Genomic DNA, 210,942 nt, shown 5'->3' with positions numbered 1-210,942 from the left:
TCCCGCGTGCTGCTGCGGAGGCTGAGGTCCAGGAGGACACGAAGGGCCTTGGGGCGCCACAGCCGTCCCTCCCGGGCGTTCCGTCCCTGGGCGCCTGGGGCTGCTCTCAGGACAGAAGCCACCCCTGCAGGCGAGTCCAGGGACAGCACCGCATCCCTCCCCCCCCAACCCCCACATCGTTAGTGTTGCCGGGTGTCGGTAAAGCAGGCACTCTGCTGTCAGGGGCTCCAGACCACCCAGCAGGTGAGAAAAAGGGCAGGTGGGCGACCTGTTTTTGTTTTAAAAACTAATCAGGCATGTTTTTCTTCGAACACCTACATAGCACAACTCTGGTTAATACACTCTTCAAAGTCTAGTTCCATTTTACATCCCTTCCTAACTGTACAAACCGGAACGCCTCAGTTCCTACTTCCCTCTCCTCCCAGGGAGGCGGGCGGCCGGCAGAGGCTGCTTTCCAGAGGACGGGGCCCTCGCTGCCGGAGTCGGTGGCTGGAATCAGAGCAGCGGAGGGCCGGGTTCTGGCCCGGTCCTCGAGATGGGGAACGCAGGCTGGGAGGACCGAAGTCCCCAGCCCCTCACCCCCACGGGTGACCGGGGTGGGGAGGGCCAGGCCACGGGTGGATGGGGCGGCTCCTACCCTGGGGGTGCTGGGCAGAGGCTGAGGCCGGAGTCTGGTTGAATTTCGAGCAGGCCGCTGTCGCCTGAGGCCTCCGGGGCAGAGGGGGCCTCGGAGACCAGCAGGGCCAGCCCCTCTGTGGACGTGGTGGGGGCACTGAGACCCAGGAGGGCACAGCCCTTCTGGGCAGGGTGAAGAAGCCAGGCCAGCAGGAACAGAGACAAGACAGGGCCCTGGTGGCGGCGTGGTGCCTTCCAGGGACCGGGCGCAGCAAGTGCGGAGGCCCCAGAGGCCCCAGAGAGGCTGACGGTGCTCAGCGAAGCAGGCTGGGCCCCGAGGAGGGCCGGCTGCCTGCAGGGGACGTCCCTATGCACCCAGCCTTGGGCCTCGCTATTCCTTCCCAAGGCGGCTCTGCCTTCTCCCTGCCCTCTTAGGCTTCTCTCCCAGTCTCTCCTGGGATCCCTCCAAACACCCCCAGGCGGCCAAACGTCCTTTCCGTTAAGTCTCAGGATTCGCCAAGGCCTGCCTCCTGGGACCCGGCGCCACCTCCCCCATTCTTGCCACCACCTCTCAAGAGGTTACCGTGCCCGTCCCTCCCTTCCCCTTCTGTTCCCCAGGCTGCGTGCAGTGACCAGGGCCAGGGTCTCAGCCGGGAGCGCCCCGTCACAGCCTGCTCCGGAAACCGGGTGCGTCGGCCACAGGGTGGCGTGCACCGAGGGGCAGCGTGGCCAGGAGCCCTGGTTCTGGAGCCTGAACCCGGCCCTGCCTCTTCCTCGCTGGCAAAGTGGGGTGAGAATCCCTCCCTGTCTCGGGGCTGTCATGAGGGAAATGTGACAGCACGTGGGTAAAGTGCCTGGCACGGAGCAGGTGCTCAGTAGAAGGCGGCCGCGACGCGGGCCAAAGCGGGGGAGGCAGAGGAGACCCAGACCGCGAGGGGCCCAGCTTCAGACTCGGTAGGACCCTTCTGAGCAGGGAAAATGAAACCGATTTCCTGACGGAGAGGGGAGCCGGGTCCGGAACTCGGTTTGGCGGGGACGAGGACGTGGGCCGGAGCCGCTGGGCAGTGCAGAGAGCTCCAGGGCAGGGCGGCAGAAGGCCCCAGGGCTCAGGAACGGGCTCTGCGTGAGGCGAGCGGAGGGTCCGGGTGCTGCGGGGCTAGGCCAAGACGGCTATGGAGGGCAGCCCGGGGCCGGGGGGCGGGAAGGGGGGCCGCAGCAGGCATTCTTGGTCCAGCAGCCTCTGTCCCTTCCCCCGGGGAGAGGGGGAGGACCCGGGAGTGAGGGCAGTCACACGAAGTGGTCACGGCTTCCTTGGCCCACGGGAACCTGGTCATCCCTGCCCCCGCCCGCCCGAGGCTCGCGCACCCTGGCACCTCGCTGAGCCTGCAAACCCTGGCTGGCCTCGGGCAAGCCCCCTCCCCCCAGCCAGGCCCAACTGCCTGTGCAAACCTGCATTCCACGCCGTCCAGGCCCTTCCCAGCAGCTGACGTCATTACACAAATAGTGTCACTGCCCCTTCTCCCTCCCCTGGAAAATGTCATAAAGGGGCTGGTTCCAAGTTTCCAGAAAGGAAACTCTCTGGGAGGTTTTGCCTCCGCAGTGCCTCCTCCAACAGGCAGCTCTAACGTGAGGCGGTGACCACCCGGCTGGGGCTGCTCAGGGGTGTCCTTGGGCCCACTGCCCTCAGCATGGGCCAGAATTCCGGGCCGGCACCCATCGCGCAGCTGGGCGGTGACAGGCGCGGACTCCGCGCTCCGCTCCTCTGGCTCCGCGAACTAGAACCCCCACCCCACCCCACGACCCCCCTGGAGGACCGACTCAGCAGGTGGCAGCGGAGGCCACAGGCCGCCCGGGGACTGCTGGGAGGACACACCGCTCCGGCCGCCCCCAAGTGCCCGCAGGCCCCTTCAGACGGGGGCCCAAGTTGTCGCAGCCAGGGGTCCCGTGTGGGGATCCCCAGACAAAGGAGGGTCAGGGGGAAGGAGGGGCGTCTCGGTCTTCTGTGTCCCGGGCGGTGGGCGGCCGGGCTCGCTCGGCCCCCGGCCCCGGGTTCACAGTTCTCACGTCCCCTTCTCCGGGGGCCACCCCACCTGCGCGGCTGTGCGCCCGCCCTCCGCCCCCCCCCCGCCCCGCCCCGCCCGGGACCAGGTGGCCCCGCCCCCTTGTCGGCCCCGCCCCTCCCGGGGAGCGCGCCGCTGCTCTGGAAGGAGCCCGTGAGGTAGCTAAGTCTCGTCCTCATCTCTCCCGCCCCGGGCGCGCGGCGGGGGCGGGGCGGGGGGCGGGGCAGCGACCGGAGCCCCGCCCCTCTACGGCCCCGCCCCCTCCCCGCCCCCCTCGCCCGGGAAAGCGCGCTCGCGCTCGGCCCCGCCCGCCCGCCCTCCCGGCGCGCCGCTGCCTCCGCGCTAGGCCTTCTTGCACTTGCCCTTCTTCTCGCGCTGCTGGAACTTGCGCAGCCGCCGCGCCCACGTGTCCCGCCATTGGATCACCAGGCTGCTCTTGTCCGCCACGATGCCGCTCTGGTCGGGCGAGTCCTCCGCGTTGCCCAGGAGCAGGTACTTCTTGAGGGGCTTGATTTTGGGACACTTGCAGGCGATGTCCCGCGAGCGGATCCACAGGCTCTGGTCACCGCGGCGGATGCGGCTCGTGCCCTGCTTGTACACGGAGATGATGTTCACCGTGAACTTCCACCAGTCCCCCGCTTTATCCGCCTTCAGGATGTGGATCTGGACCGCTGCAAGGAAGCACAGTCGGGCTAGTGCGCCACGGGCCGAGAGTGCCACCTGGGCCCCCCATTCCACCCCCCTGGTTCCTGTGACCCCCCCCCCACCCTCCTCGAGCCGAGGATGGGGCAGCCCACCTGACGGCGAAGGAAGACGAGACCCACAGTTGGAAAGTGCACAGGGTACCCCACTGGGGAACGCGTGGATGGTGCGGGAGGCTGTGGAAACCCACCTGCTGACGCCTGGACCGGTGCCGCTGCTCCAACGAGCCTCACCCGGTGCCCAGCTTGAAGCTGCCACCCAGCAATGCCTTTGAGCACAAGCCCCCTCTGGGTCCAGGAAGGCCAGGAGAAGCTTACAGGAACTGACCGCCCGTCCTCCCAGCCCTCTGGGCAGAGTCCACCTGCCCAGGACAGGTGTCCTCTGTGAGAGCAGTGGGGGCCACTGCTCACAGGCTGGGCGGGAACCCCTCTCAACCTTCCGCCATGGCTTTTCCAAAGGCTCCAGTCATTTAACATGGAGCCTCAGGACCAGATGCACCACCTTGCCCTTGACCCAATCGCAGAAAAACATAATGGCACTGGGATCTCGGTGCCAGTGCCAAGTACCGTGAACCTGTCCTTCCAGGTGGCCGTAGTCCCCTTCCAGAGTCCAGGGTCCTCTGGATGCCCACCTCCCATGCCCGCCAAGCTGCCTCCCCCCTCCTGACCCTTCCCAATTACCCCCCGCTCCTGATTCTCTGCCAGTATTTCCTCCTCCGGTACAGGGGTGCCCCACCAGAGCCTGCAGCAGAATCCCATGGAGGGCCTGTCAAACACACAGCGCCTCGCCCCAGAGTGTCTGATTCCATGGAACTGTTCCAGCCCCTCCAGGGCCTGCCTCTCCCACAAAATGCCAGCTGGTGCTGACACTGCTGCTGCAGGAAATACACTTGACCCTAGGAAGTGCTAATAAAGGTCATTTCTGCACGACATTAGGTATTATAAAAGTAGGAAGAAATGCTTTGTAAAGAAAAAGTGGGCAGGGGAGAGCTGGGCTCAGACACGTTGGTGAAATTCTGGGTTAATCAAAGTCAAGAGGTTTCCTGACGGCGGGACTTTTCAGAGCCTTCAATCTACAAAGTGTGTATGTGTGTGTGTGTGTGTGTGTGTACGCATGTGTGTTGGTTTCCCAAACAAAGGTGATGGCAGACCTCTCTGGCTAGCACATCTCAGGTTAGCAGAGCCCCGTGGGGTCCATCTGGGGAACTACTGGGGGGACGTACAATCATTCCAGGGGATAAAGGGAGGGGGTCTCTGTGCACTAACCCATCAAGGAAAACCTGGTCATCTTCCCCATCCCCATGGTCAGAACAGAGGACGTCCCCCTTGCCGAGCCCACTGGCCACCCCTGCACCCTTCACCTTTGGACCAGGCTGAAAACTGCCCTGGCAGGTGAGTGGGCCTGAGCCGTTCTGGAAAAGCAGCAGCAGATGACAGCTGAGGAAACCGAGTCACCGGCAGGCTCAGCCGCTCCGGCAGCCACGAGGACATGTCCCCAGGGAATACCGATCGGTCACCCCCTGCCCACCTACGGCTCGGCCGGGCGTCCCGTGCTGGCCAGCCTCTCTCCGGGTCTGCCACCGTCACCCCCGGGGGCCCCGTGCCCCCCTTCCATCCCCGCGCTCAGCCCAGGACGACGGGCAGGTTCAGGGACGGCTGGGCTCAGGGGAGCAGCGAACACCACCCCACTCATCTTCTGGGGCGAGGGAAGTGGCAGATTTTCCCAGATTTTCATTTCAGCTGTTCCTGGACATCCTGAACTTTGCACTCCAGTGTGAGGGCTCCAAAGAATGGCTGCCATGGCAACCGTTTCCATGTTTTCGTCACCAAGGGACTCAACACTCAGTGTGAACTCCGAGGTGGGGTGGGGAGCCCTCCAGCCTGCAGAAGTGGCTGGGCCGTGTGTTTGACTGTGCAGACGGGGGTCACCGTGGCAACTGAGTGCCCCTCGGCTAAGCGACGGGGGAGCCAGCGTCCCTGAGAACCCCGGTTTCCTCTCCGTAGGACTGAGCTGAATACACAATGAGCCTCCCTCAGGATGCCACTGTTTCCCTGTGTGCGACCGCAGACCCCTGGCCCGTCCACGCTGGCCCCCGCCACCACCCCCCCGCCAGCCGGGGGACCCTGGAGAACGCGGCTGTGATCCCAGGCACTGAGCGTCTGCTGGTGTTACAGGCTGAGCTGTGTCTCCCAGATTCATATGATGCAGGGCTAACCCCCCACCCCCGTTTGTCGGAGAGGGATGGTGCTCGGAGACAAGGTCTTAACAGAGGTAATTAAGTTAAGACAGAGTTATTGGGGGCGGGGGGACGGCTAATCCAGTATGACCGGTGTCCTCGTGAGGAGAGGAGATCAGGACACAGACGCACGAGGAAAGACCCCACGAGGACACAGCGGGAAGACGGCCGCCAGCCGGCCAAGGAGAGAGGCCTCAGGAGAAGCCAGGCCTGCAGACTCCCTGGATCTCGGGCTCCCGGCCTCCAGAACCGTGAGACGATACATTTCCGTTGTTTAAGCTCAGTCCGTGGTACTCGCTTCTGCAGCCCTGGTGAGGGGTCCCAGCTGTGCTAAGGAGAGGCCGGAGAGAGCCGGCTGGACAAGGTCAGGCCTCGGGCTGGCCCTCCAGGCCCCCAGGGGCCCTTCTTTGTCCCCGGAGCTGCAACAATGCGGTCCTTCACGAAGCAGGAGACCCTGCCCCACCTCTCCTGGTCTGGAGTCTCCCTCCCCTCAAGGAATTCCCCGGAACAACGGGCAGGGCGTCCAAAGCGGCTGCCCACCCCACCCGTACTGGCCGGGCTTAGCACTGAGGACGCAGCCCAAAGCGGGACCCAGCCCCGGACAGCTCACCGTCCCCGAGAATCCGGGGGCCAAAGCAGTGGACGCGGGTCCTCCTCCGACCCCAGTAGCTCCCTGGCCTTGCGGTGGGACGGCACGGGGCGGGGGCGGGGGAGGGTGGCGGGAGGATGCATGTGATTATGCTGGAAAACATCCACAGTTCCGCTGCCCTTGGCGACGCCTCCGCACATTACACAGCCCACCAAGTATGAGCCGCACACGCAGCGCACGGGCCAAGTCCCTGCAGCACATATACAGCTGAAAATATTCAAAATACACACTGAAACGGTGACCTCAGGCAGACCTGCTCCGCACGCCCGGGAGCGCACCAGGCACAGCCCAGCGCCAGGCCCGCCGGCCCTGCTGGCCGGGAGCCCGGAAAGACTGGGGTCTCCCAGCCCCCCCCCCCCACCCGCCCCCGCCGAGGCACTGCCCCACCGGGACGCCAGGCACAGTGGCCAAGGGCAGCCCTGCCCGCCCAAGGACCTCGGTCCCTGAGGCTGTGCCCCTGATGCGCACCCGACACTCACTCCCGGCCAATTAGCCTCAGCCCTCAGGACGCCTAAGCCCCCGCCGTCTGTGCACCGATGTCCTCAACTGACCTCAATGAGGACAGGATGGGGGGGATCCGGTGAGGATCCCTCATCGTGCAGTCAGGAATGAGAGAGATGGGATTAGCCCCGGAAAGGCAGACCGTGAGATCAGTCTGGGACGCTGAGAGGCGTGCTGGGACCAGCCGGCAGGAAGAGGGACCCAGCCGCAAAGCCACAGCGGTCCTTCTCGGAGGCAGATGCTGGCTGGGAGGGGGAGCCTAGCCCCCACGCTGCTGGTGTCTCGGGCCCTTCTGTAATCGATGCGGGGCCGCATCCCTGGGTCCACACCGCCAACGCCCTCCCTTACTCCGTGAGCTACACCCACAGAATGCGGGCTGAGGCTGGGCAACAGTTGCTAGTAAGCTGCTGTGCTCGTCGCTTGGAGCCCTGCTCTCCGCGCAGACAAAAGCAGGCATCGGGGTGTGGGACCCGGAGCCCGCGAGGCGGGATGGGTGAGGGCGGCTCTGGAAAGCCCAACCGAGCTGGGGCACCCGCGGGCTGCAGAGTGGAACAGATGCCCGTGGAAAAGCAAGGAGAGAGCTCACAGGCTCCGGGGAGCCAGGAGCTGGCCCCCCACGCCCCGGGCCTACAGGCCGGGCTGCACTTTGTCTCCCGGCCTTGGAGTCCCGGAGTGCCCCACGTCTGCAGCCAGCAGCCGAGCTCCGTGAGCAAGGCCGCGAGCAAGGCGGGGCCGCGGCCACCCCATGAGCAATGCCGGGGCTCACAGGAAGGACCTAGTAGCCACCGGGGCCGGGCTGTGATGACTGACTTCTGTTCTAATTCAAGCCTGTTGCTGGGCGGGCAGGGGCACGCACCTCCCCATCCCGTGACTCCAAGGGGCGAGAGGGGGACTGAGGGCCAGGCCGGGCCCCTTGGCCGGAGTCAGCAGTAACGGCCGTGGCCAGAGTCGAGCTGGTCTGGCCAAGGGGCGGGGCGCCAGCCCTGGGGGTCCTCTCGGCTGGGTGGGGGCATCCAGGCCGCGGTGCTGGCTGTCCACGTGTCCTTCTATAGGAGCAGACCTCGGCCGTCCTTCCCAGAGCTCCCCGACCTCCGCAGGGTCCCAACGCGAGGAGACTCTCAGGCCACCAGAAGCAATCTACGAAGTAGGACGCTCCAGGTCCTGTGCTTGGGCTCCTCCAAAGGGGGCCCCGCTGCCCTAGGGCAGGCAGCCTTGTTCGTCATCCCAAGCCTCGCTCCCCGGCTCCAGTCCTGGCCCAGGAGACTCACAGCCTGTCAGCTCTGGACCCTCGGAGGACCTGTCCTCCCGGCATAGCAGGAAGTAGCTCCAAGCTGACTTATGTCCCTGCTTGCAGGTTTGGGGGACCTCCTGCTGGCATCAAAGCTCCCTCCCTGGGCCAGGTTCTAGGAAAGCTCTTTCCTCAGCACAGGGCATATAGTAGTTGCTCATTCATCTGCTGGGGGAGGGCCTCTGGGGGAAGGGCTCCGGGAGAGGGGTTCTGGGGCAGGGGCTCTGGGGGATGGGGCTCCGGGGGATGGGGCTCCGGGGGATGGGGCTCTGGGGGAGAGGGCTGTCAGCCATCTTTCTCTAGCCACCAGCCTTGAGCCCTGGGACACCTCTGCGGGGAGGCTTCCTGTCGGCTGGAGGTCTCCTGGATTTATGGACTGCTCAGGGTGGGCCCCCAAGGGCGTCCCAGCAGCTGCCCCTCCCAGGGAGGCTTGGGTGGCCAGCCCCGGGCCTCCCCCCCTCCCAGCCATACCTTCCTGTTGGGCCAGTCCAGCCAGGGAAGGCTTGTCACCCATCTGTCTCCGAGACAGCAGCCAGGACGAACGGGGGAGGACACTAACCCCATAGAAACCATTAAAACCATGCAGCCCCATAAATCTCCTGGTATAGAAAGTGTGTCATGAGCTGCAGCTGCTTTTATAAAATGCAGCTCTGACCACATGTTTCCCAGGCCCCCGTGAAGGTAAGAAGCAGCCGAGTACAGCCAAGTCCTGTTCTCGGAGATGCTGACCCGCCAGCGGGGGCCGGAGCAAGCGTGCGGGGTCGGGGGCGCGGGGCATCTGGGCGGGCCGACGCACCCTCGATGAGGTGTCACCGCCTCCCCCATGAAATGAGGTGGAGAGCTGGAGGCTGGCTGTGGCCAGGGCAGGTCACCAGCCACAGCCACCCACAGGGGTCCTCAGGCTTCCCGGGCCTGCCCCTCCTGCGGCATCCGCACATTGACGTGAAGGCTGCCTCGGTTTTCCCTGCCTGCCCTGGTGCTGAGGCTCCATTCTTGGGAGAGGAGAGGGGGTCAGGTGCCTGGGACCATCTGATTGCACAGGGGTCCCCGGAGGAGGAGGGAATGTCCGGAGACCTGGGAATCGGAGAGCCAAAATCTGGGAGCCCCGTACCCCGGGAAGTGGTCCCAGTCTTGCCTGGCCACCTGCACCCACCCCCCCACACACACACACACCCCACCCTCACAAGCGTGAAGGGGTCGGGAGACTGGCTGCCCTGCCTGGAGAGAGGCTCAGGCAAGAGAGTGGACCTGAGCCTGCCTGCTTGGTGGGGCCCCCTCTCCCAGGCAGGAGGAACCCCCGTCCCCCATCCCCTACCCCTCACCCGCGGCGTGGCCACAGCTCCAGAGTCATCCGGAAGGATGGCCTCACACGGCCGTGGGAGACGCCCAACTCACCAAACGCACCTCCCAGCGCCCCCTGAGGGCAATGGTGAGGGGGGGCCTGGCGCTGGGAAACACCCCCCCCCCCGAAAGGCCCGGCAATGAGCACCGCCCCGGCCAGTGCGTCTGTGGGACCCTGGCCTCCGAAGCAGGGGAAGGCAAGAGGGCCGACCTCCCCTAATCTGGCTTCGGTCCAGGCCCCTCATCACCCCCTGGTTCCTCCGGGACCTGCGGCCTCCAGGACTCACAGTCAACTTGGCGCACAGGGTGCTTCTGGCCACAAACTGACAGCCGCCCCACAGTGGGGGTGTGGCCTATCAGGCCCCCCAACACAGCCCAGTTCCCCATCAAGCCCTCTGCCTCCAGCAAGCCCCTCCTCAAGAGCGGGAGCTCAAAGGGCAGCCCCCGCCCCCCACCCAGCTGGAGCCCTGGAGCGGGGCATCCAGCAATCACCGGGCCTGTCGTGCACTTGCACACCGGGCACCCTTGGCACATGACGCCGGGCTCCCGCTCCTACGGCGCCCCACGCCTGAAGGACGGAACCTGCTTCCCCAAGAAAACCGGAAGACGGGGCCTCGGGCCCTGAAACAGCAAGCAGGCAGGGCCCAGCACAACACCAGGGGCCCGGGGCTGCTCCCGAGCCGGCCAAGTTCGCCTCGGGGAGTCGAGCGGGCGTCTGTGAGCTTGGAAGGGTGTTCCCGGTCCCACGCCTCGCGTCCCGCAGCCGGCCCTCGGGGCTGGCGGCTGGTGGCTGGGGCCTGGCTCCACCTCCCATCCCGGCCGGGCCCTACACAGGCAGGTGCTGGAAGATGACAGGGCAGGCCTTGGGCAGGAAGCCCCAGGACGGTGACCGGCGTGCTGGGGACCTCAGTGCCAAAGGCACTAAGCCCAGCGGAGGGGCAGTGTCAGAGCCACCCCACGGTGGGGAAATGCCCAGCTGAGACGAACACTGGTTGCGGGAAATGCTCTGTGACCCTGGAGACAGGCCCCTGGTGACCAGAAGACGGGTCTACCCCTCGAGGGTGTCCCCGGCCCCAACGCGGCCCCAGCAATCCAGGCACCTTGGACAGATCCCTCCTCCCACCCCTCCGAGCCTCCGCATCCCCATCTGCATCTGTGAAATGGGAGGAGAGAGGAGACACCTTACATTAACCAGCCTTCCCCAGCCAGCCCTCCTTCCTAAAAACCGGTGCTCAGAGGAGAAGAGACTGTGAGGAGAGAAAATGGAAGGAAGCTCCAGGGAGGGCGAGATGCGGCTGGGAGCAGCCCCAGCCGCCCGGAGGCCCCTCTGGAGCTCAGCACCCTGCGGGCGGCTGCGGGGGTGGGGCGGGTAGTGCTGGGAGCCCAGAGCTGGGGACTCCCTGGGGATAGAGAGTCACCTTGCTGGGAAGGGCCGCAGGAGACCAGGCATTGCGGCACCCTGCGGGACCAGAGCCTCCTCTCAAGCTGTCCCTGGGGCCCGTGGGCCCTCCCTGCCCAACCTGGTGGTCACCCGCATTCCTCGACCTCCGCCTGCCTCATGCGGACCCCGCTCTGCATCTGGCCTCCATATGGGGCTGGCGCTCTGGGGGTGGGGAGGAGAGGAGGTCACATCTGGCTGGGGAAATCGGAGGATGCCCACGGGGCCAGTGACCCCCAGGGAAGGGTCAGTGAGCCTCTGAAACACCAGGCCACGTGCGGCCAGCATCTGTGTGCCGCTCCCTGGAACGGCGGGTGATGCCTTGGGGGCCGGAGTGGCGTCTCCCAGCCTCAGCCGGGGGCCCTGCCAACTGCCTGGCTCCCCAGGAAGCTCTCCCTTTGGGGATCAGCCCCCCGGGTGCTCCTCTAACACGTGTACCCACACCCAAGCCCCGAGATCACAGGACGTTGCAGACACAGGAACTCCGGTTCTAGGACGGGGTCGGTAACCCGTCCGGCTCTCTGAACTTCAAGGGTTTGACCCCGATCACGGGAACAGCTACTGAACTCAAGGTCGAGAAAAGGAAGGGGAAGGGGTGTAAAGAGGCAGAGATGCCATCATTTGCTGAGGGGCCCCGTGTCGCTGGAACTGGTCAGGCAAACAGAAGCCGGAGGTGGGAGACTCGTCCCTGACCCCATCTGATTTCCAGCCTGAGCAGCTAGACCGGAGCCAGGCTCAGCCACAGTGTCCCCGGCGTCCCACCCCACACACGCCTTCGTGGCCAGCTTGGGCGCCCCCCCACCCCATCACGGATCCGCCTGTGACCTCCCTCCCCGACACCGCCATGCCCATCACCGGCACCCCCTGCCCACCCCACCGTGTCCATCACACCGGCTCCGTCATCTCCAACAGTCACCCCAACACCACTGTGACGCCTCCCGCTTGCTTCCCCGGCAGGATGCGTCTGGCTTCCCCGGGAGTGGAGAGTCAAGGATCCTGTGGGGAAACCAGTTCTAGAGCCTTCGAAGGGACTGCTGCGCCCACTCCGGGCCGCCCAAGGCTCAGCGCCCTGGCAGCACAGGGGACAAACCTCTCGGGCTCTGGAGTCCCTGGCCTCCAGCATCTTACCTCGTTGAGTCTCAGCGTATCAGGGCGGGGAATGAAATTCCGTCCGTCCCAGGTGTTCAGTGAGGACGGGAGAGGGGAGGTGTGAGGTGTCCCATCGGGGGCCTGGCGAGGCCGCTCCCCTCCTGGGCTTCCGCGCCCCCCGGGGCACCCAGGGCACACCTGGGGGTGCTGATGCCAGTCAGAGGCCCACTGAGGTCCCAGACCCTCTTCGGCCACGGGGCCCCCGAGAAAGCAGGAGTGCGGACAGGCACGCGCACGCGCACGACCCGAGAGCCTGGTCCCTCCCCACAGGTGCCAACGGTGTCCCCTTGGGAGCCGTACCTCAGAAGCCATCCTTGCGGGATCTCAGGAGGAATCCTGGACCCAAACCGTCTTGTGGGAAGCATTCTGATTTTTCCATCTGCTGGTGCCAAACGTCTTTCAACAAAGGGGGTGACTAATAAACACTTCTGGGAACGAATAATTTTTCCAAGAACTGGCAAAAGTGAGATGATCTCACCTTTCAGAATGTGAGCTGTCTGTCTCTCCCCCCCCCCCCCCCCGCCCCACTAGCCTCTCCCCTGCCTCCCCGGCCCCCACCCCTGCCCCCAGCCTGTTTCCACTTCTGTGCCCCACGCCTTTCTCCCTCTGCCCGGGAGCCTTGCTCTGCCCTGTAAGCGCCAGCTACCGGGGCTCCCTCCTCCAGGAAGCCCTCCTGGAGAACGGGCCACGCCCTGCTTGTGCCCACCTCAGGCTGGACGCTGCCCACACGTCCACCCTCCGTGCTCTCATCTGTGTGCCCGTCTCCCCTCCTCGACTGCAAGCTCCTTGAGGGCTGAGCCTGGGTCTCTTCCCCGTTAAGCTCAGTGCCCAGGACAGGACAGGGCATGCAGCAGGTGCTCGGTGGGTGTGCAAAGAGGGGATGGCGGCGGGACTTCCCGGGCTGCGGTGAGCACATGTATGCACGGGAGCCTTCTCGCACACACACCACGCTGTCAGAGGAGCGCACATACTCTCGCACACACGGTCACACAGGCACTCGCGCGAGCAAACCCACATGCTGTCACACACGCACCCTTTCACGTGCACACTCATACATGCCTGCTCACATGCACCATGCGCTCACACCGATGTGCACACGCATATGAGCACACCCACGCACGCTATCACACGTACACTCACACACACGCACACGCGGGAATACACGTGCACATGTGCATATACGGTCATACTTGCACACCTACACACCCGCATGCTGTCACACACTCATGTGTGCACTCACAGGAGCCCACTCACACACATGCCCACACTCACACACACACACACACACACACAAGCATACACGCACATGCTCAGTCACACGGGCACACCCACAATGCTATCGCACATGTACTCACGTGTGCACACTCACAGGCTGTCACACACACTTTTGCACACATGTATGCCCACTCGCACCACACATGCACACCGACGTGTGATCACATGAGCACACACGCTCACACTCACATAAACAGCCACAAAGCTCTCACACAAACACACACATGTCCACCCACAGGAAAACACACCCACATGCTGTCACACGGGTGCACTTGTACTTGCCACTTGCACACCCACATGCTGTCACACACTCGTGTGCACTCACAGAAGCACACTCACACATGCCCACACACGCCTGCACACATGCACACCTGCATACACGCACGGTCACACGAGCACACCTGCACACACACCCCCTCACGTGCACACTCACATGCCGTCCTGCGTGCACACTCACCCACGGTGTCGTACGAGCACGCTCACACCGTCACGTGCACACTCACAGTCCCGCATGCACTCGCACACACGGCGTCACACATGCACACACACGCACCGCCACAGTGCACACACATGCTGTCCCACGTGCGCACACACGGTGTCACGCGAGCACGCTCACACAAAGGCCCGTCCCACCCGGGCTGGGTGGGGCTGGGTGGTCCCGGGGACCCGGCAGGGATGCCAAGACACCGGACGATAACGGAAACTGTCTTCTGCGAACCGAACCACCGTCCCTCACCGAGCCGCGCGCTGGCGCCTTCTCAAGCATTTGCAAGGTGAGCCGGATCCCCCTAGAGGGCGGCAGAGGGCTGGGGTGGCCCAGGAGAGGTGGGCGGAGGTGACCCCTGCCCCGAGGAGATGGCACCTGGCGCAGCGGGCCGCCATCTGGTCTCATCTAGAAGGGCGTCGTGTCCCCTTGACGACACCTGCATCTGACAGACTTGGAGCCTGAGGCCCAGGCTGCCGAGACTCCTGTCCAAAGTCCCCCAGCAAGTCGGGAACCGGTGCCTCCAGATCCCGGGCGGGTGCCCCCTTCCGTGCCCGGATGTGAGGGGCGTGGCTGGCGGGCTCAGCCCCGAGGCCCGACCCCGACCCCACGCCTTCTCGCTTTTCCGGCGCCCACCCCAGCCCTACCCACGTGGGGCCCCCTCGTGTCAGGAACGTGCCCGAGACGACACAGGGCAGGACCGGCACAGCCCAAGCCAGCCACTGATCATTTCTCACGCCCTGCTCCCCCCCCCACCCCCCGTCTGCTGCCCAGGTCAGCGGGGTCCCAGATCCACGACCTCTGGCACGAAGAAGGGGGTCTGGGGCCTGCTGGTCACCTGGCGGGGGCGGCAAACCCGAGGTACTAATTAGCAGCTTCTGGAACACCCCGTGCGCTGGCTGGAAGCGAAGGAAACGCGTTTTCTAATTGGCTCCCTGCCGGGTGTCAGTCCGAGAGGACGCGGCCCCTCAGAGGCCCGCTCCCCAGTCCTCCCCGGCCCCCGCGGCTGCTCTGCCGGCCTCACCTAGCCGCCCATCCCCAGGCCGGGTCCCTCCTGCTCCTCGTGCCCCCGGGCTGGCCCAGGTCTGCCCCGGGTAGGAGAGGGATGCCCCCCATTCGCACTTTATCCGGGGCTCTACGGTCCCAGCAGAATACAAGGAAGATTCTCTACAGAAGTCCTGCAATCCAATCACGAGACCTACCCACAGCCTCGGAGCACCCGTGCGCCCCCTGCACCCACCCCTGTGGGCACCACTCACTGCTTCCTGAACAAGCCTCTCCCCGACGGCCTGACGCCCACCCTGCTGGGCTCTTGGAGACCCTCCCCCTGCAATTCCGTCTCCTGACACATCTTTGTCCTGCCTGCTGCCTGACCACGCAGGCCTGGATGCTAAGCTGGGGTGGGGACTGCTGCCCAGCTTTTAGGTGGCCCCAAGGGAATCAGGGTCAGTCTTGGGGACCAGAAGCCCTCCAGGATCTTTGGGGAACAGGAGGGGACAGTGCCAGTCCGGGCCTCGAGCCAACAGGCTCTGGGGAACGGTCAGGAGGACGTAAAGGCTGGTGGCACGACAGCGTCAGAGCTCGTCGGCTCCCCGAGGGGACGCCCCACTTCTCTCCTGCCTCTGCTGCCCCTCAAATGTCACCCAGCGGCAGAACCACGGGTGCCCGGGCAGCGAGTGTGGGGCAGGAGCTGGGGTGGCCTCCGTGAAGTCTTGCGAGGGTGGGCCCGCTGGGCTGTTCCTCACCCCTCCCGGCCTTGGGGCAGGACCCGGGTGAGGCTAAAGGTGATTCGAGAGCGGCCGCCCAGGGCAGGCCATTGTGGACCGAGCAGGACAGGCCTCCGTGGGCAAGACACCCGCCAGCTGGGTGACACGAGGGGACTGAAGCCAGCCGCCTTTGACACTGCTGCTCTCGGATGATCCATGAGGAGCCAGGGGCTGGCAGGAAGGCGAGGGTCGGGCGGAGGGGTGGGGGGCGGATGGCAGAAGGAATCCCACCTTCCACACCCCCAGAAAAGATGTCCCTGCCACCCGGGTGCCACAGCAGGTGCGGGGCTTCTGGAGTGGGGTGGGGCCCTCTGGGTTTAGAAAAAGAGGCTGTGCGGCCTGCCTGCTGGTAGGGGACAGGAGACCACTGAGGGGGACCAGGGTCCCTTGGAACATCACAGGTCAGGGAGGCAGAATCCAACATAGTAAGAAGAGAACAAAGTGGGGCCAAGTCAGATAAAACCAGGTGGAAAACAGGAGCTGCCCCGGGAATGTTTTTAAAAAGTCTAATTGTTCCTTCCTTTACTTTGCGACGAGAACAGGGGCTGTGGGCCAACACCTCACGGGACCGCCTGGCCCTTCCCTTCCTCCCTGTCCAGTTCTGGGCAGGTGCGGGGGCACAAGGCTCTTCTCTACGACCCCGGGCTCTCTGGGCCTGCGGAGACAGCCCGTGCTTGTCCCCAAGCCTGGGAACACGACGGAACCCTTGGGCCTTCCGGCCTGAGGCCTCATCCCTCAGAAGAGCGCCTGGACCCCAGCAGAGGCAGGATGCTTCTGGCGGACAGGACGCAATCCAACCCGGGGCCCCTCCTTGTGGTCGTCACCAGGGCTCAGAGACGACTCAGGGCCCAGATCCTTTACCTTTAAACCATCTCAAAGTCTGTTATTTTCCGGTGGAAGGCAGACGTTCCTGCGGGCACTGTCGAGGGGCTTTGGGGAAGGTACTGTGGGCCCCAGAAGGGTCTGGAACGGGGATCCCCACGGCCTGATCACGTCTGAGCCACGCGGCCTGAGTCACTGGGATCATGCTCTGGGCTCCAGTGTGGGGTGTGCACGCGTGTGCGTGTGGGCGTGTGGACAGACGCTCTCGCGGAGGAAAATGAGCAAGTTTTACGAGTTCTCAAAATTCCTTTGGGTTCCCTCGGGCCTCCTCGTTCATTCGTTATGCTAAAAGGTCCCGACCACCATCCTTATCAAAGAAGAAAAAAACCACAAAAAGTGTTTGGTTCAAATGGCCGACCCAGGTTAAGACCCAGGTAAGACCCAGGTAAGACCCGGCTGGACGCCCTTGGGTCGGGGAGGGACGGACCAAGGTTCCCTTCCACCTGTTCTGCTCCCTTCCTCCCCTCCCCTCCTGCCCAACTGCCTGCCGACCAGCAGAAGACACCCCTCCCGGGGAGCCCGTCAGGCACCCGGCCCTGTGCTGGCTGCTTGCAGACACAGCCAGCAGGTGCACAGCCTTCGTGCTGCACACAAGGAAACGGAGGCTCAGAGAAGCAAGTGACACGTCCCGGGTTCTACAGAAGGATTGGGGGCAGACCTGGGAAGCTGCACAGACGTGAGAAGCCAGAGCAGGGCTGGGGGCCGGGGGGACAGGGCTGCCGAGGCCCCGGATGGGGAACTCGCCTCCGAGAGGCCGACTGCAGAGGGACAGACGGGACTGGGCAACACCCAGCGGGAGCGGGGAGGCGGCGCACGGGGGTGGGCAGGGTGGACCGTCCGTGCAGGAGGAGGCGGCCCAGACCCCGTCCAAATCGGCCGGGCCCACCAGCCTGGGGGGAGGCCCGGACGGTGGAAGCCACACCGGGCCCGGGTTCAGGGCCCCTCGGGCCCGCATCCAGGCGGCAGTGACCTCCCGGCCAGGTGACGGGGGCCTCGGCTGCCCACACGGATGCCCGGCTCTCCGCACAGGGGCCTTCCCCAGCTGTGCCCGCAGATGCTCCTGGGACTTCTGTTCACCGGACCGGCTCTGAAGTGCCCCCCAGCTCGCTGTGCACATCTGCCGGGGGCCCTGGGGGCTTCCTCACCTCCCGCGGCCTCCCTGACTGCTTCCCACCCACCGTGACCGCAGTCAGGCCTTGCCCCTGCATCACGTGATGTCTGGCCAGCGCAGGCCCCCAGCCAGCACAGACGCTCAGGTAGCAGAAACCACAAACCCGGCTCCCGACCACAGGGAGAAGGGGTGCGGGGAGCATGGCCTGGAGTGAGTGACGGGCTGAGTCGCCCCTTCCCGCCGAAAGGGGCCTGACGCTCGAGTGACAGGGCACCTGCACGGGGCTCCCGGGGCCGCCAGCCCCAAAGCTCCCGGCTGCAAAACCCCTTTGGTGACCCCCGCAGCTGCGTTCAAAGTTCAGGTACATCAGAATTGTCAGCACGCCCTTTAAAATGCAGATTCCCAGGTCCACCTCAGCCCTGCAGGGTCGACCTCTGGAAGGAAGACACTTCAGAAATACGAGTTTTAGGGGCGCCTGGGTGGCTCGGTCGGCTCAGCGTCAGACTCTTGATCTCGGCTCAGGTCACGCTCTCACGGTTCATGAGTTCAAGCCCCGCATTGGGCTCTGTGCTGACAGCGCAGAGCCTGCTTTGCATTCTCTCTCTCTCCCTCTCTCTCTGACCCTGCCCCACTCTCTCTCTCTCTCTTTCAAAATAAATAAATAAAAATTTAATTAAAAAAAAAAGGAATAGGAGTTTTACACCCTTGGAGCTCCCACCGCCTTTCCTGAAGAACCCCACCTTTGAGCACCGGAGGGAGACTCAAGTTGGAAGCCCATAGAATGGATGAGGGCACCGAAAACCAGAGAGGTAAAGCGACTAGTCTGAGGCCACACAGCAGCCCCCCCCCCCCCATCTCCGGGACAGAGTGGAGACCAGAGGCCAGGCTGGGCCTCCCAGCCGCAGGGGAGCCCCACTGGCCCGGATGCCAGATTCTCCTCCCTGCCAGGGAGAGAACCCAGCCCTCGCACCCCGCGGCCCCTCCCGCCCCGCGGCCCCTTGCCTCCGAGGACCCAAGTGGAAGAGGTGACAAGCCCGTTGGGCGTGGGATGCCACCAGCCGGGCCCCCGGCCGGCCACAGGGACTCCACGACCAGCACGCAGCCTGGACCACGTGCAACCGAGCCCCACTCCCGGCTGGTCACGTGGCCCCGCTGTCCCCGCCAGACAAGGGGACTCACACTCACCATAGTCCTTCCTGCAGTACTTTTTCATGTTAATCTTCAGCTTCCCTTTCGAGGCCTTGCAGTAGGAATCGCAGTCTGCAGGGGAGGGAGAGCACAGACAAAACCTAATTAGGCTGGCAATGAATAGGCTGCAGGCCGAGTGGGAGGCCTGCCTCCCCAGATACCCAGAGGCCTGCGATACCCTCGGGCCGAGCGGGCGGCCATTCAGGGCAGGCCCGGCCTTCTGAAGAGGCGCCTGGGACAAAGGCCCCCCCCCCCCCACCGCCGACCCACCCCCCTGGGGCCTGACGAATCCCTCCTCCGCTGCCCGCAGCCCCCCTCGGCCTCCGTGAGGGATGCGGGGGGCTCTCGTATTGTGCCACCCAGGGCTTCTGAGCGCCACACAGATTCCCCCCACCCGGTTCTTAAGACACAACTGGAGCCTGATTAAAGCCGATAGAGGCCTCATTGTCACCCCGTGCCCTGGGCCTGTGTCAGGCGCTGGCTTTCATGGCGCGGGGCCTCTGGCTGGGGTCAGACCCCAACAAAAGAGGTCACGGAGGAAATTAGCAGCCCATGAAGCATTAGAAAGCCCCTTTGGTGTCCACTCTACTGGAGTGTGCAAATAGAATGTTCCATGAAGAAGAGTTCAGTTCTAATGGGCCCTACTGCTGAGAGCCAGGGCTGCTGGGCCTGCGTCCGCCGGGTATCACTTCGGGGGCTTCCCGGAGCCGGAGCGCGAGCCAGGCACGACGTGCGGGGCCCTGGGGCCTGCCGAGATCCAGCCTGCTTCTCCCGGGGGGCGGCCTCTGTCCACCCGAAGCAAACCTCCAGCCTCGGCCCAACCACGCCCTCTCCCCCACCAGCTCTTCCCGCTCCGGTGATGCGATTCCTTTGCTGGATCCGTGTGTGATGTGACACCCTCATTAGCGCGACGGCCAGCCCAGCCCAGAGGGGCCCAAGAAGTCGCCCCGGCCCGCCCTGCACCACCGCCCGATGGGTCCCGCTCAGTTCTTTGATATGTGGGTGATACTCCCTTCCGGCAGATAGGAAACCCGGGACTACCCGCCCGGTGCATCTTGGAGAGCCGGTGCCCCGGCTGGGCCTCAGACTCAGATCTGAGATGCTGCTCGATTACTGCACTAGGTTATGCCGAGCAGTGTCTCTGCAAACCAACGGATTCCCTCAAATGTGGGCCATTATGCTCAGAGCTGGGGACGCACACACCGCCGGTGGGGAAGCGGCCTGGGGGTTTGGACGGCCCAGCCTGGTCTAGGAGCAGACACGGCATCGGGCAGTGGATGTGAGCTGGGCACGTGTCCTGGTGACGGGCGAGGAGAAGGGGGGCTACAAAGGTCACACACACACAAAGAGGTGACCGCCCCAGGAACAGGTGCCATCCCTCACTCTGCAGAGGGGAACACCAAGGCCAAGGTGGGGGTGAGCAATGATTTGTGTGGGGGCACAGGACAAAGCGAGAGCAGCAAATCAGGCCTCCCAGTGCATCTGCCCCCCTGCCCTCATCATGGCTCCGATAGGCAGAAGAGAATATTCAGAGATTTCCCGAAATTTCCTGAGATTTCGCTAAAGTCAGCCTCTGGCCCCATGGGAGGTGGACGCCTCCTTCCAAGTTCTGGAATTCACTGACTGGTGCCTCGGTTGAAGGAAAAACAGCTCCATCCCACTGCCCTGAGGACCATGGGCCTGGCAGCCCCCTGCCCCCTCCTGAACCAACTTCCTGGGGCACCTGGTTGGGTACCAGTCTCAGGAAATGGGGGAGAAAAGCAGCCCCTCCTCCTGCTGCCCTGCGGTCTGAGCCCTTGGACCTGAGCCCTCGCCCACCCCCCAGGAGGCCCCGCCCACCTGCCAGGAGGCCCCCCCCCCCCACCGGCCAGAAGGCACCTGTCAGGATGCCCCGCCCACTCTCCAGGAGGCCCCGCCCACCTGCCAGGAGGCCCCGCCCAGGAGCACCAGAGGCCCTAAGTGCTGGCTGGCTGGTGACCGCAGCAGGGGCCTCTCGGGACGCAGGATCTGGGCTGTCCAGACACAGCAGCCTGCATTCTGTGGCCAAGCCCGAGAGGTCAATGTGAGGTGATGGTGGCCCGAACCCATACATCAGTGGCACTGGCACCATGACCACCACAGCGCGCTTCACCCGTGGGAACGGCTGCTCTTGGCCACATCTCCGCCAGCTCAGGGACAGATGACGCTCACAGCAAAGCCACCACTGCGTCTGAACCCGGGTTGTGCGTAAGTCCTTGCGGTCCTGAGCGAGCTGGCTCGAGTCCCTCCCTGCCCTCTCCACTGAGGGAAGCGAATTGGAATACGAGCAGGGCTGGGTGACGTTATTCCTGGGGCAGCCTTGAATCCACTCTCGTCGCTTCCTTATTATTTTTACGAAGGTCGAACGTCGTTGGCCCGCGTCAGGGCTTGCATTCCAGTCTGCAGGAAATGCCCCACACCCTGCCTCCCCGGCACCAGGGCCAGACACACCCCCTCCGTCTCAGCCCGGGGCACACAGCCCAGGCAGTCAGCGCTAGTCCCACCTGAAAGCCAGGAAGGTTCCAGAGCATCCGCCACAAGTCAGCCCGGCACCGTGGGGCTGGAGGGACGGTGGCCGGACCCCGCGACAACCTCCCGTGACACCTTCGGCCCTGGCGCCCTCCTTTCCCTCCTGGTAACATCCACAGCTCCTCCTTCCGGGGCCCAGAATCCACCTGGCACAGAAACCGTCTTAGATCGTGTGGCGTGCATCCCTGCCTAGTGAGACCCTGCTTGACAAAGCCTCGGTGGGTCCCCGTGACTATCGAGACCCAGCACCTCAATGGCAGCCCCTCAACATTACCAACGAGGCACGAGGTGTGAGCCCTCGGCCCTGACAATGAGCCGCCTTTTAGAGATGAGGCGGTCTGGCTGGAAAGCTCCCGCTAGTCACACCCCGGTGGTTCCCCACCCGGGGCCCCAGGGGATGGAATTACCCAGAAGCTTTAAGAAACACTGATGTCTGAGTCCCACTCCCAAGACGTTCTGATTTCGCTGGTTTAGGGGGCATGTCCCGATTGTGTTTTAAGTTTTTATTTATTGATTTGTTGATTGATTGATTTATTTAGAGAGACCGAGCGAGCAGGGGAGGGGCAGAGAGAGAAGCAGAGAGAGAAGAATCCCAAGCAGGCTCCTAGCTGTCAATGCAGAGCCGGATGCGGGGCTTGAACTCATGAACTGTGAGATCGTGACCGGAGCTGAAATCGAGAGTCGGGTGCTTAGCCAACGAAGCCACCTAGGTGCCCCTGCATGTCCTGAGTTTTAATTTTTTTAATGTTTATTTTTGAGAGAGACAGAGAGACAGAGCATGAGTGGGAGAAGGATAGAGAGAGAGAGAGACGGAGACACAGAATCCAAAGTAGGCTCCAGGCTCCGGGCTGTCAGCACAGCCCCCGACGTGGGGCTTGAACCCATGAACCATGAGATCATGACCTGAGCTGAAGTCGGACACGTAACTGACTGAACCACCCAGGTGCCCCTGTCCTGATTTTTTAAGTTCCCCGGGTGAGTCTGATGCGCGGCCAGGGTCCTAGGAGTCACTCCTGGAACTAACTATAGGTGTGGAAGGTAGGGCCAGGGTGCCCAGGGCACCCAGACTGGCAGAGGAAAGGCCCAGAGACGTGGTTGTTGACTCAAAGTGGAGGGCGCTCACGTAGAGCGCCTGCCCTTACCAGGCACTGGTAAGCATTTGCAGTTGTATCTGCTTTCACTCTGGTGTGTGAGTTGTGGGGTGAGAGCAGGGGTCCTATGTCTTTCCTTCTGGTCCACCAGAAACACCTCTTTTTTTTTTTAATTTTTAAAAAATTTATTATTTTTGAGAGAGAGAGAATGCACGTGTGAGCAGGGAAGGGGGAGACAGAGAATCTGAAGCGGGCCCCCTGCTGTCGTCAGCATAGAGCCTGACATGGGGCTCGAACTCACGAACCGCGAGATCACGACCTGAGCTGAAGCCAGACGCTTAACCGACCGGGCCACCCCAGTGCCCCCATCAGAAACACTTCTTAGGTCAGTGTGCCCGTTGTCAAAAAACGTTCCCTATCCCCTTCAGAGTTGCCGGTTCCGATCTGGTTGTGGGCTAGGAATGCAAAGACCAAGACCGTTAGAAGCGTGCAGAAAACACGGGTAACCCGGCTTCGAATGAGCGAAACGGAAACACCCTCCTTTGGGTGAAGTGAATAACGCCCGGAACACGGACACCGTGGCAGCTCTCTGGCTGCTTGTGCACTCTTTGTTTGGGTTGTATTCCAGAGAACTGAGGTCACTGGACAAGTGGTCCCTGGATAGGGAAAATGTTCCTGCACTTCCTTCTTTGATCAGATGCACACACAGCTAAGGAGCCTGCTGCGGGGCGGACAAGCCACGGCTTTTACACGACGCAGTCCCGACTCCTTCAAAATGGCACATCTACTGGGCAGCTCCCGTGGAGCCTCTCTCCTTGTTTTGTTCCAAAATAGCTGTAAAGACGATGGGGGGGGGGGGGGGGAGAGAGAAATCCACGCTAACGCCAAAAACTAAACTGATAGATGACCCAATGTTGGAATCTGGGAGCAATCTTTATTAATTAAAGGCAGATGGTGGTAAAACAAGCAAAACCTGTCCCAGGTTTTACCTCGAGACGCAGCCTTTTGTCTGATGAACAGAAAAGATCTTGAAAAAAAGAGAGGACACAGAGGCAAAACCACCAGAAAACAAAGGGGCAGGAAGTGGGTGGGGGCATCGGCGGTGGTTCCCTCCTCCAGGGAGAGGATTCTTTTTTTTTTTTTTTTTTTAATGTTTTATACATTTTTGAGAGAGAGCGCGCGCGCGCGGCTGAGGGGCAGGGAGAGAGAGGGAGAGAGAATCCCAACCAGACTCCACACTGTCAGTGCAGAGCCCCATGTGGAGCTCGAACTCATGATCCGTGAGATCACGACTGGACCCAAAGTCAAGAGTGGGATGCCCAACCGACTGAGCCGCCCAGGCACCTCTGAACTTGCATTTTTTTTTTAATTTTTTTTTCAACGTTTATTTATTTTTGGGACAGAGAGAGACAGAGCATGAACGGGGGAGGGGCAGAGAGAGAGGGAGACACAGAATCGGAAACAGGCTCCAGGCTCTGAGCCATCAGCCCAGAGCCCGACGCGGGGCTCGAACTCACGGACCGCGAGATCGTGACCTGGCTGAAGCCGGACGCTCAACCGACTGCGCCACCCAGGCACCCCTGAACTTGCATTGTTATCAAGATCACTAGTGCAGAGAATGAGGAGACCAGGCAGTGCAGACAGAAGGATACCATCTCTGCAGAGCAAAAGTGAATTGAGGGAAAATGCTGGTAGGACCCGGGGAGCAGGGAGGGAGCTGCACGCATTCCCCCTGCCATCCAGCTTGGAGCTGAGATGAGAATCCGTCTGTCACGCCAGTAGAGGGATCTGCAAATTTTTTCTTTTTGCAAAGTGCCAAACAGCAAATATCTTCGGCTTTGCAGGCCATACGGTCTCTCTCACACGTATTCAAACTCTGTCACCACGGCTTGAAAACAGACACAGATGACATGTAACTGAATGGGCATGGCAGGCTAAAAAAGATCTAAAAAGGCACCACCTCTATGCAATTGGACAAGAAAGCCGTAAGGGAAGACCACTTGAGCTGAAGAGACTGTACCATACAATAGTACACAGAGTGTGACGCAGGAGAGAAAGAACTGGGAAAACCAAAACCGAAACCAAAACCTAAAAACTCAGGAGCACCGTTAAAACCCACTTTGGCGGTTGGTGAGATTGAGTCCCATGTCGGACTCTGTGCTGATGGCACAGAGCCTGCTTCGGATTCTCCCTCTCCTTCTCTCTGCTGTACTCCCCTGCTTGTGCTCTCTCTCTCAATAACAAACAAACAAACAAACAGACATAAAAAACCCTCCTTTGGAAGCAGGAAAAAGAAATCATACTGGAGAAACCTGATTCAGACACAGAGAGAATAAACTGGAGAGACACTCGTGAATTCTAGAGGAAAAGGATAAAGACACAGAAACCACAAAAGAGAAAGTGGTAAGGATATAAGAGAGACAGTGGAGGTGGAGACAATGCAGCAGAAGTCAAGTGGAACAGAAACAAGAATCAAAGATTGGGCTCTTGAGCTAAAGGCAGACCTACATACACACAGGGAGAAGGTTCATGGATGTTTTGGGAAAACACCAAGGAAAAGACACCAACACTCAGACATGTCTCTGCACGACATACAAAATACCAGGATGAGAGAAAATTCTATACGGATGAAAAATCAACAACAAGAAGCTGGCCAGATGACCATGGAACAATGCTCATAGGAGGAGGGAAAAGTCTGTTGGTCTAGGATTTTTATACCCAGCTAGACTGTCTCATATGTGTGCACACCGCAAAGAACAGAAGGCGTTCTTCAGTGTGAAAGATCCCAGACAATATTCCAATCATGTATCCTTTTTTGAGGGAGATACTCGAGAATGTTTTCCAAAACAACCATGAAATGAATCAAAAGTAAGAGTTTAAGAGGGGGAAGTCTTGGTGAGCCTTGATGAGATTGTACAATATGAATGCGCCGGTGATGGGCTCTGAAACCAGCCCTTGTGGACATTTCATATTTGGTTCTAAAACTGAAGGCAAATATCAAAATAATTTAAAAACATTTTTTAAATGGTTATTATTTATTTTTGAGAGAGAGAGACCGAGTGCAAGCAGGGGAGAGGCTGGGACAGAGGGAGACACAGAATCCAAAGCAGGCTCTAGGCTCTGAGCTGTTAGCACAGAACTGGATGTGGGGCTTGAACTCACAAACTACAAGATCATGACCTGAGCCGAAGTCAGATGCTTAACCAACTGAGCCACCCAGGCACCCCTCAAAATAATTTTTAAATTTTTGAAAGGGAACATCAGTGAATGAGTATATATAAGGACATACACGTATGAATAACGATAAAACGTAGCCTGAAATTTTAGATCATATTAACAAAGACTAAGCAGTAGAATGCGGTGGGGATACAATTCTTAGTCTTAAGTAGGTAAAAATTAAGAGATGCTGTTTCATGTTTGACTCTAACAAATAAAAGCCATTAGATCAAATAGTGCTTTCAAAAAACTCAAAGGCAACCACAAAACACCAGAGAATACGGGAAATATGTTATAGGTAATATGGGGGCGCCTGTCTGGTGAGGTCAGTAGAGCATGTGACTTTTTTTTTAAGTTTATTTATTTATTTTGAGAAAGAGAGAGACCAAGCAGGGGAGGGGCAGAGAGAGAGGGAGAGAGAATCCCAAGCAGGCGCCGCACTGTCAATGCAGAGCCCGATGAGGAGCTCAATTTTACAAACGATGAGACCATGACCTAAGCTGAAATCAAGAGTTGGACGTTTAACCAACCGAACCACCCAGGTGTACCAAGCACGAGGCTCTTGATCTCATGGTTGTGAGTTCGAGCACCACATTGGGTGCAGAGATTACTTAAAAAAAAATTTTTTTTTAATAATTATAGGGGGGGGGGCAGAAAGAGAGAATCCCAAGCAGGCTCTGCACTATCAGCACAGAGAGAGATGAGGGGCTCGAACTCCCAAACCATGAGATTCTGACCTGAGCTGAGATCAAAAGTCAGTCACTCAACTGACTGAGCCACCCAGGCACCCCTGAAGCAGTTTGTTTTCAAAGCTTACAACACTGAAAGAAAAGCTGTAAGCTTCTTGACGGAAGTTATGTTCACCACTAAGTAACAAAGAAGTTCGCCCAGTAATAAAAATGGAGAGAATGTTCTGTGTGGAATAATATCTTATTGAGATATATTAACAAAAAGGTATTAGCAACACACAAAGGAACGGACAGACACACAAGCAGTAAAAGGATGCTAAATTAATTCCAAAAGAGCTGGAAATGTACAGGCCACATTTCCCAACCGCATCGTAATAAACAGGATTTATTCCTAAACAGAAAACAATGAAAACAAATGCACTCGATTCTAGAAGTTAGAAAGTGAGCAAAACAACGTCCGAAGGGAGCTGGGGGAAAAGATTAACAACAGAAGTAGAAAGCAGGGGGACAGAATAGCAGAAAAACTCACAAGATGCAAACACTCCCAAGAAATGACTCTCAGGAAAGCCCCCGAACCAATAAGCTCCAGCAAAAACAGAAACAACAAAAAACAAAACAAACAAACAAAAACCCAAAACAACAACAACAACAATAAACCAAGCAAACGAAGACCAGACAAAACACTGTCAGGTCTAATTATGAATTAAGAGAGAAACCTCAGATACGCTTCAGGAAGTAATGAGGGAAGCAGTACAACCCACGGTCTAAAGAACATTTTACAAAGTATAAAGCTACCGTAGACAGCTTTAGGCTGAAATCTTGGACACTGAATGAAAGGCGTTTCTTTGTAGGAAAACGTCAACGACCGAGTCGGACTAAAGAAGAGAGAACTCATCTTCAGAAAACCCTGGATCCGATGCTACTTGATCTGGGGCAGAAACACAGAAAAAGGTGGAAATCGGTGAGCAGGACCGTGTGGAAGTCCCTAAAATCGATCGTTTTTCAACTTAAAAAAAAAAGGGGGGGGGGAAGCAGTGTCCTACTCATTCGACGCTGAAATAAAAACTAGCAGGAGCGCGTGCACCCACAGACCCTGCAGACCAGCTGACCGATCTCACTCAGCAGCCGACCCCGCGTTCTGTGCCCGGCACAAATGACTCTCAGGAAAGAGGGTCCCGTCCTCGCCGGACCAGCGGCCGGGCCCCCCGGGCGTCTCCGCACAGGAGCAGAGAGTGAGGGGTGGGCCCCCGCTCTCTCGGGGGACCCCCCCGGGGCTCGAACTGAGGGTACGGATCAGTACAGTGAGATCCGCAGGGGCCCCTACGCCAGGGTCACCTGCCAGTCCCATATCCTCCTCCCCGGAAAGACGGGGACGGCCAGGGACGGACGTGGGGACCAGAGAGAGCCGCCGAGGCCCGGAGGCTGCCGTCTGCAGCTCGCAGCAGGCCCATCCTGGCCGGCTGGCGTCCTGGCTCCTCCTGGGAGCAGCCGACCTCCCTTTTATTCCCCCCACCTGCTCCCCGGACCAGCCCGCAGCCAAGAGCCAAGAGGGGGCCCTACAGGCCCAATCCCAGCGGCTGAGCCGCTCCCGTCCTCTCCCACCACCTCGGGTAGCTCACCCCTCTGGTCTGCCTCCGGTGCCCCAGGTGCCAAAAATCCTGCTGGGCAGGCCTGCTCGCCAGATCGAGGCTCATCTCCGAGCATATGGCAGGCGGGGCCCAGCGTCCCCCGGTTGGAACCAGGGGCACTGCATCTGGCACCTCCCTCGGAGCAGGGCGGGGAGCTGGCCAAGGTCTCGCTCTGAGCAGCACCCCTGCCTCTCTGCTTTTGGGCTGTCAGGCTCGGAAGGTGGGGGTGACGAGCAAGGGACACCAGCCACCGCGGTCCATCCCCAGGCCGAGACCTGCAGGGCTGGGTGAGCTGCTGGGCGCAGGGGAGGGGGCTCCTGGTCCCCACCCCCCACCCCCCCTCCACCGCCACCTGGCCAGGGTGGAAAAGTTCAGGGGGCAGGGCTAGGAGGGACACCTGGCTGGCTCCATCCACTTCGACTGGGCCACTCTGTCCACCAGCAGCTGACAAAAGGCAGGTGAGGCCAGCCTGTCCGGAGAAAGTGTGTTTGGGCTCCACCCGACCTAGAGCCACAAAGCCACTCAGACCTCCTCAGGCCAGAGTCCCATTGGCACACGGTGGGCGCCCGGGGGCTTCATAAATTAGACCGTTGTAGGGAAGGCGTGGGAGGGTGCAGGAAGCACTCCTCGTGAAGCCAACTCCCCCCCTCTCCATCCAAGGCTGCAGGTGATTTAAAGACTCTCCCCCAAGTAAGACCACCTTCCTAGTATCTCCACCCACAAGCCCTTTACCCAGGGTACAGCCACCTCTCAGGGACAGCCAGGGTCACAGGCCGGACATCTCTCTAAGCCTGTGCTGGTCTCGCCCATCTACTCTATCAGCCCTACCTGCCTCTACAACGTAATGCCCTTCTGACTTTGGGCTCGGGAGCAGAAATGCCTAGGACTCCCCCAAATAAGGCAGCCCCCAGGAACGGCCTGGCAGAGGAGCTAGGCACCAGGTGCCTGTGACCTTTGAAGCAAACGACTAGAAAAAAGCCAAAAGTGTTTGCGACACAGATAGCAAAGGATGGGGGTCTTTAATATGTAAAGAACTCTTGGGAATCAATAAGACAAGCAAGCTAAAATTCAAAAGAGAGAAACAGGCAATTCACAAGAGAGGGGGATAAAAGGGACAAGGAGATGTAAAAATGGGCAATCTCAAGTGATCAGAGAAATGCAACTTAAATCCACAGGAATATAGGACTTTTGGCTCATGAACTTGCATACGGACACACGCACAAGGTGTGCAAGCTAAGCTAAGGGTGCAAGCTAATGTTCCTCGCGTGCAACCAGCATCGAAATGTCAAAACCCTGGAAAAATGCACACCCTTTGACGTGGCACCCTCACTTCTACGGATTTATCATCCATCCACTCACTTAAAGAGCTTGCTGAGCGATTTCCATGTGGCCAGCTCTGGGAGGCGCTGGGTGGACAGTGAGGCTCACGAAACGCTGGGGAGGCTTCATGGCGGGAGGAGACAGGTCAACAACATGAGTGTAATCACGCCTATCAAAGAGTGACACTCATAAAGGGGAGGGAGACGTGAGCAGTGCGTGTCGGTAGAGAGCGGGGGCAGGGATGGAGACCTACTCAGATATGAAGGTCAGTCCGCGGGAGGTGGCATTTAGGAGGACAAGGACTCAGCTCTGTGAGGCACACAGGGCGGCAAAGGGCCAGGAGGGACACAGACACAGAAAGGAGGGGAGCCTGGAGCTGGTGAAGGGGGTGGGACTGCGTCGCTTGCAGGGGGTCCCTGGGGGCTTGTCGACCTGGGCAAGGGTTTGAATTCTATTCTAGCAGAGAATCTTATGCACCAAAACGTTGCCTGGCGGGACTAGGGTTGGTTTTTACACTCTCGCTTTGGCTTATCTGTATCTTTAGTTTTACCGTAATGAGTATACAACTCTCGTGTTCAGAAGAAAGGAACACTACAAATATTCTGAAGCGAGTCCCTTCTTCGGTGAGGATGGGGACCACTTATTTATGGGATAAAACAACCCAGAGGCCTAAACAGTGCAAAGGAGGCGGGGCATGAAGATCTGAGGGCAGAGGGTTCCAAGTCGGAAGAAAGGCCTGTGCAAAGGCCCTGAGGCAGGATCAAGTGCCTGGCACAGCCCAGGGACTGAATGCAGGCTGGGGTGCCTTGCACAGAATGAATGAAGACAGAGGCAGAGATGCGACTCACACAGTCTGACAGGCCGTGTGCAGCCAGATACAGTTTGGGTTCTATTTTCAATGTCACGCAAAGCCACCAGGGGCTTCTGGCCCAGCCTCGGTGGTTGGGGGCTGCTGGGTGCAGGGTCTCAAGTTGCACCGATGGAGGCCGGCTCTCACCCTCTCACTAGCAGGGATGGGATGGGCACCCCCCCTGCCCCGCCCCGCCCCGCCCCGCCCCGGGCTGCCCAGACAACACTTCACAGCTGAGGCCACCGCAACATGATCGCCACTCTGGACTGTCCTCACGAAGAGCCAGTTCCCAAGCCTTCTCATTCCGCCCCACAAGCCTCATCCCTCGTCAAAGACCGCAGAGACACGTTCCGGTGAGGAAGTGTGGGCACGGGTGTGTGCTCCACAGCGCGGTGAACTGGATCGTCCTCCTGCGTGAAACTGGGGGCCCGGGGCTCAGCGGGTTAGAGCCGAGGCTGGTGCTCCAGACCCTTCCCCGTGCTCCAAGGTAAGCCCTGCCCTGCCTTCCTGCCCCTTCCCCGGCTCCGGCCACCGGCGCCCAGGGCTTCCCAGATGGTCCCCTTGCTGCACCCGCATGGGTGGAGACATGTGCACTGTGCCAAGCCCAGCCAGGACCCTGTTTTCCCGTACTTTCCCCTAGAGAGGCTCAACCGTCAGACCCGGGTCTGACGGATCCAGCACAGCCTCCCCGGTACCCACCCTCCTTTCTTCCCAGATAGCAAACCCCGACGTTTGCAACTTCAGATACTCTCCTTCCGAGACCCCCCTGCAGCCCACCACGGGCCCGGCCCCACTTCTGGCCCCAGAGAGAAGCTCCAGGGGAAGCAGCTGCTTCTTGTAAAACGAGATCACATACTCAGCCCAGTGATCTGGGGCCCTTAACCGCTCCGAGCCTCAGTCTCCCCATCAGTGAAATAGGGGCACGGCAATGACAATAACCGTCCTGCCCACGCGCGGGATTTAGGAGGAAGTGACGGTGGTGCAGCGTCAGAGACGGCTTCTCTGGGACAGGACCTCGTGGCTGGGACCTCGGGGAGGAGAGGGCGCTGCGGAGTGGGCGTGGCCCTCGGAGCACCCCCTAAGCGGGTCCCCAGCTGAACGACAGTGAATGGCGAGCAGGGGGAAAAGGTGGGGCCGGACCAGTAGGGTGACTGCACCTGGGCTTCAGCAGAGACTATAAAACTGACCCCCACCGAGCAGCAGGTGGCACGGTGGGGTCTGGGCACCCGAGCGCGTCCGCCCCCACCATCTTTCTGGACCCAGAGCGGGCAGCCAGCGTTCCGAGCGCCTATCTCACGGTCCAGAACAGCCTGTCTGCCACATCTCCTGGCGGTGCACCGGACCTCGGTCCCAGCACCGGGCACAGTGCTGGCTGAACCCGCCGGCCGTGGCACCGTAACACCAGCCGAATGCAGGTGCCCCTGTGAGATGCTGCTGGGACACACAAACCCGCAGATACAGGGTCCCCAAGCAAGAGACACAGTCAGCCCCCCTTTGCAGTGATCCACGTGACACCCTGAGAAAGGCTGGGGCGTCCCTTATGGAGAGGGCTTGAGGGGCACCCGAAATCAGGGGACCCTACTGCCCGTATTGAGATGCGCCGCTGGGATCTGAACAGCAGCCCCCTCGAGCTCCGCACCCGGGGGCTCCTCTGCGGGTCCTGGCCTGTTCCCTTTGGAGTGTCTGTCTCTACCCGAACCCCGGGGTTCAGTCCACTGGGAACGGTCCACCCCAGAATCTGATGGACTGAGGGGCACTTAGCAGGTGGCTGTCGAGGAACCCAGAGGACTGGCTCCATGACTTTCAAGCTGTGTGTCTTTGGGTGTGTCACTGCATGTCTCTGAACCTCAGGTTGCTCGTGTATTAAATGCACGGAACCCTCCGAAGATCTAACGACATGCTAAGCTCTAAAACGCGTAAGCCACCCTTATTTTTTTTACTGCGGTTCAAGGACCAGGACAAGAAAACGAATCTCGGTGTATTGTTGGCGCACCCAAAGAAAAGAATTTCTTTTTCTTTCTTTTTTTCTTTTTTTAAATTGCTCACTCGAATATGTACTGACTGACCTCTGGTTGCTCCAAAAAGCAAACCCATCTCTGGGGGATCTGGTTTCTTCCCAGTACTTGTCACAGAGGGCTAGAAGCTACACACGATGCAATTCGGTGTGTTGATTTTCTGCCCTGCCTCCCGGAGGACGAGGGGCCGCGCTGCCTCGTTCGCTGCCCTCTCCCCGGGGCCTGGGACACATGTAAGCCCTCGATAAATATTTGCTGAGTGAGTTGAATAAAAGGGGGGCTCAGCTGACACCACGGCTCCGTGCAATTTCGGCACTCCCCTGTCCAAGGGCGGGAGGCACCAGGCCCTACAAGGGACCCCGCCCCAAAACGCAAGTCTGTGTAAAAACCCAGGCCCGAAGCGGGCTGCTCCAGGGAAGCTGGAGAAAGACAATTTGGGGAAAATGCCGCGAAACACAAAAGCTGAGCCTCGACGAGTGGAGGCTCCAGGCCTGGGGAGTAGACTGGAGCTGATAAATCTTCCCTCTCCGGGGAGGGAGGAAGGACGCTGGTGTTTTGTTCAGACTTTAGGCACACAGGTCCTGGGGCGCCTGGCGGGACTCAGTCAGTTAAGCGTCCGACTTCTGCTCAGGTCGTGATCTCTCTCGCAGTTCGTGAGTTTGAGCCCGGCATCGGGCTCTGTGCTGACAGCTCGGAGCCTGGAACCTGCTTCGGATTCTGTGTCTCCCCCTCTCTCTGCCCCTCCCCTGCTCTCTCTCTCTCTCTCTCAAAATATAATTGCCGATTTGAAGTCCTGGGCCTGGGATGCTGAGGGCAGCCCTCGCAGGAGGAGGCCAGGAAGGTTCCGGGCCGGACCGACCCCACGGGAACGAGCATTCCCCTCCCGCACCGCCCGCCCAGAAGCCTGTCCTGCTTCGGTCAGCCTGGCGCAAATAGCAGGCGCACTGGAGTCCCGGAAGAGGGGACCCGCAAGCGGGCTCTCTCTCCCTCCCTGGGCTGAGGAAAGAGGTGGCCAGCCCCCAGCCCCTCCCTGCAAGGCGGCCCGGTGTGGGGGTGGGGTGGCCGGGCTGGGGGAGGGTCAGGGGCTGCACTGGCCCACGTGAGGCAAGAGAGCAGCCCCTCTTCTCCCCTCGGAACAAGAGGGTGCCATGAGTCCCCAGCGCGCTCTTTCTTCTTGCTGAACAAGATGGATTGGAAAACAAATTGGCTCAAATAAAGCATGTAATTAGATTAAAGCCTCTTGCCCAGAGCCCTCGGGGCTGCAAAAAGCGCTCCTGACTGGAGGCAGGAGAGCTCGGCACGCCGAACCAGCTCCTGGACATCCAGAATTTTCTCTTGACCCCTGGCCGCCCACCCCCAGTCCTCCCCAGCTGGCGTGAACCACGCCGAGGGGATTAATTCTACGGCAAAGATGGCCCCAGACCCTGCTCTGCCACCAGCCCCACGGGCCTTGGGGTCACCGGGCTCCCCGCCTGCGGATCTTGCCCGGGCCTCAGACGGCTGCTGAGTGCGGTCCACGGGGCGCAGCTGGGGCCCAGCCCATGTCCAGCCGGAACACCTGGGATGGTGCTAAGTCTCCACTTGGGCAGCCCTCCCTCATCCCCGTCTGAGCCACGTAACGGCCTCTACGGGCATTTCGCCTCTGCTAACACCAGCTGCCTCTCACCCCACGTTGGAAGAACCTCTGTCCCCAAAGCCAAGGACAACCCGATGACCACTGAGCTTTGCCCCTTCCCCTGCCCCCACCCCGAGCCAGGGGCTGCCCCTTCTCCAGGGCCCATCCTCTCAGCTTCCGGTTCTCGGGCAGAACCACACCCTTTCCACCGGCGCGCCCCTGCCCCTCGTCCCAGCGGCCAAGGCCTTCGAACATGCAGCTGTGGCCTCAGAGGCTGCCAGGGAGAGGAAGGGACAGGCAGGCCACATTCAAGGAGGGAGGAGGCTCGTCCTCCTCTTGCCGCAGCTGTTTCGGGAGTGGTTCCTTCCCCCAACGAGTTGGCAGATGAGCTCCCGGGCGGTGCAAAGGAGAAAAAGAGGAAAGCAGGTTTGAAACTTGGGGCTCCTAGACGAAAGGCTTGATGATCAACAACCTGTCTCCGGAAAAAAAAAGACAACGAGGGCTGCCGGGGGAGACACAGGTGGAGCACAAGCCTGGGTGGGGCAGGGAAGCCACCAGGCAGCAGGTGGACCAACAGTCTCCCCGGCTGAGCTCACGGCAGACATCACTAATCAACCTCAGAACTCAACCAAGGCGTTCCGGTCGCCCTGAGGGAAAGCCGACACATTCTCTCGCTTGCCACTGACTGGACAAAGACCACGGGGGGCCACCTGCTTGAAGGTCGGCCCACCCTGGCACCTCCCCGTGGCCATCCCGGAACCTGAATCTGCCTCAGCGCTGATCCTGGGGCTGCACGGGACTTCTGTGAGCTGAGCCTCACCTGTTTCTGTCTCTCCCCCCCCGGTGGTCTCAGCTCCAGCCCGTACGTGCCCACCACCTGTGTAACCAACAGATCAGCCCGCAAGACTTTCGAAGAAAGCGCCCCCTCCCTTCCAAGCCTCCCTGGGTCCTTCAAGCTCCAAAAGCGTGGCTTTCAGGTGCCCCACCACATTGGTCTCTCTTCTGAACCTGCCTGTTCCTCAGTTCTCCAAAGTGAGAACCAAGGGGGCTCTTCCTGTCTTCAATTCCTGGGCGTCTGGGTTGGGTGTGGAAATGCTTCCTGGCTACGAAATCCCTCTCAAGTGGAGGCCACCTGTCTCTTTATCTCAGTTCTCTGGAATATAGGGGAGAAGCAGGAAGGGACAGGTCTGGATGGCCCAACCACCTTACAAAGGCAATCCCTTTGGGTCTCTGCTATACTTTAGAGCTTATTTATCTATTTGGAGAGAGAGAGAGAGAGAGAGAGCGCACACATGCACATGTGTGTGTGCAAGTTTGGGGGGCACAGAGAGAGAGGGAGAGAGAGGATCCCAAGGAGGCATCAGCACGGAGCCCGATACAGGGCTTGAACTCACGAACCTCGAGATCATGACCTGAGCCCAAGTCGGATGCTTAACCCACTGAGCCACCCAGGGGCCCCGCTCATAGTTTAATTATCCTTCCTTTACGGACTCTGATAAGTGTTGTTAGCACTGCTCCTTGAACACGGTATGGAAGGATGTATATATTTAAATGGTGGGGGACCCTCTAGAGATGGGCCCATTGGCGAGAAGAAGGAACAGGTGGCTAAGAGAAGGAGAAGACGACACACAAAAGTAGGAGAGCGAGACAAGCAGGTGTGGGATACCTAAGGGCCACTTTGAACAGAGGCAAACAGTCCCTACCACGGCCCAGAAGCTTCGGGATTGTGGCCGCATCACAGCACGACCCCTTCTTGCAACCCCTGCATCATCCTGCAAGGTGAAATCGCGTTCAACGGGTAGTGCTCACTGAGCAGGAAAGTCGGCGATGCGTCTGGGAAAGATCTGCCTCCAAGATGATCAAACGCAGAAGAGTTGCATGGCATTAGCTGTCTGCAAACCGTATTTATGGGGGCCGCTCGCTCCCCAGCAGGGCAAGACCCGTGGCAAACACTGAGATCTGCCCTGTCGAGACCTAGCCCTGCTAACCTTCCCACGTGGAGAAGGAAGGTTGTGTGTCTGCTCTGGGGAAGAAAAGAAATCAAGAAAGACTCCAGGTAATCAGAGACAAGGATGCTCCTCCTGCAGAAGGTTCTAGGAGTCTGCATGTTCCAGGGGGAGGCACAGCTACTCTCCCCTGAGCCACTGCAGGGCCTAGAGGTTGGACGTCACCAAGGGGCCAGTGGACAACTTGGACTTATCCCCACCCTGCCCTTGCCACCTGGACACGTCTAGGCTTGCACAAGACAGTCGAGTTTTTTTTTATATCGGTCTTTCATGTCGTAACCACCTCTTCGGGCTCCAGGAACTCCCAGATTTCCAGCGGGTGCTCCACATCTGTCCCCCAGTCCTGGAGGGCCTCCTGACTCCCACCCACCACCCACAGACCTAAGGGAACCAGAGGCCTGGCTGTGCATCCCACAGATCGCCAAGAGTTGCACCCAACGTGCCCGCTGGAGAGGCGGCCGGGACAATTCTGGTGCAGAGAGACCAGCCAGCCTTCACCCCTGGGTTTGGAGGGCATACGTGTGGCGCATACCATTTAGCTGTTCCTGGCACCCACAAGCACCAGCTCCTGTTAGAAACCGGGCAACAGCTACCTGTGCCCCCGCCAAGGAGAATTCCTCAGAGCCCACTGATCTCATGCGCCTCTGCCCTGGGGAGAGCAGGCTTTACGGTGGGCCTGAGGTCCAAGCCACCCCCTTCACCCCCCACCCCCACTATTACATGCTCATCTAAACCCTGAGCCACTGAGCAAGTTCCAATATCTCGTCCGAATCAAGGATCAAAACTCTTGCACCAGAGATGAGCTCTGGAAAGCCGCTCGAGAGTATAGACAGACATGTCTTCTCGATGCAGAGAGCTGAGCTGCCTCGCCTAATGAGGGGGCTGCCTGGCTGGGGCAGATGGCGGGGGTCCCGTCTCTACATGAGGGAAAGACACGGAGACCGAATCTGCCTCAGAGCCAGAGGAATACGGCTCCCTAAGCTTTCTTCAAGGTATAAAATCCGCCACATTAGATGGACTTTCCAGAGGTTTCGCTGGAGGACCCCAAATTTCTAGCCTTGCCCCTGATTCTCTTTATCTGCCATTAGGAAACAAAAGCCCGCCTGGAGGGATGACAGGCACCCTGGTCTTGAGGCTTTGGACGAGGTAGAACAGACCCAGCAGGCTCTTGGCGAAGCCTGACATCGGGAGGCCCACGCAAGGCCACGAGGGACGCCTGGCTCTACCGTGACCGGCAACAGCCTGAATCAGATTCATCGATCTATGCCTCTTTCTCACACAGTAAACCACGGTCCCCTGAACTCAGGGCCCCGCGTTCCATCCTCCCCGTAACCCCAGCACAGGCCCTAATACAGGCCCTCGGCGACCGTGCCATGGATGGATGAATGAACAGACAAGCGCACCGACCCTCGGACTAGAATTCCCAAGGAATGTTGGGGATGGGGGGGGGGACTCCAAAGAGATCCCCATTTTCAGCCTGCAGCCCAGATGAGGTCGAGGGAAGGATTTATAGAGCAGGGGATCAGTATTTCATAAACCCTTCCAAATTGCAGGCAAGGCTGCACCTGTCTCCGTCAGTCTGCGGCTGCTAATCCGCTGTAACAGCTCTGTGCCCCCCATTCTGGCTCCCGCCTGGAGGGCAGAGTTATCCTGTGTATCCGCCTTTAATAAGCGGCCGCCTTTCGGGCGCTGCATTCACCGGAATCTGCTCCCACAGGGCCAGCCCCACGGGGTCTCCTTGTCGGCTCTCTGAATGAACAGGGGATTTTGTGTTCGGCAGGGAAAACAAAGCTGTCCCAATGGGGATCCAGTTGGCTGTCGATACACCCGTCCAGCCAGAGCCAATGGTGGACACGGCCTGGAGCGGCCGTCAACACTGAAGGGTGGTTCGGGGGGAGCAGGGGAGGGGGAGGCTAAGCCGGGGCTCCCTGGGAAGGTCATGAATGAGGGATGCTTGTAGCCCCGTAGCATCCACCCGCTGCCTGGTTGGCCGTTTGGCCCAGCTGGTGAAGCCACTGCCAATGAGGCCATGCCGTGGAACCCAGCGTCGCCTCTGTGTACTTTCCCGGGTGCGTCTGCACCCCAAATCCGGGCAGCTGTCGGGCGGCACGCAGGTCCCTTGTCCTTCCCACACAGAGAAAAGGCCCTCACATTTTTAACCGTTTCCTTCCAGTGCCAATAACTGGATGGCTGCAGATGCCCCTGAGGCCAGGACAGTAAACAAAGGTCTGTGGCAAGGAGCGTGAGCCATTCCTGCTCCTCCTGGGCTTACAGACTACATTAACCGGCATCCCTTGCAGCAGGTGTGGTCAGGTGACTCAGTTCTGGCCAATGGGACACAGGTAGAAGGGCCGCTCTTCTGAGCCTCCTTCCTGCTGCCCTAAGCTCTCTCTTGCCAAACCAGTGATGACCCCAAGGCCCTAGGGGAGGGCAGAACCTCCTGACCGAAGGAGCCTGGACCCCCGACTCACTGCTTGGGACGGAGCCGCCCCGCCAGGAACACCTGCGTTGCGTCGCTGGGGCTTCTTGCTGAAGCACAAGGCCCACCCTAAGCAACACTGTCATTACTGAGTGACTGGCTGGGTACCAGAGCGGGAACACGGGGCCCCAGGGGATAACCACCAGGTCTTTATACAGTGTGGGGTGGCTGGAGTAGACAAGACAGAAATCCACAGAGGGTCCCCAAGTCCCAGTAAAACATGTTTCCCCCTCAAATAACTTACCCAGTAGAGCAGATGTGGTTGGTACCCTGCCCAGGGCCCCCTTACGGGGCCAGCACACCCACCTCTGGCCGCTGCAGGTGCTGAAGCCTAACGGCTCCCGCTCGCGCTTTCTCTGAAGGCCTGCCCTGGGCTGATGGAAACTCTACTGGAAATATCTGGAAAGTGGCATGCCCCCTCCCGGGGTGGGGGGGGGGGGCGGGGGAGGCCGTCCCCAGCCTATGGCTAGCTACACGGGCAGGTATAACCGTCCAGCCTTTTAACCTTTCTTCAAGCAGGACAGCTGTGGTATGAGTCACGGTCCAGTGCTCTCTGTGGGAGCAGCTGGAGGGAAGAGGGCAGTGGTTGAAGCCTAACCCAGCTGGGCTGGAAGGAAATTTCCAAGCTGTTCTCACCAAACCTGCTGCCCCAAAGTTCATGAGCGTCGAACCCGTCTCCAGCAGAAGGAATCTCTTCTGAGCCCCAATGTCAGATTTCTCCCGACGGCTCACTCCTCGGAAGGACGCTTGCTTGAGGCACCTCAGTAAATGAAAAGTTGGCAGACCCGGATCCGCCCCTGGGGTCCTGCCGTCAACCTGCTGTGTGACCTGGGGCAAGTCACTGTCCCCCTCTGGGCCTCAGCCCCCCCCCCCCCATCTGTCAAATGTGGACGCCAGACCGGATATCGAGATCCAAACTTCCATGCCCGGGATGCCCTTCGGAGAAAATGCGGAGAAAAATGTAACAACCGGCGCTCTGGGGAGAAAAAGCCTCGATCTGTTGCATGTGCCAACTGCCAAGGTGTTAGTATTCCCACCAGGGCCAATTCCCAACCACCAGCATGGCGCCCTGAAGGAGGCGGGAAGAGGGGCGCCCCGGGATTGTCAGCTGGGAGGGGTCGGATAGATCACGCAGCTCATCTGGCTTCATTTCATTGAGAAGACTGAGCCCCAAACCATCAAGTGGCCTGGAAGACACTTTCATTGGGGGTGGCGGGGGGGGGGGGGGGAAGGGTCACGAAATCCATGCTCTTAAGTAAATAACTGTGGGTTTAAAGTTGTGGCTACAGACTACAACCTGCTACAGCCTGCATGGTATCCCACCAAGATTCCCACAGTGGGATCAGGACCCTTATGGGAAGAGACGCCGGAGAGCTCTCTCCTGGCCGGGTGCACCGGGTGAGGACACAGCGGGTCAGCGAGGAAGAGGGTCCACACCAGAACCCGACCACGCCGGCGGCCTGATCTTGGGCTTCCAGCTTCCGGAAACAGTGAGAAAGTACACTTCTGTTGTTTAGGCCGCAAGGTCTCCGGTGTTTTCTTGGGGCGGTGCTGGCAGACTAATCCATTACTACGATTACGATTAGTTTCGGTCTGGAGTGGTTTTAAACCTGGCAAGGTATTTAAGAAATCGGAGGGACGGCTTTGGGGGCTGCCTAACGCCCACCTCTGGGGCGAGGAGGCTTACTTTGCTCCGGGTCACTGGTTGTGGAGGTTGTGAGGGGCCAAGCCCGACCGCGATCCTGACCAGAGAGGACGGACCGTGAGCTCAGGGGCTTGGCCAGGGAGCCCCGCACAGCCCAGCTACGGTGCGCCCCCCCCCCACCAGCGCCCAGCCCCAGGCCTCGAGAGGAACCCCCCAGGGAGGCTTAGGCCTCTGCCCCCACCCTGCCCCTGCCAACAAGGACCCTGTGATATCTGTGACACAGGGGCGGGCCCCCGGGATTCCGATCGCCTCTCTCCCTGACACCTGTCACTTGTCCCATTTCTCATCGGCCATCCCCTTGAGTCTCCAGTGGGAAGAGCTCCCGGGAAGGGCTAAATATTCCGCCCCCGCTTGCTCCTCTGGCCTCCCAGGCTATCCCTTTATCCTCTTCCACCTGCAGAGGCCAGCCATGGGGAGACAATGGGGTCCTGGGACCCGCTATGCAAATGGCTTCCTTTGTGCTTCCTGGGGCGACTGAGGCCCCAAGCAGGGGGTGGGGGGTGGCAGTGCTCTCTGGGCCCTGCTCACCCCCAGCCTGACCTCTGCCCCAGCCCTTTGTGCAGACCCCCAATGGGGGAGAGCAAAGGGGGAGGGGGAGGAGACCGGGAAAGAGAAGGAATAAGAAAGGTGGTGGAGAGGGGTGATGAAGAGAGACAGAAGTAAAGGCAGAGAAACACAGAGACGGACAGACAGAGAAGGAAGGAAAGAGGACAGCTTCACAAAGGCTGCCCAGAGCAGGGCCTCCTGGCCCAGAGGAGCCAAACAGTAAGCTGGACCCTCCAAAGTGGCCGTTTCTGTGGGTCACCAGTGGTCAAAGAAAATGGCAACACCATTCGTTCCAACAGATTCGGTGTGGGATGAGTCCGGTCCCCAGCCAGGGTGCAGAGAGCAGGTCCCGCACACGGGCCCCATGTCCCTTGAGCTCAGCCTCTGGCCTCCTTTCCTGGGGGTGTTCTGGGGGTTGTTTCATCCCCCAGCGACATTTGACTATCACAACTATCTAGAAGGTGGAGGCCAGGACAGCCCCCCCATCCACCCCAACTAAGAATTTTCCAGGCCCTCTGTCAGCCATGCTGGGATTGAGAAACCCTGCTTTACACTCTCCTCCTTGATGGACACCTTAGGTCACTGCACAATGTCTCCACACTCCCACCATGGAGACACATAGCAAGGATTTACGATGTTGTCCCATTCCCTTGTCCCCTCCACTGTGAAGGTGCCCTCTCTTCAGGGACATTCCCCTGAAGGAAGCTCAGAGCTCTTGCCCCCTACCCCCACCCCAAGTGACAGGCTGGACATAGCCTCGCCCCTTGCCCTGCGCTGACAGCACAGAACCTGCTCAGGATCTCTCTCTCTCTCCCCTCTCTCTGCCCCCCTGCATGCATACTCTCTCCCTTCCTCTCTCTCAAGACAGATAGATAGATGATAGATGATAGATAGATATAGATACATAATAGAAGATTAGACAAATAGATAGATAGATAGATAGATAGATAGATAGATAGATAGATAGATAGATGATAGATAAAACTATTTCAGGAAAACATGTTGAAGCAAATGGGACAACACGTTCATTGTTAAGTCTAGGCAATAGGAATGTGGGTGTCCCCCCTCTGTTCTCTCTGTGTCTCTGAGGTTTTCACAGAAGTTTAAAAACTGGGGGCGCCCGGGTGGCTCAGTCAGTTGAGCATCTGATTCTTGATTTCAGCTCAGGTCACGATCGCAGGGTCGTGGGATCGAGCTGTGCCAGGCTCTGCACTGAGTGTGGAGCCTGCTTGGGATTTTCTCTCTCTCTCTCTGCCCCTCCCCAGCTCACTCTCTCTCTCTCTGTCTCTCAAAACAAACAAACAAAAAAAAAAACAAAACAAAACAAAACAAAAAAAAAACCGTGTAGCAACTGGTTAAGCCACGTTAATTCCAAAATATAGTAATTTATAGTAAAACTGAGAATTCGAGATAAATTTTATTCTAGATTCGGCTAAATTTTCCATGGAAAACGGGTTAGCAAACCTTTCCTGGGTGAACACAGGATCTCCTTGCTGAGGTGAGAAAACCCGCTTTTTAAAGGCTCCAATGCACCCATTTCTTTTTTTTATTTTTCTATTTTTTTTAACGTTTATTTATTTTTGAGACCGACAGAGAGAGACCATGAGTGAAGGAGGAGCAGAGACAGAGGGAGACACAGAATCAGAAGCAGGTTCCAGGCTCTGAGCTGTCAGCACCGAGCCTGATATGGGGCTCAAACTCACACACTGAGAGATTATGACCTGAGCTGAAGTCAGACGTTTAATCGACTGAGCCACCCAGGCGCCCCCAGAATCGATTTATCTTTAATCAGGCGTCTGGTCCAATTCTTCACCAGAGCTGACCCTCCCTGTGTAACGTGCTTTGGCAATATACTATATTTTTCCATTTCATATTTGAATATTCTCCTGCAACTTAATTACACGGATATCCCATAATTGAGTAACTAAAACTCTACTGAAAGACAGCTGGTTATTCCCCTATTTTATTATAAACAAGGCTGTAATAACAACCTTATAGCTAAATCTTGGCATGCATCACTATTTCCTTAGGCTAAATTCCTAGAAATGAAGGGATGGGGTCAAAGATACATTTTGATACACGATGCCAAATCATCCTTCCCCAAAGTAGTACCGAGTTGCCCTTCCATAACCACAGTGGACGCATCTGTTTCTCCAACCCGTTCAACACAGGGAATTACTTTTTGTTTTGTAAATAGTTATCAATTTAACACCTTTTGAAATGCCATTCCTGTTAATGTTGTTTTTTTAATTACTAGCTAAGTATAATATTTCAGATGCTTACTGCCATTTGCTCAAATGCTCTGAATTTCTAGTTCATTTTGTCAGCCCAATTTTGTATTAGAATCTCTCTCCCCACCCTTTCTTATTGAATTATAAGAACTCTTTATTTATTGAAGATATTAATCTTTGGTCCTCTATGTCACAAATATTTTTCTCAGCTTTTAGTTTGTCTTTCTGTTGCTTCTAGAGAGTTCTGATGTACCAAAGTTTTCATTTTTAGCCACTTAAAATCTTTCCTCTTATGATGTCTGACTTTTATATCATATTTATAAAGGCTTTCCTCACCCCCAAGATTACACTGACATGGATATGTTTTATTCTAGAACTTTTAAGGATTCATTAAAAATACAGAAATTTTTAATCCTGGGATTTATGTTGGTTTATAGCATGAAGCAGAAATCTCATTTATTGTTATTTTTTTAAAAAATAGGCAGTTTTCCCAGCATTGATTCCTTTCCTCACGGAGAAATAATCATAGCTTTACCACCTACTAAGTTCTTATGTTTACATTTGAGTCTATTTCTGGACATTCTACTCAGCTTTTGTAATTTCTCTATCACACTAATTTAAATATCCTGGTTACAATATTGTAAAAATCTGGGAGGGCACATCACCCTTCGCTACTCTTCTTTTCAAAAAACTCTTGACTGTTAGTACTCATTTATTTTTCTAGCCGAACTTAAGGACCATGTCCTATCCCATTAGGATTTTGACTAGAATCACGTTAAACTTATTTAGGGGACAGTGACATTTTACAGTGTTCAGTCTCCCCCACCCAGAGCACAGTAAGACCTTCCTTTTTTTTTTTTCCTGGTCTTCCACAATGTCCCTTGGAAAAGTTTTACCCTCTTTAAAAATATACATTCTCGGGGTTTCTGGGTGGCGCAGTCGGTTAAGCGTCCGACTTTAGCCAGGTCACGATCTTGCAGTCCGTGAGTTCGAGCCCCGCGTCAGGCTCTGGGCTGATGGCTCGGAGCCTGGAGCCTGTTTCCGATTCTGTGTCTCCCTCTCTCTCTGCCCCTCCCCCGTTCATGCTCTGTCTCTCTCTGTCCCAAAAATAAATAAAAACGTTGAAAAAAAAATTAAAAAAATAAAAATACAAAATAAAAAAAAAAAATACATTCTGAGGATGCCCGGGTGGCTCAGTCGGTTAAGCATCCAACTCTTGATCTTGGCTAGGCTCAGGTCACGATCTCACGGTTCATAGGTCTGAGCCTATGAACACATCAGGCTCTGTGCTGACAGTGTAGAGCCTGCTTGGGATATTCTGTCTCTTTCTCTCTCCCTCTCTCTCTGCCTCTCCCCGACCCCTGCATGTGCGTGCGTGCTCGCTCGCTCTCTCAAAGTAAATAAATAAACATTAAAAAAATTTTTAAATACACTGTACTTTTAATGCTACGTTTATTTCCACGTAGTTGATATTTTGGCTACTGTTCTAATTGGGATTCTGTTTCCATTATACGAATGCTGTGTATTCACCCAGTTACACTACAGGCCAGACATCCCCTTAACATTTCACTCACTGGGACACTGTTTGTAAGTAGTTCCTGTTGATATATAAGAAAAGTTCCTGCCCTCTGAATGTTAATTTTGCAGTGGCCTCCCTGCCCTCCTCCTACCAGTGGTAGAGGGTTTTTTTTTTTTCGATTTTAGAAAAGGCATGTTTTTATAATGCAAATTTCATCCTGGGTGCACACGTGTGTGTGTGTGTGTGTGTGTGTGTGTGTGTGTGTGTGTGTGTGTGTGAAATGCACCTGCTCCCCTATCCAAACTGTTCTCTCATCTAAGCTGACCCATCTGCCCTGTCTCACTCGGGGCTGCCTTGTGACCTAAGGGACCGAGTCGTGCATGGTCCTCCACACCCGCAACCAGTGGCTTCAGCCACGCCAGCCCCACATGCCAACCGGCCACACACTCCCAAGAGCCGCTGTAACTGGCACCTGCAAAGGACAGAAGCTTTTCACTGCCTGCCCCTCCACCTCCACTTCCGTCCTCCGACCTCGCTGCTGCACGGTTTGTCTCCTCTCTTGGCAGGATGCTACCACACCGTCAGGAATTACCAGAAAATTACCCGAAACTGACCACCCAGCATAACTACCGGAGGCAGAATGACACAGAGGTCAACGCCACTCGCAGACTCGGAGGCCGGGGGACCTTGGCTGGAATGTGGCTGCAGCTGCACTGCTTCCTGGGACTTCTTAACCTCTCTATGACTCAGTGTCTCCTGCTTAGAATGGGGGCTCGTCGCAGTACCTACCTCATCCGGGTGGAAGGGCTGGTTAATGGTTAATGACTGAGAAGAGTGCCCGGCACCGAGTAAGCATTACATCAATGCCGTCTCCTTCCCCTGCTCCATGCAGCCAAAATCTACTCCTCGTTACCTGGTCCAACCTTTCCTGGGGATGATGTTTGTCTGATGGCAAATTCACCTACACAGCTGATTCCGGACAGCCTAACATCCTGTTCCAGGCCAGCTTGGAAAACCAGGGCCTCAGTGAATTCGCAGACCCTCTTCTTCCAGGTGACATGGGCTGGCCACGTGGTCCACGGTCTCAGCTCCTTCCAGGAGTCCTCCCCTCCACCCCCACTGGATCCACAGGTCCCTTTCCCCTGTACCAGGAATGCTCAGGGCCTGGGGAACACATCCTTCCCTGGTGGCTCCAAAGGGAGAAAGACGATGCAGGCAACGTGGCCAGACTTCTTCTATATAACGCGAGGGGATATGGTCGCTGCCACACATCTGGAAAGCGACAGATGGACGTCTGCCATCAACCCCGTGTTGGCTGAGCCACGCCAGCTGGGAGATAAAGTGTGGAGGTGCCAGAAGGCACCCCTTGACCTTCAAATTCTCCCAGTGAGCAAGGGGACTGGAGGGCAAGCATGTCCCCCATTGCTGTTCAGGCCCCAGAGCCCTGTCCCCATGGCTCCCGCTCTCCACTCAGCCCGCCCCAAACCAACTAGGTTCACTTCACTCTTGACTGTGACCTTTAAACATTTGACTTTTTTTTTTTTTGAATTGTGGTAAAATACACATACACATAACATAAAATTTTACCACATCACCCGTTTTTAAATTGGGGCAATTCGGTGGCATCGAGCACATCCACAATGTTGCCCGTCACCACCATGTAGTTCCAGAACCTTCCCGTCACCCCAAAAAGAAAACCTGTACCCGTCAAACGTCACTCCCTGTTCCTCCCCACTCTCCGTCCCTGGCAACCACTAATCTGCTTTCGGTGCGTGGGTTTGCTCATTCTGGGCATTTCACGTAAGTGGGATCATACGCCATGTGGCCGTGTGTCTCCCGCATCTTCCACTCTGCACACCGTCTTCACGGCATTCCGTTCCTTTTTCTGACGGAACGCTAGTCCAGGCCTGGGTAAGCCGCGCTGCGTTGAGCCACTTTTGCGACGATGGGCATCTGGGCTGTCTCCACCTTTTGGTTATCGTGAAGCCAAGCGCTTGGCCCTTAACTGACTTCCAGTTTTCGGCTCCCTGCTAGGTTTAGGGTCCAACAGCAGCTGCTGGGAAGGCTGTGCGACGAGGGCACCCAGCAGTCCCCCGCCTGTCTCGGGCAATACCACCCATTCCCTCCCAAGGTCTTCTCAAGAGCCCCACCCCCAGCAAGCTGACCCCGTACACCTGTCCTCATGCCAACAGCCCACACGGTAATCCTGCCTTCCCCATGAGCCATCGGGAGACCCTGCATTGTCCCTGCTGTCCTACTGGGTTTTTACTGAGCATATGACAAGCCCACCGCTGAACCAGAGCCGTCACCCAGATTCATCTCCCGCAGCCCCCATGGAGACCGTACGAGGCAGGGCTATTATCACAGCAGGGCCCCCTTATCCACGGTTTTGGTCACCCATGGTCCGGAAGCAGGCGATCCCCCTTCTGATGTGTCATCGGGTCAGCAGTGTCACGTCACCCTTATGGCCACCTCCTTCGTCCCATCCCGGGGGCGTTTTATCATCTCCCAGCCTCACAAGACAAAGGCTGAGCGCAGGACGGTAAGATTACTTTGAGAGAGAGACCGACCACATTCACGTGTTTTGCGTTACACATACCACCGTAGCTGTTCTGTTTTGTTATGAGTTACGTTGTTCGTCTCTTACTGTGCCTGGTTGATTACTCAAACTCTAACACAAGTATGCACGTAGGGGGCAAAGCAGAGTACGTACAGGGTTCCGTACTGTCTGTGGGTGCAAGCATCCACTGGGGGTCTTGAAACGTGTCCTGTGTGGATAAGGTTGGCGTTGGGGCGGGAAGGGAGGCGGGACTACTGTCTCAGGAAACCAGATCAGGCACAACTCAGGGTCTCAGGCTCCTGATTCGGTCAGTGCTCCGTCAGCCCCCTGTCCCGCCCCCCAACACCTGGCCAATACCCGCATTCAAGTGTTACCAGGTGGTTTTTTCCACGCTCACCCAAGCTATTCCTTCACTTGGAAAACAAAAACCCCAAAAGGAGAAAGACCCAGGCTCATCCAGATGGCAGGTCTATATAAACCCAATTTCCTTCCATGAAAAAAAAAAAAATTAGAAGTATCAAGAGGCGACCAGATGAGACACATCTAAGGTCACCCCCCCCCCCCCGCCCGACACCCACACCTGGGGGTGGAGTCCTTCCTCCAGCCACTGGGCTCCGTGGACGGGATGTCTCTGCAGGGCTGGTTGCCCGGATCTGGGGCCTTGGGAGCAGGAGGCAGGGTGCAGGCCCCCAAAAGGGTGAGCCACAGAGCAAAAGTGGCAAACGTGAAGACCAGGCCTTCCCCAGCCGTCGTCAACTCTTCACCCCAGTACCTCTGCCCACACCAAGCTCTGCAAGGGGCTGGGGAAGAAGCCCGTCACCAGAGGCACGGAGACAGCCAGCAGGCATGATCTGAAGGTCATTGCCACTGGGAGAGGCAGGGCAGGGAGGGCCCCAGTGGCCCCAGCTCGCCTTCATTCTTCAGGGGAGGCAGACAGGAGAAGTCTGAGTGCCTTCGGAGGCCTCACAGCCAGTGCAGACTCAACCCCAGATCTCCCAGCTCCAAACCACAAACCAAACAAACAGATCAACAACCACCCTGGAGGCGGAGGTGATGGAGGGCGAGGGGAGGCGGGCGGTCCCTTTTTAGCCCCGGGATGGAGGTGTCTAGGACCGTAAGTAGGCAGGTTTGGGGTGGGTAGTCTGTATCCCCTTCCTATCCGGTTCCCCGCTGGGCCCCGGGTCCCTGGACCTCCCACGGGCAAGGCATCCCTCACCTCCCAGCCCGGGAGAGGGTCCCAACCCGCTCCGTGAGCAGGTGGTCAGTGTTCCCTGAGGGAGCTGGCCCTTCAATGGGAATGGGTTCAGGGCGAGGTTATGTCCATCAGCTTCCAGGACAAATTCTCCGTTTATTAATTCTCCTCCATTACGCAGGCAAAAGTAAACACGCTTTTCTCAGGCAGCCTGGCACAGAGGCCTTCCCTATTCAAACACTGCAAGAGTCTTGGACGTATGAGCTCCCAGGCCTGCTTCCCAGGGGGCCCCCTGGCCTCCTGCCCGCGACATCCCAGCCTGCCGAGACAGGCCAGCGGAGCTTTGTGCGGTGGCCGGCTCCAGGGTCCGGCGCTCAGGGCCTGGGAATGGCCTCGGGTCTGCAGGAAGCACGGGAGATCCCGGTCGCCCGGGGCACAACAAGGTCAGAAAGGGTCTGGCCAAAGCTGCGGGCGTCACACCTGCCCACTTAACCCCTCCACGAGGAAAGCGCTCTGCAAAGGCGTGGAATGCCTGCTTCCATTTAAATCATGCTTTTAAAGGTGCGGGGAGAAGAAAGGAAATACACAATAAGGAAATCAAAAGAAATGCTAAATGCAGGCTTTGCAAAGGCGGATGCTGCAGGTGTTTCTAAGTACTTGCTCAGGAATCGTTTACCTGTGGAGCAGAGACGATTGCATGTTTTTTTTAAGTTTATTTATTTCTTTTTGAGAGAGAGAGAATCCGAAGCAGGCTCCGCACTGTCAGTGCAGAGCCCGATACGGGGCTCGAACTCACAAACCACAAGATTGTGATCGGAGCCGAAGTCAGATGCTTAACCAACTGAGCCACCCAGGCGCCCCGATGGTCGCCTGTTTTATACCAGCTTCTTGCAGCCTGGGCAGGAATCTCACAATTTGTTTTTTCCTTCTATTTCTGCCCCCTCCCCCCCCATTTCTGATTGGGAAGGAAAAAAAAAAGCCTCAAACCACACTGCATGAGGCATAAAGTCAAGCCGCAAGCACCAGAAAAAGGGAGGCTAGACAGAGAGAGAGAGAGAGAGAGAGAGAGAGAGAGAGAGGGAGGGAGGTCACCACCCACCTTGCCCTTGGATGAGCTGTGTCCAAAGCCCCCAGGAGCTTGCCCAGGTGACTTCTCCTGTGACCAATGTCACACGGAGGAAGCAAGAATCAAGACTCCGTTAAATGTAAGCATCTTTTGGCTGCAAAACTGCTCTCCCCCAGAGCTAGACTAATTGGGAGGTGCCTTTACATTATGTTTTTACTTATTTTTTTATGTTTTCTTTATTTTTGGGAGAGCGCCAGCGGGGGAGGAGCAGAGAGAAGGGAACAGGGCATGCGAAGCGGGCTCTGCGCTTGCAATCTGACAGCGGCGAGCCCGATGCGGGGCTCGAACCCACGAACCGTGAGATCATGACCTGAGCCGAAGTCGGACGCTCAACCGACTGAGCCCCCCGGGCGCCCCGCATTATGTTTTTACAGAAAGAGCCTCATCCCACCTCCCAGGTCATGCTACCTCCCCTCAACGCTTTCCCATTACTGTTTCTCCTGGAAGTGTCCCCTGCAGCTCAACCAAAGGGGACTGAAGACTATCCGGCAACTCAAGACTGAGATTTTTTTGGTTTTCCGTGGAGTGTGGCCACAGGCACTTTCTAGAATGTTCCTCTATCCTTTCCGATTTGAGGGCTGTTGACCAGGGTGGCTGGTCCCCACCTGGCACCCCCTCCAGCCAGGCTATGAGCCCAAAGTCGGGGCTGTGTAACCCCTTCCCGGACCAGGGACTGGTGACTCCTGGGGACCCTTTCTCCCGGCAATATTTCTAATTTTTTTAATGTTTATTTTTGAGAGAGAGACAGAGCGCTGGGGGAGGGGTGGGGGGGTGGGGAAGGGGGCAGAGAGAGAGAGGGAAAAACGGAATCCGAAGCAGGCTCCAGGCTCTGAGCTGTCAGCACAGAGCCCAACGTGGGGCTCAAACCCACGAACCGGGAGATCACGACCTGAGCCGAAGTCAGACCCTTAACTGACGGAGCCACCTAGGCACCCCTCAACAGCAATATTTCTAAATGCAAACACAAATACCCAGAACTCCAAAGGAGACTGATCGTACTGAAATACGCTTACCCAAATATTTTACAAAAACCCAGCTTTACGGTACACTGATGGAACAGACGGGCTTCTTTAGGAATGATTACAAATCACGATCTGGCAGCGGGTTCTGTCACTTCCGTCATGTCGAGGCAACAAACGACATGTGACATCTGCACCGCCTCTCACGTGGTGTGAAAGGAGCCGTGATTTCCGTGGGCTGCCCACTCTGCCGCAGCTCGGGGCCGAGCTTCCCGGCGGAGAGAATGCCCGATTCCGGGCAGAGGGGAGGGCCAGTGAGGGTGTGACCTTCTTCCGGTCCGGGTTCCCGGTCCCCCTGAGTCCTGTGCTCAAGGTGCCTTTTCCAGCCCCACCCCCACCTCCTTCCTTCTCTGCAGCCCCAGCTGGGCGTTGCAGGCAGCTTGTGACCCTGGGACCGGCAGGTGGGGTGCAGCTCTGAGGGCCTCAGGTCTGGGCGAGAAGCTGGTTCACAGGCACCAGGAAGCCCCCCTCCCTTTAATCTTGGGGGGAGCATCACGGGAAAATGCCCTGTGTTTCCATCCCCCTCGATCCAGCCCAGGGGTACCCCTCACACCCAGCGGCGCCCCGATGGTGATTCTGAGGCCTGTGGCAGCCCCCTCCCCTCCCCTCCCCACGGCGAAGCAGGACACGCCTACCTTCCGGTTCCTCCACGCTGCTGGCTGCGGTGGTCGGGGGTGCCACGGGGATCTCTGTGGGGTTCGGGACAGGAGGAAGAGAAAACCAGGTGAGAAGATGTTGCTTTTGGCCTTAGAAAAAGACGAGCACAGCACAGACTCCTCCCTGGGCCCTCCTCCCTTCCCCACTCCAGAAGAGGAGGGCCAGGGAGGAGGACGAAGCTGATACGGGTGCCCGGAATGTGGCCTTGTTCTCCTTCGGGGAGGCACGTGAAGGGACGAGGCGGGGGCATCTGTGCCCCTGGCCTGGGCTCCCGCAGGCTCACACCTCACAAACTAAGGCATTTTCTCCGTGGCCAGAACAGACCGGCCACGGAAGATCCAAGGGCCTCAGAGACGCATGCGCCTTTCAGGGGTCGCTCCCTTTGCACCTCGAATGGCAATTCTTTCATACTAGCTCCTGACTCCGCCCTGTGCCCAGGAAAGGGGAGGAGGTTCAGCCAGTCTCCAGGGGGGAAACCACAGACCAACGGTCCCTGAGGGGAGGGGCTGGCCTCCCCTGGTGAACAGAAGGGTCACAAAGGTCTCCACGAATCCCCCAGACTCCGGCCACCATCTGACTGTTGGGGGCAAGACCTCCCTCAACCTCAAGACTCTGGATCAGCTGGGGCCTGAGGCTTGGTGGGTCGAGATGGAACACTCAGGCCTGGGGGCCTGCCCGAGAGTCACCTTCAGAAGGAACGGGCAGGGGACCCAGCTCTCAATTCGGAGTCAGATCCTGCTCTCGGGGGACTTTTCCCTTGGCCCTCATGAGCTACGCGGTCCCAGCAGAGTTTCCGGAGGGAACATCGATGGCCCACGTACGTCCAGCAATGGGGGCTCCCCAACCCCAGTGCCTGGGCCAGTACTGGGCCATGTGCAGAGGGCCCGGCTCCCAGACCTGCGACCAGTCAGGCACCAGCCCCCAGGGAACACTGTCTGGGCGTCTGTAGCCAGCGGGCGGCCGCAGGAACACACGGGAATCCCGTGGGAATGCCGATGCCTGGGCCCAGCATCGGCCCACCCTTTGCGAGGGGAAGGGAGAGAAGGCACAGAGTGGGTCGGAAAGTGAGGGTTCCGCTTCCCGAGGTTTCTTTCTCTTTCTGTCCCCAGACCGTGGACCATCAGCTCCATTTCAAGGGCTTTGAAGTGATGTTTCCAGCCATTTCTGAGCTCGACCCCCAGCCCCACCTCCCCGTGGCAGCCCTGGGTTCCCCCCAGCGTTCTACAAAGGTTCACTTTGCAGCTTTTTGGACAGATGGAGGAGAAGGGTTTTTGCCAATTCTAAGACTCTGACAGCTATATGTAGTCGTGAAAACCGTTTCTCCCCTGGATGGATACTGAGCTCAATTTCCCGAAGGCCGGGGTCCGGGTTATCAGCTGTTACCGGACCCCTGGGAACATCCCGGGTCAATGGACTCTCCTGCAAAGAGCCAGCCAGTAGATACATTCGGGGCTCCGCAGGTCGTCCGGTCTCCACTGCAGCTACTCAGTTATCCTACAGCTCAAAGCAGCCACAGACAAGCAGATAAACCAGTGGGCGTGGCCGTGTCCCCATAAAACTTGATGGACACTTCACTTTTCATTGCCTATCATTCCACACGTCATAAAACATTAGTCTTCTGACTTTGCCTTCAAGCATTAACAAATTATCAAAAGAAAACATTGAGCCACACTAACACATTGTCCTGGGTCAAATCCCCAGGGCCAGAGTGGGCTCACCCCTGCTCTGGAGAAACAGACCTCATCCCTCGGGTCGGCCTGCTTAGCCGGGACCCGATATTTTTCTGCTCTCCTTTCTGGGTTAAGTTGGCCTCGCACAAGGAGTCGAGAAGGCCAAGGCCGGGGGCCGGCTCCCAGCCAGGCTGGACGTCCAGCCAAGGCTAAGTCTCCATCATGACACCTGGTATCATCCTACCGGTTGCAGAACAGTAAGCCCCTTCTGAGCCGGGACCACTGCTGAGTGACCCCTGCTGTCTTGCTCATCCCTTCCCCTGGTTTCAGCGACTGAGGAGTTAACAGCTGGGCCGAGGGGCCCCCAAGACACTAAGGGGTGCTGTCATCCATCACGGCCCCGGAGCGGGAGGGTCACGCATGGGAACCTGTAGTGTCAGTCCCTTGTGAACCTGCCAGGGCAGGGGGGGAAACTGGAACCCCGCAGCAGCCACAACGGCGACCCCCGGGACAAAGCCACCCCAGGTCCAGCGCCAAGGCAGAATACAGGAACAGGCCCTGGGTGGAGGAAAGGGGCTCGCTTTCCTCTGGGGGCAGGAGACTCAGTCACTGTCAGGACGGAAAACAGCAGACTGGCTCTGCTGAGCTCCCAGCTGCTTCTGCAAGAACCCCACAGGTATGGCGGGGGGGTGGGGGGGGCCCGTATGGGGTCCCACCGAGTACAGCGCATCGAACACAGAGACCCCACGTCCATCAGCGCTCAACCCGCTGGACGTCAGCAGTCAGGGTTGAGGAAGGGTTTCCCTCCCACGCAGCCAGGGGCGGGGGGGGGAGGGGAGGAGGCTCGCACATACTTATGCAGGGGGCGATGGGGGAGCGGCTCTGCTGGTAGCCTTTGGCACAACGGTTGCAGGTAATGCCGGTCACGCCGTCCTTGCAGGGACACTGGCCGGTGGTCTGGTTGCAGGTCTTGCCAGCAGCACCCACGGGGTGGCAATCACAGGCTGCGGAGGACACAGGACAGGAGGGTCAGAGGGCGGGCAGTGGCCAGCCCGTCCCTTGGGGCTCCCCTTTGAATCCCATCCCAGACGAAGAGCGGGCCAAACCCACCCACCCACACACACACACACACACACACACACACACACACACTCCAGAGGCTCTGAGAACTGGCCACCTGCCTACCTGGAAATGGGGAATGAAAATCAAAATGGACCATCTTTTTTTTTTTTAAATGTTTTATTCATTTTTTGAGACAGAGACAGAGCGTGAGCAGGTGAGGGGCAGAGAGAGGAGGAGACACAGAATCCGAAGCAGGCTCCAGGCTCCGAGCTGTCAGCACAGAGCCCGACGCGGGGCTTCTGGACCATGAGGTCATGACCTGAGCTGAAGTCGGACGCTCAACCGATCGAGCCGCCCAGGCGCCCCTCAAAATGGACCACCTTGAAAGGCTGTTTCAGCAGCAGGGAAGCAAAGCAGGGGAGCCCCTCCAGAGCCCCGAGAGGAAGGCTGGCCCGAGCTCGAGGATGTTTTGGCAAAGGCCAAGCCCACAGGCTGACCACAGGTGGGAGAGTTCAGAATCTCAGCGGGTGAGTCTGTGCCCCTCACTCCTCCACCCCCAGCCAGCTCCCGGCCCCCAGGTGTCCTTCCCTGCCCTCCAGGTGGGAGGAATGGAGTTGGGGGCCCGACACAGCCGTGGGGCTGGCCAGGTCTGAGGTGGGACTCTCCAGGCTGCTGTGCCCGCCTTGACTGGCAGCCAGGTGGCCCGAGACCCAGGCTTCTGGATGGCACAACCCATAAGCTGTCACACCAGGAAGGGACACAGGGGTCACCTAAACACCCTGACTGGATGTGCCAAGACTAGAGAGGGGAAGAAACGTCCCGGCACCTCGCAGAAAGGGAGCGGCCTTGCTGGGAGGTGGAGGCCCCACTGGGCAGGTCAGACAGCAGAGACAACGGGGGTGGAGGGGGGGCCACCTGAGTCCCTGGCTGAACGTGATGGGTTAGGAGGTGGCAGGGGGAGGGGAGCTGTCTGCAGGAAGCTGGTGTTTCTGCCCCAAATGGGGAAAAAGACATCCAAGAAAATAAGGGCGAGCAGAGGGTCCAGCCAGGGTCCAGCAGAGGGTCCCCTCCAGGGAAGGGAGGCCCTGGCTGTCATGTGGGCAGCCCGGGATGTGGGGTGGCGGGGGAGGTTGTCGGTGGCTTTCTCTCATTGAAGGATCCACGGGAGCAAAATGGAACCGTCCCAATCTCTCCCGTGTATACAGCAGTAACATCCCCGCTAGGAGCCGGTCTTCTTAAATCAGCCCTACGTTCATGTTCATTCCCTGTTGGTCTTGTCTTCCTTTGTCCCCTCTTCCTTAGTAAGAAAGGACTCAGCCTGACACAAGCTGGGGCTTGTGCTGTGAGGGGGAGATGGCTGCAGCAAACCTCTGGCCTCTCCCTGGGCCCTTCAGTCCCCTCCTGCGGCGGGAAGGGTGACCGAGCACGGGCAGCATCTCTAAGACGGCCACGTGGAAGCTGAGGGCCCCAGCACGGCCCTCCCCCCCACCGTCCCGAGCCTGATGGGGGCACAGGCACTGGGTGGGTGTGGCCTCCCGAGGCTCATGCCAGCTGACCTCCGGTGGCCTGCCTTGCAAGCTTGCTGGTAATGCAAAGATTCCTGCCAAACTTCCTCCCCTCCGTGCTGACAGAACACAGCTGCATGCCAGTAACTTCTGGATCCCGGCACTTGGCTGCAAGGAGGTCACCAAAGGTTGCTCAGGCACTGAAGGGCCGAGCCACCGTGGGCACGGGGCGCCTCTCCCGGGGCAGGAGCTGTCCAGAGCAGAATCTGGGCCAGGGGTGGGGGTGGGGGGTGCATCAGGAAGGCGGCAACAGTCCTCACCTCACCTCACCCCCTGCCCACCTCTAGTCTTTGCTGCCCCTCGCGGCTGGTGACCTGTCGGCTGCCTGGGCGGGAGCCAGGCGCCGGCTGACAGCGGTCGGGGCCGAGGGCCATCCTCAGTGAGGGCAGGCCCGTCCTTGGATCAGAGAAAGGGGCTGCCTCCTGCTGGGTTTCCAATCTATCTGCCCTGACTCTGCCAACACTTTGAGCCACTGGCCCCTTTCACCTGGTCCGACAGAGGCAGCAGGCTGGCTGTGCTTCCGCGAAAATCGCTATTCCAGGAAGAGACGCCACCGAGGTCCCAAAACGTGGGGGCCTCAGAAGGCTTGCTCGGGTCCCTTCTAGGGCAGTGGGACCAGCATTCCTCCAGCTCAGCGCCACCGCCCGGATACCTGTGAACACCTGAGCGCACCCACAAGCTCTCACACGCCGTCCCCTCGGCTCCTCACGCCAGCCTGTGGAATCGGCACGGCCACAGAGGAGGGGACTGCGCGCTGGCCCGGAAAACCACAGGGGAAGGGAGGCAGACGGGGCCCGATCGCGGAGGGCCTCAGCGTCTCCGGACAGCCCCCTCCGGAGTTCCTGTTCTACGAGGAGAAAGACCTGCTTACCTGTTGAGACCAAGACTTGGCAGGATTGCTGTTACAGGCGGCCAAGTGCAATCCTAACAGCCTCGCCCGGAGCTCATTCTCAAGTCCAAGCACAACAGCCCCAAAGTAAGGACCTTCCCCCAAAACCCACAGACAGAGAAAGCCCAAGTTCTCCCCTCCGTGCAAAGAAGGGTGAGCTTCAAGGTGTGAGAAGAAGTGACAGGTGACAGTGCCCCACAGTGGCTTCCTCTGTAGCCCGGGACAAGACAATCGGCTAGCAACGTCTGAGGGAGGGAGTCTGAGCCCACAAAGGAGGCCCCAGGCCCTGGCCCCTGGGGAGAGAAAACCAAAGGGGGCTTGCCGTGTCCCCTCAACCCTGAAGCACGGCCACACACACACCCAGATTTCTACAAACTCACGTGCACACACACTTAGACCCCCACAGCTACAAACACACACAGACTCCTACAAACTCACACACACTGGCTCAAGGGGCACCACAGCGGGCAGGGCAGTGGAGGGGTGGGGCGGGGCTGAGCAGGGGTGCGGGGTGGGGGTGGGTGGGAGATGCAGAAGTGAAGAGAGCGGAGGTCTTTCCTTTTGCGAGGGGTCCGGGGAGGGGACGAGGACAGAGCTTCCCTAATTCTTCCGAGAACGGGGCCTGGGGCAGGGCGCGTTCCGCCCCTGGGAGCCCATCTGGTGACTCCAGTTTCCCTGGAAGTCAGCCACTTTTTCGAGGAGGTCAATCCCCTCCATGGCAGGTCACCCTGTCTGCATGGGCCAGGCAGCACCTGGTCATGGGAAACAATGTACCCGAGGTTTTTCCACAAAGAGGAAGGTGAGACCAGACGGAAGCCCAGGGCCCTGAGAAGGCAGGAGGATTAGGTTTCTCACGCACTCGGCGGGCTGGAGTGCCTCCCGGTGCAGAGGGGAGCCCGGGCCGTCTCTGCCCAAGGCCATCAGTCAGGGCCAGCCAGCTCGGGGCACACAGGCGCTTTCACATGAGCCTCAGGAGGCCCAGGTCCGGGCCTGTTCCTGCCAGTACTGCTGTGTGACTCTGGGTTAGTGCCTCGCCCCCTCTGGACCACAAGGGGCTCATCTGTAAGGACGGAGGTCTGCACGGCCACTAAAGTCACTTCCAACTTAACAGTGTACTGCTTCTCTCCACGGCTCCAAGGACCCAGCCGGCACCCCCGCCGTCACTGCGGTCCTGGCCCAGAGGACGGCGCCCAGAGCACCCGGCCTTCCATCCACACCCTCTGACCATCCTGCCCCGACACTGTTGCCCGCTGAGCTGCGCCAGGATCTCGCGGAGATTCGGTCTGTCGGCTAAGAGAAGCTCACCAGGCGTTTCTGGGTGCCCTGGCAAGGCTGACCCGAAAGGCAGACCGTCCCGACCCCGGGACGCCTGTCCCAAGCTCTGCCTCTCCCAGCACCTTCTGATGCGCTCTGTCCCGGGTCCCTGAGGGCCCACAGCCACCATCAGGACGGGGCGCATGTCTGAGGCCGGCCGCCTCCACCGCGGCTCACACCGTGGCTTTTATAAATCCATCCTGGGCTCCTATCAGGGGATCTGGTTCCTTTTCCCGCAGACCTGGCCCCAGGGGGCCCTCCGGGTCGGCAGGACCCTCCAGGGGGCATGCTTGCAGAGGACAGGGGAGCTGGCTCGGCACCCGGACCCTCTGAAGCTTCTCCAGGCAGAAGGGGTGAGAGGGAACAACCACAGCGCTGACCCCGGCTTCAGAGGTCATCACGGCCGCCACCCGGGCTTCCGGCCAGTCGGGAAGGACAGCTTTGGACCTGATCTCACGTACAGGCTCAACTGTGTCCCCCAGCATCCATGTTCCTAACCCCAGGTACCTCAGAGCGTGAGTGTCTTTGGAGAGAGGTGAGTAGGGCAAAATGAGGTCACCGATGTGACTGGTGTCTCTCTGAGAAGAGATGAGGACACAGACACACACAGAGGTAAGACCGTGTGAAGACAGGGGGTGAAGGTGGCCATCTGTAAGCCACAGAGAGAGGCCCCAGAAGAATCCAGCCCTGCAGGCTCCTTCACCTCACACTTCCAGCCTCCAGGACTGTGGGGAATAAACGTCTACTGTTTAAGCCCCGCGCCTTCCCAGGCCCACTGCTGGCCTCGAGAGAAGGCAGACAAGCAGCCTGGGGGTCCTGCTCATGCTGCCAGTGAATGTGGCTGCTCCCCCAAGGGCCGTGTGTGCCTGTGGTGCTGGGTGGGGGTGAAACATTCTCCTCTGCGTTGATGAGACTGGTCTGTGTGCCTGGATGCCATCCACAACGAAGGCAGAAGCAGGCAGGGCCCTCCATGTGGGCCAGGGTGAGCTCCAGCTGCTGTGGGAGATCAGGTAGGGAGGAGGGAGAGGGAGGAAGGAAGAGGAAGGAGGAGGAGGGAAGAGGGTTGAGAAGAGAGGAGCATGGGGGGAGAGAGATGAGGAAGGGGAGGAGGGGGGAGGGGAAAGCTGAAGGAGGAATAGGAAAGAGGAGGAGGAAGGGGAGGAGGGAGAGGAGGAGGAAGGAAGGGGGAGTGAGAAAAGAGGAGAAGGAGAGACAAGGAGGGAGAGGAGGAAGTGGGAGGACGGGAGGACCAGGAGAAGGGGGAGGAGGACTGGAGCACGCTCAGTGCAGGTGACGGTAGCACAGGAAGACAGAAAAGGCCAGCATCGTCAGAAAATCAGGTTCAGATCCAAAGGGTTCCCACGTCTCTTGTATGTGTGTCAGGCCTTGTGGGGGAAGCCTGGTGGGAAGCCCCTCACCCAGAGGTGGTGCTGGGAGAGGACAAATGTCAGGCGCTAAGGGGTATCCAAGAACCTGCTTTTTCTCCATTCCCCAAAACAAGGTGAGGACTGGCCACCAAAAAGAGAAATGTGAAAGCTGGCTAGGGCTGATGGGGTGTTCCAGAATGGAGGGGACCTGGTACAAGGTGGGAGACCGGCGAGGTGGGGCTCAGGGAGACCGGGCAGGAGGAGGAGTGTGTGCTGACCCAAGGACAACAGGTGACCAAGTGAGTTCAGGGCTGTGAGGAATGGGAGATGGGGAACAGGGAGGTCCAAAGACACAGTGTCAGAGAGTCCTATGGAAGCAGCTTCCTACCATCACTATCACCCAATCAGGATACAGAACATTCCAACTCTCCCAAGAAGCCCCTCTTGTTCCTCTGTGGTCAACCCCCCATCCCAACTCCTGGCAACAACAGATCTGTTCTGTCCTATAGCTTTGCCTTTTCAGAACATGGTATTCTGGGACCATATAGTACGTACAATGTATAGATGTATGGCATGTAGCCTTTGGGACCGGCGTCCTTTACTCAGCCAAATGCACCTGAGCTGTGTCTGTGCTGCTGTGTCGATCAAAAGCCCATTCATTTTCATTGCTGCATAGTATTCCACGGTGTGGATTGCAGGGGTTTACGGGAGACCTATAATTTTGTAAGAAACTGCCAAACTGTTTTGCAGAGTGGCTGTGCCATTTTGAGTTCCCACCAGTGGTGTATGAGTTCCAGTCATTACACAGCCTCGCCAATGCTTGGAATTGTCAGTATTTCTTATTTTCGATGTTCTAACAGGTATGTGGTGGTGTCTCAAGGTTTTACTCTGTATCTCCTTAATGACTCTGAGGGTTCACGTATTTAATTACCATCTGTGCATCTCTGTTAAGTACCTGTTCAAGTATTTTGCCCATTTCTAACTGAATGGTCTGTTTTCTTACTGTTGCATTTTGAGAGTTCTTTACATATTGTGAATCTCGTCCTTTGTCGGATCTGTGATTCGCAAACATTTCCTCTCATCTGTGGCACAAGGAACATTTTAAAAGCTAAGCCAGACATATCACTCAAGTCTCTCCTCTCCTGACTGCTCCACCTCGTGGCTTCCACGGCTCTTGGAATGCGGCCCACCTCCCGTCCACGCTCCCAGGAGCTGGCCCTGCCCTCTGCCTTGGCTCACTTTCTTTCCATCCTGTGTATTTCCTCCATGTGACTCACCACAATCTATAATAATCTGCTACTTACTTTTTCTCATTTGCTTGCCATCAACCTCCCTCCAGAAAGTGAGCTCCAAGGGAATGTGTCTGCCTCAGTCACCTCTGTAACCACCCTGGCTTCTGCATGTAGCAGGTGTTCAGTAAATACTTGCTCAATCAGTGCACAAACTTGGGCCAAATCCCGGCCCCAGTGGGGGGCAGCAGGAAAGATAATCCCCTCACGTCCTAGATCATCGGCAACCCCAGTGTGGAACACCCCCCACTCCTAAATTCTCCATGCTCATGAGGGAGCGAGGATAATTTACATCCACAAAGTGCATCTCAGCTGTCTGCGTCCACCTCCTCCCTAGCTGTGTTTTCCTTTCTCCCAGCAGTTGCTAACAAGGCACAAAAGAATAAATGTTTCAAGTCGCACTACCTCGCCTTTCCCCTGCCACCTTCGGATCAAGGTGCAGACAGCAGGAAGCGAAAGGGGAGCAGAGCCCTGTAATCCCAAGCTGGGTTATTTGACCCTCCGTGATCTAGTTAACCATAGCCTTCCTGCACCTGATTTACAGCCGAGGCGGAAGGCACGGGTCCTACAGATGGTTCCCAGAGAGAGGCTGGGTGTGTGTGTGTGTGTGTGTGTGTGTGTGTGTGTGTGTGTGTGTGTGTGTGTGTGTGTGTGTGCGCGAGTGCGCACAGGCTCAGGGCAGGTGGCCAGGGGCTAGACAGCAGAGTGGGGAGGCGCCGGAGGGCCTGGGTCCTGTGCAATGGGATAGTGGGGGCCAGCTGGGGCCTGGCATCCCCCTCCCAGCCCCAGGCCAGTCAGGAGCCCCCAAGAGGCTGCCAGGCCTTCCTTAGTAGCCCTGAGATGTACTTGGGCACACACGCGGCCCGTGTCCACCTCTCCACAAGCAGCTGCCCGGCACCCATCTCTGCCGTTCAACTCATTTGTCATTTTTGCTCCCAAGGCGTGCCAATCGTTGATGGAGAGTGTGCAACGGCATTGGGGCAAACCCCCGGGGCCCTGCCCAGTCCTGTGGGAATCAGCCTCTGAGTCCACACCCGGGCCAAGCCCTTCCCGTGAGAGGGGCCGTTCCACTCACTGAACACACTAAGGCAACCTAAGGTTCTCTGCTCTGTGTGCGTGCTGGCGGGGGCAGGGACCCCTAGGTATTCATCTCCACCCCCCCCCCCAACCCCGTCGCCTAACGGCTAACAGGTACGGAGCACAGGCCTTGTGCCGGGACCTCCTCTACATCATCTGGTTTCCTCGACACCCCCAAGCAAAATGCTCTCCATCAACTGGGGAAGCTCAGATATCAAAGTTTGAGCTTTTCTGCTCAAGAGCAGGGCCTCTGGGGACTCCCCAGGAATGTCCAGGATGGGTGGGCTTCAGAGAGGAGGTGGCTGACACCCGGGGTGCCAGGGAATGAGACACAGAGTAGAGCCTGGAAGGCCCCGCAGGGCACTGTGTGGGCCGGTCCTGGAAGCCAGGACTCTCTTCACTTGTAAAGACCCTGGGACCAAACCACCTGCACCCGATTTCCTGGCTCCGCCAGCTTTTCCAAGTTCCCGGGCCGCAAACTTCACTGACACAGGACACTGTCCCATTGTTATGGGGTGGGGGGGGGGAACCCGTAAAATTTTGAACACTTAAAAAGAGCATGCGGGATGCAGAATGTGGAAGTTGGCTGGGACTCAGAGATCATAAATCTGGACGCGATTTCACAGAGAAGGATACTGAGGTCTAGGGAGGTCACATGACTTGCCTGCCGCTGCAGGCTTTGAACCCGGAGCCAAAGCCAGAGATCGGGATTTCTGACCTCCACGTTCCCCCGGGAACAGGGAGAGGATGCGCCCACAGCGGCCACAGTCGGAGCTGGCTCTTCCATGGGGGATTTTCTCTCTCTCCATGGGTGCTGGGCCATAATAGCACCCTGACAGCACCCACCCCCTCGTGCGGTGGTCTCTGTCCTCTAAGCTGGGAGCTGCTGTGGCCGCCGAGTGCCTTCCTGCCTGAGACAACCATCCTTTCCCCTGCGGTCCCGGCAAAACAGACAGGAAAAGGAAAGGTCACAAGGGACCCACAGAAAGAAAGGGCGCTCCCAAGGCTATTAGGCTTTTGTAGGCTGGATGGACACCACCTTAGAGTCAGGAAGGAGTATGGGGTCCCAGGCTCCTAGCTGTGCTGTGACTAAACCCTCAAATGATCCAATCTCACACGCGCGTGCGCACACACACAATCTAGCTGTGATAACCAGCTAATCCAATGCCTTCCTCCGGACACAAGCACCATAGCCAGTTTTCATCAAGAGGGCCATAAAAAAAACACTTGAATTCACTGATAAATCTCTCCTCTCAAAAGAATAAATCCTGGGGATCCCTGTGAGCACCTCCTTTCTCAACGCCAGCACAGCCCCCCAACTCCCCACCTCACTCCCATCCCCCAGCGCTCAGGTCTCATCTGACTCGTTAAATAAACCAGAATCCCCCCGGGGCGGGGTGGGTAGGACTCAGGCGTCAGCATTTTCAAATCTCCAGGTGATTCCAAATTGCAACCAAGGGTGAGAACAAGTTAGAGAGAAATCTACTGAGGGTGCCCTGGAGTGATGGTCGAGAACCGAGGGTAGGAAAGACCAGGGGAGCCGCACTCATGGTCAGGGAGCCAAAGGGGGTGGCTCAGGGAGCCCACTTCCTCCCCAGGCTCTCGCAGAGCTGAGGGAAGAAACAGGGGGTTGGGCGGGGGCAGCGGCGAGGAGCAGAGCGTGCTGCCCCATGACGGCCCGCATATTCCAAGGACCCGGACACCTTCTTGGTGACCTGCAGCGGCCCACGCTGACCGCGGCTTTGAAGGGGGCAGCGCATCCAGCGAAAGAAACCCCGCTGCTCGGCGACGTGGGACTCAAGCCCTTTTGTGCGGGGGCGCTAGATGCAGCGGTTAATTTCTTAATTCTCTTCGCGACTCGGTTCGCGGGAGACTCCCGGAACGTCTTTATCCGTCACAGATGGTTCGGGAAGATGATAAATTAATATCGTTTAAATGGAGACACGGCTGGCATGGTTAAAAGGCGGCGTCTTCTCTGCCGGCCCCAAAGAGAAAAGAGCCCCCAAGTCCATAAAGAAGACAAACGATAAACAAAACCGCCTATCTTTTGACAGATTCCAGGATGAGAGTATCTTTCACAAACCATTCTGCGGAGAAAAGGGAGAAATTCATCTCATCTGACTTTGTATAGGACAACAGCCCACGCCATAATGAGGCCTTCCCAGTGCTGTGAAATTGCACTGAATAGCCGAGAGTGCAGCCGCCTGTTCCCTGGGCATGTTTATTACAGCCCTTTGTATGCACCAGCCCGGCCAGCCAGCCCCGGGCTTGGTTCTAAACCAGGGGAGGGGAGAAAGAACCCAACGAATTTGTTGCTATGTAACTTCCCAAATGGGACGACTGCATAATAACGTTTGGAATCTAATGCCCTTGCTCCAAGCTGTTCTTGTCTGGGTCCAGCCCTGCTCCAACCGATCAAGGTCGAGAGCCAGCCAATCATCAGCAGTGCCTGGGTGGCCTCAGCCCCCTGCCTGGGGCTCCTCCCAGGCCCTGGGAAGTCAGGGGTAAAGAGGGCCCCAGTGGCCATTCCCAAGCACCCTCAGGTCAACTGTTGATTGGAGTCAAGAGCCTCTGTCAGTTGTCCCAGTGCCCCCCACCCCCACCCCAGTGCAATGCTTCCAAAACAGAGTGAAAGAGCACAGAACGTGAGGCCGTGACGGGGCTCCCCAAGGTGAGCCCCGGGAGGCCGGGGCCTGGCCGGGCTGCACATCTCCAGGACTTGGGAGACTTCAGCAGCCTCTGAGAGCAACCCATCACAGAGCAAAATGCTGGGACCATTTCCTTAAACCGTCCCACCAAGACGGTGGACAGACTCCGTGGGGTGGGAGTTGGGGAGGGACAGAGAGACTCCCGTCTGAACACCTCAAGGGTACACAGTCCCCTGCTGGCGTCTGACCTCCTGCAGCCGGTTCCCCCCAAGAGCTCAGGGACTCAGTCTGGTGGGAAACGTCCCAAGGGGGAACAGAGGATTCAAAGATTCAGCCCCTCCGTGGAGGGGGAAGGGGAAAGATCAGGAACTTCCGAGAGACGCCTTTTCTCACCGATGAAAAGGCGGGACCTTTCAGGTCACATTCCTCTTGTTCACCAATCAGGGAAGGGATCTTCTTCGCAGTTGACTTTCCTCCCCAATCAGGGGGCAGGATCCCTGAAGCCTTGTCTTCTCCTGCAGTCAGGAGACACCTTGTCCCACCTCTGCCTGCCTGTCACATTTCCCTGGCAGGATCCGCAGGCGTCCTTCTGGGCAGAATAGGTTCTTACATTTGTCCTCTTCCTTGGGCTCTTCTCCCAAGGTCCCACCAAACCTGGAGGCAGCTGCTGTCCAAGGCTCAGAGGGAAGACAGAGCCACCAAGGCCAGCCACAGTGCTCGAAATAAGGAGACAGGACCACCGGGTGTGTCCACGCCACTTAACCGGAGTGGCAGGGCCCCAGAGGATAATCTGCAGGTTCCCAGGACCCTGTGGCTTCCGGACATCTCACCCTGAGCCACGAGAGGCCACACGTGGCTCTTGCACCTTCCCACATCAAGCGGGAGAGGAGGCAAATGGTAAGATGACGGAGGCCCCGCTCCCAACTGCCTCTGCAGGGGACACAACTTTCCTTCACGAAAGGCAGAAAGAAACTGGCATCACAGTACGTAACCACTGCCCTTCAACGCAGAGCTGAGACCTTCTCCACAACGGGCACGGGGCTGCCCACCTGAGTGCCTCCCGGTGATTAAAATTTCCCCCAAGGAATCTATGCCTACCAATTGTTTCCAAGACTTTGGCTTTGATTTCTGCAAACAAAAGACAAGAAGCAAAGGGGCTGGATACCTTCCAACTATGGTCTCAAAACCCAAAGCCCTCTCTCCCTGGTCATGCCTTCCCGCCATGGTAGACGTTTCTGGGGTCCTTCTCCCAGGCCACCTCAGTTGCTACTCAAAAGTCTCCTGGGGGAGCCTCACCTTGATTGGCTGTTTTGGGGAGGCGGAAATAGCCCAGCTGCCTTTAGGCGTAAACTTCTCTTGACTACCACTAGAGGCAGCCTTGAGCCCACAGATCTGGAAGGACAGCCTGCTGGTGTCTTGGGAGCCATCAGATTCATCCGTGTTCCTGGGGAACCGAAGGGATTTCTCCTGGAGGAGACAGACCGGGAGGCTGTTTTGTTTTGGAGAAAAGTAATTCTCCACAAGCAGGGCCGGCTTCATGAGCCCGGGGCTCACAAGGGCACGTGCTTGGTTAAGGATCTGCTGCTGCTGCTGCTGCTGCCATTTTTTAAATTCTTAGCAATTCCAGAACAAGAAGCCCCGTGGTTTCATTCCGCACTGAGGCCCACAACTCGGGTGATCGGTCCTGCACACAAGTGCCCAACATCTGGCAGACTTCCTGATAAGACGCTCTGGCTTCATCCAAAGGCTAAGCCGTGGCCACTGAGGGGTTTCTCGACCGCAGCTCATCATCTTGAGCCTGACAAGGCTGGGGTCTTGCCCGTGTGGGAGTCTACGCAGGTCCGCGTCAGGACCCCGTCCACGCTGGATGGTGGCCACGAGCCCTCAGGCATAAAGATCTTCTTGGGAAGCCCTGCTCACGGCAAGCTCTGGCCCTAGACCCCAAGTTTTGGGCCCGGACAGCTCTGTTTCCTGGAATTCCCAAAAGCAAGTGTGGAGTCGGGGGGTGGAGCAGGGAGGGGGCCACGTCTCCCCACCCCCTATGTCACTAAGTTCCCTGGCATGTCATCAGCTCCTCTGAGTCATCTGTCCATTGCTTTTCTGCGAGGGGAGAAAAACACCTCGCAGAAAGTTAAAACATTCGAGCTCGCCTCCGTGACCGAAAATAGTCTCCGGTCTCCCTTTAACTTCGTGTCCTGAGAAGCGAAGCTATTTGCAGGTGGATTAAATGTTCCTTCGGAGACCCTGCCCCTGAAGCGGGCCGACCTCACCGCGACGGTGACCGTGTGTGTCTGGGCGAGGGCCGGGGGGCCGGGGGGAAGGGGGGCGCGCACACATCCAAAGGAATAGGTCCGCGTGGCTTCGGTAAAAGAGGGCCCTTTGTGCCGCCGCCGGTAAGCCTGGCGAACTTGACCCCAGGCCTGTGGTATGCGGCGCACCTGTGCAGCCGGAGGAGCAGCCGGGCGGGGGCGGGGCCGGCACCCTCACCGGGGTCCCACCTCCTTTCTTCTCCTCGGAGCCGCTTCTCCATCGCCCCTTTGTTCTGGCTTCCACCTCCGAAGGCCGGGGGCCCGTGTGCGCATGCGTCAGGGCGCGTACGTGTGCGTGCGCGCGTGTGCGCATGCGTGCAGATGACCCGCTCTCTTTCCAGGCAGGTCCGTACCGGGGACCAGGAAACGGAAGAGCAGAGGGAGGGGACGGTGTTCGCGAGGCCCCGGGGCCCTGCCTACCTTTGCAGGCCTTCCGGTGGGTGACGGGCTTCCCCATGTCGCGGTAGTAGCCCTCCTTGCAGTAGTGGCAGTGGCGGCCGGCGGTGTTGTGGCGACAGTTGAGGCAGACGCCCCCGCTCTTGCGCCCCGACAGCTTGTACAGCTCCGTGTTGAAGCGGCAGCGCCGGGCGTGCAGGTTACAGTTACAGGCTGCGGGGAGGCAGGGAGAGGCGTCAGGGCAGGGGCGCGGGAGAGACTGTCCCCAACATCCCCCCCACTCCATTGCTGAACCGCCGGGGAGACTGTCCCCAGAATCCCCCCCACTCCAATGCTGGACCATGGGAGAGACTGTCCCCAACATCTCCCGCTCCACTGCTGGGCTGCGGGAGAGACTGTCCCCAGCTTCCCCGGCCGGACCGCAGTCCTTCGGCTGGAGCTTCTCCTTGGCTCCCCTCTTTGCATCCAAAATTGGATCCAGAAGCACCCACCGGCCACCCAGCAGTACCTGAACCACGGCCGTGGCTCCTGCTTCCCTCTCAAACGGAGTCTGTTCATTTCTACCCAGCAACCTGCAATCCCCAACCCTCCCATCACACATACACACCCCTCAAAGCTGGGAGGTGGAGCTGGCATCCGCCTCATCTCACGCCCCGATCCTGACTATTGGGGGTGGGGGGGAGGCCGAATGATGCCCCTCTGTCCATTTGCAGAAGCCCTAACCCTACACCCGAGAACAGGTCTGTGTTTGGAGATGTGGCCTTTCCAGAGGTGATGACATCAAAATGACGCCCCGAGGGTGGGCCGTCAGCGAATGCAACTGGAGTCCTGATAGGGAGAGGCAGTTTGGACCCACCGGGTGCACATGCACAGGAGAGAGGCCCCAGGAGAAACCAACCCTCTGGACACCTTGACCTTGGACTTGGAGTCTCCGGAACCCTGAGACATGCATGTCTGTTGGTTAAGCGCCCAGCCTGAGGTTTTCTGTTAGAGCAGCCAGAGCGGACCCCTGCGTTGCTTCCAGGGCTTTCGGCTCTGGCCAAGCACACTGCCCACCGCCTTGAGCTCCAGCCACCAGGCTGTCCTCTGTCTTGGGCTGCTCTGAGTGCACTGAGGGCTGGGGGGGGGGGGGGGGCGCTGCACTGTCATCCTTCCCGCCTTCCCCTTGGGAAGCTTCGCCCGGCCCTGGGCACCCTCTTATCTGCCTTTCCTCCTGCCCAGCCAGCCCCCTGCTTCCCTCTGCCTGCTCCCTGCACACCCCTCGGGACTCAGCACCCTCTCCCCTCTGCTCAGATGTCACTGCCTCGTACTCCTGGCTCCCAAATGCGCATTCCAGCATCCCGTGTGGGGCCTCCACTTGGGCCCAGAGGCACCTCCCCCAAACCCATCCCTTCCTCACCACCCCATCGCCCAAGCTGGGCCCTCCAGGCTGCCTCAACACCACGCGCAATTCAGCGGCTCTGAGCTGCAATCTAAGGATGTCCACTGCCAACTGAAAATCTCTCAATGGCCCTGCCGATGTTCCTCTGGGTAAAATCTAAATCAGATGTCACAGCCCTCGGAGCTCCGAATAAGCCGGTCCTGCTTCTCTCCCCACTGTAGCTCTGCTCACCCGCTCTCATTCTTATGTTTCAGCTGTCCCAAATCTTTTTCAGTTTCTAGAGCATTCCATGCATGAGGACCCCTTGCCTGCCCCCTCCGTGACCCTCTTCTCCCCAGGCTCCGCCTCATCTGTCTGCATCCTTCTTATCCTCCAAGCCTTGGCTTCAACGTCTGTCCCTGGCCCATCTTCCCCCCACCCCCAACCCCCTGGCATCCAGTGTGGCCCCCTCAGACCACCCCACGACACCCATGACCTGCTTCTGTAGGCTCGTACCTCCAGGATAACTCCAGCTTACGTCTTGCCCACTCTTGCTTCAATAGACTTTGCCTGCTTTTGTGCTAAGCATGTTTCAAATCGCATTTTACATAACGTCTAAAGAAATGCGTGGGCCAGACACTTGATAAACAAAAGCAAAAAAAAAGGAAAAAAATGCACTCAGATTTCCAGCGACCGCTGTTAATGCAGGGGTCTCTCCTTGCAGGCTTGAATTAACCTTTGCTCAGCTGTGGACCTATTTTATTCTTTCCCATGGACATGGACCATACTGTACATTTCACTTCGTGGCCCATTTTCTCACAATGATGGCCACTATTTAATGCCAGATACGGTTCATCGTGATTTTGAAAGGTTGTCTAATCCTCTCCTGCACGCATATATGTCACTGGCTCCCTGGAATCCCCAATAGGTGCATTTAGAGGCGGGTTTGGATGTATATTTGTGCCCTGCCCTGATGGCTGCTGTGCAGTGAATTTCTCAAGACAGCACAATCGGGCTAACTTTCGAATCTACATGTTTTTAACTCAGGATCCAAACTGCCCTGAAGAAAGGCTGTCCTAGCTTCCACTCCCTTCCAGCAGGATATGAGAGCTACTATTTCGCCACACCCTTGAAAAAAAAAATAACAACACGCATTTAGTATCAGAATTCTTTTTTTTTTTAACGTTCGCCAGTTCGTCTGGAAAACACACACACACATGATTTTAATTTGCATGTCTTTGATTCCCAGTAAGGTTGGACATTTCGCCATGTGTTTGTTTTTCTATTTATATTTCTTGTGTGTGTGTGTGTGTGTGTGTGTGTGTGTGTGTGTGTGTGTGTGTACGTTGCCTGTTCATGCCATTTGCCCAGTTTTCAAATAAGGTGGGGTTGGTTTTTTTTTCTTACCACATCCAGTGCTCTTACATACAATGGATTAAAAACTATGTGTCTTTTCTACCACACAAGTGGCACAAATTTGTACCAGCTTCTTATTCATTTATTACTTTTGTGATTTAAAAAAAAATTTGCCTCTTTAATTTGGTCTCTCTGACAGTACACGTTTCTTTAAATGTTCTCGCTAAAGACACGCCCATTAGTCACTCAACTGACAAGAAGAGAAGGATGGGGCTCAAGGGGAGGCACTGTGGGGGCCACAAGGGGGAAAGCCTCAGTTTATGCCTGAGTGTGGAAGCAATCAGAAGGCAAACGAGGCCAGAGAATGATTCCTGAGAGTCTAACCAAGGGTCCCTCAGCCCCTTCCGTGTCTGGGACTGAGCTCAGCCTCACCTGCCCACCAGCACAAGGGACCATTGTGCATGTGTATGCATGTCCACTGTCCCTTTGGACTCAGCCAGATGAGGGTGCTGAGGGCTACTCAGAGGGGTTAAGTGACCTACCATTTATTGCACGAAGGCAATAAATGGGGGCCCAGGACCAGAACCTGGGTCTTCTGGCTCTTGGCCCAGCGCCTCAGAGGAAAGGACCCACATCACTGGAAGGAACAGCGGGGACTATAGTACAGAATCTGGAGCTTTCCTACTGGCACAGAAGTCAAAGGACCTGGCACCCCTGCCCAGGGACAGGGATCTGGGAAGAGCACCCAGGTCTGGCTTCCTCAAGGCCCTCTCGTACTGGGAAAAGCCCCACCAGCAGTATCTTCTGGGCCTTCTTGGAGGCAGATGCTACTCCTGTGTCTTCCTCCATAAAGACAGTGCTAGCTGTCCCCCACTTCCCCAGTGGGGTTGCCTGAACCTCTGAGCCCCTCCAGGGAGCTCAGCAACCCCCCTTCCCCACCCCAAGGGGAGCCCCAGGTGGTATCTGTCTTCCATATGCACCTTACACCAACAAAAGGTTCTTCCCAAACAACCGGTCACACAAAAGCAAACTCAGAGGCCGGACATCAAAAGGCAGGGCTCCCCTCCCTCCCACCTCTTGGAGCTGTCAGGGGACATCAAGTGGCAATTGCCCACGCTCAGGCTTCTGCAAAGTATTTTACGGCTTGTTTTCTTTTCTCTGTGTTTTATTTTCTCTACACAAATGGAAAAATGCATCAGGCAGAGCGGCCCCCATCTGGGTCCCTCAGCTCCACACAGAGATGTCACCCCACTCCCAGCCAGGCCCTCAGAAAGACACCTTAATCCCTCAGGCCTTCCTGTTTATCTCCTGCCTCTCTTGGAGGCAAAAATATTGGGTATTAGTTTCATTATCAGATTTCAAGGCTTCAAGGGAAGGAAAGGGTAGCTTTGTGAGAACAGAGAGGTCAGCCTGGGGGAGAAGGGGGCAGGGGGGCAGCACAACCTCTGACGAACCTCGGTGAGCCAGGGCCAGGAGCCCTGCGAGGCACTGCATCTTATCCAGGGGTCCCCCAGCCACCCAGAGAGAGCTGGTCTGGTCTAGACCCCAAGCCCCATGCCCTCCTTCAGCTGTCATGTGGGGATCCCCAAGGACACATCATGTGTGGCTGCGTTTCAGACCCAGGGGCGTAACACGAAGCAGGAGGTAGGAGCAGGAGTCCACCCCCACTCCATCTCCGCCTCCTGAAACCTGATGGGGAAAGGGGCCCAAGAGATGGTCCCATCAAAATATCCTCTAAGTCCTATTTTAACATATGCCTGTCACCACCATTCCTTAAGCTTTTCCAAACCTGTCCCACCAAGATGGGTTGTCTGATCCCTCATCAACCCCCAGGCCCATTCAATTCAACACACATTTGAGTGCTCCAGCTACATGCCAGGCCCTATGCCATTGGCCATGAGGGAGACAGGGATGGATGATGCCTCCTCAACTATCCAGGGCTCCCTATTTGACAGAAAGAGGGGGCAGACGAGGGCTCTCGGCAACAAGCTCTCAGATAAAGCGGGACAAATGCTCTGAGCTGTGCTGGTTCCTAGAGGACAAGGCAAGTGTTTGCCCTTACATTCTCTAGCCCAGAGCAGATCTCGACATGTTTTCATTGTATAGACAAGAGCGAGCCAAAGTGGGCAAGTCAGAAGGAAGACAGATAATAAATAGCTGAGTGGGTGGTGGATGGATGGATGGATGGATGGATGGATGGATGGATGGTTGGCTGACTGCATGGATGGATGGATGGATGGATGGATGGATGGATGGATGGATGAGTGGGTGGGTGGATGGATGGACAGATGGATGACTGAGTGAGTGGATGGATGGATGGATGGATGGATGGATGGATGGATGGATGAGTGGGTGGGTGGATGGATGGACAGATGGATGACTGAGTGGATGGATGGATGGATGGATGGATGGATGGATGGATGGATGAGTGAGTGGATGGATGGATGGATGGATGGATGGATGGATGGATGGATGGACGGATGGCTGAGTGAGTAGGTGGGCAGATGAGTGGATGGATGGATGGATGGATGGATGAGTCAGTGGGTGGATGGATGGATGGATGGACACATGGCTGGATGGATGAGTCAGTGGGTGGATGATGGATGGATGGATGGATGGATGGATGGATGGATGGATGAGTCAGTGGGTGGATGGATGGATGGATGGACGGACAGACAGACGGATGGACAGACGGACAGATGGACAGATGGATGAGTGGATGGATGGATGAGCTGGGTGGACAGGCACATGAGTGGATAGATCAATAGGTGGGCGGGTGAATGGATGAATGGATAGAAGGGTGGATAAGTGGATGGACGCATGCATGAATGGGCAGACAGGTATGTACATGGATGGGTGCATGGGTGGATGGATGAATGGGTGCATGGGCAGATAGACAGGACAGATGGAGAAGTGTGTGTTCTGCCTGGGCCACATTCTGACAAGACATGGCTTTGTGACATTTGTGACACTTCCTTTATTGTTGCTTTGAGCTACTTAAAACTTGTCTTGCTGTTTTAACTCACCAATTTATCTCCCATCTGCTCTAGTAAGACTGCAACACTTTAAGGAGAAAAACCCACATTTAGAATGCCCTCGATTCCTCCCAGAACCCCCAAGGAGGACCTTACAATAGAGACTGAATCTGCATCTACTGGTTTGATGAGTTTACCAAACGTGGGTAAACTCTCCCAGAAGACCTTGATAAACTTAACTTCCAGTCCCCCGCCCGGGCTCTCCCAGGCCCAGAAAGGATCCTGAAGACACTGTTAAGCTGTATCCTGGCCCTGTGTCTCAGGGACTCTGGCCCTGGGTCCCCCAAACATCACACGGCTCAGGGGCTCTCTCAGTGGAACAGCGAGGCCATTTGACAGTGGGCCCCCTCAGAGCTCTGGGCTGAAGCCAGGGGCCCTCCTGTGCCCTCCCAGGACTCTGGATCCCTCCTAATTCTTCCCTCCCTTCCAGGGCAGTTCTCTTAAGAAGGAGACCCCATGTTGTTTCTCTAGCACAATAGGAATCTTAGATTTACATATCTGCAGCTACACTTTCCAAAATAACTGACCTACGTATGCACTGTCCACAGGCTGGGGGCTTTGTGTGCAAGAAAACGCTCCCCAGCCCTCGGTTACCCGCACCGCCGGGTAAGCTCAGCCCTCGGATCTACCGTGATCATCAACAAATTTCTACACATCCAGGCCAACAGGGGCAGTGTGGGGCATGATAGGCACCTGCAGGCTGGGGGCGGGCGCCGCTTTCCTCACCAGCTCCTTTGCCAATGTTGTCTGTGACCACTGGGTAGGGACCGCGGGACTCAGCAGGTGCAGAGCTGATTGAGTGCCGGGGATACGACAGCAAACAGGACAGAGTCCTGCCCTCAGCATGCTTCTGCCTCCAAGGAGAAGAACGATTGGCTGTCTAGCAACCGCACAGGAGATCAGGAATGTCCAACTGTCCCAAGTGCCGTGAGGACTGACACTCATGCGGGGCATTCTGCTCAGTGGACAGCACAGGCCCTGAGAACTGGGACACAGACGCCAGGTTCCCACCAGCCAGAGCTGCCCAACTGCGCCGGGCACAGGGGCCACCTGGGCACCTGTTCAAATGTGGATTCAGCTTCAGGAGGTCTGGGGCCAGCCCGGGAGTTTGCATTCCTGACAGGCTCCCAGGTGCTGCTGCCGCCGGTCCGGTCCGCGGCCCCGTCGCAGGCTAGTGCACGGGCAACGAAAGCGAAAGAAACGGGTTGGAATGTGAGCCGCTCCCTGGAGAGAGAGCTCCAAGGGAGATAAGGGGTAGAGTTTACAGCCGAGAATCCTCTGAGGCAGCAGGCAAAGTTTCAAAAGAAACTACTCTGTAAGTGATTGGTTCAGAACGATGCAAATATTTGAATTATTTTTAAGAGTTTGAGGCAGCTTGTATTTCCTTTTATCTGTTACTTCGCTACTCTATGTGGTATCCTATTTATTTAGAAACGGTCTGACCCTTGTTTATAAATCTTACGCTTTCCGCCCCCGCGTGGCCTGTTGTCTGAGCCCAGATGTCAGCTCCCCGCAGAAGGCGACCAGGCCGAGCAGCGGCCGCTCCCCGCACCTGGCTCCCGCCAGCACCTGGGGACACCCTGAGCCGGGTTTCCCCACGAGCTCCTTCCTGGAATGGGGCCGAGCGACGCAGGCCTGGGGCCTAGGACACTCTTGTGCCTAGTAGTGAGCTGGGCATAAGTGAGAGACGACCCGGCATTTAGATGCATTGACAACACGATCACAGCCCAGACCGCAGGGTTCACTTAATACTCGTGGTAAGTGCGGTAGCTTGTGGATTTATTTATTCAGTTCACAGATCCTGCCTGAGCCCCTACGGCGTCCCAGGCGTGAGGCAAGGTGCTGGGGATATAACAGTGAGCCGGACACCTTACTCCAAGGTCTGCCCCTATCTCCCAAACAGAGGGCTTCAAACTCATCACCAGAGGCATCAACCAGCCGGATTCTGCGAGCGGGTGACCGGCTAGGGTGGGCCAGACAGACTGAGCAATTGCCCAGACACTAGAAGCAAGAGCAGTCTGCTTCCAGGCAGGGTCCTAGGGTTTGCGATCATCTGAGGGTGCCGTGTATTGATGTTAACTGAAGGGCCGTTGGAAAGCATCGCCTAGACACGGACCAGGAGAACTGGCAAATTCGCTTGTCCGAAAGAAGCGAGTGAAGGGTCTGCGTCGGACGTGACAGAGCCTCACCAGGGGAGGTGAGGATTGTTCTGTGGGATCCCCTGGGTTCCAGAGAGCACGTGTGGGAGGACTGAGCACCACCCCAAGTCGTGGGAGGGGGCCACACTGGCGTCCCCGACAGGACCCGCCTCTGCAGGACTGCTGGTTCGTTTCTTCATTCAACAAACACCGACGGAGCCCCCTGGACGACACGTCAGCCTCTGAGTCGGGAAGGACTGCTGCTGTAGGGTTGACACCTGTGCACGTCCCACTCTCAAGACTATGCCCCCCCTCCTCCTCTCGAGTTCTGATTGGCAATTCAAGTAGCCACTAACTCCCCCTCCAAGACCCCAACGTGCAACGGTTCTCAAACGTGGGTGCAGAGAATCATGGAAACTGCCTGCCAAGACCCAGAGGGCTGAGCCCCAGCCCTGAAGTTTCTGATTCGCTAGGTTAAGGCTGTAGGCGGGGCGAGATGGTCCGCACCGTTAACCGGTTCCCAGGGGATGGAACTCCGCCCACTCAAGGACCACACTTTGAGAACCACTGGTGCAGATGATGCACGGGTGAAAAAAGATGTGTGAAGACAAAGTCCTTGGCGCTAACGTGCGAGCGTAATTATTATCTATCCTTAAGTTTATTTATTTTAAGAGAGAGAGAGAGAGAGCAAGCCGGGGAGGGACAGAGAAAGAGAGAGGGAGAGAGAGAGAGAATCCCAAGCAGGCTCCGTGCTGTCAGAGTGGAGCCCGGTGCGGGGCTCGAACTCACAAACCGTGAGATCGTGACCTGAGCTGAAGCCGAGAGTCGGAGGCTGAACCGACTGAGCCACCCAAGCACCAGTCAGAGTATCACAAGGCAGCAAGGGCCAGAGGAAAGGCCGCTGGAGGGCATTTGGGAGACCTGGACCCCAGGGGCTGGTGCCGGCTCTGAGGCTCACCCAGGTGGGCACCCCTAGAAAGCCCGCTTGGCCTGCCTGAGCTTTTGTGTTCTTGGCTGGGAAATAAGAACCCCGGGTGTGAGGATTTCTGGCCCTAGAAGTCTAGAGCCACAGGATACCATAGCTCCTGGGAGGCAAGGGGCAAATTTTCGTGGGGAGGGTACGTGGGAGTTCAGGAGGGGTCTGCTCCAGGTGTGAACAAGCCTGGGGGCTGGGACTTGAGGGGACAAGAGGCGGGGCTGTAGGAAGGGCAGAATAGACCAGCCCCAGCTGACAGGCAAATCGCAGCTGGGCATGGCCGGGGGGGGGGGGGGGGCAGAGGGGGTATCCTGCAGCTTCCACGTGCTTGTCCAGGGTTAGGGGGGGTGGCCAACAGGACAGTGCCCACCTGGGTCTTCCAGAAGGGCCAGGCATGGCAAGGATACTCACCAGGTTATCGACTGGAAGCCATTCTAAGGAAAAGGAAAGGAATCTACTTTGGGGCATGTGAGGGTCAGTAGGGGGTGGCTTGGTGGTTAGAAGCAGCGAATTGGCCGGTGGGTTCAGGAGCCCCAGCCCCCAAAGCCACGTTCTCACAAGGAGGAGCCCGGACCCCTCCCCAAGTCTCTCTGCCGTGCCCCCCCCCCTTCGGTGGACATAAGGCCTAGGGAGCCACAACAGTATCCTTCTTTAAAAAAAAAAAAAAAAAAAAAGTTCCAACTTGAAAACTGAAACTCTGACCCCCGGACCTGTGCTTTCTCTCTGATATCAGAAACAGAATCTACAAGAAGTGGACCAAGGTGGTCGGAAAAATGAACCATAAAAACCCACCGGGAAACCCGGTCCCCGGTGTCAGTCAAGGAGGCTGGGAGCTGGCTTTAGATGGTTCCTGATAAAGTCCCGGGAGATAAGTGGCCTGTGTTTGTCGAGGGCTTAGAGAGCTTTAGCGCACAAAGGGGTCCTCTGTCAACAGTCCCTCAGACCACTAATAGGCCTGAACAAACACTGAGGGTAACAAACTTTTCACACCTGTGGGGCTTGGGAAAGGCCGGCCCCTTTGTAGGGATGTCAGACAAAGGAGCGGCTGGGAGCTGTCCCCGCACCCAGCCAGACCCTCTCCGGCTGCTGCCGGAGAAGGAAGGTGCGGGGGGACAGATCTGAGGTCTGCGGGGGCTTGCCTCCTTTCTCCATGAACTTCAGCTGGGCAGAGGGGGCGTCCCCGATATCAGGCTGATGGCGAACTGGGGCTGGGGTCAAGGGTACCGGGGTCAGCGGCCCTGTTCTCCCCCTGTGCACAGCCGTGGCCCTGCTGGGGCGGCCGGCCCCCCTCCTCAGTGGACCGTGCAGGGCCACCCCCGAATCGGCTTGACCTCGCCGTCACTTTTTCCACTGACTTTTTTTTTTCTTCTTCTTCTTCTCTGTAAACATCTTAGCGTTTTCTTCCCTCTGCCCTTTTTTGGCTGCTCTCTGCCTCCCCTAAGGCTTTGAAACGATAGCTCCTTTCTCGCGGCTGCTAAGGAACAACTCAGGGCTCCCACTGCACAAACACCCTCCTCGTCGCAGGGCGGGGAGGCCCCTCTCCGTGGAGGAAATGCCAAGGAGGCTTTGGTGAGCCGGGAGCAGTCATCAATTCTTTGCAGCCTATTCCTCAGATCCTCCCTGTGGGCCTTTCCAGAGCCCCGCCCCAGGCAGCTGGGCAGAGGGGACCCTGCCCTGTCACCTCTCCCCGCCTCCCCCTCAGCCCCGGGACTCCAGTCCCCGTCCGCCCCAACTCCAACGGCCCTCCTCCCCAAATCCCCCTTGAAGCTCCTCTCACCTTGTCACCTCCCTGTTCCGGAAACTTCCAGGGGGAGGGGGCAGCCCACTAACTACAAGATGCAAACTCTCTTGCCCGCAAGGGTACTTGGTTGCCAAGCAGAGGTCCAGAGTCCAGGGGTCTTACTTCTTCCTTCCAACAGGACCCCGTATGAACACAGCTCCCCCCCACCCCAGCCTCACGCCAGATCTATCTGCCGAGCACGGCACGTGCCGAGCACGATATTGTCCCCCCAAGGGCAAAAACAGGATCTTGGAGCTGGTGCGGGGCTTTCAGCTCTTCCCAGTTCACCCTCTTGTGGAAGACGAGAGGAGACAAATGCGGCCCCAGGGCAGGCAGAGAGACTTTGCCAAGGACCTGGAACTAGTTAGGGGCGCTCCTGATTCAGGGCCCTTTCTGGACCCCCAGCACGCGAGAATGGCATGGCCGGGGGCAGGACAGGGCTTGGTGCGCACCCCCGTGGCTGCCGGGAGGCATTCCTGAAGCCCCAGAAGTTTCGAAGTAGAAGAGGTTGTCCGAAGAGAGCCTCCTCCCCCCCACGGCTTTGGTCCCCACGAAACCCTCCTTGCCCCATGTGGCTCGGCCACGCTGCCCAGACGCCTGTCTGGCAGCCCTGGGGCTTCCTTCCAAACCCTCCTCCCCAGAGGTGAGGCCCACGCTCCCCGGGCTTTCTTAAACGGACACAGGAAGGCGGATTTGCCAGCCGCTCCGGCCAAGCCTGGCCCCTGGCTCCCTGGAGTCCTTTCCCGTCTGTAATGGGTCCCATCACCGGATCTGTGGCACATGCCGGGCTGGAGACACGAGGCCGGACTCCAGCGGCCACAGGAGAGGCTGGCGGCGAGGGGGGACTTAATGACTTGCAGCGGATTCCGCCCTCCTTGACACCCCCCTTGACACCGAGAAGGGAAAGCACGCAATTCCCAGGACACCTTTCCCTTCCCGCCACCGCCGACCCACGGGCGGTACCCCTCGCCCGCTGGACCTGTTACTTATGTCAACTCCGCGGTTAACTCTGACTCAGGCTGGCGGCTGCAGAGACCGGCCGAACCTGGGGCCCAAACTGCTCCGGGGATCCGACCCGGTACACAGGACCTTGTGAGCCCCGGGGTCGGGGGACACAGTTCCCTGCCCTTGGGACGGCCACAGCCCGAAACCGGGCTCCCGGCGGGTCACTCCAGGTCAGCCTGCCTTTCCATTTTCCTAATTCGCTCTACGACAGGATGCCCAGTAAAACTGGAACGTCAACGAATACTTTGCAGTGAAAAGAAACGAATGCCCGGAGAATCGCACAGGTATCTCCGACACCTTCCAGATCCCCATCAGACGTGTGCTTTGCCTAAAATGTGTGATTTTACATAACGGCTTTTTTTTTTTTTTTTTTTTAAATCAAAGGCAGCTGTAATCTTGTCGGCATCCACAAGTCCCGCAAAAGGGGAGGATGGCCGGGGGCGGGAGGGTCCCTGAATCCCGCGGGAGCCTCGTGGAATCACACGGAGAAACGGGAGGGGGAAGGCGATTTGATCGGAATGGCCCCCACTCTTCAGGCACAAAAGGCCATTTTCATTAGGACGTGCTTCGCAGTGGAATGGACCAACGACTCTGTGCCCCTCCTCTGAATCTTGTTATTTTCATCACATCAGCAGGCCTCCTTCGTTTAGATATCAGGAAAGCGTTTCTGAGAGCACAGTTAAAGGCTTTAATTACACGTCACGTCACTGAAGAACGCAGGGGGCCTAGCGCAGGACAGAGGGAGTGACAAGGAATGGCAGATTCCAGGCGACCAAGAGTAAGATGGGCCACCCCCTGGAGAGAGAGTGATCTTGCCGCTTCCGGAAGCATTCAAGCGGGGGGACACAGTACAGGAGAGTCTAGCTCCAAGGAGGAGGCAGAAGGAGACTGGTGAAGTCCCTGCCACCTCAGCCTTGGAGAGGACACCGTTCTGCCTCTGGGCTGGGAGATCCTTCCCGGGTTGATCTCATACGCGCACAGGTAGAAGGGGTGTCTTGAGACGTCTTCCAGTCTGGAAATGACCCTGAGCCCTTGGGGCCAGGGACCGTGCATGTCTGAAGGAGACAGCAGAAGAATCGGTCTACCTGTGGACAAGCGTGGGGGGTTAATCTGCAGGAAATAAACCCAATGGTCCCTCTGCAACGACATTCTAGTTATCCGGGGGAAATGGCCTGGGGACTACGGTCACCTGCTCCTCGTGGACAGATGATCACTCTGTAGCCCAAGCATTTGCTGGATGTTGGCCTTTATTTTTTTTTTTTAATTTTTTTTCAACGTTTTTTATTTATTTTTGGGACAGAGAAAGACAGAGCATGAACGGGGGAGGGGCAGAGAGAGAGGGAGACACAGAATCGGAAACAGGCTCCAGGCTCCGAGCCATCAGCCCAGAGCCTGACGTGGGGCTCGAACTCACAGACCGCGAGATCGTGACCTGGCTGAAGTCGGACGCTTAACCGACTGCGCCACCCAGGCGCCCCTGGATGTTGGCCTTTAGAATCCGTGCAGAGACACCGGGACAGTGGGGGCTTAGTTAAAAACAAACGAACAAACAAACAAACAAAACACCAGCCACTCTTTCAGAGTTTCAAAGGCTTTAGGGCAGACCAGTCCTCCGTGGAAATGTCCCAGGACCGCTACGTGCGGCTAGCATGTCCTCGACGGGTGGTGCTGGGAAGTGTGGGGCATTTTGCACAGATCCCGAGGACATAGGACAATAAGCCACACCAGGGTCTTGCTGGTTCTATCAGGCCGAAACTCCCAGGCAGGAACCACAAACGAGGGACCGGCCCTGGGGGGGAATGAGGAGGGTCCCCTTAACGAACAACCCCTCCAGCCTCCTCGTCCAAACTGTTTTCAGGGCCAACGTGGCCTAACGCCTCCCTCCCTAACAACCAGAGAGAGCAGGGGTCCCCCAGCCCCAAAGCCGGCCGGCGACCGCAGGAACACCTCTCCGTCCCCTGTCCCCTTCCTCTCCGCACAGAGGGAACGCCAGCCAGCACAGACACATTCGCTCTCCCACACGCCCCGCGCTGGACGACTTTCCTCTCATCTCCCCAGAGGAAGCCATAAAATAAAAGTGCCGAAGGACCAAGGAGGCTTAGTTTCATCTGCCTTGTCCACCGAACAGCCTCACAAACAGCCCATCTTCCAGGCCGGGACGTCGAGGCCCCGCGCGGAGCCCACGAGGCCTCCGCTGGGCTCCAGCTCGGAATTTGGCACCTCCCCCCCCCCCCCTCTCGGCTGCAAACGGTGGGGCTGAGCCCTTCCCCCTGGACCTCCGCAGGCTTTGAAAACAGAAGAGAACTCCTTCAGGCACAAGCTGGGCTGGACGGGGGCTGGCTTATAACAACAGTGCCCCTCAGGTAACGTCTTTGGAAGTGTTTTTTTCTTGCCCTAAAATTAGGGGGTTTGGGAACCAGACAGGTTCCTCGTACGAGGGGCCGGGGGCAGGGAGGGGGAGACCCGCATGTGAACGCCCCACATTTCTTGGCCCTGGTGCTCTGGCTGCTTTGGATTTTGGCTAATTCCCTGGGCGCCCTCGGTAATTCCACAGTAATGTGGCTTTAATTGTCCCCAAAGCGGGCCATTCTTTCTTTATTGTGCAGTAAATTTCCCTCCAGAGTTCGGATTTCATGCGCCTGCCCCGGCTCCTAGGCCGGGAGCCCAGGGCCAGCCTCAGGGGGAGGCACCGCTGTCCTCACGGCCGCCCGGGGCCCTTCTCCCCCATCCTTGGCCCTCACTGGGACCCGAGATGGCCGTGCGGCTGTCGGACCCCCGGGGGTGGGGGGAGTACGCGGTGGGCAGGAGGCAGGGACACTGGTCTGTGGTTCTGTCTGGAAAACCAATTAACTTCACAAATTCAAACAAGCTGCAATTCCGGGACTCATTAGGCCGCAGTCGGGGCGAGGGACCAGGTTCCACCGTCTGCCTCCTCGGCAATCGCCACGGAGGCAGGAGGGGAGGTCCTGAGACCGGGTTTAGGGGCCTGTCGGCCTCTTCCACCTGTGCGCCCAGGGACCCGTCACCTGACCCCCTGCCTGTAAAGGGGCAGTAATCCTGAGCACTCCCTTATCCGATGAGACAAGGCTCGTAAAACACAGCGAAGAAGGTGAACCTCCAGCCGGATGCCCTTGAATCCTGCCCTTCCCACCAGCACGGTGTACTTGACCTTGGGTGCGTTTTGGTTACCTCTCTGTGCCTCAGTTCCCTTATCTGGAAATGAGGACAATGGTGGTGACCACCTGTTAGCAGCAGCTGAGCGCCGATGGTCGTTCTGACCATGCTGTTGCAGGTGCCCGTGGAAAATCCCTGCTCGAGGGGGACACAAGCCCAAGAGGGGGGCCACCCTTAAGAGCCAGCCCCCGTCCAGCCCCGGCCGGCTTTGTGCCCAGGGCTTCAAGGGCTTCTCTCGGGAACAGTCTTTCCTTTCCAGGACGATGCGGAAGGAAGAAAATCTCCGAGCGGCCACGCCGATGCTCCCCGGTTTCCCCCACTGAGACGGATGTTATCGCGCCCACCAGGCCTCTGTGGCAGGTGCGTAAGAGAACTGGGGTCTACATATGGCAGGGCTCATGGGACTCCCAGAGGTGATCCCACGCACTCCTCCCACCTCCGCTGAGGAGACCCTCCCACCCCCCACCGGGTCTCCAGGCCATCTACTTCCCCGGCAGATGGTCAGGCCCGGCCACCCGCTTGGGCCACACCAGCATCCGCGTGAACAACTCAATCAGGGCCTGTGAAGGGGCCCCTTCAAGGTCATGACCTCCTCCTCTCCCCTCTACTCCGGCCCACACCGGCCCACACAGCCGGCCCTTCTAGGAAACTCACACCACAGGGAAGAGGGACTCCCCATAAATCCGAGGTCACCGGCCTCCCCAGACAGCCACTTCTCTCCCCTCACCACTCAGCTGTCCCTTCCCAGGCAGGCCTGCCCTGGCCACACTCCTGAAAACCACACGCTCACTGGTGGCCCTCCCACGCCCCTGCTCTGCCCATAGCATACATCATGTCTAGCACACGCACGGCACACGTGGATTTCTGCCCGTCGCGTCATCTTAACAGCAGTCGTGGACCTCACACATCCACTGATTTACTGGGCTTCCCCTGTCCCAAATGGAAGCTCCGTGAGGTCAGGAAGGTATTCTGCTGTCTCTTTTGTTCATGGCCGTACCCCCAGGGTCAAGGACACAGGGCCTGGTACACAGTAGGTCCCCAATAATACCTGCCGGGTCAAGAATGCATGAATGGGGCACCTGGGTGGCTCGGTCGGTGGGGCGTCCAACTCTTGGTTTCGGCTCAGGTCATGATTTCGTGGTTTGTGAGTTCTGCGCTGAGAGCTTGGAGCCTGCTTGGGATTCTCTCTCTCCCTCTCTCTCTCTGCTCCTCCCCTGCTCACTCTCTCTCTCTCTCTCTCTCTCTAACTAAATAATGAATGAACGAATGAATGAATGAATGAATGAATGAAGGGGTCCTCAAGACCTGTCTCCCTCTCCCTGGAATGACCCCCCACTTCAAGCTCTCCACCCTCGTTAAACCTCCGGCCACTCCCTCCTCGCCCCCACCCACCCCTGCCACCTTAGCCTCACCTCCTACTGCTCAGAGGAGACAAGAACGCCTCAATCCTGCGGCTCCCACGTTGAAGCCACCTTCTCAGGGGCCGCCCCTTCCTCCCCTGCAAAGCCCGTATCCCCGCTGAGTTCCGGACCTCACCCCTGTGCCTCCTCAGAAAGCACAGCATCACCTCTACCCTCCTTCAGACACCTGGCCTCTCCCTTTCGTCCCCCTCGTACCGGCAGGACCCCCAGCTTACTCCCCTCTGTATGAGCCCTCCGTGCAGCCCACAGCTCCCGGTAGCTGCCCTCTGTCCCGGCCTCCCCATCTCGGCTCCCCGGCTGCCTCACCTCCAGCTCACCTCCACCCACCCCGCTCTGCCTGCCGCGTCCCGCAGTCCCAGCAGGACACCATGCTAAGGCCACCTCGATGCTGCGGACCCCACCGATGGCCACCACCGCTCCTGCGGAGCCCGTCCATGGCTCTTCTGCAAGCCCCGCTTCCTCCAAAGCGGCACCCCACCTGGCTTTCCTCCCCTGCCCTGTGTCCCCTCCTACTCGCTCTAATCAAAGCCGGGTCTCTTCCAGAAGCTGTGCTCCTCTCCTCCCACTCCACTGCCCTCCCTGAGCATCTCACCTGAATCAATTATCATCCTGTATCTCCACAAATCCTCTCTGGGCCTCTGACGTGTGTGTCCCACCGCCCCGGCCCCCGACTCCCATCTCCCAGGGGCCCAAATCCAGCCGTCCTCCAGGACACCTGCCAGCACGTGCAGGCTGGACACAGAGGGGTCACCCTGGTCACCCCTGCTTCCTGACCCCGACACCTGTTCCATCACCAAGTCCCAAGTCCCATTTACTCTTGAATTCTCAAATCTCCCCCAAATCCCTTGGTTCCCTTCCTTTGGTCCGAGTCAACCCTTCGCTGACCTGGGATCTGAGCCCCACCGTGCCGGGGCGGGGGGGTGGGGGGGCTGGGGGGCTTCTGGTCGCAAGGGTGGGACAGACACCGTCCCGTCCAAAGCCAGCTCCCGGGCTTGCTCACCTCCAAAATTCCATTTGCAATCTGTGGACCTCGGCACATGCCTCGTTTAGCAATTTTGTTTGTTCACCTCTTTTTAAATTTTTTTTTAATGTTTATTTATTTTTAAGAGAGAGACAGAGTGCAAGCAGGGGAGGGGCAGAGAGAGAGAGGGACACACAGAATCCGAAGCGGGCTCCAGGCTCCGAGCTGTGGGCACAGAGCCCGACGCGGGACTCGAACCCACGAACCGGGAGATCACGACCTGAGCTGAAGTCGGATGCTTAAACAACTGAGCCACCCAGGCGCCCCTGTTTGTTCGTCTTTAAATTACTTCATGCCGTACTTTGTTTCTGTGGCTTTCAGAGACAGGGTATCCGTTAGCCACACAGCCGGGAGCAGGGGTGCGGACACACAGCCGGGAGCGGGGGAACCAGTACTGCTCAGGCCCGCTCTTCATCACTGTCCCCACGATGACCTCTCCTTTCCTGGTGACCCCACGGCACACACAGCCCCCGGAATCTGCCAGACAGATTCTCCCAGACTGCCCGCTAACTGGTATTCAGCATGACGGTTTCAGCTCTCCAGGGTGGTCGGTGCCTAACAAGCTGAAGGTAACCACCCGTTAGCAAGCAGGTCACGGGATGGGGGTAATGGGTTCTGGGACAGCGCTAAAAATAAAGGAGTGAATGGGAGGTATCGGGGTGGGCCACACATAGCAAGGGTTCATTCAACTTGGATGGGGGGATGGACGGACAGATGGATGATGATGGATACACAGACAGACGTACTAGGTCAAGGTTCATAACGGTAAATATATTTCTACTGTGCGTCTGGTCCAAAAATTGAACTTAAGTTCCACCGAATGTGGTTGTGGTTAGTTCTCGAGGGCCAAGGACATGTTTTCTTTCTTTTCTATTTCCTCGCCGGACAGAGAAGCGTGCTGGGCCCCCAGAAGGCTCTCTTGGCCAAACACTGGGAGACAGGGGGTCAAGTGAGTGTCCGGGATAGTGAGGGCGAGCCCGGAGGGGTAGCCTGGGCCACCTCTCTTGGAACTGAGGTCCGTGAGGTACCAGCGAGCTCTCCACGCGGCTCCCCCTGCAACAGCCTCACCGTCGACCCTGAAGCCAGGCTTTGGGGGAAACTGGTTTCCCTCAGCGCGCTGCCACGGGGAGACTGATACATGTGGGTGGCAGGCACCAGGGCCTGAGACGCCTGGGCTGCCCACTGGGGCCTCCCCCTGCCCTCATCTTGCCCACTCCCTGCCCACGTGGGGTCCTGCCCCACACTCCCTCCTCAGCACCCATGCCACTGCTGGATCTCAAGTGTCTCCTCCCCCAGGCGCTTAGTCTGTTGCAAACATGCCCTGGGTCCGCAGAGCCCGAGGGACGAACCTAGACTCCTCAGCTTGGGACGTAGGCTCCCCACGACCTCTCCGATCACCATTGCTCGTGTCACCCCACGTCCCACCACTGCCCCGCCCACTCAGTCACTCCCCCTCGCCCCTGGCAGCCACAGACTTGGCCCGAACACCTGTCCCAACCTTCTCTGCCACACTCACATCAAGCAACAGCACGCAGCAGGAGGCTGGCCTGGGGCTCCCAGACACAAGCGACCTGGGGCTCATCTGGTAGGAGTTCAGCCCCAGAGGACTCCTGGCCAACCTTCAAGACCCTCTTTTTTTTTTTCTTTTTTAACGTTTACGTATTTTTTGAGAGACAGAGAGAGACAGAGCATGAGTGGGGGAGGGGCAGAGAGAGAGAGAGAGAGAGAGAGAGAGAGAGAGAGAGACGCAGAATCCGAAGCAGGCTCCAGGCTCTGAGCCATCAGCACAGAGCCCGATGCGGGGCTCAAACTCACAAACTGCGAGATCATGACCCGAGCCAAAGTCAGACGCTTAACCGCCCCTTCAAGGCCCTCCTAAAGTCTCCATCTCCAGCGCTTGGGTCCCCAGTCTCGTCTCCGTCCCCCTCTCCCTCCCCCACCCCCGTTCCCCCAGAGCTGTCACAGCCGGTCCGCCCTGGCCTGGCACCTAACACAGCCGCCTTGTCTTGTGCGCACTGCCCCCCACAAGCTCTTATCTCCTGGTGTCTTTCACTTCTTCGTGTCCCCAGGGCGGCACCCCGCCTGGCCGTCAGGATGCCGGTGCACGCATTCAATAAGTTGGTGCGGACTGATTGACTGATGGCAAGGCGATGCCAGAAACCCAGGTGGAAGCCAGGGTCCGTCGGGCCTCTGTCTCCCGCCTTTGGTGACAACGTGAGGAGAGAAGGGGAGACACCGAGGTCATGGACGGGCAGGTCTGGGTCCGACACAGAGCCCCCACAGGGCACGGAGGGTCCCGGAGGCCTCGTGGTCTCGTCTTCCTCCCACGGCCGCTCCTGCTCTCGAAGGAGCTTCTGCAGAGGACAGAGCCCAAGAGAGTCGCAGATGCACGTGCCGGGGCCAGACTGAGGCCCCGCCACTCGTCTCCGCGGCCCTGTTACGAGGTCCATTTGAGCTTCCTAGGCCTGGGGCAGTATCTCACCACGAAAATTTATGCAAATGAAATAATGAGCAATTTGGGGAAAGGAATGAAGTGCTGAGCAGGGTCCAAACCACCCCAGACACCCGCCTGCAGGGGTTTTCGAGTTGAGCAATCATTTTAAAGTTGATTGAAAGTCACTCGCTGGGAAAAAACACACCAGGGCCTACAAACCAGCAGGCCCTGTGGCTTTGGGAGGCTGCTGGCCTCACCGGGGGCAGCAGGGGAGGCCGGGCTGGGGAGGGGACGTGGGGCCCACCCTGTTTGTTGCTCACTGTTCCCTGTGGCTGGACCAGACGGGCTTCAGGGGGGGCCCTCCTGGGCAAAGCCTCTGGCCGGGGCACCCCGAAACACCCACCTCGTTCCCGGAATCAGACACGGACGGGGAAAGCTCCGGGTGCAGCCAGGAACGCCCCAGACGGGCATCAACTCTTACTAGCAGAGACATGACTGCCCCAGACACGGGGCACTCGGCGTCTTTGTTCGTTCATTCCTTCATTCACTCAGCAAACCTTCCTGGAGCGACCACAACCTAGAGGTTCTGCCCTACGACACAGCAGCAAACAACTATTCGCTCAGCGAACGTTCACTGCATTCCCCCATCTTCTTAACATAACTGACCGGGGTCGGGGCAGGGTGGAGGGGGTGGGCAGGAATACAGAAATGAACAGGAGACCAGGTCGCCGGCCTCTGGGAGTTTACAGCGTGACGGGAGGGGAAAGAAAGCGGACAAAACTCAAATTCCAGGCACAGAGAGTGTGTGAGGAGGGTTTTTAGAAAATGCAGAGACCGCTTCGGACAGGGCAGCAGAGAAACCATAAGGGACAGGCCATGCGAGCCAGACCCTTGAAGAACACACAGGAGCCGGACGCACGGGAGAGGGGAGAAAAGCATTCCGGGCAGAGGAAATGGCACGGGAAAAATCCAGAATGACCTGGGGAGTCCCGGGCCATCAGCCTCTCTCCGGATCCCTGAAGCCGAGAATTAGCCTGAGTAAGTAAGCAGTCACCTTGTTTATTTTTTTCCTACCATTCACGTACATTCCGCTAAAGAGCTCCTATACGCTCCCAGTTTGCAAGAACCTGGGCGGTGGTGGGGGGGGGGGGGGTGTTCATCAAGACCAATTTCCTTAAAAAAAAAAAAAAAAGGATGAAGCAAAAGAAAGTATAACATTTTTGAGAGAGACAGAGCGTGAGTGGGGGAGGGGCAGAGAGAGCGGGAGACACAGAATCCGAAGCAGCTCCAGGCTCGGAGCTGTCGGCACGGAGCCCGATGCGGGGCTCGAACCCACAGGCTGTGAGACCATGACCTCAACCGACTGAGCCCCCCAGGGACCCCCGTAGTATCCTCTTCTCTTAACCACTTCAAAATAAAACGAATTTTGGAAGATGGCAGAGGGGCCTTGAGTGCCGGTTCTGTGGACCCCAAGCGCTGGCCTGGGGCTGGAAAGCATCCTGTCCACTGCTTCCAGGGAAAGAAGCCCGTGACAGCTTCCGCTCAGCGGGGACGGACTCGAGGACGATTCCAGAAAGCAGCAAGTGGTCAGAGCAACAGGAAGGCACCAGGAAGAAAGCTCAGGGCTTGCAGGGAGGCAGGTGCGTGTGTGCGAGTGCACGTTTGCAGGGGGCTCCGGCCCAGAGCGCTCTGGGCTGGGAGCGTTCGCACTGCGCTCTAGGCCTGGGCCGGGCTCCGTCGGGTCGGGGTGGGCCCAGGGCTGGCACTCTGTGGTCTCCCGAGATGCGAAGCCAGTCCGATGCTCTGTGAACTCTGGACGCCAAATCCTACCGCCGGGGCGTGATCCCAGGGCAAGGCCTCCAGCGGGGCTACCCCAGGGAGCCGCATGACCCCAATCCACAGACGAGGCAATGGTGCCAGAACGCATCAGGGTCCAGTATCTGCAGGGAGAACAGGCTTTGCAAACACCCACTGAACCCACCAGCGCCATGGGCTTCAGAACTCAGGAGGGCGCCCGTGGGCTCCACAGAGCATGGAGTTGAGCTAATCCTCTCCTTCTGGGGTCAGGAGAGAGCCTGAGGGTCACAAAGGGCTAAGCAGTTGACCCCGAGACTGTCTGGGGGCGGCGGGCAGGAGACCGGCTGAGTCTTCGAAAACCAGGGGGCAGGACGGGCAAAGAGGGCACGAGAACAACTTCAACGCGGTCTGGCTGGCGCGACAGGGCCTGGAGACGGGAAAGGAGTCGGGCAAACGTGTGCTGGGGGACCTGGAATATTCAGACCCAGGTGGCAGTTGCTCTCAGACACAACCCGCACAGCAGGGAGCTGCTGGGAGCAAGGAGAGACCAGGCCAGGCAGATGATGGGGGTGGAGACGCACAGACCTGGCAAAGGTGAGCAGAGGCGGAGGCCTGAGCTAGCGGCATAGCGACAGAGAAGACGGGCTCGCCCAGGGACAGCCCGGAGTTGGGGGGCATCGTGCCTGACTGGGCCCGGAACAGATGGGGACACCAATTTCTGGGGACAGAGCTCAGAGGGTTTGGTGCAGGGTATGCGGGTTAGAGACACTGGGGGAGTATAGACGGGGTGTCTATTCGGAAGGCAGCACTCCCTGGGCCTGGAACCCAGACAGGCCTCCCAAACTAGACTGTCAAGTCCTGGAACGAGTTTGCTCACCTCTCTCGGGACCCAGGACTGAGGAATCCTGGCTCGGTTCACTTCGGGCCTGCAAATACCTAACAGGCAACCACCATGGAAAAGACCCCAGGCCTCAGGTGGCAACTCCACGCACTGTGGCACGGGGGCTGTGTCCGCACGCTCCCCTTGCACTTGGAACGGTCCCAGCAGGGCAATATGTATGAGCGGCTGTGCCCAGAACGACACCCCTGGGACCACGGGGCTGCCCGGAAGGACTAATTTGTTTTTAGAGAACTTGTTCTGGGGGTTCGCCATTCTTGCCACAGATCAGACTCCCCAGGAAAGTACAGAAGAAAAGAGCGGCTTCCCCGCCACTAGATGGGGAATTGATTAATCCGATTAACGAGTCCAAGTGAGGCTCTGATGGGTAGTTTTTTTTTTTTTTTCCAACGTTTTAAATTTATTTTTGGGACAGAGAGAGACAGAGCATGAACGGGGGAGGGGCAGAGAGAGAGGGAGACACAGAATCGGAAACAGGCTCCAGGCTCCCAGCCATCAGCCCAGAGCCCGACGCGGGGCTCGAACTCACGGACCGCGAGATCGTGACCTGGCTGAAGTCGGACGCTTAACGGACTGCGCCACCCAGGCGCTTTTTTTTTTTTTAATTTTTTTTTTTTTGATGGGTAGTTTTTTAAAAGCTCCCCAGGTAATTCGAACCTACAAGGTGTGAGATACTAGACCCAAGGGGCACAAAGGTGAACAGGTGGCTGGCAGGTGGCCCGAAAAGTTCATATTCCAGCCAAGGAGGCAGGCACGGTCGGTCGAGGGAGTGGGGTCCCTGCTGGAGGGGTGCATATACGTAAGGGTGTGCACTGGGAGGAAGGGTTCAAAGCAGGCGAGGGATGCATAGGAGTTTTCCACAAGGCCAAAGGTAAGGGCATCCTGGAACAGCAGGAGCAAAGCCGCCGAGGTGGAATGGATGGTGCTCGCAAAAGCACATGGCTCGTCAGTGCACAAAGTGAGGGAGAAATGAACCCAGGGTGAGTGTGAGGGGTTGGGGGAGGGGACAGAAAGCAGGATGTGGGCTGTGTGGCCAGGTGGTAAGGGATTAGGTGAGAGCTACAGAGAAGCCACCCGGGGAGCCAGCCTCTCAAAGTCCGAAGTGACATGCTCAGATTTATACTCGGAAAATTCAGATGGAGGCCGAGATATTCACTCATCACAAAGGAATCAAGGAAATACTATGGCCCAAACTAAGACAAACGCAACACGGCCCTACCCTCAAGAAGGCCAGGGTCTAGTGGAAGAGAGGCCAAAATAGACCATTTAAAAAATGGGGTAATGCACTTCATTCATTCATTCATTCGCTCATTCATTCAGCAGATGATTTGTTGAAAGTCTTTGTGCTGGGCCCAGGGCATTCAGCAGCGGACAGACAAAAGTCCCTGTCGCTAGTGACTGAGGAGAGACAATCAACAGGGCAGGTAAGGAAATCGTCCGACACATAAAAGGATAAATATCGTGAAGAAGATTCAGGCAGGAAAGGACAGGGTATGCTGGGTGTCAGAGAGGAGTGTTGTGATTTTAAATGGTGGTCACAGAAGCCTCATGAGAAGTGACAGTGTGAGCCATGCTGATACACAGGGGAAGAACGTTTCAGAAGAAGAAACAGCCAGTGCAAAGGCCCTGAGGCAGAGTGTGTCTAGCAGGTTAGGGAAGAACAAGAGGCCATAATTAGAAGACACACAGATGGGGCGCCTGGGTGGCGCAGTCGGTTAAGCGTCCGACTTCAGCCAGGTCACGATCTCACGGTCTGTGAGTTCGAGCCCCGCGTCGGGCTCTGGGCTGATGGCTCAGAGCCTGGAGCCTGTTTCCGATTCTGTGTCTCCCTCTCTCTCTGCCCCTCCCCTGTTCATGCTCTGTCTCTCTCTGTCCCAAAAATAAATAAACGTTGAAAAAAAAAAAAAAAAGAAGACACACAGATAATCAGGGCTGGGACCATCTAACCCAGCTCCAACCACAGGAAGGGCGGAGAAAACCACCTGGAAGGTGTAAGCCCAGCCTCAACATTAGTGAACGAACAGAGTCTAAGACACTGAGATAATCAGGATACACGGCTCACGATAGGTAAGAACCATCATGCCACAAGGCCTTGCACACTTGGGCGGGACGGGATGGAGACTGGAGGCCATCCGGGTGTGGGCTGGGGGGCCTGAACCAATGGGAACAGGGCAGGAAGCCCAGTATGGAAGTAGTTAGGCAGACCTGGGGTTGCACGCCAGCGTGTGAAGATTGGGGGGGGGGGTATCTGGGTGACCCTGAGGTCCTTAGGGCCCAAGAGACTTCAGGGACCAAAGGTGGAATCCAGAGCAGGGGCAGGTCTGGGGTGGAGGGCAGGGTGGATTCAGCCCTGGGTGGTAGAGTTCGAGGGGCAGCCAGTGAGAGGGAGCTGGCCACCCGAGCTGCAGCTATGGGGCACAGAGAGGTCTCTGACCGGCATCGGGAACTCCTGGAGGACAGGCACTGAACCACCCACCTGCTCTCTGATGGAATCCCCCAGCACCCGGGAGAGGGAGGAGGGGAGGGGAGGAGTCTCTGAGCAACTATCCCGGGTCTCCACGCCACCGCCCTTAATCCTTGGGATCATCTCCATCTTCTTGCCAAGGGAACAGGTGCACGGAGGGCTGACATACAGGAAGGGCAGACCTGGGAGGGAATCCATGTCTAACTCAACCCAAAGGCTCTGCCCTTCCCTACCTCCCAGAGGTGAGAAATTCAAAGTTGCTGCTGACTCCCATCAAGGGAGAGAGCCGGAAAGACAGGCATCGACCACCCTGATGCGGGAGTCACAGCTCGCAGAGCGGGTGTCCGAGCAAGCCCTTAATGGCTTTTGGGCACAAAAGAGACTTAACTTCTCGCACCCTGAGCACCAGCGCAGCACAAATAAGGCACCTTCTTCTGGAACCGATGTCCAAACACCTGGGTCACCGGAGAAGGTCTGGACACAATCGCTGGCCCCGTGATGTCGTAGCTTTCAAACTCTTTTGTTGGACTGAGATATTTAGGATCTCATCCATCCGAGATGCATGCTTTTCTGCCTTTTGCCACTTCTGGGGCCACCACAGACCAGGTGGCAGGGGGGCTCAATAGTCCCTTGGCTGCACAGGAACGTCCGATCCCGCAGGGTGGGAGGCGACAGCATAGCTAATGGGGCACCTGTGATTCAGAGTCCACAGAGACTGGGTGTGACGTGTGACAGGCTACAGGGGGGCTCCTGGGCTCATCTACAGTTTCCTTTAAACACATGCACAAGCCTTAGGCTAGAAAGAACCCTAGGCGTGATGGGATTCACTAGGCCAGTGGCTGAGGGCTGGGGCTGGAGGGGCTGGTTCCTCCCAGAGAGGAAAAATCCATCAGGGGAATAATCCGTCAGGGAAAATCCATCAGGGGAATAAAAGTAATTCCAGAGTAACAGCATTCAGCCCAGAGGCACCACAGACTCAGCAGGGCATTCAGCTCAGGACTCCGCCTCCATTTCAGACTGCCCTTCCCTAGGCAGGGAAGGCAGGGCTCTCCAGGGTGGAGCCTTCCGGGCAAAGTGCCTCTTAAAAAAATTTTTTTTAATGTTTATTTATTCTTGAGAGAGGGAGAGAGAGAGACAGAGAGCCAGCAGGGGAGAAGCAGAGAGAAAGGGAGACACAGAGTCCGAAGCAGGCTCCAGGCTCTGAGCTGGCAGCACAGAGCCCAACGCGGGGCTCGAACCCACAACCGCGAGGTCATGACCTGAGCCGAAGTCAGACGCTTAACTCACTGAGCCACCCAGGCGCCCCTAAAGTGCCTCCATTGTGAGGCCAGACTCGCCGGTGGTTCTGCAGGCTTGCAAGATGGCCCTGAACGGCGTCTCCAATGGCGACCGCATGCACGTTTTACCAATTTCTGCAAAGACGTAACTGAGAGTGTCCATCTCAATCCTCGTGTTTTGCCGGACTAGGCAATGAAAATTATCGCTGCATCAGACAGTGTTGCTGCCGGAAGGGGTCTGGGGATCACAGAGCCAGCACCCTGACTTTGCAGGTGAAGAATGAGCCCCCGGCCCGGGTCACACAGGACAGTGTCCAAGATGGGGCTGCAGGGCCCTTGGTTCATGTAAATATCTCTTTCTTCTTCTCCCCAGCACCTCAGAGAAAGTCACATGGGATTTCTTTTTTTTTTTTTTCTTTTCTTTTTTTGATCCTAGGGACCATGTCTTTCTGTTCTCAGCGTCCAGGAACTCCAGGAAGATTCTGATGTTGGTTCCAACTCTGCACTCGGTTTAGGTGGAACATCAACAACGTAGCCCTGGGAATCCGGCAGGGTGGAACTTACTAGAGGCCCCGAGATTTGGGGAAGACGCCCTGGGGGTATGCCCAGGGATCAGGCATGCGGAGGACCCTGGGTTTCTGGCTCCTCTGAAGATGTGAATGCAAGGAAAATATCCAGGTACAGTGTTAGGTTCCGATGGAGAAAAGTAGTCCAAAAACAAGAGTCTGAGGCAAGGGTGAGGCACAGGAGGCGATGAGGGGCATTTCCTCTGCTTTGCTCTAAGGATTAATAAAGAACAGGTACCAGGCTGGGGAGCCACCCCCCACCTCCCGCCAGCAGGCTCCCTGGGTCTTGGGGTGATGTCCAGGAGCGTCAAGTTCACGGCCCATCCTTCGATACCCTTCCGCATCGCCGGTGAACCACAGAAATGGCTCTGGAGTGGGCTGGTCGGATCAGAAGCTCCCGCTCCGGGGCCACAGGGGCCAAGGTGGCCTGCGATACCCTTAGATGAACCTGAGCTTTCTCTTCAGCGTCCCAGGATCAACTCCACCCAAGCCACTCACGCCTCACTCATTAACAAGGTCACTGAGGGTGGCACATTTCCTGAGGAGACTTCCCACCATTCCCAGGGCAGGAAGTCTGGGGCACCTGGTACTTGCCTCCCCACCCCGCTGAGCCCACAGTGGTTTGTAAGGTCAGGAGTGCCCAGGGAAGGCTGAGCTCAGCCAGGGAAACCAGGCGATGAGTCTGGCCCCTTCTCTCCTGAACCTGCCTCTTCTGCTCTGAGCCTCTGGGTCTGCACCCCACTCCCGGGGCCACAAACTGGGGACGAAGAAACCTTTCCCGCTCAGCCACGTGCCAGGTCCTTCTCCAAGGGGAACATGGGACGGGATAAGACAGGACGCATGCAGCCTGCTCCCCAGCCCCACCCCTAGGGGAAGAGGGGCTCATCAGTCCTTCACGCAAACACCCATTCTGGCCGCCTAAACACAAGCCTCCTACAGCACAGATCTGTGCCCCCCCCCCAACAGCGTGACGCCCTCGAGGCCACGACTCCCCGGTGTGCTTGCCTCCTGTGGCTCCCATCCGGTTCCCGCAGACCACGGACCTCCTCGCAGTGTCCCAGCCCAAGGCCAAGCCGGCCCCTCCTGGCCGCCCATCCCCTGCAGCTGAAGCACTGAGCCAGGGAGAGCAGCGTAGCCGGGCACCGACGAGGCAGGCGAGCTGAGAGTCTACCCCCCCCCAGCACTTCCCACACCCCTCGCTTTTCATTTCCCTCACAAACCCGGAGGCGGGGAATCCGCTGTCTCCCCTCCTGACGCCCATTAGCTCTTCACCTTTACGACACCGGCTTCCCTAGATCCTAGGAAAGCCCTTCAATGTTCTCCCGCTCTCCAAGCCTTTCAAATACTGTCCCTTGTGTCCACCCCACTTGTCCTGGCTGTGCTCCAGAGCCAGGCCGACCGTGCGTGACTCCTGGCCTTGACACCTGTCCGCTGGCAATCTCTGGCTAGCGACTCGGACTCTCCGAGCTCCGGGTTTCTAATGGTAAAACAGACATGACACCCCGTCCAAAGGCTTCGCGAAGGTTCCATCAGACAATGTGATACGGAAGCCAGCATGATGCGGGGCAGTGAGGGTTCCGTCAGTATCGTCATCATATGTTTACTGAGCATCCACTCGGCGGACAGAAGGCGCTCACGGAGCTTGCAGTACCAGAAGCCTAGGGGACATGTGCACGCACACACACGCACACACAGCTGCACACACACACACGCATGCACACACATGCACATGAACACACGCGCACACAGCTGCAAACATGCACATGAACGCATGCACGCACACACAACCGCACACACATGCACATCAACACGCGCGCACACAACTGCACGCATGCACATGAATGCACGTGTGTGCACACAGCTGCATGCACGCATGCACGCACACACAGCTACACGCACATGAACGCACGCACACATGCACGCACATACACAGGAATGCACACACACATGTACACACATGCACAGGAACACACGTGCATGCACAGCTGCATACACGCACACACATGCACAGGAAGGCACGCACACATGCACACAAGGAATGCACACACACACAGCTGCATGCACACGTGCACACATGCACATGAACGCATGTGCACACACAATTGAACACATGCACATGCATGCACACACACAACGGCACACATGCAGGCACACGTGCACAACTGCAAGCACACACATGCGCACACAGCTGCACGCACACACATGAACACACATGAACACATGTGCACACATGCATACACATGCACACGGACACGTGCACGCACACACACACACGACTGCACACACATGCACACACACGACTGCACAGACACACATGCACATGAACTCACACATACATACACGTGCACACACACAGCTGCAAACACGCAGCATGTACGAGGCACCGCCGAACGTCCTAACTCATGTAACCCTCACTTCACCCCCTGTGAAGCATCATGCCCATTCTACAGATGAGGAGAGTGAGGCACAGAAAAGTTAGGTCGTTTGTCCACATGACACAGCAGGGCCAGAGTCAGGGCTCAAGCCCACGCATTCAGGTCCCGGGTCCAAGAGGCCCCCCCCCCAACCTGGCTCTACTGCCGTAGCAAAGAGGACGGGGACCAGCACTGACAGGGCAGGTTCCCCTGCTCCCCCCACAGCCCCCCGGCCGCTGTTCGGGGCACAGAGCAGGTAGACGCTCATCCACTGAACACTGACCTGTGAACCCAAGGCCTCTGCAGGATTTCCACCGCGTCATCCGGCTACTGCCCCGTCATCGCCGAGCTCCCCCTCCTCCTCATATCACAGGCGGCCCCGTCATCGGAAAAGAAAGCACGGCTGAGCGTGGTCTGAATGTGGCCCAGGCCCGTATTAGGCCCTGCACGAGGTGTGGCCGAGGATCACTTGGAAGTCTGGGCAGACCACCCAGCAGGCTTCCCACCCACAAGCTGCCTCCGAGTTCAGGAAGTGGGATCCGGAGAGAAGCCGGAGGGAGGAGGGCACAGGAGGACGTGTCTGTCCGACCACTGTCATGGCAACAGCCCCTACGGGGGTGGGGAGGGGAAGGGGCGCCCCTCACCCGCTGACACTCCATGGCCCCCACGTTTCCACCCCTGAGGTCCCCACCTCGGCAAGGAAAAAGCGAGGACTGTGCCCGGCACACCCAATGACGGAAGGGGAGCGTCTAGGACTCAGAGAACATGAGTCAGCAGAGAGGGGTTGCTGATTTTTAAGAAAAACGGATGTGATTATGAGACGCAGAGGAGCTAAGGGGCCCCGGCTAATGCGGACCCGCCTTTCCCAGGCATCAGGACCCTGGTGGGGCTTAGTGGCAGGGGACAAGCCTCGGGCTGCGAATAGCCCTGAGCGTTCGCTGCTTCGGGGGAATCCCTGAAGGAAAGCTCTAAAATAATACAGATGCTTTACTCTCACCAGGGAAGACGATATCTGAACATACGGATACGCAACGTCATGAACAACTCTTTGCTTTCTGCGTGCTGTCCTGCCATTGACGAAGCCTCCCGGAGTCTTGAAAGTGTAGCGTGAGCCTCAAGAATCAAAACAGCGTGAACCAGCATAGAAGAATAGAGAGAAAAATGTAATCAAATGGAAAGTCTAAAACAAGACCTGTTTGTATCATAGAAGGGGCGGGGGGGGCGGGGCATCAGGCAGACAACTGGTCTACCATTTGCGACACCCCCCCCTCCCCATAATAGTTATGCTCTACTTCCACACCTTCTACCAAGATATTTCAGACATATGGAAAGTTTACTAAAAAGTGAACCGGTGGGGGTGCCTGGGGGGGCTCAGTCGGTGAAGCGTCTGACTTCCGGCTCAGGTCATGATCTCACAGCTTGTGAGTCCGAGCCCCGCATCAGGCTCCACGCTGAGCCCAGAGCCCGCTTCGGATTCTGTGTCTCCCTCTCTGTGCCCTTCCCCCACTTGTGCTCGCTCTCTCTCTCTTCTCTCTCTCTCTCTCAAAAATAAACATTAAAAAAAATAAAAAGCAAATAAAAATAAAAAGGGAACCTGCAAAAAAGAAAAAAATAAGACATAATCCCATGTTCAAGAAGGCCTGTCTAAAGTAGGGCACCAGAAGTAAAAGCTGGAAAACACACGATGACACTTATAAACACATCCTATGTCAAAAGCAGCACACGTTTCAAAATTTCAATAATAAAATACATGAACCTGAAAGACATATCTGTAAGACAAAAGATGGGCCAAAAGCTATGATCTTTAATATATAAAGAGTTCACTCAAAAAAAAAAAAATGAACTTTTACTAGAACAAAAATGTATGAATGCCCCAACTGGTAATCCACAAAATACAAATTCAAGGAGTCCTGCTCAACCTTTCCCGTTGGCTTTGAGAGACACACAAATTAAAATAATCGAACGCCACTTTTTTGTCTTCCAGGTTGGCCAGTATTTTTCAAAGTAATTTGTGCCCAGAACACATAAGGAAGTAGGGACAAGCACGCCTTGTGCTGTAAATCGGGGTAATTCTAGGGACAGCAATGACACAACATGGATCAAAGGTCTTAAGCCTGGTCTCACTCTCTCACCTGGAAACTCCACAGCTAGGAATCCATCCATCCTAAGGGAACACTGAGATGGCAGAAAGAGAGAAACAGGAGCAACCCAGAAGGACCGTCAGGACAGCAAAGCTCAGAGGGAAATGGGCCAAACGTCCAAACTTAAATGCCTGACGAATAGAGTCATGGTAGTGCCCCACGGATCCCACACTAGGCAGCCACTCGAAACTACAGGAAAGAAGACCATCCAACAGCGTGGGAAGACGAGTAAAAAGTTCTAAGACTGCCAGAAACACACACACAAGGAGGAAGGTCTACAAGGTGACAGGCCCTCTCTCCAGCAATCGCATGGTCGCCAGAGCTCGAGGCATTAACTACCACCTACATTTTTATTTATTTAGCCATTTTATTCCTAGCCTGTATCTTGTAGCTTTTTTTGTTTTGTTTTGTTTACAACGAGTAGGTACTGACTTGTCACATGGAACACAAACCAGTAAAACAGCTTCATCAGAAAGAAGAGCCCAAGGGGCGCCTGGGTGGCTCAGTCGGTTGAGCGTCGGACTTTGGCTTAGGCGTGATCTCGCGGTTCATGGGTTCGAGCCCCGTGTTGGGCTCTGTGCCGACAGCTCGGAGCGTGGAGCCTGCTTCAGATTCTCTCTCTCTCTCTCTCTCTCTCTCTCTCTCTCTCTCTCTCCCTCTCCCCACCTCAAAAATGAATAAAAACATTTTTAAAAAGGAGAAAGAAATGCCGAGAGGTCCCGGAGAGAGAAAAGAGCATCTGAGCTGAGCAGAGGGAGGAAAATTGGCAGAGGAAGTGCGCTTGGAGGAGGCCAGATTAGCAGAGAAGCTGGGGGAGGAAATCAGACATAGGATGAGGTACAATGGCCAGATATTCTGCTTCGGAAGGAAGAAGGATTACTCCTGACGGAGGGGAGGGAGGGAGTGGCCCGGAGGTGCTAGCTCAAGGGCAAACAGAAAGCCACGGGGGGAGCTTGAAGCTGAATTGAAATGGCCTTTGGGAAAGGGCGAGAAGCGTCCTTCCGGGAGGAGACAGGACCTCTGTCACCAGTGGGTCATTAACAAGCTGGCTGTGGGGACGCGGTTCCTCCTGTGAGCAGCTCAGCCCCCACGGGAATTCTAACGATGACACCCAGCTATCTGCCCGGCATCTCCATCTGGGCCACCCGCGGGTCCCCGGCCCCGCACGGACACAGGGCCAACCTCCTTCCTCCTTCCTGGTCCCGCCATGTGGGCCCGCCTGCTGCCTTACCCCTCAAGGTCCCCGTGCGTCCCCTTCCTTGAGGCTCGGGACGGGACCCCAGGGAGGGCCGGAGACGTGCTTGAAACGCCGAGGTCAAACCGAACCGGAGTTCAATCCTCGCCAAAGACTATTAACTCTCGGAACAACCGGGGTATTTTTAAAAGCAGGAAGAAAGCGGACAGGAAGGCTTATACAGAGCCAAACGGCCACCTGAGCCGCAAGCAGCTGGTGCCACACAATTCGGGCTGACGGAAGCGCAAGCGAACGGCCCAAGACCCAGGCGCCGTGACGAAACGGCCGGGCGGGGGGGGGGGGGGGGGGCGAGGGCAGGACGGGGGCGTCTTGATGGGGCCCCCATCGACACCGTGCGTGCTGGCCAACGGGGCTGCCGGCCGTCTCCGGGGGGGGCCTGCAGGCGAACAGAACCCAAGACCCGAGCGGCGCTGAAGTCATTGCCAGGTGTGGGAGGCACGTGCCCGCCACTGGGGACTCGGGGAAAACCAAGCTGGAAAGTGTCAGGCGGGCGTGGGGGCAGCAAATGTCCCAGCCCCTCCCTGCGTGGAGGAAGATTTGAAGAAAGTGCAAAGCTGACCACTGGCCATTTGTGCCGTACCCTCCGCCCCCATTCCCTGGCACAGGTAGCCCAGAAGTCTGGCACGGCCAGTTCTGGCCAATGTCCCTAGCGGTGACCTACAGGGGTGCTTCCCCCGGGGCTAGACATTCCTCCAGCCCTTCTAAGGACTAACTTATTCATTAAAATGGACAAAGAACCTGAGGGGCGCCTGGGTGGCTCAGTCGGCTGAGCGTCCGACTTCGGCTTGGGTCGTGATCTTAAGGTTCGTGGGTCCGAGCCCCTCATCGGGCTCCGAGCTAACGGCCTGGAGCCTGCTTGCGAATCTCTCTCCCCCTCTCTCGGCCCCTCCCCCGCTGGTGGGTGCACTCTCTCTCTTTCAAAATAAAGAAACTTAAAAATACATAAATAAATATATACACGTGTAACCATATGGTATATCCATAACACTGGAATATTACCCAGCCGCTGAAAGGAAAGACGTTCTGTGATACGTATTACCACATGGATGGATCTGGAAGTCAGTATGCTAAATGAAAGAAGCCGGTCACAAAAGACTGAACCGTATACTTTGAAATGGGTGCATTATATAGTATGGGAATTATACCTCAGTAAGGGCTGCTTTCAAAAAGCTATTTAACTTGGGGCGCCTGGGTGGCTCAGTCGGTTGAGATCTGACTCCTGATTTAGGCTCAGGTCGCGATCGCACGGTCTGTGGGTTGGAGCCCCGCATCAGGCTCTGCACTGACAACGCAGAGCCTGCTTGGGATTCTCCCCCTCCCCCTCTCTCCCCCCCCCCTCTCTCTCTCTCTCTGCCCCTCCCCTGCTCGCTCTGTCTTTCTCAAAATAACAAAATTTAAATTAAAAAAAAAAGCAATTTAACTTAATCCTCATGTTCATTTGGGGTAGGTGCTGACATTAATCCTGGTTTACTGGTGAAGGATCAGAGGCTCAGAGAATAAGGTGGCCCCAGGTCACTTGGAAAATGACACAGCCAGGATGTGCCCCCCCCCCCCATGCACACACACTCTCAAGCACCAATGGCAACTGCCTGCAGCCTGATTTATGCATTTGTCCCTCTTATGCACCCGTCCCTCTTTATTTGCTCCCTCTTTACTTGCAACGCGGAGGGGACAAAGCGGGCACGTCACACCCCTCTCGCTCCTTCCCCTTGGGGTCTCAGGCAAGGTGGCTCTCTTGCCCCTATTGTGGACCTTGCCCCCTACCCCAAAAGTTTGGGTGTCAAGAGTGGGGACACGAGCCCCGTCCAGACAAGGCTCCTCCAGGCAACAGCTCACTCTGCTGGGCACAGACCGGAGGCTGGTGGCTCTGTCTGTCCTCATGCTTCAGAAATGCCCAAGCCCGGGGGCGCCTGGGGGGCTCCGTGGGTTCAGCGTCTGTCTGACTTCAGCTCAGGTCGCCATCTCACAGCTCATGAGTTCGAGCCCCACGACAGGCTCTGCGCTGACAGCTCGGATCCCGGAGCCTGCTACGGATTGTGTGTGTGTGTCTCTCTCTGCCCCTCCCCACCCCTCTGGAAACTAAATAAATATTTTTAAAAAACACAAAGAAAGAAAAGCAAATGCAGAAGCCTGACTTCTGCCATCAGCCGCCAAGTGTTGGGCCCTCGCACTTGACCTTCCCTTGGGGGGCAGAACATCCTTGCCACACTCCCCGTGGCCAGCAGCACGGCCCCTGCTACCAGGCAGCCCCTTCCCCCCAGCTTCCCGGACAATCTGTGTCTGTGCCGCGTCCTCTCGGCCTCCCTGCCCTGTCTCAGCTTTCTCTCTATTCACGCGCTGTTCGCTTAGACGCTGCATTTTTTCCTATAACATCATGTCTGATCCAGACTTTCCTGAAAGCACCCTTTTAGGGCTCCCAGCTTCCCCAGTGTCGCTCGGGGGGGGGGGGGGGGGGGCGGGACCGCACAGAGGCACCCCCACCACCACCTTCGCTGTCAGCCCAGCCCAGCCCAGCGGGGGGCGGGGCGGGGTGGGGGGAGGGGCGTGTAGGTCCTCCCAGCCCCTCCCCCACGCCCCTTTCAGGGAGCCACAATACACATTTTCATATCAAAAGCCACCCCTAGGCCACAAATCCTTCCTGAAGGCAGACAAGATAGCCTCAATCAAAGATAAAATAAACAGGATGTCCCCCGACGCTAAAAAATATTTCCTCCCCAGACTCTGTATTTTCACGTATCAGAATATTCTCCCCACCTTCCAAGTAATACGTTCTTCTCACCTTTTCTGGGCAGGACAAGGGGTAGTTTTCCACGGTTCTGAGGAAGGCCAGTCCCCAGGCAATACAAGCAAGACCCTGTACCGAGAGGCCTCTGGAGGCTGACCTTCTGGGACCTTCCAAAGTCACAACGAGAAGTGGGTGGATGGGAGCGTTTGCTGGCCCCCATGTTCAAGTTCCTCAGCTCCACAGAGAGGCTGCTATCTCCGCTTTGGAAATAAAATAGGGGAGGATCTGTGCACGTGAGAAGGAGGCAGGGGAGGGGAGAGGAGGGCCTCGGGCGGAAGTCCCCTCCATCACAGCGGGTGCTTCAGCGGTTCACACAACCAGACCGACAGCAGAAGGCCCAGAAATCTTCCAGCTTGACCTTCGGGAGCAAGAGACGGGACACTCGGGCCCAGTGAAGGGAAGAACTTGCCGGAAGCCACACAGCTAGTCCGTGGGGGGTGGGGGGTCACCCCGGGGCCGCTTCCCGGCCCCGTGGGGGCTCTGCCCTCCCCCCCACACACACACACACTGCCGGCTCCTTGGCCCAGGAGCACCTGCTCCATCCCTCGGCGTTCTGCAGACACTTGCCTGTGTGGACAAGGGTCTGAAAGGCCCACAGCCTCCTCTCCAAGAACAACAGAGCCCTCGCCAGCACCACGAGGCCATGTGCTCGGTTAACCAAATATGATGAGACCCACAGGCGGCTTTCCCAGGAAAGCTCGTCCTCCGAGAAGCTTCCCCAACCTGCCCCCCAGGAGAAACCGACGTAGAGAGGCTGGAGAAAGGGCCAGCCGGCCCGTCCCCGGGGCCTCCAGCCCGTCAGCTCGTGTTTGTTTGGTGCGAGAGGAAGATTCTCAGACTGGCCACCGAGGGAGGCGTGACGTGGGTCCCTTCCTCCCGGGCTGGGGCCCCAGGAGACGGCGAGGCCCGCGCTCCAACAGGCATCCACGGCACGCGGGGAGAGAGGCTCCCTGGGCTCCCCCCACCCCAGGCCTGTTGTCTCTGGAGGCTGCGGCCGCGGGAAATGTCAGAGACGTGTGTCACCGCCCCAGGGGGAAAGATGAGTCAGTGCGCAGACCTCGCTCCCGCCTGCCTTCTTTCCTTCTGAGGCCTCCTGATTGTGTCTGTGAAGCTGGTTTTTAAATTAACTCCGGCATACACGCGTGGGGGCGTGTACAGCATTTATCAAACCCTTCTCCAGACGGCAGGCAGCCGGGATCTGTCCAGCTCCGGGGCCTCTGTGGACCGGGGCACGGTCGCAGCACAGACGGCTCAGGAGGGAGACGGTCGGAGGGTCAGGGGGATGACTGCGTGCCCCAGCCCGACCCCGGGGGGACACGGGCCAAGCTGAGGCCAACGCAGTGGGGTCACTCTGGAGACCCGCGGGGAGCTGTCTCCAGTTCCTACACCCCCACCCGAAACCCCAAAGGTTTTCTCAAAAGCCTTGCTTGAACTTGCCAGTTGGGTCTCAACACACCTTCTGGTCCCTCCCCAGTGAATGAGCACCGGGTCAACCTCTTCATTCCCCCCCCCTCCCTCCCTGAAGAAGTTCGGGCCGGGGTCAGGGAGAGCTGCCGGGCAGACCCCAGGGACAGAGCTCTGTGGGGTACCCAGGCCCCGAGTGCCCGCTCCCTGATGCGAGCCCACGACCTGCCCCGGGAAGGATGCCCCACGCATCTCTCATGGGTACCCACTCTGTCAGTTTCCAGAAATACTAAGACTAGGGCGCCAGGGTGGCTCAGTCGGTTAAGCATGCGCCTCTTGGTTTCGGCTCAGGTCGTGATCTCACAGTTCGTGAGTTCAAGCCCCGCGTCGGGCTCTGTGCTGACAGTGCACAGCCTGCTTGGGAGTCTCTCTCTCTCCTTCTCTTTCTTCTCTGCCCCTCCCCTGCTCTTACAAACACACACACACACACACACACACACACTCACTCTCTCTCTCTCTCAAAATAAATAAATAAACATTAAAAAAAGAAGAAGAAGAAATACTAAGACTGCCCTCAGCGGTTCACAGCCTCAAGAGGGGAGGGAGCTGGACGCAGACACAAACGAGTGCAGAAATGAGAAGGATGCTGCCACTCAGGCAGGACCCAAGACCCACAAGAGATGAGGGGGGGGAAGATGTGTTTCCACACGACTCACACTAGGAAAGCCTGGCTCTCCTTATCCCCGCTTTAATTTTATTAAAAAAATTTTTAAAGTTTATTAATTTTTGAGAGAGAGAGAGAGAAAGAGAGAGAGACAGAGCATGGGCAGAGAGAGAGGGAGACACAGAACCCGAAGCAGGCCGCAGGCTCTGAGCGGTCAGCATGCAGGGCTGGAACCCACAAACCATGAGATCATGACCTGAGCCAAAGTCGGATGCTTAACCGACTGAGCCACCCGGGCACCCCACTTTAATTTTTTTTAACTCAAGTAATACATCCATACATTGTTTTGCAAAAAAAAAAAAAATCAAACCGTACAGAAACATGTGTGGTATACAGGAAAAATAACTTTTCTCCCACCCTAAATAACATAGTCATCCAAACCTTCCTCTAAGTAAGCATTTTCTTAAAAGGGGAAATAAAAAAATTTACCATGTGCTCATACTATTTTATTTTTATTTTTTATTTTAGACAGAGAGAGAGTGTGAGCAGGGAGAGCGGCAGAGGGAGAGAGAGAGAAAGAGAGAGAGAAAGAGAGAGAGAGAGAGAGAGAGAGAGAGAGAGAGAGAATCCCAAGCAGGTTCCACACTGTCTGCACAGAGCCTGACATGGGACTTGAACTCACAAACCGTGAGATCATAAGCTGAGCTGAAGTCAAGCGACTGAGCCACCCAGGCACCTTCATACTATTTTAAATCCTGCTTTTGTCCTCCTAATTCTTTGCAAGTCAATGAATAATACACAACACCTTAACAGCTGAATTATACATATTTCGCTTTATGGCTATATCAGAGCTTACTTTCCCAGTCTATCGTTGGAGACATTTTTTGTTCCTCACTGCAAGCTGTACGGATGTCGATCCTGTGATTAACTCTTTACGTTTCTTGTAATCTTTCTCTATATGCCATCTTATCCTGCCTTTTAATGTCAGTCTATCCTCTACCGAGGAATGTTGGCTTAGGTTACACAGAGAACGCGTCTGCTCGCAATTTGAGGCTGCCGATGTCCGGACATTCGCGCCTGGATTTTTGCGGTCTAGTCATTTTCAGAGGTGGGAACTTTCAGATACAGTTGACTCTCATTATTCAGGGTGGTTGTATTCTTTTTTTCAAATTTTATTTTAATTCCAGTGTAGTTAGCCTACAGTGCCATGTCTGTGTGGGTACAGTCTATAAAGTTGCTGGAAAGACTCAGCTGGCAAATACCGAACCATTGCTCCTAAGAGAAACACAGGATCAGGTTCCCGTGAGCCTGTGCTCACAGCCTTTTCACAAACCCTTTAATATGAACCTTGTTTCATGCATGTTTCTGTTTAAAGACACCTTATTTAGTATATACATTGTTGATTGGTTAGCATTGAACCCATGGCCATCATCACAGGAACTTGTGCTCATCTAAACACACATATTTTCTAAATCACCAACCAAAAGCACAAAAATCCAAAAAATGTGGCACCAAGTAGACTGCCAAAAGGACACTTGTTTACAGAATGAGAGCTGCCACAGGAGGTCGAGAGTCACTTTGTTCGACCTCCGCTGGGACGTGCACGTAAGGTGACTCACATTCTTCACTGTTGTGCTCATGCCATGGGGACCTGGAAAAGGCCATGAAACTGCTGTTCTTGGGGCCACAGATAAATTTCAGCGAGTAGGTAGATTTGCACATACAGAGACCACAAAGAATGAGGCGTGACGATTCTATTCTTTTTCCTTGACTCTGCTCTGCATTTTTTATGGGTCCTGCTTGTTTCCCCTTTACTTATCTTCAAAAGGGCAAGACCCACACAAGATTAGTATCTGTTAAGGGTCACAGGAGCCCACCCTTGGTCCTGTCCTGACCCGCTTTTTGCTGGGGGACAGTCGCTTGCTCAGCTGAACAGTGGAGCGACAGATTGACGGCCACTTCCAAGGTTCTACCTGGCTTATACCTGCTCACCCAAGGAGACACCTTCCTTTTTATCCGTTTCCTGTTTTCTGGGACTCTGAATAAATAGAAAAACGTGATAAATTACAATGCCCAACATGTACGGCCCCTCCTCTCTTGGGGAATAACACCTCTTAGAATATACTGCCTCTCGCAGAATGTACTTTTCCTCCTCTACTTGGTACCCCCCTCGTACACATACACACACACACACACACACACACACACACACACACACTGCTTTTAGCATAGCTATTCTCTGGGATTTGTGGAGTTTGCCGAATGTAGTGGATCAAACAGCCCCCAAAAGATATGTCTATGTCTCAATCCCTGGTGTCTGCAAATGTGACCTTATTTAGAAACAGGGTCTTTGCAGATGTAATTAAGGTAAGGATCTTGATACGAGGTTTTTCCTGGATTTAGGGTGGGCCCTAAACCCAACAGTGGGTGTCCTCCTGAAGAAGGGAAAGATAGAAGAAACAGAGTCACACAGAAGGGAAGGCCATGTCAAGACAGAGGTGGAAACCACCATGATGTGCGTACAAGTCAAGGAAGGACGGGCGTCCCCAGCAGCCACCATCACTTAGGAGCGAGGCAGGGACAGATTGTCCCTTGGAGCCTCCAGGGTGGAACAACCCTGCAAACGCCTTGATTTCAGGCTTCTGGATTCCCGAACTGTGACAAAACACATTTCTGTTGTTTTGAGCCATCTGACTGGGGCTATTTTGTTACAGCAGCTGCAGGGAACTCATACACATGGAGAGACACAGACGCAGGAGGTGGGAAGACGGGCAAGGAATTCTGCTCTTCCCATCTCAAAGGGCAACACCTGAAGGGATTTTGGGTTTTCACACTGATACAGACACTGAGGTTCTGTGTCGGGGTGGGGGGTGGGCATCCAGCGGGGAAGCACTGTTTTGCTCTCACCCACATAGTTCATGAAGCAAAACCAGGTCAGAGGATACAAAAAACAAAACAAAACAAAACAAAACAAAAAAAACAGAATGGAAGAACAACAATAGACTGGGTAAAAAGAATGGCACCACATATAACACGGGATTGGCATCTAGAATATATAAAGAACTCCAACAAATAAATAAGAAAAAGACAACCCAATAGAACATACACACACACACACACACACACACACACGAACACAATAGCTATGAATATGCACACTACAGAAAAGGGAATGTAGACAGCCAATAAGCCGAAAAGACACTCAACCTCACTAATCATCAGGCATATGCAAATTAAAGCAATGTGTATGCAAATTAAAACCAAAACATATGCAAATCAAAACAATGCATATGCAAATTCAGGCTTACACAATACACCCATCAGACTGGCAAGAAATACACAAGTGTGATAATACCAAGTCTTAGCTAAAGCAGAGGGAAATGAAAACTTCCAGGCAGAACTGGGGGGATTGGGGCAATCATCTTGGGCAGCAATTTGACAGTATCTGATAGTGTTGGAAATAGCCAAACAGTTACAGTTCTTGATGTCTATGATAGAGAAATCGCACACATGACCCCAGGAAGGACAAACGGATCTGTCTGCTGCAGCAATGGCCATAATAAGAAAAGGCTGGGGGGAAAGAGTGGATGGCCATCAGTAGGAAATGGATCAATGAATTGTAGCTTGTTTATGGGATGGCATGTGGTAAAAGCCTTAAAATGAAGGAAGTACACAACTCAAAAACACAGCAAATCACAGGGGTGCCTGGGTGGCTCAGTCTGACTTTGGTTCAGGTCACGATCTCACGGCTTGTGGGTTCGAGCCCCACGTCAGGCTCTGTGCTGACAGCTCAGAGCCTGGAGCCTGCTTCAGATTCTGTCTCCCTCTCTCTGCCCCACCCCCTGCTTGCTCTCTCTCTCTCTCTCTCTCTCTCTCTCTCTCAAAAATAAATAAACATTAAAAAAAATTCAAAACACAGCAAATTACAAAATGATCCACCTGGTACAAAAGAATTCAGATAAACTCTAAACTCATTAGCTCAAAAAATACCAACACTCTATATTGTGCATAGATACACATATGCAGTAAACGTTGCAAAAAAATATAGAAAGAGAAGTTGTATGATTGGTCCCTGGGAAGAAGGAAGTTTAATGGAATTAAATTATATCAACAGTGTTCTCCTACTCAACGCAAGTCACGAAGACATGGAAGAGAAAACGTGAAAGCCCATAACTATCATACGAAGGAGAATATCATAGCTTCCTGGAGAGTGAGAGAGAAAAGTGCTCCCAGAATGCAGAGGACACAGACTTCCACCTTGGGACAGCTTCCTGGAGGAGGTGACCCCTGAGCCTTGAAAGACAGAGAGGTGGAATTTGGAGATGGGTCTGAGAACCTCTTCCACAGCTCCCTAGGCCAGCTCTCTCGACACTCTGGGCAGGTCTCGTTTGCTGTGTTTACTGAATAATGTCTTAAGTTCTCGAGTTTCAACATAAAAAGTGAAATACAGTAAAACCTTGGGTTGCGAGTAACTTGTTCGGCGAGTATTCCACAAGACGAGCAAGCATGGCTAATAAATTTTAACTTGATAAATGAGCCATGTCTTGCAATACGAGGAGTACATGACCCTGAATGTCACATGATCACAACTGAGCCAATGGTTCTTCTCTCTCTCTCTCTCTCTCTCTCTCTCTCTCTCTCTCTCCCCCTGGGATTGTGGGTGATCATCTCCCATGCTCAGAGGCTCCGTCTCAGGCCAAGGTGTTTGGTAGAAATCAGTGATTTTTCGGAATGTTGGAAGGTGCCCACGACAGGCATTAGTGTATTTTTTGTCACTTCGAAGCACCTATGGACAGTCCTTGGCTTCTCCATCTAAGAGTGAGCTTAGGAACGCTTTGCTGCATTCTAGGTCGGGCTGCCTGCAGATAGAGACCCTTTCCTCTGCTGCCTTATGGCCAATTACACTAAATACAGTATAAGACAAGAGTTTATTAATACCGTACTGTAGTCAACATCCGTTAGTGATAGTGAAAGTCGTCCTACGCAGTAACCCTCCTCTCTTGTCTCCGGAAGTTTTCGGAGGTACGTGCAGGTGAATTTTTCTTGATATTTTGTCTTTTCTTTATTATCTCATACTATATAACAGTACTATAATCATTTTTATATGAACGTTTTTGGGTTATAGAATGAAGCATCTGAGTTTCCATTATTTCTTAGGGGGAAATTCACCGTGAAACACAAGTGCTCTGGATGACGAAGCATGTTTCCGGAACGAATTATGCTCTGCAGAACCAAGCGTTGACTGCATCTACCTTTCAAGGCAAAACTACCATCTCGAGACGGTGCCGTGTGGCGGTGGCCTGTCTGATCAGCGTCCAGGGGCTGGAGGGCAAGAAACCCCTCTCAGGCTCCCTTGCATCTGGGCTCTGGGCACAATTTGGTTCTGCCAGTTAGGCTTTTGTGTGAATCAGCAAGGAGAGAGCCAGGGCGAGAGCATCCTTTCACAGGGCGGGCTGTGCCAGGAAGGTGTGGTCCTGGAGCTGGCAGAAGGGCTCCACTGGTGGTGCACCCAGGGGGGGGAGGGCCGGGGGGGGGTGGGAGGGTTGGGGACTTTGCTCCCATGAGTCCGCACACAGTCTTCCCTTCAGCCCTCCTAGCAAGTCTGAGAGTTACCGAACTCTTTAACAAATCCCCTTCTGCTTGAGGTCATAGATTCTGTTATTTGCAGCTAAGGACCGTGACCCGTGCAAGTTCACCGAACGTTTCTTTCTCAAGCCTCTGGTCCCTGATCACATTTTTCTCGTGGGCCCACAGCCCCTGAGCGAAGGTCTCTCACCGCTGTGATCAAACCACGCTTGCGAGATCCGTGAACTCGGCGCGTGAGGGAGTTTCAAGCCTTTGTGACACGCAGCGGAAAGAAAACTCGGAGGAGACATCCAACATGTTAACACGAGACCGGGGTCTGGCAGACTTTCTTGCCGTGAAGGACCAGACAGTAGATATTTTTGGCTCTGCCGGCCACGCGGTTTCTGTCACGATGACGCAACTCAGGCGTCGCCGTGTGAAAGCAGCCGCGGACAGGACGTAAACAAGTGCGTGTGGCTGTTTGCCGGTAAAACTTTATTGACAAAAAGAGGGGGCTGGCTGGAGTTTGCCCATCGGCCACAGTTTGCCGACCACCCCCACCATAGGCTAAACGTTCGTTAAACCAATCACCAAAGCGACCCCGATCTGTGCAGAAGTTGGGACAAGTCACACCCCAGGCATCTACGTCCCTGTCCCCACTGAACGAGCCATAAACATGATCTCATGTCTCCATGTTCATACAGGGTCCTCTGCCCCCACCTCCACCTTCCTCTTTCCCTTAAAATCTATGATCTGGAAACAGTCATAACAAGGAAGATAGCATACATGTGTCCTTCCCAATTATTTTTGTAACAGTGTAAGTCATTTATTTTTGAGAGAGAGAGAGAGAGACAGTGTGTGAGTAGGGGAGGGGCAGAGAGAAAGGGAGACACAGAATCCGAAGCGGGCTCCAGGCTCCGAGCCATCAGCACAGAGCCCGATGCGGGGCTCAAACTCACAAACTGAGAGATCATGACCCGAGCCGACTCGGACGCTTGACCGACTGAGCCACCCAGGCACCCCTCCACTTTGGTCTTCAATTAAAACACAAATGGGGGCGCCTGGGTGGCGCAGTCGGTTAAGCGTCCGACTTCAGCCAGGTCACGATCTCGCGGTCTGTGAGTTCGAGCCCCGCGTCAGGCTCTGGGCTGATGGCTCAGAGCCTGGAGCCTGTTTCCGATTCTGTGTCTCCCTCTCTCTCTGCCCCTCCCCCATTCATGCTCTGTCTCTCTCTGTCCCAAAAATAAATAAAAAACGTTAAAACACAATTACGATGCACATGGAAACCAAAAGCAATACAGACATTAGTGTTCGTAAGATGCTTTGGCTCCCTTTAACACATGATCACAATAAGTAAGCAAATTTTGGCACTTACAGAACTCCTGCCCCACAGTTGTGGAACTCGGGGACCGTCACAAGTGCACTACAGTTCTGCCTGGCCTCCGGAGCATGAGAAAGTGTGGTGTTCCAGTCACATGCGCCTCGGCCCAAATCCCATCTCTTCTGCTACCAAGATGAATGACCGTGAGCGCATTATTCTCCTTCTGAGCCTCGGTTTCCTCAGTTCTAAGTGAGACTGGTACTGGGTAGATGTGACAAGCCCAGGGCAGGGATCCCAGGGAGCCCTTGATAAAGGGTCAGCCCTATGATGATGGTGGCAACGATGACAGAAAAAGCTGGTTTTAGGGGCGCCTGGCGGGGGGGCTCAGTCGGTTGAGCGTCTGACTTCAGCTCAGGTCACGATCTCACGGTCCGTGAGTTCGAGCCCCGCATCGGGCTCTGCGCTGACAGCTCGGAGCCTGGAGCCTGCTTCGGATTCTGTGTCTCCCTCTCTCTCTGCCCCTCCCCTGCTCATGCCCTGTCTCTCTCTCTCCCTCAAAAATAAATAAACATTAAAAAAAATTTTTTTTTAATTTTTTTTTTTTAAAGTTTAAAAAGAAAAAGCTTGCTTTGAAATATCCGTGATCAGAGAGCAACCTGGTGATATGAGCCGGGCCCGCAGCATTTGGGGCCCTCAGCTCTGGGTGTTAACTCTTGGGCCGCCAACCGACCTCACAGCTCTACCCGCCCTCCGTGATCACAGCTCGCGCAAAACTTCGGTCCCCGAGACACGAAACGCAAATGGACTCGCCCAGGCACAAACCCTCAGTCCCAAGAGTTAGGTGTGGCTGCCCCATCTCACCTACACAGTGGGCAGGGAGCCCCCCACCCCAGGCAGTTAACCCTCTGGGGCCACAGACACCCACTTCACCCTCTGGGCCAGGATGCGTGGCCCGGTTCGCGCTTTCCAAACTTCAAGGTGCGTGTGAACCGTGGGGGATCTTGTCGAAATGCCAGCTGGCCGTGACTCAGGGGTGTGAGGCCGGGCCCAGTAACGTGCATCGCCCACAAGTTCCCGTGTGATGCCCAGACATCCTGAGAGCACGCTTTGGGGACCGCTGGCCTAGAAGATTCCCGGTTTCCCACAGCCCCAGCCTAGCACACTTCGATCCGAACACTAGGGCGTGTCTGCTCACCATCCATCGCCTTCTTTTTCCTTCCCTTCCACCCACTCCTCTCTGTCTTTGGGCCGCCTCCTTTTCTGCCCCAGGCCCTGGGTTCTGGGGGTGAGGAGGAATCTCATAGTTGCTAAAGAGCCAGAGATAGGTTGCCTGTTCTCCATCAACAGCACAAAGAGGCACCTGAGTGGCTCAGTCGAGGTTAAAGGGTTGGACTCCTGGTTTTAGCTCAGATCATGATCTCTCGACTTGTGAGTTCGAGCCCCGCATCGGGCTCTGTGCTGACCGCGTGGAGCCTGCTTGGGATTCTCTCTTGCGCCCCCTCTCTCTCTGCCCCTCCCCTTGCTCACTCTCTCTCTCTCCCTCTCAAGATAAATATTAAAAAAAAAAAGGGGCACAAAGACACAGAGTGCGTGCACAGATCGCAGGGAATTCAAGACAACCTTTTAGGGGCAAATTCCTCTTCTCTCTAGCGTGGAGCCCTCACCCCCACCCCACTCTCCACGCAGATGCCAGGGTTAATATCACAAGAACTGAAGAACTCCCACGTCTCCACAGATTTATAACAAAACTGTCTCAGCAGGAAAAATTATTCTGGATTAATGCCTCCTACATTCACCTGCCAGCTGGGATGCATTCTTTTCTGAGCCCCCCAGAATGTTCCTAAGGCGTTCCGGGACCACCATGCAAACACGCCAGGCTCCAGATACCTCCAGAAAAGGCCCCGATCGGCAGCTGGCTGCTGGGGAGGACGGGCCTGGGGTGGGGTGGGAAGAGCCCAGACCCAAGACTGGGCAGACGCAGTGGCCCCAGCTGACCGGCCGGGGCTGGCCCTGAAGTCCAGGTGTCAGAAGGCGGCTTTTCTGGGAACCGTGTCCCTGCTGGTAAGAGTGTTAACAACATGCCTTCCCGTCCCAAAGCGGACGTTCAAAACCAAACACCTGACCACACAGCTGCCCAGGGTTCTGGCACATTCAGGAAGCATGAATTCTGCCCCCACAGGCCCTGAGGACAGGTCAGTAGGGCTGCTATTCCCACAGGCCCCCCCCCCCGCTGCCAACCCTGCCCCCTTGGAGGCTCTCACTGCCACCCGGCCGGTGGTATTCAGGCATCTGCCTCTGACTTTGCATGTCCTGTGGGCAGCAGGCCCTGCCTGGCAGGCGGGCCCGCAGTTCCAACTACCCAGAAGAAAGCCCGCAGAGGAAATCCCGCCAGTCCTCAGGCCAAGGCGCCCGTCTGAAGTCTCCCGTCCCCAGGACCTGACAGAGGTCCTGCTGCTCCAAGTTCACACGAAGGCCAGACCGGTGCTGCGGGGCGAGAGAAGCTTCTTTCCAGCCAGCACGCCTGCCCTCCACCGAGCCGGTTTCGACACGTCGGCCGCGGGCCCGCTGGCTCTGACCTTAGTGCCGCCTCCCAGGTCTGTGGGCCACTCTCCGCCCTTCAGAACCTCCCTCCAGAGCCCCCCCCCCTGCGCTCTGGGCTCGGCCGCAGCACCCCCAGCCCGGGGTTCACCCCCATCGGGAGACGGGGCAGAGCCGGCTTCGTGCCGTCCATCCTTACGTGCATCTAGGTTTTTTTTTATTGTCGTAAAACATACATGACATAAAACCCACCGCCCTGCTGGCTTTCAGTGCACTGCTCGGTGGCACTGAGTTACCTTCACGCGTCGCCAGTCGTCACCACCGTCCGTCTCAACGAGTTCTTCATCTTCGCCGACTCAAACTCTGTCCCCACCGACCACCACCTCCCCCTCTCCCCCAGGCCCTGGAGTCCACCATTCTGCTTCCCGTCTCTGTGACCTTGACCGCTCTACGCACCTGCTGTTAGCACAGTCACATAGTATCTGTCCTCGGGGGTCTGGCTCATTGCCCTCAGCATAACGCCTCCAAGGTGCCAACGTATCGTAGCTGGTGTCAGAACGCCTTTCCTTTTTAAGGCCGAATCACGCATATCCCATTATGTACAGCCCGCGTTGTATTTATCCATCCACCCATCAACGGACGGTTCAAGACCCTGCCTCCAACTCTTTTGGGGTGCGTACCCCACTGATTACTTTCTTTGAAAAAAAATTTAATGTTTAATTTTGAGAGAGAGAGAGAAAAAGGGGCAGAGCGCGAGCAGGGAAGGGGCAGAGAGAGAGGGAGACACGGAATCCAAAGCAGCCTCCGGGCTGTGAGCTGTCAGCACAGAGCCCGACACGGGGCTCGAACCCACGAACCGTGAGATCATGACCTGAGCCGAAGTTGGAGCCACCTAGGCACTCCCCCCACCGCCACCAATTACTTTTCAACTTCTTCTTAATATAGAATATTGGCCCGAGGGGCGCCTGGGTGGCTCAGTCGGTTAAGCGTCTGACTTCAGCTCAGGTCACGATCTCACGGTCCGTGAGTTCGAGCCCCGCGTTGGGCTCTGGGCTGATGGCTCAGAGCCTGGAGCCTGCTTCCGGTTCTTTGTCTCCGTCTCTCTCTGCCCCTCCCCCGTTCATGCTCTGTCTCTCTCTGTCTCAAAATAAAGAAATGTTAAAAAAAAAAAATTAAATAAATAAATAAATAAATAACATTGATTAAAATTCAGGAAAGAAACAATTCAACTTTAAAAAATATGATACGCATGGGGCACCTGGCCTACTTCAGTCGGTAGAGCGGGCGACTCTTGATCCTGGGGTCATGAGTTCGAGCCCCACGCTGGGCGTAGAGACTGCTTAAAAGTAGATATATGGTATATGATAATTATTCGCCTGGTACATAGGCAAAGATTTTTTTTTTTAATAATAACTATTGGGAAAGAGTTTAAGGCATTCTCCTATGTTTCTGGTGGAAACAGGATTGCTTTAATCTTTTTGGAGAGCAAATTTAAATTTAAAATATGCTTATCCTTTGACCCGAGAATTTCACCTCTAGGAATCTCTTATACGGAAAGTCTGAATTTACACAAATATACATCTAGGGCGTTCGTCGTAGAATTTTTTTAAGGGGAAGGAAGGAGGGACAGAGGGAGGAAAGGAAGGAAGAAACAGAAAAACCAAAACAGCCTGAGTTTCTAACGACAGCAACTTGGTCTTAAATAAATGATTCTATACTCGTAAAGTAAGACTGTATGCGACTACTGAAATGATGCTATAGAATATTTAATAACGTGGAAAAAAACATTTCGAAGGAGGCGCATAAAAAGCCTAGGTTACAAAAAAGTATGTGCAATTCTATTGCACCTAAAGATTCAGGTGCAAAAAAACGAATAGGAAAAAATACCGGAAGAACGTATGCCAAAAATGTTATTGGTGTTTTCTCTGGATCCTAGGACTTCAGATCGCTCTGTCCTTTGCAGTTTTCCCTATTTCCTTAGGGAAATAGATCTCTCAACTAACGCGCCTGGCTTTCGGAATCAGAAAGAAAACGAACATCAGCCTAAGTTAACACTGAGGGGCAAGCGAGCGAAAAATCGCTCATCCCACCCGAGCACCCTAAGCTCCCTCATACCCACATTCTCAGCAGCATCCCACCAACCTTCCTGGCCCACATCCCAGTTACGGATGGTGGTTGGTCTCTTCCTGCGCTGGGGTGGCTGGAAATGCCCCGCAGCATCCCACGGCCTGCTCCAGCCCAGGTCCCGCAGTGACAGCATCGGGCCTCGTGGATGAGGTTCCTGCCTGGTGCTGTGTCTCTGCCAGAGTCTCTCTGCAATGACAGCCCCCCGCCCCTGGCCCCCCATCCTTGAAGACCTATTGCACAGCAACACCTTCATGTCCCATTGTTTGCGTTTCAGCTCACTGTGATGGCAAGACCACACAGGTGCCCCCCTGATGGCATCGCTGGGGATGCCACATGGCCAGGTAAGACTCGCCTGGCCCATACGTGATGCTGAGGAAACGAACAGAGAATCAAGGACAGCCCTGGTGGATACAGGTCACATGACCAAGTAGTGTCAACCTCGTCTCCAGGGACGGAGGCGGGAGGGATCATTTATCCGGCAAACTCATTAGTAAACAAGGCCCGGTGACAATAAAGAAATGAGTCAAGGGGCGCCTGGGTGGCTCAGTCGGTTAAGCGTCCGACTTCAACTCAGGTCACGATCTCGCGGTCCGTGAGTTCGAGCCCCGCATCGGGCTCTGGGCTGATGGCTCCGAGCCTGGAGCCTGCTTCGGATTCTGTGTCTCCCTCTCTCTCTGCCCCTCCCCTGTTCATGCTCTGTCTCTCTCTCTGTCTCAAAAATAAATAAACGTTAAAAAAAATTAAAAAAAAAAAAAGTAATGAGTCAAGGCCCTACTTTAGAGCTGCAATAAACAATGTAAAGTCCTTGACTAAACTCCATTCACTCTTCTAGAGGGAATCATCAGGCCCTCTTTCAGAACCTGTTTATTCCCAGTTTACATTCAGCGTCCAATGGTTCACCTGTTCCCCTTCTCACAGAAAATCAGAAAAGGGGAGCCAAGGCTTCTATTTATACAGACGTTCACTGTAGCTGTTTTTGTCATAGCAAAACACTGGGAGAACTTAAGTTTTCGGTACTTATCGGTAACTATGCGAATAAATTAACCTGCAATCGACCGCATAATGAGAGATTCATAGGTGCTGATTGAAAAAGACTGGGGCGCCTGGGTGGCTCAGTTGGTTAAGCGTCTGACTCTTGATTTCGGCTCAGGTCATGATCTCGCAGTTCACGAGATAGAGCCCCTCGTGGAGCTTAGCCCAGAGCCTGCTTGGGATTCTCTCTCTCTGCTTTTCCCCTCCCCTTAAAATAAATAAATCAATAAAAGACTGTCACAATATAACAAGTGGAAAAAAAAAACACTTAATCATGTGACGGTGTGTTTCAATTTGTATTAAAAAAATACAAAGATGTATATTTAACACGTGTCCTGGAACAAGCATCAAACCTGTCTGGAAGGATACAAAGTTGCCTTTTTCAGAGTGAATAAATAGTCCGTGTGAGAGAAGACACTTTTTATTACAATGTTTGAATTTTCGGCTTTTTAATTTTTACTTTTGTTGTGCTTGAAAGGTTTTCCATGCTCATGGATTATGACTTCAATTAAAATAACAATTTAAAAAAGAAAGAGAGGAGAGGGAAGTACTCTTTTGGAAGCAGACTCAGTGACAGCAGAAATAATTGATAACAGACAGCTTGGGAACAAGACAGAAGATACAAGGAAAATTTAAGTAAGTCAATCCTGTGAGAGAGAGAGAGAGAGAGAGAATGAAGGTAAGAGTAAAATAGAATTCTGGGACCTACAAGTCAAATAGATACAAAGACCCTGCATTGATCCCTGGTGATGTTACTGTACAATAGAATAATTTTTAATTATGAACTAACAATTCCTCTGACAGATCAAAATTAGATTGCACTGAGCACTCTTTAAGCAGAAAAGTTTGAAACACTAGAGATATTCCCTCTTAAGGCAGAATTAAGGTAAGGATGTCTGCTGTCATCCTTGCTATCCTATTGCCTTAAAGTTGTTCTGAAGAGTGTAGCCAATGCAGGGGCACCTGGGTGGCGCAGTCGGTTAAGCATCCGACTTCAGCCAGGTCACGATCTCGCGGTCCATGAGTTCGAGCCCCGCGTCAGGCTCTGGGCTGATGGCTCAGAGCCTGGAGCTTGTTTCCGATTCTGTGTCTCCCTCTCTCTCTTCCCCTCCCCCATTCATGCTCTGTCTCTCTCTGTCCCAAAAATAAATAAATGTTGAAGAGTGTAGCCAATGCAATAAGACAAGAAAAGAGAATGAACAGCAGATATGCTGGAAAGAGACAGAACACTCTATCAAGGTGCTATGACGGTCTACAATTAAACCCAGGAAGACAGCCCTACAGTTAAGTGAGCAGGCCTATTCCTAAATAAATGCATGAAAATCGGCTTCTTTTATATATGCCAACAGCAAACAATTAGAAAGGATAGTGGAAAATGCCATTCACCTTGGCTGCAAATATCTCAAAATGCCCAAGTATAAACTTAAGAAACCTACACAAGAAAACCATGTGAACAACATCCACTGAAGTTTCAGATGAGAAGATCCAATATTATAAAGATTCCAATGCCCTCTACATTCATCTAGAAATGTAATGCAATTTCAATCAGGATCACAGAGGAATTTTTTTTTTCCAAGTTGACCAAATCATTCTAAAGTTCATCTGGAAATAAAATGCAAGAGAACAGCCAAGGAATTTTGTAATCATGGGATTCATGCCCTAAAAATAATTAAAATATTAAAACAGTGTGGAACTGGCAACGGAAAATAGATTCATATCATCGGACAGAGAAAAAAAAAAAAACCTCCAGAAACAGAACCAAAAGTATGTGAGAATTAACACATGGCAAAGGGAGCGTTTTGAACCAGTAGGAAAAGGACAGTCAGGAAGGGGTAAGGTTGGATTCTCTACTTCACAGGAGACATCCGATCATTTTAGGAACGCATTCGAGATTTAAGTGTGAAAAGTGTAGCTACAAATGTGTTAGGATAAACTAAAATGTAGACAAATATCTATAACATCTTAGAGAATCACGAGTCACTAAGAATGATACCAAATGCAGACGTTTAGAAGAAAACATTTAGAAATGTCTCCACATGAAAACAAAGCTTTTTTTTTTCTATTCTTTCTTTCTTCTTTCTTTCTCTTTCTTTCTTCTTTTTTTCTTTCTTTTTCTTTCCTTCTTTCTTTTTCTTTCTTTCTTCTTTCTTTTTCTTTCTTTCTTCTTTCTTTCTTCTTTCTTTCTTCTTTCTTTCTCTTTCTTTCTTTCTTTCTTTCTTTCTTTCTTTCTTTCTTTCTTTCTTTCCCTTCCTTCCTTCCTTCCTTCCTTCCTTCCTTCCTTCCTTCCTTCCTTCCTTCCTTTTTAACATCAACAAGCACTAAAAGCAAAACTGAGGAGTAAAGGGCAAACCGGGATGAAATTGTTTGCGGTCGATATGACAAACAATTTATATCTTTGATACACAAAGATTTCTTACAAATTCATTTTTACAAAAATATGAAATCCCCCCAAGGAAAAAATACACCAAAGGTCACGAATAAGCAATTCCCCAAAGAAGGAACACAAACAATTAAAAAAAAATTTTTTTTTAACATTTATTCATTTTTGAGAGACAGAGCGTGAGCAGGGGAAGGGCTGAGAGAGAGGGAGACACAGAATCCAAAGCAGGCTCCAGGCTCTGAGCTGTCAGCACAGAGCCCGACGCGGGGCTCAAACCCAGGAACTGTGAGATCATGACCTGAGCCGAAGGCGGATGCTCAACCAACGGAGCCACTCAGGTGCCCCAAAACAAATTTTTTTTTTAATGACAATTTGCAGTTCATCAGTGAGGGGACGGGAAACCACTACTCTTTTGGGTCGCTTAGGAAAAGAAGTAAAACTCATCGGACAAGCAATTTGCCAATATGTGTAAAAGATCCAAAAGATTGACAAATGGACATATACCCTCTAACCCACTGACTGTGGTTCTAAAAATCTGTCCCAGAGAAATAAACAAACATGCACACAGAGGCTTCGCTCCAAGGATGTACCCTGCATGCTGCTGGGAATAGAGGAAAACTGGAAACTAGTGGGAAATGGGCCGGAACTTGTGGTACATTCATGCACCGAAAACGCTAAGCAATCATCAAAATTATGTTGCAGCCCAGGAGTCAAGGTATCAGCAAGTTTCAAAAAGCAAGATACAAAATAGTGAATGTGTTCGAATATGAAATCCCCGTTATTAGAAGCAGGATGTATATACACATTCATAAGTGACACACGGGCGCCTTGGTGGCTCAGCCGATTGAGCGACTGACTCTTGATTTTGACTCAGGTTAGGATCTCACGGTTCGGTTGGTGGCTCCAAGCCCTGCATCAGGCTCGGCACTGACAGTGTGGGACCTGCTTGGAATTCTCTCTCTCTCCCTCCCTCCCTCTCTCTCTGCCTCTTCCGCACTCGTGCTCTCTCTTTCTCAAAAAATAAATAAATAGGGGCACCTGGTTGGCTCAGTCGGTTGAGCGTCCGACTTCTGCTCAGGTCATGATCCCACGGTTCGTGAGTTCAAGCCCCGCGTGGGGCTCTGTGCTCACAGCTCAGAGCCCAGAGCCTGCTTCCGATTCTGGGTCTCCCTCTCTCTCTCTGCCCCTCCCCTGCTCGTGCCCTGTCTCTCTCCCTCAAAAATAAATAAACATTAAAAAAATATTTCTAAATAAATAAATAAATAAATAAATAAATCTTAAAGAAAATAAGCAAAACACAAGGGCATATACCGAAATTTGAATACATATACACCAAAAGTTTCCCCGGATGATAGGATTAGGGATGATTCGTGTTCTTTCAACTTGCCTGCCTTTTAAAAACGCTCTTTAATGACCATACCTCTGAAATAAGAGAAAGCATTTTTCAAAAGGCACTTGCAAAAGACACCCCCATTCATAGCAGCACTGTTCGCGACGGCCCAAAGGCAGAAGCGACCCGAGTGCCCAGCGACGGATGCGGAAACACAAGGTGGTCCGTGTGCATCGTGGGATATTATTCAGCCTTAAAAAGGAAGGCCAATTCGGACACCTGCTCCAACACGGACGAACCCTGAGAGCATTCTGCTGAGCAAAAATCAGCCAGACACAGAAGGACAAATACTGTACCAATACTCCACTTCTACGAGGCTCCTAGAAGAGTCAGATTCGTGGACACAGACAGGAGCACGGTGTTGCAAGGGCCTGGCGGGGAGGGGCACGGGGAGCTGGCGCTTGCTGGGGACACAGTTTCGGTCGGGAAGGATGCAAGTTCTAGAGACGGACGGGGACGACGTAGCACAACGATTTAAAACGCGTATGTTTAAACGCACAAATTTAAGATGGTAAATTTTATGTTATGTCTGTTGACCACAATTTTTTTTAAAAAGGCTCGATACACAAAATAGTTCGGTTGTTAAAGCTTGGGGAGGGAGCCTCAGTTCTTTAGCAAAGTCGCTTAGAAGAACAGTTCCGTCTCCAATGATGCCAAATAAATTAGGTGTTATTATAGACAAGGAGACATGACCAACACGACGGTTTGGAGAACTGTCTCCTCTGCCCGGCACCCAGGGGGCCCCCTCTCGAGCTGGTACTTTTTCAGCCCTTCTTCCTCCGGGCAGCTGTGCCCGCCAGGCTCGGGGCCGAAGGGTCCCACGGGGGAATGGTGGGGGCAGCAGGGTTCCCCCTCCCTGGCCGCCCCCCTCCTCCCTCCCCTGCAGCAGCCTCAGAGCGGGGCAGGCGCCCGAGTATGGCCGAGCCTCCGTCAGCCCCGCCAGCCTCCCTGCCCCCTTCTCTTGGCTCCCGGTCCAGAGGAATATTTGACTTTCTTCTGCTTCTCCCCCTCCTCACAAAAAAGGCCGAACGTTCCCCAGGCACTTGGCCTGGTTTCTGTGCCGGAGCAGAGATGGCCGGGAAAGGCAGGCAGTGAGAAGTCAGCCCCAGTCAGTTCTCGAGGGCAACTGCCTGGCACGCCACCCGCTTTGCAAGCCAGCATCGACGTGCCTGTCTTTCTGCTCCTCGGTGGCCAGAGGAATGAAAGGACTTTCTCGCTCAGGGTCGCAGATGGGAGTCCCTAACTGCCGGGGGTGGGGGGGAATGAGAAAAATCCAGACTGGGGCGCCGGCCCGTGGTTCCGCACCAAAAGACGATCAGTGTCTCAAGCAGCAACCTCTGTTGACAACCCGTGGCCTGTCCCGTGGCCTCGGCCGTGTTCCCCCCCCCCCCCCCGTGTCCTCAAATGCCCATCTCCCCACGGGGCCTCAAAAGGACGGGCAGGGACGTGAGTCTTGGGATTTCCCGGCCCAGAAGAGAGCCGTGTTAATTTTGCTGCTGTGTCCGGATAGCTTTGTTAGTGTTTAAAAAAACAACCCTGGCCACTCTAACAAGTGCTGGCCAGAAACGGCAGGAGGCTGGCGGCAGGAGCCAGGTTAGAGAAGGGAGAGGGGACCCCCCCCACCCCCACTCCTTAACCCCAGGAAAAAGATGGTCATGTGCAAGCCGCTACAGCTGTGAACACAAGCCCGGTCTCCAGGCCGGTGATGTTCAGGGTGAGCGGAGGGAGGAGGCCCCAGGGGGGCTGAGGACGGACGCCCAGGCTCGGTGGGGGGGGGGTGCTGTGCCGGCAGGGGGGTGGCGGGGCTGGGGTCCTCGAGGAGGGAAGGGGGCGATTGCCACTCAGGGTCTACCAGCAGCGAGAAACCTACCAGGAAGGGGTGCGTCTGAGAAAGACTCAGCCAACTTTCATCACAGCGTGTGCTCTGCCCGAGAAATGATCGCCAACCAGAACGTGGCTCCCACGGGTGCCTCAAGGCGTGAAAAGGGAAAACTGCAGGGCAACCAAAATAGGTAGGCCGATGTAATGACCCCAGCTCCTCCTGCCTGGTTTTTTTCTCAGATGTTCACGACAGAGGACAACCTGTGCCCCGGCTGGGAGCACTGACTCCCCAAACGTCACCACCGTTCACACGGCCGCCACCCAAGGTCCGGGCGTGGGGCCGCGGAGAGATTCATCAATCGACCCCACCACTTAAATGTTCCAGCCACGTCACGCTTTGCAGGGTGGACAGGCGCGCGAGAGGTTTTGGTGACGGTTGGCCACAAGGAACCCGGAGAGAGGCCGTTTCTCTGGATTCGGAGTCGTTCAAACTCTTGGTACTGGAAGGGGAACAGATTTTCAACCCCGAGGTCCCCCATTTCTGCTCCTGGCCAGCTCGGAAAATAGTTACCGTGACTCAGCCAAGCTGCCAGCCCCGTCTGAAAACCCAAAACCTGCAAGGAAGATAATTGAAGCAGAAAAACCCTCCATCTGGGACGATTGAACATGTTCCAAGCTTCCGGGTCTGCCCTGAGGTCTCGGGCTTCAAATATGCTCAACCCACCCAGGAGTAGCGCAGCGGCCGACGCGGGGCCGGCCCACCCATCTGTCTGGGGCGCCTCCTGAGCCTGGGTCGCTGGGGTTCTAGGAGCTCCAGAGAACTGTACGGGACCTCAGAGGATTCCTGATGCCAACCCCTTGTTTCTTAACAAGCCCCAGAGAAGGGCCGGGCTGGCCCAACGTCACCCAGGGAGCTGGTGCTAAGGCCAGTCCTGGGACGCAGAACTCCTGACCCCAGCTCAACAGGGATCCCTCCACATCTCGTCGTAGAACAGGTGGCCCAAGACCCCTGAGGCTGGCCTGCAGATAGACCCCCTACGGGGGCACGGCCCCCCAGCCCAGACCTCAGCTGTTGTTCTTTCTTCCAGCCTCCTGCCTGTTCACCCCCAACACCAGCTTGGTGGAACCGGGGTTCTGGCAGTGGTGTGGCCCCCCCAGCTCTGGACACGGCGGCCCCGTTCTCCAGGATAGTCACTAAGAGCCGTGCCGCGGACTCAGGGAAGGGAGGGGACAGCAGCAGGGAGCGTGGGGCTGGTGGGGCTGGTGGGGCTAGTGGGGCTGGTGGGGCGACACCTGCTTCTGAGCAGACTGTGAGCTCCCTGGGGGGCAGGACGGCCAAGGGGCAGCCTGCTGAGAAAGAAGAGTGATGGGTGTCCCCGGGGGGAACACCTGAGGGGACCTGGAGGGGACTGTACACGCACCGGGGCATCCTGTCCTTCTTCTCCTGGCCCCATACCTCTCAAATGTGGGGGGGTCTACTTCTACTTCCGACTCCCCCCAACTGCTATCTGCCTGCCTCAGTCTCCCCTCTTAGCTCCTGTGTCCACCTGGCAACCACAGTGATCCTTCCACAGCACAACTGAGTTGTGCCTGCCTCTCCTCCACTCCCTTCCTCCCGCTGCCGTCACAGCATCCAAATGCTGGAAACGGCCAACAGGGGCTTACGGGGTGGACTCTGCCCCCCGTCATCTCTCACCCCCACACACAGGTGCCGACCACGCAGCCTTTTTGGGTCCTCAACTGCCACCACTGGGCCCCGTGCCTATGACCCTCTCTCCCTGAAATGCTCATGACCCCCACCTGCCTGGCCAACCCCCACCCGTCCTTCTAATGTGGTCCGTAAGACAAGGTTCCGGAGCATACATCGGCAGAAATGTACCTCACTTGGACTCTACCACTAACTACAAGAAGCCACCTGGAAGGCTCCTGCTTACAAAGTGCCCCAATTTGGAAATCCCATATTTGGTAACCCTGGGAGCTGGGGCTGGGGGAGGGGGGAGAGTGGTCAGAAGAGGTGATAGTTCTCCCCGAGCAGGCACTGCTGTCCTCTCCACTAGGATACAAGCCGTCTGAGAATGGGGCCTTCGGTTCAGTTTGCTCCCTGCGGGATCTCCAGCACCGCGAACACACAGGGGGCACTCGAGCCCTATTTGTTGATTGGCTGAATGAAAACAGGCATCAAAGCAGCTCCCATCTGAGTACCCGACTCTGTGTGGACGGCGGGCAAAGTCCTTTCTCATGTGTCATTGAGGTCGGCACTTTTGTCGTTTCACTTTCACAGACGAAAGTACTGAGGCTCAGGGGGGTTGAGGCAAGGGCCCCTTTCTCATGTGTCATTGAGGTCGGCACTTTTGTCGTTTCACTTTCACAGACGAAGGTACTGAGGCTCAGGGGGGGTTGAGGCAAGGGCCGGAGGGACTGGAAGCGGTCCTGTGGACCCTGTTCTGTAGATGCAGAAGGAAAGTGAGGCTCTGTAGCAGAGAAGCTAACTGGTCCCCCTGCCCATCCCACCCCTTCCTCTTAGTCATGGGGTTTTGTGGCCACCCGTCTAGAGACCATACTTCCCAGGATGCCTTGCATCTAGGTGTGGCCACATGGCCAAGACTGAGGCACATGGGGTATGACCAGAAATGGTAATGTGCACCTCCCATGCCACTTCCTTAAAGAAACTGCTCTCCCTCCACTCTCCTGGCAGGGCTGGAATGAAGACAGGGTGCTGGGGGACCAGCTTTCACCACGATATTGAAGACAACACCCACAGGGCCGGTGGAACAACAAGACAGAGGGCTGGGTCCTGCCCGGGTGACGTCATGGAGAGAGACGCCCACCTCCCAGCTATTAAGTGGAAGAGAAATAAACATCCACTTTGTCTGAGCCCGTGTGTTCTGAGGCCTCTGTGTTCCAGAAGCCAAGCCTACCGCTAACCAGGGTTCCCTGCCCAAGTCCCACAGCTCATTCCATTTGTCTGTTTCCGTAGCATCCTGGTACAAGGGAGCGGAGCTGCTGGTCTCATGCGTGCTGCTTTAAGTACCAGAAGGAAGTGGTAAAGCTCCAAAATACAAAAACAAAACAAAACAAAACAAAAAAACCCAAAGCTAAGAAGTCCCCAGGACTGCCACGCAGGGAGCTGTGACATGTCCAGAGGTCTCCTCCCACCAGCGCTCTGCAGAGAGGCAGGACAGAGGAGCCCGCGCTCAAAGGCGTATGGCTCCCCGGATGGAAATCTCCCGGACAAGCCACTCCGCGCTCCCTCGAGGGCCACCCGGTGACAGCATCTTGTGAAAACCTCACTCGGGTGGCTGTTTCTACACTGGAATGACGACAGCCGGTGGAACTCGCGTCTTCCTCCCCCAAAATGACTAGACAAAACGGCTTTTGAGTCACATCATCCTGGGCCTTTGTGAAAATGTTCTCTTGCTATTCCCAGCATGTCCGTGGCAGCTACAGGACACGTTATCTCATGCAAAACACGTGCTCCTCCGAAGTTAACAACTCCGCGTCTCCGTGAAACCTTATCCTTTTAAGAAGGTATGTGGTGAGCTCTCCACTGAAAGGGCTGTTGGGCATCCAGACTTAAAAGCGGATCATCACCCTCACTGGAGATGCTTTTCAAACCTGGGTCCCACGTGCTTGGCCAGCCTAACAGCTATTCAAGGGACACCCTGCAATCTCTCAAGATGCCTCTAAAAGACCAGGGCCCAGAAGCAAATGCAATGTTCAAGGCTTCTGTGTCTCTCCCCAAGCGAGCAAGGTCTCTTATCCCTGTGGCCAACGAGACCCTCCACGTGCCGGGGAATGGAAAACTCAAGCCAAAATGGCTGAAGAGAGTTTTGCGGGTCTGGGTCACTGAAAGGTCTAGCGGTAGAGCTGGATTCGCCCAGGGAGGTCCTCAAGGACTTGGCTTCTTCCATCTGTCCTGGCTCTTGTGGCATCAGTATCATCCTAGTGTGGGTGTCAAAATGGATGCAGCAGGTCCAGGCTTTGTATCCACACGCCACACCATCTGGGGTAAGAGAGAAAGGGCTGGCTCCCGGCATCTCCTCCAGAAGAGTGAGGTACCTCATCACGAAAGCCTCCAGCCAATGTGCTCTTAGGAATCTAGCCCAAACCGGGTCACACATCCATTTGTGAACCGACTCCTGTAGCCAGGGAAATGCTGTGTGTTGACCAACCACGTGGCACAAGGAATGGAGTCATCCTGATGGGATCAGACAAATCATAGACAAAACCCACCAGGACCACAGCCCGCCAGGCTGTAAAAGGGAGAAGGGATGGTGGAGGCGTTGGGCAGATGATCAGCGGCCAAAGACTGCACCGGCTTCCTCTGGCGGCCGCATCCCACATCCGACACCTACAAATGTTCCCTTCCCCTAAAATCCTTAAGTCTCTCCGATAATAGGGGGACTCCCCCCCTCCTTAAAACAGCGAGTAAAGGGCTGCTGTTTCTATGAAAACCAAACTGGAAACACAGCACGAGTAAGTCACTACATTTACAAAACTGCTGTCAACTGAGATGTGGAGGAGGTCTCTGGGAAAAAAAAAAACTGGGGAGACGTCGTAAGAAAGAAAAGATGCTGAACTCAGATAACTTCACAAGCTTCTCCACGGGAGTCATTTCACTTTGATAAAAACTGGAGACCAGAGACCATGCATTGTAGGCAGGGTTTCTGCAAGAAAGAATACAGAACCCAACCGGCAGACCCAGACTCAAAGAAAATGCCTTGGCCCTTCATCAAAAGCTTGGCAAGTGGATGTCCATTCACATGTCTTAAAGTCAAATATTTAAATGTTTATCTGACTTATTTGATTATTTGGCCAACTATTGCCTTCAGCCGGGAAACATTAAAGGGCTCCCCCCGCAACAGCTCTCCCAGCCCACACACACCCAACTTCCGGCCATTCAGAACTTTACTGGCCAGTCATCAATCTCTTCCTCAAAGGAATAAAAATGTTGACAAGGGCAGGCCTGAGCCTACAACTCCCTCTGTGCCAACAGGTCTGCTTTCTCGTTGACGCTGATGATGGAAAGAGGTACTTTATGACAGCGAGTGTGGATCTGTGAGGCAGGTGGGAGGACCAGCTGGGAGGGCAGTCAAGTCTCCGGGCGGAGAAAACTTTTTGCATGTTGGCAATAAGAATGGAAAGAAGCAGGTATAAACAGGGCAATACAAATCAACAAGACTGGGTGATCAGTTGAGGAGTCAAGGGCTCCTGGGTGCCTCTCGTTGGCCCACACGGAGGAAGTACATTTTGGTTTATAGGCGAGATTTCAAATGTTCTAAGCCTGAGATGACACTATTTGAAGTTTCAAGAAAGACTAGAACATGGATGGATAACTTGGAACCATTTACATCTCCATGCTAAGGATGAATGGAGTCATTGAGATAAGGGGTCTAGAAGGCTAAGTGAATACCAGGGCTTACCCCAGAACCAGGGCACCCACATCTCAGGAGCTGGAAGAGGCAAACGCCAAGGAAGGAGAGAGACAAGGCCTGAGCAGAGACATGGGGACACACACCATGGCCATGAAGCCAAGGGTGAAGAGAGTTCAGTGGGGAAAGAGAGGTCCATTTAGCCAAACATTTCAAAGACGTCAAGCAGGGCCACCGGATTTTGCTATCAAGGTCAGTGGTTACCTCACTTAAAAAAAAAAAAAATTCAACTGTGTGGGGTCTCACAATCCAGGAATCATGGCTGCCTGGGGGCCATTCCTTCGGGGGCCAGAAGCAGTTAGGAGGGGTGTTAGGGTGAGGGGATGGAATTCAAGGGGAAAGAAACAAAGTTTACCCCTGAAGCCATCAATACAAGGGGAAGAGGAGATTAGCTCCCGGCCCACCCTGTTAGGCAAGACACGTTCCCAGGAGGGCAAATAAGGAGCCAAAAGCTCAGGAAGCAGTGTTTCAGTAGCTGGTGAAGCGGCCAGGCTGGAGAAGATGGAGCACAAGCCACCACACTCTCCCCTTGGGGACCTGCCACGCAGTGACAATCTATCATCCTCCAGAAGGGCTCCTCTCCCACAGCACGGTGACGGGAGTCTGCAGAGGAAGGCTATCTGCAGGGGAAGAGGAGCTGAGGTCTAGTGGGACCTCAGTTCCAGGATGCACAGAGAACTCCAGGAGCAACGTACCGTTGAACTTCTGCTCCTCTGCCATTTCCTGCTTCCTGCAGTGGGTCTCCACTCCCAGGGCCCAAGGCTGGTGTGTGGAGGGAAGAAGCTGGGGAGTCATGAGGACCACAGAAGCCAGCAGGAACCTCCTTTCCAACGGATGTGGCCCAGACTCCTAAGTCAGTTTCTACATACCCCCAAGAGTGGGTTCAAAATAAAGCCGAAGGAGGGAGGGAGGGCGGGGAGGGTAAAAGAACAATCAGCATACTGAGTGTTGACAAGGAGACCTGAACCACCATCTGGGAAGGGGGGACACATGAGCAATAGAACGTGTTATGGAAAACATCTTCTTTGGGATGACCTTCACGCTCCCAACATGGAGCCCAGGGCCCCAGAAGCCTCCACAAATACTGATGACCAACAGATGATAACTGAGCTTCAGCCCGGCCACACCCACTCAGATGGATTCTTGGCTCTCCGGTATGACTCAGGGTTGGATCACTTGTCTGACATTAGATGAAAGGGCGGCTTATACACCATCTCCTCTGCCTTAAATTCCCTCCAATGGCCTCTCCACCATCTTGCCAATCTTCCCAGATGTCTTACTAGCCGTTAAAGTTCATCCTCCCCAACTCTCCCCACTTTGTTTCTACCGGATACATCAGGTCGATGATGATGGTGATGACATTGATGGTGGTGATGATGACGGTGCAACACCCAAAAAACAAAGTGTGTCATCTCTGTCTCAGCTCATTTGGTCTTCACAACTACCCTGGGGGGTGGGAGTTGGGGATTATTGCCTCCATTTTGCAGGTGAGGACACTGAGGCTCAGAAAGGTGAAGCGACTTGCTCCAAGTGCTGAAAAGAACCGATGGTACCTCCGGCCTCAGAAACCTGGCCTTTTTCCCTCCCGGCCCAGTGCCCCACCTCCAATATCCTGTTGCCTCTGGATGCCTTCCCTCTCACCTCTACCGCATCCGACCTTATGTTCTCCTGGGTCCGCTCCTCAAACAGTGTAGCCCCAAACCTTGTCCCTCTTCCTGGCCAAACCCCACATCATTTCTTCCATTTCTTTTCTTTTTCTTTTTCTTTTTTTATATTTCCATTTCCAGCTGGACAGTTGGGGCTGGCTGTCCACATTTTGGAGACATTTCATCTCCAGCTGTTATCAGGTCTTTCCGTTCTCCCTTCCTTTGTTAATTCCAAGATGCCCCAAACAGGAAAGACAGCAATAGCACAGTCAATCCTACATTCACCCAACCGTGTGACCATGACCTGCCACAGAACAGGGCAGGGTGCTTCCCCAGGAAAGAGAGGGGGGAAATCAGCAGTGTGGCTGTTTCGGCTCCAAAAATGAATCCCCTCCCCTCTGACTTCTTCTATGCAAGGTGAGCAAGACGCTGGAACCCACACTCACGACTCAAAGCTCAGAGTCGAGGCACTCTGAATCGTCACCATTTAGGAATGTGCCAATGGTCTACACTGGATTTCCTCCAGTAGATACAGGGGAGCTCCCCCAGCAAGAAAGCACCTCTAGCAGCATGGAGCCAGGAACACCCTGGGTGGTGGCAGGTGGTTGATAAAGGCACCCAGGAGGTGAAAATAACTGATGGTCAAAATACACAAATCGGTAACCGCACAAAACGCATGGCTCTTGTGTATTCATTTTGGACTCTGTTTGTTAGACATGCTGAAGGCTGAGAAACTATAGGAAAGGGGACGTGTCCAAGCATCCCCATCGCTGTGCCCTGAAGTGATCCCCAGCTGTGGCCAGTTTGTGTGCACAGGATGAGGAAGACAAGGGACTCTGCAGGCCACTCCTCCAAGGTTGACTCCATTCCACTTTGATTCTGGGGCCCCCTTTTGGCAGCAGAGGTGGTGGCTGTCTTGAGTGTCAAAGGGCACCCCGTGGGCATACACCTTGCAAAGAGGGGAGGCTCCCATGAGTGATGCCAGCCGGCCTTGGGCAATCACTTCTCCTCTTTGACCAGCAATTTCTAAAATACCTCAAGGGGCCCCAGGATTTGGTGGCATCACTTCAAGGGCAACTCTGGGCTGCAGGGTGGCTCAGCCTGTGGCACCTCCCTCCCTTCAACACAAGCAACTCTTTCTTCTGTTCTACGTACTCGGGGTCCACACAGGATCCTGTCAACTAGACGAGTGTTTGCCAACCACTGACTAGTTACCCCATCGCCGCCCCCTAGGGTGGCGCATTCTCCTCTTGACTTCTGTCCTGCCTCCTGCCCTCAGTGCAGGAGGGTCTGTCGTGGGGCCACACCTCCAGATGGCCGCAGGCTGACACCGGGCCACACATCCCCCCTGGCCTCAGACCATAGGGCTAACGTCCCTGAGGTTCCTAAGGTCCCTCCCAAGGCGGCCAAGGGAAGCAGTAACGTGGAAAAACTGACCCACAGAAGTAGGTAACTCGCCCAAGGTCGTACCAACGATGAACAGGTGGGGCCCGGATCTGAACCCAGACAGCCTGGCTCCAGAGTTCACACCCTTAGTCAAGCCCACCAGGCCTGACCACAACATTGGTGAGGTTGACTTTCGAATGCGCTAGACCGTTCCACACCCGCACGCACACACGTTCCACTGAGTAAGACCCTGGCGTGTCGGGGAAGGCAGGCTGAGTACTTGTCTTAAGGACCTGCCCCCGGGGGCTTCTGAGTATCCCAGGTGGCGGCAACTTCTCGAGCCCCTGGCTCCGTTTAAGACGTTTACATCCAGCCCCAAACCTTGGGTGTCAAGTCTGGCGAACAGGCGCAGAGAGCAAGCTTGGGTGATGTTGTTGTTGGACGAAAACTAACTGTATCGACAAGGCAACAAAACCAGTTCTCCCCCATGGGGCTGGTAAAAGGGCTACACAGGCCAGTGGAAGATGTGTTTTTCCTCCCAAGGTGGCTACTAAAAAGGACAGGACACTCATCTGGGCCTGTCGACCCGGGGCTGTTTGGGGAAAAACAAAGAAGTCGGTTCCGTGTTTTACAGTCACACCTCCAAAGCCAAGGAGTCGTGAACTTGGAGTTGTTTTTCCAACGGCGGAGACGACTTTCCACTGATCCGCACACCCGCTCACCCGCTCCACGGCTCTCCTCCGTAAGGAATGACACACATTTTCGAGAAGGCTGGCCAGGTGAGGAGTTCAGCCCAAGGCCGCGTGCAGACACACACTCGCTGACCCTTGAGGAGCATGAGTCACAAGCACCGAGCTCCAACCAGAGCGAGCTGGCCGCGTCCCATCCCTAATCCCTCTGAAAAATGCAACTGCTGAACTCACCCACCACCGCTGTCGCCAACCTGTTTGGCGTTAGTTGGATCTCGGCGCCGCGAGCGGCCGGCACCACTGCCTGCTTCCGGATGCCCCCTGTGCTGCCTGAGTGGTGCCTTTGGCTCGAGGTCCCCTGACGTCCTCATTCAACGCATCCACCGATCCCTGGGCCTCTTGGGCCGGGCACCGTCCCCAGAGAGCTCAGGGCGCTGCGATACTGGTAAGAAGAACTATGCGCCATCCAGGCTCTGTCTCCAAACAGCTTCCCTCTTCCCCGTGTCCCTCCCAAGACCACTGCAAATGGTAGGGAACCAGCTCAGGGGTGCTGACCTCCCTGCACCCGGGAGAGCTGGGAATCCCAACGGGCAGCCACACCAAAGAGAAGAAAGACCACAGCCACCTTCACGGCAAGCACTTTCCAAGCACCTGTTACGTGCCAGGCACTGACCAAGCCGGATGCTGCTGTCTGTGTCCCCAGAAGGCACCAGCGAGATCAACAGGTGCCACTTCCGGAATCCTTCTCCGAGGACTGACCTTGCGAGGGAGTAAGCACCTGTCACCGGAGGGGACAAGGGAGGTTAAGTGGGGGGATCAGATGTTGGATAACCTCTAAGGTCCTCTGGACGTCTTACATTCAAGTCTAGGGGCGCCCGGGGGGCTCAGTTGGTCGAGCGTCTGACTCTTGACTTCGGCTCAGGTCATGATCTCACGGTTCATGGGATCGAGCCGTGCGTGAGGCTCTCTGTTGAGTGTGGAGCCTCCTTGGGATTCTCTCTCTCTCTCTCTCTCTCTCTCTCTCTCTCTCTGCCCCTCCCCCACTCAAAATCAATAAATAAACTTAACATCTTTTTCAGTAAGTCTACAAAAATCTGATGCAAAGAAAGATGTACACACACACACCCCCAGCCTACCACGGATGCTAGTGCCCCTTCGTTGGTAGAAATGGAAAAACTTCACCCCAGGCTCTTCCAGGGACAGAGCTGCCCCAAGATGCAGGCCCCCGGCCTGATGAACTCTCCGGGCAGGAGGCGACAGAAAACTGTCACAGGCACTCGGTTGAGTTCAATTTCTTCCCAAATGACTCACTTTCAGGCTCCGGAGACCACGCCACAGGCACCTTCCCCCTGTTCTGCCCCTGTTCTCTGCACGCAGGAGGCAGGTGTCTGGGCCCAGGTGGGAGAGCCGACCCCCAAGAGCCACCGCTGGCAAAGCCGGGCCCCCGTGGGCCCTGCCTCCTCCTCGCGGGCCCTCCACCGTGCAAACCAAAGCGTGCTGCCAGCCTGCTTCCAATATCCGCTCGTCCCTCACTGGCCCACCAGCCAGACGGTCCCCCCACCCCTTTCTCTTTGAAGAAAAGTGATTTAATTTCATGAGACTTTGGGGTAATCATGTTATGATCTTCAACATTAACCAGAACCAACTCCCTGCTACAGGAGGGTGGGGAAGGAAAGGGGAAGAAAAAAGTAAACAGTCCCATTCGGGATTGCCAGAAATGAGAGGAAAAAGAAAGTCACAGCAGCTGCTTTGCTGGTTCCCCTGTTGAGGACGGGCCTCTGCCAGAAACGGGGGCCTCTGTGCCAAGGTTTCTGGAAATAAGGAAGTTGGGCTTGGCAGGGCCTCCATTTCTACAGGTTAATCAGCTCGATTCAGGGGAGGGGGGGATACTGGTTTTCAGTCCTCAGCCTCCCTCTTCTTCCCACCCCACCCCCACCTGCACTCCCTTCCCCAGCGCTCCGCGCCCCCCACCCCCAGCTGAGATGACCCAACATCCTTCTAGTGGGGGGGGGGGGGGCCCGGAGCTCGGGCCTCCCTGCCTCCTCTCCGAGGCCGGGATTCAGGGCTGCTCTGGAGACCAGGTCAAGTGGCCACCTTGGCCCTCCGGGAAGGGCTTCCCGTCCACTCCCCCGCCCACCTCTCCCAGCTCTTCAGGCGACAAAGTGAGGCTTGGTGAGAAGGTCCGGTTGAGGGGAGGCACGGAGGAGTCAGGAGGAGGGGGGCTTCAAAACCAGAGAAGGAATCATTCAGGGCACAACCCCAGAACAGTGCATGTAAGGGTTAGCTGCAGCCAGCGAGGAATTCTCATGAACAATGGTCCTTCCTGGCAGAGAGTCCAAGGGTGTGGTGCTAGCTTGAAAAAAAAACAGCAAATAACCCAGGCTCCAGGGCCACCGGGGAGGGGGCTGGTGTGAAGCTGGAACGCTGGGGCCAGGGCCTTCCCGCCGGGTCACACGGCCCCAGAGACACCTTGGCAGACCTCAGCTCTGTTCCCCGGCCCTGGCTCCCCTCCCGTCTCTCCGGGTAGCCGGTCTGCTCAGACCCCACAGAGGCCTCTGCCGGTTCCCCGGCCCCTGCCCACGGATGCCGAAAGCATAGCGCCTACTAGAGGCTGTGGTGAGCGGGGACCACACCGCCGCCATCCGCCCGGACCCCCCCGTGTCCATCCAGGCTTCACGGTGGGACCCCGAGCGTCTGAAGAATCCTGGCAGGGAACAAAGACCCCAGACGTGACTCTGGAGACATATTCTCGTGATTTCAGTCCCTCTCTAGGGTGCAGGGAAAAGAATACAAGAGAAATCGGCCACCAGACGATGGCATGTTGCCCCCCGCCCCCCACCCTCCACACCAGGCTGCTGGCAAAGGGCACGCGTGGGGTCTTTCCCTCCGCCGGGCAGGCAGGTGGACCACCCCCCGGACCCAGGGTCCGGTCTAAGCCAAGTGCGCTGGCCTCCGTGGGGCACGACGGTGCTGGCTAGAGAAAACTGTAACTCCTTTTAATAACATTTTTTGTCTTTGCAAACACGTTTCGGGTCTTTTGTTTGTTTGCTTTTCGACTTCATATAAAAAAAATTTAATTTAAGATAAAGGTCAAACAGAGTAGAACGGAGGGATTATAAAGTCTAATTACCAAGAACGTGAAGAGATACCGTTAAACTAGAAAAGTGATCAAAACAGGCTTAGAGCAAGCCGTCGACCACGTCAGGAGCTTAATGTGGCCTTTCCAGAGACGGCCCTTGAAACGCTCGAGAAATACTGAAGAAAATCATCTCTGTCCAAGGGTATCGGTGTTCATTCCATGTTATGTGGTCTAGATCTGTGTCCCCCGAGACAGCAGACTCCTTCGGGCAGCTGACGAAGGTGGAAAAGAGCTGTGGGCTCTTCCTGCAATACGGAAAGTTCTAGGAGGCTGGAGGAACTGAGGTCTGTAGGGAGGGGGACCAGAGAAGGGCTCTTTGGGAGGCACCGTGGCAGTCACTCGGGGCAGGAACATTCTGGAACACAGTAGCCCAGAAGTCTTGGGAAGCCCCAGTTGGAGGTCTAGCCGCCCCAAAGCAATCTATAAAACACTTACCTGTCTCTCTCTCTCTTTTTAATGTTTATTTATTCATTTTGAAAGAGAAAGAGAGATCAAGAGTGAGCAGGGGAGGGGCAGGGAGAGAGGAAGAGAGAATCCCAGCCCGGGGCTCGAGCGGGGCTCGAACTGACGAACTGTGAGATCGTGACCTGAGCCGAAACCAAGAGTGGGACACCTAAACGACTCAGCCACCCAGGCGCCCTAAGCACGCGTCTCTTAAAAGGGAGCTGCAAGTCAGAGGCTGCTTGGACGAGTGGGGACAGCGCTGAACAAAGAAGAGGTAAGAGACTTAGCTTCTACTTCCACATACGCTTGTCCAAGGTCTCGGGGTGGGGGGGGGGGTAGCCACGTTCCAGGAACACAGAGACTGGCTCGCCCTCTCCTCTCAAAGGGCTGCCCACTTATATCCAGGCTCCCCACTGACCCCTTCCCAGGAGGGTGGTCCCCAGGTGGTTCATTTGACCTGTGGCAAAACATGGGGTCTCGGTCCGCTCACCAAGGGAGACAAAGGTGGTACCTATTAGGGCCACAAATAGAGGGTCAAAACCTCAAACATTTTTTTCTCCAATGTTTGCTTATTTTTAAGAGACAGAAAGAGACAGCGTGTGAGCAGGGGAGGGGCAAACAGAGAGGGAGACACAGACTCCGAAGCAGGCTCCAGGCTCTGAGCTGTGAGCACAGAGCCCAACATGGGGCTCGAACCCACAGACCTCAAGATCATGACCTGAGCCAAAGTCGGACGCTTAACCGACCGAGCCACCCAGGCGCCCCTTAACCTCAAACATTTTCTTAACATGTCGATCAACCTCACAGTCCTTCTTCCTTAGAAACAGCTGGGAGCCCCGTGAAACACCCCTGCTTGAGCTCTACACATCCATTCTCCAAGTTGCCTTTTGGCCCTCCTGTCCCCAGATCCGAAAGTTAGGTCCCTGAGAAGCAGACAAGGCAAGACCTCTGAGGTGAGGGACAGGGGCCCGGGGAAGATGGCACTCAGAAGACAAATTCTCCTTGAGCAAGAAATGACCTCCTTGGCCCTACCATTCTGTTTCTCCCGAGGTGAAAGTGGATTAATCCACATGCAGACCAAGAGTTTACATGCAGAGTCTGCTGAGGGCTTTTAAATTATGAAATATGAAAGGAAAAAAAAGTTCATTCTTCTGCTTTGCAATAACAACCAATATTTAAAGACCAGAAGGAAATGTCCCTAAAACTTAATTCCTACTCATTTTTTTTTTAATTCCCATAACTATAAACTAGCTGAAGAGACCTTTCAAATGTTTTAATAGGAAAATTCCTGGGAGGGGAAGTGAGATCTTGGTGTCTAAGAGGTTCAAATTTAACAGCTAAGAAAAGCGTCTCAGCAGCCCGCAGTCCCCACAAGATTGTGAAATTCACCAACACGAGGCTCCTGGTGCTTCCTATGAACGGTGGAAGAAGCCAGGCTGGTTAAAAAGCAGACGAGCCTATTCCTATACGCGTGGAGGGGTGGATGCGTGTCCAGAACGCAGGGCGCCAGGCGAGGAGAGAGCTAAGGGGTCGGTTTGTATTGGTTGGCATGACTTGGGAACCTGTCACTCTCTATCCTTCCCCCTGGATCCCCTGCTAAAAACTTGAGGTTGAGTCGATACACTGTTCCCTCCCAAGGATCTAAAGTGAGAAAAGATCGAGCGATCGATTGATGGGTCGGTAGACAGAAGATCGGAAGCAGGGAACATAATCTGACTCTGTATTCACACCAGAGAGGTACTTCGTAAGCTCATCGATCCCCGCTGAGCTCAGCCATTTATCTGTACATCTATCCAGCCCATAAACCTTTTTTAAGCGTCTCCAGCAAGACACTAAGCACCACGCAGGGAGACACGACCTGAGCTCTACAGGAGCAGAACCAAATGTGCGTGTTTGTGCCAGAGGGCATCTGGGAGCGTCCCGGCTGAGGAGGGATGCACCTGGCATTCGTCACCTGACCCCCACCCCCCTCACCTGTGGGCTGGACCCACGGACACGCCTGCAAGAACCCCACACCCAGGCCCAGGGTACCAGCACTGCACAAACCTAACAGGACAGAGGTGGGGAGGTGGGGAAAGAGGTTGGAAGAGGGCAGCTGGGAAGGGGCGGGGCAGAGCCTTGAATTCCCTGCGGAGTTTCGGACTTGACTGTGTAGGAGACAGGGGTGGAGACTCAGAACCACGGGGAGGCAGCTCGGAGGGCGGTGTGCCCACGAACAATGGGTGTGTGAGTGGATCCGTCGAGAGAGTGGGGGGCTAATAAAATGCGCCTTATTTCAGTGGTTTGTGTACTTGTCATCATGGAAATTATGGTTCCATGGCAAGGCTCAAAGACACTAAGACTCAAAATCTCTGTGTTCTTCTATGGCTTGCTCTAAAACTCAGAGCACAGATTCCTTCTCCGTCCCCACGTCCACAGCCTCCCGACGACGTATCCAACAACCTTAGGAGTCGCTGCCACGTGCACGTCCCTACCGACAGTGCCACGTTCAATACCAATTACTCAACGGCACCTGTGAGTTCAATTCGACCATTCCGGTCATCCATCATTGGATTTCCTGTTTGGGCCACACAGAAGGCAACCGAAACTAGTGTACGATGTCTTTATTTTATTTTTAATTTAAAGCTCTTCTCTATTTAATGTTTATTTGAGAGAGAGAGAGAGAGAGAATGAGAAGGAGAGGGGCAGACACACACACACACACACACACAGAATCCGAAGCAGGCTCCAGGCTCCGAGCTGTCAGCACAGAGCCCGATAAGGGGCTCGAACCCCACGATCCTTGAGATCACGACCTGAGTCGAAGTCGGACGCTTAACTGACTGAGCCACCCAGATGCCCCTTATTTTATTTTAGGGAGAGAGAGAGAGCATGCAAGAGGGAGAGAGAGAGAGAATTTTAAGCAGGCTCCACACTCAGCGTGGAGCCCAACTGGGGGTTCGATCCCACGACCCTGGGAGCATGGCCTGAGCCAAAATCAAGAGTCAGAGGCTCACCTGACTCAGACACCCAACCCAGGCGCCCCTCTAATGTCTTTAATACAACCGGTGACTTTCTTAATCCGGCAAGAAGATATGTTCTTGCGTTGTATCCATTTTCCAATGTATTATGGACACATCCACGTGGGGGTGTCTACTCTATTGCATTTTGGGCCGGCGTTGTATACCTTTTCCCAGATGCGGATGTGTGTGTATAATCTCAAGCTGAAGATAAGTATCCTAGCAGAGAAGCGAGGACTACCAAAACGACAAATGACGAGTCTGTGCCTTGACGGTCAAGTCTGTTCATTATTACAATTTGTTCAGATCAGGCTTTCCTCCTCCTTTTCTAGGAACTTGTCAGTAAGTGGTAAAGTGTTTAAGGGTCCACATACCTCGCTGACCCCACAGCACAGGCCACCCCGTGATAGGCCAAGGCGCCCAACAGTATCCTGCTCGTGGTCATTCACACCTTCCTTTCTTTTTTTTTTTTTTTATCGTTTATTTATTTTTGAGACAGAGACAGAGCATGAATGGGGGAGGGGCAGAGAGAGAGGGGACACAGAATCCGAAGCAGGCTCCAGGCTCAGAGCTGTCAGCCCAGAGCCCGACGCGGGGCTCGAACTCACGGACCGCGAGATCGTGACCTGAGCTGAAGTCAGAGGCTTAACCGACTGAGCCACCCAGGCGCCCCCACACCTTCCTTTCTTCACTCACTGCAGACTATTCCTGAGCTCACACGCTGTCCCCCGAACAGTCCCAGGCCTGGGGCACAGGGGTCTCAAAGCAGACGCTGTCCTGACGGCACCTTCACTGTGGTGCCGGGAGACAGGCATGAAATGCACACGTATGTAAACCAGATGATTTCAGATGGTGAAAACAAGACCCCATGGTGACACGGTGTGAGGCCACTACCTGGGACCGGGTGGTCAGGAAAGGCCGCTGGAGCCTGGGCTGCAGGAACAGGAGGGCAGATGGGAGCCCCTGGGTCGGGTGGGGAAGGAGGGGGAGGCTGACGGGGCGGGGGGAGACAGGGCAGCACAGCGGGAGCCGCGCAGGGTTTAGAGCAGCGGGTTTGCGATCTAATGAGACCACAGCGCTGCCTTGTGCAAATGCACCAAAGACGGGGACCAGCAGAAGCAGGAGAGCAAGGAAGAGGCAGCGATGGTGGCCCAAGAGAGGACGTGGGACAGACGGGGGAGAAATATTCTGGATGGTACTGGCCAGACTCAGTGATGAACTAACTGGGGGCGGGCGCGGGGGCAGAGGAAGAGGTGAGGCGTCCTCTCCTGGGTGTCCAGCCTGAGCAGTGTGCCCACGAGACCCCCAAGTGAGGCGAGAAGTCGGGAGTTGGGGGTTTGGAGCTCAGAGGAGCGCCGGGGCCAGAGGATTTCACAAGGCTTCCGGCAAGGTCAAGGAAAAGGTGAGGTCACCTACAGAGAGACCATGTACAAGGAAGGGAGGAGGTAACTTGGGCTTGACTCTCCGACCTGCTGGTCAGATGGAGGAGGAGGGATGAGGAGAGAAGGCTGGGCAGGAAATGGACAGATGGACGCATGCGTGGACGGATTTACACGCGAAGAGCCCTAACCACCTACCCTAATCAGCCACGTAAAGAGAACTATTTCCTTGATACACTCATTATCCTCCCCACCGGCTTATGGTTTCTACATCCCTACAAGACAACACAACCCCTCTTTCCTCCCCCTCCAAAGACAGCAACAAACCATAACTGCCCACTGGACCTCGACCAAGCAAGAGCCAAACAAGGAACCTGTAACCTGTATTGCTCACTTAATGCTTGAAAAATACATGAATCATATTGGAAAACGCTGGGTAAAGAAATCAACATGGATTTCTCTCCTTCCCGCACGACAATAAGGCTATGACAGTGGCTCCTTCCTTGAGGCAGGCATCGGTCGTGGCTAAAAGCGACTCATTCCTCTGCTAAACGCACATGATGACCTCATCCGTAGCAAGGTGTGGGATCTTCAGATTATGGCGAGAGCCTGCCTTTGAGCTCAGACCACACGGAGAAACCGATCGTCGTTAATAAGGATCTCTGTAAAAGGCTATGGGATACAGGATGGATGAAAATTAGAATCTTTCCTTAAAAAAATAATAATAATAATAATAAGGGTATTATAGTCTCATCTCCGGGGTGGGATTTCTCAGTAGAGAAAAAGGAAAAGGAGAAGTTGGGAAGATGTGTTTTCGGATTTTAAATAGGCATATAACAATTTCTAAAAATGTTTGCCACAACCCTGTATTTTTTTTTTTTCTCCCTTAACAGCTGGCAAAGGCTGTTCGATTTCTACTACGAGTTGACATTGTCACACCTACAGATACACTGGGCGTCAGATATCCTGATCACATGATACGTGAAATCTAATGCCTGAACATAATGTTACGTGCTATTTCTCTGAGCTCGCTCTCTCTTGAAAAGCCGGGTGACTTCTTGGGTAGCAGCAACTTACGGTTCACACTCCGGTAATAATCAAGGTGCCTGATTGCCCTGAATAACATTCCAGGCTGTCAGAATATTTCACGGCTGTGAATTAGCATTTCAAAACCTTTTGAAACCAAGGGTAGGAGGGCTCTTTCCCCTTCGCTAAAGACTGCTGGCTGCAAAGAAGTGAGCGTTCAGGGAACACCTGGAGAAGCCGTATTTCTGTCGGGGGAGGAACCGGAGAGAGCTTTCAAAACAAAACCAAAAAAATATGTCAAAAGGCACATACATACATACGGCCTGAAATTCCCCAAAACTGTCTAAGTTCCAACATTTTGTTCCATGTCTCCTATAAAGCATTAACCCATCCTGAAAATCTAAGGGGCGCCTGGGGGGCTCGGTCGGTTGAGTATCTGACTTTAGCTCAGATCATGATCTCGAGGTTTGTGAGTTCGAGCCTCGTGTGGGGCTCTGTGCTGACAGCTCGGAGCCTGGAGCCTGCTTCAGATTCTGTGTCTCCCCCTCTCTCTGCCCTTCCCCTGCTCACGCTCTTTCTCTCTCTCAGAAATAAACATAAAAAGAAAAATTTTTAAGCATCCTGAAAATCTCAGCATTTAGGCAGAAACATTCTTCTGCATTGTTTCTCCAGCCTGGGAATAGACCTAAGTCTTCCGGTAGCCACAGTCTCTAATCTCAAATTGCGAAAAACATACCAGGAGAGCCTGGGGTCATCAAATTATAACAGTGGTCTCAAATTATTTTTTGCTAGCAGGTGATGTATGCATCCAGGTGGAAGGATCCACCAAGATATGACCCTGACTGGGGGATGTGACCACCTGATTTCACAAGTGACTGCTCTCACGGCCACCATCTGTATCTTTCCATCAAGCTTGTCCCCTATTAAAAACCGGTCCTGGTTTCCCATGGCCTATGAGTGGTTCCACTGTGGCCTCCGGGCCAGCAGCACCAGCGCCATCAGGGAACTTGTCAGAAATGCAAATTCTGTGGACCTTCTCCCAGACCTACTGAGTCTCTGGGGGAGGACGCGGCCATCTGGGACTCCGACCACCGCTTGCCTATGTAAAGCCCACGTGGCACAACCCGCCCGCCATCTTGCCCGTGCTATCCCCTACCACTCCCCCCCTCCAAGCCCAGGTCCTGCCAAACTCCTTCACTGACTGGACACCCTCTGAAAAAATGTCAGCCCCACCCATTCCCTCCGGACCATTGCTCACCTGGAGTGTGCTCTATTCTTCACTCCCTTGTCCCACTGCCACTCAACTAACCCAGGTAGAGCCCTCCGCCCCTCTTCCACCAAGGCTTCTCTACCTCCCTGGCCACCTAGGGGCTCTACTGGTGGGACCAGAGGGTTCTACCATGACAACAGAGCACAGCGGTCTCCCCCCAGCGCAAAGCAAGCTACCTAAGGAGACTCACTTAAGGGCGCTGTGGCAGAGTAGCTAGCTGTAATTTCATCAATGTATGCTTTTCAAATTACGCCTTTCTCCTAAACCTTTGCTGCCTCCTCCTTGCTCTCCCACTAGCTAAAGAAAACACAGATGAACAAGCTGCAAAAAGCATGACTTTCTGTGCTCTGCATAGAGCTGCACCTGTTCCAAAGCCCACTGGTGGGAAGTTCCAGTCATGTGGCAGATAACGTACCTTCTGGGGTCAAACGTACTTCTCTTATGTATCCTTCCCTAATCATAAGGGCCAGTGTTTGGGTAACGTTTGCACGCATGCACCCTGATCCCAGTGTGCCCAGCTTCCTCTGCCCTGGGCCATCCTTCCACGCTATTACTCCCCTCCCTCACCCCCAGGGCTCAAAGACACGCACACTCGGCTGTACATGGCCTTGGTGGCTTGGACCTACCCTCTGGTGTCTTCTCATCTCCATGGGTCTTTTTTGTTTTTAATTATACTTCCTTTGTTTTTTTAGTTTACTTTGAGAGAGACAGAGACAGCACACGAAAAACAGAGGGGGGGGGGGGGGGGAAGAGACAATCCCAAGCAGGCTCCGAACTGTCAGCACAGAGCCCGACACGGGGCTCAATCCCATGCACAGCCAGATCACGACCTGAGCCGAAGTCGGACGCTTAACCGACTGAGCTACCCAGGAGCCCCTTTTCCTTCTTTTTTTAAAAAATTTATTTTTGAGAGAGAGAGAGAGAGAGAGAGAGAGAGAGAGCGGGGGAGGGACAGAGAGAGGCAAGGGATCGGAGGATCTGAAGCGGGCTCTGCACTGACAAAGGGGAGCCCAATGCGGGGCTCAAATTCACGAACCACAAGATCATGACACTCAACCAACTGAGCCATCCAGAGGCTCCTCTTCCTTCTTGTCTTTAAGCTGTCTGTTGTTGTTGTTGTTGTTGTTGTTGTTTGAGTGCCTATCATGGGTCATGGGTCAAGAATCCTATGTAGGCCCTAATGCTCACAAAACTCCTATAAGATAGGTATAATTGCCGGGGCGCCTGGGTGGCTCAGTCCGTTAAGCGTCTCACTTCGGCTCAGGTCATGATCTCGTGGTTCATGGGTTCGAGCCCCGCGTCAGGCTCTGTGTTGACAGCTCGGAGCCTGGAGCCTGCTTCCGATTCTGTGTCTCCCTCTCTCTCTGCCCCTTCCCCACTCATGCTCTCTTTCTCTCTCTCAAAAATAAACAAACATTTTAAAAAACAGAAGCTCGATTATGTTTGGGGTGCTCTGTTTAAGAAGGCAGGTAAGTATAGGGGCGCCTAGGTGGCTCAGTCGGTTAAACATCCGACTTGATTTCAGCTCAGGTCATGATCTCATGGTTCATGGGATCAAGCCCCGTGTGTCCTGCTCTGCACTGACCATGTGGAGCCTGCCTGGGATTCTCACTCACTCTCACTCTCTCCCTCTCTCTCTCTCTCTCTCTCTCTCTCTCTCTGTCAAAAATAAATAAAAACATTAATTGTTTTTTTTAAAAAAAGAAAGCAGGTAAATATAAAATGTGTTACAGAAAGATGCTATTCCAAATTACTAAGGTAAGATAAAAATATTGCATTTAGAGGAGATGGGTGTAATTTTCCAGAAAATTCTTTTATGTAGGGCCTGTCAAACCTGATCATGGCCTCCAGTCAGTGACCTTGCACAGTGGGTCAACAATACCACCTTCCCACCTGCGGCCTTTACCGAGGTGTTTTGTAAACTGAGATCAGCAACTGAATTATAAAAACAAGGAAGAAACAGCAGCAATGGAAAATACCGAGAACTCAGTCCAAACAGAGAGATGGGGGAACGGTCAGCAGAGTGAGAAGTGTCACCAAGAAAGCGCCGGACAGGTCATGCTATCGCCCCGGGAAACAGATCAGCAGGAAGGGCAAAAAGCAAAGAAGCGAAAGGCAGCCCTGGCCAATCCGCTAGGAAACAGACTCGGGGTCACCGCGGGATCTCTGTGCAATCAACCGGCCGCACGTCAAACGGAGGATTAAGTGAAAATGAAATTATTTCGGCCAACAGACCCGTCCACCTGCTGTTTACACAGTAAATTGACTGAGGTCAAAAATAAGAGGTTGTGGAAGTTGGTACCAGGGTTCTCCTTCCAAACCATGTCCCCTGGGGCCCTAAGGGTCCTTTGGTCATGGGGGAGTGGGGGGGGGGCAGTAAGACAGGGCGTGGGGTGGCTGGTGGGGGGTGCAGACAAGGATGATACATTCCAGTCGCCACCCCCCACCCTTTCATAAATGCCTCTTTCAACCAGAGCAGCTCAACGTTGACCAGTTCTCCCACTGAGCTTCCATGCAAAATTTTTTTTTAAGATTTTATGTTTAAGTCATCTCTACACCCAACGTGGGGCTCAGACTCACAACCCCGAGATCAAGAGTTGTGTGAGATCAAGAGTTGCTGGCTGAGTCAGCCAGTGAGGGGGACACGTGAGTGAATGCATGAAGGAATGAGGAAAGGAATAAGTGAATGAATGGAATGAATGGAATGAATGTGTGAGTGAATGAGTGGGTGGGTGAATGGATGGATGGATGGATGGATGGATGGATGGATGGACAGATGACAGGAAAAGAAATAAGTGAATCAATGGGATGAATGTGTGCATGCTTAAGTGGATGGAAGGATGGATGGATGGATGGATGGATGGATGGATGGATGGATGGATGGATAGATGGATGCATGGATGGATAGATAGATAGATGGATGGATGGATGGATGCATGGATGCATGGATGGATGTGTGGATGGATGCATGTGTGGACAGATGGATGGATGGACGGATGGATGGATGGATGGATGGATGGATGGATGGATGGATAGATGGATGCATGGATGGATAGATAGATGGATGGATGGATGCATGGATGCATGGATGGATGTGTGGATGGATGCATGTGTGGACAGATGGATGGATGGACGGATGGATGGATGGATGGATGGATGGATGGATGGATGGATGTGTGGATGGATGGATGGATGGATGGATGCATGGATGGATGGATGCATGGATGGATGGATGCATGGATGGATGGGTGGCAAGAGGAATAAGCAAATGAATGGGATGAATGTGTTACGAATGAGTGACTGGATGGAGATGGCGAATGAATGAGTGGATGAGAAAAGGAACAAGTGAATGACCGAGGGAATGAGTGTATGAACGCGTGAACAGCTGAATGAAGGCAGCAAGGCCTGCGGAAGTGTCTGGCTCAGACAGGCACCCACCTAGTGATCCTCAGCCCCGCCCACAGCCCTTTGCCCAGGGGAAGGCTGAACCCAGCAGAGTCCCGCCCAGCCTCGGCGGATCCGCTCCGGTGCCCACGTCGCCCAACCGAGATGCTGCCGAGAGGGCATGTGCACTTTGTTCTGCTTTTTCGGAACCCAGATAGAACTTTTACTCTGTCCATTTGCACCGCCATTGTTGGGCCCTCCCCTCAGGAAGGGCCAAAACTAAAATTCCTTTCTCCACTCATTTTCCCCTTTGTTGCAACAGAAATGCTCCATTTAGCATTCCTAAAGGCCCATTAGCAATCCCAAAGCTCTTGTGCAGCCCGGCTGGAGGCTGTTCCCGAAGGGAAGGGCTCTGGGCCGATGCCACCAGGCCAGGCAGCGCTCTGAAACTTGGGCCCCTCACCCCCCACCCCCGCCCCAAGCCCAAGCCCCCTGCCACTTGGCAGGGTCTCCTGCCTCGCCCGCCAAACCCACCCAGCCCTCTCATTCCAGATATTTAGCGTGGATTCCCGTCCCCGACTCCTGTTCTGAAGCATCCCCCCCCCCCCCGCCCTTTCTTGCGGCCTCATGAGGGCACCTTTTGACAAATACCGCACGGGGGGATCTTTTTCATTCCAAAGAAAGACCCCCTCTAAAGGCAAGATGAATATCCCCATTATAGAACAAATGGGGGTGGGGGGTTAATCCGTCCCTCGCCACCTGCCCCCCCTCCCTGCCCTCCAGCCCTGCTCGGAGAGAAAGCAGAAACCAGTTCCCCGAGCGAGGCAGGTCGGACAAACCTGGGAAGGCAGTCGGCCACAGGACCACGGGACGGCTGGTGTTTTTCTAGGCTTTTCCCCAGGCCTGAATGAGCGAGATTTCCTCCCGGAGTTAACATCTGGGCTTGTCAGGGACGTCACTCTGTGTGGCACATTGTTCTAGATAATCACCCTGCTGCTGAAATTAGCCTGTGAATCAGACAAAACCCCTTCTGGAAATGCTAACCCAGTTGCCTGATTCTCTGGGACACAGACTCTTCTTTCCCATGGCGACCTGGTGGGTCCCACACACAGCCTAAAAACTTAGATGTCAGGTAGCCGATAGGGATCCCTCTGCCGAAGCACACGGCTGAGCGCCCAGTCCCGGGGAAGAGCCTCTCTCTGCAGCCTTGAAGCAAATCACGGGCACCAGGAGGGGCCAACGCAGTCACGGCAAGACAGATCTGCTCCCCACGGCACCCAGAGCCCCGACCATCGTCACTGGGTCCCCAGTGAAGGGAGGCAAAACACTCCGTTTCCAACCGCGGTGCGCTAGACCCATTTGCTAACCGTTTGTCCAGCTTGTGGCTTCCCGAAGGTCAATAAATTTCCTTAATTTCTGGTGAATGCCCTCTGGATAGGCTGCCCAAAGCGAAAGAATGAGGCGACTCTATTTTCTTTTCAACACTTTTCATCCGTGTATTTCTCCCCCACCGCATGTTTATTTAAGCACCTGTTGTGCACCAGCATTCGGGGAGGCCTTAAGGACATAAAGACAAAGGCCAGAGGACTGTCCTTGGAGGCCGGGACATAGGGGTGGAGGGGGTGGGAAGGGAGGGGACTCAGGTCTGCGGGGGGAGGGGGCTTACTTAAGAAACAAGGCATTTCAGAAGTTCTGTGGCTAACTCCTACAGAGAGCTACACGGGGAGGACGTGGCTGCAGGACAGTGTGTTGGTGAAGCAAAGGGACGTGGTGACTTTCTTAATGATTAATTTATAATAAAGCAAACATATCTGGGTTTTTACAGACAAACCCCACTGAGCCGCACAGCAGCAGCAGGGAAGGGCCGGCTCTTCTGAACAGCCCCCGGGTATTGGAAGCGATGGGGCTGGGGGCGCCTGGGTGGCTCAGTCAGCTAAGCGTCTGACTCTCGAACTCGGCTCGGGTCATGATCTCACGGTTCGTGAGTTCGAGCCCCACGAGAGCCTGCTTGGGATTCTCTCTCTCTTTTTCTCTGCCCCTCCCCTGCTCATGATCTCTCAAAATAAATAAATAAACCTTTAAAAAAAAAAAAAAAAGGAAAGAAACGGGGCTGGTCTGGGAGAAGGGATGAGGACAAGGTTCAACAACCTTTTTCTGGAAAAGGCCGGATAGTCACTATCTGAGGCTGTGCAGGCCACACAGTGTCTGTCGCAACCACAGGGCCCTGCCATTATACGGAAAGCAACCACACACAATCCATAAACAAGTGGGTGTGGCTGCGTGCCAATGTGAGTTTACTTACAAACCAGGCAACAGGCAGAATTTGGCCCACAGGCCGATTTTGTCAATTACATACAGGGCCCAGCTCAGGGCTCAGACAGACCAACCCCCCGGCTCTTCGTTCATTTAATGAAGTGAATTAATAACCCACGCGTTATCAGCGAGGCCAGTGAGGTCACCAAGTTCCCGAAACCAGAGGCTATTCTGAAAAGCGCCTACTGTGTGCCAGAGCTGAAAAGCAGGGGTGCGGGGATGAGGGGAGACCCCTCAGGGCAGCACTGCGCGTCAGTGGTAGACGAGGCATGGGATTTCGTTTCGATGCATCAGTGGTTTCATACTATCCATCACGGCATCCTGCCCAGGGGCACACACGTTAAGTTTACGGTTTTCACCTGCAGGGTTAGATTGTACGTTAACAGTTTACGTAGCCATTTCTTGCCAGGCACATTCAGGCTGTGTTTCTTTCCGCGTGTGCACGTGGAGACAGGTATGTGGGTATTACAGACGCAGGTTATAGCTACACAGAGACTGGGGCACCTGGGTGGCTCCGTCGGTTGAGCGTCTGACTTCGGCTCAGGTCAAGATCTCGCGGTTTGTGAGTTCGAGCCCTGCATCGGGCTCTGTGCTGATGGCTCAGAGCCTGGAGCCTGCTTCCGATTCTGTGTCTCCCTCTCTCTCTGCCCCTCCCCCGCTCATGCTCTGTCTCTCTCTCTCTCTCTCAAAAATAAATAAATGTTTTAAAAAAATGTATAGTTATAGAGAGATAAAAGGAAGAGAAGACAGACAGGTAGACAGATCTCGATCCACAGAAATCCGGGACACTCCCAGGGTATCTTTCTGTGCACCTGTGTGTTTCTCTAGGGTGGGCGCTGACAGGTGAGGCCGCCATATCACAGGGAAAGCAGGCTTGAAACGCACTCGGGCATTCCGACGTCCTATCACTGTGCCTTTTTAACTCTGGCTCATTCTCCTGCAACCCTCTGCTCACGTGGGAGACCCAAGTGACAGAACACGGAGGAGGCTATGTGAAAACACACCCTGAAAAACTACCTAAGGTACCTGGCCTGCTTTGTACACTACCTGCTTTGTTTGACTTCAAGATAATCCATTAAGAACACCAGCCGGGCACATGTATCCACACGCCGCAAAGTTGGGGGAGGAGTCAGAAGGGGAGGCAGGTGGACGGAAGGGCCACCTTCGGGCCCGTCGCCCGGTCTCAGCTGTCAGCAGAATACGCACCGTGGGGGAACTGGCTCTTATTTAAGTCTAATTAATTTGTCCGCAGAGTCAACAATCAGAACGAGCCCAGGAGAGGAGCTGTGCCCCCGGATCCTTGGCATTTCTGCAAATGGGAGCCAGGATGGTCTGGTCCGTCTGCAAGCTCTGAGGACTTGGATTTCTGCATCCAAATGCCAAGCCAGGCCTGGCACTGGCCAGGTTGAGCCTTCCTTTGTGTCTGAAAACCCTTTTTGTTTGAAGTTGGTATGACTTGAAGCAGCCTGCCAACAAGAGAAAGCTCTTGTGAGAAAGCTCCCAGGCCGGCGGCTTCTCCCCTTCCCTCTCCCGTGATGCCCCTTTCCTCGGCTGCCAGGCCCAAAGAGCCCAGCCCAGAGGACCGATCCCCTCCCTCCGAGGTGAGAGGTGGAGGGGAGACTGGCGTTTCCCAGAGCCCCTGCTTCGTGACGGTGTCGCACTTGGCATTTTACGTGCATCACTTCATTCAACCCTCCAACCATCCTAGAACACCGACGTGATTAAACCCATTTCCCAGATGAGGAACTGAGGCTGGGAAGCCCGAGGTCTGGCTGGGGGTCCGGCTGAGGGCCGTCTGATCCCGAAGCCGGGGCTCTTCCTGCTACCCCAGTGGTTTTCAGGTTGGGAATCGTGACGCTCTAGGAGAGTGATTTCTTTGTCATTTTTCAATTTGAATTTTTGACTCACAAAAAAGGTGCAAAAGGCTGCAAAGAATTCCTGGGTACCCTTTACCCAGCTTTCCCCCACTGTTAATGTCTCAACATACCCATCCCACAATGACCACAACCCAGGAAACTGAAATCTAATCTATAACACTCATAAGCTGTGACAACTGTCCCACCAATGTCCTTTCCTGGTCCAGGGCGGATCCAACCCAGGGGCTGATGTTGTATTTACGTATTTACGTATCTTGTTTCTGCTTTCCTCTCCCGTCTGGGCCAGTCGCCCCAGACTTTCCTTGCCTTCCTTTGCTACTCCGGAAGAGTACGGGCCAGTTACGTGGTAGAATGTCTCTCGTTTGGTTTTAGCTGACGTTTTGTCACGGTTAAGTGCAGGCTATGTATTTTCAGCAAGATCCCACAGAAGGGATGTCACATCTCCAGCACCTCCTATCAGGTGGCACACAATGGCAATATGTCCTGTTGCTAGTTATGTTAGTTCTGATCACGTGGTTAAGGTGACGTCTGCCTGGTATCTTCACCGTAGTGACTCCTCTTCCATTGGAAATTGGGGCAAGATACTCTGACGCCGTGGAAACTTTCTGTCCCTCGTACCTTCACTTGCTAACTTTAGCACACATTGTGATTCTCTGCAACAACTATCACTGGGATTTTTTTTCCCCCAAATAGTGATTTTCTATACCCATCACTTTTGACATTGATTAATTGGGTTTCTCTTCTTTTTTTTAAACTTAGTTTAGAGAGCGCGCACAAACCGCGGAGAGGGGCAGAGGGAGGGAGAACCTTAAGCAGGTGGGGGCTCGATCCCATGACTCTGGGATCACGACCTGGGCTGAAATCAAGAGTCAGGCGCCCAACTGCCTGAGCCACGCAGGCGCCCCATAAGTGGACGGAGATTCTTAAACCTCTCTACACGCTGGTTTCATTGAAAGTGTTAGCCAATCTGCAGATTTCTAGGCTGTACCCCCAGAGAAGTGACTTCGTGAAACCAGGGAAAGGCTCAGAAATACACATTTCAATAAGTATTTCCTGCTCCCCCCAAAAGTTTTTTTATTGATGTAATTTGCATACCATGCAATTTACCCTTGAAAAGTGTACAATTCCACAGTTTTTCGCACAATCATGCAGTTGTGCTAAAACCACGCACATCACCACCATTATTTCATCCCCAACAAGAAACCCCAAATAGTCATTCACCCCTCCCTTCAGTCTCCGGCAACCACTAATCTACATCCTGTATGAATTTGCCCATTCCGGACATTCCATATAAGCAGAATCATATAGTACATGGTCTTACGTGACTGGCTTTCAATTATCGTGAAATGTTTAAGATCCGTCCACGTTTAAGCATGGCTCGGTACTCCGTTCCTTTACATGGCTGAGTACTATTCCATTGAATGGATATACCACACTTTATTCATCCATTCGTCTGTTGGTGGGTATTTGGGCTGTTGCCACTTTCCGGCTGTTATGAATAATGTCCCTGTGAGCATCTGTGCACAGGTTTTTACATGCATATGTACTTCTGTTTCTCTCGAGTGTATACCTGGGAACGGGACTGTGGGTCACCTGGTAACTCTGTGTTTAACCCTTCGAGAAACTCTTTCCTAAAGCGACTACCTCGCTTTTCATTCCCACCAGCAGTGTATGCACGAGGGTTCCGATTTCTCCAGATTCTTTTCAACACCTGCTATCGTCTTTTTGATTACGAGCCATCCCGGTGGGTGTTAAGTGGCATCTCAGTGTGACGTTGATTCACATTTACTCTGGTTAATGAGGGGAGCTCTTTTCACATGCTTTACCGGCCACGCATATGTCTCCTTTTCAGTTTGTTTGCCTTCATATCGTGGAATTGTAAGATTTTTTTTTTTATAGATGATATTCTTTAAATCTTCTGGGTCCTTATCAGATATATAATTTGCAAATATTTTCTCCCATTCTAAGGGTTGTCTTTTCATTTTCTCAGTAGTGTCCTTGGAAGCACAAGTTTTAAATTTTGATGAGGTTCAATTTGTGTTTTCTCACGGGTTCCACGTTAGATTTTACGTACATCATCTATGGGCAGCTGTCTGGGAAACACTCCAGGGTTTGATTGAGAAACTAGGAGGTTACACTTTCAAATCTATTAGCATAAAATTATTCATGGTATTACCTTTTCTTTGTCTCTGCCAGATCTCTAGTTATGTCTTTTTTTTTCTTTCCTCATGTTTTTCTTTGTGCCTTCTCTTTTTCTCTTGACCAGTCTTTCCAGATATTTGTTTATTCATCTTTCCAAATAACCAACTTTTGGCTCTGGCTGATCATCTCTGTTGGGGTCTAGTTCACTGACTCCCGATCTTATTTTGATCTTTCCCCCCCACCCACCCACCCCTTTTTTCCTGGCTTATTCTGGTAATTTTTTCCTCCAATTTCTTAAATTGGATACTTAGCTCGTTAATTTTAAGCCTCGCTTATGGTTCTGGTGTATTCTATGAAATACATGCCTGTCTTCAGCATCCCCCTCTTCCTCCCATGAATCAATCACCCCTCGGCAGGAAAAGGAGGAGAAACAGAGGCAGGCATGTGCTGGCTCTCCTGCCCGTTCCCGCAGGAAGCCGCCTATGGAACACCGTTTCGGGGAGCTCAGGGCTCCTGGGGTGGGGCAGGGGGCATATTCCAGAACCAAACTAAGCCTTCGGGGTCATACGTCATTACGGGAGGCAACGCCCCATGTCAGTGAGTTCTTGTGGCCTCACCATCTTGTCCGTGTAGACAGACTTGTGTTTCAACAAACCTCCTTTGCCCGGACGAAAGGCAATGATGCTCATGTAAGGACAGGAATGAGCCCAAGTAATAAACTCAGCCCAGCTGTCAGCTCAAACCGCTCTCACTTCGACCAGGAATCAGCCCATTTTTTGTGCTGCTTCTTCTCCTCATTCTAGGTTCATTCCCTCCCTGGCACCACTTAGTGGGGAACCCGAAAACCACCATCATGGAACGGGAGCACTGGAAGAGACTGAGGAACCATCTGCCAACTCCCTGTTTCCGCTAAGGAGGAGCCCGAGGCCCAGGTGACACCCACTGAAGTTCACGGTACGGTACGTGCGTTTTTCCTGCTATCAGTATACAAGAACCAGCTCTGCCCTGGGCACAGCATTCTGCTCGGAACTTGACCTTTCAGATACGACCCCGTGACACCCTCGCTTTTACTTGGAGTTCATGTGCCATACACGCCTTTGCACGTCCCCAGTTTTTTAAAAGGTTGGACGACTCTGCCTCCTAATTGGTTAAATACTGAGAGCGATGGATAATGTTAGCGTCTCCCACTAAGATTGTGTTTTTGCTCCCCGTAGGCGAACACAAAAACAAACATACAGAGTATCTGGAGAAAAAGAAAAATTAGTAGAGATCAATTTAACTAATATGTTGAAGTCTGCCCTAACACAGAGTTCTCCTTTAGTTCCTATGGAATATCAACAGAACTGATCTCACACACACACACACACACACACACACACACACACACACACGAGATTATTAATAACTATACAGGCTGCAATAAAGTTGGCCATGAATAACGAATCCTATATTTTAAGGACCCACTTGCCTGGAAATGAAAATCCAATTCATAAATAACTCCAGGAGCAGAAAGAAGGTGAAAGTCACAATGACACATTGTCATTGTCAAAGCAGTGACAGTGGCAGGATCAGACTGAATGGAAACGAAGGGCGGGTACTGAGAACCGCGCGGGAGACAAAAGTCACGGCCTCGGATGGTTTCGCTGTCAAGCAGGAATCAGAAAACTGCGATATTAGCTGAACTGAGCATTTAACGAAAAATATCTCGAGGGCCGCAAAAACAAGAAATGAATAGAAATGAAACGGAAATTAGAAAATTGGAAATAAGGGCACCTGGGCGGCTCAGTGGGTTAAGCGTCTGACTCTTGGTTTCAGCTCAGGTCATGATCTCATGGTTTGTGGGTTCGAGCCCTGCATCGGGCTCTGCACTGACATCTCGGAACCTGCTTGGGATTCTCTCTCTTCACCCCCCTCTCTCTCTCTGTTTCTCTCTCTCCCACTCTCTCTGCCCCTCCCTCGCTCTCTCTCTCTCAAAATAAATAAACATTAAAAAAAAGAAAATTGGAAACAATATACAACATTCAAAACCAAGGGACAGCACCCAGCAGTAAGTTAAGAGCCCTGCTTCTGAGAGCAGGTGGGTCCTGTTGGCCTAACACCCTGGGCTTTGTCACCGTGTGACATCAGGCAAGTTCAAGGTCTTTTTTTTTAAGGTTTATTTATTTTTTTAAGTCTATTTATTTGGGGAGACAGAGAGAGAGAGCGCGCAGGGGAGTGGCAGAGAGAGAGGGAGAGAGACAGAATCCCAAGGAGGCTCCAAGCTGTCAGCACAGAGCCTGACGCGGGACTCAAACTCACGAACTGTGACATCATGACCTGAGCTGAAAGGAAACCAAGAGTCAGATGCCCAACCGACTGACCTGCCCAGGGACCCCAAGATTTTAAAACCAAGTGCGCACACAGTACTCAGCACGGGGCCTGGCACACAGAGAGCGTTTAATAGACATTATTAGGTGTTACCACCGTCGCTCTCAAAAATATCAAGAAAACAATAAACCTAGGCAAGAAGAGAGTGAGAATAAATATGCAGTATCAGAAATCAGAAAGGTGATATAGACACATATGGAAAATTTCAAAAATAGTTTTAGTGATTGCTACATTTACAACTATGGTAAAAATCTGGGTGAGTGAGGGGCGCCTGGGTGGCTCAGTCAGTTGGGCGTCCAACTTCGGCTCAGGTCATGATGTCAGGATGTCATAGTCTGTGAGTTCGAGCCCTGCGTCGGGCCTTGTGCTGACAGCTCAGAGCCTGGAGCCCGCTTCCGATTCTGTGTCTTCCTCTGTCTCTGCTCCTCCCCCACTCGTGCTCTGTCTCTCTCAAAAATAAACATTAAAAAAAAAAACTTTTTTTTAAATCTGGGTAAGTGATAATTTTCTTGGAAAACAAATTACCAGATTTGACTCAAAAAGCAGATGAAAAATTCCTGAGTAAACATATAAGCACGGAAGAGATTGAAATGGTTATCAAATAAGTACTTCCACAATGGCACAGGGCCCAGATGGGCTAATTTGGGCAAATCGTCAAGGGACAGCTATTTCTCATGCTACTTAAATTATTCCAGAGCACAGAAAAGTCTGGAAACTTCTCACTTCAGAATGTAAAGTTAGAATCGCCCTGATACAAAAGGCAATATAAAGAGAAAAAAAGTTCAGGCAAATCTCACTTTTGAAGAGATCTAAAAAAACCAAAAATAAAATATTATCAAAGAACAACCTGTCACCAAATAAACGTCTTCCAAAATGCTAGAACAGTTCAAATTTAGAAAATCATGAAACCGAGGCGCCTGGGTGGCACAGTCGGTTAAGCGTCCGACTTCAGCCAGGTCACGATCTCGCGGTCCGTGAGTTCGAGCCCCGCGTCGGGCTCTGGGCTGACGGCTCGGAGCCTGGAGCCTGTTTCCGATTCTGTGTCTCCCTCTCTCTCTGCCCCTCCCCCATTCATGCTCTGTCTCTCTCTGTCCCAAAAATAAACGTTGAAAAAAAAATTTTTTTTTAAAGAAAATCATGAAACCACGAGATCCCACTTCCTACCCACCAGAATGGTTATAATCAGAAAGAGAATAAGTATTCACAAGAAGAACATGGTGAAGGGGTGTCTGGGTGGCTCAGTCAGTTGAGCGTCAGACTCTTGATTAAGCTCAGGTCATGATCCCTGGGTCATGGGATCGAACCCCACATCAGTTTCCATGCCGAGCATGGAGCCTGCCTAAGATTCTCTCTCTGTCTCTCTCTCTCTCTCTCTCTCTCTCTCTCTCTCAAATAAAATGTTTTAATTTTTTTTTTCAACGTTTATTTATTTTTGGGACAGAGAGAGACAGAGCATGAACGGGGGAGGGCCAGAGAGAGAGGGAGACACAGAATCGGAAACAGGCTCCAGGCTCCGAGCCATCAGCCCAGAGCCCGACGCGGGGCTCGAACTCACGGACCGTGAGATCGTGACCTGGCTGAAGTCGGATGCTTAGCCGACTGCGCCACCCAGGCGCCCCTAAAATGTTTTAAAAAGAAGAAGAACGTGGAGAAAACGAAACCCTCATCTGTTGGGTGTGGGAATGTAAAATGGCGCAGCTGCTTTGGAAAATGGCCTGGCAGTGCTCCAAAAAGTTAAACAAAGAGTTACCATGTGACCCAGCAAGTCCCTCTTAGGTATAAGCCATGAGAAACAGGAACACACATCCACATACACATATCCACCTGAACATCAGTTCTCATAGCGGCATCATTCCTAACAACCAAAAAGTGGAAACAACCCAAATGTTCGCCAACCGATGAACACGTCAATAAAATGTGGCATATGTATACAATGGAGTACTCTTCAGCCATACAAAGGGATGACGTACTGACACGTTACAACATGGAAGAAGCAGGAAAACATTACGCTAAATGAAAGTAGTCAGTAAGAAGGGCCACATGTGGTATGATTCTCTCTGTGTGAAATGTCCAGAACAGGCAAATCTGTAGGGATTGAAAGTGGATTACTGGCTGCCTGGGGTTGGGGTGGTTGTGGGTTAAGTGGGTTAGGAGGGAATGGAGAATGATGGTCAATGGGTACAAGATTCTCTTGTTGAGAGAAAGAATGTTCTGGAATTACCTTTAATGATGGTTGCACCACTCCATAAACATGCTCAAAAACATTGAATTGTATACTTTAAATGGGTGAATTGTATGGTATATGAATTATATCTCAATAAAACTATTTTAAAAAATTTAGGAATGCAAGTAATGAAATTCATTACATTAATAGTCAAAGCAAAAGTGTATGATCATTTTGATTAATATCCAAAGGATTAATATTCCACATATTCTTCTTATTTAATTAATTTATTTATTTTGAAAGACAGAGAGAACCAGTGGGGGGTGGGGGTGGAGAAAGAAGGGGACCGAGGATCCAAAGCAGACTCTGAGTTGACAGCAGAGAGCCCAATGAGGGGGCCAAACCCACAAACCACAAGATCATGACCTGAGTTGAAGTCTAACACTCAACTGACTGAGCCACCCAGATGCCCCAATATTCCACATATTCTTAATTTAAAACAACAACAACAAAAAGGAGCAAACTTCCCAGTAAATCAGGAACAGAAATAATTTCTTTAAGCACAATAAAAAAAATCTATATTAAAACTAGTAACAAAAACATACCCAGTGATAAAACTCTAGAAACATTCTTACTCAGGTCAGAATCAACACACGGGTATATGCCAGCATTCCTATAAACCGTTATTTTGAATTCTATCCAATGCCATAAGACAAGAAAAATAAAAGTACAAGTATTAGGGGAAAAAAAACTAAAACAGTCATGATTTGAGGATTATAGTTGAATATGAAAAAATCCAAGAACAGAGAATTAACTGAAACACTATGAATTTAAAGACCTACAGGTTGCAAAATACTTATATAAAAATCATCAACCTTTCTATATGTCAGCAATATCCAGTTAGGAAATAAAAGGAGAAGGAAAAAATCTTTGTCCTAATAGTAATCAGAATTCTAAACACATGAAAATCAACTTTCTTTTAAGAAGTGTGAGGCTAGGGGTGACTTCATGGATCAGTTGGTTGACCATCCAACTCTTGATTTCTACTCGGGTCATGTTCCCAGGGTTGTGGGATTGAGCCCCACATCAAGCTCTGTACTGAGGGTAGAACCTGCTCGGGATTCTCTCTCCCCCTCTCTCTCTTTCTCTATCTCTCTCCTTAAAATTAAAAAGAAATGTTTTAAATGTGAGGCTAAGGTTTAAAATTGTAAACGTATCTACCATATACCTCTTAGAATGCCTAAAATTAAAAGTCTGACCATATCGCCGTGTATACTGAAAAGACTGACGATATCAAACGCTGGTGACGAACGAAACTGGAGAAACTGGAACGCTCATACACTGCTGGTATAAATGGAAAGTGGCAGTACAACCATTCTGGAAACCAGTTTGGCAGCTACTTAGAAACTTAAATATACCCCTACCGTATTATACAGTCACTCCACTCCCAAGAGAGATGAAAGTGTTTCTGCCTGCAAAAACATGCCCCGGAATGTTCATACCTGCTTTATCTGTAATAGCCAGAAATAGGACATGACACCAATGTCCATCCACAGGTGCATGGCCAAATTGGGGTGTGTCCACACAACAGAATACTACCAGTGACAAAAAGCAGTGAACCACCGATGCTCATAGCATCATGAATGAAGCTCCAAATAATCATGCAGACTAAAAGAAACCAGATAAGGAGGAAGACACACCATATGACTCCATTTATATAAAACTCTAGAAAGGCAAACTAATATAAAATGACAGAAAGTGCTCTGGTGGAAAGGGGCAGGAAGTGTGGGAGGAATTACCAAGTAGCATTAGGAAACATTTGAGGCTGATGGATATGTCCTATATCTTGATCGTGGTGATGCTTTCATAGGTACATACACGTGTCAAACTTAACCAAAGTACACTCTTCAAATATGTGCAGTTTATTGATTTCAATTATAACTCAATAAAACTTTTTTTATTTAAAAAAACATTTTTTTAAGTTTATTTTTGGGGGAGAGAGAGAGACAGAAACAGAGACAGAGAGACAGAGAGTGAGCAGGGGAGGGGCAGAGAGAGAGGGAAACACAGAATCCGAAGCAGGCTCCAGGCTCTGAGAGGCCAGCAGCACAGAGCCTGACGCAGGGCTCGAACCCACAGACCGCAAGATCATGACCTGAGCCAAAGTCATATGCTCAGTTGACTGAGCCACCCAGGTGCCCCTCAATAAAACTTTTTAAAAACTTATCTAGAAGAAACGAAGGGAAACACAAAATTTGTGATTTTGACCAGATTTATATCGTACCCATTTCTTATCCTTACAACCCTAATAGAGACATTTTGATAATCTAATCTATTAAGCACAACAGTCGAGTTGATACAGTTACAATTTAAAAAGTGTAAAGCTATCCGTTGTCACCAAGTTCAGTTTAAGAACAGAGTCATCAAATTATCAATGGCATGTGTACCAAAGTTTGACAAACTCAACTAAAGCCCACGTGTGCATACATACGTAAGAACAGCAATGAGAATAAATGAAAAAGAACCAATGTGAAAAGAATAAGTCAGTAAATACTGAAGCCACCAGGCACCAGAATGCACTATCCAAACAGATAGGAAGTGGCAGGAAAACAGATCAGTGAAACAAAATGGAAAATCCAGAAAACCGATCCAAGTGTATAGAATACTTAAGCATTTAATAAATATGGCATCTCAAATCACTGAGAAAGAATGATTTTTTTCCAACAATTGTCACTGAATAACTGGCTACATATTTGATGAAAAAAAATATAGAGATCCTTACCTCACACCATATGTCACAATTAATTCCAGATGGATGAAAGATTAAAATATATGACTTCGAGTTCTGGCAACAAGGGGGACTGAGCTCATGCAGAACCCCTACCGCTGCTAACATCTAGAAATACTAGATGAAATGTACTTTTAAAAAATATTTAATCCACAGCAGATCTCAGAAGAAATAAAAGGAAATCCCCAGGTGCTGAAGGAAATAAGAATCTGAAAGCCAAAGTATTAGGAGAAACATTGAGACCGTGGTGACCAAGGGATGTGTGTGAGTGGAGCTGGAAGAGAGGAAGAAGAGATCAAAGGAAAGAAAGCCTGGATATTTGACCTGGAAACAGGCCTTCGTGGCTTTGGACTCGGGTTTTAGGACCCATACACAAAAAGGAAATGAGACCTTGGGTCTTACAAGGCCAGGAAGGAGTTAGAAATGAGACCCTGAATTCTTTCCTCTAACATACTTTAGTGAGTACCTACTATAGGCCAGGCCTCTTGTGAACAACTCAGACCGGACTCCTGCCCTTGCATAATCTTGCTTTCTTTTTTTTTTTTTTTAATTTTTTAATGTTTTTATTATTTATTTTTGAGAGAGAGAGAGAGAGAATGCCAGTGGGGAAGTGGCAGAGAGAGAAGGAGACACAGAATCTGAAGCAGGCTCCAGGCTCTAAGCTGTCAGCACAGAGCCCCACGCGGGGCTCGAACTCACGAACCACGAGATCACGACCTGAGCCAGGGTTGGACGCTTAACCGACTGAGCCACCCAGGCACCCCCATAATCTTAACTTCTAACAAGTGTTACAACAAAACAAGTGGGAGAATGGAAAGACAGTTCATAAACATAATAAAGGAATAAATTAAGTAGCATGTTAGCAGGTAGGTTAAGTGTTATGGGCAGATAAGGAGAAAACAGAGGAAAGTAATGATGCGATCAAGGTATGATCAGGAGCGTGTGCATGCATGCACGTGCACGTGCACAAAGGAGACAAACACAGATGGGTGATGAAGTGTTTTAGGATATTATTTATTTTTTATAGTTTATTTGCTTATTTGAGAGAGAGAGAGCATGCACAAACAGGGGAGGGGCAGAGAGAGAAGGATACACAGAATGTGAAGCAGGTTCCCTGCTCTAAGCTGAGAGCAAAGAGCCCAATGCAGGGCTCGAGCCCACGAAGGGCAGGGTGAAGACCTGAGCCAAAGTTGGACACCCAACAGACTGAGCCATCTAGTTCCCCTGATTTAGAATATTACTAAGAAGGATAGTCAAGGCAGGCTTCACTGAGAAGTGACAACAGATCAAGGGACTTAGGAAGCCATCCATTTGAGTGTTGGGCAGCAGAAACTACCAGTAAGAATAGTTCAGGGGCCTGGAGGACAGAGTAGACAGGAGAGGGAGACCAATCAGAAGACGAGCAGTGATCCAGGACTGGAAGGGACTGGAGGAAAATGCATACTCCTCACTTAATGGAAAAATCAGTCCCGGGCCCATGATAAACTCTAAGATGTCTGGTAAAATCACTCAGTAGGGATACTCCAGAACTAAGACCGGTGGGATTTCCACAAAATTTCCCAAAAAGATAAGCTCGCAGTCAGACATTACAAAACACACGAAATCATTTGCATGAGCAAAGGTCGGGAGACGAAGCAAACAGGATGACCGGTCCCCCCAAGAAGCTGAGCTCATCCCATCAAACAAAAAAGGACTGCAGGCTTACGTTATGTTTCAGACTACTTACAAGGAAATAACGCTGAGCAAAAGGCAGGTACCTGAAGGGAACATATGGGATGATTTCATTTATATGGAGTTCAAGAGCTGTCAAAACCAAATCAAGGGTTCTAGAAGCCAAGATGGCGGCATACGGTGGGGTGGGTGATTTGAAGGCCATACGGAGGCCTTCTGGCAATATTTTATTTCTTGATGGCTGAGCTAGTTACACAGGTGAGTTGATTCTGTCAACATCCATCCAGCTGCTCACGCGCGATCTGAAGAGAGGAGCCCAGCCAGCTGACACGCAGGAGGGCCAAGAAGGAACACATCCCACGTCTTCCCCTCCCCAAGTGGAACAGAGGAGGAGAAATCCCTGGTGGTCTGGAGGGGCGGGCCCAAGTGAGATCCTTTGCTCTCAGAGCCTCACCAGTCTTTGGAGGGACCCCCCCCCACCACAAATGGAATAGAGAGGGGGTGGGTAATACAGACCAGGAAGGAGATGCATTCTGCAGGAACACAGACTATCAGAACTGAAGACGGTCTTCGTGCCCCAACCCTTCACTTTACAGAAGAGGAAACTGAGGTCTAGAGAAGCCAAGGGCACCTTTGCTCCCCCCCCCCCCCGCCCCAGTATCATCGGTTTTAGATCTGGATATATGCGGGTGAAAGACGAGAGGCAGCCAGACACAGCGGTGAAAAGCAAGACTCTGGGGCCCACCCCGCCTGGATCCTAATTCCAGCCCCACCGCCTGCTCCATGCGTGACCCTGGGCAAGCTCTGTTTCTGCCGTGTGCCTCTGTTTCTTCACCTGTAACGTTATGCACAAATGTGAATCTGTACGGCCGCCTTCTGCAAAACGTTGGGCCGGTGTATAACCACCTTGTCCTGGGGCTGAGCTGACACCTCCCCCAGGATCCAGGGATGCTGCCTCTGGACACACGCCCAACAGAAACGCACTCGCATGTGCGCGTGGCAAAGACGAGAGAGGAATTTCCCGAAGGGTAATAATAACATAACCCACGTCATAGTCTGCTGTGGGGAGCAAATGAGGTAATATCCGTACGGTGTTTAGAACAGAGCGCAGCAGTAGGGAGGCTGACGGACGTGTGTGTGGTGATAAAAGCCCAAAGTCTAGGACGAGCACTCTGTCTCTGGGTCTCCTTCCTATGCAGAGGCTCCTCTCTTTCCCGGCCCCCCATCTACCACGGGGGTCTTGCACGGGCCCCCCAGGACGCCAAGGATATGGAAGGCACAGAGAGCTTCAGCGACGTACCCAAAAGTCCCAAGCAGTGTGAGGCTGGACGTGGGTTCTTTCAACCATTACGCCTAACGCATACACCTTGACAGTCCATATATATTTTTTTCATGTTTATTTATTAAGGGGGAGGGGCAGAGAGAGAGACACAGAATCCGAAGCAGCTCCAGGCTCCGAGCTGTCAGCACAGCACCCGACGCGGGGCTCAAACTCTACGAACCATGAGATCATGACCTGAGCTGAAACCAAGAGTCGGACGCTTGACCAACTGAGCCACCCAGGCGCCCCCTGATAGTCCATATATTCTTAGAAAGCCGTGCTCTCCGATCTTCATTCCTACGGAGCAGGAAAATAGCACGTGCTTGTCACTTACATGTGGCTCATATTCTTCTGCGGGCATCCTGGACTTAAGAAAAACCACCAGCCCTCCCACCCTGGTTCTAACAGTAAACAGGGCTGAGAAACACAGAGAAATGCCCCGTCTCATTCTTCCCTAGCATTTCTCGCTATCGTGATGGCCCATCGGCCCAGGATCACGGCTTCAGAAGGGCTGGAGCGAGCAGTGCTTTGCGCCCTTCTCGGCCGGGCACTCTCTCTCCCCGCGTTCTCGCACGGTCTGAGCCAGGAAGGGAGACAGGGCCGGGTCTGGGAAGGAAGAGTTGGCTGGGAGCACCCTGTCCACCTCTGAGGGCTGACTTTGGGCAGAGGAAGCAAGCTGGCCGCGGGACTCGGGGCAGGGTGTCCAACAGCCCTGCCCTGGGGCGTCCAACTCAAAGGTACTTTCAAGTTTCTGATGCCAAATCCTGTATCTGTAAACACAATGTGTTTCCTTTTTCATGCTGGGGTTGGAGCCGTTATTGTCTGGCACTTTCTACGCCGGCCGGAGCGTAAGCAGAGCACCGGGGGAAGTGGCCCCGGGCAGTCTCTCAATGCCACACAGATGTGTCTTGGGGGGGGGGGGGGACGAGGGCCCCGCTTCTCAGGTGGGAAGGGCCCCCCCCAACCCGGGAAGCCTCACCGCACCGGAGTCCTGAGCCCCATCAGGATAGCTCTGGAGTTGTCCCCGTCCAGTCCAGGGGAACCTGCCTGGGAGGGGCAGACACTGTGGGAGGACACTCTTTTCAGAGAACCTGGTCTCCCACGCTCTTGGCGAGAACAGAAAACACAGCAACAGAGCAAAAATGCACGCGGAAAATGTGTCACAGTGGACTGTGACCCAGTCCTGCCATGTGACAGGAGCCAAATCCAGACCCTGCTTCCTCTGCAGAGCCTCAGAGCCTCCCCCGATCCGCGGCGTTGGGCCAAATTCCTCCCTTTGAACCGTGTTCACGGTTTAAAGTACAGGTGTACAAGAATTCGCCCTTCTCATGCACAGCCTCCCCCGCCTCAATGAGCGTACATCCCACCTGCAGGGAGGGCACCCACTTCACATGTCTTAACATCCCAGACCCAACAGAGCCCCCTGACCCCTGATGGCTCTAGAAACGTCCACTCCCGAGGGACTTCTTTGTCTGCCGGCCCGGGGAGCTGGGGAAGGTCTTCTGGGGCCAAAGATGTCATACAGTTTTCATCTCCTAGGCTAATCCTAAGTAAGACCAGCTGCCTCGCGTGTTATAACGTAAAGGACTCCAATACCCGATGACCATTTCTGGCCTTAAAGGAAAAGAGCGCTGTGATCGATTAGCAATGTCTGCCCTGGTGTCAGAACGGGAGGAGGGCTTTTGCTGAGTCCTCACCCCGGCCACTCCAAGCAGGAAACAGATCAAATCAGAAGCCCTGGCCAGTGATAATCAGACGGGCCGAGGGGGTCCATCTACTTGAGATGCTCCGCCAAGTATCGAACGCAGGGCAACACACAGGTGCTCTGGGAAACTACGAGAGATCTAGTCTCACTTCCCGGTTACCTAAGTAAGACTCGGTTATTCAAACCCAGCCCATTTAAAGGTCCCCATGGCCCTACAGATTGTTGAACTCAGGCGTGGAACTTTTGGAACGTGGAACAGACGACTGCTCGTGACAACCAATACTCTCTCTCTTCTGTAGGCAGAAAAGGACCCAGGGAGGAAAAAATCTAAAAATCTATCAAAGCACCAGCCGGAAGAGGGCACGAATGGGCTCCACGCTGAAACTCGGACTAGCTGCACAGGGGGCTGATACCTCCCATGCGTTACCCAGGCCAGTCCTAAATCCTCCACAAGAGGCAGACTTTCCAGCACCTTCTTCCGGGCTGAGGTGGGAAGATTCCTTGGTTATCAGTGGCTGTAGCGCACTAGGGTGTTGCTTTCTGCCTTTCAGGGTTTCCATGCAAAAAATTTACTTTGCCCTCTGAAAAGCCACCCCCCCCCCCCCCCCCCGCGGATCAGCCTGGACGTCCGCCACACCTACAGATATATGGGTCTTCTAGATCTCCTCTACATGCGTAAACGCACTGCAACACGAATTCATTTCACCCTAACGACAGCTGATACACCAGTCCCAACGGCAGAAGACCTGGGGACCTCCAGGGAATGCCTCGAACACGGGCAAAGGCAGAGCCCGCTTCTGGGGCAGTCACTGAAGCGTCGGAAGAGAAAGTCCCAGATGAGAGGCATCCCACATTTCATCCATCCCGTGACCACAGCCCCTTCTTGTCTCTGTCAAAAGCGCAGAACCCGCACAAAAGAACTGGGGGGAGGCGAGGAGAGGGGGGGAGGTGGGGAGGGGTGGGATTCACACACGTTATACAACGTTCCGAAGGCCGATTAAAAGCCAATTCTGAGTTTCCAATAGGAATGCGTTTTTGGAACAAGAATACAACGATGCAATACTGAACTCACTATGTTGTGCGACACAGGTCAAGCCTCAGGACGACAGACAGCGTGGAGGCGAAGAGATAGACTGTGTCTGGAGGACTGTCGCAGGGCAGCTCAGACATTTCAGGTGTCGTTCAGAAAAACCGCCCCTCGGAGCTGGTTACAACAGGATGCGGTTCTTAGGTGATCAGCCTTATTATTAGTGTTATTATTAAGGGTTTTTTTTAATTTATTTTTGAGAGAGAGAGAGAGAGAGAGAGAGAGAGACAGAGCATGAGTGGGTAAGGGACAGAGACAGAAACACACACAGAATCCGAAGCAGACCCCAGGCTCTGAGCTGTCAGCACAGAGCCCGACGCGGGGCTCAAACTCACGAACCACGAGATCATGACTGAGCCACCCAGGCACCCCCATGTGTCCAGCCTTTGAAACGAGCATGATCGATACTCCCCCTTGCTCTCCGCGCATGCAACGGCCTCACTGAATAAGCCACCATGTGCCCCGCAGACCGCTCCACACTTCGTTGTGTCTGTGAAACACTGCCCTTTGGTGGCGGGGACGTCCGTCTTTGGAAAGCTCCCATTCCATGCGGTAATCCGATTCATCAAAACAAGGCACACAGGAAGCATCCGGTCCGATGCCTGGCACTCAGTAGGGATCTGTGGTCTGTCCTCCAGGGTGCCACCTGACGGTCCCCTTGGACCGCCACCGGAACCTCTGCCAGTCCCCTCGGCCGCCCAAACCGATCGATGCCCCATCTTCCAAGGCTGCGGAGACCACAAGGGCACTGTGTCTTTCCAGACGACAGGCAAAATACTGTGGGCCACTCTGTAAGTATTAGGCTTAAATCCTGAGCGTTTCAAAAGCCCTCTGAGACCTGCAGTCTCCCTCTAATGAAAGGCATTGCAGAAACCCAAGGTATGATTATCACTTCTGAAAGGAATTAAAAAAAAAAAAACAAAAAACCTACTGACTCACAAAATCTCCTTACTGGTGCATCGACAGATAAGGCTGTTTTATAATCCAGTTCCCTAGAGAGCCATTTATTTTGGTGAGGCCAATGTGCATAGCAGACACTATAGAAGCCATCGAGATAACACGAAGAACAACCCAGTGGACATCTGAAGTGTAAACATAAAAGTCTATTAAGAATACAATGTTGGTTTAATCCCAAGACAAAAAATTTACTTAATGAAAAGCACAACTCATTTCAAGAAGGAAATATCGATACCAGCTGTGAGCAGAAAATGATTCCTTCCAGGGAACATCTGAATTTCAACCCACTGCCTTTCCAATATTTACTCTGGACATAAAGTCTCAAATACTTTTCCGAGGATCTCATTTTTCTATGGGAGGAGGAGGTCAGAGAGGAGTCTGGGCAGGGCCAAAAAGGCCTCTTGGCAAAGCCTGGAAATGCACAGACCCACCCTCGAAGGTTTACCCAGACACAAGTCTGTCTCCCGTCTCTCAGTAGAGGAGGGAGCAGCCTCCTTGCCCACCAGGTGCTCAGGAGAAGCCCAGCGGAGACCCTCCCTCCAGCTGCCGTGGGGCCCACCGAGATAAACGTCGGCCCTGCGTTACCAACATACGTGAGCTGCACCCGATGCACCAGTAAACTTCCCCTCTCCAACAACACTCCTTGGCCCCTTCCTTGGTTTTTTTCCATATGTTCCAGAGAAGCAAGGGAGATAATGAGCACTAGGGAAAAGGAAGAGGCCTTATTAAAGAGGATTTTCTGATCACGAGCTCCGTTCCACCACCTCCGAGAGAGCTCGCGGGCCCCGGAGATCAAGAAAACGCTTGGCCGTCACCAACGCTTATGGATGTCAAGACCCACCAGAAAGCACCTAAAGTCTCTTCCCTTATATTCCTAACAGCCAGCTCCCATTCGTCCTGATGGCTAAAATGAAGGACAATTTCTTACATGCAACTTCACATTTCAATATGTATGAGCACAATTAATACAGCACGACATAATCAACATAGCCACGGAACCATCTCCACTTCCGGAAGTAACAGGTCGTTCCATCTTCTCTCCTGTATGTGGATACATAACGGCCCCCCACCCGACCACCGACCCAACTAACTATCCATGCATCCATCCATCCGTCCGTCCATCCATCCATCCTATGTGGAGTCAGCACAAAGGGTCCGATGCGATAAACGTCAGGTCAAAAAGTTTCTAGCTCCGCCATCTATTAACCACATGGCTTTGGGTAAACCATTTTAGTGTCTCTAGGTCATGGTTTTCTCATCTGTGAAATAAGTGTCATCATCCTGCTTATTATTAGCACAGCCTCAATGATTAAATGACTAATACGAGTGCTTGGCAAAAAATAAGCTCTCAAGCGTTAACCACCATAATGACGGTAATTATGATAATTACGAAGACTGTAAAAACATTCACTGATCTACAGCTCTGTGCCAGGCTCTAGCCTAAGCGGCACATAATTTTAGCCTTCTGATTTTGCAAGAGTCTTTAGTGGGGCATTGGATTTCTCACAGCAACACCTCCAATATAACACCCCTCTCCTGCTGGGGATGATGGTGGGCCAAAGTGCGAGAGCCATTTACAGTATGAGGGACCCCCCCCCCACCACCGCCGCCAGCCAAAGCCATGTTTAAACAATTACCAGCATTATGTTGCAGGTACCCATGACCATAGGAGGCTAGCCCAGCACGGTGCTCATCTTGCAGAGACCTCTTTTGTGTGGGTTTTGGGTTTCAGCTGGGCAACGCAAAGCCATAGAGTGAGTCGCAAAACAAGTTTTCATAAGCTTACCCTGTCACAAACCAGGCAGGGGTTCACAGTGACATTCCCACAGTAAGATTAAACAGCATGCTTCGTCAGGCACTAAATACTAACACAGCTCCGATGTCAGGGGGACACTGATTAAAACTGATGTCAATAATTTATGAAACACAATATGGCCTTCAGATGCTCTTTTGAAAAAAAAAAAAAAAAAAAGAAGGAGGAAAAAGGGCCTAACAACCCAGGTGGTTTAAAACTGTTCATGCATTTTCCCTTGAACGTACGCACACCCCCACCATGCATGGATGCTTCTTTACGCGGTGAATGTAAATGCACATGTGTATAAGACCATGTGAATGCTGCCGATACATATGGGCGGAAGAAAGTATTTAGTTATCCCACTGAGGGCTGTCGAGGCTGTAACGTTATACATGGTCTTGTCTTTCATGTTGTTTTGAGGGGTTTCTTTCCTCCAGAAGAAATCCAAAATTGGATTTAAAATAAAATGGGGCTTTACAAAGTTCACATTGATTCCGGAGAGAACTCAACCTTGAAACACCAGAAAGAAAGCTGACCAAAGGAGACCTATAGGACATACCCGTTTCTTTTTCTTTCTTTTTTTTTTTTTTTTAACGTTTATTTATTTTTGAGACAGAGAGAGACAAAGCATGAACGGGGGCAGGTCAGAGAGAGAGGGAGACACAGAATCTGGAACAGGCTCCAGGCTCTGAGTGGTCAGCCCAGAGCCCGACGCGGGGCTCGAACTCACGGACTGCGAGATCGTGACCTGAGCCGAAGTCGGAGGCTCCACCGACTGAGCCACCCAGGCGCCCCAGGACATAAGCATTTCTTAGCAACCAGAAATTACTGCGGCCCCATCTAGAACCACGTAGTCAAATAATAACATCCATGGGTCTTTTTCTTAAGTTTTAGGGTTTTGGGGGGGCGGGTGGGGAGCAGGGGGCTTAACCTAGGGAAGGATGCCATTTTAGTCTATTATAAATCACTGCCTCGTTATTTCATAAAGGCAAAGACAGAATAACACAGTGATGCTTCATTTTTTTTTTATCAATACCGATTTTTGAAATTAAAAAGCAACCTTCTTTACTTTGGCTTCGTTGTAAATAATCGGGGTAGCTTGACTTGATATGTCAACAGTGTGAAATTCACAAGATGGGATTAGGTTGGGGAAAAAAATCTGAGCCGCTGATAGTACAAAAGTTAGTGTTTGAAGGATTTATTAATGCTTTTTTTTTTTCCCCTAGCACAGTGCCCTGTAGTGTCTCAGAACACCTGTCAAATACTAATTCATTCACATATCTCCACTATAGGGCCTTTTCATAAAAAGCTCGACCTCTAATTGTAAATCACTTCTAAATTGTCTTTCCTGGCTTTCTCTTCTGTGGAATGATGGAAAAATCACCAAGATTTCAATTAAGACTTTATGGGAACTTCAACCTGACACTCCCGGGGCTATAACTACAAGATATCAGAACATCTATTCAAAAAGGAAACTATAAATAACTTGAACTTCGTTGAATTGGCTTTGCTTTTATGAGGTGACTGAATAATCGGCGAGATTTAAAGATACTTTAACTACTGAGAATTAAAATAACCTCAGTTAAAAACCAGAAAATATTGTCAGTTGATTGTTTGTCATGCAGATGATGTCCCTACCAGGCCTAATTAAACTTTTTGAACAAAAACACTTACTAATTACATTAGTTCATATGTTGATTGCTCAATTTGGCTTAAAGGAAAAAAAAAAAAAGCAGTCAATCCAATTTGTGCACATAGTCAAGGCTCTGGTCAAAAGACAAAATCCTAAACTACAGAGACTATTCCCAAAGCATGACCATTGTTAACAACAAATGCGGTTTGTGTCTCCACATCCGAAGCGACTGGCAGAGAGCTGGGGGTAGGTGATGACTGTGAACGCCACGGGCTAAGAGGAATCTTCAGGCCAGTACAATGTTACCACAAGACCCAGTTTACTGGCCTCAGTGCAGCGAGCTACTTTTGTCCGATTTCCACCCTGCCCACTGACAACTGGAAGGTGTCTTTCCTTTGCACGTAGGAACTCAAACTGATAGCAAAACCGTGAGAGGCCCTTTAAATGTCAATAAAGGGTTTTTACGCACAAAAGGAAGAAAAGAAAGGAGGGAGGGGGAAAGAGAAGGGATGGGAAAAACCAACATTTCTGAAGGAACTGAGCAGATCAAAGGAATTTTATTCTCAAAGACCACTAAGTCAGGGTGTCACTGCTAGCTGGCTGTGGGATCCTGCCTGAGCACTCTCTTCAATCTGGTAACCAGTCCCAAGTCCCTTAAATGAGGGGCATGAACAATCGGGTCTGCAAAAGCGGGACGCAGTGCAAAAATGGAGGCCGTGCCTGTGCAACAGGAGGCGAGACCCTCCGCAGACCAGGGCGCCTGACTGGGCCTCGGTGCCCACCCGGCTCTCCGAGACCTGTTTTGCGCCGGCTTGCTCAAAGATCTGCATCCACAAGGCACGAGGCACAAACTATGCGACAACAACATGACAATTAATCAGACCCAGACTCCGAGACGTGTGTTTGTGGGGACGAGCAAACTCAGCCATGTGCCACGGTGGGAGAAGAATCACACAGTGGCAGCTGGGGGGTGCGGGTGGGGGAGGGCGCGTAACTATAGGTTCACAAAAGATGCACACCCCATGGCATGTTGAGGGGCGAAATAATTTTCATTAAAATAGAATGTGGAAATTGGAAATTTACATCTCATACTACAGTCCTCTTCCCCCCTCCCTTTTTTTCTTTCTTTCTTTCTTTTTTTTTTTTTTTTTTTTTTTTTTCTGGGGAGAAACTGACTTTCTACTGCAGCAAAGCTGTACAATTCAGAAATAGAACGGATCTCTCTCTCTCTCTCTCTCTCTCTCTCTCTCTCTCTCTCTCTGTCTCTCTCTCTCTCTCTCTTTTTAGCCTCATTTCTGACCCAACAGTGTTCACCAGTGCAAGCCTTGTCAGATTTCTTTCAGGACTTAAAACCCCATTACAAAGAGAGAAGCTGGATCCTTGGTTAATTCAAATCTGTTTCATTTCACCTAATTGTGACGCTAACAACACACACACACACACACACACACACACACACACACACATTTTGGTACACTTTTCTGGACCAGGATTGAATTATTTTAAAATCATTACTGAACTCTCCTTTGTAACCTGTGGATAATAATTAATTTAAATCTCATCTTTAAATCCCAGCTAACACAAATACGCTGTTCAAAAGGGGCAAAAAAATATTTTTTGCCCCAAACTATGAAAGGCAAATGGAGGACGCAGGAGTGATATAACTCGCCCCAAACTGCAAACCCCTTTGCCATCTCCCAAGGGATCTGTGATTGCCGAGTCGGAACCCCCCGGGGAACAGGGCCGGGGTTCCCAACAGGGTGCCCGGCTGCAGCCCTGGGAAAGGGGGAGGGGGGGCGTATAGCGGAGGCGGATCCCAGGGTCCCGCCACACTGAGGTTAAAGACAGTGGATGCTTTGCATTTGAGCCCGGAGTTAGGGGGACCGGTCGGCAAGCTTCCTGCAAAACCCTCTCCCCCGAAGCATTTCTCAGCCTTCCTGGCTTCCAGAGCCCGCCGGGCGCAAATCCGAGAGTCCCCGGCCAGCGCCACGCGCGCCCGTGAGCCCGCTCTCAGCCCTCCCGGGCCCAGGACTTCCCGGCACGCGCCTCCCACCGCCCGCGCGGCGTCCACGGGGCAGGCGGTCCTCGGGAGCCCGCCCGCCCGCGTCCCCGCGGCGCCCCACTCACCCACGCACTCGTTGGCCTCGCGGGCCGTGGCGCGCTGCCAGGGCCGGTCGTAGTGGAACGGCTTGCAGCGGTCGCATTCCGGGCCGGCCGTGTTGTGCCTGCAGTCGCACACCAGGCTGTCGTCGCGGTCGCGCACGCAGCGGGCCGCGTGGCCGTTGCACTTGCAGCGGCCGCCCACCTGCAGGTCGGACACGGCGTAGAAGTACGAGTCGCGCGCCAGCTCCGAGTCGTCCTCGTTCTCGTCGCCGAACGTGTGCAGGCGGCTGAAGGCCACGCGGATGTCGGTGGCCGTGACCCAGTCCTGGAGCACCGGCGAGTTGTCGAAGTCGTGCGCCGAGGGCCGCCCGTCCAGCGTGCTGAAGGCGATGAGGCCGCCGGAGAGCGGGCGCATGTCGGTGTGCGAGTCGGTGCACACGGCCTCCTGCTCGTTCTGCTTGGTGATGGGCGCGCGGTGCGGCCGGTTGTACATCTTGCGGCACTGCGTGGAGTAGAACTGGAAGGGCACCCACGTGCGCCCGTAGTCCATGGACTTGTAGATGGCCATGGACTCGGGCCGCGGCGAGCAGAACTGCAGGCTCACGTAGGTCACCTCGAACTTCTTGCCGAGCGACAGCGTGAGCGTGACGTTGTGCGGGAACTGCAGGTAGTTCTCGGACTGCCAGCACGTCAGGTTGTGCGGGTTGTTGAGGTCGGTCAGGAAGGCGGGCGGGTGCGCCTTCTTGGGGTCGGACGCGTTGCAAAGGTGGCAGGAGCGCAGCCGCTCCTCGCCGCGCTCGCTCACCACGCAGTAGCGCGCCGGGGGCCGGCCGCAGGTGCTGGACACGCGCACGTCCTTGCCGAAGGCCGCGTTGACGAAGTCGGGGATGCAGCGGCGCGGGTGGCCGTTCTCGTCCGAGCAGGGGTCGGGCTGCGCCGCCTGGCCGGAGAACATGCTGAGCCCGGGCCCGCCGCGCACCGCGCCCACCAGGCACGCCACCGCCGCCAGCGCCGCCAGCGCCTCCCACACTGCGCGCATCATGCCGCGTCCAGCCTGCCCCGGCCCCGCCGCGCCGAGGAGTCGGTCCGCCCGCCGCAGAAGGCGCCTGCGGAGAGAGGGGAGCTGCGCTCAGCCAGCCCGCCCCGCGCCCTCCACCCCGCGGCGGGCGGCGAGCCCGGCTTCCCCGGCACCATCCCCGCCGGCCGCCCGCCCGCCCGCCTCGCCGCCCGCGGTCCCCGGAGGAGGGGGGGGAGGCTTCCCCCCCCCACCCCCGCGCCCCCCGAGCCCGTCCTCCCCCGGCCCGGGCGGCGAGCCGGGGCCGCGGGCTGAACGCTCGGCTCCCCGGGCCACCGCCGCCTCCACGCCGCCCGAGGGGGGCACGCCCGCGCCCGCCCGCACCCTCGGCGGCCGGCCCGCCCGGCGCCCGGAGCCCCGGCGCCGCCGCACAGCGCGGCGGACCCGCACGGCCCGCGCGCCCCCTTTTTCCGCCCGCAGCCCCCGGGGTCCCTCCGGGCCGGCCCGGGTCGCGTCCCCGCCGCTCAGTCCGCTCTCGGGACTTTACCTCCGGAGAGGGCAAAAGAGAAAGAAAAGTTTGCCCGGCCCCGGCCCGGAGCCCGCGCGCCGCACGGCGGAGAGCCTCTCGCTCGCGGCCAGCAGGCGCGTCCCGCCTCAGCGCGGGCTTGCGAGCTCCATGCCCGGCGCGGCCGCCGCTGCCCCGGCCCCGGCCCCGGCCCCGGCCCCGGCCGCCTCGCTCGCCCGAGTGACGCCGCGGCCGCCCGGCTCCCGCCGCTCCCGCCGCGCTCCGAGTGCCGCCCAGCCCGCGCCCGGGGCGCACACACACTCACGCTCGCTGGCGCGCACTCACACACACGCACGCACGCCCCCGAAGGCTCCGCCGCCGCCGCCGCCGCCGCTGCCGCCGCCGCCGCCGCCGCCGCCGCCGCTGCCGGGAGTGGGGGGCGGAGGGGAGCGCGGGGGCGGGGGGCGGGGCCGCCGGGCGGGGCGCCGGCCAATAACGTCGGCGAGCAGCCGCCCGCTCGCGAGCAAAGTTTTAACCCCGGGAAAGAAGAAAGTTAAAGGGAAGCGGCCCGGGGCGCGGGGCGAGCGCGAGCGCCAGCGGGTGGGAACCGGGGCGCCCGGGGAAGGGCCGCGGAGACAAAGAGAAAGCGAGGCGGCGAGCGCCCGGGGAAACCCCGGAGAGGGGGCTGGGCCCGGCGAGCACCCCGGGGAGGGGAGGAGGGGCGGGCCGGGGACTGTCAGCCTCAACCCCGGGCCCCGCGCCGCCCCGGGGAGCCCCGCAGGTTTCCGCCGGCCCCACGCCCCGGGGGAGCGCGCCGGCGGGAGGGCGGGGAGGGGGGGGGGGGAGGGAGGGGACGCTGTGCTCCCTCCTGGTCCCAGCCAAACACATCTGTGTTTGTTTTCTTTGCTGCGCCGAGGTCGGGCCTTCCTCCAAGCCGGCCCGATGGCCCCCGGTGGCACCGCGCACAGGGCCGTGCCCCTGTGGGCAGACAGCCGGGAATGGGGAGGAGGAGGAGGAGGTCACCTCTGCCTGCTCACCCCTTCTTCCTGAAGCCCACCGGGGGCAGGCGAGAAGGGGCTACTGGCGTGTGCCGCCCCCCCCCCCCCCACCACAGTTGTCACCCTGCGGTTGGCCTATCTGCCGGACCGGGAACGCGGCTCCTCGCATGCCAGGGATGCGGTGCTGGGCTGGAGGCCGGAGGGGAAGGCCCCTTCCAGGCGGGTCTGCCGGCCTCAGGCTGGGGACAGCCCAGCCCGCCCCAGGTCCCCCCTCCCCCCCGCCCCCCCCCCCCCCCCCCCCCCGCCACAGGCTTGTATTTTCAAGGGTGCTGTATACCCTGTTCTATCTCACGGGAGCCTCGCAACAGCTTTGCAAAGTAGGTCTTAACTCCATTTCGCAGATGAGGAAACCGAGGTCAAGAAGCTTGCCCCAGGTCTCCCAGCTGGTAAACATCAATCAAATCTAGGAATAGACACCGGGGGCTCCTGCCTCTCCTCCTTGTCAAATAAGCCCGCCCAATTACCGTCTCAGGAGGCATCCTTGGGGCCACCCAGCTTCTCCTTGCCTCATCCTCTGCCACCTTACCAAAAGGACCGAGGACAGTGAGAGCCTCCTTTGACACTCTCGCAGCGGTAGCCAAAGCACTTTGAGGGAAAGAACACACCGGGCTGAGAGTTTCGAACTCAGTCGCAGTTGGTTTGTTACTTTTGGATGAATGATCTAGCAATAAATCCAGACTTTTGAAAGCCCAGGGTCCTGGTTCCGGCCCAAGAGCTGGCTTCCTGGATCCTCTCCATCGAGTGTCACGTTCGGTCTTATTGGCATTTTCATAAACCGTGAGAACCGAAGAAGGGGCCTCGGGGCTCATTTGGCCCAGCTCAGTCTCCTTGGGAAAAAACCGCCTTCCCCAGCCTCCCTGAGAGAGGGCCACCCAGGCCAGCTCTTCCAGGGATGGGACTTCACCCACAGCCCAGGGACATAAATGCGTTCCCTTGCACGACAGCCCGGGGTTCATCCTGTGCCTTCGGGGAACGCTTTAGTCCTGCCTTCTCCCCGTGCCATTGACCACTCCCTACACTGTTTATTTCTGCCTTGCCTTGTGGCAGAGAGGATTCTCGGTGACTTATGAGGGTACTTACAACATGACAAAATAACATAAATTAGTGGGGTGGAAGGAGAGAAAGGAGAGGTTTAATGCTTGTGGGCTGTGAGATCCCAGTGCTGTTCTGAAAGGCAACATAGGGATGAGGAGCAGTGCTTTGAAAGCCGAGCGTGTGGCCTTGGCAAAGTTAGCATCCTTCTGTGTTTTGCTTTCTTCATTTGTAAAAAGGGGACAAGAATATCCATCTCATAGGGTTAGGAGCATCAAATGAGTTAACACGTACGAAGATTGTCGCTTATAATACGTGTACGTACACATTGTACTCCCGTAATGTACGTGAATAAAAGCGTCTGTGCGAATATACCTAAAGCGGGGCGCATGGTAAGCGGATGTAACAATGTTCGTCGTTGCTATCAAGTTGGTAGATCCTTACAGACGTTGGCAGTAACTTAAAGCAGAGCCTTTTAATTACACGGAGAGATGTTCATGACATATTATAAAATGGGGGGGGGGGGAGCAAATTATAACACACTATGCCCCCAAAAGACACTATGCACAGTACAAGCTCATTTTTATTTTTATTTCTTAAGGATGCATAAAAAGACAACGCGGTTCACTGCCATCATCTCAGGCTAGTGAGATTCCAGGTGATTTGCATTGAGTTTTGCCTGCAGGTTCTCAAGGTCGAGTAGTAAGGTAAGGAGGGGAGCTAAGAGAAGGAAGAAAAACCGGGAGGAGTAGAAACGGGCATAGAGCTCAACTCCTCCCTGGAAGGCCCTGTTCGCCTCCGGTGGGTGGGCCACAAATGTGTCCCTAAGCTTTCCTGCAGCCAAAATTAAAAGGAGACCGTGTCGGTTAGACAATGCCCAGCGTCCGTGACATAAAAACAGACCCATTACTCATAGAGAATTATAATTATTCATGGTGCTAACGTCAGACAGGCATTTCTCCTGGGGGGGGAGGGCGGTGCATAAAGGAAACACAGTATGTGATAGTGAGCACACATCCTCAACGGCATCACCATGGTGGTCATAGCGGCAAGCTCCGTGGGACAGTTTCTGTGATGGCCCATGACAGAAGCTGGTGGCATCACACCAAAACACGAGTCGGGAAAAGGCAGTCCGGCCAGGACGGGTCTGAACGAGGCACGTCGGGGAGCCCAGCTCACTGCCCACCCTACTTGGGTCTATTTTGGGGTTATCTCCTGGGCTGGCTCACGGAGCTGGCTCCGAGCCTTCCTCCTGCTGTGCTGTTTCTGTCTGCAGAGTTTGTTTTTCTTTTTTTTAATTTTGTATTTTTTAAGTAATCTCTACACCCCATGTGGGACTCGAACTCATGACCCCAAGATCAAGAGTCACAAGCTCTACCCACAGAGCCAGCCGGGCACCCTCGTCTGCAGAGCTCTTAATGGATCCTGCATGGCAGCAAGTTTGGAAATGGAGCGTAGCTATTCTGTGTTGATAGCTGGGCTCGCGCTGTGGTCTTGGGGTGGGGGGAGAGGGGCACTTTGATCTTTTATTGTGGTCACTCGGGTACTAAGTGACTAAGTACTAGGTGACTTAGTACTAAGTGACTAAGTGACTAGGTACTGAGCATATCTTCTTTAATAGTTCCTGGTGGGCAGGACTGTCTGTATCCTGGAGGTCCAGAACATTCTGGGACACAGTAGAACTTGTCTCCCTCCGATCAAAACCCGCCTCCCTGCCACTAATACGCTTGATTCCATTCCAGCCCCACATGGAAGCCCAAACCAAGGCTCTCTGCCTCCTCAAAGTTTTGAAGTCAGCCCTCTATCATCCTTCCTTTTTATCTGTTCGGCATGATGTTTCCAGTTTGCTTCACGATTTCCCACGGGACAGTTTTCTGGCCACTCGGCAGCCTCTCCCAATGCCTCTAATTTGTCAGTGTCCCTCCCTAAAGTATACTGCCCTCCGAGGGGACAAATGAAAAAAACAGATGTCCAAGTGTTGTGCGAGCTTCTCACAGTGGGGGTTACAAATACACACCCGAAAAGGCATGTTGGGCTTGAGCAGCAGGGTCCAGAGCACACACAGGAGTTCAAAACACAACAGTGCAGCTCTTGGGTGAGAAAGCAAATCCCCAGGTGTTTCTGGAAGGAATGCATCGGGAGGGGGAACGCCATTCTTGGTGCCCAGCCTCACCTGGGAAGCCTAAGGATCCTTCTAGGAAGAGGAGAATGTGGCCGTTTTATAAGAAAATTTAGAAATAGAGGAGGAGGAGCAGGAGGGGGAGGAGGGGGAGGAGGAAAGCCAGAAGGCTCAGGCGCCCTAGAAATCAACAGGGGTGTTTCAGGGAAGGAAGGGTGGTGAGCAGTGTCCACATGCCTTCACGGTCAAGATAAGACCTGAAACGAGTCCTTTGGGTTGACTGAACGGCCAGGAAGTCGTGGGTGACCTTGGCTGTTTGGCTGGCAGTGGCAGAGGAGTGGTGGGGACAGAAGCCAGGCTGCCTCAGATCATGAAAGTGGGGACAGCAAGGGTAGACAACGTTCACGAAGTGCGCAAACACGTGGAAGGAAGGAGAAAGGGTGATAGGAAGGAACAGACGCAGAGAGGTTGAAGACGGATAGAATCAGCCTTGGAGAAGTGGCCATCAGCCACTTCTTGGTTCAGCGGAACAGAGAGTGACAGCATCTCCTAAGGGCACGGGAGCAAGTTGAAATATTAGAGGTTTAACGATAGGTAAAAGCTTGATTGGGTCATTACGCAGGACAGGCTGATGCTTGCTGGCCAGAACTCAAGGTCCTGCTGAGGCTGGCGACCATCTGCGAGAAAGAAAGCCCCAACCGGCAAAGCCACCCCCCACCCCGCTGTGCTCAGCAGCCCTTGTGGAGACCTAGAAAAAGCAGAACCACTGAATTATTCTGGAGTAGCAGGTCTTTTCCAGGAGGTAGGACGGAAGGGGAAGAAGGTGGCTGCTGGGATGGGCCACAGAAGTAAAGTTAAAGAGAGAAAAAGTGAAGACAGGCCATGGACGGAGGAACTGGAGGCCAGGGTTCTAGAGCCGTGCTGTCCAATACGGTAGCCAGGAACCACATGGAGCTATTTCGATTCCAGCTTGAGTGATTTAAAATGAAATAACGGGGGCGCCTGGGGGGCTCAGTCGGTTAAGCATCCAACTTCGGCACAGGTCATGATCTCACGGTGTGTGGGTTCGAGCCCCGCGTCAGGCTCTGTGCTGACAGCTCAGAGCCTGGAGCCTGCTTTGGATTCTGTCTCCCTCTCTCTCTCTCTCAAAAATAATTAAACACTGCAAAAAAATTTTTAGTAATAAAAAATAAATAATGAAAGATATAAAATGAAATGAGGTTAAAGCTTCCTCAGTTGACCCTCATTTGGATAGAGGCAATAAAGATCCCTTCTATCATTGCAGAAAGTCCTATTGGACAGAGCTGGTCTAGAAGATTCAGGAAGACAGAAGAGGTGTGGTGAGTAGCTGGAGTCTGAACTAAAGATTCCAGAGGTGGGTGATGGCAAGGCTCGCTGAGGACAAGAGGGGGCTTTCTGCTGGGAGGCAGAGGGGAAGGTGACTGGAGATAAAGAGGTCAAGGTGCTGGATGAGTATCTTTTTTTTTTTTTTAAACGTTTATTTTTTGAGAGACAGAGAGAGACAGAGCATGAGCAGGGAAGGGGCAGAGAGAGAAAGGGAGACACAGAATCCGAAGCAGGCTCCAGGCTCCGAGCTGTCAGCACAGAGCCCAACACGGGGCTCGAACCCACGAACCGTGAGACCATGACCTGAGCTGAAGTCAGACGCTCAACCGACGGAGCCACCTAGGCGCCCCTGTCCACCTGCATCTTAAAGACGCACTGGACCAGCCTCAGGACTTGGGGCAGAGATGAAGGCTGAACCAGGGTCTGGTGTCTTCAAAGAAAGAGGAGGGTGCCCTGGATTGTGGGGCGGAGGCGGGCGGATTCCAAGAAGGAGCTGTAGAAGCTAGAACAGGTGCGTGTGGTTCTGGCCTTAAAGGAGCAGGGTGTCGTTTCTCCGAAGAAGCTGGAAAGAACTTTGCAGGTGGAGGAGGACAGCGGCCCCCTGTCCTGGGCGTTGGCCAGTATGGTGTGGGAGAATCGTCCCACTGAAGAGGCCTGTGGTGTGAGTGAGGGCCAGGCTGGGGGGGTAAGCGTGAAGGTTGGGGTGGGGGGAGCCATCAGTGAACACGGTGAGGACGCAGGGGAGGGCACCGGGGATGGGGAGCACCGGATGGCCCAGGCTGATGGTTTGAGAGTAAAGGCTCAGGAGAGGTGAGATGACCAACGACCTTCATCCTGGGCATGACCGCGGGTCCTACTTTCTAAATCAAGCATTTATTGAATGCTTACTGTGTGCCAAGCCGTCTTCTAAGCATTCCATCAACGGCTAACTCGGAATACTGGTAACAGCCTTGCAGGATGGATGCAGATAGCCTCATCATCTCCTCTTTACGGAGAAGGAAGCTGAACTACAGAAAATTACTGTGCTGAAGTAGACAGCATCACCGGTAAGCAGACGAGCAGGGATTTGAACCAACACGGGGCGGTGCCAGTGTCCGGAGGTCTCAGTCACCACCCACGGGCAAGACAGGCTTGGCTGACAATAAGCTTTTGACACATACGGGCCTCAGCTACGGCTGGACAGCGGAAGGGACGTGTGTCTGCCTGAACTATGAGCTGGGACCTGATTCGACCGAGCTTCTGAGTGTGTCTGGTTGTGTTAGGCGGGCAGACACGAAACGATTGGGTCCCCGGGACCCCCGACGGAGGCTGGACACTGCAGCAACGGAAGAGTCTGATGCAGGCGTCCGGGCTCCCCACAAAGGTCAGGGTGGCCTGCTTCGACAGTGTTTCCCTCAGAAACAGGAAGAAACGGAGGCAGGCAAACCTTGAGTTCTGGCCACCCCTGACCAGCTGTGTGACCTTGCTTTGCCCATCTCGCGGTGAAACGGGGGTCATCGCGGGTACCATACAGGCTTTGGAGGCTGATTGAAAAGACGGCTGTGAAAAGAAGCTGGCCCGAGAGATGACAGTGTAGGGGTTTTCTGGCTTTTGACTCTCGACATCCCCAGATCTGGCTCCCGGATCCCTCACCCTGGAAGAATTAAGGGCATCCCCGTACTTCTAGAGCCCAGCTCTCCCGGTGGGCCTCCTGGAGGGTTGCTCAAGGGATCCCCTTTCCTCGGCAGGATTTCGGGAGATACGACTGTTCTGGAAACGGTTTTGGAGCATAGAAGAACAGGCCTGCAGAGAGTGTAGGGTTCCTGGAGATTTAGCCATTTCCTCAGCGGTGTGGATGATTCTCATCTTGAGCTCGGGCCTCCCCTATTGCCCGGCTTCTCGGCTGAGGATTCAGCAGCTGGGCACAGAAGCCCATACAAACCCCAAATCCCCCAAATCCTTTAATCTACCAGAGCTCTTTGAAGGGGTGAAAATGCCCCGGGGATAAGGGGACCGAGCCCCTGTCGTTTATTTTCATTTGCGAGGAGCTTTTGACAAGGTCCCACCCTGAACGCTATTAAGATAAGGAAAATGGTCCGTGGTGGGAAGCTTTGTCATGGGTGGAAGGAAACAAAGAAGAGAATGAAATAAGAGGAAATGAAAATAAGAGGAGAGTCCTGTGGGTGGAGAAAGTCGTTGGGGGAGGGGGTTCTCTTGAGTCCAGAGTTGGGGTTCAGTTCATTCAACACTGACACACACTCTGGAGGACATCCCCTCAGGGAAACCTCAAAGTCCAGAGGTGACATTGCAGTGATTACCCAGAGGAAGGGAATGAGTGGGAGGCTCTCAAGAGATAGTGCAGGCAGGGGCATCTGGGTAGCTCAGTCGGTTGAATGTCTGACTCTTGATTTTGACTCAGGTCATGATCCCAGGGTCGTAGGATTGAGCCCCACATTGGGCTCCACGCTGAGTCTGGAGCCTGCTTGGCATTCTCTCTCCTTCTCCCTCTGCCTCTCTCTCTCTCTCCTCCTCCTCCTCCTCTTTCTCTCTCTCTCAAATAAAACTTTAAAAAATTAAAAAATGGAAAGTATAAATGGGCCGGGGACATATGGTTAGCAGACAAATATGATGTATTTGGGGGAGAAATAGCGTGAAAAACTATTATAGGGCTAAAGGTTTTTGGTCACAGTTGAAAAATGCTATTTTAGGGCCAGAATACAGACTGTTTCCTTAAAATTGTTTCCCTACAGGGGTGCTGTTCACCTTTAGGGCCAGAAAATTCCTCACTGGGCAGAACGGTCTAATGCCACCGCTGGACATTTAGCATCCCGGACCCCTGCCCGTTAAATGACAGTAGGTCCCACCTCCCTGCACACACCAGTCATTTCAACCACTGAAAAAATGGCTCCTCACATCCCTCCCTAGAAGAGCCTCCTATTCTCCCACACCGTTCTGACCCACTTGAAATTTAGCCCAATGTGTCACTAAGCACAGCCTTCCCCTCAAAAGCTAAATAAATTCTCAGAAAAGGAGTTGAAAATGAAACAGGATGCATTTAAGGTTAGGATCTTCTGGAAAGTTCTAGCCATCACATCTCAAAATGCCCTTGGAGATGGAGATGGCCTGGACCAGAGAAACATGATTGTGATAAGATCTGGTAACATGAATAAGGCAGAGGATGGGATGGAGAGTGTCAGGAAGGAAGACGCATTTTACACAAGGTACTGGGGTCGGGGAGGGGGATTGCCTCTCCGAGAAGGATCCAGTAGAGGAGAGTTAAGTGAGGAAGGGAGCTGAGGGGGTATGGGGAGGGGGGGAGGAAAATGTGTGCTCCAGGCAGAGAAAACAAGTGCGGAAGTCCTGAGGCACAGCTTGGTTTGCATGAGGAACAAGAAGGAGGTCAGCTTGGTGGGGGCTTGGGCAGCGAGATGGAGAGTGGTAGGAGATGAGGTCAGAGAGGTGAGGGCAGGCCAGGGTACGCACGGTCTTGCAGAGCTTGATAAAGAATCTGAACACTTTGGGACCCATCCTGGGTACCTGTAGGGCCTTGGAGTTGTTTTTCCCATGGTTCTTAACACCACATCGTTGCCCTGACTTGACTAATCCATGGGCGTCTTGAGGGAGGGAGACCCACTGTTTCACACGCTGCCAGGCACAGACTAGGAATGCACTACAAATTCATTAAAATTAAGCAACTAAAACCCACAGAATTATGGAAAAATGCCCCCCCCCCCCAAGAAGCCACTTGTGTCGTAATCCCTGGGACCTGTGAACGTGACCTTATATGGCAAAACAAGGTCTTTGCTGACGTGACTCAGTTAGAGACTATGAGATGGGAAGATCGCCGTGGATTATCTGGGTGGACCCCAAATGCCATCCCAAATGTCCTAAGAGAGAAGCAGAGGGAGAGCTGACGAGACGCAAGAGGAGAAGCCACATGAAGTCAGAGGCAGAAATGACAGGGACGCAGTCACAAGCCAAGAATGCCAGCAGCCACCAGAAACTGAAAAAGACAAGGGACTTGTTCTCCTCCACAGAACCTCTGGAGGGAGCACAGCCCTTGATTTCAATCCAGGGATACTGATTTCAAACCTCCAGCCTCTAGAATTGTGAGAGGATAGATGTCTGTGGTGGAAAGCCACCAAGGCTATGGGAGTTTGTTATCGTGGCCATTTACCAGCAAATCCTAGGGCTGCAGAATGAAGCCCAGAATAAAGGGTGAGCTTGGGGTAAATGAAAGGAACAAACAGAGGGACACTAATAGTCTGATCCTGAAATGTGCCTGAAGTCTTGCTTTCGGTCTTCTCCTCATGAGCAGTGACAGAATCTCGCTGTCCATTCCCTCCCACAATGCCGAGCTGAGCATTTTCTGCATAGGCTTGCCGAGAGCTCGCTGTGTGTTGGGGTGTCATAAGCCCCCTTTTCTGGAAGCCAGGATTCCAGCCCCTTTATGATTCAGGACCCAGTCCGGAAGAAGTTTCGATAGTCTCCTGAGCGTTTGAGAGAAAAGGAGCCACAATATGAGGGGTCTTAGCCCACGGGGAAGCCAGAAGCTCTTCACTTCGAGGTGTTTATACACTGAGGTCAGGCACCTTCGGTTCTTCTGGAACCACAGATTAGGATGCTTGAAAGAATGGGAGATCACTGGACATCGTGACTCTATGAAGTCTATCCCAGTCACCACTGAGGGACTCAGAACAGGTCCCACTCAACTTCCCAAGGGTGCCGCTGTTTTGGAGCCCAGCGGAGTTGGAGAAGGATGAGAAGAGCCCTCAGAAAGCATCTTCTTCCAAGGGAAGAAACTGAGGCAGGGAGGTTGAGCGAACTGCCCAGGAGATGATGTTCCTAAAGATGGCTGGGAGTCATCAAAGTAGGTTATGGGTCACCCACTCGACCACACCTAGGGAAAACCTGCTACATTCGATACTGCTAACTTAGGTGGGGGGGGGGAAATCATGATTTGATGGAAAAAACATTTTTCATGACAAATGATTACATAAAAACTTTCTATATATAAAGGAGTAAGCTTCTGTTTCTTGCCAAAATCAACTACGTAGAATAGCTTATTTCCCCCCCCAAAATGTCGGTGAAATAAGGTATTGCTGGTCTACACATCACACAGGGAGAAAGTTTAGGGGACTTCATTCCAAGAGGTAGTACAGGATGAAAACAGACACGGACCATTGATTCGGATTGGGTGAGTGCACGGATTATTCGACCACAACAAGGTGTTAAAGGAACGTAGGATTGGGGGAGGAAGAGAACCTCTCTCTCTCTCACTGATGTTGCCCTTCAGGCAAGGAGGAGCCAGCACGCTAGCCCCGCGAATGATGCCAGAAAGTAGACACAGGGCTGCATGGACGCGACCCACCCTGCAGAGCGACCTCCTAGCCTCTGGCTGCGTGTGTGGTTTGTGGGGTCTGTGCGGGCACCCAGCTTCCGGCTGCTGCTTGCAAGGAGCTCCTTGAGGGGTCAGCAGGGCAGGGCAGGCCCGAGAAGATCACTAGGATCGTGCTCCAGTCACACCTTCAGCTCTACACCCCTGTGACAGTAGGTGCTTGGACTACGCAATTATGTCCCTCCCGAAGTCATGTGTTGAAGCCCTAATCCCCAGTGTGATGGTATCTGGAGGTAGGGCCTTTAGGGGATAATCAGGTCATGAAGGCGGTGTCCTTAGGAGAGACACGATCTCTCTCCTGGCCGTGTGAGGACGCAGCGCGAAGGCAGTCATCTACAGACCAGGAAGAGAGCCTTCACCAGGAACCAAACTGGCCGGCACCTTGGTCTTGGGCTTCCCAGCCTCCAGCTTGCGAGAAGTAGATGTCTATTGCTCAAGCCTTCCCGGCCGGTGGCGTTCTGTTACAGCAGCCTGGGCTGACGGAGTCAGCGGGCAAGTCGTTTCGCCTCCGGGAGCGGCAGTCACCTCTCCTGAGAAACGGGGATGGAAGCGTTCTCGGTCTCCTCCCTGCCTGCCGCCCTCCCTCCCTTCCTCCCTTCCTCCCTCCCATCTCTTCCATGGGTATATCAGGAGTACCGAGTACAAAAGACCGCGAGATGTCCCGAGCTCCAAACGAATACACTTCTTATAAAGAACCCTGTACAACTGCCCTCGCCATGGTAACCACAGGGCCACCCCCCTCTAGAGAGGATGACGAACTGCCCTGGGCCACTGGAGATCAAGTAGGGGATGGTGACACTGGTACCACAAAAATCTGGACTTGGTGTTACCAATACTTTACTAATTACTGGTAAGTCAATGAGCACGAACGATAAGTATTGTTAAACGAAACCACTTCATCTTGGGGTTGGGGAGATCCCAGCTTGGGGTTGGTGGAGTCCGTAATCATGATCACAGCCACAACGACCCAGCCAACATCACAATCACCGTCACCATCACAACCACAGTCACATCACTGTCACCATCACAAACATAATCAGTCACCATCACATAATCACCATAATCACAGTCACCACTAGAATCACCACCAGAGTCACCATCACTGTTGTAATCACTGTCACCATCACAGTCACCATCACCATCACAGTCACCCTCACAACCATAGTCACTGTCACCATCACCATCATGACCATAGTCACCACCACCATCACTGTCACCATCACAGTCACTGTCACCATCACATAGTCACATCACAGTCACCATCACAAACATAATCGGACACCATCACAACCATAATCACAGTCACTGCCAGAGTCACCACCAGAGTCACCATCACTGTCACCATCACAGTCACCATCACCATCACAGTCACCCTCACAACCATAGTCACTGTCACCATCACCATCATGACCATAGTCACCATCACCATCACTGTCACCATCACAATCACAGTCACAGTCACCATCACAACCACAGTCACATCACTGTCACCATCACAACCATAATCACAGTCACCGCCAGAGTCACCATCATAGTCACCATCACAGTCACTGTCACCATTACAGCCACCCTCACAACCATAGTCATAATCACCATCACACCATCACTATCACAGTCACTGTCACCACCACAGTCACTGTCACCATCACAACCATAATCACAGTCACCACCAGAGTCACCATCATAGTCACCATCACAGTCACTGTCACCATTACAGTCACCCTCACAACCATAGTCATAATCACCATCACACCATCACTATCACAGTCACTGTCACCACCACAGTCACTGTCACCATCACAACCATAGTCACAGTCACCGCCAGAGTCACCATCATAGTCACCATCACTGTCACCATCACAGTCACCATCACAGTCACCCTCACAACCCTAACCACAGTCACCACCACAACATAGTCACAGTCACCATCGCAACCATAGTCACTGTCAGAGGCAGAATCACAACCACAACCACAGCCACGAGCACAACCACAGTCTGCATCGCCATCGCAGTCACAGTGACAATCCCGGCGGCAGCTCACGCGTGTGGAGCCCCGCACTTGCTGTCGGGCTGGTCCGGGAGCTGGCGCCCTGGGTCTCCGCCAGGGGGCTCGTGGCCGCGATGGTGGTGGCCGTAGGGCGGCTGGAAGGGAAATCGCGAGAAGCTTCTCTTCTTAGGGAGGCCCGGGGGAGGGGGGCGTAGCAGACCCTGACCCATGACGGCTCGCGTCGTCCCCCGTGCTCACTGCTGCACGCCCGACGCCTAGCGCGGAGCTCGACGCAGGGCAGGCACGGAAAACCTGCTTGCTGAGTGAACAGAGAGGGGCCCAGACGGAGCATCGGCACGTGGAGAGCAGGGATTCTTCGTGTCCAGAGCGTGTCCGGGCTCCCAGGCTAGCGGGTCCCATTTGACACCGCGTCCGTGAACACTTGTTTTCCATGAATCCTTCACCCGCCTGAAGCCTTGCAGGTCATGTTGGGCTCGCTCTAGGACTCGGATGATCCTTGGCAGAATCAAAATTCCATAATCTGTCACACACACACACACACACACACACACACACACACACCACGTCTCCTGCCTCCAGAGTGGGAATCAGCCCTTTTCAACGGCAGCCAAGCACCCTCCCTGGGCTGGGTGCCCTCACCCTGGGCCCAAAGGACTCAGGAGACAGCTGTCTCCTGCCTGGGCCCCCTCAGCTAAGATCTGACTTTCTCATCATCTGGATCGTCTCAGAGACTCGCAGCGAAGGGATGAACCAGGCTGACCTTTCTGGAGGTTTGTTTAAAGCAGAACAATGTTTGTCTTGTCCAAACACTATGAATTACTCCAAAGAATGCTGCCCAGTTTTACAATCCACAGCTACAAACGGCTTACATAAATAGGGACTCGTCCCCTCCTACTCCCCCCCCCCCCCCGCTTTCTCCCACTCTTCTGGGCCTTCCCCTTTCCCCCCCTCACGCCTACTCTCCTCTGAGCCCCAGCCTGGTGAAGGGGCAGGTGTCGGGTGTTGCGGGCCACAGCTCACACCTGGGTTATTCCTGGCACGGATCCCCTGTGGGGGGCAGCTTCTCTGTCCCTAGTGTGGACAGGGTTTGCCTTGCCAAGGGGGGGAGGGGGGCTCTGGGCACATTTGTACTGGTGGGGGGCGGGGCTGCTGTGTTAAGTCCTGCTGTAAAAGCGTGTTGGTAAGAAAAGGCCCCTAGGTTTGGGGGTTCAACGTCCAGTCGGCCTGCAGCCCACATCGACCGTCCTCGTTTGGTGGGGTGCTCAGCTCACCCACAGTCCTTCCCTCGCAGGCTGCACATTCAGGGGATCCCCAGGTATCTCCTAGGAGTAGACCCCCCCCCCCACTTGGGGCCTCCAGTGGGGGTAGGAGGAAGCAATTTTACTGCTGATCAGATATAAAGAACACCACACAACCGTGGGTCCCAGGAAGGGAGGGGCAGCCTGGGACAGAGCCCAGTTTCCTAAACTATGTCCCTAAAAATAGTCCCTACACCACCTGCATCAAAAATGCTTCGGGAAGCTTGTTTTCAAAAATGCAGATTTCCGGGCCCCTCCCCAGGCCTAGGGAAGTTCTCTCTGGGGTTCCGGCCCAAGGCCGATGCCAGAGTCTGACAAACGCACAGTAACCCAGCTCCTCTGACCAACTGGGACAGACGTCAGCTGGCTGGTGGCTGGGGGGTGTGAGTGGTCTGTGGGATCCTTCCACTGAGGGTCCCCGCTTGGAGTCAAGCCTGTTCCCATTTCCTCTTTGCTCTGCAGACAAGGAAACTGAGTCAGAGTAGGGAAGAGTGACTTCCACTCAGAAGCGGGTGAGGAGACGGGGGATCCGTCGGCTATAAGCTCTGGGACACGCATCTGGCCATTCCAGAAAGGCCCCCTCCACCCCCCGCCCCCCTCCCCACTCCCAGCTGCTTCCCTGGTCATTCCAGCGTCTCCACGGAGCTGAAGTTGGATCTTAAGAGGGGTCACTGCTCCTTCTCTTCCCTTGATGGGAGGGTCCCGCCGGGCAGAGGTGACCAGAGCCAAATCTGTCCCTCGGGGGGGACACACAGCGAGCCCCAGCAGCAGGAAAACCAAGCGCCTGGAGCCTCTCACCCTGGATAGAGCCAAGCCAGCCCTGCCCACCCGGAGGCTCGGCAGCCGGGCTGGGGGCGCTGTCGGCGCGCGGTCCGCGGGGTTAGTTAGGGCCGCGGCTGCGGCGCGCGATCCCGCTTCGCCAGAGGGCAGAGGGCGCCCCCACGGAGAGGCCCCCGCTTTAGAGCTCGAAGGCCGTTGGTGCCCAACACTCGCGGCGACCCCGGGTCGAGAAGAGGTCAGAGGATAAAGCCGCTGGAACTCAGCCCGTGCACCGAGGCCGACCGTAGGGTCCGGGCAAGGCGCGGCGAGCTGGAGGCCAAGGCGGGCCCCGGGGCTAAAGAGCTGATCTCGCGGGGACCCCAGAGTGAAGCGTCTGGGGAGGGTCGGGATTGCACCAGCAGGCCCTGTCCCTACGATCTAAGGCTTGTGCGTTGGATTCCATTCACAATTTGGGAGATCCAGAAGCTTGCTGCGTGACCCCGGGCACGCTACGGGCGCCTCTGGGCCGCGGGGTCCTTCTCTCCTGCGAACCGCGCGGGCTTTGGGACGGATGCTCCCCAAGGCCCCGCTCCAACGTCCGCGCCTTGAATTAGCAGCGCCTCCTTCTAGTTTAGCATTTGATTTTCTAATCAAGCTCTTTGTCCCCTGCGGCCTTAACCCGAGCCCCCCGGCTTCCCCGTTTCCCCTCGACCCCCGCCCGGGTCTCGCCCTCGCCCGACTTTTCCCGTCGAAGGCCCTCGAGGGAGATTCCCGGGAGCCGAGGCCGAGGCCGGCGGGTCCGCGGCGCGGGGCCGGGGCTGTATGGAAATAGCCAGAGAAGCCGGCGGGCGCGGCGGCGATTTATTCTGGGAGTGACAGCCCCTTTGAGCGCTCAGCGAATGGCATTTTCTGTCTGTGAAAGCCTTTCTTCCCACCTCTGTTCAGATTAGCCCGGGGGATGAATGCGCCCATTATCCAGCCCGCTGACCATTCTGAAACGCCAAATTAATTACTAAGCACTGAATCGGGCGCCGGGGCCGGGGCACCGGGAGGTGTGAAAATAGCGAGCGGCTGGAGATGGGGAAGGCGAGGGGCGCAGCGCCGAGAGGCCGGGCGGGGTGGCCCGGGGCGCGGGCGCGGGCGCGGCGGGGCCCGGGCGGGCTTGGCCGGCGGCCGAGCGCGACCTGCCGGCGTGACCCGGCGCGACCGCGGGGCGAGCGGGCCGCGGGGACCCGGCGGGCGGGGTGGCGCGGCGCGGGGGTCGCGGCTGCGGCCGGCTGGGGGCTCGCCCGGGACCGCGGGCCGAGCGCGCCAAGTGCGCAGAGAGCGGGGCGGAGGCTCGGCCGTGCGCCGCGCGCGGGTGCGGGTCCCCGAGGCGGCGCGGGGGGCCGGGTCGCCCCCGGACGGCCCCAGCCGCCCGCCACCCGCGCCCGTCCCCGGCCCCGGCGCTGCGCCGCTCGCGCTGCCCTCCGAGGCCTTCCCCAAACTTGGGCGCCGCCTCCCTCCCCCCACCCCCCACCGACCGCAGCCCGGGCCGCAGCTTCCCGAGCGCGGGGCAGCCCCGGGCCGCCCCCCCGGGGCCCCGACTCCGGCTGGGCGGACGGCACTTACCTCCCGAGGCGCCGGGCGGGAGAGGGAGGCGAGCTCTCGGCGGCTCCCGCTGGAGTGCGAGGGGCGCGGAGGAGCGCGCGCCTTTAAGACTCTTCCCCGAGACTCCGCCAGGTGGTGTCAGGCCGGCCGGGCCCGGGCGGCTCCTCACCCCCGCGGCCACCCTGCTCCCGGCCCGCCCCGGGCACGGCCCCGGCCGCGCGCTCCCACTCCGCGCCCTGCGGCGCCCGCTCCTGCCGCGCGCAGCCCGGAGCACGGGAGGGCAGGATGGGGACAGCTGGGGACCCCCGGATGCCCCAGAGGGAGCCACTCATCCTACGCACTCTGGCTTAGGATGGCCTGGGGGTCGGCGGAAGCTATTTTTGGACCGGGTGCTGGGGCCGCGCGGGGGAGGGGGGCGCGGAGGAGAGGGTTGGAAAGTCTTGTCCAAGGACGTGCGACTCCGTCCCCCACTGTCATCACCTCGGGACGCGCCTTAGGTCCGCGCGAAACCGGTACTGTCGCCCTTGATCCAAGATGGCGAGCTGACACGCCTCCCCCAATCACCGCGGACAGGACCCGGGGCGATAAAACAGAGGCAGAGCCGTCGCCACTTAAAACCGAGGGGGGGAAGTGTCATTCACACTCCTGAAACGGGAAAGTTTAAGAGGACCCGAGGGAAGGCTGAAGGAACGCCAGTTCCTCAGGCGAGAAGCAGGAGTCGGCCTGGAAAGAGCCTAGAGCAACTCTCCCGCGTTACCTCCTCCAAGTTCAGGGTCGTGACCGCGTTCACGCGCGGCCGGCACCTGGGGGACCCCGCTCAGAGCTCCCCGCGGCCGCCGGGCGCTGGCTGGCGGGCACAAGCCATCCTTTTAGCTCCAGGCCGTGATCAAAATGGTAAAATCCTGTGTCTTCCCTTTCAAAAAAAATATATATTTTTTTGACATTTATATTGGGATTTCAAGCTGCATTAATAATTAACTCAGGTTTTGTTTTCACTGTTCACTATTTCTTTTATACAAACGCCTTCCTTGTTCCTGAGTTTCCTACTGTAGTTTCTGGCACAACTGCGATGTTGCTTTGAGAAAGCCTGAGGGAAGGACAGGTGGACGGTGTCCTTTCTGAGTCTTTGCCTGTCCAAGAATGTCTCTGTTCACGTCTACGCAGGCAGGAGGTAGATGTAGGATCCTGTAGGATATAGCACCCATAACCCTTCATTTACACATCCAACTTTGCAAGAAAGGGATGTTGTTAAGAGTAAACAGGGGAGGGGCGCCTGGGTGGCTCAGTTGGTTGAGTGACCCACTTCAGCTCAGGTCATGATCTCACCATTCCTGGGTGGGTTCGAGCCCCGGGTCGGGCTCTGTGCTGACAGCTCAGAGCCTGGAGCCTGCTTTGGATCCTGTCTCTAGCATTTCACACCAAGTAGGAAGGCTATAGTGAAAAAGACAGGCAATAACAAGTTTTGGCGAGGATGTAAAGAAATTGGAACCCTCGTGCATTCCTGATGGGAATGGGGGGGCGGGGAGGAAGGGCGCAGCCATTGGAAGACAGCCTGGCAATTCCTCAAGAGGTTAAACATAACAGTTGTCATATGACCTAGCAATTCTACTCTTAGGTATATACCCGAGAGCAATGGCAATGCAAGTCCGCACCAAAACTTGTACACAAATATCTAGAGCAGCCATTGTTCATGATAACCCCAAAGGAATAATAACCCAAATCAGTCATTAACTGATGAAGGGGTAAATAAAAGGTGGCAGATTCACGTAATGCAATGTTATTCGGCCACGGAAAGGAACAAAGTCCCCATCCATGCTGAAAATTGGATGAACCCTGGCGGACGGGATGCTGAGTGAAAGAAACCAGGTACCAAGGGCCGTGTGTCATAGGGTTCCATTTATGAGGACACGCCCAGAATAGAGAAATCCATACAGACAGCAAGGAGGTTGGTGGTTGTCTAGGGCTGGGGGTTGGTGGGGGTTGGGGGCCATGGGGAATGAATGGGAAAAAGAGTAAGCTTTCTTTGCGGGGGCGATATAAACTGATGATGGTTGCAACCGCCCCGGGAAAATACTCAAAACCATCGTATACATTTAATCTTTTTTTTTTTTTTAAGCTTATTTATTTTTGAGAGAGGCTGAGACAGTGCCAGCAGGGGAGTGGCAGAGAGAGAGAGAGGGAGGGAGAGAGAGAGAGAATCCCAAGCAGGCTCTGCACAGCCCGTGCTGAGCCACCCAGGCGCGCCCTGAAAAACCACCGCACTCTTTAACTGGATGAATTGGAGGGTATGCAAATTATACCTCAATTACAGAGGGTATATCAAAAGGACGTACTGAGCACAGGGTACGGATCAGGTGCTGGGGAAAGTACTGGTGATGCGGGAGTGGATGAGGAAATGCGGGCTCTGCACTCATGAAGCTTATGGGCATGGGGGAGGGGGTTAGCTATTTCAGGGGCCCAGGATCTGCCACAAGAATGAAGCCAACGCTTTGCCCCACGCACGAAGATTTCCACAACCCCTACAAAGGCAACACTGGCGTATTAACATCTTTTTCTCGGCCGTGAAAGCAGACCACTGGCAGGGCCGTGGCATGGTGATTACGAGCGGCAACCGTGGAACCAGACGTCCTGGGTCCGAATCCCAGCCCTGGCTCTGGCCAGCCGCTTGGACGTAGTGAAGGCCTGGTTCACAGACCTGCTGTTTTTTCATGTCCCACCAGGTGGCGCAGACGTACCACCCGGCTTGGTTAACTCGGGGCTGTGATAAACCCAGCAAATAGTTTGCTCCTGCTGTGTTTGTGCCTTTATCCGCGAGCTACGGAGAGCGACGTCACCTATAATGCGGCAAATTTCTCTAGTCACTGGGAAAAGTTTTCTCCAACCTGGAGAAACCAGTGCATGCGTACAAGCGAAGTGCATGGTCTTGGGTAAAATGTTCGCTGGGTGTCTGAGCTCATATCTGGCCACCGAACTAAGGCTGTGAAGCATCCTCCCCCTTTTTATTACAAAGAGTTCATGACATCCTCCCTGATCATCCTGAAATGACACTTATAATGATATAGTTTTCCCCCCCACACAGCTTCCTCCCCCAACATAAGACCCTGAGACTAACATGAGGGAGAAATAAAAATGAAGTCACGTGAAGTAAAGTAACACACATCTCGATGTGTCAGTGCTCGGGCACAGCGACACTAGACGACCTAGTGGAAGAATTTGAATGTTGCGGTCTAAGGGTAGAATTACCAGGAAACTTCGGGAACAAATGCGGTCTGGTCGAGATGTGTAGCTCGGGTAACTCAAACAACCTTGGGCACCAAGATGCCGCGGGCGATACGATTTTCCCAAGCGGCCAATGTTTTTTGATCAAGTTGCCTTCCTGGAAATGTTAGTGTGTGTTAAAAACGCTTAACCGACTGAGCCACCGAGGTGCCTCCTCCCTCTTTTTAAATGTTTTTATTTATATTTGGAAAAGAGAGAGAGACAGACAGAGTGCAAGCGGGGAAGGGGCAGAGAGAGAGGGAGACACAGAATCCGAAACAGGTTCCAGGCTCTGAGCTGTCAGAGCAGAGCCCGACACGGGGCTGGAACCCACGAACCGCGAGATCATGACCTGAGCCGAAGTCGGACACTTAACCCACAGTGCATGTTAACACGGTGAATCAAGACAAAACAAAACGAATCCTTTGTGTTCGTTGACAAAATACAACTGGACTCGGCACGGATTATTATTTTTTTTTTTTGTCTTTACGAATGTTCCATGGGACACTTAAACGTTGGGCGGGACTGTCCCCTAGGTACATCGCAGCTGTCTGCTACCTGTGGTCCCCGATTACTCACAAGTGGTAGTGTCCCCCGATCACCATGATGGCCAAACTGCTTCACTACAAACCTTCAGGTCAACAGTAACATCTGCGTCCAGGACCATTGGTCCAGGGTCAAAATGGCTTTGGGCATTGTTGGCGAGGCTGACACTCGGTCAGCCTGGGGCTTAACCTGTAAAAGGCATTTGTTTTCCTCTAGTCCATGCAAATCCACTTGTCTGGGACAAGAGCTGGGACTCAGGGAGAGGACTAGAGAGAGGGAGGCTGTGGGATGGGGCCTTTCCCCCCGGGACCTCCCTACATGTAGCTGTTGTGCAGAAGAGGGGAGGGGGGGCAGCCGAGGGAGGCTGGCCTCCTCTGCCAATCTCAGGCACAGCCCAGGGGTCTTTTTGAGGCGTTTCCTAAAACCCAGCTGTGAAGTCAATCAGCACAGACATAATCCTGATTTTAGCCACGGGGGCCAGAGCCTTGGAGCAGACCCCTGGCTTAGGAGAATTTCCTGCCGCTGGTTTGCTTGGCTGGTCAGTCTCCAGCTATCTTTGCTCTGCTCTCTCAGGGATGGGGCCAGGAGACCAGGGCGCTTTGCAACAAAGTTTCGACATGTTGGCCTGTACAGGCTTGTTGGCTGGGCTCCATTAATTATGTCCCCTCCACCTGCTCTGGGGCTTTTTCCGGTCTGTGCATCTGGCCTCTCCTTTCTCCCCAGGGTTATGGCACCTCTCCCCGCCCCCACCCTCCCCCCAACTCTCAGCTTGTCTGTCTTGAGAGGCAGGTATGACATGACCCAATCTCTCCGCTGGTATTCCTGGAATTCGGCTAAGTTTAGCAAACCCAGACCGGATCTCTCCCGAGCGGGGCAGCCGTTTCCACCCCTTCTACCGATCGGTATCTTGGGGCCAGCTGGTCGGCTGGGACACAGGTTTTGACACCTCGAGAATTTCCTTGCAGACTCTCTGGTCGCAAAAGGGCAGCCGAAGGGTCCAGAATGCTTCCCGCCATCAAACAAGAGTCAGAAGCCTTTAACTCTGTATTCCTGCTCTTCAGACAACAGTCCAAATGTCTCCTCACTCAGACATCCATACACCTGCAGCTGTAAGCCTACGTGGCTTATCTAATGCACAGACATGCATTGACCGCCTCCTGTATGCCATGCACCACGGTGCAGTGGGAACTGGGCACACACAGTCCCTGTTCCCATAGGTGGAAAAGACAGACAATCACACGGTTATGCGACTGCAGCTAGGGGGAGCGTTACAAGAAATACGGAAACCAGGTAAGGGACCATAGCAAAGACTAGGGTGAACAGAGCTGGGAGTCTGGCATCGCCGAGGAAGTGACATTCATGCTGAGACTTGATTGGTGAGGTGACAGCCAGGTGAAGAGAGTGGTGAGGACAGCACAAGGAAGGTCCCGAGACCAGGAGGCAGCTTGGCGTGATCAAGAAATTGTAACAGTCAACATTTCTTGATCCCACACTGCGGGCCCAGCCTGTTCTAAGAGCTTTATGGGGATCAGTGCTCCTGTTCACAGTGGTATGAAATCAAGTACTGTAAGCCCCGTTTTACAAATGAGGAAACTAAGGGGTGCCTGGGTGGCTCCGTCGGTTGAGCGTCCGACTCCAGCTCAGGTCATGATCTCAAGGTTCAGCTCACGATATCGAGGTTCGTGGGTTCAAGCCCCGCATCGGGCTCTATGCCAACAGCTCGCAGCCTGGAGCCTGCTTCCGATTCTGTGTCTCCCTCTCTCTCTGCCCCTCCCCTGCTCACGCCCTGTCTCTGTCAGTCTTTCAAAAATAAATAAACATTAAAAAAAATTTTTTTAAATAAAAAATAAGTGAGGAAACTGAGGCATGGAGAGGCAACGTAATTGTCCCCAAGTCCCCAGCTACAAAGTGACAGAGCAGTCATTGAATCCAAGTCCTCTTACTCCAGAGACTGTATCCTTTTTGTTTTTGTTGTTATCCCCCTCCCCCGGAGCTTTACCGAGATATAATTGACCTACAACACGGTAGAAATTTAAGGCGTACTATGCTGGGCTTTGATACACATATATATTGCAAAAATGATCACAGTGCGGTTAATTATCACGCCTTTGACCTCGCGATGGTCGTTATTAGCGGCCTGACCTCACATCGTTACTATTTTGCGGTGTTCGTTATTAGCATGAGAACAGTAAACAGTCTGCTCTCGGAGCAACTTCCAAGCCTGTGGTGCAAGATTGTTACCTCTACTCACCGGGCTGCACCTTAGATCCCAGGAACGCATTCATCCTATAACTGAAACTTTGTACCCTTGTACCTACATCTCCCCGTTTCCCCCATCCTCCCCCTCCCCCCCTGGCGACCACCGCTCCGTTCTCTGTATCTGCAAGTTTGATGCTTTTAGATTCCACACTTGCTGGTGAGACCAAACGATATTCGTTTTCCTCCGTCTGCCACATCTCACTTGACGTAATGGCCTCATGGCCCATCCGTGCTGTTGCAAACGGCAGGATCTCCTTTTTTTATGGCTGAATAATAGTCCATTGTATATATAGACCACCTTTTATTTATCCGTTTGTCTGTCCATGGCTACAGTAGTTATTTCTATGACTTCGCTATTATGAATTACACTGAAGCCAACATGGCAGTGTGTATATATCTCTACAAGCTGGTGATTTCCTTCCCTTTGGATGTATCCCTAGAAGCGAGGTTACTGGGTCATAGGGTAGTTCTATTTTTAATTTTTTTGAGGAGCCTCCATACTGCTTTCCACAGTGGCTACACCAATTTACATTCCCACCGACAGTGCCCATCCTGGACAGAATTTATTCTCTTTTCTGCTTTTCTGTTAACAGCCATGCTAACAGGTTAGTATGAGGTTGCTTGTGGGTGTTTTTTAAAGATTTATTTTTAAGTTTATTTATTTATTTTGAGGGGAAGAGAGAGTAAGAAGGGGAGGGGCAGAGAGAGAGAGAGAGAGAGAGAGGGAAAGAGAGAGAGGATCCCAAGCAGGTTCTGGGCTCCCAGGATAGAGTTCAGTGCACAGCTTGAACCCACGAACCGTGAAATCGTGACCTGAGCTGAAACCAAGAGTCGGATGCTCAACTGACTGAGCCAGCCAGGCACCCGCTTGGCCGTGAGGTTTTGATGTGCATTTCCTTGTTGATAGGTGATGTTGAGAACCCTTTCATGTACTTGTTGGACTCCTGCACATCTCTGGAGAAATGTCTATTCGAGTCCTCTGCCTATTTTTACATCTGAGTGTTTTTCTATTTCATTATATGAGTTCTTTATATATTTTGGATATTAACCCCCTATCAGTCGATGGTATCCAAATATGTTCTCCCATTCTGTAGGCTGCCTTTTCATTTGGTTCTTGGTCTCTTTCGCTGTGTAAAAGCTTTTTAGTTTGATGTAGTCCCGTTTGTTGAATTTGCCTTTTGTTGTTTGTGTTTTCAGTATCTATATGCAAAAAACACTTGCCAAGGCCAATGTCAAGGAGCTTTCCCCCCTACGCTTTCTTCTAGCATTTTTATAGCTTCAGGTCTTATATTTAAGTCAACCCGCTTCGGGTTAACTTTTGTGAGTGGTATAAGAAAAGGGAGACACCTTCACCTGTGGGTGGGGGCATGCTGGCACATTCTGTGACCCTGGGTCTAGTGGTGAGGGGGTGTGGCCGCTCTGGGTTCGTGATGCCTTGCCGGCTCAGGCTACTGGAGTCTCCAATCGCAACTGTGTGGTCCTCGGAGGTGGTGGCACCTGCAGTCAGGTGCCGCGCACACCCTCGGCCCCAGGTGCCTGTGCGGTGGCTGGGGCCAGCTGCAATCATACCCGTGGTGGTGGGTGCCCGGGGCGGCGGGGCACGCTGGCCATCGTGGGGGCCCAGGCTGTCGGCGTGCACTCCTGTGGCTGCAGGCTCTCTCACCTTGAGCAGGTGCACAGCAGTGACACCCATGGCCGGAGTCAGGCGGGCAGAAGGCAGGCGCACCGCTTAGAGGGGCTAGCTGCAAGCAAATCCTGCAGACTCCGTGTATACACAGCAGGCGTGCACATGGCCGCAGAGGCTGGTGACAGGACAGGGGTCACGCCAGCGGCCTGCAGGTGCACAGCTAGAGGGGCCAATCCCGAGGGCACGCACAGTGGCGAGGATCCCCGGTCGGGGTCCGGGCTAGTGTCTTGCACTCCCAGGGCTGCGGAGACCTGGGCCGGCCCCCGTGCAGACCCCGGGCTCAGGCAGGAGCCCGGTGGAGAAGAGTGGAAAGGGACTCAGGCGACTGGGGTCCATAAATGTGAATACCCGTGGGGTGAATGGTGGTATCCACAGGGGTCTGTGGCCGCAGGGCTGACTGTTCGCTTCTTCAGTGGGGCAGCCGCTGGGTCATCTGCATGGCCGTTCCTGCTGTGTGGCTCATACTGGCAGTCCCTGCTTTTGTCCCCAGTTCCTAGCCATCTCTGCTCGTCTCAGCCTTACCGGTCTCTCTGAAGCGGGCCCTCCATGCAGTGCCCTGAAAGGCTGGGCAAGCTGGTGGCTCTCCCCTCTCTCCCTTCCCCGGTCAAGGGGAGCTCTGTCTCGGCGGGATGTCCCCTCCTGGCTCTGAGCAGGGCCCGCCCAAGGGATGGGGTCATGCAGCCAAAACGAAGCCCTTCTTCCTGCCCTCTTTTGAGTGGTTGTTCTCCGGCTTTTTGTCCCCCGTGTTGCTGAAGCTTCTTAAGCGGACTCCTGAGCTCTCCCAGAGCTGTGTTTGTTTGTGGACAGCTGCCCAGTTGTGGATTTTCATCAGGGGAGTCTGAGCCCGGGGTCTCCTATTTCGCCACCTTGGTGACGTCACTCACAGAGACTGTCCCCTTAACGTCTCTGTCTGAGTCCCCAGAGAAGAGAAAAAGACACAGTCATGACAGGAACACACAGGTTGGACGTGTGTCAAGAGACTGATGAAAGCACATTGACAGTTATGGGAAGGATCAGCTATATTTTCTTATTTTCTGGACTCTCGATGCTCTGGCCTCTGGGAGTTGGCGGATGGGGGAGGGCCTGCCTGTCCCAGGGCTCGATAATTCTAGAGCTAGCAAAGGACCCCCCCCCGCCCCGCACCGGTCCTTACCACCCCAGACCTAGCATCAGACAATTAGGGACACCCCCTAAACACCAGAACCTACTGGAACGGTTCAAACTAGCCAGTCCTGAGCCTGTGTACCCTGCCCAGCCTGGCCAGTTCTGTCCCGCAAGAACCACAACAAAGCCTCTGCCTCGAGGTTGGCTTCCCCAGGAGACCCTGCATGGTGTGGGAAGTGTAACAGCCTGTCTCTTCGGTGACAGTCACCTTCAGCTCTCCAGCCTCGCCACACTTGCATAATAACCAATCCTACCTCTTAAGACAAAGGGACCCTGGACGTTTAGCTGAGGCTTCAAGGAGGAGAAACACAGAAGTAGGTCTCTGGGTTCTGTCCCTAGTTTGTTCCTCTTCTGTCCAGGGAAGGTGGTGGGACGGGGGGAGGGACAGGGAGAGGCAAGTCTGGGGGGCAGAGGAAAAAGCTGTTCAGAAAAGAGACCTATTTCTCAGGTAAAAACAGAGTCTCAAAGGGGGGAAGGCATTGGAGGGGACATCTGGGTAAGTGGAGGCAAGGAAGAAAGGAACAGTCGAAATATTTTGTCTTGTTTATTAAATCCGTGCCGATTATCGGTGACAGCCAACTCTCCTCTGACATTTCCCGTGAGCCGGGAGCTCTTTCAAGTGCTTTCTGGGTAACGGGGCATGAATCTATCTAACACCTAATAAGGTCAGTATTGCTATTATCCCCATTTCGGAGAGAGGGAAAGCGATGCCGGGGGAGGGCCTCGGGTGTCTCAGCCCTGCCGTCTGGAGTCTGCTTCTCAATCACTGTGCCACATGGCCTCTCAAATGATCTCAAGGCAGGCCCGCCTATCAGTGGGAGCCCACGGCGGGGAGAGCGGCCCGTGTCCTCTGCTGTGCATAGATGGAGGAGAGAACTTTCCGGAAGGCTAGCGGCCCTCCTCACATCGCCTCGGAAGCTGTGAGCCCCGGCTGCCCGCCAGGTGCAGGAGAGAGGATGGCAGGGCCCCAAGCCGTCGGCCTGGAAGCAGACCCGGCGATATCTCTGTGGGTTCTTGCTGGCCTGGACTATCCCCACGGCCATTGACCCAGAGTTGGGGGGCCATTGGCAGAAGCCTCTCAGGGCTGCTTGGCAGTGGCTTCACCCACCCCGGGAGGGCTCTGCGTGAGTCTGGGGCGGTCACACCAAGAGTTGCACCTGCACGGTCAACGGGGTGCGTGCGCGTGAGGGTGTGGAGGAAGGAGAGGAGGAGATAGTTTGGGGTGATGACATCTGAGCCCTGCCAGGGACAGTCATGGGCACCTGACTCTCTCTTGGCGGGAGGAGCCAACTCCCCTTTCTTAAATACCAGCACCCCCTGGTGGGAGCAAGCTTCCACTCACCCTTCTGGAGCCTTCATCTGGAGCGCGGGACTTCAGAAGGCAAAATACACGTCTTAATTTCCACTCGCCTCAGTCCCGGGTCAGGGAGCAGGTATTTCACAGCGCGTTAGAGTTTTGACAGAGAACTTGAAATACGGTCCGTGTTGATCGCCACGTCGACATGATGCCAGCTACTAGACCTGCTACTGGGTCATGTTATTTTGCACGTTCGTAAGGAAGCACGTGTTCCTGGATTTCTGATTTGTTTCTATTTATGTTGAAACTGTAATATGGTAAGGCGCCTGGGTGGCTCAGTCGGTTGTGTCCGCTTGAGGGTCTGACTCTTGATTCTGGCTCAAGTCACGGTCTCGCGGTTTGTGGGATCAATCCCCTCGTGGGGGCTCTGCTCAGCGTGGAGCCTCCTTGGGATCCTTTCTCTCCCTCTCTCTCTCTTTCAAATTAAATAAATAAACTTAAAAAAAAACCTGTAATACAATAGAATTGTTTTCCTTTTTTTTGTGTGTGTGTGTTTATTTATTTTTGAGAGAAAGAGAAAGTGAGGGGAGGGGAGGGGCCGAGAGAGAGAGGGAGACACAGAATCCGAAGCAGCTCCAGGCTCTGAGCCGTCAGCACAGAGCCAGGCGTGGGGCTCCAACTCATGAACCCCGAGATCGCGACCTGAGCCAAAGTCGGGCACTCAACCGACTGAACGATCCAGGCGCCCCAGGACCAGGCACCCCAGGATTGTTTTCCTTTGTAATCTTACGTGCTTTACTTTCTGCATTTAAAACATTCTGAATCAGGGTGCACAGCCTTCACTGGGCTACCAAAGGGGTCCCTGATATAAAAATGCTTAAGGAACCCTGCTTTAAAAAGGGCACGGCTATGGGGCGCCTGGGTGGCGCAGTTGGTTAAGCGTCCGACTTCAGCCAGGTCACGATCTCGCGGTCTGTGAGTTCGAGCCCCGCGTCAGGCTCTGGGCTGATGGCTCGGAGCCTGGAGCCTGTTTCCGATTCTGTGTCTCCCTCTCTCTCTGCCCCTCCCCCGTTCATGCTCTGTCTCTCTCTGTCCCAAAAATAAATAAATGTTGATAAAAAGGGCACGGCTAGTCAGATCTTGTGCTGCTGAGGAGATAGAGGCCGCTGACCCACGGTGCAGTTATGGGATTCAGGACAGCCAGGATCAGGGACAGCGGGGAAAGTGACCACCACAGCGTCTGCCTTGGGCTGATGCACGGCTGACATAGTGGTTTGAGTGGAGACATCGAAATTTGGAGTCTCCAAATCCTGCTGGTTTTCGGGCACAAGGCGCAACGGGGCCCCGCCCAGGTGCCAGCAAACGCCGGCCACGAGGTTGCATTTTAAGACAAACACATGACAGCACAATGAGATAGTCTAGCGTCAAACAGAATGAGGCAGAATTACCTTCAGGAGAGACAATGGCTTCCAGGTCCCAGAAGCACATGACATTGCCTCGAATGTTGATGTAAAGAAAAACGAAAATAAAAGATCTCTACCTGTAAAGAGCTTTTCAAACTTGTAAAATTGTGAAATGCCGTGTGCATTCATGAAAGGGCATGGAGCGTACGTACACAGCTTAATACATAATTACAAAATGTGTGATGACCCCCAGGAAATAAAATATTAGCCTCTCCCCTCACACGCCTGCCACAGGCTTCTCTCTGATCATAACTTGCTTTCCTATAGAGGTAACCACTATCCCCACTTTGGTGGTTTTAATTTGCTGATTACTAATGAGATTATGCTGCTTATATGTCTATTAGCCACGTTTTTTTTTTTTTTTGGTTTTTTTTTTTTTCCGTCAAGGGCAAGTTCATGTCGTTTGCCCATTTTCTACTCAGATGCTGTCTTTAATTTGCCGATGAAAGTGTCTTACATATTTTGGTTGTTACATGTCAGTTACACGCGTTGGAAATACATTCTCCAAGTCTGGGGTTTGTCTTTTTGCTTTCCTTATGGTGTCTGTTCATTAACAGAAACTATCAATTTTAAAGTGATTTAAATATTTTTTGTTATAAAAAAATGTTAATGTTTATTTATTTTTTGTGTGTGAGAGAGAGAGAGAGAGAGAGTCAGGAAAAAAATCTGTGGGTTTTTTCTTCCTTCCCGATGCCTTCGCATTGTGCTGTTGTTATCCTAATGCTTGGACTTCGGTCTCTAATACAATGGAGAATGTAATGGGGATGTAATGAATGAATGGGGAGGTAATATTGTACCTCCTTGTCTTGTACTTGATTTCTTTTTTGAATCCAGATGTCTTTTTATTCCAAACTGACTGCTCGTGTCAACATCCCTCAGTTCATTCTCTGCTCTTTCAAAAAGAGTTTTTTGGAGGTAAAATGCATGGGCTGGACAACTCACCCATTTGAAGCACGCAGTCAAATGGTTTTTAGCATATTCAGCAACCTGCAGCCATTACTGTAATCAACATTTTCATCACCCCAAAGAGAAACCCATACCCTCCAGCAGCCCCCCTCCTCCGCCATTTCCCCCAACCGCCCCACCCCCATGCAACCACTTACTGGGTTGCTTGGTTACCACATTGGTTACTAAAACCAATTTACTTTCTGTCTCCATGGATTTGTTGCCCATTCTGGATATTTCGTAATAAATGGAACCATACGGTGTGTGGTCCTTTGTGACTTGCTTCTCTCACGGTATAGTCACCAAGGTGTCAACACGGTTGTTCCTGACTTTACAACCCCTTACAAGAAGAGCAACCAACATCTATTCAAGAATAAAACATCGCTGAGAGCATTCTAGAACATGGGGATGGGGCTGAAGCACCCCCTGTGCCTCAGAGAGCAAGACATACTTAGAATAAAATTTTCAGGGTTCATCTATGCTGTAGTTTGTGCTTGATTTTAAGGAGGATACTTCTAATATTTCCTCACTAAAATTGTTTATGATAGGTATTTGGTAGAGGTTCTATCTCAGATTAAGGAAGTTCTTTTTTTTTTTTTTTTATGTTCGTTTAGTTTTGAGAGACAGAGAGAGACAGAGCGTGAGCAGGGGAGGGGCAGAGAGAGAGAGGGAGACACAGAATCCGAAGCAGGCTCCAGGCTCTGAGCACAGAGCCTGATGCGGGGCTCGAACCCACAAGCCGTGAGGTAATGAACTGAGCCAAAGTCAGATGCTTAACCAACTGAGCCACGCAGGCACCCTTTTGATTAAGGAAGTTCTATTTCTAGTTTTCTAAAAGTTTTTGGCTTTTTTTCATAAATTGAGGACTTTACCAAATGCCTTCTCAGCATCCAACCAGATAATTACATGATGTTTCTCCTTTTTCACTGTTCATACGATGAGTGACATCATAGAATTTTCTAATGGATTCCTGGGATAAACCCAAGTGGCCATAATGTATAATCTGTTTTGGCCTCTTAATATCCCTGCATCTAGATTCACAAATAAATTGGCCTATAATTTTTCTTTTCTTCTACTGTCTTTCTCAAAGGTGAATATGTAGCTTATGGTGGTCTCATAGAATGAGTTGTGGACAACTTCTCCCTTTGGTTGTCTAAAGAGGTTCATATAATATTAGAATGATCTGTTCTTTGGAAGTTAGCTGGGATTCTCTTTGTGAAAAGATTTTAAGTTGTCACTTTGATGTTTTACTGCAGTGGGACTGTAGGCATTCCATTTCTTCTCGAGTTTGCTTTATTAAGTTATTTTTTCTAGGAAAAAAAAATCCCCTTTCATCTAAGTTTTAAAATGTGTTATCATAAAGTTGTTTGTTGTGTTATATTATTTTCATAATCTTCACTCTATCTGTGATTACGTCTCCTTTTTTCATCCCTAATGAATACGTATCCTTGTCAGATATGTATTTGTCTTTCTTAAGAACCATTTATTGGCTTTATTTGGTTCTCTCTGTTGAATATTTGTTTTCTATTTCATTGATTTGGGCAGTTATTTTTATAATCTCCCCTTTTTTGCGGGGGGGTTAGGGTAGAGACTTATCCTGTTTTCTTTTTCTAACTTCTAAAAGTAGGCACTTAGCTAATTAATTTCAGCCTTTGTTCCTTTCTTAGACTAAAATTTAAGAGGCTATAAATTTCCTTCCACTATTTTTATTGTATCACACGAGTTTTGATATGTAATATTTTCATCACCGTTCAGCTCTAAATATTAAATTTTTTTTTCCATTGTGGTTTTTTTCTTTGAGCCAGGGGCTATTCAGCAGTGTCAAATTTTATGGTAATTTTTAAGTTTTTTTTGTTATTGATACCTAATGTAATGGCGCCACGGGCAGGAATGTAGTCTGTATGACATCAGTTCTTTGATATTTATTAAGACTTGGTTTGTGACCTTGCACATGACTAATTTCCATGATTGTTGCATGTGTGCTCATACGAACATGATATTTTCCAATTATTGGGTGTAGGGTTCTATATACATTCATCAAGGGCAATTTAATTGGTTTCAATCAAAATTTCTATAGGTTTACTACGCTCTGTTTTTTGCGGTCTTAACCAGAGAGGCTTGTTGAAAGCTACTACAATGATGGTAGGTTTCTCCATTTCTTCATGTAGTTCCATTAATGTTGCTTTATATATTTTTTAGATTTAAAAAAATATGTATATATATTTATTTAATTTATATTTTAGAGAGAGAGAGAGACAGCATTAGCAGAGGAGAGGGGCAGAGGGAGAGAGAATCTCAAGCATGTTCCACATTCAGCACAGAGTCCGATGCGGGGCTCAATCCCACGATCCTGGGATCATGACCTGAGCCAAAATCAAGAGTCTGATGTTCAACGGACCAAGCCACCCAGGTGTGGCTGTATTTTTTAGATTTTGAAAAATTAGTTTTGTGCAAGTGGAGATACGTTCTATCTGCTGGTGAATTAAACCTGTGTCACTACATAACGACTATCTCTACCTCTAATAGTCCTTTTGTCTATTTTAATATGAAACTAACACGACCAACTGTCTTTATTTTAGTTAGTATTTGCTTGGTGTTTATTTTTTCAGCCTTTTACTTTCACCCCTTTTGGGTCTTCATACCTCAGATTTACCTCTTCTAACCTGCAACTACTTGGATTTGATCCAATCCAGCAATCTCTGACAGTTAAGAGGTCATTTTGTTTCACTTCCATTCATTATGATAATTGATACAGTTTGGCTTGTTTCTACCATTTTAGCTTGGTTTCTGTATTTCTCACTTTTTCTGTTTCTTTTTCCCTCCTTTCTTGCTGTTTGTGTGTGTGTGTGTGTGTGTGTGTGCGCGCGCGTGTGTATGACTAGAACTTACAGTATGTATGTACACACACGCACACACACACGCACATACACACACACACACTCACATACATGACTGTTGTAAGATTGATTCCCAGAAATGGAATCTGTAGGTCAAAAAGTTATATACTGGTTTGAAACTATATTTTAAACCTCCTAGGTCATGGATACCTTTCCATTTTATTAAATGTTCTTCTGTAATATTAGTATTTAGTTGTTCATAACATTTTACTATTGCACAGACTAAGCATATTTTAAAACTAATTCTCTGTGTTTACATATTCACGTTACTTATAAATTTTTCACTGCTTTAAATTATAAGCAAACTGGTGATGAATATTCTTGTGCGGACAAAATTGATTTATTTTTCCTTCAGAGAAGTGTTTAGAAGTAGCATTATTGGATTAAATAGTACATGTATTTTGATGTTTCCATACACAAAACCAAATTTATACTTAATCGTACAGTTTATGAGAAGTAGGTCTCCACATGTTTGGAAACTATGGGTAATATAATTTCTCATATCTTTGCCTAGTTTTCAGATGGAAGTTTACATCTCATTGTTGTAATTTACCTTTCCCCTGATAGTTGAACATTTTTTCATACATTTATGGCTACTTGTATATGGTGAATTGTCAACTTCTCTGCTCAGATCACTTTTCTTTTGGGTATAGAATTTTTTTAATGTAAAATATATTTTATATTAAGGATGGAATCCTCTGTGATTGCAAACATCTCGCCCTCGTGTACCATCTACCCTTTGATTTAATGTTCACGGTCATGTTTCACGTACAGAAGTTATTTTGCTTTAAAATATTCAAATCGGGGCGCCTGGGTGGTTCAGTCGGTTAAGCGTCCGACTTCGGCTCAGGTCGTGATCTTCTGGTCTGTGAGTTCGAGCCCCGCGTCGGGCTCTGTGCTGACAGCTCGGAGCCTGGAGCCTGCTTCCGATTCCGTGTCTCCCTCTCTCTCTGCCCCTCCCCTGTTCACGCTCTGTCTCTCAATCATAAACATTAAAAAAATTTTTTTTTAATATTCAAATCAATCTTTTTTTTTTTTCATGAGTTCTGATTTTGGCATCATGCTTTGAAAAGGCAGCTAAAATTCCAGCATTATATACACACTTCCTTTTCCCTTCTGACTTCTCTTGTTCTATTTTCATTTTTACATGTGGATCTTTAATTAGTTTTTTTGTGTATAAGATTTGAGGTCGGAGCCACGTTAATTTTTTTCTTTCCACGGTTAGTTGTCCTGATCCGTTTATTGGGTAATTGATCCTATCTTCTTTATCACATACTACATTCATTCAGATACTTGTGTTTGTGTCCGAAAGATCAGTTTGTCCCCACTGGTCTTATACTTTCTATATGCAGTACTATAGTGATTTTATGGAACTCTGATTTTTTTATAGAACATCTTCCTATCTCATATGGCAACTCCTCTCATCACTAAACCTTTGAAAAAGTTTCTTGGCTATTCAACGTAAGATCATCTTGTCAATCTCCTTGCCCCCTCACCCAAAGCCTTATTTGGCTTTTGATTGAAGCTGTGTTACATGTACATATTCAACTGGGAAAGAATAAATATCTTTTATAACATTGTTTTCCAATTCAAGAACATGAGGGGTTTTTCCATTTATGCAAGGCTTCTTTTGTGTCCTATAATAAAGTTTATAGTTTCTTAAATAACAGCTTTATTGAGCTATAATTCACCTACCATACAATTCACCCACTTAAAATGTACTATTAAATGGTTCAATCATATCCAGAGTTGTACAATTGTCATTTTGAGCGTTTTCATCACCCCAAAAAGAAACCCCATGCCCGTTAATATATCCCTCCTCCTTTTATTCCAACCATCTCAGCCCTAGGCAACTGCCAATCTACTTTTTGTCTCTATGGATTTGTCTATTCTGAACATTTCAGATAAACGGATAATTCCATAGTATGTGGTCCTTTGTAACTGGCTTCTTTCACTTAACAAAATGTTTTCAAGGTTTATCCATCTTGTGGCATGAATCAGTACCTCATTTCTCTTTATGGCCAAATAATGGTCCATTGAATGAATATACCCCATTCTATTTACCGCTCATCAGTTGACAGACATCTGTGTTGTTTCTGCTTTTTGGCTATTGTGAATAAACCTGCTACGAACATTCACGTACAAGCTCTTGCGTGCACACGTTTTTACTTGTCTTGGGTATATACCCAGAGTGGAATGAGGGGATCATAGGGAAACTCTATGTTTAACTTTTTGAGGGCCTTTCAAAGCAGCTGTGCTGTTTTATATTCCCATCAGCAGTGTTCCAATTCGTCCACATTCTTGTCAATACTCGTTATTAACTGTCTTTTTGATTACAGCAGGTATGAAGTGGTATTTCACCGTGACTTTGATTTGTAACTCCCTGATGGCCGACGGTGTTAAGCATTCATTTCTTCACATGCGTGTTGGTCATTTGTTTATTTTCGCTGGAGAAATAGGTAGTCATATCTTTTGACCATTTTTCCATTGGGTTATTTGTCTTTTTATTGTTGAGTTATAGGAGTTCTTTACATATTCTGGATTCAAGCCCCTTATGTATATGATCTGCAAACATTTTCTCCCGTTTGGTGGGTTGTCTTTTGTCTCTTGATGGTGTCCCTGAAGCACAAAAGCTGTTAATTTTGGTGATGCCCACCGTATCTAATTTTGTCTTCTGTTGCCTTTTTTTGCTTTTGGTGTCAGATCTAAAAATCCATCATGTACTCCAGGGGTCACCAAGATTCACCCCTGCTTTCTGCCAAGGGTTTTGCAGTTTCAACTCTGACAAGTAGGTCTTTGCTCTATCTTGAGTTAATTTCTGTGTGCGGTGTGAGGGAATAGACCCAGTCTCTCCATAGGGACAGCCAATTGTCCCAGCATCGTTTTTGAAGAAACAATTCTCTCCTCCTTTGAATTGTCTTGCACCTTCGTCAAAAATCAATTGATTGTACCGGCGGCAGGGTAGCTTAGTCGGTTAAGCATCCGACTTCGGCTCAGGTCATGATCTCGCGGTTTGTGAGTTCGAGCCTCACATCAGGCTCTGTGCTGACATCTCGGAGCCCGGAGACTGCTTCGGATTCTGTGTCTCCCTCTCTCTCTGCCCCTCCCCTGCTCACACTCTGTCTGTCTCTCTCTCTCTCAAAAATAAACATTAAAAAAATGTTTTTAACCTATTGATTGTAAACGCGCGGGTTTATTTCTGAACTCTCAATTTTATCCCACTGATCTCTATGTCTACCTGGATAGCTTTGTGGTCAGTTTTGAAATCAGGGAGTTTAGGTCTTCCAACTTCTTTTCAAGATTGTTTTGGCTATTCTGGGTCCCTTAGATTTCCAAATCCCAGGTGTTCTTCTTGTTAGGGTGAATGAGATCTATTTTCTCTTTGGTCATTGCTGAGTGGCCAAAACTACCGAATGTCATGGATTCATTTTTGTGTCCAGCTACTCAGCGAACTCTCTCATAGGCTCTAAACATTGCTCAGTTCATCAGGTAGACAATCGTATCTTTTACAAATAGCGATAAGCTTGATGTTTCCTTCGCGAGTTTATTTATCTTATTCATTTTTCTACCCACTGATTTCCCTTGAATTTCAGAATATTGTTGACGTCATCCACAGGGTGACATCCTTGCTCTTTTTGGCCCTCATCCTCGCAGGAATGCTTTTGTTATGTAGGACTGTATTTGCTCCCTATTCCAGATCCTCATCTGTCTTTGGACAGAGGTAGACACATTTATCATCTCGACAAAGTCTTTTCATTCCCAGTCACTACTCATTTTCAACAGGGCGCATCTTATTAGGATAATTACATGGTTTTACTCCTGTGTCCTATTCGTGTGATGAACAACATCAATAAAATGTTAACGGTGACCCCCCCCTTCCATAAATGAAGTGTCTCCCGAGCCAGTGGGAACAAATTAGCTCACATTAACAGAAACAACTCCGGTCTTATTATGCAGGTGTATCTCCCACCTGCATAATATAAAACAGATGTCACAAACTGGAAGTCAGTAGTGACCGGTCTGGTTTGGCCTGCAAGGGGTTTAAAAAATACTGTTGTGGGGGAACATGGGTGGCTCAGTCAGTGAAGCGTCCAGCTTCGGCTCAGGTCATGATCTCACGGTTGGTGGGTTTGAGCCCCGTGTCGGTCTCTGTGCTGACAGCTCGGAGCCTGGAGTCTGCTTCGGATTCCGTGTCTCCCTCTCTCTCTGACCCTCCCCTGCTCATGCTCTGTCTCTCTCTCTTTCTCTGTCTCTCAAAAATAAATAACCATTAAACAAAAACACTGTTTTGGATTAGCTTCCAGCACTTAAAAAATCAAGAGATTTTAGATTAATCATTCCAATTTCAGATTTCTCTTTAAAAATTATAAAATCTGGGGCACCTGGGTGGCTCAGTCGGTTGAGCGTCCGACTTCGGCTCAGGTCATGATCTCACAGTCTGTGAGTTCGAGCCCCGTGCCGGGCTCTGTGCTGACAGCTCAGAGTCTGGAGCCCGTTTCGGATTCTGTGTCTCCCTCTCTCTCTGCTCCTCCCCTGCTCGTGCTCTGTCTCTCTCTGTCTTAAAGTAAATAAAAACATTTAAAAAACTTTTTTTTAATTATAAAATCTAACCACACTGGTCCTGTATTCCCACATGGCCACAGTGGGCTATGACTGCCCCCACCCCCCTGGGGTGGGGGAGGGGAGGTCCTTTAGCATTCTTTTTTTTTTTTAAGTTTATTTATTTTGAGAGAGTGAGGGAGGGGGAGGACGGGGCAGAGAGAGAAGGAGAGAGAGAGAATCCCAGGCAGGTTCCGTGCTGCCAGCATGGAGCCCAATACGGGGCTCAAACCCATGAACTTCAAGATCACGACCTGAGCAGAGACCAAGAGTGGGACACCTAACCGACTGAGCCACCCAGGCGCCCCTAGTGGTCTTATTCGCATGCTTTCCACACCCTGTTTTCTTCACACCCAACTGTTGCCCAGACATCAAGGTCAAAGGTCAGTTGCCAGGCTTTGTATTTGTGCAGTTCTTCTTCTTATAACGGAATTAGGCGAGAGTGAAATGTTTCTTGCAATCACGTCTCTAGCAAATGTGGGAAAAAGGGAAGCAAAGAATATTCCTATAGGTTTAGCATGCAAAGTGTGCCTGTTGGGAGAAGACAGTGTGAGATGCCCCCGGGGAAAGAAACCGTGAGAAGGATACTTTGTGTGGTGGGGTGGAGAGGAATTACCAAACTGGGCGAAATGAATGAACTGTCCACTGGGTTTGTTTCAGGAGGCATGGAGTATAAACAAGGCTGTTAGGAAATGCCCTTGGATAGTAAATGAACCCCTCACCGGTTCTGTCCATAAGTTTGAGCTCTTGGCTCTCGAAGACACTCGAGTTTCAGTCCCCTGTGCTAGTCTTCTAGCTCCCTTCCAAGCTGCCTTTCTAGAATGCTTCTCCCCAGTCCCTCCCATCTAGCTCCCCCATTAGGTTGGAAGACCCTAATGGAAACAGACCCTTTGCTTCTGCTTGAGACTCTTTCCCCATAAGGTTCAGATGCTACGTCCTCACGAGGCTGACCGGGTATAGCGGCCATACTCCCGTCGGTGGCAACACCAAAGGACAGTCTTGGAAGGAGTCGGGGGTGAAGGTTGCCTCCACCTCCACCAGCTGCTCCCAAAATGTCTGATCTCAATTTTAAAATGGTGGCCAATCCAACAGACACTCAGCTTCTCCTATGTTGACCTTCTGGAACTTTCCCTGGAGTCCACTCTTCCCGGGGCCACCCACAAACCCCTCTTGGCAGACCAGAGATGCTTGTTGGCAAACCAGTCCACCCGAGGCATCAAATATGTCTGAATCCCTTGGGTTCCTCAAGGATGTTGGCATTTCCCGAACGAACCCTACTTTGTTGTGGCATATTGCTGTTTTCATTAAAGGCTGACTACAGTTTGCTGTTTCTTTCGGATTCTTACATCTGTATCATGGAGAAGAGTGGTCGAGAGTTTCCTTTTTAAGCTTTAAGAACAGGGAAAATGAAAGGGGAAGTTTTTTCAAAGTGTGTAAGATTTGCAACGTTTCTTTTTTTGCTGTTTTAAGTTTATATATTGATAGGATTTTTGAATGACAAGAAAAAGTTGCAACCATCGAGTTCGCATAAAACTTTCACCCAGTTTCCCCAAATATTAGTCAAGAACATAATACAGTATGATTATTAAAATCAGGAAATTAATATTGATACGGTACTATTAATGAATCCACAGACTTTATTCAAATGTTGCCAATTGTCCCACTACTGCCCTTTTTTTCTGGTCCAGGATTCCATCCAGAATCCCTCACTGTATTTTTTTAAAGTTTATTTATTTTGAGAAAGAGAGAGCGAGCAGGGGAGAGACAGAGAGAGACAGAGAAAGAGAATCCCAAGCAGACTCTGCACGGTCAGTGCGGAGCCCCACGTGTGCGGGGGCTCGAACTCACCAATGCGTGAGATCACGACCTGAGCCCAAACCAAGAGTCGGATGCTTACCCCGACTGAACCACCCACGCGCCCTCCTCATTTCATTTCATTGTTGTGTGATGATCTGTGAGTCCCTCAATCTTCTGTTTCCTGACCTTTACGCTGTTGAAGATTTTGTAGAATGTCCCTCAATTTGGGTTAGTCTGTTTTCTCACGGTTAGATTGAGGTAAGGCCATCTTTGACCAGAATGCCGCGGAAATGATGTGTTTTTTCTCAGCGCATCAAATCAAGAGGTAAATGATGTTGCTATGCCTTGCAATGATACTGTCAGGATTTCTCACTTGGCTAAGTA

The 210,942-nt window shown here is 54.1% G+C and overlaps 1 protein-coding gene and 2 long non-coding RNA genes across 4 annotated transcripts; 1 reads left to right on the top strand and 2 right to left on the bottom strand.

Annotated features, from left to right (window-relative positions):
- Window positions 1-2,976: 2,976 nt before the first annotated feature.
- NTN1 (netrin 1) lies at window positions 2,977-172,437 on the bottom strand. Of its 2 annotated transcripts, none has more exons than XM_023244471.2 (7): window positions 172,384-172,437; window positions 170,563-171,644; window positions 66,307-66,495; window positions 53,221-53,370; window positions 50,675-50,728; window positions 18,683-18,757; window positions 2,977-3,346 (listed from the first exon to the last, which is right to left on the bottom strand). In XM_023244471.2, the coding sequence occupies exons 2-7, from the start codon at window positions 171,578-171,580 to the stop codon at window positions 3,018-3,020; spliced, it is 1,815 nt and encodes a 604-aa protein (XP_023100239.1). In that variant the 5' UTR covers window positions 171,581-171,644; window positions 172,384-172,437; the 3' UTR covers window positions 2,977-3,017. The 2 variants fall into 2 exon arrangements, with proteins under 2 accessions (XP_023100239.1, XP_023100238.1); XM_023244470.2 differs by lacking the exon at window positions 172,384-172,437 and adding an exon at window positions 172,101-172,298.
- LOC123381828 lies at window positions 3,371-8,192 on the top strand. The gene is made up of 2 exons (XR_006589281.1): window positions 3,371-5,648; window positions 7,816-8,192. It is a non-coding gene; the product is annotated as an uncharacterized LOC123381828 (long non-coding RNA).
- A 10,281-nt stretch (window positions 172,438-182,718) lies between the features above and the next one.
- On the bottom strand, window positions 182,719-189,545 carry LOC111557836. The gene is made up of 2 exons (XR_002738228.2): window positions 188,668-189,545; window positions 182,719-183,521 (listed from the first exon to the last, which is right to left on the bottom strand). It is a non-coding gene; the product is annotated as an uncharacterized LOC111557836 (long non-coding RNA).
- Window positions 189,546-210,942: the final 21,397 nt, after the last annotated feature.

Source organism: Felis catus, chromosome E1, assembly GCF_018350175.1.
Source record: "Felis catus isolate Fca126 chromosome E1, F.catus_Fca126_mat1.0, whole genome shotgun sequence".
In the NCBI taxonomy this organism is placed as follows: Eukaryota; Metazoa; Chordata; class Mammalia; order Carnivora; family Felidae; genus Felis; species Felis catus.
The sequence above is the reverse complement of the archived record's forward strand: the minus strand, read 5'-3'. Positions and strand labels throughout refer to the sequence as shown.

Coding starts and splice junctions, on each gene's coding strand:
- NTN1 (XM_023244471.2), bottom strand. CDS start 171,580: ATGATGCGCGCAGTGTGGGAGGCGCTGGCGGCGCTGGCGGCGGTGGCG. Junction 53,371..66,306: donor CCACCGGAAGGCCTGCAAAG/GTAGGCAGGGCC, acceptor TGTCCTCCGCAG/CCTGTGATTGCCACCCCGTG. Junction 50,729..53,220: donor CCCCATCGCCCCCTGCATAA/GTATGTGCGAGC, acceptor CGAACCCCACAG/AGATCCCCGTGGCACCCCCG.